General features: G+C 35.6%; 13 protein-coding genes across 15 annotated transcripts; 9 read left to right on the forward strand and 4 right to left on the reverse strand.

The window, feature by feature from the left end:
- Positions 1-1,094: 1,094 nt before the first annotated feature.
- Positions 1,095-4,945, forward strand: LOC137406840 (CD109 antigen-like). Its single transcript, XM_068093449.1, has 7 exons — positions 1,095-1,271; positions 1,675-1,745; positions 1,996-2,124; positions 2,907-3,031; positions 3,117-3,252; positions 3,417-3,531; positions 4,803-4,945. The coding sequence occupies exons 1-7, from the start codon at positions 1,097-1,099 to the stop codon at positions 4,943-4,945; spliced, it is 894 nt and encodes a 297-aa protein (XP_067949550.1). The 5' UTR covers positions 1,095-1,096.
- Positions 4,946-5,636: 691 nt separating this feature from the next.
- Positions 5,637-29,034, forward strand: LOC137406575 (CD109 antigen-like). The gene is given in 21 exon segments (XM_068093174.1): positions 5,637-5,682; positions 6,120-6,250; positions 7,440-7,538; positions 8,424-8,551; positions 9,741-9,876; positions 15,999-16,148; positions 17,324-17,486; positions 19,934-20,114; positions 20,493-20,607; positions 20,698-20,913; positions 21,620-21,748; positions 24,471-24,609; positions 24,713-24,889; positions 25,209-25,447; positions 25,532-25,612; positions 25,614-25,797; positions 27,137-27,351; positions 27,512-27,658; positions 27,765-27,937; positions 28,116-28,269; positions 28,604-29,034. Coding segments are annotated over 19 exon segments (2,997 nt in total). The 5' UTR covers positions 5,637-5,682; positions 6,120-6,250; positions 7,440-7,481; the 3' UTR covers positions 28,817-29,034.
- Positions 29,035-39,025: 9,991 nt separating this feature from the next.
- On the forward strand, positions 39,026-44,743 carry LOC137406841 (CD109 antigen-like). Its single transcript, XM_068093450.1, has 9 exons — positions 39,026-39,029; positions 40,016-40,225; positions 40,373-40,558; positions 41,880-41,950; positions 42,209-42,337; positions 43,054-43,178; positions 43,264-43,399; positions 43,564-43,678; positions 44,601-44,743. The coding sequence occupies exons 1-9, from the start codon at positions 39,026-39,028 to the stop codon at positions 44,741-44,743; spliced, it is 1,119 nt and encodes a 372-aa protein (XP_067949551.1).
- A 1,995-nt stretch (positions 44,744-46,738) lies between these two features.
- LOC137406574 (CD109 antigen-like) lies at positions 46,739-59,692 on the forward strand. The gene is made up of 19 exons (XM_068093173.1): positions 46,739-46,836; positions 47,324-47,422; positions 47,913-48,040; positions 48,835-48,970; positions 49,682-49,831; positions 50,603-50,765; positions 52,981-53,191; positions 53,596-53,710; positions 53,801-54,016; positions 55,345-55,473; positions 55,584-55,722; positions 55,826-56,002; positions 56,689-56,927; positions 57,012-57,267; positions 57,806-58,020; positions 58,182-58,328; positions 58,435-58,607; positions 58,800-58,953; positions 59,262-59,692. Exons 2-19 carry the CDS (start codon positions 47,366-47,368, stop codon positions 59,472-59,474), a joined length of 3,018 nt encoding a protein of 1,005 aa, XP_067949274.1. The 5' UTR covers positions 46,739-46,836; positions 47,324-47,365; the 3' UTR covers positions 59,475-59,692.
- Positions 59,693-63,588: 3,896 nt separating this feature from the next.
- LOC137406579 (uncharacterized) lies at positions 63,589-68,141 on the forward strand. Its single transcript, XM_068093177.1, has 7 exons — positions 63,589-63,714; positions 64,554-64,683; positions 64,889-64,993; positions 65,694-65,887; positions 66,383-66,544; positions 66,764-66,896; positions 67,829-68,141. Exons 1-7 carry the CDS (start codon positions 63,654-63,656, stop codon positions 68,040-68,042), a joined length of 999 nt encoding a protein of 332 aa, XP_067949278.1. The 5' UTR covers positions 63,589-63,653; the 3' UTR covers positions 68,043-68,141.
- Positions 68,142-69,491: 1,350 nt separating this feature from the next.
- Positions 69,492-105,667, reverse strand: LOC137406842 (CD109 antigen-like). Its single transcript, XM_068093451.1, has 28 exons — positions 105,664-105,667; positions 105,358-105,573; positions 104,762-104,953; positions 92,682-92,752; positions 91,787-91,915; positions 90,991-91,115; positions 90,615-90,705; positions 90,349-90,463; positions 90,041-90,175; positions 88,946-89,085; positions 87,502-87,609; positions 86,896-87,023; positions 86,473-86,593; positions 85,752-85,901; positions 82,025-82,172; positions 76,034-76,217; positions 74,481-74,595; positions 74,175-74,390; positions 73,662-73,790; positions 73,436-73,574; positions 73,156-73,332; positions 72,506-72,744; positions 71,972-72,227; positions 71,178-71,392; positions 70,870-71,016; positions 70,603-70,775; positions 70,271-70,424; positions 69,492-69,931 (listed from the first exon to the last, which is right to left on the reverse strand). The coding sequence occupies exons 1-28, from the start codon at positions 105,665-105,667 to the stop codon at positions 69,719-69,721; spliced, it is 4,230 nt and encodes a 1,409-aa protein (XP_067949552.1). The 3' UTR covers positions 69,492-69,718.
- Positions 105,668-107,412: 1,745 nt separating this feature from the next.
- On the forward strand, positions 107,413-109,354 carry LOC137406843 (uncharacterized). The gene is made up of 4 exons (XM_068093453.1): positions 107,413-107,585; positions 108,282-108,475; positions 108,968-109,107; positions 109,349-109,354. The coding sequence occupies exons 1-4, from the start codon at positions 107,560-107,562 to the stop codon at positions 109,352-109,354; spliced, it is 366 nt and encodes a 121-aa protein (XP_067949554.1). The 5' UTR covers positions 107,413-107,559.
- Positions 109,355-112,146: 2,792 nt separating this feature from the next.
- Positions 112,147-148,367, reverse strand: LOC137406844 (CD109 antigen-like). Its single transcript, XM_068093454.1, has 29 exons — positions 148,364-148,367; positions 148,058-148,273; positions 147,462-147,653; positions 139,846-139,916; positions 138,951-139,079; positions 138,149-138,273; positions 137,434-137,524; positions 137,168-137,282; positions 136,882-136,994; positions 135,224-135,305; positions 134,737-134,876; positions 130,930-131,037; positions 130,303-130,430; positions 129,926-130,046; positions 129,183-129,332; positions 125,516-125,663; positions 122,191-122,413; positions 117,038-117,152; positions 116,732-116,947; positions 116,219-116,347; positions 115,995-116,133; positions 115,715-115,891; positions 115,065-115,303; positions 114,560-114,815; positions 113,714-113,928; positions 113,412-113,558; positions 113,145-113,317; positions 112,813-112,966; positions 112,147-112,473 (listed from the first exon to the last, which is right to left on the reverse strand). Exons 1-29 carry the CDS (start codon positions 148,365-148,367, stop codon positions 112,261-112,263), a joined length of 4,329 nt encoding a protein of 1,442 aa, XP_067949555.1. The 3' UTR covers positions 112,147-112,260.
- A 1,320-nt stretch (positions 148,368-149,687) lies between these two features.
- Positions 149,688-154,324, forward strand: LOC137406845 (uncharacterized). The gene is made up of 7 exons (XM_068093455.1): positions 149,688-149,763; positions 149,847-149,976; positions 150,182-150,286; positions 150,979-151,172; positions 151,665-151,826; positions 152,040-152,172; positions 153,920-154,324. Exons 1-7 carry the CDS (start codon positions 149,688-149,690, stop codon positions 154,131-154,133), a joined length of 1,014 nt encoding a protein of 337 aa, XP_067949556.1. The 3' UTR covers positions 154,134-154,324.
- A 1,283-nt stretch (positions 154,325-155,607) lies between these two features.
- LOC137406846 (CD109 antigen-like) lies at positions 155,608-182,891 on the reverse strand. The gene is made up of 30 exons (XM_068093456.1): positions 182,888-182,891; positions 182,582-182,797; positions 181,986-182,177; positions 177,029-177,099; positions 176,134-176,262; positions 175,342-175,466; positions 174,966-175,056; positions 174,700-174,814; positions 174,414-174,526; positions 173,793-173,874; positions 173,307-173,446; positions 172,453-172,560; positions 171,849-171,976; positions 171,426-171,546; positions 170,811-170,960; positions 167,251-167,398; positions 164,925-165,147; positions 161,402-161,557; positions 160,528-160,642; positions 160,222-160,437; positions 159,709-159,837; positions 159,483-159,621; positions 159,203-159,379; positions 158,553-158,791; positions 158,019-158,274; positions 157,173-157,387; positions 156,866-157,012; positions 156,599-156,771; positions 156,267-156,420; positions 155,608-155,927 (listed from the first exon to the last, which is right to left on the reverse strand). Exons 1-30 carry the CDS (start codon positions 182,889-182,891, stop codon positions 155,715-155,717), a joined length of 4,485 nt encoding a protein of 1,494 aa, XP_067949557.1. The 3' UTR covers positions 155,608-155,714.
- Positions 182,892-183,770: 879 nt separating this feature from the next.
- LOC137405927 (protein N-lysine methyltransferase METTL21A-like) lies at positions 183,771-191,790 on the reverse strand. Of its 2 annotated transcripts, none has more exons than XM_068092396.1 (4): positions 191,486-191,790; positions 186,826-187,089; positions 186,207-186,318; positions 183,771-184,353 (listed from the first exon to the last, which is right to left on the reverse strand). In XM_068092396.1, the coding sequence occupies exons 2-4, from the start codon at positions 187,036-187,038 to the stop codon at positions 183,902-183,904; spliced, it is 777 nt and encodes a 258-aa protein (XP_067948497.1). In that variant the 5' UTR covers positions 187,039-187,089; positions 191,486-191,790; the 3' UTR covers positions 183,771-183,901. The 2 variants fall into 2 exon arrangements, with proteins under 2 accessions (XP_067948497.1, XP_067948499.1); XM_068092398.1 differs by lacking the exon at positions 191,486-191,790 and adding an exon at positions 190,217-190,491.
- A 254-nt stretch (positions 191,791-192,044) lies between these two features.
- LOC137405704 (B-box type zinc finger protein ncl-1-like) lies at positions 192,045-223,136 on the forward strand. Its single transcript, XM_068092064.1, has 16 exons — positions 192,045-192,139; positions 198,368-198,694; positions 201,325-201,534; positions 201,875-202,069; positions 203,592-203,735; positions 204,487-204,622; positions 206,080-206,366; positions 207,004-207,199; positions 207,408-207,568; positions 215,014-215,137; positions 215,482-215,704; positions 216,072-216,232; positions 216,357-216,545; positions 216,797-216,948; positions 220,503-220,680; positions 220,837-223,136. Exons 2-16 carry the CDS (start codon positions 198,398-198,400, stop codon positions 220,965-220,967), a joined length of 2,784 nt encoding a protein of 927 aa, XP_067948165.1. The 5' UTR covers positions 192,045-192,139; positions 198,368-198,397; the 3' UTR covers positions 220,968-223,136.
- Positions 223,137-223,525: 389 nt separating this feature from the next.
- Positions 223,526-235,459, forward strand: LOC137406373 (brain tumor protein-like). 2 transcript variants are annotated; one of them, XM_068092945.1, is made up of 7 exons: positions 223,526-223,572; positions 225,511-225,576; positions 225,828-225,991; positions 226,546-226,743; positions 228,934-229,085; positions 231,214-231,391; positions 235,214-235,459. In XM_068092945.1, exons 2-7 carry the CDS (start codon positions 225,551-225,553, stop codon positions 235,339-235,341), a joined length of 846 nt encoding a protein of 281 aa, XP_067949046.1. In that variant the 5' UTR covers positions 223,526-223,572; positions 225,511-225,550; the 3' UTR covers positions 235,342-235,459. The 2 variants fall into 2 exon arrangements, with proteins under 2 accessions (XP_067949046.1, XP_067949045.1); XM_068092944.1 differs by lacking the exon at positions 223,526-223,572 and having other exon boundaries at positions 225,497-225,576.
- Positions 235,460-241,784: the final 6,325 nt, after the last annotated feature.

The raw sequence follows: 241,784 nt of genomic DNA on the forward strand, positions 1-241,784 counted from the left end.
AGGCAGCGCTGACTTGCTCAGAGTATATAAAAAGACAGCGCAGCGGCTGGTCAGCAGTTCATATTGAGAATCAGGATGGGTAAGTTTAAAATAGAGTCTATCTGCTTTTGTTTGGCTGGGAAATCAGTGTGATGCGTCTGTCATCATGTGACACCTGTCACCATGTGACACCTGTCACCATGTGACACCTACATAGAGAGCTCCTTCTGCTATTACTAGGATACTGGGGTTTACTGTAGTGAAATAATGTTACTGCTGTGTTTATACTGTATACCGCTATAACATTACTTTTATCTAAGAACTTAAAAAATTACCTATGCATTAGCCAGAGCCTAAATAATTGGCGATTGTGAAAATCTTTGCATGCGTGTGATTGTATTACATTTGGTTAAATTATTTCATTTTCACAATATAGAGTGTATAGCATTATATAATAAATGACATAAAGAGTATAATAAAAAGACATAAATCAGGAATTATTGAGGGAGTTGAAAAAAATGTGTTTTAAAAGTTGGGAGTAACAGAAAGTTCATAAACTGAAACATACGATGGTTGAAGCTGTAGGCTGGTATCACAAATAGAAAAACGATGTTTGTCATATATGTAAAAGGTTGACAAGCCACAGTAAATAAAAGATGCTGTCGCAAACCAGAAACTATCTTTCGCACAAGCCACATTCTTGTTAGACTTCTGCAGTCGTGTGATGAATTCCGTTTTTATTATTTCAGGAATTGTGCCCAAGTTGGTGCTGCTTCTTTCCGTTTCCTGCTTGTCAGCAGATGAGACATTTGTGGTTTTGGCGCCTAAAACCTTACGACCTGGACTCGCGACTAGCATACACTACAACACTAGAAATGCTCCATCTTTCACTTCAGTTACTACCTCCATCTACCAAGATGGAGTTGAGAAATTCTCATCGAAATCTGCATTTAATGGAGGTAAATACATCTACGATTTAAATAAGATGTTATTTATCACATTTGACGAGATATAACTTATAATAAAACATTATTTATACACAAAATATTAATTTATAGCTAGGAGAAATCTTTCAAATGCTACAGATGGTGTATTCTTATCTTTAGGTCGAGTCTTCATGCGCCCTTTGAATGTCCCTACTGACCTGAGGCCGAGTTCGGCAACTCTTTCTGTTTCCTTTACGGATAGAAATGGACAGTTTTATAACAGTTCAACAGAAATTAATGTAGAATCAAAGGCTCACTCCATATTTATACAGACAGACAAAGCCATGTACAAACCTTCTCAAACTGGTATGTGCTTTATGCTATTTTTAACTTTCCTAGCCTTGTGCCTCTTGCTTAAATGGCTTTTTATTCTCCTTGAGGAGGACTCCTTTATATTGACCTCCTGTCAATGTGAGATCCTAGCTTATGCTTTACTGGAATTGAGCAGCATGACCAAGAAGTACTCGCGGTTCACCGGTTAGACGCTGACTTACTATCGGAAGGTTGATGGTTCGAGTCATACAAGATTCATTGGTGCATTATGAACTTAATAAGACCACAAATTCTTCTGGACTACATTAACTCTAAGTTGGTAGACTACTCATAAAGCCCAGATGACTTTCTCATGGCTTATAATCAATTTGTGAGTTTTCTTTGGAGAAGCATGACAAAATTTGGCTCTGAAATTATATCAACTTTATATTTACAGTGAACTTCAGGGTGATCGTGGTGGACTCCAACATGATGCCCCACAGAGGTTCCTGTGACGTTCAGATAAAGGTGAGTTATGTATAATTCATACGCAACAGATGAGAGCCTTGTCATATTGATTCGTGTTCTATTCATCAACTTGTTACTAAGCAGCCTGTTGATATGTGGATATGCATGTGTCTGCATACAGCACACATATTTTTGTTCTGTCAGGGTTCAGTTTTTACACAATATTCGTAACTGAAATCGTACATAGAGCTATAATATATCCAGAATGAGTTTCTTTGCGCCAAATGACCCATATGTCTATACATACTAGGATGCTGAGGGCAACAAGATCAAACGGTGGAGGGCTGTGGAGCTGGAAAGTGGCACGCTCACTCTCAATTTGGAGTTGTCTGATCAACCCGTTTTGGGAGACTGGACTATTAAAGCGACAACTGATCAGGTTTTTGCTTTAGTAGTTGTCTGCTCTGTCAGTATCTATTTTATTTCTTTCTCCAGAACATATGAGAAACTTTGTTGTTGTAGCTCAACCAAATAACGCTGTCAGAAATTATGAGACCAACTAATAATTCAAATCTCTGTTCATCTTTACATCCTAGCTGGAGCCATGTTAATCCATTTAGCTATCACATATTGCATGTCACTAGATGCAGAAATTTCTGCTTACCCTATATAACAATAAATTAAATATAATAATAAATTATATATTAATTAAATGTAATAATACTAATATATAATATACGTATATTCTAGCAAGATATAGTAAAAGCCATTCAATCTCATTTTATAGATGAGGTGATGGAGTTGTGTTGTCATGTTATATCTTCAATACCTGATCACTACCTACTTTACACCATGAATGGCCCTTTTCAGTGCCACTAATTATTACAGGAATTGTTCAAATTGCGATAGAACTCACAGAATTAATTAGTTGGAATACAATAAGCAAATATTTAGGCTATCATTTCATTCTCATCAAGATCAGTTGTATACACATTTTCGTAGAAAGAATTAATTTTCACTTGATGCTTATTAGTAACTCACTATATAATAATTGTTAGAAAATTTTGCATTTAATGATACTATAAGGCTTGGAGTGGTTTCTAGCTTAATTAAGGCAGTAAATCATCACTATCAAATACCTCTTAAATGTGAAGTGGTCATATAACATCCTCAGGTAATGTAACATTACATTGTTTAATAATAGTTGGTAATTATGCTTAGGGAGAAGTTGAAGAAAAAACAATATCCATCGCTAAATACGTCTTACCAAAGTTTGAGGTGACTCTTGATGCCCCGACTTATATTTTGGTTAGAGATTCACAACTGATGGTCACGATAAAAACAAAGTAAGTATTATTCTAGTCATGATCTACAGACCAGTAGACTCTGAGCTTACTACAAAATAGATCATGATTTGTCCATTTGGTACAGGTACACATTTGGAAACGGTGTGGATGGAATGGCTACAGTATCAATAACCAATAAGAATGGTGCGATATCTACATATGACTACAGATTGAGAAGATATTTCTATCTAGATAGAACTCTTGAACTCGGCAGCCTTCCAGTAAGTCAGCAAAATCCTTTTGTCATTCAACGCAAAATTTAACACTTATTGATTTGACTCTGTAACCCGTGGATATGCCAATTATCATTTAGTTAGTTGATAACCCCACACTAGGTTTAACCTTTGACCTTTATACATTTGCAGCTGATATTTGATATTTGTAGCTGGTTGATGGTAAAGTTGAGGTGAGACTCAGCAGAGGTCAGCTGACAAGAATATCACGACTTGCAAATGGAGATGAATTAGAAATTTCAGTTAATGTAACTGAAACGCTCACAGGTAATAGCACTACTATAGCACTACTATAGCACTACTATAGCACATTTATATAGCACATTTATATAGCACTACTATAGCACAATTATATAGCACTACTATAGCACTACTATAGCACTACTATAGCACTACTATAGCACTACTATAGCACATTTATATAGCACTACTATAGCACTACTATAGCACTACTATAGCACATTGATATAGCACATTTATATAGCACTACTATAGCACATTTATATAGCACTACTATAGCACTACTATAGCACTACTATAGCACATTTAAATCTTTGGTTATGCTGAGATCCGTACAATTGTATAAAAGCGCGTATATCTTGATAGTCATTATAATTGCATGAATATATCGGTAGTTTTATGTAGACTCGTGCATAACAGCAGTTATTTAAAGGCATATATAAAACTGTAGTTTCCTAGAGGCATGTACATATTAAAAGCTGTAAAAAGAGGTTTATATATGAGTAGTTGTATAAAGAGGTGTATATACTAGTAGTTGTATAAAGAGGTGTATATCTTAGTAGTTGTATAAAGAGGTGTATATATTAGTAGTTGTATAAAGAGGTGTATATCTTAGTAGTTGTATAAAGAGGTGTATATATTAGTAGTTGTACAAAGAGGTGTATATATCAGTAGTTGTATCAAAGAGGTGTATATATTAGTAGTTGTATAAAGAGGTGTATATATTAGTAGTTGTATAAAGAGGTGCATATATTAGCAGTTGTATAAAGAGGTGTATATATTAGTAATTGTATAAAGAGGTGTATATATTAGTAGTTGTATAAAGAGGTGTATATATTAGTAGTTGTATAAAGAGGTGTATATATTAGTAGTTGTATAAAGATGTGTATATATTAGTAGTTGTATAAAGAGGTGTATATATTAGTAGTTGTATAAAGAGGTGTATATATCAGTAGTTGTACAAAGAGGTGTATATATCAGTAGTTGTATAAAGAGGTGTATATATTAGTAGTTGTATAAAGAGGTGTATATATTAGCAGTTGTATAAAGAGGTGTATATATTAGTAATTGTATAAAGAGGTGTATATATTAGTAGTTGTATAAAGAGGTGTATATATTAGTAGTTGTATAAAGAGGTGTATATATTAGTAGTTGTATAAAGATGTGTATATATTAGTAGTTGTATAAAGAGGTGTATATATTAGTAGTTGTATAAAGTGATTTGTATACTAGTAGTTGTATAAAGTGATGTATATATTGCTAGCTGTATAAAGACCCAATGCTCCCTGTTTTTATAGGAATAACGAGGAATCAGAAAGAGACCGTGAAGGTTTTAAGCTACTCTGAGCGAATTGAGTTCCTTTCAGCATCTCCTGCTACCTTCAAACCTGGCTTCCCCTACACTGGATTTGTAAGTCTTATATTTATACCCTCTTTGTAAGCTAGTTGCTGGTACATCCAGTTTAGTAGTGAGTTGACTCATTATTATACCATTTACATATTCCTTGCTTCTATGAAACAGCAAAACAACTGACTTTCAAGGAAAAGATTTTCATGTTAATAGGTCTTAGTCGATGAACTTTAACGAAGTTTTAGTAGATTTTATCAGAAATTTTTGGCATTTTACTATTATTTGCGATTGTTGTTAACGCTTGAGGTGATCTGATTGCCAGGATGTTTCATGATTAATGTAGACAAAGTTTTATCAAGCTTCAAACACTCAGAAGAAAATTACTTGGCGAAATGACATCACTAGTTGCTATCATTGCTATAGTTGATATCGGTTATTGCGTTCAAGTTGCAGAAATATGTGTCTCTAATTTGTCAGTCTCTTTGCAACTATAGACCTCATAATCGCATTGTTGCTTGATATGAAAGTTTTAACTGTGATCAAGTTTTGGTCAATTTTAATTTTGCGACATCCTGGCAGTCAGACATCCAAAACAATCGCAAATAATTAAAACATACTAATACTTTTTGATAGAATCTGCTGAAATTTTGTGTAAGTTCATTTTGTAATTATTTTGTACGTCTTGAGACGTACCTTCAGCAGATGTTATGCCTAAAAGGAAATCAACTTACAATGTATAGCTGACTACTTACACTTTCAGTTGAAGCTGAGTCAAGTAGACGGAGGAATTGTTCCTAATCCAAGGAAAGCAGTAATAGTAGCAGATAGTAAGTTTGTTTATACACTTTATTATTATTTCTATCAACTATATCATCATTATTATTATTCTTTTTCTAACAAGCCTCTAAACATTAGCATTATTATAGAACTTTAGATTTATAGCACTTTGAAGATAATTTGGCTCGAGAAGGGATCGATTTAAGCACATGCAAGATTCTTGAGACAATTGCACAGTGACTTGGTAATGCTTCGGTTTCTACTCCAATTACTCTCATTGCTATGAGTCACTTGTACAATTTACATTTCAGTTATTATTATCATTAATGTTATTATTATTATTAATGTTACCAGCGGTATAATCTTTACTATAATGAGAGCAGTGTCCATCTGCCTGAAGTCACACTTGGAGGTTAGGAAAAAAATCCATTGTAAATTAACTTCTTGTTAATTTTACTATTATTGTTATTGTTGTTATTATTGTCAGGTTTTGAAGATAGAGGCTATAGATACCGTGAACGGAAAACCACTTTTGAAATTAATTCATCCTTCCTTTCCAATGGATTGGCTGAATTCTCACTAGATATACCTTCTAATGCAACCAGAGTTACTCTCACAGTAAGTACTTCAACACTAGCAACCAGAGTTACTCTCACAGTAAGTACTTCAACACTAGCAACCAGAGTTACTCTCACAGTAAGTACTTCAACACTAGCAACCAGAGTTACTCTCACAGTAAGTACTTCAAAACTAGCAACCAGAGTTACTCTCACAGTAAGTACTTCAACACTAGCAACCAGAGTTACTCTCACAGTAAGTACTTCAACACTAGCAACCAGAGTTACTCTCACAGTAAGTACTTCAACACTAGCAACCAGAGTTACTCTCACAGTAAGACTTCAACACTAGCAACCAGAGTTACTCTCACAGTAAGTACTTCAACACTAGCAACCAGAGTTACTCTCACAGTAAGTACTTCAACACTAGCAACCGGAGTTACTCTAACAGTAAGTACTTCAACACTAGCAACCAGAGTTACTCTCACAGTAAGTACTTCAACACTAGCAACCAAAGTTACTCTCACAGTAAGACTTCAACACTAGCAACCAGAGTTACTCTCACAGTAAGTACTTCAACACTAGCAACCAGAGTTACTCTCACAGTAAGTACTTCAACACTAGCAACCAAAGTTACTCTCACAGTAAGACTTCAACACTAGCAACCAGAGTTACTCTCACAGTAAGTACTTCAACACTAGCAACCAGAGGTATTCTCACAATAAGTACTTCAACACTAGCAACCAGAGTTACTCTCACAGTAAGTACTTCAACACTAGCAACCAGAGTTACTCTCACAGTAAGTACTTCAACACTAGCAACCGGAGTTACTCTAACAGTAAGTACTTCAACACTAGCAACCAGAGTTACTCTCACAGTAAGTACTTCAACACTAGCAACCAAAGTTACTCTCACAGTAAGACTTCAACACTAGCAACCAGAGTTACTCTCACAGTAAGTACTTCAACACTAGCAACCAGAGTTACTCTCACAGTAAGTACTTCAACACTAGCAACCAAAGTTACTCTCACAGTAAGACTTCAACACTAGCAACCAGAGTTACTCTCACAGTAAGTACTTCAACACTAGCAACCAGAGGTATTCTCACAATAAGTACTTCAACACTAGCAACCAGAGTTACTCTTACAGTAAGTACTTCAACACTAGCAATAGTCTAGTTACATACGGTAGTAGTTTACTTGCTCTTTTTAACTAAGTTTAGAAACTCCATTCCTCTTTCCTTTTTTCAGGCCCGCTACGGTCGGCAATCAGTAACTAAATCTCTTAAAAGGATGACTTCAAGGAATGACAACTACGTACAGCTGTCTCTACAGACAAACGGTCTTCAGGTAACTGTGATACAATATATTCATATTATAGTCATATTATATTCTTATTATATTCATAGTATATACTCTTGTTATCTTCATATTATAATGTTATATTACTCACTGTCACAAAGTGGTGATGCAATGTGACAGGTTCAAGATATCTGGTGTTGTGATTGTATCCTGATGTCTGCACAAGGCTAAGAGTTAAGACGTCCGGGTGTAATATTGCGGCTAACTATGTATAAGTAATAATATGCAGGAGATTGCTGTGAGAGTATGATATAATCCTTTATTGCTGACTTGTAGCCATGCACGCTGTAAACTGAATTCTTAATTCTTATGAACCGCTGCAGTCAGGCTATTTATACCTCCTTACAATTATTCTAGAAACTTCCAGAAAATCCATTCAGGAAAAATCTAGTAATAGAACAATGCTTCTAAATTTATGATCATGACTCATCAGCGTATTGCGCAATAGCTATTGTCATGCTATTACATTGTTTATGATACTATATACAGCACTCAGAATCTGTGACACTCACTCTATATTATATTTATACTATATTTTTTATATCATATTCATACTATAGTATCTTCATATTTTATTATAATCCTGTTATATTACCTTATATTATATTCACATTATATTTGAATTATGCTATATTTATATTATACTTATATCATCTCATAATATATTTGGTAATTTTTATATTACACGTCTAATGTAAGCCTTCACTGAAGCCCGTTAAGAGTCAAGGTTTCAAATAATCAAGTTTAATAATTGTGTCACTATTGCTGACATAGACAATAGAACCTCCTCTAGTCTTGAAAAAATTCTTCATGTCAAGGCTATTTTGGAAAAACTCACATAGTCCCTAATCAAAAGTCAATTATTATTTTCAGGCTGGATCACAGGCCAACTTCAAGGTGACTTGTAGCATAGCGAGGCAGATTGTTGAATACCAAATTTGGTCTCGTGGTTTGATGGTAACTTCTGGTAGTGTGATGGTCAACACAGAAAGCTACATCAGGTAAAACTTACTTTAAAAATAAACTTAGACAAAATTCTAGTTGTTTTTATCAGAAGGTATAGTTATTTTTTATCATTTGCGATGGTTTTTGATGTTTGAAGTTGTCTGATTGCCAGGATGTTTGAAGATTAAACCGATAAAATTTGATCGGGGTTAAGATGAAGCGAAGGTGCGATTATGACGTCTATAGATGCAAAGAGACCGATGAAATAGAGGTGCAACTTGAAAACACTAGTCGATATAAACTATAGCAATGATAGCAACTATTGACATAATTTTGCACAGACTTTTTTCTGACCATTTTGTGTTGTTTCTGAGTGTTTCTTTTAAGATATTTGTTCACTTTAATTTTGAAACATCCTGGCAGTTAGATCACCTCAAGCATCAACACTCAGAAGAAAAATACTACCTTTTAGGATTTAATCCACTCCAATACCATCTCAAGCTCAACCCTCTAGCCCTTCAAGTAGGTTTTTTCCTATATAAAGGGTTAAAGGGAATAAGTTTGGAGTGAATTAGGCTATTTACATGTATCTTACGATTCATAAAATGTAAAATCTCTATAAAGTGAATATTATCAGAAAAGATTATTTACGTTGTAGAAGCGTCTACTGTATTAGCATTTGCCTTTTCTATCAAGGTTGTATCACCAATAGAACTTTATGTAAACCTCAAAGGCGTCATAAAGTCAGCAATGCCATTGGTCAATTAGTTAACATTTATGAAGAGCTCATTGTCAGATGTGTTTAAAAAATGATATAAAAAACGCCGATACTTTCTGATAAAATCTACTAAAATGTTGTTAAAGTTCATTTTTAATCAGAATAGAGCTACATTTATTAAACCTGCTCTTAGCTATTTAGCTATATATATATAGCTATATAGCTATATATATATATATATATATATATATATATATATATATATATATATATATATATATATATATATATATATATATATATATATATATATATATATATATATATATATATATATATATATATATATATATATATATATATATATATATATATATATATATATATATATATAGCTATATAGATGTGCTTTGTTAGCTTATAGCATTTAATGTGAATGTTTTAGATGAAGTTTTACTGCTGTCAGCAGATGTTCCATTATCTCTGTACAATGTTACTGTAACTCAGACACCTTAAACTGTTTGCAGCATTCAGATGACGGCGAGCATGTCACCATCAGCGAGGATTGTTGCATATTTCCTTGACCAGACACGAGACGGTTCTGCTGAACTCGTTGCGGATAGCCTCAACTTCAATGTTGATGGAGTATTTGAACGAAATCCAGTAGGTGTCAGCATTTTAGCAGACTCAGAGCTACACAACATATGTTCGCTGTCTCTGAGAATCATAATCTTTACCATTTGACAAACAGTCTTGACATTTTTTAAAGTTTACTTTATTGACTAAAAATGTTTTGAGTTTAAAAATTTAAAGATGGCCTAGAATGAGACGCGACTCATCCAAATTTCAATTTCAGACAGCCATCTTTGTGACAGTGTGTCATGTCACAGCAGTGTGTGCCAAGTTATAATAGGTCACATCAAGTCTCATTATGTTGTCATGTTGCGTCATGTCACTTCACGACTGTGTGATACAGCATCATGCCATCTAGTGTCATATCACATTATTTTACATGTATTATTTAGCCTTGTGAAAAAAGCTATTTTGGAAGCAAATTTTACTTTTAATCCTGAAACTACATCTGGTTTGATATTAGTAGTAAGCATTAATTACATAGTCATATATATTCTAGTGTAAGTTTCAATTATATTGTTATTATATCCAGGTGTAAGTATTAATTATATTGTCATAAATATCCAGTTGTAAGTATTAACTATACTGTCATATATATATATATATATCTAGTTGTAACCATTAATTATATTGTCATATATATCCAGGTGTAAGTATTAATTATATTGTCATAAATATCTAGGTGTAAGTATTAATTATATTGTCATAAATATCCAGGTGTAAGTATTAACTATACTGTCATATATATCTAGTTGTAAGTATTAATTATATTGTCATATATATCCAGGTGTAAGTATTAATAATATTGTCTTATATATCCAGGTGTAAGCATTAATTATATTGTCATATATATCCAGGTGTAAGTATTAATTATATTGTCATAAATATCCAGGTGTAAGTATTAACTATACTGTCATATATATCTAGTTGTAAGTATTAATAATATTGTCATATATATCCAGGTGTAAGCATTAATTATATTGTCATATATATCCAGGTGTAAGTATTATTATATTGTCATGTATATCCAAGTGTAAGTATTAATTATATTGTCATATATATCCAGTTGTAAGTATCAATGGTATTGTCATATATATCCAATAGTAAGTATTAATTATATTGTCATATATATTCAGGTGTAAGTATTATTATATTGTTATATATATCCAGGGGTAAGTATTATTATATTGTCATGTATATCCAGGTGTAAGTATTAATAATATTGTCATATATATCTAGGTGTAAGTATTAATTATATTGTCATAAATATTTAGGTGTAAGTATTAATTATATTGTCATAAATATCCAGGTGTAAGTATTAACTATACTGTCATATATATCTAGTTGTAAGTATTAATTATATTGTCATATATATCCAGGTGTAAGCATTAATTATGTTGTCATATATATCCAGGTGTAAATATTATTATATTGTCATGTATATCCAGGTGTAAGTATTAACTATACTGTCATATATATCTAGTTGTAAGTATTAATTATATTGTCATATATATCCAGGTGTAAGTATTAATTATATTGTCATATATATCCAGTTGTAAGTATCTATGGTATTGTCATATATATCCAATAGTAAGTATTAATTATATTGTCATATATATTCAGGTGTAAGTATTATTATATTGTTATATATATCCAGGTGTAAGTATTATTATATTGTCATGTATATCCAGGTGTAAGTATTAATAATATTGTCATATATATCCAATTGTAAGTATCATCAATGGTATTGTCATTTATATCCAGTTGTAAGTATTAATTATATTGTCATATATATCCAGGTGTAAGTATTAATTATATTGTCATATATATCCAAGTGTAAGTATTAATTATGTTGTCATATATATCCAAGTGTAAGTATTAATTATATTGTCATATATATCCAATAGTAAGTATTAATTATATTGTCATATATATATATCTAGTTGTAAGTATTAATTATATTGTCATATATATCCAGTTGTAAGTATCAATGGTATTTTCATATATATCCAATAGTAAGTATTAATTATATTGTCATATATATTCAGGTGTAAGTATTATTATATTGTTATATATATCCAGGTGTAAGTATTATTATATTGTCATGTATATCCAGGTGTAAGTATTAATAATATTGTCATATATATCCAATTGTAAGTATCATCAATGGTATTGTCATTTATATCCAGTTGTAAGTATTAATTATATTGTCATATATATCCAGGTGTAAGTATTAATTATATTGTCATATATATCCAAGTGTAAGTATTAATTATGTTGTCATATATATCCAAGTGTAAGTATTAATTATATTGTCATATATATCCAATAGTAAGTATTAATAATATTGTCATATATATCCAGGTGTAAGTATTAATTATATTGTCATATATATCCAGTTGTAAGTATCTATGGTATTGTCATATATATCCAATAGTAAGTATTAATTATATTGTCATATATATTCAGGTGTAAGTATTATTATATTGTTATATATATCCAGGTGTAAGTATTATTATATTGTCATGTATATCCAGGTGTAAGTATTAATAATATTGTCATATATATCCAATTGTAAGTATCATCAATGGTATTGTCATTTATATCCAGTTGTAAGTATTAATTATATTGTCATATATATCCAGGTGTAAGTATTAATTATATTGTCATATATATCCAAGTGTAAGTATTAATTATGTTGTCATATATATCCAAGTGTAAGTATTAATTATATTGTCATATATATCCAATAGTAAGTATTAATTATATTGTCATATATATATATATCTAGTTGTAAGTATTAATTATATTGTCATATATATCCAGTTGTAAGTATCAATGGTATTTTCATATATATCCAATAGTAAGTATTAATTATATTGTCATATATATTCAGGTGTAAGTATTATTATATTGTTATATATATCCAGGTGTAAGTATTATTATATTGTCATGTATATCCAGGTGTAAGTATTAATAATATTGTCATATATATCCAGTTGTAAGTATCATCAATGGTATTATCATTTATATCCAGTTGTAAGTATTAATTATATTGTCATATATATCCAGGTGTAAGTATTAATTATATTGTCATATATATCCAAGTGTAAGTATTAATTATGTTGTCATATATATCCAAGTGTAAGTATTAATTATATTGTCATATATATCCATTAGTAAGTATTAATTATATTGTCATATATATATCTAGTTGTAAGTATTAATTATATTGTCATATATATCCAGTTGTAAGTATTAATTATGTTGTTATATATATCCAGGTGTAAGTGTTAATTATATTGTCATATATATCCAGGTGTAAGTATTAATGATACTGTCATATATATTCAGGTGTAAGTATCAATGATATTGTCATATATATCCAGGTGTAAGTATCAACTATATTGTTATATATATCCAGGTGTAAGTGTTAATTGTATTGTCATATATATCCAGGTGTAAGTATGAATTATATTGTCATATATATCCACGTGTAAGTATTAATGATATTGTCATATAGATCCAGTTGTAAGTATCAATGATTTGGTCATATATATACAGGTTTAAGTATCAATGATATTGTCATATATATCCAGGTGTAAGTATTAATGATATTGTCATATAGATCCAGTTGTAAGTATCAATGATATTGTCATATATATCCACGTGTAAGTATTAATTATATTGTCATATATATCCAGGTTTAAGTATCAATGATATTGTCATATATATCCAGGTGTAAGTATTAATTATATTGTCATATATATCCAGGTGTAAGTATTAATTATATTGTCATATATATCCAAGTGTAAGTATTAATTATGTTGTCATATATATCCAAGTGTAAGTATTAATTATATTGTCATATATATCCAATAGTAAGTATTAATTATATTGTCATATATATATATCTAGTTGTAAGTATTAATTATATTGTCATATATATCCAGTTGTAAGTATCAATGGTATTTTCATATATATCCAATAGTAAGTATTAATTATATTGTCATATATATTCAGGTGTAAGTATTATTATATTGTTATATATATCCAGGTGTAAGTATTATTATATTGTCATGTATATCCAGGTGTAAGTATTAATAATATTGTCATATATATCCAGTTGTAAGTATCATCAATGGTATTATCATTTATATCCAGTTGTAAGTATTAATTATATTGTCATATATATCCAGGTGTAAGTATTAATTATATTGTCATATATATCCAAGTGTAAGTATTAATTATGTTGTCATATATATCCAAGTGTAAGTATTAATTATATTGTCATATATATCCAATAGTAAGTATTAATTATATTGTCATATATATCTAGTTGTAAGTATTAATTATATTGTCATATATATCCAGTTGTAAGTATTAATTATGTTGTTATATATATCCAGGTGTAAGTGTTAATTATATTGTCATATATATCCAGGTGTAAGTATTAATGATACTGTCATATATATTCAGGTGTAAGTATCAATGATATTGTCATATATATCCAGGTGTAAGTATCAACTATATTGTTATATATATCCAGGTGTAAGTGTTAATTGTATTGTCATATATATCCAGGTGTAAGTATGAATTATATTGTCATATATATCCACGTGTAAGTATTAATGATATTGTCATATAGATCCAGTTGTAAGTATCAATGATTTGGTCATATATATACAGGTTTAAGTATCAATGATATTGTCATATATATCCAGGTGTAAGTATTAATGATATTGTCATATAGATCCAGTTGTAAGTATCAATGATATTGTCATATATATCCACGTGTAAGTATTAATTATATTGTCATATATATCCAGGTTTAAGTATCAATGATATTGTCATATATATCCAGGTGTAAGTATCAATGATATTGTCATATATATCCAGGTGTAAGTATCAATGATATTGTCATATATATCCAGGTGTAAGTATCAATGATATTGTCATATATATCCAGGCGTAAGTATCAATGTTGTTGTCATATATACAGGTTTAAGTATCAATGATATTGTCATATATATCCAGGTGTAAGTATCAATGATATTGTCATATATATCCAGTTGTAAGTATCAATGATATTGTCATATATATACAGGTTTAAGTATCAATGATATTGTCATATATATCCAGTTGTAAGTATCAATGATATTGTCATATATATCCAGGTGTAAGTATTAATGATATTGTCATATAGATCCAGTTGTAAGTATCAATGATATTGTCATATATATCCAGTTGTAAGTATCAATGATATTGTCATATATATACAGGTTTAAGTATCAATGATATTGTCATATATATCCAGGTGTAAGTATTAATGATATTGTCATATAGATCCAGTTGTAAGTATTAATGATATTGTCATATAGATCCAGTTGTAAGTATCAATGATATTGTCATATATATACAGGTTTAAGTATCAATGATATCGTCATATATATCCAGTTGTAAGTATCAATGATATTGTCATATATATCCAGTTGTAATTATCAATGATATTGTCATATAGATCCAGTTGTAAGTATCAATGATATTGTCATATATATCCAGGTGTAAGTATTAATGATATTGTCATATAGATCCAGTTGTAAGTATTAATGATATTGTCATATAGATCCAGTTGTAAGTATCAATGATATTGTCATATATATCCAGTTGTAAGTATTAATGATATTGTCATATAGATCCAGTTGTAAGTATCAATGATATTGTCATATATATCCAGTTGTAAGTATCAATGATATTGTCATATAGATCCAGTTGTAAGTATCAATGATATTGTCATATATATCCAGTTGTAAGTATCAATGATATTGTCATATAGATCCAGGTGTAAGTATCAATGATATTGTCATATATATCCAGGTGTAAGTATCAATGATATTGTCATATATATCCAGTTGTAAGTATCAATGATATTGTCATATAGATCCAGGTGTAAGTATCAATGATATTGTCATATATATCCAGTTGTAAGTATCAATGATATTGTCATATAGATCCAGGTGTAAGTATCAATGATATTGTCATATATATCCAGGTGTAAGTATCAATGATATTGTCATATATATCCAGGTGTAAGTATCAATGATATTGTCATATATATTGTATATTATCGTATATAAGTCTGTATCTTTCAGGTTGCAGTCTCATACAGCAAGGAAAGTGCTCAGCCAGGTGAGAGTGTTGATGTACAGGTCACTGCTGTCTCTGGCTCTATGGTTGGTTTGCTGGCTGTAGACCAAAGTGTCCTGCTTCTGGCTGGAGGAAATGACATCACGCAAGCTGACGTACGTATCCTTAGTGATTGGTGCGGTGTCTGATTTGATTAGTACAAGCTCAGACAACTCCCATACTATCACCACTTTTCACTTTTATGAAACTTGCATGTTCTGCCTTATCAGCAAAGCTTTCTATCAAATTCTCATCAAGTACTCAATAGGAAGCAATTCACATTAAAGGCGTGTCTACTTTAGTTTGTCTATGCACTCCAGAATTTGAAGCTCTATCTTTTTATCCTTCATCTGACCTGGCAGTTCGGTGAGAGATCAAGCTGATGTATGCACTTGTGACCTGGCAGTCCGGTGAGAGATCAAGCTGATGTATGCACTTGTGACTGAGCATTCTTAAGCCTCATACTGATAGGCACAAACATATTGAAACATGATTTGAGCAATTGTATTATTTATATTATTGTTGGTCATTGCCTGTCGTCTGATTGCAGTTTCTGTCATAAATCACACAAAATAACTATTATCCTTAATTATTCTGAGGCTTCAGAAGGTGTTATAGCGCAAGGGTTAGAGTGTCAGTCCAATAAGCTGAATTTCATGGGTTCAAGCCCGCATATGCCAACATTTTAGTCATATCATTAATTGCTCGTACAGAATTGTGGGCTTGGGTGAAAATTGCAACATTTAAAACACCTGCTATTGCAACATAATAAAAGGCTTTGACATACATGTATATATTGCACTTTATTAGTTCTGTCAATTAAAAATTAATTCAAAAGTCACGTTTTATTAACAACGAAGCGGTGAGTCACCTTACACGAATTTCACGTGAAGCTGATTTCAGAATTGCAGGAATTACAATGGAAGTTATAATCTGTCCAATGAGGACTACTCATTTCAGCAAATCAAATATACATATATTGTCTTTCATTCATCAATTACAAAATTCATTACCATTTAAAATGACCCTTGATAATAATAATACTGATTAACAAAAAATTTTAAGATACTCACATCTGTTTCAATTTTAATTATAAATGAGCTGAGTAAAAGCCATAGCTATTATTCAGCTCGTCTACAATTAAAATTGTAACAAACCTTCTTATAGCAACAAACCTACCTTTACATAAAGTCTCATTTAACACACTCACATTGTGTCATGATGCAGTTGAATTCATATTTCTTACCCATCAAGTATTATTAGTTGGACAACTACCAGTTTTTTGTCACAGGTAATCTCTGAAATGAGGGAATATGACACAACTCCAAAGAATGACGATCAGGGGAATGTAGCCATGTGCTTTTTCCCATACAGCACTGCTGGAACTGATACCTCATCTCTTCTTTCTAACTCAGGAATTGTCGCCCTTACCAACTCGCTCATATATGTTGCACGTAAGTAAAGACATTGTACAACAATTTATGTAACAGAAAGCTGGAGTATATTTAATATACAGTTATACATTTTTACTCTAATTTATTTCAGACATATAAAATATGTTTTTCCATGCAGCATAGACCCTGCTGTCTAGAGAAAAGTCAAAAAATTGTTTTACATTCACATTGAAAGTGTGTACTCCCAATAACTTAGCATAAAACCCTAAATCAAGTGAAAGTGATATAAAAAGAAAAGTTGTTGATACAAGCCAATAATACTACAGTTACTATACAGTCATTACTATAGTTACTATACAGTCATTACTACAGTTACTATACAGTCATTACTACAGTTACTATACAGTCATTACTACAGTTACTATACAGCTATTACTATAGTTACTATACAGTCATTACTATAGTTACTATACAGTCAATACTAGTTACCATACAGTCATTACTACAGTTACTATACAGCCATCATTACAGTTACTATACAGTCATTACTATAGTTACTATACAGTCAATACTAGTTACTATACACTCATAACTACAGTTACTATACACTCATTACTACAGTTACTAAACAATCAATAATTTACAAAAATAAGGTTAGTTTTTTTCTTATATGAAGGGCTAAAGGGAATAAGTTTGGAATGGTATTGGAGTGCTTTAGGCTATTTATATGTATCTTACGATTGATAAAATCTCTATAATGTGATAGTTTTTAGAACAGACTATTTACGTTGTAGGAGAGTCTACTGTATTAGCTTTTGCCTTTCTTATCAAGGTTTTATCACCGATAGCACTTTAAGTAAACATGCAAGGCATCATAAAGTCAGTGATGCCATTGGTCAATTAGTTAGCATTTATGAAGAGCTCATTGTCAGATGTGTTTAGATTAACTGTCAACCAAATAAATTCTAATTAAATGAATTTTTATATAAAGAACATGTTTTAATCAATAAATACTATCTTCAAACCTTTTACAATGCATATTACACCAGCTCACTGCAGATTACACTTGTATATTGGATGTTAAAGCTGTATGATGCATGTTACATCAATGTGCTGCATATTAGACCTGCATGTCACACATTCCAAAGGTCTGCCGCGTGTTACATACATCTCCACCAATTTTATTATCATGTTCATGAAAAATTTGTTGTAAACAGAGTCGGTCTCAAGAAGAGCTCACAAAAATGGCCCATTTTAAATGTTGTGCTGCTTCTTGCTCTTGACTAAACCTATGAGTAGATAACTCCGATGAGTCAGAGGTTTCATCAAAAGGTTGCATCTGATTCTTAGCTCGACTCAGTCAGCAGAAACTGACTGAGCCTATCAGAGATTAGATACATCAGACACCTGCATATCACGCCTTTCTTCTGCATATCACACCTTTCTGCTGTATATAATATCTGTCTGCTGCATATAACATCTGTGTGCTGTGTATAACACTTGTATGCTGAATGTAACACTTATTTGCTGTATATCACACCTGCCTGCTGCACAGCGCACTCGGGTGCTGCACACCATCTCTATCTGCTGTATACCACTCATGTCTGCTGCATATCACACCTGTATGCTGTATATCACATCTGTCTGCTGCATATGGCATGTCTGCTGTATATCACATCTGTCTACTGTATATAACATCTGTCTGTTGCACATCACACTTCTCTGCTGCATATAACACTTGTATATTGCATATAATGCTTACCTATTTGCTGTATATTACACTCGCCTGCGGCATATCACAGCTGTATGCTGTATATAACATCTGTCTGTTGTATACAATATCTGTCTGCTGCATAACAAACCTTTCTGCTGCATATCACACCTGCATGCCGATTATATTACTTTCTCATGGCACCTTTTGCCTACATAACACTCATTTACACTTTACACAGGTGCACTTGTGCGCATCTTAAGTAAAGCATAAACTCATTCATAAACATGTGTATTAGTAAAAACCTGACCATCTCATAGATCTCAGTTTTATGGCCCCTAAAGGACTAGGAAGCAAGTGTGGAAAAGAAGCTACCGATGTCTTAGACCATTTTAAACTTTCTACCATTTTTATATATACGTCGTCATCATAACTGGAATGAAATCATTACATATTTAATTAGTAAATATAATTTAAATTCAATAAATATCATTTAAATGTATTAAAAGAATTTACAAATGAAGAGTTAATGTATAATGTCTATTCAGTTTATTGAAATAACGCCAAATGCAGGATAAGCATAGAGCTTTGATCTGGTAGCGAAAGAATTCCTTTAAAAATACAAAAAGACTTAGACTTGAAATTACAAACTAACTAAACGTTTTGTACACATGTTCCCCGGCCTTGGCGACTCGCAAACCTCTTGTCTGCAACACCTCACGGCAGCAACTCCCCACACTTGTGTAACCTATGCTACTTGCTAGCCAGTGTTAAAGTACGTGCTCTGTTCCGTTAGGAGAAAGGTACGAGATGAGATACAGTGTTCCAATGAAGGGAGAAAGAGGTCAAGTGATGCATGGGTTGGTTTTTGATGAACGTTTAATGTCTGTTCCTGAACCAACCTTTAATAATGCTGTTGAGCCTAAAGTACGAAAGATCTTTCCGGAAAGCTGGATATGGTCTAACCTAACTTCACAGTGAGTAGTAAGGTTTTATTTTTTAAATTTGACGATAAGTAGTTGTTTTTCCATGAGTATTTAAACTCATCCATGAAAGAATTTATGCCACTTGATGGAAAAAGGTGTTTTAACTCTAACAATATTTGCTGAAAAAGTACGTTTTGTTTATGGTGTAAAACCTTTATGTTTTCAGACTCTCAAATATTGCACAATCTAATTGTTCTAGGTTTTTGCTCTACTTCTATTGCCAGCAGACAAAATCTTACGTTTACGCCTCAAACTTATGTTTAAGTAAAAAGAATGCCTTTATTCTGCTTTAAAAATGCAATTCATACGCTGGTCTAAAAACTGTGAAAGATCCTTGTTTTATTAACCAAACTATGTCTTTATTATTAGAAATGGTCAGGTGGTGATAACTACCACGGTCCCTGACACTATCACTTCATGGGTGGCAAGCGCCTTTGCTGTATCCAATATGGCTGGTCTCGGGGTCTCTCCAGAAACTGCTAAGGTATGTACATATTCCCCATTTACCATTTTGCAGCATTGTGTACTTCAGCGCTGTCTACGCATCAGCGGAAGGTTTCTATTTATGTTTCAGATGAGAGTCTTTAGACCTTTCTTTGTTTCTCTCAATCTACCGTATTCAGTGGTGAGAGGTGAGCAGCTCGTTCTTCAAGCCATAGTTTTCAACTACCTGAACAGGGATGCAAATGTTACAGTCACACTTCCAGAGTCTGACGAGTACAGATCTATCGTAATTGACGATTCTGGTTTGATGGAACCTGTCCAAAAAATGGAGATTGTGACTGTGTTGGTATGTTTAATTATATCAATGTGCTATTATTATATAGAAACTGTTTACTCTCTAGAAACTTACAGCTCTCATTTGAGTTTAGGTCTTTTAGTTTAGCGTATTTAGTCTTTTAATCTTAACCATCTTCCCTTCCTTTTGAACACCATCTCACCTTGTCTTTTGAACACCATCTCACCTTGTCTTTTGAACACTGTCCCATCTTCCATTTTGAATATCATCTCACATTTTATTTTGAACACCATCTCGCCTTCCCATTTAAACACCATCTTATCTTCCTTTTTAAACACCATCTCACCTCACTTGCTTTCACTTTTTAGGCTCATTAAATGCTTTAAGATTCTTAAGGATGTTATACTTAGAGGTTTTGAATAAACAGACTGTTTTCTCTTTTCTTTTCTCTTTTTTGTAGACCATCTGGTCCCATTTTATATCATTCAAAAGCGTGGTCATTTGTATTTCTGAGAGGCAGGATTTAACAAGAAAATGTCGTCTTTATGACAAAAACTTGCCTTTTTTTGTTCAGTCTTTCAGCCTTTATTTTCCATCTGAGGCAAATGTATGACTTTTTTACTACGCTTAAAAATTGTCTTTTTCTGCTACTCTCATGAGACTATCGTCATTTTTTGCTACTCTCATGGGACTATCGTCATTTTTGTGTCATTGTTAAGCACTGCTCTCTTTTTAACATTACAAGGTTCTCTTTTAGGCCAAGGCTAACCATGGCACTACCATCTCCTTTCCTATCGTACCTGTGACAATTGGGCTAATGAAGGTCAGGGTTACTGCCACCACTTCTGGAGCTGCTGACGCTGTTCAGAGAGATCTCCTAGTTGAGGTTGCAATGGCTAATATCTCTCAATAAACCTTTAGGTTCTAGACATGGTCCTAGCAATCCTTGAATACAAGGTCATATGATTGTCATTCCTGTGTCTGGACCATAGAGTTATCTCCCCCTAGAGTGATAACTACACGAGCGTTTCCGGTGCCAACAAGGAGCACTCAGGCCACGCCCCTTTTTTGTGCTAGTCAGTCGTAGTGATTGACTAGATCAATAACATCAGCCATGAGAAGGGTTAAACAAGGATCATGAATTTCCAGTTAAGATAGTAATTAATGCTCATATTAAAGAAATGATGATTATAGTTCAGTACTCTAATAATTACATGCTTATTATTTAAAGCAATTCAATACCTACCAGGGATCGCTAAACATATTATGGAAATGTTTACTTTCCCATATCCATTTCCATAAACATAAATATTTCCATAATCTTAGGGAAATGGATATGGAAGTTTTATTTTAGAAATATGGAAATAATATGGAAATGGAAATAATATGGAAATGAATTATGGAAATGTTATGGAAATGGAAATAATATGGAAATGAATTAAGGAAATGTTATGGAAATGGAAATAATATGGAAATAAATTATGGAAATGGAAATAATATGGAAATGAATTATGAAAATGTTATGGAAATGGAAATAATATGGAAATGAATTATGGAAATGTTATGGGAATGGAAATAATATGGAAATGAAGTAAGGAAATGTTATGGAAATGGAAATAATATGGAAATGAATTATGGAAATGGAAATAATATGGAAATGAATTATGGAAATGGAATTAATATGGAAATGAATTATGGAAATGTTATGGAAATGGAAATAATATGGAAATGAATTATGGAAATGTTATGGAAATGGAATTAATATGGAAATAAATTATGGAAATGTTATGGAAATCGAAATAATATGGAAATGAATTATGGAAATGTTATGGAAATGGAATTAATATGGAAATAAGTTATGGAAATTTTATGGAAATGGAAGTAATATGGAAATGAATTATGGAAATGTTATGGAAATGGAAATAATATGGAAGTGAAGTAGGGAAATGTTATGGAAATGGAAATAATATGAAAATTAATTATGGAAATGGAAATTGTGACATACACGTAATCCCTGATACCTACATGACTTGCAAAGGCACTGAATAGATAGTGTTAAGTAAGTGAGTTAATGCAATCAGTTATTCATAGATATGAAAGATAGTCATACCAGGGTTGTATTACATTAGTGTGATGTGATGGCAAGCTAATTGACTGCCATCAACTATGAGCTGTACTGCCCGAGTAATAAAAAGGTCTTTGGACAGAAAATTTATTTTACCGTATATAACATTTACCATTCTAACTTTTAAACTTCATATCATGGGAAATATTTTTAAGCAGTTCAAATGGATTAAGTGGAAAAAGAAAACAACTGTAAAGGTTTTCAAGCTTTTTCAAACAACTACAACTTTCAAATTTCATATAATGAAAGAAGTGTTTTGTTGAAAAAAATTAGGAAAAAAATAAAACTGTAAATGTGTTTAAATGTAAACAAATTAACATGTAATGGCTAAATATAATCTGTTTAGCTATGAATACAATGAAAAATTACTTAATAAATAAGGTAATAATAAAGTCTATTTTATTTTGATATAATTATAATTTAGTATAATTAAGTATAATTTATTTTTATTTAACATATAACAACATTTGCCACTTTAACTTTCAAACTACAAATTATGAGAAGTGTTTTGTGTAATTGAAATAAATGAAGAGAAGAGAGAAAATAGAAACAACTGTAAATGTTTTCAAGCTTTTTTAAACAACTACAATTTTTAAATTTCATATCATGAAAGAAGTTTTTTGTTAAAATGATTTAGGAAGAAAAATGAAACTGCAAATGTGTTTAAATGTAAATGTGAAATAATTAGCAAGTAATGGCTAAATATAATCTGTTTAGCTATGATTACAATCAAAAATTATTTAATAAATAAAGTAATAAAAATGTCTATTTATTTTTAAATAATTATAATTTAGTATAATTAAGTATAATTTATTTTTATCTAACATATAACAACATTTGCCACTCTAACTTTCAAACTTTTTGCTTGCTTACATCAAGCAAAGATGTCCACTAACTAGTGGACATCTTTGCTTCAAGCTAGCCTATGTATTTGATTGATATGTATTGAAATCTAATGTTACATGCAAAGGCTGTTTGTGAACTGTGGTGTCAATGAATCACCCTATTACCATACAATGACAATACTTTCAGTTGATGGCAGTCGATTAGCTTCCCATCACACCAATGTAATACAACCCCAGTATGACTATCTATCTTATCTATGAGTAACCAATGATATACAGCCTCCATGTGTGGGGGCTGTATATCCTTGGAGTAACTGATTGCATTAACTCACTTACTTAACACTATCTATTCAGTGCCTTTGCAAGGCATGTAGGTATTGAATTGCTTTAAATAATAAGCATATATTAGAGTAATAAACTATAATTTCTTTAATATGAGCAATAATTACTATCTTAACTGTGGAAATTCATGATCATTCGCATGGCTGATGTTATTGTTCTGTCAATCACTACGATTGATTAACACAAAAAAGGGGCGTAGTCTAAGCGCTCCTTGTTGGCACCGAAAACGCTCGTGTTGTTGAAGACACAGTTATCACTCTAGGGGGAGATAACTCTCTGGTCTGAACTAACTGCAGGCTGAGGGAGTGCAGAAGGAATACAACCAAGCTGTACTCATTGATCTGAGCAACAGCTCTCTCTTCACAGAAACTCTGGCTATAGACTTACCTTCTAACGTTGTCAGCGATTCAGTACGGGTAGAGCTTTCTCTCATTGGTAAGCTTTCATTACATTAAAAAACTTCAATGTAATTTCATAGGAGTTGCATTCTCTACACAAAATAGTGCTATTCATTCCAGATAGTTGCTGTATGATGTAGGGGATGTCATGGGACCCGCTTTGACTGGACTCGATAAGCTTATCAGGATGCCTTATGGCTGTGGAGAACAAAATATGCTCTTCTTTTCTCCCACAATTTTTGTTACTGAGTATCTCATGCAGACCAATCAACTCACAGCTGAAACTAAGGCTAAGAGTTTGGGATTCATGGAGAAAGGTCTGTCGTGTTTATGTGAGAGGAGTTTAGAAACTTAGGCTATTGTCTCTGTGCTATAACAGATATTGGTTTACGTACATCATTACCAGACAGTCATTGGTCAGAAGCATTTCATCCTAACACAAGATAAAGGGTGTTAGAGAAATAAGATTTATCTATATATTACGAGATATGATAAAACTCACTTGCACTGGCTTGTCACTATTAGATATATAAGGTGTCACACACGTTTTCACTTTCCGTAAGCCCGTTCTAAAAATAACTCTTGGTCCCTGACTGAAAATATGTGAGGATACTGATGAATAGAATTCAATTACAGGTTATCAGAGAGAACTGACCTATCAGAGATCGGATGGTTCATTCAGCGCATTTGGGCAAAGTGACCCTTCTGGAAGCATGTGGCTAACAGCTTTTGTAGTCAAGTCATTTCAACAAGCGAGAAGTTTTATTTTTGTGGATGAGAAGACAATTCTAAAAGCGGTTGACTGGATAATCAAAAGGCAAAATTCGGATGGGAGTTTTCCAGAACCTGGTCGCATCATTCACAAGGAAATGTTGGTGAGCATTACCTAGTTACAAAAATCATGTAGTTGTGCTATAATATGCATAGCCACTATTCCTAGCGAGTGTCTTTTATAACAGGGTGGTGGAGCCAGTAGCAGAGTAACTTTGACGGCCTTTGTTCTGGCTGCCTTATCAGAAGTTCGAATCAGTTCTCCAAGACAGGTAGAAGGGCTTAGAACTGCTTAGAACTGCTTGGCGGTCTGGCCAGATGTATCTAGAAAGACAGGCGCGTGAACTTGCGGACCCCTACAGTTTGGCACTGACTTCTTACGCCCTTTTTAAATCCGGCAGTCCGTATGTCGATTTAGCATTTCAACCTCTTCAAAGACTTGCCATAACAGAAGGTAATTGGAAATGTTATGATCACAAACAAAATTTTACCATTTTTCAAAACAAGAGGCAGCTTTCTGGTACAATACATTTAGTAAAGTGCATAATATCGACCTTAAGCCTGGTTCCCATATACGTCGCAAAGCACCGGTGACACACCACAGGCTATTAGCGATGAAATGGGAACGTATGCGCCGAGGACCGCCGAGGATCGCCGGTAGTTGCCGGCGGCATCGCAATAGTTTAGCGCTGTTCAAATTTCGCAAACGGCCGCAGGCAAAACCTTCCCGAAATGCACTGTACGGGTAATGGTCACCATTATAAGAATGGCATGGCGAGCGAACATTTTATTTGATTACGCAATTATGTTTACGATATTATTAACGATGTGGCTTTTATGTGAACATTAAACTGCGCCGAGCACCGCAAGTGTTTTGCTGCGCGATGTTACCGCCGGTGCTTTGCTACGTATATGGGAACCAGGCTTTAGTGTTTTTATGTATTGCTCTCTCAATTGATTTAGGCTTGTTTTTAAAAAAGATTGCCTGGCATGGGATTTGAACTCACAACTTTCAGCATAACACCTATTGCTACTACCATGTGTGCCAATCCTTCAAACACCATAGAAGTAGTGTTATGGTTCATATAGTTATTCTCTGTGCTTTATCCCCCACATTTGATGATCTCTCATGTCACTCGATACTGCCAGGGTACTAGTGATTTGTAATTCATTCATGTACCCTAGGACACTTATATTTCGCTAGTATTTAGTTTCGTGAGTAGCATACAGAGTAAAATTTAGTTGCAACTTAATTTCGCAGCTCTGATGAGTGCGAAAATATAGTGATGTGAAAATAAATGCAGTGGAACAAACATAATTAGATTCCTCAGGTTCGGTTCACCGATAAGAAATTTTTTTTCAATTTGGGACTAGTTTGTAATTGTGAACCGCAGGTAGAATTGTGTGGCCGAAATCGATAATGCAATTTGATCGCTTGCTGCCATTTGTTTCTTGGACTATCATTAAACAGAGCTATTTAATTCCGCGCTTTCGCTAGTTCGTTATGACAGTTTAGTTTCGCTCATGAAATTTTCGCGAGAGGATGACTTCGCGAAAAGGCGAAAGTTAGATGAGGTGAATACATAAGTGTCTTAGGGTAATTATGTAATTAGGGTACTTTTTTAGGGCATTTAATTAGTTTAATTGCAATAATAAAACTCTACCATTGCAAATATTTAGCCTCAAAAAGGTTCAGACTAAATAGAGTTGTCATATCGCACTTCTTACTTCTTTCTACATCTACTACTCTCTGCATTGATCTATGATTGTTTTAAGAACTCAGTGTATATTAGGTGGAATGCAATACTGGCACCAGCCCCAACCAACTCCTGCAACCAACAGTAGAGCATGGAAAGCTCCACACCAGCAGGGTCGAGCTATTGACATAGAGCTAGCTGGTTATGTACTGCAGCTGGTCACAGAGAGATCTGGTGTTACAGAAGCGATGCCTATCCTTAAGTGGATTTCAGCCCAGAGAAACAGCAATGGTGGCTTCTCATCAACTCAGGTTTGAGTCACTAATGCTATTTTTACACTTCCTTTCGAAGTATGCCTAACTGTTGTATCTACACACAGTGTCTGTGTGTGTGTTTAGGTCTGTTGTGGATACATCTATGAACATCTCTTATCTACATGGGCTAATTTCATGTTTTCTCTACTGTTTCTAGGATACAGTTGTGGCATTACAAGCGCTTGCTAAATATGCCAAAGTAGCATTTGGATCAAGTCATATGATCGTGAATGTTGCAGCAGCAGGACACACCCATTTCTATAGCATCAGCTCTTCCAATGCTCTTTTGTTGCAAAGTCGGGTGGTTAGTAGTCCTTCCTACATTCTTGAGACAATCCTTAGCCAGTGTTACCTCATTCAACTCTTTTCAGGTATCACATATACATGTTATGGGTCTGATTTGTTTCTAGTTGGATGCTGATACCAAGTCTGTGAGACTATCAGCCAGAGGCTCAGGAGTAGCCTTAGCTCAAGTTTCTGTCAGTTACAATGTGGAAGCACATGAACAAAAGCCCGCATTTGACACCGTAGCCACTATAATCAGTGAGTCAGACAATATGATCACAATGAGAGTTTGTACCAGGTTAGTTATGACTAACGCAATATTCTAGTTAGAGCTTTACAGCTTTGCAGCAGTTTCTATAGTGAGGAAATGTACATATACAGATATCTCTGTAAAGGAATATGCTACTAGTTTAAATTCCATACAGTTAGTGCCATATAAGACTGCTGAGGTGACAAGGGATGTGTGTGGTTACTAGGTGGTTGCTGGGTGGTACAACAGGCATGGCTGTTAAAGAGATCGGTATACCGAGTGGTTTCACGGCTGACATTGAGGCACTTGAGATGGAACGCTACGACGGAGTGAAGAGAATTGAAGAGGGTGACAGGAAGATTATTCTTTATTTTGATGAGGTAAGAGCACCTGTTGGACTTTCACTGTTGTTAGACTATCTTTCTAGCGAGTCTGTGGTTGTTTATTTGTTGTAAACTTCAGATGTCCATATATGGTAACTGTTTAAGGTGTATCCAGTGAACTGAAGGAAGTTCATAAGTATGTTTATGGTATTTTAACATATTATAAATTACGACCTTCTCTAAGGAAAAATGCTCACAAATTAACAATCACTTGCAAACTTTGGAAAAATGCTCATAATCACTTGCAACCTTTTAAATTGCTAAAAAAACAACAGTTGTGACCAATTATAGACATCTAAATATATATTATTTAGTTTCCATGTTATTACAGCTTACAAGCGAGGAGAAGTGTGTAGAGGTCAATGCTGACAGAACAGGATTAGTAGCTAAGGCTAGGCCAGTTGCTGTCAAGGTCTATGATTATTACGAGCCTGAGAACCAACAGACCATCTTCTACTCGAGCTCCCGTCTCGGTAACAACAACATTTGCGATGTATGTAGAGATAACTGCCAGGGATGCAGTGAATACTTGCTAAAAAAGTGAATGACTGGATTTTAATAAGAAATCAGCATATTTTGAACAATTGCTGTCAGCTTTTAGTTTATCATATAGTGAGTAGTTGCAATGCTTTGTATTTATCAGTTGTGTATTTTATGCCAAATATTATTTTTATTATGTTATAATGATAATTGGATGGCTTCAATTTCATAGAACTTATATAATCCATAAGTAGATTATATCAGATAATAAACACGCATGAATACTAACTCATGAGATTTAGTGTTTATAATGGTTATTATGCCATTTAGGCTGTGTATATCTGGCTGCTTTTGCCAACATCTTGATCGGTCACTGAATTTCAAAAAAAATTCCCTTTTGTTGAACTAAAATATTTCGAAATTTAGTTAGACAAGCTAGCATGAGCTACTAGCAAATAAGAACGACAAACGCATTTGTGTCATTCGTGAAACAAATCACCAATAATCAGGCAAATGTTAGCAACAGTTTATTGGCTAGTGTATGCAGTGTTAGTGAAAATAAAATGAAGCATTATCGTTATCAAATCATTATAGCACACAAATCCCTAACATTCCAAGGTCTGTTGTCAAAAAGACTGATCCATTATGATTGCATAATGACTTGTGCGATAGTGGAAGCGTTTTCTCTCGCAGATAATTTATAGAAAAGTATTGAAACCATTGGTAGAAACAGTGCATAACTTTTTAACTACGCACTGTTTTATCAACTAAAATATGATGGTGAACTAAAATCGATTTAGAATATGTAACAGACAACATATCATGTTCAGGTTTTTTTCCGGACATTGGAAAATATTTAGATCAGCTATCGAATTTTGATGATGTATAATGCAGTGTGCAAATGAATAAAGCAATAAGATCAATGCAATCAATACGATCAACGCGATCAATACAATCAATACGATCAACGCGATCAATACAATCAATACGATAAATAATATTAACTTATTTTACAAACCTGTAGTCAAATTACAATTACTGATGAATTCAAGTCAATATTAAGCTACATATGGCTAAGCTTACCTTTTTATATCCTTGTAAAACTGGTCTGATAAGAACAACCTTTGAGATGAATTGTATAATAATGCCTGTCACCCATAATAACACTGAATAAAATGTCTCTTGATCTAAACCAACAGAACTACACTTTGCACAAGGATATGACATGCACTAAATATAGTGTCTGGAGTTTATAAAAAGGTCATACACTATGTTACACAACAAATGAGCAGCAACAAGATGTCACTGCTATACAGCTGCAAGACTGCAATAAAAATATAAATTGTCATAATAACTTAATATAGTGTCTATTACTTATAAACAGCCCATAAGTGTTAAAAATATGTATAAAAAGTTATTACATCTCATCGCATATTGACTTATGCCTAGCCTTCTGCGCATTGTTCACTGTCAGTAAAACTGTCAGTAGTTCTGAGTTTAGCATGTATCAGCTACTACCAGCCTAACATCGTTAGATTAAAGAAATTTAACAAATTTTTAATCAAAATGCTGATGGTTTGGCAGTCTCACACAAATTGATTACAATGTAAAATTAGCTAAGTCTTATCGGTTCATTAGCAAGATGATAAGACAACTCCGAAACTCTTATTTCACTGAAAAAAAGCTAAGTCGCAAAAATTCTAACATTTTCAGGACAAAAATGGAAAATTCAATGTGATTATTTGAATCTCAATTTAATAATTTACTTGATCACTCACTGATACTTGATTACTTACTTGATCACTCACTGATACTTGATTACTTACTTGATCACTCACTGATACTTGATTACTTACTTGATCACTCACTGATACTTGATTACTTACTTGATCACTCACTGATACTTGATTACTTACTTGATCACTCACTGATACTTGATTACTTACTTGATCACTCACTGATACTTGATTACTTACTTGATCACTCACTGATACTTGATTACTTACTTGATTACTCACTGGTACTTGATTACTTACGTGATCACTCACTGATACTTGATTATTTACTTGATCACTCACTGATACTTGATTACTTACTTGATCACTCACTGATACTTGATTACTTACTTGATCACTAATTTGATACTGAGATGTTCGGACGAGTCCAACAATCAACCAATCTGGCTGCGTTATGTAGATTAATGCTGTCTTGAGTTATTGAAAGTTGCTTAGTTAGTCTATATATATAAATCTAAGTGTTCGTGTATCGTCCGTGGTTCTGTGATAGTTCTGTCTGTCCGTGGTTCTGTGATAGTTCTGTCCAGTTATAGCTATTACAATCTTGGAATGAAAAGCTCGGTCTTTGCTGGATATGAACTCCCGAAGGTTGCCACTGCAAATTGTAAACCAATCATCTAACCACAAGTCTATGAAGGTTCTTACGATTCCATTTCTCTTACTATATACTGGATATACTTTTCCCGATTGCACATGTTAAATGACGTACTAATTGAAACTTTGCGCCCACGGGTTATGATGCCCCTGTTAAAAATATTTTTTGCCCAACTCTATGAAACACGATGCTATTTTGTCCTTGCCATACTAGGGCGAATTTGTTTTTCTGTCATACGAAATCAACAAAAATTTATCTCAAAATGAAAACATGGTGACCATTGTATTGATTATGACGAATGAACCAAAATTTTTATGTTTTTCGCCAAAATACCTACCACAAAGATTTTTAGTTTTTAGGAGGTGTTTACATTAGATAATTACTATGGGTTTCTATACCATTCTATACAATATTTTCGTCTTATGATGCCAACACTGAAATGAAATAAAATCATATCCTTATGTACCAAATGATTTTTCATTGCAATCATAGCAAAACAGACCATATTTAGCCATTAATTGCTAATGATTTCATATTTACATTTAAATACTTTTTCAGTTTTATTTTTTCTCTTAATTTATTTCAACAAAACACATCTTTCATGATATGAAATTTAAAAGTTACAGTTCTTAGAAAAAGTTTGAAAATGTTTACAGTTGTTTTATTTTTTCTCTAAAATCATTTGAACTGCACCAAAAAGCACTTTTCTCATAATATGAAGTTTAAAAGTTAGAATAGTAAATGTTGTACATGTTAAATAAAATGTTTTGTCCAAAGACTTTTATTACCCGGACAACGCCGGGAATTCAACTAGTGCTAAATATAGGTAGGTGGCATGTGTTTGTTCGCTAAACTATTAATAATAATATTGGAATCATAAAATACGTGTGAGTATAAAAAATTTTCAGAATAGCCTAGAAAGCGAAGAAATGATGGTACTGCACAATGAAAGGCCCAAAAGCAAAAGGTTAGAACAATAGAAGACGGCTTATGTAAACGGTAGAAATGCTTTAAAATTATGAGTTTAGATAAATAATTAGCGATTGTAATCAAATGTGCACTACAAAGGGTCATCAATATGCTTGTTTATCTTCCTTAATAATTTGTGTGAAGAGAAAAAAACCCAGAGGTGGTGAATCGTCTAACTCTAGTCCTCATGGCTGTACAGAGCTGTATTATGTTGAAATATAATATAGGGAAGATTCTAGAAATGCTGAGCTCAAGACAATATGATCTGCCATGAAGCACTTTCATCTATTTCTGGCATTACTGAGCGATGGATGAAAACTATTAAAAAACTTAGCTGAAACAGGTTAGTCTGAATTTCATTTTAGGCTAAAGTGAGTCAGATGTGACACACATCACAGTTTTTAGTGGCATATTAGTAAGTCATTTATTTGCTCTCATGCGGTGCTAGACAGGATTTCAGTACACTCAATTTTAGAAGTTGTAATTAGCAAAGTATCATGCCATTTCTTTAAAAAAATGGAACACTGTAACAAAACTAGTATGCGCCTTAAATATAGAATTAATACGTCTAGTTGCCATTATTTCATGCATTGGACGTCAGATGAGATGAAACAGTCTTAAAAGTTCTACACTGCAACAATTTGAATGTTTTTGAAGGACGGCATCCTCCGCAAGATAGTAGAGTGTAATACAAGAATAGACCTCATAAGATCACAGAGGAAGCAAGAAATTCCGTTATTGATCATATATACGCTCCTTCAAAGGCCACAACACCCTGTACAGGTCTAGGGGCGCATCTCATCGTCTCTGCTTTCCTCAAGAACTCAACATATCCAAATGTATGATCTGCTCCAGACAGCTAATCCAAACATCCACTTTGGCTATGAAACACATCATAATATTTTTACTGATAGTTTTAACGTCTCATTAGGATGCCCTCAAATAGACACTTTCTCTCAATGTCTCATTAGGATGCCCTCAAATAGACACTTTCTCTCAATGTCTCATTAGGATGCCCTCAAATAGACACTTTCTCTCAATGTCTCATTAGGATGCCCTCAAATAGACACTTTCTCTCAATGTCTCATTAGGATGCCCTCAAATAGACACTTTCTCTCAATGTCTCATTAGGATGCCCTCAAATAGACACTTTCTCTCAATGTCTCATTAGGATGCCCTCAAATAGACACTTTCTCTCAATGTCTCATTAGGATGCCCTCAAATAGACACTTTCTCTCAATGTCTCATTAGGATGCCCTCAAATAGACACTTTCTCTCAATGTCTCATTAGGATGCCCTCAAATAGACACTTTCTCATTAGGATGCCCTCAAATAGACACTTTCTCTCAATGTCTCATTAGAATGCCCTCAAATAGACACTTTCTCATTAGGATGCCCTCAAATAGACACTTTCTCTCAATGTCTCATTAGGATGCCCTCAAATAGACACTTTCTCTCAATGTCTCATTAGAATGCCCTCAAATAGACACTTTCTCTCAATGTCTCATTAGAATGCCCTCAAATAGACACTTTCTCTCAATGTCTCATTAGAATGCCCTCAAATAGACACTTTCTCATTAGGATGCCCTCAAATAGACACTTTCTCTCAATGTCTCATTAGGATGCCCTCAAATAGACACTTTCTCTCAATGTCTCATTAGGATGCCCTCAAATAGACACTTTCTCATTAGGATGCCCTCAAATAGACACTTTCTCTCAATGTCTCATTAGAATGCCCTCAAATAGACACTTTCTCATTAGGATGCCCTCAAATAGACACTTTCTCTCAATGTCTCATTAGGATGCCCTCAAATAGACACTTTCTCTCAATGTCTCATTAGGATGCCCTCAAATAGACACTTTCTCTCAATGTCTCATTAGGATGCCCTCAAATAGACACTTTCTCTCAATGTCTCATTAGGATGCCCTCAAATAGACACTTTCTCATTAGGATGCCCTCAAATAGACACTTTCTCTCAATGTCTCATTAGAATGCCCTCAAATAGACACTTTCTCATTAGGATGCCCTCAAATAGACACTTTCTCTCAATGTCTCATTAGGATGCCCTCAAATAGACACTTTCTCTCAATGTCTCATTAGAATGCCCTCAAATAGACACTTTCTCTCAATGTCTCATTAGAATGCCCTCAAATAGACACTTTCTCTCAATGTCTCATTAGAATGCCCTCAAATAGACACTTTCTCATTAGGATGCCCTCAAATAGACACTTTCTCTCAATGTCTCATTAGGATGCCCTCAAATAGACACTTTCTCTCAATGTCTCATTAGGATGCCCTCAAATAGACACTTTCTCTCAATGTCTCATTAGGATGCCCTCAAATAGACACTTTCTCTCAATGTCTCATTAGAATGCCCTCAAATCGACACTTTCTCTCAATGTCTCATTAGAATGCCCTCAAATAGACACTTTCTCTCAATGTCTCATTAGAATGCCCTCAAATAGACACTTTCTCTCAATGTCTCATTAGAATGCCCTCAAATAGACACTTTCTCTCAATGTCTCATTAGGATGCCCTCAAATAGACACTTTCTCTCAATGTCTCATTAGGATGCCCTCAAATAGACACTTTCTCTCAATGTCTCATTAGGATGCCCTCAAATAGACACTTTCTCTCAATGTCTCATTAGAATGCCCTCAAATAGACACTTTCTCTCAATGTCTCATTAGAATGCCCTCAAATAGACACTTTCTCTCAATGTGATGAATAATGTCCTCAAATAGACACTTTCTCTCAATGTCTCATTAGGATGCCCTCAAATAGACACTTTCTCTCAATGTGACGAATAATGCCCTCAAATAGACACTTTCTCTCAATGTAATGAATAAGTTCTTAGGAAGCAGCATGCTGAGCTACAAGCAACAAATTTTAAGAGAATTGAGCAAATTTAGTACAAAAAATAATATGAAAAATTAGAAATGGAGAATGACTTACTGCACAAGTGACTTACTGCACAAGTGACATACTGCACAAGGGACTTACTGCACAAGCAAGATACAAGCTACAAATGAAATGAGCACTACACAGGTAATGCGCAGAGATGTTTTACACCAACAAAAGGAAGCAAAAGTCTGTGCCAAGGGACACTGTTCTATTGCAGTGTTTGCTTTTAGTTTTCAAACGAATCTACTTACTCCTAATAAAACAATTAACGATGTTTACTATCGTCATCGGGTCTTTTTCTTTCAATATTCACATGCTAGAAATGGATGGTGTTCGCATCTACTGCTATAAACAATACCTGAGAAGAGCTAAAATTATATGAGATCTACTGTATGTATGTTAAATCACATCATCGTAAATCACCAGAAGTAGAAAGGAAAGCTTGAGAAGTGGTAGTGTGCTGGACAGAATAAAAACTACACACTCATTCACTACTTTTATTGGCTGGCGAACAAGAAAAATAGATTTAATAGATTACAGTAAGTTATCCAATACGTGGGCATTCTTACATGGAATGTGATTGAGACATGAATGCAGTGAATTGCAAGTTAGATGTAGATCTCTCGTCTAATTTGTTAAAGGTATTTTGAAATATTTGCAAACATCCTAAACCGTTTAATATAATTCATTCCAACAGCTGAAAGCTCTTCAACTACACAGAACATCCAAAACAAAGGTACAAAACAACTTGCCCAATAAAGACGTAAATTAGTGAATACGGATAGCAGGTGCTTGTCTCATGGAGAATCATGGAATGGCAGGTATATCGAGAGTCCTATTGGTAAACGCTCAGAACATATTCATTGAACTCAGCCAACTTGCATCACCACCAGTGTATTACCAATCGGGAAAGCAAAATGCTATGATTTTCAAGGCCAAAAAATACTTTGCATATTAGAGAATCATCCAGATTATGACAATCTTATAACCAGCGACGATGGCGATGAAATTTGGACAATACTGTACAGACTTATTGAATTTTTATTAATTCAACTATTACTTATGTTCCTGTACATTATATTCAAATGAATTTTAAAGCTAAAAAATATAACGCGTTATTAAACAAAGCCTTAGATACTGTATGCATGTCGAAAAATAGGAGATATATAATTATTGCTAATATGCACATTAAATTTTGGCTACTGCATTGTAAGAAACTAATATCCATTGCTGAAATTGTTATTTTATAAGCACTGTAAAGGTTTTGTCCACCCTTACTTACTCTACTAGTATAAGACTCGATGCATAAGATTATACATGTATTTCTGCTTTGTTCATAAGAGTACAAGAATAGTCAAACACATGCAATGAACAGGCCCAGAACAGCTCTGCTCTATACTACAAATGTTCAGGCTTGTATAGCGGGTAGGCTCCGCTTCTCGTTCTATTTGGCCCGGCCCGGCCCGGCTTTGGCTTGGCTCGGCTTGGCGAGCCGATAGATATAGGTATATCTATATATAGGCTATACATATATATAGATATATCTTAGAGATAAGAATCTTATATTACGGATATCATCTTAAATATATACATGTACGGTTATCATATGCATGTTTAGGTATCTCATGGAGGAATCCTTATGAAACATCATTATGAGCTATCCTGGTTGCTGGCTTGGCAGCTTCTGTATTCCTTAACAATAGTTTTGCTATTTTGCTCAAAGGCAGCATCTTTAGCTTTTGACTGTCAGTGAATCATATTTCCTTGTTTGAAGGAATCGAAGCCACTGTGTGCTATTAGAGCAAGCCTCAGAATGAGGAAACTATAGCCTACAGTCAAAGCAGATCACTAATTATCGAGCTACCTCGTTTAGGTCCCACATACAGCATAGGATTTTTACATACCAGCTGTTAATTTCTAACAGGTAGTGCCAGGTTGAGAGATGACGCTGTTAGCCCAGGGCAGCTATTGACACAAAGAGCTAGCTAAAATGGCCGATGCTGCCGAAATGGTATAGAAATGGTTTATACAATATGGACAAAAGTTATGTTTAATGTAACTGCAGTTTGAGTCAACAACTAGTCTGTGATAAGGAAAATTGTGCCAAATATTTTAAAAGAACAATTAAGATATGAACTCGGAAAACTCTTGAAACTGCCATATTTGTAGCATGATTTTTGATAACAATAGTAGGGGAAGCTTAGGCTATCTTCCAGTTCATATTTTCTTTTAATGAACTTGTTATTGCGTCAATCATAGCGATAGGTTTATGTTTTAACAGAACTAATAGAATCTGAAGGTATTGTAAAACTCATTACCCACACTCTACATAAATATTACATGAAAAAAGACATACCCCCTTCAAGGGTAAAGTGTAATTGAAATTATTCATTAACAATTAATATGTTGAGCTCATACCGCAGAAAATAGCAAAGAGAAGATAACTCCATCCTTACGAATGCATGTTGTAAAACTAAACAAATGCAACTAAACAAAACAACTAAACATTTTGTCACATGTACACACTAAGGGAACGCATTGGGAAACATTACAGCGAATATTACATTACCATGTAACAATCACCAATGGTAAATAGAGTGAGGTGAGATGCTCCAAAATTCAAATCTCGTATGAACCACGACACTAAAGTGCTCTAAAATTACCATACTTGGGTTTGCGTCATGCTAGCCAGCAAAACATACCACATCTGGAGATAGGATTACACCTTAAAATGAACAAACGGAATCTGTTTAGTTTTCCTATAAAACATTCTATCAAGGTTCATTCTCAAAGGAGAGAAGCAGGCCGAAGAAATACTCTACATTTATAGTCATCTTTGGGGTGAAAAGTCTGTCATAATAAGTACTAAAAGTAGTAGTTGAGAGAAACTAGCAACACCAAAAGAGAGGCATGAGCCAACTCTGGAGACAGTTTCTGGAATTCATGAGAAAAGAGAAAAGAGTGAGAAAAGAGTGCATAAATTTTCATACCGAGTCAAAGTTCATTCTCAGACTATAGAAGTAAAAACAAGCACATTTTCGCTGCTATAAAAGCTTTGCCATACTATTTACACTAGCACTCGTCTTTGTGAGTAGCTAGTCAGCCATAAAACCAAAATATTCAACTGTGAGTGGACGACAGCAAATATGAGGAAGAAAAGTCATAGGTTGGTGCCAAACCAAATAAGCCAATGGTAGCCTTCGCTATAATGAGAGCCGTTGTATCCGCTGGTCTGTGTGAAGCCACAATTAGAGGCAGAAAATATTGTATCTGGCTTGGTTGGTGCTGTCGGTGGGTAAACTGACACTCTAGCAAACTAATCGACTACCAGTCGACCATCATTTCAGAATAGCTTTGTAGAGACCTGTTTTATGTGCTTTATCGATGCACATAATAACGATCTCTCAAGGCGCACTTGACTACCAGGGCACTAGTTTTAATGAAATATGAATAAAAAAATTTGAAAATGGGATGCACCATATTCCGACCAGCGACTTTGGTAATTGGAAGCACAAAGTTTCCATAGATTGAAGTTCAGCTAATGTAGAAGGTTGTTGAACTTGATTTGGCTAACTTGGTGAGTGCACTTTCATTTTAAGAGCTTACTTGAGTATTTTAGACGCAAATAGCTGAGAAGTCTATCGTAGCCTAAGTGTTGGCTAAATTTAACTGATAGAAAACTCACAAGTGACACAACTTTGAGCATAGAGGTAGATATTCATGTGCATTTTGATTGGAAAACAATTTTGAAGGTTTGGTTTGATGCACTTTATCACATTGACAAGACGCTTAAGAAACTGAGTCTGGTCTTTATTATCGATGAATGCTAATGTAGATAATTTCTACATGCGGGTCTCTGCAGGTCGCTAAAGCATTTGTGAACTCTGCCTACAAAGCTATACCCATTGACCAATCAAATTAAATCACTTTGTAAGGCAGCGCTGACTTGCTCAGAGTATATAAAAAGACAGCGCAGCGGCTGGTCAGCAGTTCATATTGAGAATCAGGATGGGTAAGTTTAAAATATAGTCTATCTGCTTTTGTTTGGCTGGGAAATCAGTGTGATGCGTCTGTTACCATGTGACACCTGTCACCATGTGACACCTGTCACCATGTGACACCTGTCACCATGTGACACCTGTCACCATGTGACAACTACATAGAGAGCTCCTTCTGCTATTATGATATTACTAGGATACTAAGGTTTACTGTAGTGAAATAATGTTACCGCTCTATGTGTATATTCTGTACAGCTACAACATTACTTCTATCTAAGAACTTAAAAAATTACCTATGCATTAGCCAGAGCCTAAATAATTGGCGATTGTGAAAATCTTTGCATGCGTGTGATATAGAGTGTATAGCATTATATAATGCTATACACTAGTATATAGCATTATAGCATTATAGTGTATAGCAGTGTATAATGCTATACACTAGTGTATAGCATTACATAATGCTATACACTAGTGTATAGCATTCTGTAATGCTATACACTATAGCATTATTACACTATAATAATAACAATATAATAAGAACAGTGTATAGTATTATTATATAATGATATACACTAGTGTATAGCATTATATAATACACTATAATAATACTATACACTAGTGTATAGTATTATTACATAATGCTATACACTAGTGTATAGTATTATGTAATAAACAACATAAAAGACAGAAATGAGGAATTATGAGAGAGTTGAACAGATGTGTTCTAAAAGTTGATAATCTACCTAATAGTAGTGCCAAAGAGTTGGGATGCCGAATTATAGGTTGTAGTAACAGAAAGTTCATGAATTGAAACATACGATGGTTGAAGTTGTAGGCTGGTATCACAAAATAGAAAAACGCTGTTTGTCATATATGTAGAATGTTGACAAGCTACAGGAAATGAAAGATGCTGTCGAAAACTAGAAGCTATCTTTTGCACAAGCCACCTTCTTGTTAGACTTCTGCAGTTGTGTGATGAATTTCGTTTTTATTATTTCAGGAATTGTGCCCAAGTTGGTGCTGCTTCTTTCTGTATCCTGCTTGTCAGCAGATGAGACATTTGTGGTTTTGGCGCCTAAAACCTTACGACCTGGACTCGCGACTAGCATACACTACAACACTAGAAATGCTCCATCTTTCACTTCAGTTATTACCTCAATCTACCAAGATGGAGTTGAGAAATTCTCATCGAAATCTACATTTAATGGAGGTAAATACATCTACGATTTAAATAAGATGTTATTTATCACATTTGACGAGATATAACTTATAATGAAACATTATTTATTCACAAAATATTAATTTATAGCTAGGAGAAATCTTTCAAACGCTACAGACGGTGTGTTTTCAATTTCAGGTCAAGTCTTCATGCGCCGTTTGAATGTTCCTACTGACCTGAGGCCGAGTTCGGCAACTCTTTCTGTTTCCTTTACGGATAGAAATGGACAGTTTTATAACAGTTCAACAGAAATTAATGTAGAATCAAAGGCTCACTCCATATTTATACAGACAGACAAAGCCATGTACAAACCTTCTCAAACCGGTACGTGCTTTATGCTATTTTTAAAGGTCGACTTGCAACAAAATTTACATTACAGTTATTTACTATCAAAAGATTCACCATGTCTTACTCGGCTGTGTTGTAAGTGCAAAATATTTGGAAATGTGATTACAAGCTCTTAAAAGCTCAAAAACGAACAGTTAATCGCCACCATCACGAAACCGCCATAAATTGGAATTAGTTCATTTCTCTGACGTGGTCAATCCATTTGGTTATTGTTTTGACACGTGATGTTCTTGCGTGAATTGAAAGGCCAATAAAAGGCTCAATATAAAACTTCTCGTAGCACTAGTTTATGACAAACACTTCGGGTTCTACCGAAGACCCCGTATCAAATATAGATATTCGCTACTTTACAGTTTTGTTTCGGCTTGGTCTAATCGTCTAGTCGTTATCTAATCATGTGACCCATACTTCCTGCAAAGCAGCGCAAATAATTTCCGCATCATTTTCCGACTATCACAGGTGACCAACAGGCTCGCCATGTTTATCAGACAATGATATGCACTCCTTCGAGGTAAGTTTAAAAAGTTAAACGAATTTTCACGGTAGGTTTTAAGATATCAGTGCTCAAAGTGACAGCGTTACAATGATGATGAAACAGATGCTTAAGGACAATAGACATGGTTTTATTGAATGCGTGAAGTAAATTTGTGAAAATATTTCAACGAATGAGGTTGCATGAAAGCGTTAACAGAAGCAATCTCGATCAACTAAGCCCCATTTGAAACGTTTTGGAAAGCGATTCTAATCTACGGCAGTTTCGGGATGGCAGCGATTAACTGTTCGTTTTTGAGCTTTTAAGAGCTTGTAATCAAATTTTCACATATTTTGCACCTACAACACAGCAGAGTAAGACATGGTGAGTCTTTTGATACCAAATAACTGTAATATGAATTTTGTTGCAAGTCAACCTTTAACTTTCCTAGCCTTGTGCCTTTTGCTTAAATGGCTTTTTGTTCTCTTACCTTGGGGAGGACTCCTTTTTATTCACTTCTTGTCAATGTGAGATCCTAGCTTATGCTTTACTGGAATTGAGCAGCATGACCAAGAAGTACTCGCGGTTCACCGGTTAGACGCTGACTTACTATCGGAAGGTTGATGGTTCGAGTCATACAAGATTCATTGGTGCATTATGAACTTAATAAGACCACAAATTCTTCTGGACTACATTAACTCAAAATTGGTAGACTACTCATAAAGCCCAGATGGCTTTCTCATGGCTTATAATTAATTTGTGAGTTTTCTTTTGAGAAGCATGACAAACTTTGGCTCTGAAATTATATCAACTTTATATTTATAGTAAACTTCAGGGTGGTTGTGGTGGACTCCAACATGATGCCCCATAGAGGTTCCTGCAACGTTAAGATAAAGGTGAATCATATATACATGTACTTCATACGCAACAGATGAGAGCCTCGTCATATTGGTCGTGTTCTATTCATCAACTTGTTACTAAGCAGCCTGTTGATATGTGGATATGCATGTGTCTGCATACAGCACACATATTTTTGTTCTGTCAGGGTTCAGTTTTTACACAATATTCGTAACTGAAGTCTTACATAGAGCTATAATATATCCAGAATAAGTTTCTTCACACGTAATAACCCATATGTCTATACATGATACTAGGATGCTGAGGGCAACAAGATCAAACAGTGGAGGGATGTGGAGCTAGAAAGTGGCACACTCACTCTCAACTTGGAGTTGTCTGATCAACCCGTTTTGGGAGACTGGACTATTAAAGCAACAACTGATCAGGTTTTTACTTTAGGAGTTGTCTGCTCTGCAGCATCTATTGCTTATCCTTCACTCAAACATATGAGAAACTTTGTTGTTGTAGCTCAACCAAATAGCGCTGTCAGAAATTATGAGACCGCCCAATAATTCATGCCTTTGTTCATTTTGACACTCCTGCTGGAGCCATGTTAATCTATTTACTTACCACATAATGCACATCACTTGATGCAAAAGTTTCTCCTTATTCTAGCAAAATAAAGCAATAGCGTTTTGGTCACATTTTGTAGCAGAGGTGATGAAATAAGTTGGAGTTGTATTATCATGTTATACCTTTAGTACCTGATCACTAGCCACTTTACACCATGACTGGCCCTCGTCAGAACTACCAATTATTACAAAAGTAATTCAAAATATGTTGAGATAGTATCACAAAACTAATTAGTTGGGAATACAATAAGAAAATAACTAGGCTATCTTTTAATTCTAATCAAGGTCAGTTGTATACGCGTTTTCATCGAAAAACCTATTTTTTAATTGATGCTCAATGGTAACCCACTATATAATAATTGTTAGAGAATTTTGCATTTAATGGTACTACATAGTTTGTGGTAGTTTTTAGTAAAATTAAGGCAGCAATTCATCACTATCAAATACCTCTTAAATGTGAGGTGGTCATATAACATACTCTAGGTAACGTAATATTACATTGTTTAATAATAGTTGGTAATTATGCTTAGGGAGAAGTTGAAGAAAAAACAATATCCATCGCTAAATACGTCTTACCAAAGTTTGAGGTGACTCTTGATGCCCCGACTTATATTTTGGTTAGAGATTCACAACTGATGGTCACGATAGAAACAAAGTAAGTATTATTCTAGTCATGATCTACAGACCAGTAGACTCTGAGCTTACTACAAAATAGATCACGATTTGTCCATTTGGTACAGGTACACATTTGGAAACGGAGTGGATGGAGTGGCTACAGTATCAATAACCAATAAGAATGGTGCGATATCTACATATGACAACAGATTGAGAAGATATTTCTATCTAGATAGAACTCTTGAACTCGGCAGCCTTCCAGTAAGTCGGCAAAATCCTTCTGTCATTCAACGCAAAATTTAACACTTATTGATTTGACTCTGTAAACCGTGGATATGCTCATTATCATTTAGTAAGTTGATAGCCCCACACTAGGTTTAACCTTTGACCTTTATACATTTGTAGCTGATATTTGATATTTGTAGCTGGTTGATGGTAAAGTTGAGGTGAAACTCAGCAGAGGTCAGCTGGCAAGAATATCACGACTTGCAAATGGAGATGAATTAGAAATTTCAGTTAATGTAACTGAAACGCTCACAGGTAATAGCACTACTATAGCACTACTATTATAGCACTACTATAGCACTACTATAGCACTACTATAGCACATTTATATAGCACTACTATAGCACAATTATATAGCATTACTATAGCACTACTATAGCACATTTATGTAGCACTACTATAGCACTACTATAGCACATTTATATAGCACTACTATAGCACATTTATATAGCATTACTATAGCACTACTATAGCACTACTAGAATAGCACATTTAAATCTTTAGTTATGCTGAGATCTGTACAATTGTATAAAAGCATGTATATCTTGATAGTCATTATAATTGCATGAATATATCCGTAGTTTTATTTAGACTCGGACATAACAGAAGTGATTTAAAGATCTATATAAAACTGTAGTTTCCTAGAAGCATGTACAGATTAATAGTTTTACAAAGAGGTGTATATATTTGTAGTTGTAAAAAGAGGTTTATATATGGGTAGTTGTATCAAAGAGGTGTATATATCAGTAGTTGTACAAAGAGGTGTATATATTAGTAGTTGTATCAAAGAGGTGTGTATATTAGTAGTTGTATAAAGAGGTGTATATATTAGTAGTTGTATAAAGAGGTGTATATATTAGTAGTTGTATAAAGAGGTGCATATATTAGTAGTTGTATAAAGAGGTGCATATATTAGTAGTTGTATAAAGAGGTGTATATATTAGTAGTTGTACAAAGAGGTGTATATATTAGTAGTTGTATAAAGAGGTGTATATATCAGTAGTTGTATAAAGAGGTGCATATATTAGTAGTTGTATAAAGAGGTGTATATATCAGTAGTTGTATAAAGAGGTGTATATATTAGTAGTTGTATAAAGTGATGTGTATACAAGTAGTTGTACAACGAGATGTATATATTGCTAGCTGTATAAAGACCCAATGCTCCCTGTTTCTATAGGAATAACGAGGAATCAGAAAGAGACCGTGAAGGTTTTAAGCTACTCTGAGCGAATTGAGTTCCTTTCAGCATCTCCCGCTACCTTCAAACCTGGCTTCCCCTACACTGGATTTGTAAGTCTTATATTTATACCCTCTTTGTAAGCTAGTTGCTGGTACATCCAGTTTAGTAGTGAGTTGACTCATTATTATACCATTTACATATTCCTTGCTTCTATGAAACAGCAAAACAACAGACTTTCAAGGAAAAGATTTTCATGTTAATAGGTCTTAGTCGATGAACTTTAACGAAGTTTTAGTAGATTTTATCAGAAATTTTTGGCATTTTACTATTATTTGCGATTGTTGTTAACGCTTGATGTGATCTGACTGCCAGGATGTTTCATGATTAATGTAGACAAAGTTTTATCGAGCTTCAAACACTCAGAAGAAAATTACTTGGCGAAATGACATCACTAGTTGCTATCATTGCTATAGTTGATATCGCGTTCAAGTTGCTGCCTTACATGTCTCTATTCTATTGGTCTCTTTGCAACTATAGACACCATAATCGCATTGTTGCTTGATATGAAAGTTTTAACTGTGATCAAGTTTTGGTCAATTTTAATCTTGAAACATCCTGGCAGTCAGACATTCAAAACAATCGTAAATAATTAAAACATACTAATAATTTTTGATAGAATCTACTGAAATTTTGTGTAAGTTCATTTTGTAATTATTTTGTACGTCTTGAGACGTACCTTCAGTAGATGTTATGTCTAAAAGGAAATCAACTTATAGCTGACTACTTACACTTTCAGTTGAAACTGAGTCAAGTAGACGGAGGAATTGTTCCTAATCCAAGGAAAGCAGTAATAGTAGCAGAGAGTAAGTTTGTTTATACACTTTATTATTATTTCTATCAACTATATCATTATTATTATTCTTTTTTAACAAGTTTGTAAACATTAGCATTATTATAGAAATTTACATGTAGATTTATAACACTTTTTAAGATTATTTGGTTTGAGAAGGGATCGTTTTAAGCACATTTAACTTTTTTGGAATTGCGGAATAATTGTGCGGATATTTAATACAAATAATTAGTAATGATGATATTAATAATTTGAATTATTATTATAATATTTTCACTGTTTTAAATTAGTATTTTATTGTTATTTGTTATTATTTATTATTATTATTTTGTGGTTTACCACGCGGGTCGCTGCACTTGGAATTTATGGTCCCGGGCATTAGCTATATGCTAAAAATACTACCCATATAGATTTCTGATACAGATAGCCCACATGAGTATTCATTTAGCTCCTAGTAGCACTGGTCATTGTTAAATATACTGTAGCTCAAAGAGTTCTGATATATTGAAAATCATCTAATCTCAAGTACTAGTTCTCTATACTTCCAATATTTCATTCTTCTTTACCAATCCTGTGTCTTTTATTACATCTGTGTCTATAATTTAGTATCAATTTTACCTATATATAAATCTCAGTTTTTGTCATTTTATTAAACTTGGTGTCAAATTATAGCAATTAAAATCCACACAGCACTAGATTTGATCTCTGGATCTCCTCTTCTATTTTGCGCTTGTTCATACACCCTTTCACTAACCATTCTTTAGTCCTTTGACAAGGTTCCAGTTCCACTTACATCTTGGTGAGGTTTTGAGAAATGGACAACTCTAAAACTGCTAGTAATTCATCGAAGAGTTCAAAGAATCTCATGAAATTACCTCTCTACTGGTTACTGACCAATTCCTAGCAGACTTAGTCCAGCAAAATATTATGCTTTTTTGCCGTATATCACAACTGCCCGTTGCATATTGCATTTGAGAAAGTTCATTTATTTTATTGCTATTCTTATAATAATTGTTGTAATGTTGTTACAATTATTGTTATTAGTACTGTAGTCCCGTACACCTTGAGAGATCATCATGTGTAATAAGTATGTCTACAATTATTCAAGGGTATTGCAAAATGGTCCAGTAGCCAGTTGAATCCGCCTGAATCCCAGTTGAATAGTGCGCATGAATGTAAATCTAGATATCGGAGTTCAACTCCTGTCAACATCAATTGTTATAATTCTTGTTAATCATACTATTATTGTTAGGTTTTGAAGATAGATTCTATACATATGGTCAACGAAGAACCACTTTTGAAACAAATTCCTCTTTCCTTTCCAATGGATTGGCTGAATTCTCACTAGATATACCTTCTAGTGCAACCAGAGTTACTCTCACAGTAAGTACTTCAACACTAGCAACCAGAGTTACTCTCACAGTAAGTTCTTCAACACTAGCAACCAGAGTTACTCTCACAATAAGTACTTCAACACTACCAACTAGAGTTACTCTCACAGTAAGTACTTCAACACTACCAACCAGAGTTACTCTAACAGTAAGTACTTCAACACTAGCAACCAGAGTTACTCTCACAGTAAGTACTTCAACACTAGCAACCAGAGTTACTCTCACAGTAAGTACTTCAACACTAGCAACCAGAGTTACTCTCACAGTAAGTACTTCAACACTAGCAACCAGAGTTACTCTCACAGTAAGTACTTCAACACTAGCAACCAGAGTTACTCTCACAGTAAGTACTTCAACACTAGCAACCAGAGTTACTCTCACAGTAAGTACTTCAACGGTAGCAATAGTTAAATTGCACAGTTGTTTGATTGTTCTTTTTAACTACGTTCAGTAAATCCATTCCTCTTTTCTTTTTTCAGGCCCGCTACGGTCGCCAATCAGTAACTAAATCTCTTAAAAGGATGAATTCAAGGAATGACAACTACGTACAGCTGTCTCTACAGACAAGCAGTCTTCAGGTAACGGTGATACAATTTTTATAATATTTCATATTATATTCATATTATAGCCGTATTATATTCTTATTATATACATAGTATATTATATTCACGTTATCTTCATAATACAATTTTATATTACTTACTCTATATTATATTTATACTATATTTTTATATCATATTCATACTATAGTATATTCATATTTTATTATAATCCTGTTATATTACCTTATATTATATTCACATTATATTTGAATTATGTTATATTTATATTATACTTATATCATCTCATAATATATTTGGTAATTTTTGTATTACACGTCTAATGTAAGCATTCACTGAAGCCCGTTAAGATTAAGGTTTCAAATAATCAGGTTTAATAATTGTGTCCCTATTGCTGACATAGACAATAGAACCTTCTCTAGTCTTGCAAAAATTCTTCATGTCAAGGCTATTTTTGAGAAACTCACATAGACTGTGTCCCTAATCAAAAGTCATTCATCATTTTCAGGCTGGATCACAGGCCAACTTTAAGGTGACTTGTAGCATAGCGCGGCAGATTGTTGAATACCAAATTTGGTCTCGTGGTTTGATGGTAACTTCTGGTAGTGTGATGGTCAACACAGAGAGCTACTTCAGGTAAAACTTACTTTATAGATAAACTTACACAAAATTTTAGTCAATTTCGTCAAAAAGTATCAGTATTATTCTATCATTTGCAATTGTTTTTGATGTTTGAGGCGATCTGACGGCCAGGATGTTACAAGATTGAAATCAATAAAATTTGATTGCGGTTCAAACGCTCAGATCAAGCGAAAGTGTGACTATGACGTCTATAGATGCAGAGACCAACAGAGTAGAGACACGTAATATTGCAACTCAAAAACACTAGCCAATATCAACTATAGCAACAATAACAACTAGTGACATCATTTTGCACGAATTTTTCTTCTGACCATTTGCGTTGCTTCTGAGCATTTCTTTTGAGATATTTTGTTGATCTTAATGTTGAAACATCCTGGCAGTCAGATCACCTCTAGCATCAAAAGCAATCTCGGATACGAGAAGAATATCAATACTTGCTGATAAAATCAGCTAAAACTTTGTGAAAGTTCATTTTTAATCAGAATAGAGCTACATTTACTAAACCTGCTCTTAGCTATATAGCTATATATATGGCTATATAGCTATATAGCCATATATAGCTATATAGCTATATATAGCTATATATATATATGGCTATATAGCTATATATATAGCTATATAGCCATATATAGCAATATAGCTATATATATATATAGCTATATAGATGTGCTTTGCTAGTTTATAGCATTCAATGTGAATGTTTTAGATGAAGTTTTACTGCTGTCATCAGATGTTCCATTATCTCTGTACATTATGACTGTAACTCAGACACTTTACACTGATTGTAGCGTTCAGATGACGGCGAGCATGTCACCATCAGCGAGGATTGTTGTATATTTCCTTGACCAGACACGAGACGGTTCTGCTGAACTCGTTGCGGATAGCCTCAACTTCAATGTTGATGGAGTATTTGAACGAAATCCAGTAGGTGCCAGCATTTTACCAGACTCACAGTTACACAACATATGTTCGCTGCCTCTGAGAATCATAATCTCTTCCATTTAACAAACAATTTTGAAATTCTTTGAATTTTACTTTCTTGATAAAAAATTTTATGACTTTTCAATTTCAAGAATAGTTTAAAATGAGACACGAATCATCAATTTTTTACCTTCAGACAGCCATCTTTGTGACAGTGTGTCATGTCACAGCAGAGCGTGCCACGTTATAAAAGGTCACGTCAAGTCTCATTATGCTGCCATGTTGCGCCATGTCACTTCACGGCTGTGTGATAAAGCATCATGCCATTTAGTGTCATGTCACGTTATTTTACATGTACTATTTAGTCTTGTGAAAAAAGCTATTTTAGAAGCAACTTTTACTTTTAATCCTGAAACTACCTCCGGTTTGTTCATTAGTAGTAAGTATTAATTATATTGTCATATATATATACAGGTGTAAGTATCAATTATATTGTCATGTATATACAGGTGTAAGTACTAATTATATAGTCATATATATCCAAGTGTAAGTATTCATTACATAGTCATATATATTCTAGTGTAAGTATTAATGATATCGTCATATATATCCAGGTGTAAGTATCCATGATATTGTCATATATATCCAGGTGTAAGTATCAATGATATTGTCATGTATACTGTATATTATTGTATATAAGTCTGTATCTTTCAGGTTGCAGTTTCATACAGCAAGGAAAGTGCTCAACCAGGTGAGAGTGTTGATGTACAGGTCACTGCAGTCTCTGGCTCTATGGTTGGTTTGCTGGCTGTAGACCAAAGTGTCCTGCTTCTGGCTGGAGGAAATGACATCACGCAAGCTGACGTACGTATCCTTAGTGATTGGTGCAGTGTCTGATTTGATTAGTACAAGCTCAGACAACTCCTTTACTATCACCACTTTCTACTTTATGAAACTTGCATTTTTGAAACAATTGAAAATTGATTCAAAAGTCATCTTTTATTAGCTGCGAATCTGTGAGACCTCTGAAACTAATCTTTAATCTCAAATAAAATGTATTTCATATAAAAGAAATTATATTAGAAATTAAAATCTGTCCAATGAAGACTATATAAAGGATATACTATGTCTTTATTTTACTTTATATATGCATGTATATACCTCTATACACATGTATTTATACCTGTATATATATATACCTGTATATATATACCTGTATACACATACATACAGGCATATATATAGCTAACTGTAATTCCAGTAGTCATTGGGGCACTGGCCGCAATAACACCTGCGCATAAAATGTAGCTTGCCTAGATACTGGCAGCAATCAACTCGACTGAGTTGCAGAAAAGTGTGCTATTGGGAACAGCTAAGATCTTGAGGCGAGTGCTCAAACTCCCAGGTCTCTGGTAGGAGACCCGAGTTAGAGCAGAAATTACTACCCATATGGGTTAACCAGAGAAAATTTTTTTTTATATATATTATATATGTTACACGGCTTCAAGTCATAGCAACAAACCTACTTTTACATAAAGCCCCATGTAATATGCTCACATTGTGTCGTGATGCAGTTGAGTTCATATTTCTTACTCATCAAGTATTAGTTGGACAACTACCAGTTTTTTGTCACAGGTAATCTCTGAAATGAGGGAATATGACACAACTCCAAAGAATGACGATCAGGGTAATGTAGCCGTGTGCTTTTTCCCATACAGCACTGGTGGAACTGATACCTCATCTCTTCTTTCTAACTCAGGAATTGTCGCCCTTACCAACTCACTCATATATGTTGCACGTAAGTAAAGACATTGAACAACAATTTAAGTAACAGAAAGCTGGAGTATATTTAATATACAGTAATATATTTTTACTTTACTTTATTTCAGATATATAAAATATGTTTTTCCATGCAGCATAGACCCTGCTGTCTAGAGAAAAGTCAAAAAATTGTTTTACATTCACATTGAAAGTGTGTACTTCCAATAACTTAGCATAAAACCCTAAATCAAGTGAAAGTGATATAAAAAGAAAAGTTATTGATACAAGCCAATAATACTACAGTTACTATACAGTCATTACTACAGCTACTATACAGTCATTACTACCGTTACTATACAGCTATTACTATAGTTACTTTACAGTCATTACTAAAGTTACTATACCGTTGTTACTACAGTTATTATACAGTCATTACTACAGTTATTATACAGTCATTGCTACAGTTACTATACAGTCATTAAATTAAAAAGGTAGCTTCATTTTTTTTCTATTTGAAGGGCCAATGGGGGTGAGTTCGGGACGGTATTGGAATGGTTTAGGCTATTTACATGTATCTTACTATTCGTAAAATGTAAAATCTCTATAATGTGATAGTTCTCGGAACAGATTATTTACATTGTAGGAGCATCTCCTGTATTAGCTTTTGCTTCTTTAATTATGGCGGTATCACCAATAGGGCTTTAAGTAAACATTTAAGGCATCATAAAGTCAACGATGCCTTTGGTCAATTAGTTAGCATCTATGAAGAGCTCATTGTCAGATGTGTTTAGATTAACTGTCAACCAAATAAATTCATATTAAATGAATTTTTATATAAAGAACATGTTTTAATCAATAAATACGATCATTCAACCTTTTACAATGCATATTACACCAGCTCGCTGTAGATTACACTTGTATATTGGATGTTAAAGCTGTATGATGCATGTTACATCAATGTGCTGCATATTACACCCGCATGTCACACATTCCAAAGGTCTGTCGCGTGTGACATACACCTCTACCAATTTTATTATTATGTCCATGAAAAATTTGTTGTAAACAGAATCAGTCTCAGGAAGAGCTCACAAAAATGGCCAATTCTAAATTTTCCGAATGCTTCTTGCTCTTGACTCAACCTATGAGTAGATAACTCCGATGAGTCAGAGGTTTCATCATAAGATTGCATCTGATTCTTCGCTCGCCTTAGCCAGCAGGAACTGACTGAGCCTATCAGAGATTAGATACATTAGACACTTGCATATCACACCTTTCTACCGTATACCACACTTGTCTGCTGTATATCACATCTGTCTGCTGCACATCACACTTCTCTGCTGCATATAACACTTGTATACTGCATATAATACCTTTCTTCTGTATATCACAACTGTCTGCTCCATAAATTGCCTGTTTGCTGTATATCACAACTGTCTGCTCTATAAAATGCCTGTCTGCTTTACATCACATCTGCTTGCTGCATATAACACCTGTCTGCTGCATATTACACCTGTATGCTGCGTATAACATCTGTATGCTGTATATAACATCTGTCTGCAGCAAATCACACTGGTCTGCTGCATATCACACCTGTCTGCTGCATATTACACCTGCCTGCTGCATATTAAACCTGTATGCTGATAATATTACATTATCACTGCATCTTACACTTTTTTGCCTACATAACACTCATTTACACAGGGAGCACATGTGCTCATTTTACATAGAGTTTTCATAAACACAATCATTAACACGAATATTAGTAAAAACTGGACCATTACGCAGAACTCAACTTTATGGCCTCTAAAGAACTAGGAAGCAAGTGTGGAAAAGAAGCTATCGATGTCTTAGACCATTTTAAACTTTCTACCATTTTTATATATACGTCATCATCATAACTGGAATGTAGTCATTACATATTTAATTAGTAAATATAATTTAAATACAATAAATATCATTTAAATGTATTAAAAGAATTTACAAATGAAGACTTAATGTATAACGTCTATTCAGTTTATTCAGTTAATGCAAGATGCAGGATAAATACGAAGCTTTGAGCTTGTAGCAGCAAAGTTCCTTTGAAAATACAAACAGACGTAGAGAACATGACTAAAAGTTTTGTACACATTTCCTCCGGCCTTGCAGACTCGCATAAACTTTTGTCTGTAACACCTCACGGCAGCAACTTCCCACCCTTGTGTAACTTATGCTATTTGCTAGCCAGTGTCAAGGTACATACTCTGTTCTGTTAGGAGAAAGGTACCCGAGCAGATACAGATATGTTTTGATGAGAAGAAGAGGCCCAGAGGACATTCTAGCGGACCCAATATTTTTGAAGGGTCCTGATTTGGTTGCTGATGAACGTTTAATGTCTGTTCCTGAACCAAACTTTAATAATGCTGTTGAGCCTAAAGTACGAAAAATCTTTCCAGAAAGCTGGATATGGTCTAACCTAACTTCACAGTGAGTAATGAAAATGGTTTACTTTTTAAAGTGGACACTAAGTAGTTGTCTTTCCATGAGTATTTAAACTGATCCATGAAAGAATTTTTGCCACTTGACTGCAAATGCTATTTTAACTCTAACAATATTTGCTGAAAAAGTGCATTATGTCTATGGTGTGAATCTTTGAGTTTGCTGTTAAGCCAATAGTGTTTAGACAGACCCTCAGATATCACAATTTCTGATAGTTCTAGGTTTCTGTATTACTTCTATTGCCAGCAGACTAGATCTTATGTTTACGCCTCAAACTTATGTTTAAATAAAAGGAATGCCTTCGTTCTGTTTTAAAAATGTGATTCATACTTTATTCTACAAAGCTTCGATAGAACCTTGTTTTATTAACCAAACTATGTCTTTATTATTAGAAATGGTCAGGTGGTGATAACTACCACAGTCCCTGATACTATCACTTCGTGGGTGGCAAGCGCTTTTGCTGTATCCAATATGGCTGGTCTCGGGGTCTCTCCAGAAACTGCTAAGGTATGTATATATTCCCCATTTAACATCATGCAGCATTGTTCACTTCAGCGCTGTCTACGCATCAGCAGAAGGTTTCTATTTATGTTTCAGATGAGAGTCTTTAGACCTTTCTTTGTTTCTCTTAATCTACCATATTCAGTGGTGAGAGGTGAGCAGCTCGTTCTTCAAGCCATTGTTTTCAACTACCTGGACAGGGATGCAAATGTTACAGTCACACTTCCAGAGTCTGATGAGTACAGATCTATCGTAATTGACGATTCTGGTTTGATGGAACTTGCCCAAAAAATGGAGACTGTGACTGTGTTGGTATGTTTAATTGTATCAATGTGCTATTATTATATAAAAACTGTTTACCCTTTAGAAACTAACAGCTCTCATTTGAGTTTAGGTCGAATGCCTTCATCTTTTTCCTTAGCATATTTAGTCTTTTAATCCTCACCATCTTCCCTTCCCTTTTGAACACCATCTCATCATCCCTTTTGAACACAATCTCATCTTCCCTTTTGAAAACCATCACATCCTCCTTTTTGAACACCATCTCATCTTCCTATTTGAACACCATCACATCTTCTCTTTTGAACACCATCTCATCTTCCCTTTTGAACACCATCTCATCATCCCTTTTAAACACCATCTCACCTGCTCTTTTGAACACCATCTTACCTTCTTTTTTAATCACCCTCTCATCTTCTCTTTTGAACACCATCTCATCTTTCCTTTTGAACACCATCTCACCTTCTCTTTTGAACACCATCTCATCTTCCCTTTTGAACACCATCTCATCTTCGTTTTAAACACCATCTCATCTTCCTTTTGAACACCATCTTACCTTCCCTTTTAGACACCATCTCATCTTCTCTTTTGAACAGCATCTCATTTTCGTTTTGAACACCCTCTCATCTGCCTTTTGAACACCATCTCACCTTCCCTTTTGAACACTATCTCATTTTCCCTTTTGAACACCCTCTCCTCTTCCCTTTTGAAAACCATCACATCCTCTTTTTTGAACACCATTTCATTTTCCTATTTGAACACCATCTCATCTTCCCTTTTGAACACCATCTCACCTTTCCTTTTGAACACCATCACATCTTCCTTTTTGAACACTATCTCATTTTCTCTTCTGAACACTATCTCTTCTTCCCTTTTGAACACCATCTCATTTTCTCTTTTGAACACCATCTCACCTTCCCTTCTGAACACCACCACATCTTCCCTTTTGAACATCATCTCACCTTCCCTTTTGAACACCATCTCACCTTACTTGTCGTCTCTTTTCGGTGTCATTAAATGCTTTACAATTTTTAAGGTATACATACTTAGAGGCTTTCAATGAACAGACTGTTGTTTTTTTTGTTTTTTTTTGTAGACCAACTGGTCCCATTTTGTATCATTCAAAAGCGTGGCCATTTGTGTTTCTGAGAAACAGGATTTGACAAGAAAATGCTGTTTTTATGCCAAAAACTTGCTTTATTTTTGTTTAATGTCTCAGCATTTATTTTTTATCTGGAAAATGTCTGACTTTTTCACCATGCTTAAAATTGCCATATTTTCTACTCTCATGAGACTATCGTCATTTTTTGTATCATTGTGAAGCACTGCTCTCTTTTTAACATTACAAGGTTTTCTTTCAGGCGAAGGCTAACAGTGGCACAACCATCTCCTTTCCTATCGTACCTGTGACAATTGGGTCAATGAAGGTCAGGGTCACTGCCACCACCCCTGGAGCTGCTGACGCCGTTCAGAGAGATCTGCTAGTTGAGGTTGCTATGGCGAAATTCTCTCAATAAACTTCTTGATTCTAAACATGGTCCTAGCAATCCTTGAATACAAGGTCATATGATTGTCATTCTGGTGTCTGGACTAACTGCAGGCTGAGGGAGTGCAGAAGGAATACAATCAAGCTGTACTCATTGATCTGAGCAACAGCTCTCTCTTCACAGAAACTCTGGCTATAGACTTACCCTCTAACGTTGTCAGCGATTCAGTACGGGTAGAGTTTTCTCTCATTGGTAAGCTTTCATTGCATTAAAGAACTTGAATGTAATTTCATAGGAGTTGCATTCTCTACACAAAATAGTGCTATTCATTCCAGATAGTTGCTGTATGATGTAGGGGATGTCATGGGACCCGCTTTGACTGGACTCGATAAGCTTATCAGGATGCCTTATGGCTGTGGAGAACAAAATATGCTCTTCTTTGCTCCCACAATTTTTGTTACTGAGTATCTCATGCAGACCAATCAACTCACAGCTGAAACTAAGGCTAAGAGTTTGGGATTCATGGAGAAAGGTCTGTAGTGTTTATGTGAGAGGAGTTTAAAAACTTAGGCTATGGTCTCTGTGCTATAACAGCTACTGGTTTACATACATCATTACTAGACAGTCATTGGTCAGAAGCATTTCATCCTAATACAATATAAAGGGTGTTAGAGAAATAATATTTATCTATATATTACAAGATATGATATAACTCACCTGCGCCGTCTCGTCACTATTAGATATATAAGGTGTCACACCTAAATTTTTACTTCCTGTGCGCCTTTTTAAAAAAGGAGCCAACTCATAGCTGTACTGTCTGGTCACTATTAGGTATATAAGATGTCACACATTGGTCTTTACTTCCTGTGTGCCTTGTTCAAAAAATGATATAACTCACACCTGCACTGTCTTGTCACTTTTAGATATATAAGATGTCACACATTGGTCTTTACTTCATGTGTGCCTTGTTCAAAAAATTATATAACTCCCAACTGTACTGTCTTGTCACTATTACATATATTAGGCGTCACACGTTGTTCTTTACTTCCTGTGTGCCCTGTTCAAAAAATGATATAACTCACACCTGCATTGTCTTGTCACTATTAGATATATAAGATGTCACACATGTCTTTACTTGCTGCTCACCTATTCTAAAAATAACTTTTTGTTTCTGACTGAAAATAGGTGAGGATACTGATGAATAGAATTCAATTACAGGTTATCAGAGAGAACTGACCTATCAGAGATCGGATGGTTCATTCAGCGCATTTGGGCAAAGTGACCCTTCTGGAAGCATGTGGCTAACAGCTTTTGTAGTCAAGTCATTTCAACAAGCGAGAAGTTTTATTTTTGTGGATGAGAAGACAATTCTAAAAGCGGTTGACTGGATAATCAAAAGGCAAAATTCGGATGGGAGTTTTCCAGAACCTGGTCGCATCATTCACAAGGAAATGTTGGTGAGCATTACCTAGTTACAAAAATCATGTAGTTGTGCTATAATATGCATAGCCACTATTCCTAGCGAGTGTCTTTTATAACAGGGTGGTGGAGCCAGTAGCAGAGTAACTTTGACGGCCTTTGTTCTGGCTGCCTTATCAGAAGTTCGAATCAGTTCTCCAAGACAGGTAGAAGGGCTTAGAACTGCTTGGCGGTCTGGCCAGATGTATCTAGAAAGACAGGCGCGTGAACTTGCGGACCCCTACAGTTTGGCACTGACTTCTTACGCCCTTTTTAAATCCGGCAGTCCGTATGTCGATTTAGCATTTCAACCTCTTCAAAGACTTGCCATAACAGAAGGTAATTAGAAATGTTATGAGCATGAACACAATTTTACCATTTTTCAAAACAAGAGGCAGCTTTCTGGTACAATACATTTGTTAAAATGCATAATATCGACCTTAGTGTTTCTATGTATTGCTCTCTCAATTGATTTAGGCTTGTTTTAAAGAAAGATTGCCTGGAATAGGATTTGAACTCACAACTTTCAGCATAAGACCTATTGCTACTACCATGTGTGCCAATCCTTCAAATACCATGAAAGTTATACATATAGTTATTCTCTGTGCTTTATCCCCACATTTGATGATCTCTCATGTCGCTCGATACTGCCAGGGTACTAGTGATTTATAATTCATTCATGTAATTATTTAATTAGGGTACTTTTTTAGGGTATTTAATTAGTTTAATTGCAATAATAAAACTCTACCATTGCAAATATTTACCCTCAAAAAGGTTCAGACTAAATAGAGTTGTCATATCGCACTTCTTACTTCTTTCTACATCTACTACTTTCTGCATTGATCTATGATTGTTTTAAGAACTCAGTGTATATTAGGTGGAATGCAATACTGGCACCAGCCCCAACCAACTCCTGCAACCAACAGCAGAGCATGGAGGGCTCCACACCAGCAGGGTCGAGCTATTGACATAGAGCTAGCTGGTTATGTACTGCAGCTGGTCACAGAGAGATCTGGTGTCACAGAAGCGATGCCTATCCTTAAGTGGATTTCAGCTCAGAGAAACAGCAATGGTGGCTTCTCATCAACTCAGGTTTGAGTCACTAATGCTATTTTTACACGTCCTTTCAAAATATGCCTAGCTCTTGTATCTACACACTAGAGCTATGCGTCTGTGCGTGTCGAGGTCTGATGTGAATACATCTATGAACTACTCTACATGAGCTAATATCATGCCTCTTCTACTGTTTCTAGGATACAGTTGTGGCATTACAAGCACTTGCTAAATATGCCAAAGTAGCATTTGGATCAAGTAATATGACTGTGGATGTTGCAGCAGCAGGACAAACCATTTCCTATAGCATCAGCTCTTCCAATGCTCTTTTGTTGCAAAGTCGGGTGGTTAGTAGTCCTTCCTACATTCTTGAGACAACCCTCAGCCAGTGTTACCTCATTCAGTTCTCTTCAGGTATCACATATATGTGTTATGGGTCTGACTTGTTTCTAGTTGGATGCTGATACCAAGTCTGTGAACCTATCAGCCAGCGGCTCTGGAGTAGCCTTAGCTCAAGTTTCTGTCAGTTACAATGTGGAGGCATATGAACAAGAGCCCGCATTTGACACCGTAGCTACTATAATCAGTGAGTCAGACAAAAGGATTACTGTGAGAGTTTGTACCAGGTTAGTTATTACTAATGTAATATTCTGATTTGAGCTTTACAGCTTTACAGCTTTGCAGCAGTTTTCATAGTGAAGAAATGTACATATACAGATATCTCTGTAAAGGAATATGATACTAGTTTAAATTCCATACAGTCAGTGCGATATACATGTAAGACTGCTGAGGTGACAAGGGATGTGTGTGGTTACTAGGTGGTTGCTGGGTGGTACAACAGGCATGGCTGTTAAAGAGATCGGTATACCGAGTGGTTTCACGGCTGACATTGAGGCACTTGAGATGGAACGCTACGACGGAGTGAAGAGAATTGAAGAGGGTGACAGGAAGATTATTCTTTATTTTGATGAGGTAAGAGCACCTGTTGGACTTTCACTGTTGTTAGACTATCTTTCTAGCGAGTCTGTGGTTGTTTATTTGTTGTAAACTTCAGATGTCCATATATAGTAACTCTTTAAGGTGTATCCAGTGAACTGAAGGAAGTTCATAAGTATGTTTATGGTATGTTAACATACTACTTATAAATTACGAACTTTTCTAAGGAAGAACGCTCACAAATTAACAATCACTTGCAACCTTTTAAATTGCTCAAAAAAACAACAGTTGTGACCAATTATAGACATCTAAATATATATTATTTAGTTTCCATGTTATTACAGCTTACAAGCGAGGAGAAGTGTGTAGAGGTCAATGCTGACAGAACAGGATTAGTAGCTAAAGCTAGGCCAGTTGCTGTCAAGGTCTATGATTATTACGAGCCTGAGAACCAACAGACCATCTTCTACTCTAGCTCCCGTCTCGGTAACAACAACATTTGCGATGTATGTGGAGATAACTGCGAGGGGTGCAGTGAATACTTGCGAAAAAAGTGAATGACTGGTTTCTGATAAGAAATCAGCACATTTTGAACGATTGCTGTCAGCTTTTAGTTTATCATATAGTGAGTAGTTGCAATGCTTTGCATTTATTAGTTGTGTATTTTATGCCAAATATTATTTTTATTACGTTATAATAATAATTGGATGGCTTCAATTTCATAGAACTTATATAATCCATAAGTAGATTATATCAGATAATAAACACGCATGAATACTAACTCATGAGATTTAGTGTTTATAATGGTTATTATGCCATTTATGCCTTTTGCCAACATCTTGATTGCTTAATGAATTTCAAAAAAATTTTCATTCTGTCTAACAAAAATTCCCTTTTGTTGAACTAAAATGTTTCAAAAATCAGTTGAACTGCTGCTTGAACTTGTTCAACTCACAGAAAACCATTTGATTGCGACAGCCAATCAGAGCAGATAAAGTGCAGTTTTATTTTCTCATGCAAAACAAGCTAGCAAGAGCTACTAGCAAATAAGAACGACAAACGCGTTTGTGTCATTCGTGAAACAAATTAGCAATAATCAGGCAAATGTTAGCAACAGATTATTGGCTAGTGTATGCAGTCTTAGTGGAAATAAAATGAAAAATAATTATAGCACACAAATCCTTAACATTCCAAGCTTTGTTGCAAAAGGATTGATTAATTATGATTGTATAATGACATGTGTGATATTGGGAGCATTTTCTCTCGCAGATATGTTATAGAAAAGTATCGAAACCTGTTTGATAAAAACAGTGCATAATTTTCTAATCACATACTGTTATACTATTATATACAACTAAAATATGGTGGTGAACTATATCAATTTAAAATATGTAACAGACAACATATTATGTTCAGGTTTTTTCGAACATCGGAAAGTATTAGATCAACTATCAAATTTTGTGATGATGTCTTGCGCAGTGTGCAAATGAATAAAGCAATAAGATCAATACAATCAATAAATAATCAATCAATCAAAAGCAATCAATAATATCAATAAAACTAATGAGATCAATATGACCAATAAGATCAATACAATCAATACAATCAATAATATCAATAAAATCAATGAGATCAATAAGATCAATACAATCAGTACGATCAATAAAATAAACTTATTTTACGAGTTTATAATAAAATTACTATCACTGGTGAATTCAAGTCAATATTAAGCTACATATGGCTGAGTTTGCCTTTTTATATCCTTGTAAAACTGGTCTCATAAGAACAACCTTTGAGATCGACTGTATTAATGCCTGTCTCCCACAATAACACTGAATGAAATGTCTCCTGATCAAAACCAACAAAAATACACTTCACGCAAGAATTACACATGTGCAAAATATAGTGTCTGTAGTTTATAAAAAGGTCATACACTATGTTACCCGACAAATGAGCAGAAACAAGATGTCACTGCTATACAGCTGCAAGACTGCAATAAAAATAGAGATTGTGATAATATCTTAATATAACGTCTACTGCTTATAAACAGCCCATAAGTGTTAAAAAGGTGTATAAAAATTACTACAACTTACTGCCATATTGACTTATGCCTAGCCTTCTGCGCAGTGTTCACTGTCAGTAAAACTGTCAGTAGTTCTGAGTTTGGCATGTATCAGCTACTACCAGCCTAACATCGTTAGATTAAAGAAATTTAACAAATTTTTAATCAAGATGCTGATGGTTTGCCAGTCTCACACAAACTGATTGCAATGTAAAATTAGCTAAAAATCTGATTGGTTCGTTTACAAGATGATAAGACAACTTCGAAACTCTGTGATCAGGGATTAAAGAACTGTGGATCCCAATAAATTCTAACATTTTCAGCACAGAAACAGAAAAGTCAATATGATTATTTGAATCTCAATTTATTAATTCACTTGATCACTAATTTTCAACTGCAATTGAAATAGTATTTTGAACAAATATAAATTTTATCACGGTGTACTGCTATTGCTGACTACACTACTAACAAGCTCAGCATTCTACTAGATAATCATGCAGTCATGTATGTGATGCTCAGTGGAGTAGTCAATTGACACAATTACAAACAAAAAACACAATTTTGTTTCATTAATATTGTGTTGTTGGTACTAAAACACTCATTTGTTGTATTGTGTTTTATTATATTATTTTATATATTATATTGTGTTTTATTCACTGTAGAGTGCTAAAGTTATTTGATCTGATACTTCTTAAAGATTCTTTCTGTTAGTTGAACTTTTAACACTTTTCCAACTTTATAAACTCAACCTATTCTACATTTTATGGATCTTTGTGAAAGAAACAGCTGATACTCTGATTAACAAATAATTGTTAAAAATTCAAATGTCATTATTATTATTCAAAAATTCAAATCATAGTTTTTTATTTTTACTTTGGAACACATTGATAATACATAAATGTGTCAGTTATTCTAGAAATTTCTACCATAACAACAGCTATGTCCAATTTGTTTGAAACAACGGTTGGAGGTCCATAAAAATATAAAAGAACTTACAACATTTAGATTAGCAGCCTGGCATTCAGGGCTAATCTATACAGGCCATAGTTCTATACTTTACTAAAAACAATGTCTGTTTATCTGTTTGTCTGTTCGTCTGTTCGAAGACACGCTAAGAGGGTTAGGAAAAGAGATTACCTGGCTCAGGAATCAAACCGCAGATTCAAAAGCATACACACTATCATCACACTACTAGGTCACTTTAAAACTTTGTAGTACAATTATCCGCATACTGATTAATCATGATGATCTCTCACATGACGCGAGACTGGCAAAAGCACTAGTTCAAAATAATTGTGCAAATTGTCTGCGCTTTATCGGCACACATGACAATCTCTCACGTCACACTAGACTACCAGGGTACTAATTTTTGATAATACTCATTTTACTCTACTGCACAAAGGAATTTCTAGCATTTACTTAGTACCTATAAAACTTACAAAGACTGGGCTCAAATAGGCCAGTACAGTTTGCTATGTACATGCCGTATTTTGAGGTGATAATAATTATTACTTAACACTTTTCTCATCTTCTCTTTTTTGCTCTTGTCTCTACTCTTTGTCTTTCTCTCTCTTTCTCTTCTTCTCTTGTGGCAATTGAGTCTCTACTGAGATGCTGCTAATCTGTAGATAGCTTTATCATCAAACCTCGACTTAAAATTCATTCCACATCTATTAAAAATCTTCAAAACATAAAAGAATATGAGCAAATATTTGTCTCTACATACAGAGTAATCTCCAGCATGTAACTTCCAAAAGTATTTGATAAATTACATTTTTGTGAGTAGCAGTTAACGGATTGGTAAAATTACATATACATGTAGTACATAAATTACATTAAAGTACATTACATTATTTATGTAATTAAAATTATTACAGCAAATAAGGTTGCGTTTCACTCAACCATCGAGCCTATGCACCGCTACATTTCTGTTTGTGTGTCCCTAAGGTAAGATAATAAAACTAACCAATGAAAAAGGCTTTTATTAATATTATTAATAAAAGCCTTTTTCATTGGTTAGTTTTCAGTTAGTTTTTACATATGGTATGACTTTTAACATTTAGTTCTTTAAATGCATTTTAATACTACACGTAATTGCTTGAAGTACTTATCATTGAGTTTTGAGTTTTACAACCAATCAAGCGCAATACAATGCATTTCTATTACACTATTTGCTTCAACAAACAACGATTTCTTCATACGAAGCAGATATCGAAGCAGATTAGCTTTGGGATTGCTGTACTTGGGCTTAGCAGTGCGAGCCTCAAACTTTGTGGCGCGAACGGAAGCAGCTGATCTATTCATTATTTCGGCTGACTCGTCATCCTTCCCCTACTGTTCGATTGATTTTTGATTCCTTTGGAAACATGCAGCGAGTCACCGCTGCGAGACAGCTCAGAAAAGGCATTGACATTTTCATTCTCTAAGTGACCATGGCTTGATTTGCCGCTCTCTTCCGCTATCACTCTAATTCTGCTAATATCAGCAATGATGCAGAAATAGCCACGAATGCTGCGAGCTTATGACGTAATACTAGCATAGCTGTGAGTGCAGTGTATATATAATTGTGGGGGTATGAATGGTTGAATAAAGAATTAAAGGCTTTGAAGAAGACAGAAGTGGTATCCATTAGCACTGTCCAGTAGCAGTGTCCATCATAAGCGTGTGACTGATAATGGAGGCTATAATCGGTAAACATCCGTTGGGCAAATCTGGGTTGACAGTTTCCAGCATTGGTAAGTCTTGATGTTTGTGTACCATTTTACCATTGTTCAACGTTTCATCATTTTCTTAATGAAAACTGTTTTAGGTCTTGGCGTATGTAAAGATTTCTTTGGTTTTACCTTTAAAACTGGTAAACCGAATGGCACTGCTTGATTGTCATAAAATAAATTGATTCCGTAAAATAGATAGATTTTCCTTTAAAGCGTTGGGGTGAGTAGCTTGTAACCTGGTTCAGCGGAACAAGTGGAAGTTCCTCAAGCTAAGCTTTCTGTTTGCTTCGCATAGAAAAATTAAAGGTTCTCACTCTAAAATTTTCAAGTAACTGTCACAATTACTGTCACAATACTGTCACAACTGTCACAACTGTCACAAAATACTATTATTTTGTTTCTAATGTTTGGTAATATTTTTTTGGGGCAGTTTGCGGCTTAAGTTCTTTGTTTAGCAAGGTTCTGTTTCAAGGTCATAAACATAAGAATAGTTTTCAAAGGCTGCACAATTATTAAGTATTTTACTATTTTCAAAGTTGCTAAGCGCTAAATCTATGAGTTGACATAAAGATTTTATTGGGTTTATTTAAATAAAAACCCAATGTAGAATTTGACAAATTTTATGGCTTTGCTAATTTTATGGCTGTAAAATAGTTGAGTTAAAAATGTTTTTCATATAAACTGCTATGGAATAAAATTTTATGCACCAGAAGCTCAATTTACTGTTATGTGGCTTAGCTGGGGAAGCTGGTGCATTCCATAGACTTTTCATACAAGGTAGGAGTTAAAAACTTCTGAATAGATGCTTGCATTTGCCCAATACATTTGCGTGAGAACTGAATATGTTACTTGTTGAACAGGAGTTGGAAGTGTTGGCCTTTCTGGATTACATGGTCCAACCGATGAGAAGGAAGCTCAAGAAGCGATAATCTATGCAATAGACAGCGGTGTTAACTTCATTGACACAGCACCATTCTACAACAACCGGCGGTGAGCAGCCAGCCCGCTTCCTGCTGCCTAATCAGATGTGTATTAATAGCTATCTTGCTCAGTGATGGTTTAAAAAATAACTTGCTAAAAACCTGTTTATTGCTTTAACTTTTACTAGGCAGAGTAAGACAAGTAAATTAATGGCAAATACCACGGTTATACCTAAACCTGTGTTGAGATAAGTAGGAGAGAATAATTCTTGTAGAGCTGAAGAACTACTAGGCGACATCGTGTCACAGTTCGACCGAGAAACTATTTGCTTGGCTACAAAAGTAGGGAGATATATGGATCCTGCCAGTGGCACACAGAGGTGAGTAGCTTGTAACCTGGTTCAGTGTTTGCTGTGAGACTTACTAGAACTAAGGAACTATGAAATAGCTATTTCTGTTGACAAATTGACTTCGGGCTTTTTCACTCGCTTAAATATGTATGTTTAATACACTAGGTTACTCATGACAGTGGAGTTATGGCTCCCTGTACTTGCGCCTATGAGTAGTACGCATCTATGGTAGTACTATACTTTGTTTTACGGCATGAATATTATGACTTTATGAATATTATGGGAACATTCAGCATGTCGCCATGTTCACAATGGACGCCATGGTGCAATTGTTAAATTGGAATGTTGAATGTCGGGTTTTCTAGTTTTTATTTGTGACTGGTTGGTAGGAATAAATCTAGGTCGCAATTTTTATCATAAACAGCGCAGTGTCTGGTGGTGTCTGACGTCTGAAGCCAGGGTTGAGAGGTTAAATAAAAGATAGTTTCCTACAGGATTTCAACTCGCGACATACGTGTTAATAGACCTTCACACTAACACCTGCACCAACCAACCAACCACCTCTTGACAATTCGGAATAGTTATGGACATACTTATTCTCTGTGCTTGCCGGTGCACATGACTCCTCACTGCCAGGGTGCTAGTGCAATAGTTCACATTTAGTTGTTTTTTGACGAGTGCATGTTACACATTATTATTGGGTTTTTGTACATTTTTCTGTCCTTTACAGTTTTGACTATTCTGCTGAAACGACGAAGGAAAGTGTGCTGAAAAGCTTACAATGTATGAAGCTGTCATACATAGACCTTGTGCAGATACATGATGTAGAACACGCGCCCAGCCTACAGACCCTTATCAATGAAACTATTCCATGTTTAGTAGATCTAAAAATATCTGGACTTATCAAGTCTATTGGTGTTACAGGTAAATTTATTTAGACATGATTGCTTATTGATTGATTGATTGATAACAATATTGCAAACATGATTGATTAATAAATTTAACATGATTGCTGTACAGTTAGCTTGTACATAAGTAATGTTTATTAGACAGCTAAGGTCATTGACACGAGCTGTTCCTTAGACAAATACACAATTCTCCCAGAGCTTGGTATTGAAGATGTAAACAAGGAGTCATGTTGGTTACCAACAATATTTGTATTCAGCATGCTGCCGGCAGTCGGCAAAATGGTTTTAACATTTTTTGTTGTCAGCTCAAATGATGTCACAACTGCCAGAGGAGCTGTCAAAACACTCCTGATTGATCCAACACTTCCTACATCAATATTTTTGCCATTGTTTTAGTAAAGATGCGAAAAGTTTAGGCTGTAATGCCATAAACATCTGATAGCTTAGATTGGACCTGACAACCGTTGTGTTAGTTACCACAAGCATTCTGAAGCTTTGTTATGTGTTGCAGGCTACTCTACAAGGCATGTTCGGAAACTAGTCGAGGCCTGTATGGAGCATATAGATGTTGTCATGTCATACTGCAGACACAACGTGTATGATACCACTTTAGCCAGGGATCTACCATTTTACAAAAATAACAACATTGGAGTGATAAATGCATCTCCCCTTGGTGAGTTGGCATCGAATTGGATCTACTGCATTAGCCATTATTGCTCCTATTAAAAGTTTATATCGATGCCTATAAAAATATATCTACATGTATATTCATCTTCATAGTTTTTGTACCTAACAAACATCTTTCCCTACATGCAACAAGACAGCACAGATTATTGACTTACAAACAGACATTTTACTGACTTTTGCATTATGAGTTGTGTTCTCTTTACAGGAATAGGACTATTCACTAATGGAGAGAGCATAGCTTCTTGGCACCCGGCGACAGACGAGATAAAAGAAGCCTGCAAAGAAGCTGCAAACTACTGTGACTCTCAGGGAGTAGACATTGCACGACTAGCACTCAGGTACCTTGTCTTTAATTTCTGTAATAATTGTGCAGTTATTAGACCAGTTAATAGCAGTAATCGTGCAGTTATTAGACCAGTTAATAGCAGTAATCGTGCAGTTATTAGACCAGTTAATAGCAGTAATCGTGCAGTTATTAGACCAGTTAATAGCAGTAATCGTGCAGTTATTAGACCAGTTAATAGCAGTAATCATGCAGTTATTAGACCAGTTAATAGCAGTAATCATGCAGTTATTAAACCAGTTAATAGCAGTAATCGTGCAGTTATTAGACCAGTTAATAGCAGTAATCGTGCAGTTATTAGACCAGTTAATAGCAGTGATCGTGCAGTTATTAGACCAGTTAATAGCAGTGATCGTGCAGTTATTAGACCAGTTAATAGCAGTAATCGTGCAGTTATTAGACCAGTTAATAGCAGTAATTTTGCAGTTATTAAATTGATGTTAACAAGTATACAACTGTCCAATTTCTGGAAGTCGATTATGAAAAGATGAGTGCTCTACCGAGGAGCTTATGAATCAGCCAATCATCATGTAGCTCTATACACTGTGTAGTCACATGCATCTATTCATCATAGAGTCGCATGTAGGTCGTCTATACACCGTTGGGTTGCATGTAGGTCTTTATACCGTGACCAACTTGAGGTATTATTCAAGAAAGTGTAATTCATTTTAAAAAAAGAAGGAAACTTCTAAAGCTACTCTAGGAGTCGTGGTCTGCAGTGGAAGATTAAGAATGCAATTTGGAGGACATATCAAATAAAAGGCAATTATTTCTAGAGCTATCAGTATGAGATTCAAGTTACAGGAGTAGTCCTCTCCTTGATATTATTTGAGCATCTGCTGCGCGCTTTGGTTTAGTGTTAGCTGAAATATATTGGCATATTACTAATCAACCAAGCTTACCGACTCACCTCTTGTGTTATTACAGGCATTCCGCTGAGACAGAGGACATCTCGATGACACTATGGAGTAGCAGAAAGCTACAGCATATGAGGTCAAACATATCTTGCTCCATTTTACCACTGACGAAATTAGAAAAGTCCACTATGCAGTATATCAAAACAGAAATATTGTCACGCGTCCAGGACAAACATTGGGAAGAGCAGCTGGATAAAGAAAATCCATTTTGGCCAATAGAATAATTGTAGCGCAAGGCAGGAGACCGGTTCCTTAGATTGCTGATCTGTTATCAACTAAACTAGATTGCTTCAACTAACCAGACACTTGTAACCACTTGTCACTCGCACCATGTCTAAGAAAGACTACACTGAGATTATTTTGTTATCGGAACTTTTTTTGCTGGAAACCTAGATTATTCAACATTAATTAAAGATCAAAGGGATGTTTTTGTATAATTTGTTCAATATAAAGAAAATAGTGTTGGATACTCAGTAAACGTGTAAAATATAAGCAGTGCTTTTTAAATAAGATTTAACAATCGAGATGATCACCTACAGCGTTTGCAAATAGTAAAACTTGAACCAGATGGAAGTTATCTGACACTTGCAGAACTGGTCAGACTGACTCTGCTACCAGTAATACCTGTAATACCTGTAATCCAGTACCACCTGTATATATGTCTGGTTGATGGTGACTAAAGTGTCAAGCCTTATACAAGTAGGGTGAACTGGACAACCTTACGAAATAAAAAAACAAGATCTGAAAAGGCGCTGTGCTAAGCGATGAGCCGTGGCAGCATCTAGAGAACAAACAAACCTATTCGTCAGCTACTGCACCAGTAAAGTACAACCGCTGCACTGCACCTTCCGTCAAAAGAGTGAATTCGGTCCGGCAAAAATTGCTTCCCAATAGTGGAGCGCAGCTCTATAGAATAAATGGCAAATTTCACAATCAAACCACAACCATGTAGACTGCTGTAAGGGAGAGAAACTGAGCAAAGACTTGCTCTTGAGAGTTTTGCCTATTATCTGCTAGGCGGGTGAGGTGCACAGACAGACTCCTCAGCCAAAATGTCCCTTTGAAGGATAATTTGGCTGAATGGCAGAACCAAATCTATATGCATAAATCTCATAGTTTGTGGCCGTCTGTCGTTCGGCCTGTCCAGCTATAGCTATTAGTATCGAGCAATGACAAAATCTGCATCGCAAAATATTTGATCTCGGAAACTCACTTTCACTTGGCTATATAGCCTAACTAATTAAGCTATGTGAGATACAATGGGTTTATTGGGCGATTGAGTCGTTCCACGGGTTAAAATTTGCATAGCGCTCTGCGTTACGCAACGTCACTAAAACTCTCACAGCTCTTATTAATAAGTTTAGCAGTATCGACACTAGTTTACTCAAATTAGCCATTGGCAATGTGCCAGGCTAATGGCAAGTGGAAGGTAACTACATTACCTGCCACTGTTTATAAGCAGTTTTTTGATACCCGTGCAACTCCAATCTTTCGGCTACTTCTCTCTTCTAGAACCTCCATTTGTTTCCTGTTTCTACACATTTCACACTGCACCCCATGTCTAAAGGGTATGTAGTCATTAGCTTAGAGTGAAGCTCTTGACATTCAGTATAATACCTCTCTTCTGCTTACGCGTCCTTTTTTATAAGAGTACCCATTTTTGACTGCATATGCAAATTCTTTGATAGTGTACAGGAAGTCGTAACATAAATGCTTCCAAAATGGCAGTTCAACATAGAAGCTGAACATTAGAGAAGCTTGTAATGCAAAGTTCGAAATGTGCAAAATGGATTGCAAGAAATTGTATTTACTAGAGATTATATAAAAACAGAAGATCTACATAGCTACTATTTGTAAATTACGTTTAGATTTGTGTTTTATGTTTTAGCAAGTTCGGTCTTCACTTTCTTTTCCAGTAAGAGAAACATCCTTCGCAGTTATCTCCACATACATCACAAATGTTGATGTTACCGAGACGGGAGCTCGAGTAGAAGATGGTCTGCTGGTTCTCAGGCTCGTAATAATCATAGACCTTTACAGCAACTGGCCTAGCCTTAGCTACTAATCCTGTTCTGTCAGCATTGACCTCTACACACTTCTCCTCGCTTGTAAGCTGTAATAACAGGGAAACTAAATAATATATATTTAGATGTCTATAATTGGTCACAACTGTTGTTTTTTTGAGCAATTTAAAAGGTTGCAAGTGATTATGCGTGTTTTTCCGATGTTTGCAAGTGATTGTTAATTTGTGAGCGTTCTTCCTTAGAAAAGTTCGTAATTTATAAGTAGTATGTTAACATACCATAAACATACTTATGAACTTCCTTCAGTAAACAGAATACACCTTAAACAGTTACCATATATGGACATCTGAAGTTTACAACAAATAAACAACCACAGACTCGCTAGAAAGATAGTCCAACAACAGTGAAAGTCCAACAGGTGCTCTTACCTCATCAAAATAAAGAATAACCTTTCTGTCACCCTCTTCAATTCTCTTCACTCCGTCGTAGCGTTCCATTTCAAGTGCCTCAATGTCAGCCGTGAAACCACTCGGTATACCGATCTCTTTAACAGCCATGCCTGTTGTACCACCCAGCAACCACCTAGTAACCACACACATCCCTTGTCACCTCACCAGTCTTATATGGCACTGACTGTATTGAATTTAAACTAGTATAATATTCCTTTACGGAGATATCTGTATAAGTACATTTCCTCACTATGAAAACTGCTGCAAAGCTGTAAAGCTCCAACCAGAATATTACGTTAGTCATAACTAACCTGGTACAGACTCTCACTGTAATCCTATTGTCTGACTCACTGATTATAGTGGCTACGGTGTCAAATGCGGGCTCTTGTTCATATGCCTCCACATTGTAACTGACAGAAACTTGAGCTAAGGCTACTCCTGAGCCACTGGCTGATATGCTCACAGACTTGGTATCAGCATCCAACTAGAAACATGTCAGATCCATAATATGTGATACCTGATGAGCATTGAATACACTGGCTGAGGGTTGTCTCAAGAATGTAGGAAGGACTACTAACCACCCGACTTTGCAACAAAAGAGCATTGGAAGAGCTGATGCTATAGGAATTGGTTTGTCCTGCTGCTGCAACATCCACAGTCATATTATTTGATCCAAATTCTACTTTGGCATATTTAGCGAGTGCTTGTAATGCCACAACTGTATCCTAGAAACAGTAGAAAAGGCATGATATTAGCTCATGTAGAGTAGCTCATAGATGTATTCACATCAGACCTCGACACGCACAGACGCATAGCTTTAGTGTGTAGATACAAGAGCTAGGCATATTTTGAAAAGGAGTGAAAAAATAGGATTAGTGACTCAAACCTGAGTTGATGAGAAGCCACCATTGCTGTTTCTCTGAGATGAAATCCATTTAAGGATAGGCATCGCTTCTGTGACACCAGATCTCTCTGTGACCAGCTGCAGTACATAACCAGCCAGCTCTATGTCAATAGCTCGACCCTGCTGGTGTGGAGCCCTCCATGCTTTGCTGTTGGTTGCAGGAGTAGGTTGGGGCTGGTGCCAGTATTGCATTCCACCTAATATACACTGAGTTCTTAAAACAATCATAGATCAATGCAGAGAGTAGTAGATGTAGAAAGAAGTAAAAAGTGCGATAAGACAACTCTATTTAGTCTGAACCTTTTTGAAGCTAAATATTTGCTATATTATTTTTTATATATATTATTGTATTATGTATTATATTTTGCTAGTTTTATTATTAATGAACTAGTACCCCGGTAGTCCGATGTGCTGCAAGAGATTGTCAGGTATGCTAGTGATGCTAATAAAACACAGAAAATAAGTGCACAGTAATTTGAGCAACGTGGAAGGTGAATGGTTAGTACAGTTGGCTGCGCGTGAATGCTGCAGGTTCAAATCCTGAATGAGGCAATCATTTTTCTCAACCCGCAACCATAGCGACGGACTGACAGATGAATATAGCTCTTACTATAGCAAAGATAATATACTTACCAAAATGGCTGACCAGACTATAATCAAACTAATAAATTATTTTCCATAAATTATATTACAATGATTAAATAATTAAATGTAAAATTGATATAAAGATTAGTTTTAGAACCCTTGGTTCTATATAAAAATTATTATCCTCATACCTTCATGTTTGGCCAGCATTTCAAGAGGAAGAAAAGCTCTGTCCACATTGGAGCTGCCAGCCTTGAAAAGAGCATAGGAAAACAGTGCGAGACTGTAGGGATCAGAGAGAGCGGAAACGTGGCTATCCAAATAAACCTGCGCTTTCTTCTGAGCTCTTGCAAGATTTGCTGACGCGGCTGAAGAGGTTTGTGGAATGTCTGATATGGCAATTAAGACAAACGCTGTCAACGTTACATTGCTACTGGCTCCACCACCCTGTTATTAGAATCAAATATTAGGAATAATGGTTATGTATGTCAATGGTATCATGATGAGAGTAAACAATTCTATTTCCTTAATCCCAAACTTGTTTGTTTCTACATTTGTGCTACATTTCTATTTAGTGATACTAACATACCACATCTACCATCGTATGTTTCAGTTTATGAACTGTCTATTACTACCACTTACAATTCACTATCCCGACTCCTCCGCAATCCTATTAGATTATTTTTTATGACTACCAATACCAGTAAAAAGTTATACAAACACACCGTCATTCCCTTGTGGATGATGTGACCAGGTTCTGGGAAACTCCCATCAGAATTTTGCCTCCTGATTATCCAGTCAACCGCTTTTGAAATTATCTCCTCGTCCACAAAAATAAAGCTTTTCGCTTGTTGGAATGACTTGACTACAAAAGCTGTTAGCCACATGCTTCCAGAACGGTCACTTTGCCCAAATGCGCTGAATGAACCATCCTCTCTCTGATAGGTCAGTTCTCTCTGATAACCTGCAGTTGAATTTTATTTATCAGTATCCTCACATATTTTCAGTCAGGGACCAAGAGTTATTTTTAGAACGGGCTTACAGAAAGTGAAAACGTGTGTGACATCTTATATACCTAATAGTGACAAGACAGTACAGCTATGAGTTGGCTCCTTGTTTTAAAAAGGCGCACAGAAAGTGAAAATCTAGGTGTGACACCTTATATATCTAATAGTGACGAAACAGCGCAGGTGGGTTATATCATATCTTGTAATATATAGATAAATATTATTTCTCTAACACTCTTTATCTTGTGTTAGGATGAAATGCCTCTGACCAATGACTGTCTGGTAATGATGTACGTAAACCAATATCTGTTATAGCGCAGAGACAATAGCCTAAGTTTCTAAACTCCTCTCACATAAACACCACAGACCTTTCTCCATGAATCCCAAACTCTTAGTCTTAGTTTCAGCTGTGAGTTGATTGGTCTGCATGAGATACTCAGTAACAAAAATTGTGGGAGCAAAGTTGAGCATATTTTGTTCTCCACAGCCATAAGGCATCCTGATAAGCTTATCGAGTCCAGTCAAAGCGGGTCCCATGACATCCCCTACATCATACAGCAACCAGCTGGAATAAATACCACTATTTTGTGTAGAGAGTGCAACTCCTATTCAATTAAATTCAAGTTCTTTAATATAATGAACGCTTACCAATGAGAGAAAACTCTACCCGTACTGAATCGCTGACAACGTTAGAAGGTAAGTCTATAGCCAGAGTTTCTGTGAAGAAAGAGCTGTTGCTCAGATTAATGAGTACAGCTTGGTTGTATTCCTTCTGCACTCCTTCAGCCTGCAGTTAGTTCAGACACAGGAATGACAATCATATGACCTAAATGACATATGAGAAGTTTATTGAGAGATATTACCCATAACAGACCTCAACTAGCAGAACTCTCTGAACAGCGTCAGCAGCTCCAGGGGTGGTGGCGGTGACCTTGACCTTCATTGAACCAATTGTTACGGGTACTATAGGGAAGGAGATGGTGGTGCCACGGTTAGCCACTGCCTACAATATACCAAAGCCAGAATGATCTCTCTAAGCCTGTATAAGTAGTTACAACAGCTACGATTACTGAAGAAAAAGGAAGTAGGACTCGTTAAAAGCAAAGTGTAGTAGAGTCTTACAGTCTAGAAGGTTTATCATGTTATGCCAGTCAAAGTAACGACAAAAAACTGCTTAGAGTTTATAAATTAGGTTCTAAATGCTCTTCTAAACATGACTTCAATATGTCAAACTTTAACACAATCTTGGGTTTGCATATCTTGGGTTTGCATTGTGGGTGAGTGAAAATGCATGCTAGAAAGTGACAAACGTCAGCTAGACGTTATTACGGATTCATTCAGTGCAAGCAGCTAAAGAGACTACAGTGAAACAATAATTGTGTCTGACCAAAACTGTGACAGCTTCCTGTCGCTTGACATTTCTTGTGGAACCGGAGACGTCAATTACGATAGACCTGTACTCATCAGACTCTGGAAGTGTGACTGTAACATTTGCATCCCTGTCCAAGTAGTTGAAAACTATGGCTTGAAGAACGAGCTGCTCACCTCTAACCACTGAATACGGTAGATTGAGAGAAACAAAGAAAGGTCTAAAGACTCTCATCTGAAACATAAATAGAAACCTTCCGCTTGTGCGTAGATAGCGCTGAAGTACACAATTCTGCATAATGTTAAATGGGGAATATGTACATACCTTAGCAGTTTCTGGAGAGACCCCGAGACCAGCTATATCGGATACAGCAAAGGCGCTTGCTACCCACGAAGTGATAGTATCAGGGACTGTAGTAGTTACCACCACCTGACCATTTCTAATAATAAATAAATGATTTGTTTAAAAAAATCTTTAAAAATATATGCAACGATTGTTTTTATATCAACCAGATTAATAAATTATTAAGTCATTAATATGATGATAAGGTGAAATATCAATTATAATGGCAGAAAAGGAAAAGTTGGAAAATAAATACTAACACTGAGCTAGCGTAGTATATTAGTGAGTACTAACACTGAGCTAATGTAGTATACTAGGAAGTACTGACAGTGAGCTAGTGTACTATACCTGTATGTACTAACGGTGAGCTAGTATAGCATACTAGTAAGTACTAACAGTGAGCTAGTGTAGTATACTAGTAAGTACTAACACTGAGCTAGTGTGGTATACCAGTAAGTACTAACAGTAAGCCAGTGTACTATACTAGCAAGTACTAACAGTGAGCTATTGTACTATACTAGGAAGTACTGACTGTGAGCTAGTGTACTATACCTGTAAGTACTAACGGTGAGCTAGTATAGCATACTAGTAAGTACTAACAGTGAGCTAGTGTAGTATACTAATAGGTACTAACACTGAGCTAGTGTAGTATACTAATAAGTACTAACACTGAGCTAGTGTGGTATACAAGTAAGTACTAACAGTAAGCCAGTGTACCATACTAGCGAGTACTAACAGTGAGCTATTGTACTATACTAGGAAGTACTGACTGTGAGCTAGTGTACTATACCTGTAAGTACTAACGGTGAGCTAGTATAGCATACTAGTAAGTACTAACAGTGAGCTAGTGTAGTATACTAATAGGTACTAACACTGAGCTAGTGTAGTATACTAATAAGTACTAACACTGAGCTAGTGTGGTATACAAGTAAGTACTAACAGTAAGCCAGTGTACCATACTAGCGAGTACTAACAGTGAGCTATTGTACTATACTAGGAAGTACTGACAGTGAGCTAGTGTTCTATACCAGTAAGTACTAACGGTGAGCTAGTATAGTATACTAGTGAGTACTTACAGTGAGTTAGTGTAGTATAATAGTAAGTACTAACAGTGAGTTATTGTAGTATAATAGTAAGTACTAACAGTGAGTTAGTGTGGTATACTAGTAAGTACTAACAGTGAGTTATTGTAGTATACTATTAAGTACTAAAATCAAGCTGCTGTAGACAACATCTCTCATCCATAACACTCAATACTTTCAATCTCACTCTAATATGCTCCGTATTTATCTTCCCATTTCATCCCTTTTTCTATTTCCTTTTTCTCTCCTTTAGGATGTTCCCACCTCTCCCTCATTTTTTATTCCAATCTACAGTAATTGCATTTTTTTCTCCATTCTTTCGTGCATCCTCCCATATCTCTTTTATGGTGCACCCTTTAGTTTTTATCTTTTTCATTTTTATTTATACCCCTCCTTGTCATTCTTTTTGCTCTCCTGTCCTTTTAATCTTTTAATTCCCCGTTTATTACTTACACAGATGTTACATTAGACCAAAGCCAGCTTTCAGGAAAAACTTTCCGGACAATTTCAGGATTTCCAGCACGGGGTGGAGCAGCCCCGGTGGGAGGAGCAGCCCCGGTGGGAGGAGCAGCCCCGGTGGGAAGCCTAAGCCCATCAATCATCGCAGGTGGCCTCCAATAGTCACGATAATCATAATCTGGAATAAATCGAAAATATTAAAAACTCAAAGTATAAACCGCTCAAGCAAATACTCAACAGATTACTCCCGCTCTGCGCAGCAAAATATGAATGTACATGTATTTGCATAACTTGGCACCTTTTCAACAGCCAGAGATCTGTTTGTCTTACTCAACTGTGCTTATGCGTCTTGTTACTAACACTAAGTGTACTACTCCTGTATCATGTTTATATCAATAAAAACCAGCATTACCGAACTCCTCAAATGTTTCGACTTCTGTAAGCCGAATTAGTAGCAATACAAACATATTATAGACCTTGGTCTAAACATCTTATAAACGGACATAAAGTTTGAACCTACTAGTGAAATCAGTTTTAGTGACTGAAAACACAGAGGTTGACTGATACAGTTATATATACATCTATATATATAACTTTCAATGTTTGTATTTTATTCGGTGGAATTGTTTGTGTTAGTTCGACCATCAAAGAAAGGTTTAGATCTCAGAACCTCCAGTTCTGGAGGCGGCAAGCTCACCCATTTGGCTAGGCGTTCAGCTGATGGTGGCGACCAATAATAGTGAAAATATTCATCACATCAGTTAAAATACTCACACTTAAAGCGCTTGGGGTTATTAAAGTTGAATCTAAAAACCTTTTTTGTAGATTTCATCAGAAAGTATCAGTATTTTTCTATCATTTATGATTGTTTTTTGTTGTTTGAAATGATCTGACTGCCAGGATGTTTCAAGAATAAAATTGATAAAACTTGATCACGTTTACAATGCTCGCAAGAAAACTACGTGCAAAATGACATCACTAGTTGTTATCATCGATAGTTAAAATCGGCTATTGGGTTCAAGTTGAAGCGCTTACGCGTCTCTGTTCTGTCAGTATCTTTGCAATTATAGACGTTATAATCATTTATAATCGTTATAATCACTCTCGATTGATCTGAGCGTTTTAATCGCGATCAAGTTTTGTAAATTTGAATCTTGAAACATCCTGGCCATCAGATCACCTCAAACATCAAAAACAATTGCCAGATGATAAAAAATATCGATACTTTCTGATAAAATCTCTGTGTAAGTTCATCTTTACCTAGTTATGCGCAACGTAAAAATTATTAAGCCGGTTTCAAACATGGCTATATTTTAGTGAAGATTTAACCTACTAGCTTACGAAATAAGTTACTCAAATGCATCGTATAATTATTTTATTATCCTTACAATGCCGGGCATTTGGCTAGTTTGTTATTCAAGAAAATTACTATTTTTCTTTGATGTCATGCACAGTGCGCAAAAATCTGGAGTGGTAGCTGGCAACATTTAGCTAGTTGGTGGCTGTTTAGCAAAGCCCAACTAATTTTCACCACCAGTCAGTAGAATTGCTTGGGTAGATTATATGAAGGTATTTTAAGTTTTTTGTTTTGAAGCAAAATTTATAACGAGCTCTAACTAGTTATTCCAAAAATTACAAACCTTGATCCGAATGTAACAAGAATGTTCCGATGAAAAAAAATTCTCGTTAAATTCTGGCCATCGTCAAGATACCGCCAGCTGAATGTATATTTAAGAAAATTACTAGCAAAAACAGTTAATTTCATTTGCAGAAGATGGAATTCCGTTCAGGTTACTGACCACTACTTGCCAAACTTATGCAGCCAACAAGCAGTCCTGGCACTTGACAACTGTGTTTACTATCCACAAGTTCCGTTGAACCAATTTTTTAAAAGATCTAGCCTAATACCAATCACTTTTGATGGCCATGACTATTTACGTGGCACCAAATTGTGTCTATCGAGGCCTCGGCGATTACGTCACTTTGTGTCAGCTGTTTTCGAGATATGCAATTGCTTCAACATCTTTGGATGGAGGCATTCTTTCACTCACCACGAAATGTGGGTTTCGTCTGTATATCCAGTGATTTCAATCCGCTGTAAGCCTCAATGACAGGAAACAGATTAGCTTCCTCAAGTTGTGCCATTACTAGTGCTTTTGCATCAGCTCAAACCTTTGGACTGTTTCAGAAAACTGGCCTTGACAACCACAATTCATAAACACTAAAAGAATAGTTGTTTTGGTTTTTTGTTTGATACCTGATGTGTCTTTCAACTAAGGAGGAATTATTTCAAATTTTATAGCAATCAAAGAATTGTTTATTATTTTCGGTGTATGTACCATTATTTTGCCCAGGTATATCCAAAATATCTGTAAATTGTGCACAAAGTACGGTTTTCGTGTCTCCTAAAAGTTGATGGAATCGATGCAAGCTCCATAATCTTTTCTTTCTTTCTAATCATAGATTGTATGGAAACAACTGCCTTCTGGTTTCTGTCGGTATCCAGTAATAGTCAACAGTAGCAGCCATTGCTCTGAAAGTCTGACTCTGGTCCAGTGTGTTTAAACTATCATAAAGTATGGTGAACATGAACAGTACCCGTTTATTATACACAGAATTTTCACTGTAGCGCCCATGCTTTTCTTCTAGAGCTTTCCTTTGTCTCTCACTCATCTTACTGCTCTACCACAACAGATACCCTTTTAGTTTTGTTTAGTTTTTCTTCATTTCTTATTATATTCCCTCCCTTTCTTTTTTTCTTTTACCTCTGTCCCTTAACATAATCTTTCCTTTCACCTCTGTCCCTTAACATAATCTTTTCTTTCACCTCTGCCCCTTAACATAATCTTTCCTGTCACCTCTGTCCCTTAACATAATCTTTTCTTTCACCTCTGTCCCTTAACATAATCTTTCCTTTCACCTCTGTCCCTTAACATAAACTTTTCTTTCACCTCTGCCCCTTAACATAATCTTTCCTTTCACCTCTGTCCCTTAACATAATCTTTCCTTTCACCTCTGTCCCTTAACATAATCTTTCCTTTCACCTCTGTCCCTTAACATTATCTTTCCTTTCACGTATGTCCCTTAACATAATCTTTCCTTTAACCTCTGTCCCTTAACATAATCTTTCCTTTCACCTCTGTCCCTTAACATAATCTTTCCTTTCACCTCTGTCCCTTAACATAATCTTTCCTTTTACCTCTGCCCCTTAACATAATCTTTTCTTTCACCTCTGTCCCTTAACATAATCTTTCCTTTCACTTCTGTCCCTTAACATAATCTTTCCTTTCACCTCTGTTCCTTAACATAATCTTTCCTTTCACCTCTGTCCCTTAACATAATCTTTCCTTTAACCTCTGTCCCTTAACATAATCTTATTATTCCTCCTCACTCCGCCACTCTATCTCATCCAATAAACTACCTCCTCTCCCAGGTTCCTCTAATACACTCCCTCTTTTCTCTCTCTCTCCATCTTTTCTTTTTTGTCCTTTATTTTCTCCAAACTGTCTTCCCTTCACTATAATATCTCTTACATACATATTTAATCCAGTTTATACTTGCCTTCTCAATCTTATTTCCTTTAATCAGAAAGCTTATATAAATGATTAAGTTAAATTAATGCTGCTTATTTGAATTAATACAATTTTTCAACTCACACAGATGTCACATTAGACCAAAGCCAGCTCTCTGGAAACACCTTGCGAACAGATACACTTTCAGAATTTGTTGTTTTTGAAGGGGCAGCTCCAGTTGGAGGAGGACGTTGTTTCTCAATTAACCTAGGAGCCAGAGTACCCTTTGCAAATGCCTCGTTAGCGAATCCATTTAAGTGAACCAATGGGCGTATTCGCCATATATCTCCAAATCCACCAGTTGGTTCTGAAATTTTGAGAAGTTCACAACTCAACTCTAACAGGTGTATTTTGTATAGTCATCCAATACAACGTCAGACTGTAACCACGTGTTTAGAAAAATTAAAAATGATTTGAGACAAATAAATGCGAAAAATTGGAATAAAAATAAAAAAAAATTCGAGAAGACAACTCTGCAGATTTATTTAGTACAGTTGTCTAATGCAACGCCAGACTGCAACCAAGTGTCTAAAAGCATGATATTGCTCTTGCTTTTTCCCCTGCACCCAATGATCAAGGTGTGTGAATCACCGGCTATACATGTGAAAGTTGAGAATACTGTCAATACACAAAATTTGCGAGTTTTTCGGTAGTGCATGAGCAATGTAAAACCTGGTTTATAACTTGATTAGACAGTTTTGTTAACAACTCCTCAAAAATACTTTTCTCATGAGCTACTGTGCTACCTATATTTTTTGCTTCATGTTACATCTCTAGATTATTTACGTCCAAACTAATGTACATGAAGCTTTTGCAGACCATTGGCTTTGCAACCAGCTGTCAAATCACATTAAACCAAGCATTCGACTTATCCAATCACATTAGACCAAGCATTAGACTTATCCAATCAGATTAGACCAAGCGTTAGACATCCAATCACATTAGACCAAGCATTAGACTTATCTAAACGAATTAAACCAAGCATTATACCTATACAATCATATTAGACCAAGCGTTAGACTTATCCAATCACATTAGACCAAGCATTAGACTTATCCAAATGGATTAGACCAAGCATTATACCTATCTAATCACATTAGACCAAGCATTACATTTATCTATACCCAATGGACAATACATTACATTCAATTTAACCATATAAGAAAGAGTGAATTGCAATATATGGCTAGATCAAATGTTACTAAATTAGTATAACAACATATGACCTTGACAGAAATACAACACAAAGTATGAGTGGTAGTTCAAGATCCTATAAGCAAAATCTCTCTTCACTACTCCTATTTGTCAAGATAGTATGTTCTAAAAGTAAGTGTATACAAGAAGGGTATGGCATGTTACAGACTTTTCTGCATGTCAAGCACAACTAACTACACAGCTATGTGCTATAGCAGAAAAATCAATCAAAAACCAAGAGTAGTTACTATTGGTTTTTGATTTTCAGCTCCTTTTACTTTCTCGCTCTTTTTCACTACTTTCTCATTTTCCTTCTTAACGTACTTGATTACACATTGCATTAAACCACATGGCTTCCATAAAATTCTATGAAAACCTAAATACAAAAAACTAAATTAAATTTTAAAAAGAATGAATGAATAAAGCAGTAATATTAAATAAAAACTTTATTGTTACTTTATGGTAGACAGAAAACTGAAAGTGCTGAGCAATGCGGAGGTTCAGAGATGCAGGTAGCAACACAGATATGCAGTGTAACTGCCTTAGATATACATGTAAACTAGGTTATTCTTATATAGCTTAGCTTAATTCTTATATAGTTTAGCTTATATTTGAAAATATTTTTATACTTTTTCAAAAATTTATTTTTATTTTCACAAGCTTCTTCACTTTCCTTTACAAGATTACAGTGTTTTAACAAACTCTGAAAGTGATACGTTGAAAATGTAAATGTTGAGGTGATCGGAAGTTGAGGTTTGACTTCAGATAGTAACTAGCAGTAAGTCCGGCTATGCCCAAGATATTTTTTATATTCAATCAGATTTTTCAATTTTCAATATTTCAATCAATATTTTCAATCCATTTTCAACCAGATAGCCATCAGGTGGGTGTTTAAGAGGCTGCTTCTCAGGAACCAGACAGAGTTTAAAATAAAAATAGTTTTACTAACCTGGCAGAAAGCTCGGAACATATGCTTGTGAAATTTGGATGAAATTGGAACAAAAATGTGGAAACCCATCGCGTTTACGCAGACTAACAGACAGTCAAGGACAAAATAGGATTTATTACAATGGATGATGTTGAGATGTACTGTAGAGAGAGCATCACACACATTAATAGACATCAGAGTGAAGAAAGAAGACATAGTACATGTTTTATTTGCAAAATAGAAACTTTATGCTCAGTGGAATCAGTCTATTGAATAGGTCTCACAGCTTACCTGCTTCATACACCTTTGCAGAAGTCAAAGCTAAAAGCCCAGAATTGTCCAGCAATTTCTTTGTATCCTCTCCACTTGTGACATATGGATACCAGAAAAAGCCCACAGGTTTGGATACAGTGTCATAAGATTGCAACTGCGACACAACCTACATTAAGAGTAGAGACTATGTACAAGTCCTTTAAAAATGGATTTAATGGATTCATTTTGTCAACAGCTCTAAAACAGCTCTGTAACATGACATGAAAAGTGCTAAATCACATTTCACATGTGTCACAACATATATACTACATGAAAACTGTACGTGTAGTACATTCAAATCATAATATATTAAGTTAATCCACTTTGATATATTTTCTTCTTATTCAAACCGTCACATACTGGAGTAAATGTTATTATAGGAACATATAATACTGTAAAAACCCCTAACTGAACGCCATCTCTATTTGACTGTCACTATTAAAAAAGGGTTGAAAAATCGAGCGCTATGGCGTTTAGTTAGAGGTTTTACGATATGTTTGATTCAAGCCTAGGAAGGAAAAGAAAATTTTTAGTGTAGCAGTATATATAGACAAGCATGTTTCTGTTGAATATCTATGAACAAGCATGAAGCTATGTTAGTGGTTTTAAGCATTCAAAACGTGACACTGGTAAAGCTATCCAGTGAAAATTGGCATTAAATGATGTTTGTAATATGCTGCTTGGTCGCAGCTTGACTGTAGCTTGATACACCTACAGTATACTACCTAACACTTTCCAATATACTGACACAGTAGACAGGCCTACCGTCAGTCTGTTGTGGGTGAAATACAATGGGCCTAACAGAGCAACATACTTTTATTTTCCTCAATTTGTATGAAAAACTCCTTCCCTCTTTCGGTAAGGTCCCCATATCATTAGTTTGCTTGTTTCTAAGAGTAGTATATCTGTAGTTTATCCGTTGCTAAGGGCGCCATGACCTGAGCTTGGCTGTTGCTAAGGTCACTATGACCGTTGTTTAGCTGTTGTTAAAATCATCATATCCTTTATTTAGCCGCTTCTAAGAACACCATGACTTTCGTTTAGCCATTGCTAAAACTGCTACATCATTAATTTAGCTTTGCTGGTCCTGATGAAGTCACGGAGATGTTAGCATTGCTGTCAAAATCACCTTATGTTTATCTTGGCTGTTGACAATAGAACTGTATTTAGTTTTATTGCTGCCAATGTAGTCTGTTACCTCAATTTTATTATATACTAAGTGTCCATACAGTGACAGGCGTAGAGACGCACCCAGTATGGCACTGCAAAGCCATCATGGAAGCAGCCTGTCATTGTCATTCTGTAATGATTCAGCGCCGCTGTTTGGAATCGTATTCACCGCACGATGTACCATCTTTGTGCCATGGAAACGGCCTTAGCGACCAACGGCGTTGCGCTTGCGTGGACAAATAGGTCTTGTTTGCCTGTTGGTTCAAATGCAAACATACATCTTGACATAAGGCATCACACAACCATCACTCCACTATAGCGCCTGTGGAAACAGGAGCTGCTTGTCAGCCCGATGTAGAGTTTTAGCACTGGCACACTCGGGTGTCACTACACTATCACTGTATGGAGACTTCGTAGTTACTATCATTAGTTGCTGAATCTACTTTATTAACTGATAGCCTATGAGGCACTGAGACATTGAGTCACTTGTGAAGACAGCTCAATATTTGCAGATACCTAGTTGACAGATGAGCTAATATGTGAGTGGTGAAGCCCACAGTTATTAGTAAACCAAACCTGCTCAACCATGGGGTATGTGCATATTAAAACAAGTTGAACTTTACAACTCTGTTTGCTATACGAGGCATTATTTGCTAAAATCTTGTTGTTTTGTACAATTAAAATGACTCGGGCTTAAAAAAGGTTTGGCAGAAAGTGTTTAAAAACATGTATTTTTGTAATCTGGTTTAGATTTCGCTTGATTGAAACTTTCATGATACTTGATGATCCAACAACATAGAGTGTATGTAGAGCGTATGTAGAGTGTATGTAGAGCTTATGTAGAGTGTATGTAGAGCGTATGTAGAGTGTATGCAGAGCTTAAGTAGAGCTTATGTAGAGGATTAAGAATTCGAGCAGCGGAAAAAGTTTGGTGCTGACAAACTCCTATCACTCCTAAATTTCTCTATTGGTTTCCTGCTCAAGTCAGTAGAAAAATAGGCTACAGCTTCTGCGAGTAAAGAAAAAGCTGGCTTTAGGCAAGCATAGATGCGTCTTGAAAAGTGTTTTGCTCATGAGAAAAGGAATGTACATGTACAAAGATATCTTTATCTATCTATTTATTTTAAATCTCGTTATCTCTTTATCACCTCTCGAGTGTGCGTGTGCGTGAGCATGTGTGCGAGTGTGTGTGTGAGCATGTGTGCGTGTGCATGAGCATGTGTGCGAGTGTGTGTGTGAGCATGTGTGTGAGCGTGTCTGTGAGCATATGTGCGAGCGTGTGTGTGAGCATGTGTGCGAGGGTGTGTGTGAGCATGTGTGCGAGTGTGCGTTTGTGTGTGAGCATGTGTGCGTGAGCATGTGTGCGTGTGTGTCTGTGAGCATATGTGCGAGTTTGTGTGCAAACGTGTATGTGCAAGTGTATGTCCAGTGTAAGTGTTCAGTGTCCAGTGTATGTGCAAGCGTGTGTGTGAGCGTGTGTGAGGGCATGTGTGTGTGTGTGTGTGTGTGTGTGAGCATGTGTGCGAGTGCGTGTGTGAGCATGTGTGCGAGTGTGCGTTTGTGCGTGAGCATGTGTGCGTGAGCATGTGTGCGTGTGTGTCTGTGAGCATATGTGCGAGTTTGTGTGCAAACGTGTATGTGCAAGTGTATGTCCAGTGTAAGTGTTCAGTGTCCAGTGTATGTGCAAGCGCGTGTGTGAGCGTGTGTGAGGGCATGTGTGCAAGCATGTGTGCGTCCGTGGGCGTGCGAGCATCTGCGCTCATGCTCATAGAACTGATAGGTTTTATACAATCTTACCTAACTGCATGGAAACCTGCCTACAACTAAAACATCTATGCATCAACACGCAGCTTCTGCAACTGCTGTTATTCTGTGGTGTGTCGTTACAACACACCTGTAGTAGGATGCCAGAATGATGCGTGAAAAAATTAAATAATGACTGCAATTCAATGCTGCCAAATGACATTGGATTCCGTAAGTCTCTCACAGAAACACCTCACAGGTAACAGTCAATAAGCATCTCCATACATAATTGGCAGCAATTAAACGTTGTCATGCAATCCTCTGACGCTAAAATTGTTTTCTATAAAAACAAATCCTTTTACAAATGACATGCGATGTGAATAGACTGTGGCAAAGTCTTCATCGCAGCCTTTGTATCAGAGCACAAATCAATGTTGAACAACTAGATGAGGTAAATAGCTATGCCCAAACCAACTGCGGAATAAACTGCTACGGAATAATTTTGTGAATACTTATTACATGTGGTCTTTTAGGTGCACGGGACCGTCAGTGTACTAGTGTAAAGCAATAATAGAAAGCCTCAAATTCTGCGGCGCATAGACAAACTAAAGTACACATGCCTTTGGTGTGAATTGCTTCTTATTGAATACTACTTGATGAGAATTTGATAGAAAGCTTTGCTGATATGGCAAAATATGCACGTTTCATGAAGTAGAAAGTGGTGATAGTATGGGAGTTATCTGAGCTTGTACTAATCAAATTAGACACTGCACCAATCATTAAGGATACATACGTCAGCTTGCGTGATGTCATTTCCTCCAGCCAGAAGCAGGACACTTTGGTCTACGGCCAGCAAACCAACCATAGAGCCAGAGACTGCAGTGACCTGTACATCAACACTCTCACCTGGCTGAGCACTTTCCTTGCTGTATGAGACTGCAACCTGAAAGATACAGACTTATATACAATAATATACAATACACATGACAATATCATTGATACTTACAACTGGATATATATGACAATATCATTGATACTTACAACTGGATATATATGACAATATCATTGATACTTACACCTGGATATATATGACAATATAATTAATACTTACAACTGGATATATATGACAATATCATTGATACTTACACCTAGATATATAAGAGAATATCATTGATACTGACACATGGATATATATGACAATATCATTGATACTTACACCTAGATATATAAGAGAATATCATTGATACTTACAACTGGATATATATGACAATATAATTAAAACTTACATCTGGATATATATGACATAATCATTGATACTTACACATGGATATATATGACAATATCATTGATACTTACACCTGGATATATATGACAATATAATTAATACTTACACCTGGACACACTTATCATTATATAATTAACACATAAAATTAATAATTAACTCTTCAAATAAAATATAAGAAGCATCCGCTAGCCTAGCTAAAGCTCTACTCAATAGATTTAGAATCACTTACCTTATTTCTGTCAAAAGCACCTTCTACATTGAAGTTCAAGCTGTCCACTAACAGTTCTCCATCGACAACAGCATAGGCAAGAATTCTAGCAGAAGGAGCCATCTCAGCTTGCATCCCTACACTGAACAAGCACACAGAAACCTTTGTTAAACATGACCATAACAGGCTAATTGTGATGCTCATTGATATTGAAAGGTGAGAGAAAGAAAATCAGACTAAGAATACAAAGTAAACCTGAAATTATAGCGTAACAAAAATTTGTATGAGAAAAGACTCTATAACAATCATATAAAGGCACCGCATAAACATCAATCGTCTCATCGTATAAACATCAATCGTCTCATCGCATACACATCAATCGTCTCATCGTATAAACATCGAACCTCATGAAATAGATCTAAATAACCAAACCAAAACCTGTACCTGAATGAAGACTTGGTATCAACAATGATACTTCCTGATGTTATCATGGAACCACGCGCCCATATTTGGTAGTCAATTATTTGACTAGATTTTGTGGTGGACAGTGTAAAGGTTGCCGCAGAATTAGCCTACATTACAAACAAAACAGATACAAATTGTGGTGAAACTCCTTGTTTGTAGCAACTATGAGTTATCAGCAAGTCTCATGTAGCATATTTCCTTATGATTTCACGTCTGTATATATTTGTTCCATATTTTGATACTTCATACAGTTGTTATACATTTTAACTGTAGGAACTTTGGGTTTAGTTTAACTGTTGCTATGGCCCCCATTTCTTTAGTTTGGCCTTTGCGAAGACTAATATACCGGTATCTGTACTTTAGCTGTTGCTAAGTCCACTACATGTTTAGTTTAGCAGTTGCTATGACTACCATATCTTTAGTTTAACTGTTGCTAACTGTTGTATCTGTAAAGTAGCTATTGTCAAGGACACGATATCAATAATAAAAGCACTGAAATACTGAATACTGAAAGCACAATGCAATTAACTAAGACTCTCTTACCAGAGTTACACAGGCCTCTTCAGTAAAGTTATCAAGGATTACCTTAGGTTTGAGGGTATCTAAAGACAGCTGCAGGAAATTGCTGTTCTGAGATTTGGTCTGTTTGATAATCTTGGATGCTGTCACACCGACCTTGTTATCGTACTTCGCCTGTAAAACCGGTAAAAACTAGATTTGTTTTGAGGAAAAAGCAGAACAAAGCAAAAAGTCAGCGTGTATTAGATATATATAGCTTTAAGTATAAATAAGAATGCAAAATGTTATGAAATTGCTGCTTTGCAAGTGTCTAGTGGCAGACTTCATGCCTAGACCTCACCCATCAGGTAACAGTAACAATAGTAGCCTACATATACATTTTATAAACATGTATATGTACATGTATATAAAATTACTATTTATCCTATTTTAAGACAAAGAAACAGATAAATGATATATGGTATGGCAACACTGGCTATACACTGAAGGACCGTTTCCTTATGATGGGGAGAGTACATTGTATAAATAAAGAGGAAGTACTGACATACATATACACTGAAGGACAGTTTCCTTATGATGAGAAGAGTATATTGTATAAAAGAAAGAGGAAGTACTGACATACATATACACTAAAGGACAGTTTCCTTATGATGAGGAGAGTACATTGTATAAAATAAAGAGGAAGCACTGACATACATATACACTGAAGGACAGTTTCCTTATGATGAGGAGAGCACATTGTATAAAATAAAGAGGAAGTACTGACATACATATACACTAAAGGACAGTTTCCTTATGATGAGGAGAGTACATTGTATAAAATAAAGAGGAAGTACTGACATACATATACACTGAAGGACAGTTTCCTTATGATGAGGAGAGTACATTGTATAAAATAAAGAGGAAGTACTGACATACATATACACTGAAGGACAGTTTCCTTATGATGAGGAGAGTACATTGTATAAAATAAAGAGGAAGTACTGACATACATATACACTGAAGGACAGTTTCCTTATGATGAGGAGAGTACATTGTATAAAATAAAGAGGAAGTACTGACATACATATACACTAAAGGACAGTTTCCTTATGATGAGGAGAGTACAATGTATAAAATAAAGAGGAAGTACTGACATACATATACACTAAAGGACAGTTTCCTTATGATGAGGAGAGTACATTGTATAAAATAAATAGGAAGTACTGACATACATATACACTGAAGGACAGTTTCCTTATGATGAGGAGAGTACATTGTATAAAATAAAGAGGAAGTACTGACATACATATACACTGAAGGACAGTTTCCTTATGATGAGGAGAGTACATTGTATAAAATAAAGAGGAAGTACTGACATACATATACACTAAAGGACAGTTTCCTTATGATGAGGAGAGTACATTGTATAAAATAAAGAGGAAGTACTGACATACATATACACTGAAGGACAGTTTCCTTATGATGAGGAGAGTATATTGTGTAAAATAAAGAAGAAGTACTGACATACATATATGGTGGTGCTCTCTGTGCCAGCTGGAACATCTACCAAGAGCTCAGCAAGACCATTGCTTGAAAAGTTGACAGTCACATCTTTAGAATTAGTTATGTAGTGAAGATGATGCCAGAAACCTCCAATCGAGCTATCTTCTTCACATAAAAACAAACAATAAAACATAAAGTCGCAATAAGTGTGCCCTCAAAGACTAATAGTCTAAAGTTAAAAATTTATACTGAGCAGTGGGAGCAACGCCCGTAAACTATGGTATCGTAGAATCAGAGTTTAACTAATTGCTGTAGCCTTCATCTGAAGATAAAACAGTTTTTGATGTGAATGACCAGAAGAGAGAATATGAATGTTAATAAAAAATAGGATACTTCTGTGCCAAAACACAACAGGAAACCAACATAACAGACAAAAAGAACTGAGTGATAATGGAAAGCGCAGCATAACAGAGAATGAGAATGAAGTAAATGCTACCCAGTCAACACCATTCAGACTTACTGACAACACTTTTAAAGGCAAGGTTCACACTGGCCTGCTTGGGCTGGAGCACGATTCCTCCATCCACTTGTGTTAATGACAGCTGTCAAACACAAACACGCCATTGGTTAAGACACCAGAAAGTGTACACAGCCTATGGCATACATGACATCAGGTGAGCAAGAGTATACGGCCCATGAGGCATTAATACAGTATAAGATAACGTTGATTTGCAGATACAAACAATATAGAGAGACAGTGGGTGTACACACTATGAGATAACGATGACTTGTATATATATACAAGATACGAGATATGAGAGCTGAGTGTATACACTAGGAGATAACAGTGACTTGTACATATATACAATAAAACAGGCGGTGTATACACCGTAACGACAGCGAGTGTATACACTATTGTATTATATTGTATTACAAGACAATTGTATTATCTCAAGTAGGAATAGCCTCTACATTTTCTCTTCATTCGGTCGGACAAAGTACCAGAAAAGGTAGTCCAATACCTCATTTTTACATTTGCACCAGTACCGAAAGGCACCAGTATCGTCGAATTCAATGTTTTGATGAATAGCTTATGCAACAATTAAAATGTACTACGAACTCAAAGCTAAAAGTAAACGTACATAAGCTCTGTAGGTGAGTCCAGGTTTGAATGTACTGGGTGATGATGCTAGGAACTCCAGTTTCTCAGCATAGTTGTAGATTGTTAACTCTGAAGTGTCCTTCCGTTGTATTCCTTTAAAGAGATAAAATGCAATAATGGAGACAGAACTTCGTTGCTCAAAAACATTAGTTTACATATTTAATAGCACAATTATGGAAAATGTGTCGCTGTATGTTTGCTCGTGACACATAACCGCACGTACTGTGGATAAGAAAATACAACTGGCAATGGACACTTTGCTGTACCTGTAAGTTTCTCTGTTACATTAGCAGTGATTTTCAATTTGTCACCAGTTCTAAACAGTGACATCTGATCAAGTAGCTGCTTCGTGAATAACGCTTCAACCTTTCCATCTACTAACTACAAATATAGCATAGTGTTGTATGAACAGACAGGTGTAATAGAACACGCATTCCAGTATAGCAAACAGAAGGCACAATCAGATGTTCTATCGGGGAGAGTCAAGACAAAACTTGCATGAACTAGAAATGTACAGCTTCTTCTGACTTACTGAAAGATCTTTAAGCTCGATCGATTGTCCACCATGATTATTTTTTATAGTGACTATGGCTGTTCCATCGACTCCTTTCCCAAATGTATACCTGTTACAAAGGGTCAAATCATGACATGTGAGAAAGTATCTAGCTCTGATATATGAGAAAAAGTGTCAAACCATAATATGCTGGAAAGTGTCAAACCATGAGATGGGACAAGTGTCAAACTATGACATGAGAGAGTCTCAAACTCTGACATGTGAGAAAGTGTCAAACCCTGACATGTGAGAAAGTGTCAAACCCTAACATGTGAGAAAGGGTCAAAGCCAGGTTGACTGAATGGCAGTCACACAATCTTTTACTGCGTATTTTTGTAATAGAAACAAAGCTTACTTTGCTTCTACGGTGACTTTCAGCTGTGAATCCTTCACCAACATAAAGCTTGGGGCGTCAATATTCACCTCAAACTTTGGCAGGACGTATTTAGCAACAGTTACCTTCTTTTCCACAGCTTCTCCCTTAAGCAAATTGAAAATTATTCACTAGGTATATACTTTGATCACTGATAATGTAAGCAATTTAGGCAATCACGAGTCCAAACCCTTACAAGTTTTTCAACATACAACCTGAACCATGAAAAAATATTTACTTTGAATGTGAAGTCATTTCCATCAAACACAGCTGAAATTATTAAAAAAATTATCCTTCTGCAACTAAAAGAATTACCAAAATATCAACATAATATAACTTGAGTCAATTTAAATTTAATTATCTGATGGAAATTAGAATAAGGCAAGCAGCATGTTTCTACCACTCACTCTATCATCAAAGCATTGCAGAGCTTAAATTTTCATTCACATGTCTTTAACGTAAACTAACAATAAAACATTGTACTTCATTAATGTAATTTTTATATAATTTTGGTTTTTAAATATATTTTTATTATAATTTTTTTACAGCACATTTATCATAATGCCATCCGCGATTTCTCAAATTAGTTATTGTCGTTTCATTTGAGCTCAAGAAACAACTAAACAAAACACAGTGTATCCTTATAAGAATATTTGTTATATAGGATGGTTTTGACATACGGAATAAATGCCACACCGGATTACTTTCATATGTAAAAGTTTGACTTTAGGGAAAATATAAACAAATAAAGCATTCTATACAAGAGCAAACCTAATACCTTATTTGTAACAGCTCTGATTGTCCAGTCTCCCAAAACAGGTTGGTCAGACAACTCCAAGTTAAGAGTGAGTGTACCACTTTCCAGCTTAACAGAATTCCACTGTTTGATCTTATTACCCTCAGGATCCTGGCATAAATGATAATTAGCAGGATAAACAAGCGAATATTTAAAAAATTTCGAGACAAATATAAGTTGACAAATAAGCAAGAAGTAATACATAGAACAAATGTACACTAAAACTAGATGATTTTTACTGTTCATGAAACAATGTTAAGTAATACTAACTGATTTTGTATCACTGTTGAGCAGTAAATTTTGGTTCACACTCTATCACATTATATCGGCATTAATCCCACAATACATCAGTGATAACAGTGTTCACACTATCACAAACCCATCTGCCTTTATCCAATTTGGATAATATATTGTAATAACGGTCAGTGTACTTGAGATGAATAAAATTGAATCACTTTAAGAGCTAAACTATCTCAATTAAATGAAAAATAACTCTTCGTTGAAAATAACTCTTTATTTACTAAATAATTTCGTGCCTGTTGGTACTCTTTGGATACAATTGGCTACATTGGAGAAGTCTCCAATATAATGCTCTCAATATACAATATGGCCGCTGAATTGATGAAATACTAGTCTCGCAGCAACTATCATGAAGAGAAATATAGATCAAATAATCCACGATGGCCAATCACCATCGCTGAAGTAGTGCACAGACTGCTGTGGATAAGTTTGACAGCTTGACAGCTGTCAAACAATATCCGAGGTGAGCCGACAATGTCATCAGTTTATGGTGCACATAGTTGACAAATAATTGACTAAGAGGACAACCCGTTCACACGACGGTAAAGTGTGGACCAGCCTTTAACTTCTAACTTACTTTTATCGCTATATCACACGAGCCTCTGTACGGCATCATCTTGGAATCGATGACCACCACTCGGAAATTGACTGGAAGTAAAAATAGCTTGAGTGAGTTAAGCTAGCAATAATGAGACATAATCTACTATACACGTTGAAAGGGCATCAAATTCTGATAGAAACTATGGCACCTTTGCTCAAAAGTTTATAAACGAATTCTAAAAGCTATTTGTAATGAGTTATCACAAAATAGGCTTAGTTCCACATGTATGACATAAACTGCCTCAACCGTAAAGCAGTCTAAACATTTGGTTACTTCAATAGCTCTACACTATGCATGCAGGGCTGATCATGAAATAACTCACAGAGGTAGCAGCAGGTACCTGTGGTGGCAGCAGGTACCTATGGTGGCAGTTTTGTACATCCACTACCAAACTAAACTCAATGAATGTATATTGGTTTGCCTTGTCCGATACATATTAAGTTTATACAGAGTGCAATTATAGAGAAATTAAAGATTTTAAAAGCTTGAATGGCAAACTGGTTAATATTGTCCTGGCAGACTTTAGTAGCAGCCTTTCACCTTATCATGTTGAAAGGAGTGTATCAACTAGATAATACCTGTTTATAAGTGCATCGTACTTCCGAACTGAGTAAACTAAAACGACAGTCCCAATGTAGCTACTGCAGACGACCTTAGGCTCAAGCTAACCAGATCAAGTTGTTCATCATAAATGCGCGTGTAATACCTCAAATATTGAGTGTGATGCCTGCTTAGCTCACTGGAGGCTGTACAGGTTTTTAAGAGCATTTTGGCACAAACGTCGGCTCCGCGATCTTCACTAGGGTATGTTTTAGTCCAGTGACAAGAGAACCTTTACTACTGGAGACTTGACCTTGACTACTGGAGACATGCCCAGTTACAGAGAGCAATTTAAAGTTGGATATCAATTCTTTTACTACCAGTGGACTTTTTTAAATTGAGCCCCAACTTGTTGTTTGTAGGTCAGGTGTTCTAGACCACCAGGCTACGGCTGCTCTCTGTTATACTTGTATATATATATGTATATATATATATACGGCTGTCAGGCGGAAATTGACAGTGACTTGCATCTTAGCGATGTATGTTTGGGTCAAGAGGTATGGTAGAGAAAAGGTGACCCAGTTCTCAGTATCTACCACATCCGGAACTGTCAGATTAACCTGAAGGGATGCCAGTGCAACACATCCAGTCTAACAGAGCCCGGTAGCCATTTCACTTGCCCAGTGTGTGAAGGACAGAGGTGGATTTTTAACATGCCCATGTTGTCAGTTTGGTACACGGGGCCTCCAAGTTATGGTCTAGATCCAAAAGACCCAGCAATTAAGGGTTGAAAGCTTGCTGAGAGCTTTTTGTCAGATCGGCATTAAGCAGGACTCAGACCACCAGTCAAAGGCGCTACCACTAGGCAACCCTGACACCTCTTGTATACATGTATATACATTATCCATTATTATATATTTATCATTATACATGTTTATACATTAACTAGATCAATGGCCAGCATTGCACAGGTAATAATAGTTTTTGCACAGAAAATTTAACATTAGTTGCTAAATTTGCTTGCCATTGGCTAAGCTTTTTACCCAATGAATTTGAGTAACTTAAGCTAGTAACTTGAGTTAGTTTAAATCTTTACTATAAAAGAACCTGTTTGAAGCTGTCTGAAGCCAGATTGCTTATAATCGTTATGCATCAAGCGTAAATTCAAGCATCCTAGTAGTAAACAATAGCATTTTCGCAAGTCCAGTGTAATCAGTATGATCTGTACAATTATTCAACAGCATAGCCAGGCAGACACGTAGGGTAATGGATAGTGAGACTGTCTGCAGACCTAAAGGTTTGAAGGACAAATCCAGTGTGCAACGGATCTATTATTCCTATAACTTTATTTCCATAACTAGACACAAAAACACTGGGATCTATATATGGAAAGAGCTTCCACGAATAGTCAAGTTTAGATATCTATCTGGTGAAATTTAATGAAGACTACATTTAGGAATTATAAATGGAAAATTATTTGTAAGTCCTAAATTTAATTTTGAAATATGTAATTTCAAATCCTTTTGTTTATAGTTAAGTTTAAAACTGGCTTTCAACTTTTTTGTCTGATTGAATTTTGTTCTGTGATCTAGTAAGACAATTACTAAAAAATACACCGTTAAAAACCATTGATGATGGCTCCATATGCTTGGCTAATATATTGCGTGGCTAATATATAGCGTGGCTAATATATAGCGTGGCTAATATATAGCGTGGCTAATATATAGCGTGGCTAATATATAGCGTGGCTAATATATAGCGTGGCTAATATATAGCATGGCTAATATATAGCGTGGCTAATATATAGCGTGGTTAATATATAGCGTGGCTAATATATAGCGTGGCTAATATGTAGCGTGGCTAATATGTAGCGTGGCTAATATATGGCGTGGCTAATATGTAGCGTGGCTAATATGTAGCGTGGCTAATATATGGCATGGCTAATATATAGCGTGGTCAATATATAGCGTGGCCAATATATAGCGTGGCCAATATATAGCGTGCCCAATATATAGCGTGGCCAATATATAGCGTGGCTAATATATAGCGTGGCTAATATATAGCGTGGCCAATATATAGCGTGGTCAATATATAACGTGGCCAATATATAGCGTGGCTAATATATGGCGTGGCTAATATATGGCGTGGCTAATATATGGCGTGGCTAATATATGGCGTGGCAAATATATAGCGTGGCTAATATATAGTGTGGTTAATATATAGCGTGGCTAATATATAGCGTGGCTAATATATAGCGTGGCTAATATGTAGCGTGGCTAATATATAGCGTGGCTAATATATAGCGTGGCTAATACATAGCGTGGCTAATATATAGCGTGGCTAATATATAGCGTGGCTAATATATAGCGCGACCAATATATAGCGTGGCCAATATATAGCGTGGCTAATATATAGCGTGGCTAATATATAGCGTGGCTAATATATAGCGTGGCTAATATATAGCGTGGCTAATATATAGCGTGGCTAATATGTAGCGTGGCTAGTATATAGCGTGGCTAATATATAGCGTGGCTAATATATAGCGTGGCTAATATATAGCGTGGCTAATATATAGCGCGACCAATATATAGCGTGGCCAATATATAGCGTGGCTAATATATAGCGTGGCTAATATATAGCGTGGCTAATATATAGCGTGGCTAATATATAACGTGGCTAATATATAGCGTGGCTAATATATAGCGTGGCTAATATATAGCGTGGCTAATATATAGCGTGGCTAATATATAGCGTGGCTAATATATAGCGTGGCCAATATATAGCGTGGCTAATATATAGCGTGGCTAATATATAGCGTAGCTAATATATAGCGTGGCTAATATATAGCGTAGCTAATATATATCGTGGCTAATATATAGCGAGGCTAATATATATCGTGGCTAATATATAGCGTGGCTAATATATAGCGTGGCTAATATATATCGCGGCTAATATATAGCGTGGCTAATATATAGCGTGGCCAATATTTAGCGTGGCTAATATATAGCGTGGCTAATATATAGCGTGGCCAATATTTAGCGTGGCTAATATATAGCGTGGCTAATATATAGCGTGGCCAATATATAGCGTGGCTAATATATAGCGTGGCTAATATATAGCGTAGCTAATATATAGCGTGGCTAATATATAGCGTAGCTAATATATATCGTGGCTAATATATAGCGAGGCTAATATATATCGTGGCTAATATATAGCGTGGCTAATATATAGCGTGGCTAATATATATCGCGGCTAATATATAGCGTGGCTAATATATAGCGTGGCCAATATTTAGCGTGGCTAATATATAGCGTGGCTAATATATAGCGTGGCCAATATTTAGCGTGGCTAATATATAGCGTGGCTAATATATAGCGTGGCTAATATATAGCGTGGCTAATATATAGCGTGGCTAATATATAGCGAGGCTAATATATAGCGTGGCTAATATATAGCGTAGCTAATATATAGCGTGGCTAATATATAGGGTGGCTAATATATAGCGTGGCCAATATTTAGCGTGGCTAATATATAGCGTGGCTAATATATAGCGTGGCTAATATATAGGGTGGCTAATATATAGCGTGGCCAATATTTAGCGTGGCTAATATATAGCGTGGCCAATATTTAGCGTGGCTAATATATAGCGTGGCTAATATATAGCGTGGCCAATATTTAGCGTGGCTAATATATAGCGTGGCTAATATATAGCGTGGCTAATATATAGCGTGGCTAATATATAGCGTGGCTAATATATAGCGTGGCTAATATATAGCGTGGCTAATATGTAGCGTGGCTAATATATAGCGTGGCTAATATATAGCGTGGCTAATATATAGCGTAGCTAATATATAGCGTGGCTAATATATAGCGTGGCTAATATATAGCGTGGCTAATATATAGCGTGGCTAATATATAGCGTGGCTAATATATAGCGTGGCTAATATATAGCGTGGCTAATATATAGCGTGACTAATATATAGCGTGGCTAATATATAGCGTAGCTAATATATAGCGAGGCTAATATATAGCGTGGCTAATATATAGCGTAGCTAATATATATCGTGGCTAATATATAGCGAGGCTAATATATATCGTGGCTAATATATAGCGTGGCTAATATATAGCGTGGCTAATATATATCGCGGCTAATATATAGCGTGGCTAATATATAGCGTGGCCAATATTTAGCGTGGCTAATATATAGCGTGGCTAATATATAGCGTGGCCAATATTTAGCGTGGCTAATATATAGCGTGGCTAATATATAGCGTGGCCAATATATAGCGTGGCTAATATATAGCGTGGCTAATATATAGCGTAGCTAATATATAGCGTGGCTAATATATAGCGTAGCTAATATATATCGTGGCTAATATATAGCGAGGCTAATATATATCGTGGCTAATATATAGCGTGGCTAATATATAGCGTGGCTAATATATATCGCGGCTAATATATAGCGTGGCTAATATATAGCGTGGCCAATATTTAGCGTGGCTAATATATAGCGTGGCTAATATATAGCGTGGCCAATATTTAGCGTGGCTAATATATAGCGTGGCTAATATATAGCGTGGCTAATATATAGCGTGGCTAATATATAGCGTGGCTAATATATAGCGAGGCTAATATATAGCGTGGCTAATATATAGCGTAGCTAATATATAGCGTGGCTAATATATAGGGTGGCTAATATATAGCGTGGCCAATATTTAGCGTGGCTAATATATAGCGTGGCTAATATATAGCGTGGCTAATATATAGGGTGGCTAATATATAGCGTGGCCAATATTTAGCGTGGCTAATATATAGCGTGGCCAATATTTAGCGTGGCTAATATATAGCGTGGCTAATATATAGCGTGGCCAATATTTAGCGTGGCTAATATATAGCGTGGCTAATATATAGCGTGGCTAATATATAGCGTGGCTAATATATAGCGTGGCTAATATATAGCGTGGCTAATATATAGCGTGGCTAATATGTAGCGTGGCTAATATATAGCGTGGCTAATATATAGCGTGGCTAATATATAGCGTAGCTAATATATAGCGTGGCTAATATATAGCGTGGCTAATATATAGCGTGGCTAATATATAGCGTGGCTAATATATAGCGTGGCTAATATATAGCGTGGCTAATATATAGCGTGGCTAATATATAGCGTGACTAATATATAGCGTGGCTAATATATAGCGTAGCTAATATATAGCGAGGCTAATATATAGCGTGGCTAATATATAGCGTGGCTAATATATAGCGTAGCTAATATATAGCGAGGCTAATATATAGCGTGGCTAATATATAGCGTGGCTAATATATAGCGTGACTAATATATAGCGTGGCTAATATATAGCGTGGCTAATATATAGCGTGACTAATATATAGCGTGGCTAATATATAGCGTGGCTAATATATAGCGAGGCTAATATATAGCGTGGCTAATATATAGCATGGCTAATATATATCGTGGCTAATATATATCGCGGCTAATATACATCGCGGCTAATATATAACCTTCACTTGTCGATAACTAAAACCTCTTATCACAACTCTCAGACATATTCATTTAATGTGCTATTGATTAGCTAGTAAGCAAACTAACGTGTAAAAATATAAAATATTTGCTATTTCACAGAAAATGTCAATTATTAAATTAAAGATAAACAATGTAAAAATATAAAGTGAAAACCTAAATTTTCTTATAAAAACCAAATTACCAAAGTGGTATGGTAATTGGTGCTTTACCTTAGAGAGGTTTGCTGATAAATTGAGTGAGAGAGATATTCGCCATAACTTACACTTACTCACACCAGATGTACAATTCAATTCATTTAACACTTTTTGCTATTTTTACATATAGTGCTTTAATTTTTACCATCTTTTTACTTCATCTTACAAAACTAACGTTTTGAAAGAATAGCTCAAATTTTGTGCCGCATGAAGAGGTGATCGAAAACAAGATTGGACTGTATTCCTTGGTCAAATTCACCTCAAGTGAAGGATTGTTAGTGCTTGCAGCCAAAAAATGGTGATTGCAGTCTGAATTAAAAATTTTGAAGCACCTGTTTTTTATCAACAGAGGGATAATTTCAGGTGATCAGCAAGGCAAAAAGAACTTGATGGCATTAACAATATCTTTTAACTATATTTCAAATCAGTCACCATAGAGCTAAGAAATATTTAGCACCTCTGGGACTATATTCATACTCTATATGTAGAGTCTGCTTATAGGCTACATATTTCATATACCTGGGCTACATAATTCTTATATTTTTTGTCCCTGCACCCTCCACTTCATGAGGAAATTGGCTGGTTTTCATATACATTCTGCTAACCGTTAACTTGCAATCTTATGTTGTAGCTAGTTGAATACCCATTTTATTACCTGTTGCACGGGTAATAAAAAAGTTTTGGCATGGAAATTTTATTTTTAATTGGCTAAATTTTATTACCCAATGAATTTGAGTAACTTAAGCTAGTAACTTAAGCTAGTCTAAAGTCAGTTCCTCTGAAGCCAGTGTTAGGAAAAAAGTTTATGATCTTCAAGCGTGCTGTTTAAATCAATCGGCATTAAACAGTGACAGGGGCAATAAGAATGATGGGCACAATTATTCCATAATATGGCCAGTTGGACGCGTAGTGTAATGAAGAGTATGTCTGCTTGCAGAACTAGAGGTTCCGAGTTCATTTTTAATGCAAAGTGGATTTTTCATTTCTATAACTTTATCGCTCTAACTGAACACACAAGGGACAAACACTGAGACATATATATATACATTATACATATTATCCCACGACCAAACAAGAGTGAAACGATTGATTGGGAGAATTATGATAAATGCACATGTGCACACAACTCCCGAAAAATTATCCGTTAACGGCCGTCACCAAACCCTTGCAACGAAATCCTATCAACAAATTTAACTATTTTTCAGTAAAGTCGTTTAAGTATAATAATGATACAAAACGCATATAAACCTATTTCAATATGTTACCAAGCCTTTGAAAGGTTGACGCAAATTCCTGAAACTAACCCATCTGATCGGATTATACATATATAGACAGATTTATTATGACGAAAATCGTCACAAAACGCTTGAAAAGCTTCGTTTAATAAAAGTTAAGACCGGAAATTGAAACGCCGAGCGACAGAGAATAGAACGATAAAGTTTTGCCACAAGTCGCCACAAAACGCTTGAACACCTTGGTTTATTAATAGTTTCGATCGACCTACGAAACGCCAGTCAAGCCGTGCGACAGATAGTAGAAATGTTTACTGTGTACTGTTTGTCTACTGTTTGAGGCGTAGACCGATTTACAGGTACGAAAATGTGGTACACAGTTTATCAGCCTACGTTTTTGTCCAATTACCGAAGGTTTTTCAAATTATCTAGAACATCAGCCAGATTTCTTTACATCTTATCTACAAGGTAGGGCGTTACTACAACGCCCTTTTATGACAAGAATATTTCTTTATTTCACTCCAGTTTGCATAAAACTTCCAGACGCGTAAATGCCAACGCTTGCTCTCTCTTACATATCGCTGTCAAAACCATTCTACATTCATCACAACACAACCAACTTTCAAACTGTATATTACACATCAGTTTGTCGTTTAACGTTTAATATTGTATTTCAGAGATATAATAAACATATTTCTTTATTGTTGGCATTGTTGTTGTTAGTTAAATTACGTACAGTAGGTTAGGTCTACAGCTTGAATTAATGTTTATTTTATTATTGTAAAACATAAGTTTGAGATAGTTAAATATTTATTTTATTAATATTTATTTCTGTTACATATCGCTGTCAAAACCGTTCTACATTCAACACTGTTATAGCTGAAAATCATGTTTTTGAAATAGCTGTATATTAGCAATGTTCCTACAAACGTAAATGTCAAGAGATTAGTTAATAGATAGGAAACTTAGCAGTTACAATACATTCCTACAGCATATATTATCTCCCACTAACGGAAACAAGTATGCATCAACAACCATTGTTTACATGCTGCATACGTGTACAATATTCTTACCATTTGATTGTGGAGTTGGGAATTACTTACTCAGTCCATATAACAGTGCAATAATAGGAACACTATAGCAACACTATAGTGTTGCTATAGTGTTCCTACTATAGCAACACTATAGTAGGAACACAACTCCTATTCAGTCTATCCATTTATATAGAAGTAGCTTTATAGTTATATTCATTACATGTCTAGCAACTAAGGAAGCAACATCATTTATTTGTATACTAATAGTTGATCGATCAACATGTATATTATATCATAATATCTTACGTCTAGACTGCTAATCTAACCCCAACCCAGTCTTTAGAGGGTTGGTTGGAGGTGTACGTACAGTAGTGTATACATGAGGCATCGTTACATGAACTATAGCATTGGATTAGCCTTGTTGTAGAACCGTAACCTGACCATCACTAGACTACCTCCCACCTATCGGCATCGACACTCACATAGACGGTGAATAACATTATAGCATCAGCTAACCAGAGTCCTCTGCACCTAACGACAAACACAACTGAAGTGAAGACTATCCATATATAAGGAGATTTGGACTCATACTAATACTGAAGGTAGATAGCTCATTTACAACAAAATAAGCTACAACAACACAACCAACTTTCAAACTGTATATTACAATATATTTTACTTTTAACATTGCATTTCAGATATATAATAAACATATTTGATTATTGCTGTTGTTAGTTTAATTACTTACAGTAATTTAGGTCTACAGCTTGAATTAATATTTATTTTAACCAACAAACTACTTTCAAATTGTATATTACACGGCAGCTTGCCATTTACTTTTAATATTGCATTTCAATATAATAAGAGATATAATAAACATATATCATTATTGCTGTTGTTATTTAAATTATGTACAGTAGTTAAGGTCTACAGCTTGAATTAATATTTATTTTATTATTGTAAAACATAAGTTTTAGATAGTTAATTATTTATTTTATTAATATTTATTTCTGTCACATTTCTGTTATTTCTGTTGCGCCTTTTTAGAGTCGTGCTCCCTCAAATTTATTTTATATCATCTCAAACAAGTCTCATTTACATTATACTCTGTCAATTCCTGCTGAGAACTACTTTTTCGACAACTAACAGTACCCTTTCTTTTTTCCATTACTACTTTGGTCGTGGGCTGTATGACAGTGGAATTTCTAGTGTATATAATATATATATAATTATATATATAATATATATATTATATATATAATATATATATAATATATTGTCGGTTCAAGTATTATGTTGTTATATTATAACAACATAATACTTTAACAGACTGAGTGTTAATAAATGAAATTTTAATAATTATAAATTTTAATAAATTTTATCCGAAAGTATCAGTATTTTTCTATCATTTGCAATTGTTTTTGATGTTTGAGGTGATCTGACTGCCAGGATGTTTCAAGATTAAAATCAAAAAAATTTGATCGTGGGTAAAATGTTCACATCAAGCGAAAGTGCGATTATGATGTCTATAGTTGCAAAAAGACTGACAGAATAGAAACGTGTAACACTAACTTAAACGTAATAATCGATATCAACAACAGCCACGAGTGACATCATTTCAGTGGCACACACTTCTTCTGAGCATTTCAGTCGTGATCAAGTTTTGTCGATTCTAATCTTGACACATCCTGCAGTCAGATCGCGTCAATAATCGCTAATCGTAAAAAAATACCGACACTTTATTATAATAATCTGCGAAGATTTTGCATAAATTCATCTTATATATAAATCTCAAAGTTGGTTAGTTGGTTTGTCAAACTATAGCTATTAAAATTTAAGAATGAAATATCCTTTTGATGCTGGATTAGATCTCGTAACCTCCCATTCTTCAAACAACATGCTAAACCTTTGAGCTAAGCGAAACACATGGAGATCATAGGGCGATATGAGTGGTTATCTAAATTAAAATACGTATATCATTAGGTTACAGTGCAACGTCACAACAGATTGCCCTCACGGCTCTAATTAGTCACTATCTTGCTCAAATTAGCCCTGGGAAATGTGCCGGGCTAATGGCAAGTGGCATGCAAGCAACTACATCATCTGGCATTGTTATATAGGTTGTTTTTTTAATACCAACATTCCGCTAGTCTTTAAACATAAGTGAAATTGTCTGCTTTAATTCCGCTGAAGCTAATCTTTGATGATAGCTGGTCAGTTAGCTAACATCCGTAAGAATAAGCAATTAAGTCATGCAGTGGGATGTCTTATCTTTGCTTTTAAATCAACCACAAGTTATGTGTTGTCAAGCAATATATTTACTGATTTCCTAGTGGTCCGGTTGGTTATTCGATAAAGCAAACTTGCCAAACTTAAGATTGAATTCACCAAGGTGACAGCGATAAGGAGTCTGACAAGTAACAGATTAATGATTGAATCAACATTTCTTGAGTCTTGTGAACCCAAATCTTGACCTGTTTACCCAGCAGGTGGGCTATAATCAGACCCAAGGTGATAGTTATCGATAAGACAGTTTGCAAAGCATCAGTTGTGGTAAAAGAAATGGAGGGTTCTGTAATTACAGCCTATGATTGCTGGTCAATGGCTAACAGTACAGCTATGAAAACCAACCAATTCCCTTCCTAAGGTCACCCAGTGGCGTATATAGCAAGTAGAAAGTGCAGAGTCAAAATTAGTGTAAAAGATCAAATAAGAAATACATAGCCCAGGTATATGAAATATGTAGCCTATAAACAGACCCTACATAGAGTATGAACATAGTCTCAGAGGTGGTAAATATTACCTAGCTCTATGGTGACTGATTTGAAATATAGCTACAAAATGTTGTTATGCCATCAATTTCCTCTCGCCTTGCTGATCACCTAAAATTATCCCTCTGTTGATGGAAAAACAGGTGCTTCAAAATTCTTAATTTAGACTTTGCAATCACCATTTTTTGACTGCAAATGCTAACAATCCTTCACTTGAGATGAATTTGACAAAGGAATACAGTCAAATAATGTTTTCGATCACCTTTACATGCGGCACAAAATTTGAGCTAATCTTTCAAAACGTTAGTCTTGTAAGATAAAGTGAAAGAGCTGGTAAAAATTAAAACACTATATGTAAAAATAATTTTAAAAAAATGTCAAATGGATTGAAACTACTTGTGCATCTGGTGTGATTAAAAGTTATAGCAAACATCAATTTATACTCACTCAATTTATTAACGAACTTATCCAAGGTAAAGTACTAATTACCATTTCATTTTATTAATTTGGTTTTTGTAAGACAATTTAGGATTTCACTTCATATTTTTAAAATTATGATATATTAAATTTTATTTTAATGCTGCATGTAATCACTTGAAGCTTTTATTATTATTGCTTAGGCTCGAGAACAAACACAACAAAATAGTGCGCAACATATTTTTACAAAGTTTAAACATATGAAGCAATTATCAGAAAGTATCAACTTCACACGTCATATTTAGACTGTACAGAAAGTGACTAACCAGTTTGAGAGGGTTTGTACTGCGCTTTGTCCGTCTGGATAAAAATTGAGACACTCTTAGATACAACAGTCACTTGTCCATATGACACGATTTCAGGAGCAGAAGGGTTAACCAACTGAAAAGCAACCCTAATCTGTGCGGAGCCTGGTCTTAGGTCTCTAGGGACAGATAGCGGAGCATCAAACACTTTTCCTGAAAAAAATGTTATACTGTTGTATAACATATGTATGTTAATGGTTGTATATAACATATGTTAACAGTTGTATAATATATGTATGTAAAAAGTTGTGTGTAACATATGTTAGCGGTTGTATAACATATGTATGTAAAAGATTGTGTATAACATATGTTAACAGTTGTATAATATATGTATGTTAATGGTTGTATATAACATACGTTAACGGTTATATAAAATATGTATGTAAAAGGCTGTATATAACATATGTTAACGATTGTATATATGTATGCAAAGAAGTTCTGAATGAAATTATCCAGAACTTTGACTTTCTGTTAACTTCCACACAACTAACCCTTGCTACGATTACACTCAGTAAAAAACTTTATAAAAATGCTCTTGCGTCTTTATGGAAACTAACCTGGTGTGAAAGAGTGGTTAGACGAAAACTTCTTCTGATTATTCTGGGAGATCTCCGTGACAACGCTGGAATACTGAGAGGAACCGCGAGTATTGTACTGAATATTAGCAGTCAGACCGGGGCGTATTATTTTAGGAACGAGTACTACATAATCTTCTTGGTTTGATCCATGTGCACAGGAAGCCAGCAGCGCAATGATGAATATCTGTAGGAAACCTGAAACATGATAAAGTGACAAAGCGTTACAAACATGAAAATTAATACATTGATGAAGTGTTTGCTGAAAAGACATCTGAGAATATTTACCCATGTTTCAGCTGTTATGCCTGCACATGAAGTTGCCATCAAAATATCAGCTTTCTTTTATATATCTACAAAGGTTTCTGACAGGCATTGTGATTAGTCAAAGGCTTAAAAGCAGCAAATACAACAGCCAATCCAGATATTGCATGAACTGATAAGCTTGCTTATCAGTCAAAGAGCTTCTCTAGACCTTGTGTTGCTGTCTACTAGGAATATTTCGAATACCGAATGAAAATGATTGCACCAAGTTTTGTGTTTGTAAAAAGCTGAGATAGTCTGCCTTTTGCAAGTTTACCGGAGGTGATATTATAAACGCAATTCATTTAAGTATCAAACATTTGTCTATATATCTTTAAAGTAACTAATTGTTAACAAAATAATTTATTAAAAACAGTTTGTCTACATTGTTAGGCCATAGCTGGCTCTCGATCAGTAGAGTAGGGAGCCTTACACAATAAATAAATCTATTTTTTCATTAGTACAATAATTATTTCATTAGTACAATAATTATTTTATTAGTACAATAATTATTTTATTAGTACAACCACTTAATTCGAATTCTAGTTCAATTACCAAATCAAATATTTATTTTTTCGTATCTCATATAGATATACGGTGTTTAACCTATTTTGCTCTATCCATTGCCAAGTTGCCTTGTATACATACCATACCCTATCCACAACTCATATCATATGCTCATTTATGTTACAGTTTCTTCTCTTCTAGTATTAGTGAGGTTGACAGAATTCTGTACTCTCATGCTAACCAAAATAAACATTATACACAAACAAATGAAATGAGCTATTTCATGCATTAAGAGCTGTTGTACAAGTACTTGATATACCACGTACATTGTTTAGTTCCCGACAGTTTCCATAGTCAGATATTTTAGATGATCAACTTGAGAGATGTATTTTACAGTACATAAAATGACATAGCGATGAATGGCAACAGGAAAACTCATTAAGAGGTCTATTTTAAGGGAGTGACCAAAAGTTAAAAAAATCCGATTTGATACTAGTCAAGAAAACGAAAACTAAATATTTGAATATCTCTATTTTCATCATACACGACTAATTTGACATTGAAATATTGCTTAGAGAGCTCAATAAATTTATAGTCCTTATCATATCTCAGTCTACAGGACAGTAAAATGCTTGAAGACTTAAGCTGCCTCATAGTAGTCAACAAATCGTCTTAAATTGGGTTTATTTAAATAAAAACCCAATGTAGAATTTGACAAATTTTATGGCTTTGCTAATTCTATGGCTGTAAAATAGTTGAGTTAAAAATGTTTTTCATATAAACTGCTATGGAATAAAATTTTATGCACCAGAAGCTCAATTTACTGTTATGTGGCTTAGCTGGGGAAGCTGGTGCATTCCATAGACTTTTCATACAAGGTAGGAGTTAAAAACTTCTGAATAGATGCTTGCATTTGCCCAATACATTTGCGTGAGAACTGAATATGTTACTTGTTGAACAGGAGTTGGAAGTGTTGGCCTTTCTGGATTACATGGTCCAACCGATGAGAAGGAAGCTCAAGAAGCGATAATCTACGCAATAGACAGCGGTGTTAACTTCATTGACACAGCACCATTCTACAACAACCGGCGGTGAGCAGCCAGCCGCTTCTTGCTGCCTAATCAGATGTGTATTAATAGCTATTTTGCTCAGTGATGGTTTAAAAAATAACTTGCTAAAAACCTGTTTATTGCTTTAACTTTTACTAGGCAGAGTAAGACAAGTAAATTAATGGGAAATACCACGGTTATACCTAAACCTGTGTTGAGATAAGTAGGAGAGAATAATTCTTGTAGAGCTGAAGAACTACTAGGCGACATCGTGTCACAGTTCGACCGAGAAACTATTTGCTTGGCTACAAAAGTAGGGAGATATATGGATCCTGCCAGTGGCACACAGAGGTGAGTAGCTTGTAACCTGGTTCAGTGTTTGCTGTGAGACTTACTAGAACTAAAGAACTATGAAATTGCTATTTCTGTTGACAAATTGGCTTCGGGCTTTTTCACTCGCTTAAATATGTATGTTTAATACACTAGGTTACTCATGACAGTGGAGTTATGGCTCCCTGTACTTGCGCCTATGAGTAGTACGCATCTATGGTAGTACTATACTTTGTTTTACGGCATGAATATTATGGCTTTATGAATATTATGGGAACATTCAGCATGTCGCCATGTTCACAATGGACGCCATGGTGCAATCGTTAAATTGGAATGTTGAATGTCGGGTTTTCTAGTTTTTATTTGTGACTGGTTGGTAGGAATAAATCTAGGTCGCAATCTTTACCATAAACAGCGCAGTGTCTGGTGGCGTCTGACGTCTGAAGCCAGGGTTGAGAGGTTAAATAAAAGATAGTTTCCTACAGGATTTCAACTCGCGACATACGGGTTAATAGACCTTCACACTAACACCTGCACCAACCAACCACCTCTTGACAATTCGGAATAGTTATGGACATACTTATTCTCTGTGCTTGCCGGTGCACATGACTCCTCACTGCCAGGGTGCTAGTGCAATAGTTCACGTTTAGTTGTTTTTTGACGAGTGCATGTTATACATTATTATTGGGTTTTTGTACATTTTTCTATCCTTTCCAGCTTTGATTATTCTGCTGAAACGACGAAGGAAAGTGTGCTGAAAAGCTTACAATGTATGAAGCTGTCATACATAGACCTTGTGCAGATACATGATGTAGAACACGTGCCCAGCCTACAGACCCTTATCAATGAAACTATTCCATGTTTAGTAGATCTAAAAATGTCTGGACTTATCAAGTCTATTGGTGTTACAGGTACATTTGTTTAGACATGATTGCTGATTGATTGATTGATAACAATATTGCAAACATGATTGATTAATAAATTTAACATGATTGCTGTACAGTTAGTTTGTACATAAGGAATGTTTCTTAGACAGCTAAGGTCATTGACACGAGCTGTTCCTTAGACAAATACACAATTCTCCCAGAGCTTGGTATTGAAGATGTAAACAAGGAGTCATGTTGGTTACCAACAATATTTGTATTCAGCATGCTGCCGGCAGTCGGCAAAATGGTTTTAACATTTTTTGTTGTCAGCTCAAATGATGTCACAACTGCCAGAGGAGCTGTCAAAACACTCCTGATTGATCCAACACTTCCTACATCAATATTTTTGCCATTGTTTTAGTAAAGATGCGAAAAGTTTAGGCTGTAGTGCCATAAACATCTGATAGCTTTAGATTGGACTTGACAACCATTGTGATAGTTACCACAAGCATTCCGAAGCTTTGTTATGTGTTGCAGGCTATTCTACAAGGCATGTTCGGAAACTAGTCGAGGCCTGTATGGAGCATATAGATGTGGTCATGTCATACTGCAGACACAATGTGTATGATACCACTTTAGCCAGGGATCTACCATTTTACAAAAATAACAACATTGGAGTGATAAATGCATCTCCCCTTGGTGAGTTGGCATCAAATTTGATCTACTGCATTAGCCATTATTGCTCCTATTATAAGTTTTTATCGATGCCTATAAAAATATATCTACATGTATATTCATCTTCATAGTTTTTGTACCTAACAAACATCTTTCCCTACATGCAACAAAACAGCACAGATTATTGACTTACAAACAGACATTTTACCGACTTTTGCATTATGAGTTGTGTTCTCTTTACAGGAATAGGATTATTCACTAATGGAGAGAGCATAGCTTCTTGGCACCCGGCGACAGATGAGATAAAAGAAGCCTGCAAAGAAGCTGCAAACTACTGTGACTCTCAGGGAGTAGACATTGCACGACTAGCACTCAGGTACCTTGTCTTTAATTTCTGTAATAATCGTGCAGTTATTAGACCAGTTAATAGCAGTAATCGTGCAGTTATTAGACCAGTTAATAGCAGTAATCGTGCAGTTATTAGACCAGTTAATAGCAGTAATCGTGCAGTTATTAGACCAGTTAATAGCAGTGATCGTGCAGTTATTAGACCAGTTAATAGCAGTAATCGTGCAGTTATTAGACCAGTTAATAGCAGTAATCGTGCAGTTATTAGACCAGTTAATAGCAGTAATCGTGCAGTTATTAGACCAGTTAATAGCAGTAATCGTGCAGTTATTAGACCAGTTAATAGCAGTAATCGTGCAGTTATTAGACCAGTTAATAGCAGTAACCGTGCAGTTATTAGACCAGTTAATAGCAGTAACCGTGCAGTTATTAGACCAGTTAATAGCAGTAATTTTGCAGTTATTAAATTGATGTTAGCAAGTATACAACTGTTCAATTTCTGGAAGTCGATTATGAAAAGATGAGTGCTCTACCGAGGAGCTTATGAATCAGCCAATCATCATGTAGCTCTATACACTGTGTAATCACATGCAAATCTATTCATCATAGACTCGCATGTAGGTCGTCTATACACTGTAGGGTTGCATTCAAGAAAGTGTAATTAATTTTTAAAAAAGAAGGAAACTTCTAAAGCTACTCTAGGAGTCGTGGTCTGCAGTGGAAGATTAAGAATGCAATTTGGAGGACATATCAGATAAAAGGCAATTATTTCTAGAGCTATCAGTATGAGATTCAAGTTACAGGAGTAGTCCTCTCCTTGATATTATTTGAGCATCTGCTGCGCGCTTTGGTTTAGTGTTAGCTGAAATATATTGGCATATTACTAATCAACCAAGCTTACCGACTCACCTCTTGTGTTATTACAGGCATTCCGCTGAGACAGAGGACATCTCGATGACACTATGGAGTAGCAGAAAGCTACAGCATATGAGGTCAAACATATCTTGCTCTATTCTACCACTGACGAAATTAGAAAAGTCCACTATGCAGTATATCAAAACAGAAATATTGTCACGCGTTCAGGACAAACATTGGGAAGAGCAGCTGGATAAAGAAAATCCATTTTGGCCAATAGAATGAATGTAGCGCAAGGCAGGAGGAGACCGGTTCCTTAGATTGCTGATCTGTTATCAACTAAACTAGATTGCTTCAACTAACCAGACACTTGTAACTACTTGTCACTCACACCATGTCTAAGAAAGACTACACTGAGATTATTTTGTTATTGGAACTTTTTTTGCTGGAAACCTAGATTATTCAACATTAATTAAAAGATCAAAGGGATGTTTTTGTATAATTTGTTCAATATAAATAAAATAGTGTTTGAGTACTCAGTAAACGTATAAAATATAAAAGTGCTTTTTAAAAAAGATTAACAATCGAGATGATCACCTACAATGATTGCAAATAGTAAAACTTGAACCAGATGGAAGTTATCTGACACTTGCAGAACTGGTCAGACTGACTCTGCTACCAGTAATACCTGTAATCCAGTACCACCTGTATATACGTCTGGTTGATGTTGACTAAAGTGTCAAGCCCTATACAAATAGGGTGAACTGGAAAACCTTACGAAATAAAAAAAACAAGATCTGAAAAGGCGCTGTGCTAAGTGATGAGCCGTGGAAGCATCTAGAGAACAAACAAACCTATCGGTCAGCTACTGCACCAGTAAAGTACAACCGCTGTACTGCACCTTCCGTCAAGAGTGAATTTGGTCCGGCAAAAATTGCTTCAATAGTATAGTGCAGCTCTATAGAATAAATGGCAAATTTCACAATCAAGCCACAACCATGTAGACTGCTGTAAGAGAGAGAAACTGAGCAAAGACTTGCTCTTGAGAGTTTTTGCCTATTATCTGCTAGGCGGGTGAGGTGCACAGACAGACTCCTCAGCCAAAATGTCCCTTTGAAGGATAATTTGGCTGAATGGCAGAACGAAATCTATATGCATATATCTCAGTTTGTGGGTCGTCTGTCGTTCAGCCTGTCCAGCTAGAGCTATTAGTATCGAGCAATGACAAAATATGCATCGCAAAATATTTGATCTCGGAAACTCACTTTCACTTGGCTATATAGCCTAACTAATTAAGCTATGTGAGATACAATGGGTTCATTGGGCGATAAAGTCGTTCCACGGGTTAAAATTTGCATAGCGCTCTGCGTTACGCAACGTCACTAAAGCTCTCACAGCTCTTATTAATAAGTTTAGCAGTATCGATACTAGTTCACTCAAATTAGCCATTGGCATTGTGCCAGGCTAATGGCAAGTGGAAGGTAACTACATTACCTGCCACTGTTTATAAGCAGTTTTTTGATACCCGTGCAACTCCAATCATTCGGCTACTTCTCTCTTCTAGAACCTCCATTTGTTTCCTGTTTCTACACATTTCACACTGTACCCCATGTCTAAAGGGTATGTAGTCATTAGCTTAGAGTGAAGCTCTTGACATTCAGTATAATACCTCTCTTCTGCTTACGCCTCCTTTTTTATAAAAGTACCCATTTTTGACTGCATATGCAAATTCTTTGATAGTGTACAGGAAGTCGTAACATAAATGCTTCCAAAATGGCAGTTCAACATCGAAGCTGAACATTAGAGAAGCTTGTAATGCAAAGTTCGAAATGTGCAAAATGGATTGCAAGAAATTGTATTTACTAGAGATTATATAAAAACAGAAGATCTACATAGCTACTATTTGTAAATTATGTTTAGTTTTGTGTTTTATGTTTTAGCAAGTTCAGTCTTCACTTTCTTTTCCAGTAAGAGAAACATCCTTCGCAGTTATCTCCACATACATCACAAATGTTGACGTTACCGAGACGGGAGCTCGAGTAGAAGATGGTCTGCTGGTTCTCAGGCTCGTAATAATCATAGACCTTTACAGCAACTGGCCTAGCTTTAGCTACTAATCCTGTTCTGTCAGCATTGACCTCTACACACTTCTCCTCGCTTGTAAGCTGTAATAACAGGGAAACTAAATAATATATATTTAGATGTCTATAATTGGCCACAACTGTTGTTTTTTTGAGCAATTTAAAAGGTTGCAAGTGATTATGAGCGTTTTTCCAAAGTTTGCAAGTGATTGTTAATTTGTGAGCGTTCTTCTTTAGAAAAGTTCGTAATTTATAAGTAGTATGTTAAAATACCATAAACATACTTATGAACTGCCTTCAGTAAACAGAATACATCTTAAACAGTTACCATATATGGACATCTGAAGTTTACAACCAATAAACAACCACAGACTCGCTAGAAAGATAGTCTAACAACAGTGAAAGTCCAACAGGTGCTCTTACCTCATCAAAATAAAGAATAACCTTTCTGTCACCCTCTTCAATTCTCTTCACTCCGTCGTAGCGTTCCATCTCAAGTGCCTCAATGTCAGCCGTGAAACCACTCGGTATACCGATCTCTTTAACAGCCATGCCTGTTGTACCACCCAGCAACCACCTAGTAACCACACACATCTCTTGTCACCTCAGCAGTCTTATATGGCACTGACTGTATGGAATTTAAACTAGTATAATATTCCTTTACAGAGATATCTGTATATGTACATTTCCTCACTATGAAAACTGCTGCAAAGATGTAAAGCTCCAACCAGAATATTACATTAGTCATAACTAACCTGGTACAGACTCTCACTGTAATCCTATTGTCTGACTCACTGATTATAGTGGCTACGGTGTCAAATGCGGGCTCTTGTTCGTATGCCTCCACATTGTAACTGACAGAAACTTGAGCTAAGGCTACTCCAGAGCCACTGGCTGATATGCTCACAGACTTGGTATCAGCATCCAACTAGAAACATGTCAGATCCATAATATGTGATACCTGATGAGCATTGAATACACTGGCTGAGGGTTGTCTCAAGAATGTAGGAAGGACTACTAACCACCCGACTTTGCAACAAAAGAGCATTGGAAGAGCTGATGCTATAGGAATTGGTTTGTCCTGCTGCTGCAACATCCACAGTCATATTATTTGATCCAAATGCTATTTTGGCATATTTAGCGAGTGCTTGTAATGCCACAACTGTATCCTAGAAACAGTAGAAAAGGCATGATATTAGCTCATGTAGAGTAGTTCATAGATGTATTCACATCAGACCTCGACACGCACAAACGCATAGCTTTAGTGTGTAGTTGCTAGGCATATTTTGAAAAGGAGTGAAAAAATAGGATTAGTGACTCAAACCTGAGTTGATGAGAAGCCACCATTGCTGTTTCTCTGAGATGAAATCCATTTAAGGATAGGCATCGCTTCTGTGACACCAGATCTCTCTGTGACCAGCTGCAGTACATAACCAGCCAGCTCTATGTCAATAGCTCGACCCTGCTGGTGTGGAGCCCTCCATGCTTTGCTGTTGGTTGCAGGAGTAGGTTGGGGCTGGTGCCAGTATTGCATTCCACCTAATATACACTGAGTTCTTAAAACAATCATAGATCAATGCAGAGAGTAGTAGATGTAGAAAGAAGTAAGAAGTGCGATAAGACAACTCTATTTAGTGTGAACCTTTTTGAAGCTAAATATTTGCTATATTATTTTTTATATATATTATTGTATTATGTATTATATTTTGCTAGTTTTATTATTAATGAACTAGTACCCCGGTAGTCCGATGTGCTGCAAGAGATTGTCAGGTATGCTAGTGATGCTAATAAAACACAGAAAATAAGTGCACAGTAATTTGAGCAACGTGGAAGGTGAATGGTTAGTCCAGTTGGCTGCGCGTGAATGCTGCAGGTTCAAATCCTGAATGAGGCAATCATTTTTCTCAACCCGCAACCATAGCGACGGACTGACAGATGAATATAGCTCTTACTATAGTAAAGATAATATACTTACCAAAATGGCTGACCAGACTATAATCAAACTAATAAATTATTTTCCATAAATTATATTACAATGATTAAATAATTAAATGTAAAATTGATATAAAGATTAGTTTTAATTTTCTTTTGTAGCTGAAGATCTTATCTTAGCCCTAGTTCTAGCCCTAGTATTACCCTTGGTTCTATATAAAAATTATTATCCTCATACCTTCATGTTTGGCCAGCATTTCAAGAGGAAGAAAAGCTCTGTCCACATTGGAGCTGCCAGCCTTGAAAAGAGCATAGGAAATCAGTGCGAGACTGTAGGGATCAGAGAGAGCGGAAACGTGGCTATCCAAATAAACCTGCGCATTCTTCTGAGCTCTTGCAAGATTTGCTGACGCGACTGAAGAGGTTTGTGGAATGTCTGATATGGCAATTAAGACAAACGCTGTCAACGTTACATCGCTACTGGCTCCACCACCCTGTTATTAGAATCAAATATTAGGAATTATGGTTATGTATGTCAATGGTATCATGATGAGAGTAAACAATTCTATTTCCTTAATCCCAAACTTGTTTGTTTCTACATTTGTGCTACATTTCTATTTAGTGATACTAACATACTACATCTACCATCGTATGTTTCAGTTTATGTCTATTACTACAATCCGCAATCCTATTAGATTATTTTTTATGACTACCAATACCAGTAAAAAGTTATACAAACACACCGTCATTCCCTTGTGGATGATGCGACCAGGTTCTGGGAAACTCCCATCAGAATTTTGCCTCCTGATTATCCAGCCAACCGCTTTTGAAATTATCTCCTCGTCCACAAAAATAAAGCTTTTCGCTTGTTGGAATGACTTGACTACAAAAGCTGTTAGCCACATGCTTCCAGAAGGGTCACTTTGCCCAAATGCGCTGAATGAACCGTCCTCTCTCTGATAGGTCAGTTCTCTCTGATAACCTGCAGTTGAATTTTATTTATCAGTATCCTCACATATTTTCAGTCAGGGACCAAGAGTTATTTTTAGAACAGACGCACAGCAAGTAAAGACGTGTGTGACATCTTATATACCTAATAGTGACAAGACAGTACAGCTATGAGTTGGCTCCTTGTTTTAAAAAGGCGCACAGAAAATGAAAATCTAGGTGTGACACCTTATATATCTAATAGTGACGAAACAGTGCAGGTGGGTTATATCATGTCTTGTAATATATAGATAAATATTATTTCTCTAACACTCTTTATCTTGTGTTAGGATGAAATGCCTCTAACCAATGACTGTATAGTAATGATGTATGTAAACCAATAGCTGTTATAGCACAGAGACAATAGCCTAAGTTTCTAAACTCCTCTCACATAAACACTACAGACCTTTCTCCATGAATCCCAAACTCTTAGCCTTAGTTTCAGCTGTGAGTTGATTGGTCTGCATGAGATACTCAGTAACAAAAATTGTGGGAGCAAAGTTGAGCATATTTTGTTCTCCACAGCCATAAGGCATCCTGATAAGCTTATCGAGTCCAGTCAAAGCGGGTCCCATGACATCCCCTACATCATACAGCAACTATCTGGAATGAATAGCACTATTTTGTGTAGAGAATGCAACTCCTATTCAATTAAATTCAAGTTCTTTAATATAATGAACGCTTACCAATGAGAGAAAACTCTACCCGTACTGAATCGCTGACAACGTTAGAAGGTAAATCTATAGCCAGAGTTTCTGTGAAGAGAGAGCTGTTGCTCAGATTAATGAGTACAGCTTGGTTGTATTCCTTCTGCACTCCCTCAGCCTGCAGTTAGTCCAGACACAGGAATGACAATCATATGACCTATATGACATGAGAAGTTTATTGAGAGATATTACCCATAACAGACCTCAACTAGCAGAACTCTCTGAACAGCGTCAGCAGCTCCAGGGGTGGTGGCGGTGACCTTGACCTTCATTGAACCAATTGTTACGGGTACTATAGGGAAGGAGATGGTGGTGCCACGGTTAGCCACTGCCTACAATATACCAGAGCCAGAATGATCTCTCTAAGCCTGTATAAGTAGTTACAACAGCTACAATTACTGAAGAAAAAGGAAGTAGGACTCGTTAACAGCAAAGTGTAGTAGAGTCTTACAGTCTAGAAGGTTTATCATGTTATGCCAGTCAAAGTAACAACAAAAAACTGCTTAGAATTTATAAATTAGGTTCTAAATGCTCTTCTAAACATGACTTCTACATGTCAAACTTTAGCACAATCTTGGGTTTGCATATCTTGGGTTTGCATTGTGGCTGAGTGAAAACGCATGCTAGAAAGTGACAAACGTCAGCTAGACGTTATTCCGGATTCATTCAGTGCAAACAGCTAAAGAGACTACAGTGAAACAATAATTGTGCCTGACCAAAACTGTGACAGCTTCCTGTCGCTTGACATTTCTTGTGGAACCGGAGACGTCAATTACAATAGACCTGTACTCATCAGACTCTGGAAGTGTGACTGTAACATTTGCATCCCTGTCCAGGTAGTTGAAAACTATGGCTTGAAGAACGAGCTGCTCACCTCTAACCACTGAATATGGTAGATTGAGAGAAACAAAGAAAGGTCTAAAGACTCTCATCTGAAACATAAATAGAAACCTTCCGCTTGTGCGTAGATAGCCCTAAAGAGAACAATGCTGCATAATGTTAAATGGGGAATATGTACATACCTTAGCAGTTTCTGGAGAGACCCCGAGACCAGCTATATCGGATACAGCAAAGGCGCTTGCTACCCACGAAGTGATAGTGTCAGGGACTGTAGTAGTTACCACCACCTGACCATTTCTAATAATAAATAAATGGTTGTTTAAAAAATCTTCAAAAATATATGCAACGATTGTTTTCATATCAATCAGATTAATAAATTATTAAGACATTAATATGATGATAAGGTGAAATATCCATTATAATGGCAGAAAAGAAAAAGTTGGAAAATAAGTACTAATACTGAGCTATTGTAGTATACTAGTGAGTACTAACACTGAGCTAATGTAGTATACTAGTAAGTACTAACAGTGAGCTATTGTACTATACTAGGAAGTACTGACAGTGAGCTAGTGTACTATACCTGTATGTATTAACGGTGAGCTAGTATAGCATACTAGTAAGTACTAACAGTGAGCTAGTGTAGTATACTAGTAAGTACTAACACTGAGCTAGTGTGGTATACCAGTAAGTACTAACAGTAAGTCAGTGTACTATACTAGCAAGTACTAACAGTGAGCTATTGTACTATACTAGGAAGTACTGACTGTGAGCTAGTGTACTATACCTGTAAGTACTAACGGTGAGCTAGTATAGCATACTAGTAAGTACTAACAGTGAGCTAGTGTAGTATACTAATAGGTACTAACACTGAGCTAGTGTAGTATACTAATAAGTACTAACACTGCGCTAGTGTGGTATACAAGTAAGTACTAACAGTAAGCCAGTGTACCATACTAGCGAGTACTAACAGTGAGCTATTGTACTATACTAGGAAGTACTGACAGTGAGCTAGTGTTCTATACCAGTAAGTACTAACGGTGAGCTAGTATAGTATACTAGTGAGTACTTACAGAGAGTTAGTGTAGTATAATAGTAAGTACTAACAGTGAGTTATTGTAGTATAATAGTAAGTACTAACAGTGAGTTAGTGTGGTATACTAGTAAGTACTAACAGTGAGTTGTTGTAGTATACTATTAAGTACTAAAATCAAGCTGCTGTAGACGACATCTCTCATCCATAACACTCAATACTTTCAATCTCACTCTAATATGCTCCGTACTTTTCTTCCCATTTCATCATGCACCCTTTTTCTATTTTCTTTTTCTTCCTTTAGGATGTTCCCACCTCTCCCTCTTTTTTTTATTCCAATCTACAGTAATTGCATTTTTTTCTCCATTCTTTCGTGCATCCTCCCATATCTCTTCTATGGTGCATCCTCTAGTTTTTATTTTTTTCATTTTTATTTATACCTCCCCTTGTCATTCTTTTTGCTCTCCTGTCCTTTTAATTTTTTAATTCCCAGTTTATTACTTACACAGATGTTACATTAGACCAAAGCCAGCTTTCAGGAAAAACTTTTCGGACAATTTCAGGATTTCCAGCACGGGGTGGAGCAGCCCCGGTGGGAGGAGCAGCATCGGTAGGAGGAGGATTGTTGGGTCTTATTGCGTCCATTGGAGCTATTGGAGGCCTAAGCCCATCAATCATCGCAGGTACCCTCCAATAGTCACGATAATCATAATCTGGTGCTAAAATCGAAAATATTAAAACCTCAAATTATAAACCGCTCAAGCAAATACTCAACAGATTATCCCCACTCTGGGCAGCAAAATACAAATGTATTTGCATAACTTGGCACCTTCTCAACAGCCAGAGATCTGTTTGTCTTACTCAACTGTGCTTATGCGTCTTGTTACTAACACTAAGTGTACTGCTGCTGTATCATGTTTATATCAATAAAAACCAGCATTACCGAACTCCTCAAATGTTTCGACTTCTGTAAGCCGAATTAGTAGCAATACAAACATATTATAGACCTTGGTCTAAACATCTTGTAAACAGACATTACAATTGGACCTACTAGTGAAATCAGTTTTAGTGACTAAAAACACAGAGCTTGACTGATACAGGTAGCTACATCTATATATATAACTTTCAATGTTTGTATTTTATTCGGTGGAATTTTTTGTGTTGGTTCGACCATCAAAGAAAGGTTTAGATCTCAGAACCTCCAGTTCTGGAGGCGGCAAGCTCACCCATTTGGCTAGGCGTTCAGCTGATGGTGGCGACCAATAATAGTGAAAATATTCATCACATCAGTTAAAATACTCACACTTAAAGCGCTTGGGGTTATTAAAGTTGAATCTAAAAACCTTTTTTTGTAGATTTCATCAGAAAGTATCAGTATTTTTCTATCATTTATTATTGTTTTTTGTTGTTTGAAATGATCTGAATGCCAGGATGTTTCAAAAATAAAATTGATGAAATCTGATCAGGTTTAAAACGCTCGCAAGAAAACTACGTGCAAAATGACATCACTAGTTGTTATCATCGATAGTTAAAATCAGCTATTGGGTTCAAGTTGAAGCGCTTACGCGTCTCTGTTCTGCCAGTCTCTTTGCAATTATAGACGTTATAATCATACTCTCGATTGATCTGAGCATTTTAATCGTGATCAAGTTTTGTAAAGTTGAATCTTGAAACATCCTGGCCATCAGATCACCTCAAACATCAAAAACAATTGCCAGATGATAAAAACTATCGATACTTTCTGATAAAATCTTTGTGTAAGTTCATCTTTACCTAGTTATGCGCAACGTAAAAATTATTAAGCCGGTTTCAAACATGGCTATATTTTAGTAAAGATTTAACCTACTAGCTTACGAGATAAGTTACTCAAATGCATCGTATAATTATTTTATTATCCTTACAATGCTGGGCATTTGGCTAGTTTGTTATTAAAGAAAATTACTATTTTTCTTTGATGTCATGCACAGTGCGCAAGAATCTGGAGTGGTAGCTAGCAACATTTAGCTAGTTGGTGGCTGTTTAGCAAAGCCCAACTAGTTTTCACCATCAGTCAGTAGAATTGCTCCGGTAGATTATATGAAGGTATTTTAAGTTTTTTGTTTTGAAGCAAAATTTATAACGAGCTTTAACTAGTTATTCCAAAAATTACAAACCTTGGTCCGAATGTAACAAGAATGTTCCGATGAAAAAAAATTCTCGTTAAATTCTGGCCATCGTCAAGATACCGCCAGCTGAATGTATATTTAAGAAAATTACAAGAAATTAAGTAAAACAGTCAATTTCATTTGCAGAAGATGGAATTCCGTTCAGGTTACTGACAACTACTTGCCAAACTTATGCAGCCAACAAGCAGTCCTGGCACTTGACAACTGTGTTTACTATCCACAAGTTCTGTTAAACCGATTTTCTAAAAGATCTAGCCTAATACCAATCACTTTTGATGGCCATGACTATTTACGTGGCACCAAATTGTGTCTACCGAGGCCTCGGCGATTACGTCACTTTGTGTTAGCTGTTTTCGAGATATGCAATTGCTTCAACATCTCTGGCCAGAGGCATTCCTTCACTCACCACGAAATGTGGGTTTCGTCTGTATATCCAGTGATTTCAATCCGCTGTAAGCCTCAATGACAGGAAACAGATTAGCTTCCTCAAGTTGTGCCATTACTAGTGCTTTTGCATCAGCTCAAACCTTTGGACTGTTTCAGAAAACTGGCCTTGACAACCACAATTCATAAACACTAAAAGAATAGTTTTTTTTGGTTTTTTGTTTGATACCTGAGGTGTCTTTCAACTAAGGAGGAATTATTTCAAATTTTATAGCAATCAAAGAATTGTTTATTATTTTCGGTGTATGTACCATTATTTTGCCCAGGTATATCCAAAATATCTGTAAATTGTGCACAAAGTACGGTTTTCGTGTCTCCTAAAAGTTGATGGAATCGATGCAAGCTCCAAGGATGTCTTGCTAATCATAGATTGTATGGAAACAACTGCCTTCTGGTTTCTGTCGGTATCCAGTAATAGCCAACAGTAGCAGCCATTGTTCTGAAAGTCTGACTCTGGTCCAGTGTGTTTTAACTATCATAGAGTATGGTGAACATGAACAGTACCCCTTTATTATACACAGAATTTTCACTGTAGCGCCCATGCTTTTCTTCTAGAGCTTTCCTTCGTCTCTCACTCATCTTACTGCTCTACCACAACAGATACCATTTTAGTTTTGTTTAGTTTTTTTCATTTCTTATTATATTCCCTCCCTTTCTTTTTTTCTTTTACCTCTGTCCCTTAACATAATCTTTCCTTTCACCTCTGTCCCTTAACATAATCTTTTCTTTCACCTCTGCCCCTTAACATAATCTTTCCTTTCACCTCTGTCCCTTAACATAATCTTTCCTTTCACCTCTGTCCCTTAACATAATCTTTTCTTTCACCTCTGCCCCTTAACATAATCTTTTCTTTAACCTCTGTCCCTTAACATAATCTTTCCTTTCACCTCTGTCCCTTAACATAATCTTTTCTTTCACCTCTGCCCCTTAACATAATCTTTCCTTTCACCTCTGTCCCTTAACATAATCTTTTCTTTCACCTCTGCCCCTTAACATAATCTTTCCTTTCACCTCTGTCCCTTAACATAATCTTTCCTTTCACCTCTGCCCCTTAACATAATCTTTCCTTTCACCTCTGTCCCTTAACATAATCTTTCCTTTCACCTCTGTCCCTTAACATAATCTTTCCTTTAACCTCTGTCCCTTAACATAATCTTTCCTTTCACCTCTGTCCCTTAACATAATCTTTCCTTTCACCTCTGTCCCTTAACATAATCTTTCCTTTCACCTCTGTCCCTTAACATAATCTTTCCTTTCACCTCTGCCCCTTAACATAATCTTTCCTTTCACCTCTGTCCCTTAACATAATCTTTTCTTTCACCTCTGCCCCTTAACATAATCTTTCCTTTCACGTATGTCCCTTAACATAATCTTTCCTTTAACCTCTGTCCCTTAACATAATCTTATTATTCCTCCTCACTCCGCCACTCTATCTCATCCAATAAACTACCTCCTCTCCCAGGTTCCTCTAATACACTCCCTCTTTTCTCTCTCTCTCTCTCTCTCCATCTTTTCTTTTTTGTCCTTCTTTATTTTCTCCAAACTATCTTCCCTTCACTATAATATCTCTTACATACATGTTTAATCCAGTTTATACTTGCCTTCTCAATCTTATTTCCTTTAATCAGAAAGCTTATATAAATGATTGAGTTAAATTAATGCTGCTTATTTGAATTAATACAATTTTTCAACTCACACAGATGTCACATTAGACCAAAGCCAGCTCTCTGGAAACACCTTGCGAACAGATACACTTTCAGAATTTGTTGTTTTTGAAGGGGCAGCTCCAGTTGGAGGAGGACGTTGTTTCTCAATTATCTTAGGAGCCAGAGCACTCTTTGCAAATGCCTCGTTAGCGAATCCATTTAAGTGAACTAATGGGCGTATTCGCCATATATCTCCAAATCCACCAGTTGGTTCTGAAATTTTGAGAAGTTCACAACTCAACTCTAACAGGTGTATTTTGTATAGTCATCCAATACAACGTCAGACTGTAACCACGTGTTTAGAAAAATTAAAAATGATTTGAGACAAATAAATGCGAAAAATTGGAATAAAAATAAAAAAAAATTTGAGAAGACAACTCTGCAGATTTATTTAGTACAGTTGTCTAATGCAACGCCAGACTGCAACCAAGTGTCTAAAAGCATGATATTGCTCTTGCTTTTTCCCCTGCACCCAATGATCAAGGTGTGTGAATCACCGGCTATACGTGTGAAAGTTGAGAATACTGTCAATACACAAAATTTGCGAGTTTTTCGGTAGTGCATGAGCAATGTAAAACCTGGTTTATAACTTGATTAGACAGTTTTGTTAACCAGTCCTAAAAAATACTTTCCTCATGAGCTACTGTGTTACCTATATTTTTTGCCTCATGTTACATCTCTAGATTATTTACGTCCAAACTAATGTACATGAAGCTTTTGCAGACCAGTGGTTTTGCAACCAGCTGTCAAATCACATTAAACCAAGCATTCGATTTATCCAATCACATTAGATCAAGCATTAGACTTATCCAATCAGATTAGACCAAGCGTTAGACATCCAATCACATTAGACCAAGCATTAGACTTATCTAAACGGATTAAACCAAGCATTATACCTATCCAATCATATTAGACCAAGCGTTAGACTTATCCAATCACATTAGACCAAGCATTAGACTTATCCAAATGGATTAGACCAAGCATTATACCTATCTAATCACATTAGACCAAGCATTACATTTATCTTTACCCAATGGACAATGCATTACATTCAATTTAACCATATAAGAAAGGGTGAATTGCAATATATGGCTAAATCAAATGTTACTAAATTAGTATAACAACATATGACCTTGACAGAAATACAACACAAAGTATGAGTGGTAGTTCAAGATCCTATAAGCAAAATCTCTCTTCACTACTCCTATTTGTCAAGATAGTATGTTCTAAAAGTAAGTGTATACAAAAAGGGTATGGCATGTTACAGACTTTCCCGCATGTCAAGCACAACTAACTACACAGCTATGTGCTATAGCAGAAAAATCAATCAAAAACCAAGAGTAGTTACTATTGGTTTTTGATTTTCAGCTCCTTTTACTTTCTCGCTCTTTTTCACTACTTTCTCATTTTACTTCTTAACGTACTTGATTACACATTGCATTAAACCACATGGCTTCCATAAAATTCTATGAAAACCTAAATACAAAAAACTAAATTAAATTTTAAAAAGAATGAATGAATAAAGCAGTAATATTAAATAAAAATTTTATTGTTACTTTATGGTAGACAGAAAACTGAAAGCGCTGAGCAATGCGGAGGTTCAGAGATGCAGGTAGCAACACAGATATGCAGTGTAACTGGCTTAGATGTAAACTAGGTAATTCTTATATAGTTTAGCTTAATTCTTATATAGTTTAGCTTATATTTGAAAATATTTTTATACTTTTTCAAAAATTTATTTTTATTTTCACAAGCTTCTTCACTTTCATTTACAAGATTACAGTGTTTTAACAAACTCTGAAAGTGATACGTTGAAAATGTAAATGTTGAGGTGATCGGAAGTTGAGGTTTGACTTCAGATAGTAACTAGCAGTAAGTTTTAAAATAAAAATACAGTGAAACATGGATAACTCGCCCTCGGATATAGCGAACACATGGTTAACTCGACTGGATTTGCTTGGTCCGTTCCCACGCAATGATAAATGGCTCTATGTAACTCGAACTCAACACTGTTAATTCGAACTGTTTTTTGCCCAACGGCTACCGAAACAGTTGCTATCGCTTTAGAAAATCACTTTATTTCAAGCCATAGAGGTAAACTCAACTTTTCGTAATTCATAAGCACCGTTACTACCTCCATCGGCAAAATATTTTTGTCAACGACTGTTCTAAAGGTTTGGTGAAATTTGATTTATACGTACTACTATACGATGAATAGCACGGGCTAGCCGGGTCACAGGCGCAAGGATTTTCGCCACGCACATACAAAACAAAAACAGCATGTTGTTTTTGTTTTGTATTTGCGTGGCGAAAATCCTTGAGTGCGTGACCCGGCTAGCCCGTGATGAATAGTTTTCCGACGTGGATTCCGAGTTGAATCAACGTCGGAATGTTGAATGTTTAAAACGTCTTAAAAATTGTAATTAAACGTATACATGTACGTTGTCTTAGCTAAAAAAAACTATTCATCGTTTGACCTAAACACAGAATACGTGTGTACATTCAATAAGTATCCATTCAAAAAACGTTAGTGATATACAATGTACCGTTAAACTTCGTAAAACTTTTAATTGAACTGCCTCGGAGTGTTGCTCTTAATGAATGCCAGGTAAAGTAAGGTAATCTTTGGATAAACTTCAAGAAAAATCGGCAAAATTGATCGTGGGTAAAACGCTCAAAAGAAAAAGATGTCTTTTCTTTTGAGCATTTCAGCAACGATCAAGTTTTGCCAATGTCAATCTAAAAAATGTCCTGGCAATAACATCACCTCAAACAACAAACCAATCTCAAGTGATAGAAAAATCTCTATACTTTTTGATAAAAAACGTTTTAAACTTTACATTAGAAGCATTTAATTTGAAACAAGCCATTTGTACTTTTGATTTATATTATAGTTTGTATATGTTCATGTATCTACTAATAAATAAGTAAATACATGGACTTGTGACAGTGCTCTGATAACTTGAACACTCTGATAATTCGAACACTTTTGCTCGGTCCCTTGAAGTTTGAGTTATCCGAGTTTCACTGTAGTTTTACAAACCTGGCAGAAAGCATGGAACATATGCTTGTGAAATTTGGATGAAATTGGAACAAAAATGTGGAAACGCATCGCGTTTACGCAGACTAACAGACAGTCAAGGACAAAATAGGATTTATTACAATGGATGATGTTGAGATGTACTGTAGAGAAAGCATCACACACATCAATAGACATCAGAGTGAAGAAAGAAGACATAGTACATATGTTTTATTTGCAAAATAAAAACTTTATGCTCAGTGGAATCAGTCTATTGAATAGGTCTTACAGCTTACCTGCTTCATACACCTTTGCAGAAGTCAAAGCTAAAAGCCCCGAATTGTCCAGCAATTTCTTTGTATCCTCTCCACTTGTGACATATGGATACCAGAAAAAGCCCACAGGTTTGGATACAGTGTCATAAGATTGCAACTGCGACACAACCTACATTAAGAGTAGAGACTATGTACAAGTCCTATAAAAATTGATTTAATGGATTCATTTTGTCAACAGCTCTAAAACAGCTCTGTAACATGACATGATAAGTGCTAAATCACATTTCACATGTGTTACAACATATATACTACATGAAAACTGTACGTGTAGTACATTCAAATCATAATATATTAAGTTAATCCACTTTGATATATTTTTTTCTTATTCAAACCGTCACATATTAGAGCAAATGTTATTATAAGAACATATAATACTGTAAAACCCCTAACTGAACGCCATCTCTATTTGACTGTCACTATTAAAAAAGGGTTGGAAAATCGAGCGCCATGGCGGTTAATTAGAGGTTTTACGATATGTTTGATTCAAGCCTAGGAAGGAAAAGAACATTTTTAGTGTAGCAGTATATATAGACAAGCATGTTTCTGTTGAATATCTATGAACAAGCAGTATATATAGACAAGCATGTTTCTGTTGAATATCTATGAACAAGCAGTATATATAGACAACCATGTTTCTGTTGAATATCTATGAACAAGCAGTATATATAGACAAGCATGTTTCTGTTGAATATCTATGAACAAGCATGAAGCTATGTTAGTGGTTTTAAGCAATCAAAACGTGACACTGGTAAAACTATCCAGTGAAAATTAGTACTAGATGATGTCTGTAATATGCTGCTTGGTCGCAGCTTGACTGTAGCTTGATACACCTACAGTATACTACCTAACACTTTCCAATATACTGACACAGTAGACAGGCCTACCGTCAGTCTGCTGTGGGTGAAATACAATGGGCCTAACGGAGCAACATACTTTTATTTTCCTCAATTTGTATGAAAAACTCTTTCACTCTTTTGGTAAGGTCCCCATATCATTAGTTTGCTTGTTTCTAAGAGTACCATATCTGTAGTTTATCCGTTGCTAAGGGCACCATGACCTGAGTTTGGCTGTTGCTAAGGTCACTATGACCGTTGTTTAGCTGTTGCTAAGATCATCATATCCTTTATTTAGCCGCTTCTAAGAACACCATGACTTTCGTTTAGCCATTGCTAAAACTGCTACATCATTAATTCAGCTTTGCTGGTCCTGATGAAGTCACGGAGATGTTAGCATTGCTGTCGCTAAAATCACCTTATGTTTATCTTGGCTTTTGACAATAGAACTGTATTTAGTTTTATTGCTGCCAATGTAGTCTGTTACCTCTATTTTATTATATACTAAGTGTCCATACAGCGACAGCTTAGAGACGCACCCAGTATGGCACTGCAATGCCATCATGGAAGCAGCCTGTCATTGTCATTCTGTAATGATTCAGCGCCGCTGTTTGGAATCGAAATCACCGCACGATGTGCCATCTTTGTGCCATGGAAACGGCCTTAGCGACCAACGGCGTTGCGCTTGCGTGGACAAATAGGTCTTGTTTGCCTGTTGGTTCAAATGCAAACATACATCTTGACATAAGGCATCACACAACCATCACTCCACTATAGCGCCTGTGGAAACAGGAGCAGCTTGTCAGCCCGGTGTAGAGTTTTAGCACTGGCACACTCGGGTGTCACTACACTATCACTGTATGGAGACTTCATAGTTACTATCATTAGTTGCTGAATCTACTTTATTAACTGATAGCCTATGAGGCACTGAGACATTGAGCCACTTGTGAAGACAGCTCAATATTTGCAGATACCTAGTTGACAGATGAGCTAATATGTGAGTGGTGAAGCCCAGAGTTATTAGTAAACCAAACCTGCTCAACCATGGGGTATGCGCATATTAAAACAAGTTGAACTTTACAACTCTGTTTGCTATATGAGGCATTATTTGCTAAAATCTTGTTGTTTTGTACAATTAAAATGACTTGGGCTTACAAAAGGTTTGGCAGAAAGTGTTTAAAAACATGTATTTTTGTAATCTGGTTTAGATTTCGCTTGATTGAAAATTTCATGATACTTGATGATCCAACAACATAGAGTGTATGTAGAGCGTATGTAGAGTGTATGTAGAGTGTATGTAGAGGAATAAGAATTTGGGCAGCGAAGAAAGTTTGGTGCTGACAAACTCCTATCACTCCTAAATCTTTCTATTGGTTTCCTGCTCAAGTCGGTAGAAAAATAGGCTACAGCTTCTGCGAGTAAAGAAAAAGCTGGATTTAGGCAAGCATAGATGCGTCTTGAAAAGTGCTTTGCTCATGAGAAAAGGAATGTACAAAGATATCTTTATCTATCTATTTATTTTAAATCTCTTTATCTCTTTATCACCTCTCGAGTGTGCGTGTGTGCGTGAGCATGTGTGCGAGCGTGTGTGCGAGCGTGTCTGTGAGCATATGTGCGAGCGTGTGTGTGAGCATGTGTGCGAGGGTGTGTGCGAGCATGTGCATGAGCGCGTGTGTGCGAGTGTCTGTGAGAGTTTGTGTGCGAGGGTGTGTGTGAGCATTGGTGCATGAGCATGTGTGCGTGTGTGTGCGAGCATGTGTACGAGTTTGTGTGCAAGCATTTGTGTGCGAGTGTGTGCATGAGCGCATGTGTGCGAGCATGTGAGCAAGCGTCTGTGTGAGCGTGTGTGCGAGCATGTGTGCGAGTGTGTGTTCAAGCGTGTGCGTGAGTCTGAGCGTTTGTGTGAGCATGTGTGCGAGCATGTTAGTGTATGTGCAAGCATGCATGCAAGTGTGTGAGCGTGTGTGAGGGCATGTGTGCAAGCATGTGTGCGTGCGTGGGCGTGTGAGCATCTGCGCTCATGCTCATAGAACTGATAGGTTTTATACAATCTTACCTAACTGCATGGAAACCTGCCTACAACTAAAACATCTATGCATCAACACGCAGCTTCTGCAACTTCTGTTATTCTGTGGTGTGTCGTTACAACACGACTGTAGTAGGATGCCAGAAAGATGCGTGAACAGATTAAATCATGACTGCAATTCAATACTGCCAAATGACATTGGATTCCGTAAGTCGCTCACAGAAACACCTCACAGGTAGCAGTCAATAAGCATCTCCATACATAATAGGCAGCAATTAAACGTTGTCATGCAATCCTCTGATGCTAAAATTGTTTTCTATAAACACAAATCCTTTTACAAATGTCATGCGAGGTGAATAGACAGTGACAAAGTCTTCATCGCAGCCTTTGTATCAGAGCACAAATCAATGTTGAACAACTAGATGAGGTAAATAGCTATGCCCAAACAAACTGCGGAATAAACTGCTACGGAATAATTTTGTGAATACTTATTACATGTGGTCTTTTAGGTGCACGGGACCGTCAGTGTACTAGTGTAAAGTAATAATAGAAAGCCTCAAATTCTGGAGTGCATAGACAAACTAAAGTACACATGCCTTTGGTGTGAATTGCTTCTTTTTAAGTACTATGTGATGAGAATTTGATAGAGAGCTTTGCTGATATGGCAGAATATGCACGTTTCATAAAGTAGAAAGTGGTGAATGTATGGGAGTTGTCTGAGCTTGTACTCATCAAATTAGACACTGCACCAATCATTAAGGATACGTACATCAGCTTGTGTGATGTCATTTCCTCCAGCCAGAAGCAGGACACTTTGGTCTACAGCCAGCAAACCAACCATAGAGCCAGAGACTGCAGTGACTTGTACATCAACACTCTCGCCTGGCTGAGCACTTTCCTTGCTGTATGAGACCGCCACCTGAAAGATACAGACTTATATGCAATAATATACAATATTACACAATACACATGACGATATCATTGATACTTACACATGGATATATATGACAATATCATTGATACTTACACCTGGATATATATGACAATATCATTGATACTTACACCTGGATATATATGACAATATCATTGATACTTACACCTGGATATATATGACAATATCATTGATACTTACACCTGGATATATATGACAATATAATTAAAACTTACACCTGGATATATATGACAATACCATTGATACTTACACCTGGATACATATGGCAGTATAATTAATACTTACATTTGGATATATATATATATATATGACAATATTATTGATACTTACACCTGGATATATATGACAATATAATTAATACTTACATTTGGATATATATATGACAATATCATTGATACTTACACCTGGATATATATGACAATATAATTAATACTTATCCCTGAATATACTTATCACTATATAATTAACACATAAAATTAATAATTAACACTTCAAATAAAATATAAGAAGCATCCGCTAGCCTAGCTAAAGCTCTACTCAATAGATTTAGAATCACTTACCTTATTTCTGTCAAAAGCACCTTCTACATTGAAGTTCAAGCTGTCCACTAACAGTTCTCCATCGACAACAGCATAGGCAAGAATTCTGGCAGAAGGAGCCATCTCGGCTTGCATCCCTACACTGAACAAGCACACAGAAACCTTTGTTAAACATGACCATAACAGGCTAATTGTGATGCTCATTGATATTGAAAGGTGAGAGAAAGAAAATCAGACTAAGAATACAAAGTAAACCTGAAATTATAGCGTAACAAAAATTTGTATGAGAAAAGACTCTATCAAAATCATATGAAGGCACCGCATAAACATTTATCGTCTCATCATATAAACATCGAACCTCATGAAATAGATCTAAATAACCAAACCAAAACCTGTACCTGAATGAAGACTTGGTATCAACAATGATACTTCCTGATGTTATCATGGAACCACGCGCCCATATTTGGTAGTCAATTATTTGACTAGATTTTGTGGTGGACAGTGTAAAGGTTGCCGCAGAATTAGCCTACATTACAAACAAAACAGATACAAATTGTGGTGAAACTCCTTGTTTGTAGCAACTATGAGTTATCAGACTTGATGTCCCCTTGCAAACTGCAAGTCTCATGTAGCATATTTCCTTATGATTTCACGTCTGTATATATTTGTTCCATATTTTGATACTTCATACAGTTGTTATACATTTTAATTGTAGGAACTTTGGGTTTAGTTTAACTGTTGCTATGGCCACTATTTCTTTAGTTTGGCCTTTGCGAAGACTAATATACCGGTATCTGTACTTTAGCTGTTGCTAAGTTCACTACATGTTTAGTTTAGCAGTTGCTATGACTACCATATCTTTAGTTTAACTGTTGCTAACTGTTGTATCTGTAATGTAGCTGTTGTCAAGGACACAATGTCAATACTACAAGCTGAATACTGAAATACTGAAAGCACAATGCAGTTAACTAAGAATCTCTTACAAGAGTTACGCCGGCCTCTTCAGTAAAGTTATCAAGGATTACCTTAGGTTTGAGGGTATCTAAAGACAGCTGCAGGAAATTGCTGTTCTGAGATTTGGTCTGTTTGATAATCTTGGATGCTGTCACACCGACCTTGTTATCGTACTTCGCCTGTAAAACCGGTAAAAACTAGACTTGTTTTGAGGAAAAAGCAGAACAAAGCAAAAAGTCGGTCGTGTATTAGATATATATAGCTTTAAGTATAAATAAGAATGCAAAATGTTATGAAATTGCTGCTTTGCAAGTGTCTAGTGGCAGACTTCATGCCTAGACCTCACCCATCAGGTAACAGTAACAATAGTAGCCTACATATACATTTTATAAACATGCATATGTACATGTATATAAAATTACTATTTATCCTATTTTAAGACAAAGAAACAGATAAATGATATATGGTATGGCAACACTGGCTATACACTGAAGGACCGTTTCCTTATGATGAGGAGAGTACATTGTATAGATAAAGAGGAAGTACTGACATACATATACACTGAAGGACAGTTTCCTTATGATGAGAAGAGTATATTGTATAAAAGAAAGAGGAAGTACTGACATACATATACACTGAAGGACAGTTTCCTTATGATGAGGAGAGTACATTGTATAAAATAAAGAGGAAGTACTGACATACATATACACTAAAGGACAGTTTCCTTATGATGAGGAGTGTACATTGTATAAAATAAAGAGGAAGTACTGACATACATATACACTAAAGGACAGTTTCCTTATGATGAGAAGAGTACATTGTATGAATAAAGAGGAATTACTGACATACATATACACTGAAGGACAGTTTCCTTATGATGAGGAGAGTACATTGTATAAAATAAAGAGGAAGTACTGACATACGTATACACTAAAGGACAGTTTCCTTATGATGAGGAGTGTACATTGTATAAAATAAAGAGGAAGTACTGACATACATATACACTAAAGGACAGTTTCCTTATGATGAGAAGAGTACATTGTATAAATAAAGAGGAATTACTGACATACATATACACTGAAGGACAGTTTCCTTATGATGAGGAGAGTACATTGTATAAAATAAAGAGGAAGTACTGACATACATATACACTAAAGGACAGTTTCCTTATGATGAGAAGAGTACATTGTATAAATAAAGAGGAATTACTGACATACATATACACTGAAGGACAGTTTCCTTATGATGAGGAGAGTACATTGTATAAAATAAAGAGGAAGTACTGACATACATATACACTGAAGGACAGTTTCCTTATGATGAGGAGAGTACATTGTATAAATAAAGAGGAAATACTGACATACATATACACTAAAGGACAGTTTCCTTATGATGAGGAGAGTACATTGTATAAAATAAAGAGGAAATACTGACATACATATACACTAAAGGACAGTTTCCTTATGATGAGAAGAGTACATTGTATAAAATAAAGAGGAAGTACTGACATACATATACACTGAAGGACAGTTTCCTTATGATGAGGAGAGTACATTGTATAAATAAAGAGGAAGTACTGACCTACATATACACTGAAGGACAGTTTCCTTATGATGAGGAGTGTACATTGTATAAAATAAAGAGGAAGTACTGACATACATATACACTGAAGGACAGTTTCCTTATGATGAGAAGAGTACATTGTATAAAATAAAAAGGAAGTACTGACATACATATACACTTAAGGACAGTTTCCTTATGATGAGGAGAGTACATTGTATAAAATAAAGAGGAAGTACTGACATACATATACACTGAAGGACAGTTTCCTTATGATGAGAAGAGTACATTGTATAAAATAAAAAGGAAGTACTGACATACATATACACTAAAGGACAGTTTCCTTATGATGAGGAGAGTACATTGTATAAAATAAAGAGGAAGTACTGACATACATATACACTGAAGGACAGTTTCCTTATGATGGGGAGAGTACATTGTATAAAATAAAGAGGAAGTACTGACATACATATACACTGAAGGACAGTTTCCTTATGATGAGAAGAGTACATTGTATAAAATAAAGAGGAAATACTGACATACATATACACTGAAGGACAGTTTCCTTATGATGGGGAGAGTACATTGTATAAAATAAATAGGAAGTACTGACATACATATACACTGAAGGACAGTTTCCTTATGATGAGAAGAGTACATTGTATAAAATAAAGAGGAAATACTGACATACATATACACTAAAGGACAGTTTCCTTATGATGAGAAGAGTACATTGTATAAAATAAAGAGGAAGTACTGACATACATATACACTGAAGGACAGTTTCCTTATGATGAGGAGAGTACATTGTATAAATAAAGAGGAAGTACTGACCTACATATACACTGAAGGACAGTTTCCTTATGATGAGGAGAGTACATTGTATAAAATAAAGAGGAAGTACTGACATACATATACACTGAAGGACAGTTTCCTAATGATGAGAAGAGTACATTGTATAAAATAAAAAGGAAGTACTGACATACATATACACTAAAGGACAGTTTCCTTATGATGAGGAGAGTACATTGTATAAAATAAAGAGGAAGTACTGACATACATATACACTGAAGGACAGTTTCCTTATGATGAGAAGAGTACATTGTATAAAATAAAAAGGAAGTACTGACATACATATACACTAAAGGACAGTTTCCTTATGATGAGGAGAGTACATTGTATAAAATAAAGAGGAAGTACTGACATACATATACACTGAAGGACAGTTTCCTTATGATGAGGAGAGTACATTGTATAAAATAAAGAGGAAGCACTGACATACATATACACTGAAGGACAGTTTCCTTATGATGAGGAGAGTACATTGTATAAAATAAAGAGGAAGTACTGACATACATATACACTGAAGGACAGTTTCCTTATGATGAGGAGAGTACATTGTATAAAATAAAGAGGAATTACTGACATACATATACACTAAAGCAGTGATTTTCAACCACTGTGCCGCGGCACACTAGTGTGCCGTGAGAGATCCTCAGGTGTGCCGTGAGAAATTATCCAAGGTCCCTTTTTAAATACAGGTTCCTCAGGCTCTGAGGCAACTTATGCGGTAGGAGTGTTGTATTTGAATGCCAAGGCCTTGATGTAGTAGGCTAAATATCCAGGCACAGTGATCTAGGTGCATCTACTTTAGTGTTTCATGCATAGTCAATGCATTTAATATCGGCCCACAAAACTCAAAGTCCATCGAAAGCCGTCGTTTAGTACAATATGCCTAGTTAGGCACCTCTGATTACTAACTAGTGTGATGAATGTCAAAGTGTCGCTCAAATCAATGATATACAGCCCCTAACTGAACTGAAACAGGATCGGGTTTAAAACTAAGATTTGCTTATCCTCCTTTGGACAGTTTTTGGTTGACTGCTGCCAAGGAGTTCCCCATTCTGACCAACAAAGCTATTCTCACATTGCTCCCATTTTCTACCACATATCTGTGTGAGCTGAGCTTTTCAAGCCTAACTTCTATAAAAACTAAAAGCAGAGTGAGACTGAGAGCTGTTGAAGAAGAGCTTCGTGTCTTTCTTTTATTCCTGCCAGGATATTGGCATTATGTTTATCTAAACAGGCCCAGGTTTCACACTGACTGAGTATCAATAAATTGATGAATTTTATTGTGATTAAATATACCGTTCAGAGTGTCATTTTATAAAATTTTTGGTTAGTGGTGTGCCGCAAAAATTTTCCAATGTAAAAATGTGCCTTGACTCAAAAAAGGTTGAAAAACACTGCACTAAAGGACAGTTTCCTTATGATGAGGAGAGTACATTGTATAAAATAAAGAGGAAGTACTGACATACATATATGGTGGTGCTATCTGTGCCAGCTGGAACATCTACTAAAAGCTCAGCAAGACCATTGCTTGAAAAGTTGACAGTCACATCTTTAGAATTAGTTATGTAGCGAGGATAAGGCCAGAAACCTCCAATCGAGCTATCTTCTTCACATAAAAACAAACAATAAAGCATAAAGTCGCAATAAGTGTGCCCTCAAAGACTAATAGTCTAAAGTTAAAAAGTTTATACAGAGCAGTGGGAGCAACGCCCGTAAACTAGCGTCTTGAAGAATCTGAATTTAACTAATTCTCTAAAGATAAAACAGTTTTTGATGTGAATGACCAGAAGAGAGAATATGAATTTTAATTAAAAAAATAGAATACTTCTGTGCCAAAACACAACAGGAAACCAACATAACAGACAAAAAAGAACTGAGTGAGAATGGAAAGCGCAGCATAACAGAGAATGAGAATGAAGTAAATGCTACCCAGTCAACACCATTCAGACTTACTGGCAACACTTTTAAAGGCAAGGTTCACATTGGCCTGCTTAGGCTGGAGCACGATTCCTCCATCCACTTGTGTTAATGACAGCTGTCAAACACAAATACGCCATTGGTTAAGACACCAGAAAGTGTACACAGCCTATGGCATACAAGACATCAGGTGAGCAAGAGTATACGGCCCATGAGGTGTTAATACAGTATAAGATAACTTGATTTGCAGATACGAACAATATAGAGAGACAGTGGGTGTACACACTATGAGATAACATTGACTTGTTATCTCATAAAGTCTCTAATAAAAATGTAGGATAAAAGACATGAGAGCTGAGTATATACACTAGGAGATAACAGTGGCTTGTACATATATACAATAGAGCAGGTGGTGTATACACCATAAACGACAGCGGGTGTATACATTATAAGACAAAACAAGGATTTGAAAGTGTAGGCTGCAGAACAATTATTAAAAAGAATTTGGATTTGTAAGGAACATACAAGATAGGAACTATGTAATCTATACATATAAATCTCAAAGTCTGTCATCTGTCGTCATCTGTTCTGTGCTGTCTGTTCGGCTATAGAGATTAAAATCTTAGAATGAATGACACCCTTCATATTGGATTAGAACTCACAAATAATGCGGCCACAATTTTGTAAACACGAGCACCTAACAACACGAGCACCTAACAACAAAGCTAAACCATTCTTAACATTCACCTCGCTCTTACCATATACGTACTCTGTATCCTTTTCGCAATTTTACATGCTAAATTATCGTTATCAGCTTTTGCATTTGTTAATTTTTGAAATTTTTTAAAAGCTAATTTTTTCTACCATTACCTTTTTTAATTTGTAATTTTCAACTGTGCTGTGCCAAATTTGCTGTTATACTCCTATTTCTGGTTTTTTCTAAGGTTCGATTGTTAAATCGGTAAAGTTTAATACTTTTCACGTGGACAATTGTATTATCTCAAGTAGGAATAGCCTCTACATTCTCTCTTCATTCGGTCAGACAAAGTACTAGACAAAAACAGTACAATACCTCCTTTTGACATTTGTACCAGTATCGAGAGGTATCAGTATCATCGTATTCAATGTTTTGATGAATAGCTTCTGCTGCAACAGTAACCTTTTTTATACCCACACTTCTAGGCACTTATTAAATATTATTAATTCAACATATTCTGGATTTTTATTTTGTTTTCTCAGTTCATATTAATTGTATCATCACCAAATTATTTTTTATTGTAATCATAGCAAAACAGACTTTATTTAGCCATTATTTGCTAATTATTTCACACTTGCATTTAAACACTTTTACAGCTGTTTTATTTTTCTTCTTATTTATTAACTGCACAAAACACTTTTTTCGTGATATGAAGTTTGAAAGTAAGAATGGTAACTGTTGTTATATGTTAAATAAAAATAACTTTCCTGTGCAAAAACTTTTTTATTACCCGGGGTACACTCGGCATTCATCTAGAGTACACAGAAGTATAAGAAAGCCCAGCTTAGAAATACATGACTTTCACCAACTCTGTATAGAAACATTAATTATAATTTTCCAAAACTTAAAATAATACTTGGTGAAGAAATTTCCAAATACGATCTCTGTAAAAACAGATTGAAATGTACTAGGAACTCAAAGCTAAAAGTAAACGTACATAAGCTCTGTAGGTGAGTCCAGGTTTGAATGTACTGGGTGATGATGCTAGGAACTCCAGTTTCTCAGCATATGTGTAGATTGTTAATTCTGAAGTGTCCTTCCGTTGTATTCCTTTAAAGAGATAAAATGCAATAATGGAGACAGAACTTCGTTGCTCAAAAACATTAGCTTACATATTTAATAGCACAATTATGGAAAATGTGTCGCTGTATGTTTGCTCGTGACACATAATCGCACGTACTGTGGATAAGAAAATACAACTGGCAATGGACACTTTGCTGTACCTGTAAGTTTCTCTGTTACATTAGCAGTGATTTTCAATTTGTCACCAGTTCTAAACAGTGACATCTGATTAAGTAGCTTCTTCGTGAATAACGCTTCAACCTTTCCATCTACTAACTACAAATATAGCATAGTGTTGTATGAACAGACAGGTGTAATAGAACACGCATTCCAGTATAGCAAACAGAAGGCACAATCAGATGTTCTATCGGGGAGAGTCAAGACAAAACTTGCATGAACTAGAAATGTACAGCTTCTTCTGACTTACTGAAAGATCTTTAAGCTCGATCGATTGTCCACCATGATTATTTTTCATAGTGACTGTGGCTGTTCCATCAACTCCTTTTCCAAATGTATACCTGTTACAAAGGGTCAAATCATGACATGTGAGAAAGTATGAGAAAAAGTGATATAGCTCTGATACATGAGAAAAAGTGTAAAACCATAATATGCTGGAAAGTGTCAAACCATGAGATGGGAGAAAGTTTCAAACCATGACATGAGAGAAAGTTTCAAACCGTGATATGGAAGAAAATGTCAGACCATGACATGTGAGAAAATGTCAAACCCTGACATGTAAGAACGTGTCAAATCATGATATGTGAGAAAGTGTCAAACTATGACATGTGAGAAAGAGTCAAACTATGACATGAGAGAGTCTCAAACCCTGACATGTGAGAAAGTGTCAAACCCTGACATGTGAGAAAGTGTCAAACCCTAACATGTGAGAAAGTGTCAAACCCTGACATGTGAGAAAGAGTCAAACTATGACATGTGAGAAAGTGTCAAACCCTGACATGTGAGAAAGTCTCAAACCCTGACATGTGAGAAAGTCTCAAACCCTGACATGTGAGAAAGTGTCAAACCCTGACATGTGAGAAAGTGTCAAACCCTAACATGTGAGAAAGTGTCAAACCCAGGTTCACTGAATGGCAGTCACACAATCTTTTACTGCGTATTTTTGTAATAGAAACAAAGCTTACTTTGCTTCTACGGTGACTTTCAGCTGTGAATCCTTCACCAACATAAAGCTTGGGGCGTCAATATTCACCTCAAACTTTGGCAGGACGTATTTAGCAACAGTTACCTTCTTTTCCACAGCTTCTCCCTTAAGCAAATTGAAAATTATTCACTGGTTATATACATGTACTTTGATCACTGATAATGTAAGCAATATAGGCAATCACGAGTCCAAACCCTTACAAGTTTTTCAACATACAACCTGAACCATGAAAAAATATTTACTTTGAATGTGAAGTCATTTCCATCAAACACAGCTGAAATTATTAAAAGAATTATCCTTCTGCAACTAAAAGAATTACCAAAATATCAACATAATATAACTTGAGTTAATTTAAATTTAATTATCTGATGGGAATTAGAAAAAGGCAAGCAGCATGTTTCTACCACTCACTCTATCATCAAGGCATTGCAGAGCTTAAATTTTCATTCACATGTCTTTAACGTAAACTAACAATAAAACATTGTACTCCATTAATGTAATTTTTATATAATTTTGGTTTTTAAATATATTTTTATTATAATTTTTATACAGCACATTTATCATAATGCCATCCGCGATTTCTCAAATTAGTTATTGTCGTTTCATTTGAGCTCAAGAAACAATTAAACAAAACACAGTGTATCCTTATAAGAATATTTGTTATATAGGATGGTTTTGACATACGGAATAAATGCCACGCCGGATTACTTTCATATGTAAAAGTTTGACTTTATGGAAAATATAAACAAATAAAGCATTCTATACAAGAGCAAACCTAATACCTTATTTGTAACAGCTCTGATTGTCCAGTCTCCCAAAACAGGTTGGTCAGACAACTCCAAGTTAAGAGTGAGTATACCACTTTCCAGCTTAACAGAATTCCACTGTTTGATCTTATTACCCTCAGGATCCTGGTATAAATAATAATTAGCAGGATAAACAAGCGAATATTTAAAAAATTTCGAGACAAATATAAGTTGACAAATAAGCAAGAAGTAATACATAGAACAAATGTACACTAAAACTAGATGATTTTTACTGTTCATGAAACAATGTTAAGTAATACTAACTGATTTTGTATCACTGTTGAGCAGTAAATTTTGGTTCACACTCTATCACATTATATCGGCATTAATCCCACAATACATCAGTGATAACAGTGTTCACACTATCACAAACCCATCTGCCTTTATCCAATTTGGATAATATATTGTAATAACGGTCAGTGTACTTGAGATGAATAAAATTGAATCAATTTAAGAGCTAAACTATTTCAATTAAATGAAAAATAACTCTTCGTTGAAAATAACTCTTTATTTACTAAATAATTTCGTGCCTGTTGGTACTCTTTGGATAAAATTGGCTACATTGGAGAAGTCTCCAATATAATGCTCTCAATATACAATATGGCCGCTGAATTGATGAAATACTAGTCTCGCAGCAACTATCATGAAGAGAAATATAGATCAAATAATCCACGATGGCCAATCACCATCGCTGAAGTAGTGCACAGACTGCTGTGGATAAGTTTGAAAGCTTGACAGCTGTCAAACAATATCCGAGGTGAGCCGACAATGTCATCAGTTTATGGTGCACATAGTTGACGAATAATTGACTAAGAGGACAACCCGTTCACACGGCGGTAAAGTGTGGACCAGCCTTTAACATCTAACTTACCGTTATCGCTATATCACACGAGCCTCTGTACGGCATCATCTTGGAATCGATGACCACCACTCGGAAATTGACTGGAAGTAAAAATAGCTTGAGTGAGTTAAGCTAGCAATAATGAGACATAATCTACTCCATACGTTGTAAGGGCATCCAATTCTGATAGAAACTATGGCAACTTTGCTCAAAAGTTTATAAACGAATTCTAAAAGCTATTTGTAATGAGTTATCACAAAATAGGCTTAGTTCCACATGTATAACATAAACTGCCTCAACCGTAAAGCAGTCTAAACATTTGGTTACTTCAATAGCTCTACACTATGCATGCAGGGCTGATCATGAAATAACTCACAGAGGTAGCAGCAGGTACCTGTGGTGGCAGCAGGTACCTATGGTGGCAGTTTTGTACATCCACTACCAAACTAAACTCAATGAATGTATATTGGTTTGCCTTGTCCGATACATATTAAGTTTATACAGTGTGCAATAATAGAGAAATTAAAGATTTTAAAAGCTTGAATGGCAAACTAGTTAATATTGTCCTGGCAAACTTTAGTAGCAGCCTTTCACCTTATCATGTTGAAAGGAGTGTATCAACTAGATAATACCTGTTTATAAGTGCATCGTACTTCCGAACTGAGTAAACTAAAACGACAGATCATAAAGCTCAGTCCTAATGTAGCTACTGCAGACGAGCTTAGGCTCAAGCTAACCAGATCAAGTTGTTCATCATAAATGCGTGCGGTGCGCGTGTAATACCTCAAATATTGAGTGTGATGCCTGCTTAGCTCACTGGAGGCTGTACAGGTTTTTAAGAGCATTTTGGCACAAACGTCGGCTCTGCGATCTTCACTAGGGTATGTTTTAGTCCAGTGACAAGAGAACCTTGACTACTGGAGACTTGACCTTGACTACTGGAGACATGCCCAGTTACAGAGAGCAATTTAAAGTTGGTTATCAATTCTTTTACTGCCAGTGGACTTTTTTAAATTGAGCCCCAACTTGTTGTTTGTAGGTCAGGTGTTCTAGACCACCAGGCTACGGCTGCTCTCTATTATACATGTATGTATATATATATATATATATATATATATATATATATCTATATATATATATATATATATATATATATATATATATATATATATATATGGCTGTCAGGCGGAAATTGACAGTGACTTGCATCTTAGCGATGTATGTTTGGGTCAAGAGGTATGGTAGAGAAGAGGTGACCCAGTTCTCAGTATCTACCACATCCGGAACTGTCAGATTAACCTGAAGGGATGCCAGTGCAACACATCCAGTCTAACAGAGCCCGGTAGCCATTTCACTTGCCCAGTGTGTGAAGGACAGAGGTGGATTTTTAACATGCCCATGTTGTCAGTTTGGTACACGGGGCCTCCAAGTTATGGTCTAGATCCAAAAGACCCAACAATTAAGGGTTGAAAGCTTGCTGAGAGCTTTTTGTCAGATCGGCATTAAGCAGGACTCAGACCACCAGTCAAAGGCGCTACCACTAGGCAACCCTGACACCTCTTGTATACATGTATATGCATTATCCATTATTATACATTTATCATTATACATGTTTATACATTAACTAGTTGAATGGCCAACATTGCACAGGTAATAATAAATGTTTTTGCACAGAAAATTTAACATTAGTTGCTAAATTTGCTTGCCATTGGCTAAGCTTTTTACCCAATGAATTTGAGTAACTTAAGCTAGTAACTTGAGCTAGTTTAAATCTTTACTATAAAAGAACCTGTTTGAAGCTGTCTGAAGCCAGATTGCTTATAATCGTTATGCATCAAGCGTAAATTCAAGCATCCTAGTAGTAAACAATAGCATTTTCGCAAGTCCAGTGTAATCAGTATGATCTGTACAATTATTCAACAGCATAGCCAGGCAGACACGTAGGGTAATGGATAGTGAGACTGTCTGCAGACCTAAAGGTTTGAAGGTCAAATCCAGTGTGCAATGGATCTATTATTCCTATAACTTTATTTCCATAACTGGACACAAAAACACTGGGATCTATATATGGAAAGAGCTTCCACGAATAGTCAAGTTTGGATATCTATCTGGTGAAATTTAATGAAGATTACATTTAGGAATTATAAATGGAAAATTATTTGTAATTCCTAAATTTAATTTTGAAATATATAATTTCAAAACCTTTTGTTTATAGTTAAGTTTAAAACTGGCTTTCAACTTTTTCGTCTGATTGAATTTTGTTCTGTGATCTAGTAAGACAATTACTAAGAAATACACCGTTAAAAACCATTGATGATGGCTCCATATGCTTGGCTAATATATAGCGTGGCTAATATATAGCGTGGCTAATATATAGCGTGGCTAATATATAGCGTGGCTAATATATAGCGTGGCTAATATGTAGCGTGGCTAATATATAGCGTGGCCAATATATAGCGTGGCTAATATATAGCGTGGCTAATATATAGCGTGGCTAATATATAGCGTGGCTAATATATAGCGTGGCTAATATATAGCGTGGCTAATATATAGCGTGGTTAATATATAGCGTGGCTAATATATAGCGTGGCTAATATGTAGCGTGGCTAATATGTAGCGTGGCTAATATATAGCGTGGCTAATATATGGCGTGGCCAATATATAGCATGATCAATATATAGCGTGGCCAATATATAGCGTGGCCAATATATAGCGTGGCCAATATATAGCGTGGCCAATATATAGCGTGGCCAATATATAGCATGGCCAATATATAGCATGGCCAATATATAGCGTGGCCAATATATAGCGTGGCTAATATGTAGCGTGGCTAATATGTAGCGTGGCTAATATATAGCGTGGCTAATATATAGCGTGGCTAATATATAACGTGGCTAATATATAGCGTGGCTAATATATAGCGTGGCCAATATATAGCGTGGTCAATATATAACGTGGCCAATATATAGCGTGGCTAATATATGGCGTGGCTAATATATGGCGTGGCTAATATATGGCGTGGCTAATATATAGCGTGGCTAATATATAGCGTGGCTAATATATAGCGTGGCTAATATATAGCGTGGCTAATATATAGCGTGGCTAATATATAGCGTGGCTAATATATAGCGTGGCTAATATATAGCGTGGCTAATATATAGCGTGGTTAATATATAGTGTGGCTAATATATAGTGTGGCTAATATGTAGCGTGGCTAATATGTAGCGTGGCTAATATATGGCGTGGCCAATATATAGCGTGGTCAATATATAGCGTGGCCAATATATAGCGTGGCCAATATATAGCGTGGCCAATATATAGCGTGGCCAATATATAGCGTGGCCAATATATAGCGTGGCTAATATGTAGCGTGGCTAATATGTAGCGTGGCTAATATATAGCGTGGCTAATATATAGCGTGGCTAATATATAACGTGGCTAATATATAACGTGGCTAATATATAGTGTGGCCAATATATAGCGTGGCCAATATATAGCGTGGCCAATATATAGCGTGGCCAATATATAGCGTGGCTAATATATAGCATGGCTAATATATAGCGTGGCCAATATATAGCGTGGTCAATATATAACGTGGCCAATATATAGCGTGGCTAATATATGGCGTGGCTAATATATGGCGTGGCTAATATATAGCGTGGCTAATATATAGCGTGGCTAATATATAGCGTGGCTAATATATAGCGTGGCTAATATGTAGCGTGGCTAATATATAGCGTGGCTAATATATAGCGTGGCTAATATATAGCGTGGCTAATATATAGCGTGGCTAATATATAGCGTGGCTAATATATAGCGCGACCAATATATAGCGTGGCCAATATATAGCGTGGCTAATATATAGCGTGGCTAATATATAGCGTGGCTAATATATAGCGTGGCTAATATATAGCGTGGCTAATATATAGCGTGGCTAATATGTAGCATGGCTAGTATATAGCGTGGCTAATATATAGCGTAGCTAATATATAGCGAGGCTAATATATAGCGTAGCTAATATATTTCGCGGCTAATATATATCGCGGCTAATATATAACCTTCACTTGTCGATAACTAAAACCTCTTGTCACAACTCTCAGACATTTTCATTTAATGTGCTATTGATTAGCTAGTAAGCAAACTAACGTGTAAAAATATAAAATATTTGCTATTTCACAGAAAATGTCAATTATTAAATTCAAGATAAACAATGTAAAAATATAAAGTGAAAACCTAAATTTTCTTATAAAAACCAAATTACCAAAGTGGTATGGTAATTGGTGCTTTACCTTAGAGAGGTTCGCTGATAAATTGAGTGAGAGAGATATTCACCATAACTTATACTTACTCACACCAGATGTACAATTCAATTCATTTAACACTTTTGCTATTTTTACATATAGTGCTGTAATTTTTACCATCTTTTTACTTTATCTTACAAAACTAACGTTTTGAAAGAATTGCTCAAATTTTGTGCCGCATGAAGAGGTGATCGAAAACAAGATTGGACTGTATTCCTTGGTCAAATTCACCTCAAGTGAAGGATTGTTAGTGCTTGCAGCCAAAAAATGGTGATTGCAGTCTAAATTAAAAATTTTGAAGCACCTACCTGCTTTTTTATCAACAGAGGGATAATTTCAGGTGATCAGCAAGGCAAAAAGAACTTGATGGCATTAACAATATCTTTTAACTATATTTCAAATCAGTCACCATAGAGCTAAGAAATATTTAGCACCTCTGGGACTATATTCATACTCTATGTAGGGTCTGCTTATAGGCTACATATTTTATATATCTGGGCTACATAATTCTTATATTTTTTGTCCCTGCACCCTCCACTTCATGAGGAAATTGGCTGGTTTTCATATACATTCTGCTAACCGTTAACTTGCAATCTTATGTTGTAGCTAGTTGAATACCCATTTTATTACCTGTTGCACGGGTAATAAAAAAGTTTTGGCATGGAAATTTTATCTTTAATTGGCTAAATTTCATTACCCAATGAATTTGAGTAACTTAAGCTAGTAACTTAAGCTAGTCTAAAGCCAGTTCCTCTGAAGCCAATGTTAGGAAAAAGTTTATGATCTTCAAGCGTGCTGTTTAAATCAATCGGCATTAAACAGTGACATGGGAAATAAGAATGATGGGCACAATTATTCCATAATATGGCCAGTTGGACGCGTAGTGTAATGAAGAGTATGTCTGCTTGCAGAACTGGAGGTTCCGAGTTCATTTTTAATGCAAAGTGGATTTTTCATTTTTATAACTTTGTCGCTCTAACTGAACACACAAGGGACAAACACTGAGACATATATATATATACATTATATATACAATGTATACATATATAATATATATAATTATATATATAATATATATATTATATATAATATATATAATATATTGTCTGTTCAAGTATTATGTTGTTATATTATAACAACATAATACTTCAACAGACTGAGTCTTAAAATTAAAATTTTAATAATTATGAATTTTAATCAATTTTATCTGAAAGTATCAGTATTTTTCTATCATTTGCAATTGTTTTTGATGTTTGAGGTGATCTGACTGTCAGGATGTTTCAATATCAAAATCGAAAAAATTTGATCGTTGGTAAAATGTTCAGATCAAGCAAAAGTGCGATTATGATGTCTATAGTTGCAAAAAGACCAACAGAATAGAAACGCGTAACACTAACTTAAACGTAATAGCCGATATCAACTATAGCCACGAGTGACATCATTTCAGTGGCACACACTTCTTCTGAGCATTTCAGTCGTGATCAAGTTTTGTCGATTCTAATCTTGACACATCCTGCAGTCAGATCGCGTCAATAATCGCTAATCATAAAAAATACCGACACTTTATTATAATAATCTGCGAAGATTTTGCATAAATTCATCTTCTATATATATATAAATCTCAAAGTTGGTTTGTTGGTTTGTCAAACTATAGCTATTAAAATTTAAGAATGAAATATCCTTTTGATGCTGGATTAGATCTCGTAACCTCCCATTCTTCAAACAACATGCTAAACCTTTGAGCTAAGCGAAACACATGGAGATCATAGGGCGATATGAGTGGTTATCTAAGTCAAAATATGTATATCATTAGGTTACAGTGCAACGTCACAACAGATTGCTCTCACGGCTCTAATTAGTCACTATCTTGCTCAAATTAGCCCTGGGAAATGTGCCGGGCTAATGGCAAGTGGCATGCAGGCAACTACATTATCTGGCATTATTATATAGGTTGTTTTTTTAATACCAACATTCCGCTAGTCTTTAAACATAAGTGAAATTGTCTGCTTTAATTCCGCTGAAGCTAATCTCTGATGATAGCTGGTCAGTTAGCTAACATCCGTAAGAATAAACAATTAAGTCATGCAGTGGCATGTCTTATCTTTGCTTTTAAATCAACCACAAGTTATGCGTTGTCAAGCAATATATTTACTGATCTCCTAGTGGTCCGGTTGGTTATTCGATAAAGCAAACTTGCCAGACTTAAGATTGAATTCACCAAGGTGACAGCGATAAGGCGTCTGACACATAACAGATTAATGATTGAATCAACATTTCTCGAGTCTTGTGAACCCAAATCTTGACCTGTTTACCCAGCAGGTGGGCTATAATCAGATCCCACGGTGATAGTTATCGATAAGACAGTTTGCAAAGCATCAGTTGTGGTAAAAGAAATGGAGGGTTCTGTAATTACAGCCTATGATTGCTGGTCAATGGCTAACAGTACAGCTATGAAAACCAACCAATTCCCTTCCTAAGGTCACCCAGTGGCGTATATAGCAAGTAGAGAGTGCAGAGTCAAAATTAGTGTAAAAGATCAAATAAGAAATACATAGCCCAGGTATATGAAATATGTAGCCTATAAACAGACCCTACATAGAGTATGAACATAGTCTCAGAGGTGGTAAATATTACCTAGCTCTATGGTGACTGATTTGAAATATAGCTACAAAATGTTATTATGCCATCAATTTCCTCTCGCCTTGCTGATCACCTAAAATTATCCCTCGGTTGATGGAAAAACAGGCGCTTCAAAATTCTTAATTTAGACTTTGCAATCACCATTTTTTGGCTGCAAGCACTAACAATCCTTCACTTGAGGTGAATTTGACAAAGGAATACAGTCAAATCTTGTTTTCGATCACCTCTTCATGCGGCACAAAATTTGAGCAATTCTTTCAAAACGTTAGTCTTGTAAGATAAAGTGAAAGAGCTGGTAAAAATTAAAACACTATATGTAAAAATAATTTAAAAAAAACGTCAAATGGATTGAAACTACTTGTGCATCTGGTGTGATTAAAAGTTATAGCAAACATCAATTTATACTCACTCAATTTATTAACGAACTTATCCAAGGTAAAGTACTAATTACCAGTTCATTTTATTAATTTGGTTTTTGTAAGACAATTTAGGTTTTCACTTCATATTTTTAAAATTATGATATATTAAATTTTATTTTAATGCTGCATGTAATCACTTGAAGCTTTTATTATTGTTGCTTAGGCTCGGGAACAAACACAACAAAATAGTGCGCAACATATTTTTACAAAGTTTAAACATATGAAGCAATAATCAGAAAGTATCAACTTCACACGTCATATTTAGACTGTACAGAAAGTGACTAACCAGTTTGAGAGGGTTTGTACTGCGCTTTGTCCGTCTGGATAAAAATTGAGACACTCTTAGATACAACAGTCACTTGTCCATATGACACGATTTCAGGAGCAGAAGGGTTAACCAACTGAAAAGCAACCCTAATCTGTGCGGAGCCTGGTCTTAGGTCACTAGGGACAGATAGGGGAGCATCAAACACTTTTCCTGAAAAAAATGTTATACTGTTGTATAACATATGTATGTTAATGGTTGTATATAACATATGTTAACAGTTGTATAATATATGTATATAAAAAGTTGTGTGTAACATATGTTAGCGGTTGTATAACATATGTATGTAAAAGGTTGTATATAACATATGTTAACAGTTGTATAATATATGTATGTTAACGGTTGTATATAACATATGTTAACGGTTATATAACATATGTATGTAAAAGGCTGTATATAACATATGTTAACGATTGTATATATGTATGCAAAGAAGTTCTGAATGAAATTATCCAGAACTTTGACTTTCTGTTAACTTCCACACAACTAACCCTTGCTACGATTACACTCAGTAAAAAACTTTATAAAAATGCTCTTGCGTCTTTATGGAAACTAACCTGGTGTGAAAGAGTGGTTAGACGAAAACTTCTTCTGATTATTCTGGGAGATCTCCGTGACAACGCTGGAATACTGAGAAGAACCGCGAGTATTGTACTGAATATTAGCAGTCAGACCGGGGCGTATTATTTTAGGAACGAGCACTACATAATCTTTTTGGTTTGATCCATGTGCACAGGAAGCCAGCAGCGCAATGATGAATATCTGTAGGAAACCTGAAACATGATAAAGTGACAAAGCATTACAAACATGAAAATTAATACATTGATGAAGAGTTTGCTGAAAAGACATCTGAGAATATTTACCCATGTTTCAGCTGTTATGCCTGCACATGAAGTTGCCATCAAAATATCAGCTTTCTTGTATATATCTACAAAGGTTTCTGACAGGCATCGTGATTAGTCAAAGGCTTAAAAGCAGCAAATACAACAGCCAATCCAGATATTGCATGAACTGATAAGCTTGCTTATCAGACAAAGGGCTTCTCTAGACCTTGTGTTGCTGTCTACTAGGAATATTTCGAATACCGAATGAAAATGATTGCACCAAGTTTTGTGTTTGTAAAAAGCTGAGATGGTCTGCCTTTTGCAAGTTTACCGGAGGTGATATTATAAACGCAATTCATTTAAGTATCAAACATTTGTCTATATATCTTTAAAGTAACTAATTGTTAACAAAACAATTTATTAAAAACAGTTTGTCTACATTGTTAGGCCATAGCTGGCTCTCGATCAGTAGAGTAGGGAGCCTTACACAATAAATAAATCTATTTTTTCATTAGTACAATAATTATTTCATTAGTACAATAATTATTTCATTAGTACAATAATTATTTTATTAGTACAACCACTTAATTCGAATTCTAGTTCAATTACCAAATCAAATATTTATTTTTTCGTATCTCATATAGATATACGTTGTTTAACCTATTTTGCTCCATCCATTGCCAAGTTGCCTTGCATACATACCATACCCTATCCACAACTCATATCATATGCTCATTTATGTTACAGTTTCTTCTCTTCTAGTATTAGTGAGGTTGACAGAATTCTGTACTCTCATGCTAACCAAAATAAACATTATACACAAACAAATGAAATGAACTATTTCATGCATTAAGAGCTGTTGTACAAGTACTTGATATACCACGTACATTGTTTAGTTCCCGACAATTTCCATAGTCAGATATTTTAGATGATCAACTTGAGAGATGTATTTTACAGTACATAAAATGACATAGCGATGAATGGCAACAGGAAAACTCATTAAGAGGTCTATTTTAAGGGAGTGACCAAAAGTTAAAAAAATCTGATTTGATACTAGTCAAGAAAACGAAAACTAAATATTCGAATATCTCTATTTTCATCATACACGACTAATTTGACATTGAAATATTGCTTAGAGAGCTCAATAAATTTATAGTCCTTATCATATCTCAGTCTACAGGACAGTAAAATGCTTGAAGACTTAAGCTGCCTCATAGTAGTCAACAAATCGTCTTAAATTGGGTTTATTTAAATAAAAACCCAATGTAGAATTTGACAAATTTTATGGCTTTGCTAATTTTATGGCTGTAAAATAGTTGAGTTAAAAATGTTTTTCATATAAACTGCTATGGAATAAAATTTTATGCACCAGAAGCTCAATTTACTGTTATGTGGCTTAGCTGGGGAAGCTGGTGCATTCCATAGACTTTTCATACAAGGTAGGAGTTAAAAACTTCTGAATAGATGCTTGCATTTGCCCAATACATTTGCGTGAGAACTGAAAATGTTACTTGTTGAACAGGAGTTGGAAGTGTTGGCCTTTCTGGATTACATGGTCCAACCGATGAGAAGGAAGCTCAAGAAGCGATAATCTATGCAATAGACAGCGGTGTTAACTTCATTGACACAGCACCATTCTACAACAACCGGCGGTGAGCAGCCAGCCCGCTTCCTGCTGCCTAATCAGATGTGTATTAATAGCTATCTTGCTCAGTGATGGTTTAAAAAATAACTTGCTAAAAACCTGTTTATTGCTTCAACTTTTACTCGGCGGAGTAAGACAAGTAGAATAATGGCAAATACCACGGTTATACCTAAACCTGTCTTGAGATAAGTAGGAGAGCATAATTCTTGTAGAGCTGAAGAACTACTAGGCGACATCGTGTCACAGTTCGACCGAGAAACTATTTGCTTGGCTACAAAAGTAGGGAGATATATGGATCCTGCCAGTAGCACACAGAGGTGAGTAGCTTGTAACCTGGTTCAGTGTTTACTGTGAGACTTACTAGAACTAAAGAACTATGAAATAGCTATTTCTGTTGACAAAGTGGCTTTGGGCTTTTTCACTCGCTTAAATATGTATATTTAATACACTAGGTTACTCATGACAGTAGAGTTATGGCTCCCTGTACTTGCGCCTATGTGTAGTACGCATCTATGGTAGTACTATTCTTTGTTTTACGGCATGAATATTATGGCTTTATGAATATTATGGGAACATTCAGCATGTTGCCATGTTCACAATGGACGCCATGGTGCAATTGTTAAATTGGAATGTTGAATGTCGGGTTTTCAAGTTTTTATTTGTGACTGGTTGGTAGGAATAAATCTAGGTCGCAATCTTTACCATAAACAGCGCAGTGTCTGGTGGCGTCTGAAGCCAGGGTTGAGAGGTTAAATAAAAGACAGTTTCCTACAGGATTTCAACTCGCGACATATGGGTTAATAGACCTTCACACTAACACCTGCACCAACTAACCAACCACCTCTTGACAATTCGGAATAGTTATGGACATACTTATTCTCTGTGATTGCCTGTGCACATGACTCTTCACTGCCAGGGTGCTAGTGCAATAGTTCACGTTTAGTTGTTTTTTGACGAGTGCATGTTATACATTATTATTGGGTTTTTGTACATTTTCTATCCTTTATAGCTTTGACTATTCTGCTGAAACGACGAAGGAAAGTGTGCTGAAAAGCTTACAATGTATGAAGCTGTCATACATAGACCTTGTGCAGATACATGATGTAGAACACGCGCCCAGCCTACAGACCCTTATCAATGAAACTATTCCATGTTTAGTAGATCTAAAGATGTCTGGACTTATCAAGTCTATTGGTGTTACAGGTAAATTTATTTAGACATGATTGCTGATTGATTGATTGATAACAATATTGCAAACATGATTGATTAATAAATTTAACATGATTGCTGTACAGTTAGTTTGTACATAAGGAATGTTTCTTAGACAGCTAAGGTCATTGACACGAGCTGTTCCTTAGACAAATACACAATTCTCCCAGAGCTTGGTTTTGAAGATGTAAACAAGGAGTCATGTTGGTTACCAACAATATTTGTATTCAGCATGCTGCCGGCAGTCGGCAAAATGGTTTTAACATTTTTTGTTGTCAGCTCAAATGATGTCACAACTGCCAGAGGAGCTGTCAAAACACTCCTGATTGATCCAACACTTCCTACATCAATATTTTTGCCATTGTTTTAGTAAAGATGCGAAAAGTTTAGGCTGTAGTGCCATAAACATCTGATAGCTTTAGATTGGACTTGACAACCATTGTGTTAGTTACCACAAGCATTCCGAAGCTTTGTTATGTGTTGCAGGCTACTCTACAAGGCATGTTCGGAAACTAGTCGAGGCCTGTATGGAGCATATAGATGTGGTCATGTCATACTGCAGACACAACGTGTATGATACCACTTTAGCCAGGGATCTACCATTTTACAAAAATAACAACATTGGAGTGATAAATGCATCTCCCCTTGGTGAGTTGGCATCAAATTTGATCTACTGCATTAGCCATTATTGCTGCTATTATAAGTTTTTATCGATGCCTATAAAAATATATGTATATTCATCTTCATAGTTTTTGTACCTAACAAACATCTTTCCCTACATGCAACAAGACAGCACAGATTATTGACTTACAAACAGACATTTTACCGACTTTTGCATTATGAGTTGTGTTCTCTTTACAGGAATAGGACTATTCACTAATGGAGAGAGCATAGCTTCTTGGCACCCGGCGACAGACGAGATAAAAGAAGCCTGCAAAGAAGCTGCAAACTACTGTGACTCTCAGGGAGTAGACATTGCACGACTAGCACTCAGGTACCTTGTCTTTAATTTCTGTAATATTCGTGCAGTTATTAGACCAGTTAATAGCAGTAATCGTGCAGTTATTAGACCAGTTAATAGCAGTAATCGTGCAGTTATTAGACCAGTTAATAGCAGTAATCGTGCAGTTATTAGACCAGTTAATAGCAGTAATCGTGCAGTTATTAGACCAGTTAATAGCAGTAATCGTGCAGTTATTAGACCAGTTAATAGCAGTAATCGTGCAGTTATTAGACCAGTTAATAGCAGTAATCGTGCAGTTATTAGACCAGTTAATAGCAGTAATCGTGCAGTTATTAGACCAGTTAATAGCAGTAATCGTGCAGTTATTAGACCAGTTAATAGCAGTAATCGTGCAGTTATTAGACCAGTTAATAGCAGTAATCGTGCAGTTATTAGACCAGTTAATAGCAGTAATCGTGCAGTTATTAGACCAGTTAATAGCAGTGATCGTGCAGTTATTAGACCAGTTAATAGCAGTAATCGTGCAGTTATTAGACCAGTTAATAGCCGTGATCGTGCAGTTATTAGACCAGTTAATAGCAGTAATCGTGCAGTTATTAGACCAGTTAATAGCAGTAATCGTGCAGTTATTAGACCAGTTAATAGCAGTAATCGTGCAGTTATTAGACCAGTTAATAGCAGTAATCGTGCAGTTATTAGACCAGTTAATAGCAGTAATCGTGCAGTTATTAGACCAGTTAATAGCAGTAATCGTGCAGTTATTAGACCAGTTAATAGCAGTAATCGTGCAGTTATTAGACCAGTTAATAGCCGTGATCGTGCAGTTATTAGACCAGTTAATAGCAGTAATCGTGCAGTTATTAGACCAGTTAATAGCAGTAATCGTGCAGTTATTAGACCAGTTAATAGCAGTAATCGTGCAGTTATTAGACCAGTTAATAGCAGTAATCGTGCAGTTATTAGACCAGTTAATAGCAGTAATCGTGCAGTTATTAGACCAGTTAATAGCAGTAATCGTGCAGTTATTAGACCAGTTAATAGCAGTAATCGTGCAGTTATTAGACCAGTTAATAGCAGTAATCGTGCAGTTATTAGACCAGTTAATAGCAGTGATCGTGCAGTTATTAGACCAGTTAATAGCAGTGATCGTGCAGTTATTAGACCAGTTAATAGCCGTGATCGTGCAGTTATTAGACCAGTTAATAGCAGTAATCGTGCAGTTATTAGACCAGTTAATAGCAGTAATCGTGCAGTTATTAGACCAGTTAATAGCAGTAATCGTGCAGTTATTAGACCAGTTAATAGCGGTAATCGTGCAGTTATTAGACCAGTTAATAGCAGTAATTTTGCAGTTATTAAATTGATGTTAACAAGTATACAACTGTTCAATTTCTGGAAGTCGATTATGAAAAGATGAGTGCTCTACCGAGGAGCTTATGAATCAGCCAATCATCATGTAGCTCTATACACTGTGTAGTCACATGCAAATCTATTCATCATAGACTCGCATGTAGGTCGTCTATACACTGTAGGGTTGCATTCAAGAAAGTGTAATTAATTTTTAAAAAAGAAGGAAACTTCTAAAGCTACTCTAGGAGTCGTGGTCTGCAGTGGAAGATTAAGAATGCAATTTGGAGGACATATCAGATAAAAGGCAATTATTTCTAGAGCTATCAGTATGAGATTCAAGTTACAGGAGTAGTCCTCTCCTTGATATTATTTGAGCATCTGCTGCATGCTTTCCAAGCTTACCGACTCACCTCTTGTGTTATTACAGGCATTCCGCTGAGACAGAGGACATCTCGATGACACTATGGAGTAGCAGAAAGCTACAGCATATGAGGTCAAACATATCTTGCTCCATTTTACCACTGACGAAATTAGAAAAGTCCACTATGCAGTATATCAAAACGGAAATATTGTCACGCGTTCAGGACAAACATTGGGAAGAGCAGCTGAATAAAGAAAATCCATTTTGGCCAATAGAATGATTGTAGCGCAAGGCAGGAGACCGGTTCCTTAGATTGCTGATCTGTTATCAACTAAACTAGATTGCTTCAACTAACCAGACACTTGTAACCACTTGTCACTCGCACCATGTCTAAGAAAGACTACACTGAGATTATTTTGTTATCGGAACTTTTTTTGCTGGAAACCTAGATTATTCAACATTAATTAAAGATCAAAGGGATGTTTTTGTATAATTTGTTCAATATAAAGAAAATAGTGTTGGATACTCAGTAAACGTGTAAAATATAAGCAGTGCTTTTTAAATAAGATTTAACAATCGAGATGATCACCTACAGCATTTGCAAATAGTAAAACTTGAACCAGATGGAAGTTATCTGACACTTGCAGAACTGGTCAGACTGACTCTGCTACCAGTAATACCTGTAATACCTGTAATCCAGTACCACCTGTATATATGTCTGGTTGATGGGGACTAAAGTGTCAAGCCTTATACAAGTAGGGTGAACTGGACAACCTTACGAAATAAAAAAACAAGATCTGAAAAGGCGCTGTGCTAAGCGATGAGCCGTGGCAGCATCTAGAGAACAAACAAACCTATCGGTCAGCTACTGCACCAGTAAAGTACAACCGCTGCACTGCACCTTCCGTCAAAAGAGTGAATTCGGTCCGGCAAAAATTGCTTCAATAGTGGAGCGCAGCTCTATAGAATAAATAGCAAATTTCACAATCAAGCCACAACCATGTAGACTGCTGTAAGGGAGAGAAACTGAGCAAAGACTTGCTCTTGAGAGTTTTGCCTATTATCTGCTAGGTGGGTGAGGTGCACAGACAGACTCCTCAGCCAAAATGTCCCTTTGAAGGATAATTTGGCTGAATGGCAGAACCAAATCTATATGCATAAATCTCATAGTTTGTGGCCGTCTGTCGTTCGGCCTGAACTAATTAAGCTATGCGAGATACAATGGGTTCATTGGGCGATAGAGTCGTTCCACGGGTTAAAATTTGCATAGCGCTCTGCATTACGCAACGTCACTAAAGCTCTCACAGCTCTTATTAATAAGTTTAGCAGTATCGATACTAGCTTACTCAAATTAGCCATTGGCAATGTGCCAGGCTAATGGCAAGTGGAAGGTAACTACATTACCTGCCACTGTTTATAAGCAGTTTTTTGATACCCGTGCAACTCCAATCATTCGGCTACTTCTCTCTTCTAGAACCTCCATTTGTTTCCTGTTTCTACACATTTCACACTGTACCCCATGTCTAAAGGGTATGTAGTCATTAGCTTAGAGTGAAGCTCTTGACATTCAGTATAATACCTCTCTTCTGCTTACGCCTCCTTTTTTATAAGAGTACCCATTTTTGACTGCATATGCAAATTCTTTGATAGTGTACAGGAAGTCGTAACATAAATGCTTCCAAAATGGCAGTTCAACATAGAACCTGAACATTAGAGAAGCTTGTAATGCAAAGTTCGAAATGTGCAAATGGATTGCAAGAAATTGTGTTTACTAGAGATTATATAAAAACAGAAGATCTACATAGCTACTATTTGTAAATTACGTTTAGTTTTGTGTTTTATGTTTTAGCAAGTTCGGTCTTCACTTTCTTTTCCAGTAAGAGAAACATCCTTCGCAGTTATCTCCACATACATCACAAATGTTGATGTTACCGAGACGGGAGCTCGAGTAGAAGATGGTCTGCTGGTTCTCAGGCTCGTAATAATCATAGACCTTTACAGCAACTGGCCTAGCTTTAGCTACTAATCCTGTTCTGTCAGCATTGACCTCTACACACTTCTCCTCGCTTGTAAGCTGTAATAACAGGGAAACTAAATAATATATATTTAGATGTCTATAATTGGTCACAACTGTTGTTTTTTTGAGCAATTTAAAAGGTTGCAAGTGATTATGCGTGTTTTTCCGATGTTTGCAAGTGATTGTTAATTTGTGAGCGTTCTTCCTTAGAAAAGTTCGTAATTTATAAGTAGTATGTTAACATACCATAAACATACTTATGAACTTCCTTCAGTTCACTGGATACACCTTAAACAGTTACTATATATGGACATCTGAAGTTTACAACAAATAAACAACCACAGACTCGCTAGAAAGATAGTCTAACAACAGTAAAAGTCGAACAGGTGTTCTTACCTCATCAAAATAAAGAATAACCTTTCTGTCACCCTCTTCAATTCTCTTCACTCCGTCGTAGCGTTCCATCTCAAGTGCCTCAATGTCAGCCGTGAAACCACTCGGTATACCGATCTCTTTAACAGCCATGCCTGTTGTACCACCCAGCAACCACCTAGTAACCACACACATCCCTTGTCACCTCACCAGTCTTATATGGCACTGACTGTATGGAATTTAAACTAGTATAATATTCCTTTACAGAGATATCTGTATATGTACATTTCCTCACTATGAAAACTGCTGCAAAGATGTAAAGCTCCAACCAGAATATTACGTTAGTCATAACTAACCTGGTACAAACTCTCACTGTAATCCTATTGTCTGACTCCCTGATTATAGTGGCTACGGTGTCAAATGCGGGCTCTTGTTCGTATGCCTCCACATTGTAACTGACAGAAACTTGAGCTAAGGCTACTCCTGAGCCACTGGCTGATATGCTCACAGACTTGGTATCAGCATCCAACTAGAAACATGTCAGATCCATAATATGTGATACCTGATGAGCATTGAATACACTGGCTGAGGGTTGCCTCAAGAATGTAGGAAGGACTACTAACCACCCGACTTTGCAACAAAAGAGCATTGGAAGAGCTGAAGCTATAGGAATTGGTTTGTCCTGCTGCTGCAACATCCACAGTCATATTACTTGATCCAAATGCTACTTTGGCATATTTAGCGAGTGCTTGTAATGCCACAACTGTATCCTAGAAACAGTAGAAGAAGCATGATATTAGCTCATGTAGAGTAGTTCATAGATGTATTCACAAAAACCTAAACACGCACAGACGCATAGCTCTAGTGTGTAGATACAAGAGCTAGGCATATTTTGAAAAGGAGTGAAAAAATAGGATTAGTGACTCAAACCTGAGTTGATGAGAAGCCACCATTGCTGTTTCTCTGAGATGAAATCCATTTAAGGATAGGCATCGCTTCTGTGACACCAGATCTCTCTGTGACCAGCTGCAGTACATAACCAGCCAGCTCTATGTCAATAGCTCGACCCTGCTGGTGTGGAGCCCTCCATGCTTTGCTGTTGGTTGCAGGAGTAGGTTGGGGCTGGTGCCAGTATTGCATTCCACCTAATATACACTGAGTTTTTAAAACAATCATAGATCAATGCAGAGAGTAGTAGATGTAAAAAGAAGTAAAAAGTGCGATAAGACAACTCTATTTAGTCTGAACCTTTTTAAAGCTAAATATTTGCTATATTATTTTTTATATATATTATTGTATTATGTATTATATTTTGCTAGTTTTATTATTAATGAACTAGTACCCCGGTAGTCCGATGTGCTGCAAGAGATTGTCAGGTATGCTAGTGATGCTAATAAAACACAGAAAATAAGTGCACAGTAATTTGAGCAACGTGGAAGGTGAATGGTTAGTACAGTTGGCTGCGCGTGAATGCTGCAGGTTCAAATCCTGAATGAGGCAATCATTTTTCTCAACCCGCAACCATAGCGACGGACTGACAGATGAATATAGCTCTTACTATAGTAAAGATAATATACTTACCAAAATGGCTGACCAGACTATAATCAAACTAATAAATTATTTTCCATAAATTATATTACAATGATTAAATAATTAAATGTAAAATTGATATAAAGATTAGTTTTAATTTTCTTTTGTAGCTTAAGATCTTATCTTAGCCCTAGTTCTAGCCCTAGTATTACCCTTGGTTCTATATAAAAATTATTATCCTCATACCTTCATGTTTGGCCAGCATTTCAAGAGGAAGAAAAGCTCTGTCCACATTGGAGCTGCCAGCCTTGAAAAGAGCATAGGAAGTCAGTGCGAGACTGTAGGGGTCAGAGAGAGCGGAAACGTGGCTATCCAAATATATCTGCGCTTTCTTCTGAGCTCTTGCAAGATTTGCTGACGCGGCTGAAGAGGTTTGTGGAATGTCTGATATGGCAATTAAGACAAACGCTGTCAACGTTACATCGCTACTGGCTCCACCACCCTGTTATTAGAATCAAATATTAGGAATAATGGTTATGTATGTCAATGGTATCATGATGAGAGTAAACAATTCTATTTCCTTAATCCCAAACTTGTTTGTTTCTACATTTGTGCTACATTTCTATTTAGTGATACTAACATACTACATCTACCATCGTATGTTTCAGTTTATCAACTCTCTATTACTACAACTTACAATTCACTATCCCGACTCCTCCGCAATCCTATTAGATTATTTTTTATGACTACCAATACCAGTAAAAAGTTATACAAACACACCGTCATTCCCTTGTGGAGGATGCGACCAGGTTCTGGGAAACTCCCATCAGAATTTTGCCTCCTGATTATCCAGCCAACTGCTTTTGAAATTATCTCCTCGTCCACAAAAATAAAGCTTTTCGCTTGTTGGAATGACTTGACTACAAAAGCTGTTAGCCACATGCTTCCAGAACGGTCACTTTGCCCAAATGCGCTGAATGAACCATCCTCTCTCTGATAGGTCAGTTCTCTCTGATAACCTGCAGTTGAATTTCATTCATCAGTATCCTCACATATTTTCAGTCAGGGACCAAGAGTTATTTTTAGAACGGGCTTACAGAAAGTGAAAACGTGTGTGACACCTTATATATCTAATAGTGACAAAACAGTACAGCTATAAGTTGGCTCCTTGTTTTAAAAAGGCGCACAGAAAGTGAAAACCTAGGTGTGACACCTTATATATCTAATAGTGACGAAACAGCGCAGGTGGGTTATATCATATCTTGTAATATATAGATAAATATTATTTCTCTAACACCCTTTATCTTGTGTTAGGATGAAATGCCTCTGACCAATGACTGTCTGGTAATGATGTACGTAAACCAATATCTGTTATAGCGCAGAGACAATAGCCTAAGTTTCTAAACTCCTCTCACATAAACACCACAGACCTTTCTCCATGAATCCCAAACTCTTAGTCTTAGTTTCAGCTGTGAGTTGATTGGTCTGCATGAGATACTCAGTAACAAAAATTGTGGGAGCAAAGTTGAGCATATTTTGTTCTCCACAGCCATAAGGCATCCTGATAAGCTTATCGAGTCCAGTCAAAGCGGTTCCCATGACATCCCCTACATCATACAGCAACCAGCTGGAATAAATACCACTATTTTGTGTAGAGAGTGCAACTCCTATGAAATTACATTGAAGTTCTTTAATGTAATGAAAGCTTACCAATGAGAGAAAACTCTACCCGTACTGAATCGCTGACAACGTTAGAAGGTAAGTCTATAGCCAGAGTTTCTGTGAAGAGAGAGCTGTTGCTCAGATTAATGAGTACAGCTTGGTTGTATTCCTTCTGCACTCCCTCAGCCTGCAGTTAGTTCAGACACAGGAATGACAATCATATGACCTATATGACATATGAGAAGTTTATTGAGAGATATTACCCATAACAGACCTCAACTAGCAGAACTCTCTGAACAGCGTCAGCAGCTCCAGGGGTGGTGGCGGTGACCTTGACCTTCATTGAACCAATTGTTACGGGTACTATAGGGAAGGAGATGGTGGTGCCACGGTTAGCCACTGCCTACAATATACCAGAGCCAGAATGATCTCTCTAAGCCTGTATAAGTAGTTACAACAGCTACAATTACTGAAGAAAAAGGAAGTAGGACTCGTTAAAAGCAAAGTGTAGTAGAGTCTTACAGTCTAGAAGGTTTATCATGTTATGCCAGTCAAAGTAACAACAAAAAGCTGCTTAGAATTTATAAATTAGGTTCTAAATGCTCTTCTAAACATGACTTCTACATGTCAAACTTTAGCACAATCTTGGGTTTGCATATCTTGGGTTTGCATTGTGGCTGAGTGAAAACGCATGCTAGAAAGTGACAAACGTCAGCTAGACGTTATTCCGGATTCATTCAGTGCAAGCAGCTAAAGAGACTACAGTGAAACAATAATTGTGTCTGACCAAAACTGTGACAGCTTCCTGTCGCTTGACATTTCTTGTGGAACCGGAGACGTCAATTACGATAGACCTGTACTCATCAGACTCTGGAAGTGTGACTGTAACATTTGCATCCCTGTCCAGGTAGTTGAAAACTATGGCTTGAAGAACGAGCTGCTCACCTCTAACCACTGAATATGGTAGATTGAGAGAAACAAAGAAAGGTCTAAAGACTCTCATCTGAAACATAAATAGAAACCTTCCGCTTGTGCGTAGATAGCCCTAAAGAGAACAATGCTGCATAATGTTAAATGGGGAATATGTACATACCTTAGCAGTTTCTGGAGAGACCCCGAGACCAGCTATATCGGATACAGCAAAGGCGCTTGCTACCCACGAAGTGATAGTGTCAGGGACTGTAGTAGTTACCACCACCTGACCATTTCTAATAATAAATAAATGGTTGTTTAAAAAAATCTTCAAAAATATATGCGACAACTGTTTTCATATCAATCAGATTAATAAATTATTAAGACATTAATATGATGATATAAGGTGAAATATCCATTATAATGGCAGAAAAGAAAAAGTTGGAAAATAAGTACTAATACTGAGCTATTGTAGTATACTAGTGAGTACTAACACTGAGCTAATGTAGTATACTAGTAAGTACTAACAGCGAGCCAGGGTACTATACTAGCGAGTACTAATAGTGAGCTATTGAACTATACTAGTGAGTACTTACAGTGAGTTAGTGTAGTATAATAGTAAGTACTAACAGTGAGTCATTTTAGTATAATAGTAAGTGCTAACAGTGAGTTAGTGTAGTATACTAGTAAGTACTAACAGTGAGTTATTGTAGTATACTATTAAGTACTAAAATCAAGTTGCTGTAGACAACATCTCTCATCCATAACACCCAATACTTTCAATCTCACTCTAATATGCTCCGTACTTATCTTCCCATTTCATCCCTTTTTCTATTTCCTTTTTCTCTCCTTCAGGAAATTCCCACCTCTCCCTCCTTTTTTATTCCAATCTACAGTAATTGCATTTTTCTCTCCATTCTTCTGTGCATCCTCCCAGATCTTTTCTATGGTGCACCCTCTAGTTTTTATCTTTTTCATTTTTATTTATACCCCTCCTTGTCATTCTTTTTGCTCTCCTGTCCTTTTAATCTTTTGATTCCCAGTTTATTACTTACACAGATGTTACATTAGACCAAAGCCAGCTTTCAGGAAAAACTTTTCGGACAATTTCAGGATTTCCAGCACGGGGTGGAGCAGCCCCAGTGGGAGGAGCAGCATCGGTAGGAGGAGGATTGTTGGGTCTCATTGCGTCCATTGGAGCTATTGGAGGCCTAAGCCCATCAATCATCGCAGGTACTCTCCAATAGTCACGATAATCATAATCTGGTGCTAAAATCGAAAATATTAAAACCTCAAATTATAAACCGCTCAAGCAAATACTCAACAGATTACTCCCACTCTGCGCAGCAAAATACAAATGTATTTGCATAACTTGGCACCTTCTCAACAGCCAGAGATCTCTTTGTCTTACTCAACTGTGCTTATGCGTCTTGTTACTAACACTAAGTGTACTGCTCCTGTATCATGTTTATATCAATAAAAACCAGCATTACCAAACTCCTCAAATGTTTCGACTTCTGTAAGCCGAATTAGTAGCAATACAAACATATTATAGACCTTGGTCTAAACATCTTATAAACAGACATTACAATTGGACCTACTAGTGAAATCAGTTTCAGTGACTAAAAACACAGAGGTTGACTGATACAGGTAGCTACATCTATATATATTACTTTCAATGTTTTTATTTTATTCGGTGGAATTTTTTGTGTTGGTTCGACCATCAAAGAAAGGTTTAGATCTCAGAAGCTCCAGTTCTGGAGGCGGCAAGCTCACCCATTTGGCTAGGCGTTCAGCTGATGGTGGCAACCAATAATAGTGAAAATATTCATCACATCAGTTAAAATACTCACACTTAAAGCGCTTGGGGTTATTAAAGTTGAATTTAAAAACCTTTTTTTGTAGATTTCATCAGAAAGTATCAGTATTTTTCTATCATTTATTATTGTTTTTTGTTGTTTGAAATGATCTGAATGCCAGGATGTTTCAAAAATAAAATTGATGAAATCTGATCAGGTTTAAAACGCTCAAAAGAAAACTATGTGCAAAATGACATAACTAGTTGTTATCATCGATAGTTAAAATCAGCTATTGGGTTCAAGTTGAAGCGCTTACGCGTCTCTGTTCTGCCAGTCTCTTTGCAATTATAGACGTTATAATCATACTCTCGATTGATCTGAGCATTTTAATCGTGATCAAGTTTTGTAAAGTTGAATCTTGAAACATCCTGGCCATCAGATCACCTCAAACATCAAAAACAATTGCCAGATGATAAAAAATATCGATACTTTCTAATAAAATCTCTGTGTAAGTTCATCTTTACCTAGTTATGCGCAACGTAAAAATTATTAAGCCGGTTTCAAACATGGCTATATTTTAATAAAGATTTAACCTACTAGCTTACGAGATAAGTTACTCAAATGCATCGTATAATTATTTTATTATTCTTACAATGCTGGGCATTTGGCTAGTTTGTTATTAAAGAAAATTACTATTTTTCTTTGATGTCATGCACAGTGCGCAAAAATCTGGAGTGGTAGCTGGCAACATTTAGCTAGTTGGTGGCTGTTTAGCAAAGCCCAACTAGTTTTCACCACCAGTCAGTAGAATTGCTCTGGTAGATTATATGAAGGTATTTTAAGTTTTTTGTTTTGAAGCAAAATTTATAACGAGCTCTAACTAGTTATTCCAAAAATTACAAACCATGATCCGAATGTAACAAGAATGTTCCAATGAAAAAAACTTAATTAAATTCTGGCTATCGTCAAGATACCACCAGCTGAATGTATATTTAAGAAAATTACTAGCAAAAACAGTTAATTTCATTTGCAGAAGATGGAATTCCGTTCAGGTTACTGACCACTACTTGCCAAACTTATGCAGCCAACAAGCAGTCCTGGCACTTGACAACTGTGTTTACTATCCACAAGTTCCGTTAAACCAATTTTCTAAAAGATCTAGCCTAATACCAATCACTTTTGATGGCCATGACGATTTACGTGGCACCAAATTGTGTCTACCGAGGCCCTCGGCGATTACGTCACTTTGTGTTAGCTGTTTTCGAGATATGCAATTGCTTCAACGTCTTTGGATGGAGGCATTCTTTCACTCACCACGAAATGTGGGTTTCGTCTGTATATCCAGGGATTTCAATCCGCTGTAAGCCTCAATGACAGGAAACAGATTAGCTTCCTCAAGTTGTACCATTACTAGTGCTTTTGCATCAGCTCAAACCTTTGGGCTGTTTCAGAAAACTGGCCTTGACAACCACAATTCATAAACACTAAAAGAATAGTTTTTTTTGTTTTTTGTTTGATACCTGATGTGTCTTTCAACTAAGGAGGAATTATTTCAAATTTTATAGCAATCAAAGAATTGTTTATTATTTTCGGTGTATGTACCATTATTTTGCCCAGGTATATTCAAAATATCTGTAAATTGTGCACAAAGTACGGTTTTCGTGTCTCCTAAAAGTTGATGGAATCGATGCAAGCTCCATAATCTTTTCTTTCTTTCTAATCGTAGATTGTATGGAAACAACTGCCTTCTGGTTTCTGTCGGTATCCAGTAATAGTCAACAGTAGCAGCCATTGCTCTGAAAGTCTGACTCTGGTCCAGTGTGTTTAAACTATCATAGAGTATGGTGTACATGAACAGTACCCCTTTATTATACACAGAATTTTCACTGTAGCGCCCATGCTTTTCTTCTAGAGCTTTCCTTCAACTCTCACTCATCTTACTGCTCTACCACAACAGATACCCTTTTAGTTTTGTTTAGTTTTTTTTCATTTCTTATTATATTCCCTCCCTTTCTTTTTTTCTTTTACCTCTGTCCCTTAACATAATCTTTCCTTTCACCTCTGTCCCTTAACATAATCTTTCCTTTCACCTCTGCCCCTTAACATAATCTTTCCTTTCACCTCTGCCCCTTAACATAATCTTTCCTTTCACCTCTGCCCCTTAACATAATCTTTCCTTTCACCTCTGCCCCTTAACATAATCTTTTCTTTCACGCCTGTCCCTTAACATAATCTTTCCTTTTACCTCTGTCCCTTAACATAATCTTTCCTTTTACCTCTGTCCCTTAACATAATCTTTCCTTTCACCTCTGCCCCTTAACATAATCTTTCCTTTTACCTCTGCCCCTTAACATAATCTTTCCTTTTACCTCTGTCCCTTAACATAATCTTTCCTTTCACCTCTGTCCCTTAACATAATCTTTCCTTTCACCTCTGCCCCTTAACATAATCTTTCCTTTAACCTCTGTCCCTTAACATAATCTTATTATTCCTCCTCATTCCGCCACTCTATCTCATCCAATAAACTACCTCCTCTCCCAGGTTCCTCTAATACACTCCCTCTTTTCTCTCTCTCTCTCTCTCTCTCTCCATCTTTTCTTTTTTGTCCTTCTTTATTTTCTCCAAACTATCTTCCCTTCACTATAATATCTCTTACATACATATTTAGTCCAGTTTATACTTGCCTTCTCAATCTTATTTCCTTTAATCAGAAAGCTTATATAAATGATTAAGTTAAATTAATGCTGCTTATTTGAATTAATATAATTTTTCAACTCACACAGATGTCACATTAGACCAAAGCCAGCTCTCTGGAAACACCTTGCGAACAGATACACTTTCAGAATTTGTTGTTTTTGAAGGGGCAGTTCCAGTTGGAGGAGGACGTTGTTTCTCAATTAACCTAGGAGCCAGAGCACCCTTTGCAAATGCCTCGTTAGCGAATCCATTTAAGTGAACCAATGGGCGTATTCGCCATATATCTCCAAATCCACCAGTTGGTTCTGAAATTTTGAGAAGTTCACAACTCAACTCTAACAGGTGTATTTTGTATAATCATCCAATACAACGTCAGACTGTAACCACGTGTTTAGAAAAATTAAAAATGATTTGAGACAAATAAATGCGAAAAATTAGAATAAAAAAAAAATTTGAGAAGACAACTCTGCAGATTTATTTAGTACAGTTGTCTAATGCAACGCCAGACTGCAACCAAGTGTCTAAAAGCATGATATTGCTCTTGCTTTTTTTCCTGCACCCAATGATCAAGGTGTGTGAATCACCGGTTATACGTGTGAAAGTTGAGAATACTGTCAATACACAAAATTTGCGAGTTTTTCGGTAGTGCATGAGCAATGTAAAACCTGGTTTATAACTTGATTAGACAGTTTTGTTAACTCCTCCTCAAAAATACTTTCCTCATGAGCTACTGTGTTACCTATATTTTTTGTTTCATGTTACATCTCTAGAATATTTACGTCCAAACTAATGTACATGAAGCTTTTGCAGACCAGTGGTTTTGCAACCAGCTGTCAAATCACATTAAACCAAGCATTCGACTTATCCAATCACATTAGATCAAGCATTAGACTTATCCAATCAGATTAGACCAAGCGTTAGACATCCAATCACATTAGACCAAGCATTAGACTTATCTAAACGGATTAAACCAAGCATTATACCTATCCAATCATATTAGACCAAGCGTTAGACTTATCCAATCACATTAGACCAAGCATTAGACTTATACAAATGGATTAGACCAAGCATTATACCTATCTAATCACATTAGACCAAGCATTACATTTATCTATACCCAATGGACAATGCATTACATTCAATTTAACCATATAAGAAAGGGTGAATTGCAATATATGGCTAGATCAAATGTTACTAAATTAGTATAACAACATATGACCTTGACAGAAATACAACACAAAGTATGAGTGGTAGTTCAAGATCCTATAAGCAAAATCTCTCTTCACTACTCCTATTTGTCAAGATAGTATGTTCTAAAAGTAAGTGTATACAAAAAGGGTATGGCATGTTACAGACTTTTCTGCATGTCAAGCACAACTAACTACACAGCTATGTGCTATAGCAGAAAAATCAATCAAAAACCAAGAGTAGTTACTATTGGTTTTTGATTTTCTGCTCCTTTTACTTTCTCGCTCTTTTTCACTACTTTCTCATTTTCCTTCTTAACGTAATTGATTACACATTGCATTAAACCAAATGGCTTCCATAAAATTCTATGAAAACCTAAATACAAAAAACTAAATTAAATTTAAAAAAGAATGAATGAATAAAGCAGTAATATTAAATAAGAACTTTATTGTTACTTTATGGTAGACAGAAAACTGAAAGTGCTGAGCAATGCGGAGGTTCAGAGATGCAGGTAGCAACACAGATATGCAGTGTAACTGCCTTAGATATACATGTAAACTAGGTAATTCTTATATAGCTTAGCTTAATTCTTATATAGTTTAGCTTATATTTGAAAATATTTTTGTACTTTTTCAAAAATTTATTTTTATTTTCACAAGCTTCTTCACTTTCATTTACAAGATTACAGTGTTTTAACAAACTCTGAAAGTGATATGTTGAAAATGTAAATGTTGAGGTGATCGGAAGTTGAGGTTTGACTTCAGATAGTAACTAGCAGTAAGTCCGGCTATGCCCAAGATATTTTTTATATTCAATCAGATTTTTCAATTTTCAATAATTCAATCAATATTTTCAATCCATTTTCAACCAGATAGCCATCAGGTGGGTGTTTAAGAGGCTGCTTCTCAGGAACCAGACAGAGTTTAAAATAAAAATAGTTTTACTAACCTGGCAGAAAGCTCGGAACATATGCTTGTGAAATTTGGATGAAATTGGAACAAAAATGTGGAAACCCATCACGTTTACGCAGACTAACAGACAGTCAAGGACAAAATAGGATTTATTACAAAGGATGATGTTGAGATGTACTGTAGAGAGAGCATCACACACATTAATAGACATCAGAGTGAAGAAAGAAGACATAGTACATATGTTTTATTTGCAAAATAGAAACTTTATGCTCAGTGGAATCAGTCTATTGAATAGGTCTCACAGCTTACCTGCTTCATACACCTTTGCAGAAGTCAAAGCTAGAAGCCCCGAATTGTCCAGCAATTTCTTTGTATCCTCTCCACTTGTGACATATGGATACCAGAAAAAGCCCACAGGTTTGGATACAGTGTCATAAGATTGCAACTGCGACACAACCTACATTAAAAGTAGAGACTATGTACAAGTCCTTTAAAAATTGATTTAATGGATTCATTTTGTCAACAGCTCTAAAACAGCGCTGTAACATGACATGAAAAATGCTAAATCACATTTCACATGTGTCACAACATATATACTACATGAAAACTGTACGTGTAGTACATTCAAATCATAATATATTAAGTTAATCCACTTTGATATATTTTCTTCTTATTCAAACCGTCACATACTGGAGTAAATGTTATTATAAGAACATATAATACTGTAAAAACCCCTAACTGAACGCCATCTCTATTTGACTGTCACTATTAAAAAAGGTAGAAAAATCGAGCGCCATGGCGTTTAGTTAGAGGTTTTACGATATGTTTGATTCAAGCCTAGGAAGGAAAAGAAAATTTTTAGTCTAGCAGTATATATAGACAACCATGTTTCTGTTGAATATCTATGAACAAACATGAAGCTATGTTAGTGGTTTTAAGCATTCAAAACGTGACACTGGTAAAGCTATCCAGTGAAAATTGGCACTAAATGATGTTTGTAATATGCTGCTTGGTCGCAGCTTGACTGTAGCTTGATACAGCTACAGTATACTTACTACCTAACACTTTCCAATATACTGACACAGTAGACAGGCCTACCGTCAGTCTGTTGTGGGTGAAATACAATGGGCCTAACAGAGCAACATACTTTTATTTTCTTCAATTTGAATGAAAAACTCTTTCACTCTTTTGGTAAGGTCCCCATATCATTAGTTTGCTTGTTTCTAAGAGTACTATATCTGTAGTTTATCCGTTGCTAAGGGCGCCATGACCTGAGCTTGGCTGTTGCTAAGGTCACTATGACCGTTGTTTAGCTGTTGCTAAGATCATCATATCCTTTATTTAGCAGCTTCTAAGAACACAATGACTTTCGTTTAGCCATTGCTAAAACTGCTACATCATTAATTTAGCTTTGCTGGTCCTGATGAAGTCACGGAGATGTTAGCATTGCTGTCGCTAAAATCACCTTTACGTTTATCTTGGCTTTTGACAATAGAACTGTATTTAGTTTTATTGCTGCCAATGTAGTCTGTTACCTCTATTTTATTATATACTAAGTGTCCATACAGTGACAGCTTAGAGACGCACCCAGTATGGCACTGCAATGCCATCATGGAAGCAGCCTGTCATTGTCATTCTGTAATGATTCAGCGCCGCTGTTTGGAATCGAAATCACCGCACGATGTGCCATCTTTGTGCCATGAAAACGGCCTTAGCGACCAGCGGCGTTGCGCTTGCGTGGACAAATAGGTCTTGTTTGCCTGTTGGTACAAATGCAAACATACATCTTGACATAAGGCATCACACAACCATCACTCCACTATAGCGCCTGTGGAAACAGGAGCTGCTTGTCAGCCCGATGTAGAGTTTTAGCACTGGCACACTCGGGTGTCACTACACTATCACTGTATGGAGACTTCATAGTTACTATCATTAGTTGCTGAATCTACTTTATTAACTGATAGCCTATGAGGCACTGAGACATTGAGCCTCTTGTGAAGACAGCTCAATATTTGCAGATACCTAGTTGACAGATGAGCTAATATGTGAGTAGTGAAGCCCACAGTTATTAGTAAACCAAACCTGCTCAACCATGGGGTATGTGCATAATAAAACAAGTTGAACTTTACAACTCTGTTTGCTATATGAGGCATTATTTGCTAAAATCTTGTTGTTTTGTACAATTAAAATGACTTGGGCTTAAAAAAGGTTTGGCAGAAAGTGTTTAAAACATGTATTTTTGTAATCTGGTTTAGATTTCGCTTGATTGAAAATTTCATGATACATGATGATCCAACAACATAGAGTGTATGTAGAGCTTATGTAGAGCTTATGTAGAGGATTAAGAATTCGAGCAGCGGAAAAAGTTTGGTGCTGACAAACTCCTATCACTCCTAAATCTCTCTATTGGTTTCCTGCTCAAGTCAGTAGAAAAATAGGCTACAGCTTCTGCGAGTAAAGAAAAAGCTGGCTTTAGGCAAGCATAGATGCGTCTTGAAAAGTGTTTTGCTCATGAGAAAAGGAATGTACATGTACAAAGATATCTTTATCTATCTATTTATTTTAAATCTCTTTATCACCTCTCGAGTGTGCGTTTGTGCTTGAGCATGTGTGCGAGTGTGTGCGTGAGCATGTGTGCGAGTGTGTGTGTGAGCATGTGTGCGAGCGTGTCTGTGAGCATATGTGCGAGCGTGTGTGTGAGCATGTGTGCGAGGGTGTGTGCGAGCGTGTACATGAGCGCGTGTGTGCGAGCGTCTGTGCGAGTTTGTGTGTGAGCATTGGTGCATGAGCATGTGTGCGTGTGTGCGAGCATGTGTGTTCGAGCGTGTGTGCAAGCATTTGTGTGCGAGTGTGTGCATGAGCGCATGTGTGCGAGCATGTGAGCAAGCGTTTGTGTGAGCGTGTGTGTGAGCGTGTGTGTGAGCGTGTGTGCGAGTGTGTGTTCAAGCATGTGCGTGAGTCTGAGCGTTTGTGTGAGCATGTGTGCGAGCATGTTAGTGTATGTGCAAGCATGCATGCAAGCGTGTGTGTGAGCGAGTGTGAGGGCATGTGTGCAAGCATGTGTGCATGCGTGGGTGTGTGAGCATCTGCGCTCATGCTCATAGAACTGATAGGTTTCATACAATCTTACCTAACTGCATGGAAACCTGCCTACAACTAAAACATCTATGCATCAACACTCAGCTTCTGCAACTTCTGTTATTCTGTGGTGTGTCATTACAACACAACTGTAGTAGGATGCCAGAATGATGCGTGAAAAAATTAAATAATGACTGCAATTCAATGCTGCCAAATAACATTGGATTCCGTAAGTCGCTCACAGAAACACCTCACAGGTAGAAGTCAATAAGCATCTCCATACATAATTGGCAGCAATTAAACGTTGTCATGCAATCCTCTGACGCTAAAATTGTTTTCTATAAACACAAATCCTTTTACAAATGACATGCGATGTGAATAGACTGTGGCAAAGTCTTCATCGCAGCCTTTGTATCAGAGCACAAATCAATGTTGAACAACTAGATGAGGTAAATAGCTATGCCCAAACCAACTGCGGAATAAACTGCTACGGAATAATTTTGTGAATACTTATTACATGTGGTCTTTTAGGTGCACGGGACCGTCAGTGTACTAGTGTAAAGCAATAATAGAAAGCCTCAAATTCTGCGGCGCATAGACAAACTAAAGTACACATGCCTTTGGTGTGAATTGCTTCTTATTGAATACTACTTGATGAGAATTTGATAGAAAGCTTTGCTGATATGGCAAAATATGCACGTTTCATGAAGTAGAAAGTGGTGATAGTATGGGAGTTGTCTGAGCTTGTACTAATCAAATTAGACACTGCACCAATCATTAAGGATACGTACGTCAGCTTGCGTGATGTCATTTCCTCCAGCCAGAAGCAGGACACTTTGGTCTACGGCCAGCAAACCAACCATAGAGCCAGAGACTGCAGTGACCTGTACATCAACACTCTCACCTGGCTGAGCACTTTCCTTGCTGTATGAGACTGCAACCTGAAAGATACAGACTTATATACAATAATATACAATATATATGACAATATCATTGATACTTACACCTGGATATATATGACAATATCATTAATACTTACAACTGAATATATATGACAATATCATTGATACTTACACCTGGATATATATGACAATATAATTCATACTTACACCTGGATATATATGACAATATAATTAAAACTTACATCTGGATATATATGACAATATCATTGATACTTACACCTGGATATATATGACAAAATCATTGATACTTACACCTGGATATACATGACAATGTAATAATATTTACACCTGGATATATATGACAATATAATTAATACTTACACCTGGACACACTTATCACTATATAATTAACACATAAAATTAATAATTAATACTTCAAATAAAATATAAGAAGCATCCGCTAGCCTAGCTAAAGCTCTACTCAATAGATTTAGAATCACTTACCTTATTTCTGTCAAAAGCACCTTCTACATTGAAGTTCAAGCTGTCCACTAACAGTTCTCCATCGACAACAGCATAGGCAAGAATTCTAGCAGAAGGAGCCATCTCAGCTTGCATCCCTACACTGAACAAGCACACAGAAACCTTTGTTAAACATGACCATAACAGGCTAATTGTGATGCTCATTGATATTGAAAGGTGAGAGAAAGAAAATCAGACTAAGAATACAAAGTAAACCTGAAATTATAGCGTAACAAAAATTTGTATGAGAAAAGACTCTATAAAAATCATATAAAGGCACCGCATAAACATCAATCGTCTCATCGTATAAACATCAATCGTCTCATCGCATACACATCAATTGTCTCACCGTATAAACATCGAACCTCATGAAATAGATCTAAATAACCAAACCAAAACCTGTACCTGAATGAAGACTTGGTATCAACAATGATACTTCCTGATGTTATCATGGAACCACGCGCCCATATTTGGTAGTCAATTATTTGATTAGATTTTGTGGTGGACAGTGTAAAGGTTGCCGCAGAATTAGCCTACATTACAAACAAAACAGATACAAATTATGGTGAAACTCCTTGTTTGTAGCAACTATGAGTTATCAGCAAGTCTCATGTAGCGTAGTTCCTTATGATTTCACGTCTGTATATATTTGTTCCATATTTTGATACTTCATACAGTTGTTATACATTTTAACTGTAGGAACTTTGGGTTTAGTTTAACTGTTGCTATGGCCACCATTTCTTTAGTTTGGCCTTTGCGAAGACTAATATACCGGTATCTGTACTTTAGCTGTTGCTAAGTCCACTACATGTTTAGTTTAGCAGTTGCTATGACTACCATATCTTTAGTTTAACTGTTGCTAACTGTTGTATCTGTAATGTAGCTGTTGTCAAGGACACAATGTCAATACTACAAGCTGAATACTGAAATACTGAAAGCACAATGCAGTTAACTAAGAATCTCTTACAAGAGTTACGCCGGCCTCTTCAGTAAAGTTATCAAGGATTACCTTAGGTTTGAGGGTATCTAAAGACAGCTGCAGGAAATTGCTGTTCTGAGATTTGGTCTGTTTGATAGTCTTGGATGCTGTCACACCGACCTTGTTGTCGTACTTCGCCTGTAAAACCGGTAAAAACCAGATTTGTTTTGAGGAAAAAGCAGAGCAAAGCAAAAGGTCGGTCGTGTATTAGATATATATAGCTTTAAGTATAAATAAGAATGCAAAACGTTATGAAATTGCTGCTTTGCAAGTTTCTAGTGGCAGACTTCATGCCTAGACCTCACCCATCAGGTAACAGTAACAATAGTAGCCTATATATACATTTTATACACATGTATATGTACATGTATATAAAATTACTATTTATCCTATTTTAAGACAAAGAAACAGATAAATGATATATGGTATGGCAACACTGGCTATACACTGAAGGACAGTTTCCTTATGATGAGGAGAGTATATTGTATAAAATAAAGATGAAGTACTGACATACATATACACTGAAGGACAGTTTCCTTATGATGAGGAGAGTACATTGTATAAAATAAAGAGGAAGTACTGACATACATATACACTGAAGGACAGTTTCCTTATGATGAGGAGAGTACATTGTATAAAATAAAGAGGAAGTACTGACATACATATACACTGAAGGACAGTTTCCTTATGATGAGGAGAGTACATTGTATAAAATAAAGAGGAAGTACTGACATACATATACACTGAAGGACAGTTTCCTTATGATGAGGAGAGTACATTGTATAAAATAAAGAGGAAGTACTGACATACATACACACTGAAGGACAGTTCCCTTATGATGAGGAGAGTATATTGTGTAAAATAAAGAGGAAGTACTGACATACATATATGGTGGTGCTATCTGTGCCAGCTGGAACATCTACTAAGAGCTCAGCAAGACCATTGCTTGAAAAGTTGACAGTCACATCTTTAGAATTAGTTATGTAGCGAGGATAATGCCAGAAACCTCCAATCGAGCTATCTTCTTCACATAAAAACAAACAATAAAACGTAAAGTCGCAATAAGTGTGCCCTCAAAGACTACTAGTCTAAAGTTAAAAAGTTTATACAGAGCAGTGGGAGCAACGCCCATAAACTAGCGTCTTGAAGAATCTGAATTTAACTAATTCTCTAAAGATAAAACAGTTTTTGATGTGAATGACCAGAAGAGAGAATACGAATGTTAATAAGAAAAATAGGATACTTCTGTGCCAAAACACAACATGAAACCAACATAACAGACAAAAAGAACTGAGTGATAATGGAAAGCGCAGCATAACAGAGAATGAGAATGAAGTAAATGCTACCCAGTCAACACCATTCAGACTTACTAGCAACACTTTTAAAGGCAAGGTTCACATTGGCCTGCTTAGGCTGGAGCACGATTCCTCCATCCACTTGTGTTAACGACAGCTGTCAAACACAAATATGCCATTGGTTAAGACACCAGAAAGTGTACACAGCCTATGGCATACATGACATCAGGTGAGCAAGAGTATACGGCCCATGAGGCATTAATACAGTATAAGATAACTTGATTTGCAGATACGAACAATATAGAGAGACAGTGGGTGTACACACTATGAGATAACATTGACTTGTATATATATACAAGATACGAGATATGAGAGCTGAGTGTATACACTAGGAGATAACAGTGACTTGTACATATATACAATAAAACAGGCGGTGTATACACCGTAACGACAGCGAGTGTATACACTATTGTATTATATTGTATTACAAGACAATTGTATTATCTCAAGTAGGAATAGCCTCTACATTTTCTCTTCATTCAGTCGGACAAAGTACCAGAAAAGACAGTCCAATACCTCATTTTTACATTTGCACCAGTACCGAAAGGTACCAGTATCGTCGAATTCAATGTTTTGATGAATAGCTTCTGCAACAATTAAAATGTACTACGAACTCAAAGCTAAAAGTAAACGTACATAGGCTCTGTAGGTGAGTCCAGGTTTGAATGTACTGGGTGATGATGCTAGAAACTCCAGTTTCTCAGCATAGTTGTAGATTGTTAACTCTGAAGTGTCCTTCCGTTGTATTCCTTTAAAGAGATAAAATGCAATAATGGAGACAGAACTTCGTTGCTCAAAAACATTAGTTTACATATTTAATAGCACAATTATGGAAAATGTGTCAATGTATGTATGCTCGTGACACATAATCGCACGTACTGTAAATAAGAAAATACAACTGGCAATGGACACTTTGCTGTACCTGTAAGTTTCTCTGTTACATTAGCAGTGATTTTCAATTTGTCACCAGTTCTAAACAGTGACATCTGATCAAGTAGCTGCTTCGTGAATAACGCTTCAACCTTTCCATCTACTAACTACAAATATAGCATAGTGTTGTATGAACAGACAGGTGTAATAGAACAAGCATTCCAGTATAGCAAACAGAAGGCACAATCAGATGTTCCATCGGGGAGAGTCAAGACAAAACTTGCATGAACTAGAAATGTACAGCTTCTTCTGACTTACTGAAAGATCTTTAAGCTCGATCGATTGTCCGCCATGATTATTTTTCATAGTGACTATGGCTGTTCCATCGACTCCTTTCCCAAATGTATACCTGTTACAAAGGGTCAAATCATGACATGTGAGAAAGTATCTAGCTCTGATATATGAGAAAAAGTGTCAAACCATAATATGCTGGAAAGTGTCAAACCATGAGATGGGACAAGTGTCAAACTATGACATGAGAGAGTCTCAAACTCTGACATGTGAGAAAGTGTCAAACCCTGACATGTGAGAAAGTGTCAAACCCTAACATGTGAGAAAGTGTCAAACCCAGGTTCACTGAATGGCAGTCACACAACCTTTTACTGCGTATTTTTGTAATAGAAACAAAGCTTACTTTGCTTCTACGGTGACTTTCAGCTGTGAATCCTTCACCAACATAAAGCTTGGGGCGTCAATATTCACCTCAAACTTTGGCAGGACGTATTTAGCAACAGTTACCTTCTTTTCCACAGCTTCTCCCTTAAGCAAATTGAAAATTATTCACTGGTTATATACTTTGATCACTGATAATGTAAGCGATATAGGCAATCACGAGTCCAAACCCTTACAAGTTTTTCAACATACAACCTGAACCATGAAAAAATATTTACTTTGAATGTGAAGTCATTTCCATCAAACACAGCTGAAATTATTAAAAAAATTATCCTTCTGCAACTAAAAGAATTACCAAAATATCAACATAATATAACTTGAGTTAATTTAAATTTAATTATCTGATGGGAATTAGAAAAAGGCAAGCAGCATGTTTCTACCACTCTATCATCAAGGCATTGCAGAGCTTAAATTTTCATTCACATGTCTTTAACGTAAACTAACAATAAAACATTGTACTTCATTAATGTAATTTTTATATAATTTTGGTTTTTAAATATATTTTTATTATAATTTTTATACAGCACATTTATCATAATGCCATCCGTGATTTCTCAAATTAGTTATTGTCGTTTAATTTGAGCTCAAGAAACAATTAAACAAAACACAGTATATCCTTATAAGAATATTTGTTATATAGGATGGTTTTGACATACGGAATAAATGCCACACCGGAATACTTTCATATGTAAAAGTTTGACTTTATGGAAAATATAAACAAATAAAGCATTCTATACAAGAGCAAACCTAATACCTTATTTGTAACAGCTCTGATTGTCCAGTCTCCCAAAACAGGTTGGTCAGACAACTCCAAGTTAAGAGTGAGTGTACCACTTTCCAGCTTAACAGAATTCCACTGTTTGATCTTATTACCCTCAGGATCCTGGTATAAATAATAATTAGCAGGATAAACAAGCGAATATTTAAAAAATTTCGAGACAAATATAAGTTGACAAATAAGCAAGAAGTAATACATAGAACAAATGTACACTAAAACTAGATGATTTTTACTGTTCATGAAACAATGTTAAGTAATACTAACTGATTTTGTATCACTGTTGAGCAGTAAATTTTGGTTCACACTCTATCACATTATATCGGCATTAATGCCACAATACATCAGTGATAACAGTGTTCACACTATCACAAACCCATCTACCTTTATCCAATTTGGATAATATATTGTAATAACGGTCAGTGTACTTGAGATGAATAAAATTGAATCAATTTAAGAGCTAAAATATCTCAATTAAATGAAAAATAACTCTTCGTTGAAAATAACTCTTTATTTACTAAATAATTTCGTGCCTGTTGGTACTCTTTGGATACAATTGGCTACATTGGAGAAGTCTCCAATATAATGCTCTCAATATACAATATGGCCGCTGAATTGATGAAATACTAGTCTCGCAGCAACTATCATGAAGAGAAATATAAATCAAATAATCTACGATGGCCAATCACCATCGCTGAAGTAGTGCACAGACTGCTGTGGATAAGTTTGACAGCTTGACAGCTGTCAAACAATATCCGAGGTGAGCCGACAATGTCATCAGTTTATGGTGCATATAGTTGACGAATAATTGACTAAGAGGACAACCCGTTCACACGGCGGTAAAGTGTGGACCAGCCTTTAACTTTTAACTTACCTTTATCGCTATATCACACGAGCCTCTGTACGGCATCATCTTGGAATCGATGACCACCACTCGGAAATTGACTGGAAGTAAAAATAGCTTGAGTGAGTTAAGCTAGCAATAATGAGACATAATCTACTCCATACATTGAAAGGGCATCAAATTCTGATAGAAACTATGGCACCTTTGCTCAAAAGTTTATAAACGAATTCTAAAAGCTATTTGTAATGAGTTATCACAAAATAGGCTTAGTTCCACATGTATGACATAAACTGCCTCAACCGTAAAGCAGTCTAAACATTTGGTTACTTCAATAGCTCTACACTATGCATGCAGGGCTGATCATGAAATAACTCACAGAGGTAGCAGCAGGTACCTGTGGTGGCAGCAGGTACCTATGGTGGCAGTTTTGTACATCCACTACCAAACTAAACTCAATGAATGTATATTGGTTTGCCTTGTCCGATACATATTAAGTTTATACAGTGTGCAATAATAGAGAAATTAAAGATTTTAAAAGCTTGAATGGCAAACTAGTTAATATTGTCCTGTCAGACTTTAGTAGCAGCCTTTCACCTTATCATGTTGAAAGGAGTGTATCAACTAGATAATACCTGTTTATAAGTGCATCGTACTTCCGAACTGAGTAAACTAAAACGACAGTCCCAATGTAGCTACTGCAGACGACCTTAGGCTCAAGCTAACCAGATCAAGTTGTTCATCATAAATGCGTGCGCGTGTAATACCTCAAATATTGAGTGTGATGCCTGCTTAGCTCACTGGAGGCTGTACAGGTTTTTAAGAGCATTTTGGCACAAACGTCGGCTCTGCGATCTTCACTAGGGTATGTTTTAGTCCAGTGACAAGAGAACCTTGACTACTGGAGACATGCCCAGTTACAGAGAGCAATTTAAAGTTGGATATCAATTCTGTTACTACCAGTGGACTTTTTTTAAATTGAGCCCCAACTTGTTGTTTGTAGGTCAGGGGTTCTAGACCACCAGGCTACGGCTGCTCTCTATTATACATGTATATATATATATATATATATATATGGCTGTCAGGCGGAAATTGACAGTGACTTGCATCTTAGCGATGTATGTTTGGGTCAAGAGGTATGGTAGAGAAGAGGTGACCCAGTTCTCAGTATCTACCACATCCGGAACTGTCAGATTAACCTGAAAGGATGCCAGTGCAACACATCCAGTCTGACAGAGCCAGATAGCCATTTCACTTGCCCAGTGTGTGAAGGACAGAGGTGGATCTTTAACGTGCCCACATTGTCAGTGTGGTACATGGGGCCTCCAAGTTATGGTCTAGATCCAAAAGACCCAACAATTTAGGGTTGAAAGCTTGCTGAGAGCTTTTTGTCAGATCGGCATTAAGCAGGACTCAGACCACCAGTCAAAGGCGCTACCACTAGGCAACCCTGACACCTCTTGTATACATGTATATGCATTATCCATTATTATATATATTATTATACATGTTTATACATTACCTAGTTGAATGGCCAACATTGCACAGGTAATAATAAACGTTTTTGCACAGAAAATTTAACATTAGTTGCTAAATTTGCTTGTCATTGGCTAAGCTTTTTACCCAATGAATTTGAGTAACTTAAGCTAGTAACTTGAGCTAGTTTAAATCTTTACTATAAAAGAACCTGTCTGAAGCCAGATTGCTTATAATTGTTATGCATCAAGCTTAAATTCAAGCATCCTAGTAATAAGCAATAGCATTTTTGCAAGTCCAGTGTAATCAGTATGATCTGTACAATTATTCAACAGCATAGCCAGGCAGACCCGTAGGGTAATGGATAGCAAGACTGTCTGCAGACTGACCTTCAAAGGTTTGAAGGTCAAATCCAGTGTGCAACGGATCTATCATTCCTATAACTTTATTGATATAACTGGACACAAAAACACCGAGATCTATATATGGAAAGAGCTTCCACGAATAGTCAAGTTTAGATATCTATCTGGTGAAATTTAATGAAGACTACATTTAGGAATTATAAATGGAAAATTATTTGTAATTCCTAAAATTAATTTTGAAATATATAATTTCAAAACCCTTTGTTTATAGTTAAGTTTAAAACTGGCTTTTAACTTTTTCGTCTGATTGAATTTTGTTTTGTGATCTAGTAAGACAATTACTAAGAAATACACCGTTAAAAACCATTGATGATGGCTCCATATGCTTGGCGAATACATAGCGTGGCTAATACATAGCGTGGCTAATACATAGCGTGGCTAATATATAGCGTGGCTAATATATAGCGTGGCTAATATATAGCGTGGCTAATATATAGCGTGGCCAATATATATATAGCGTGGCCAATATATAGCGTGGCCATTATATAGCGTGGCCAATATATAGCGTGGCCAATATATAGCGTGGCCAATATATAGCGTGGCCAATTGAGGGGATGAGTCCAGTTGGCAGGCAGTGAGCAGTGTGTCTCACATGAATAAAAAATCACTGCAATTTAAAGAAAAATTAAAAAAGACAACTCAAGGACGTACAACCTACTCCTCGATATGAATTTTATTAAAAGATACCTTTACTTGTCGATAACTAAAACCTCTTCTCACAACTCTCAGACATAGTCATTTAATGTGCTATTGATTAGCTAGTAAGCAAACTAACGTGTAAAAATATAAAATATTTGCTATTTCACAGAAAATGTCAATTATTAAATTAAAGATAAACAATGTAAAAATATAAAGTGAAAACCTAAATTTTCTTATAAAAACCAAATTACCAACGTGGTATGGTAATTGGTGCTTTACCTTGGAGAGGTTCGCTGATAAATTGAGTGAGAGAGATATTCGCCATAACTTACACTTACTCACACCAGATGTACAATTCAATTCATTTAACACTTTTTGTTATTTTTACATATAGTGCTTTAATTTTTACCATCTTTTTACTTCATCTTACAGAACTAACGGTTTGAAAGAATTGCTCAAATTTTGTGCCGCATGAAGAGGTGATCGAAAACAAGATAGAAACGCGTAACACTAACTTAAACGTAATAGCCGATATCAACAACAGCCACGAGTGACATCATTTCAGTGGCACACACTTCTTCTGAGCATTTCAGTCGTGATCAAGTTTTGTCGATTCTAATCTTGACACATCCTGCAGTCAGATCGCGTCAATAATCGCTAATCATAAAAAAATACCGACATTTTATTATAATAATTGCATAAATTCATCTTTTATATATATATAAATCTCAAAGTTGGTTTGTTGGTTTGTCAAACTATAGCTATTAAAATTTAAGAATGAAATATCCTTTTTATGCTGGATTAGATCTCGTAACCTCCCATTCTTCAGACAACATGCTAAACCTTTGAGCTAAGCGAAACACATGGAGATCATAGGGCGATATGAGTGGTTATCTAAGTTAAAATACGTATATCATTAAGTTACAGTGCAACGTCACAACAGCTTGCTCTCACGGCTCTAATTAGTCACTATCTTGCTCAAATTAGCCCTGGGAAATGTGCCGGGCTAATGGCAAGTAGCATGCAAGCAACTACATTATCTGGCATTGTTATATAGGTTGTTTTTTTAATACCAACATTCCGCTAGTCTTTAAACATAAGTGAAATTGTCTGCTTTAATTCCGCTGAAGCTAATCTCTGATGATAGCTGGTTAGTTAGCTAACATCTGTAAGAATAAGCAATTAAGTCATGCAGTGGCATGTCTTATCTTTGCTTTTAAATCAACCACAAGTTATGTGTTGTCAAGCAGTATATTTACTGATCTCCTAGTGGTCCGGTTGGTTATTCGATAAAGCAAACTTGCCAAACGTAAGATTGAATTCACCAAGGTGACAGCGATAAGGAGTCTGACAAGTAACAGATTAATGATTGAATCAACATTTCTTGAGTCTTATGAACCCAAATCTTGACCTGTTTACCCAGCAGCTGGGCTATAAGCAGACCCCACGGTGATAGTTATCGATAAGACAGTTTGCAAAGCATCAGTTGTGGTAAAAGAAATGGAGGGTTCTGTAATTACAGCCTATGATTGCTGGTCAATGGCTAACAGTACAGCTATGAAAACCAACCAATTCCCTTCCTAAGGTCACCCAGTGGCGTAGTGAGCAAGTAGAGAGTGCAGAGTCAAAATTAGTGTAAAAGATAAAATAAGAAATACATAGCCCAGGTATATGAAATATGTAGCCTATAAGCAGACCCTACATAGAGTATGAATATAGTCCCAGAGGTGGTAAATATTACCTAGCTCTATGGTGACTGATTTGAAATATAGCTACAAAATGTTGTTATGCCATCAATTTCCTTTCGCCTTGCTGATCACCTGAAATTATCCCTCTGTTGGTGGTAAAACAGGTGCTTCAAAATTCTTAATTTAGACTTTGCAATCACCATTTTTTGACTGCAAGCACTAACAATCCTTCACTTGAGATGAATTTGCCAAAGGAATACAGTCAAATCATGTTTTTGATCACCTTTACATGCGGCACAAAATTTGAGCTAATCTTTCAAAACGTTAGTTTTGTAAGATAAAGTGAAAGAGCTGGTAAAAATTAAAACACTATATGTAAAAATAATTTTCAAAAAAACGTCACATGGATTGAAATTACTTCTGCATCTGGTGTGATTAAAAGTTATAGCAAACATCAATTTATACTCACTCAATTTATTAACAAACTTATCCAAGTTAAAGTACCAATTACCATATCATTTTATTAATTTGGTTTTTGTAAGACAATTTAGGTTTTCACTTCATATTTTTAAAATTATGATATATGAAATTTTATTTTAACGCTGTATGTAATCACTTGAAGCTTTTATTATTATCGCTTGAGCTCGGGAACAAACTCGAAAAAATAGTGCGCAACATATTTTTACAAAGTTTTAACATATGAAGCAAGTATCAGAAAGTATCGACTTCACAAGTAAAATCTAGACTGTACAGGAAGTGACTAACCAGTTTGAGAGGGTTTGTACTGCGCTTTGTCCGTCTGGATAAAAATGGAGACACTCTTAGATACAACAGTCACTTGTCCATATGACACGATTTCAGGAGCAGAAGGGTTAACCAACTGAAAAGCAACCCTAATCTGTGCTGCGCCTGGTCTTAGGTCACTAGGGACAGATAGGGGAGCATCAAACACTTTTCCTGAAAAAAATGTTATATGGTTGTATAACATATGTATGTTAATGGTTGTATATAACATATGCTAACAGTTGTATAATATATGTATGTAAAAAGTTGTGTATAACATATGTTAGCAGTTGTATAACATATGTATGTAAAAGGTTGTATATAACATATGTTAACAGTTGTATAATATATGTATGTTAACGGTTGTATATAACATATGTTAACGGTTATATAACATATGTATGTAAAAGGCTGTATATAACATATGTTAACGGTTGTATATATGTATGCAGAGAAGTTCTGAATGAATTCATTCAGAACTTTGACTTTCCGTAAACTTCTACACAACTAGCACCTGCTATGATTAAACTCAGTAAAAAACTTTATAAAAAAGCTCTTTCGCCTTCATGGAAACTAACCTGGGGTGAAAGAGTGGTTAGACGAAAACTTCTTCTGATTATTCTGGGAGATCTCCGTGACAACGCTGGAATACTGAGAGGAACCGCGAGTATTGTACTGAATATTAGCAGTCAGACCGGGGCGTATTATTTTAGGAACGAGCACTACATAATCTTCTTGGTTTGATCCATGTGCACAGGAAGCCAGCAGCGCAATGATGAATATCTGTAGGAAACCTGAAACATGATAAAGTGACAAAGCGTTACAAACATGAAAATTAATACATTGATGAAGAGTTTGCTGAAAAGACATCTGAGAATATTTACCCATGTTTCAGCTGTTATGCCTGCACATGAAGTTGCCATCAAAATATCAGCTTTCTTTTATATATCTACAAAGGTTTCTGACAGGCATTGTGATTAGTCAAAGGCTTAAAAGCAGCAAATATAACAGCCAATCCAGATATTGCATGAACTGATAAGCTTGCTTATTAGTCAAAGGGCTTCTCTAGACCTTGTGTTGCTGTCTACTAGAAATATTTTGAATACCGAATAAAAATGATTGCACCAAGTTTTGTGTTTGTAAAAAGCTGAGATAATCTGCCTTTTGCAAGTTTACCGGAGGTGATAGTATAAACGCAATTCATTTATGTATTAAACATTTGTCTATATATCTTTAAAGTATTTAATTGTTAACAAAATAATTTATTAAAAACAGTTTGTCTACATTGTTAGGCCATAGCTGGCTCTCGATCAGTAGAGTAGGGAGCCTTACACAATAAATAAATCTATTTTTTCATTAGTACAATAATTATTTCATTAGTACAATAATTATTTCATTAGTACAATAATTATTTTATTAGTACAACCACTTAATTCGAATTCTAGTTCAATTACCAAATCAAACATTTATTTTTTTGTATCTCATATAGATATACGGTGTTTAACCTATTATGCTCCATCCATTGCTTAGTTGCTTTGCATACATACCATACCCTATCCACAACTCATATCATATGCTCATTTATGTTACAGTTTCTTCTCTTCTAGTATTAGTGAGGTTGACAGAATTCTGTACTCTCATGCTAACCAAAATAAACATTATACACAAACAAATGAAATGAGCTATTTCATGCATTAAGAGCTGTTGTACAAGTACTTGATATACCACGTACATTGTTTAGTTCCCGACAGTTTCCATAGTCAGATATTTTAGATGATCAACTTGAGAGATGTATTTTACAGTACATAAAATGACATAGCGATGAATGGCAACAGGAAAACTCATTAAGAGGTCTATTTTAAGGGAGTGACCAAAAGTTAAAAAAATCTGATTTGATACTAGTCAAGAAAACGAAAACTAAATATTCGAATATCTCTATTTTCATCATACACGACTAATTTGACATTGAAATATTCCTTAGAGAGCTCAATAAATTTATAGTCCTTATCATATCTCAGTCTACAGGACAGTAAAATGCTTGAAGACTTAAGCTGCCTCATAGTAGTCAACAAATCGTCAAATGAGCTTTCGATATAAATAATATCTGAACCTATCACTACATCCCATTCACTATTAAAATAAGTGTTCTTTCGATCTGACCAGTTCAATACTGCCACTTCAATGGAATTATCTTTCCCCAAGAACGTCGAATCGCAAGTTTGGTCTACAGAACAATATGCAAACGAACTATGGCTCGCTTCCTTATTCGATCTAACGGCGGTGTTTCTCATTACATTTTCTTTCAGGATTCCGATACTCTCCTCCCGATCAGTCAGCAGCACACTAGCACCTGCCAACAGGAAGGAATAATACGTGACATGATAGTAAAAGATACAGCCAATACGAGGGGTGGTAGTTAAATAGTAAACATGATTCACAAACAAGACTATAGTCCATTATAGTCTTATTTTTAATAAAGAGTTTATATTGAAAATATTAATTTACAGCTGGTTTCTTAGACTCACATTCTTACCCACTTCGTTAAAATAAATGCATTGGGAATAATGAAAATATCAAGGGCAAAGTTATAGTCAAACAACAAAAGAAAGTTTAAACTCAAATTGGGGTATTGCTCGCTGCCCATAATGCAATGAAGGTTTTTCTATTTGATTAAAAGAACAAGAGGTGAGTTTTTCTAATAAAGATTTAGCAAAGTTGTACGAGCTCACCCACACACTATACATATATCTTAAATAAAAAAAATGAAAAAGTAAACTATTAAGCGATAGGGCCATACGATGCCGTAAAATAGTTTATGACATCACAATCAAAATATATTATTTCGTAACACCTTAATTTTACATAAAACAGCACGATATTGAAAAAAATGTTTTTCGTGATTGAAAGTTGCTTCAACCTGTTTTTTTATGGCTGTAACATAATAAGTTGGTAATGATACGTCTAAGCTTGGGGTGTATCTACAAAAGTATTTAAAAACATGTACTAAAGTATCTGGTATAAAATAGCTTTAGAACACATAAATAAAACCATAGAGTTCATATAGACAAAAGCTTAAATTAGATGATTATAATATATTAAACGAATGAGAATAACAAAGTTGGCCATCTTTCTCAGCATCTTTCTCAGAATAGTTCATAATCTTTGACCAAACGGTTCAGTGTCTTTAATGCTAGGTGAATGAGTTAAGTTCTTTTAACTCTAAATAACTGTAGTTCGATTTTATAAATTATTTCCAGAAAACATGAGAATTTGTTATGCAACGTTCGAGCTGAAAGATTTCAAACTGATAAATTCCACAGCTTTGATGTAAATGTTATAGTGAGGTCAAAAAACATTTTTATATGGTTCCAGTAGAAAGGATAAAAAAGGTGGAGAACAGGCTGAGCTGACAGTTATCGAGACACACAGTTTAAACTTGGATTTTCAATACCTTAGATCGCGAACAAGTTACAGTTTCAAACAGAAATTCAGGATTTCTCTGCTTTAATGCTGAATGAAATTTGGAACTCGAACAACCCTAAAATCTCTTGTGTATAACTATCGGCTAGCTTTAAGGTAATGTTGATATTGTAATTAGTAGCATTAAAAAGGGGTTTTGATGCGTTTTGTTTGTGTTATATTCAAATAAACACACGAACTATTTTTACACCTTTTTAATCGAGTACTGGTTGCAACAGATGTGGCAATGCATTTATGACCCTATCCTGCTTTATTAATATAGCACATAAATTCAGCGTACTCATATACCTATTCTACTGAAAAACAGAAACAAAATGCTTAGAAAAGCTCTTGTTTAGTTTTAGAATAGAATAAAATTATTTACATTATCTGCAGTGGGACAAACACATTTGAACCAGCCACTTTTCAAACAGCTTTCTGGATTCTGTAATTTGTAATCGATCATGGTTGAAAAGCTAGGTCAAATTATGTCAAATTATATATTGAAATCTCCCACAAGACGTTAATGCCTAACGCTAATACCCAATGCAACAGCAGTTATCTGGCAATTAAGCTGATGATCAAAGTTATCTCACAGCACAGATTACATAGGAAGAATAAAAAGTAAAAAACCAACGTGAAAGTTTTTCTTAAATCCATCCATTTGTAATAGTGTGACGGTGTTTTTGTTTCTGCTACAAAGCAGTATATAAATAAATTATGACATCCATGACTGCGTATTACCTTGCAAATATGCACACAGTCCTGCTAAACCAGTGCCAGCTCCAAGTTCCAAAACATTCTTCCCTTTGAAGAATTCCGTATTGCTTACAATGTACTCGCACATAACCACTGCCTACAACAAACCATATTGCTTACAATGTACTCGCACATAACCACTGCCTACAACAAACCATATTGCTTACAATGTACTCGCGCATAACCAGTGCCTACAACAAACCATATTGCTTACAATGTACTCGCACATAACCACTGCCTACAACAAACCATATTGCTTACAATGTACTCGCACATAACCACTGCCTACAACAAACCATATTGCTTACAATGTACTCGCACATAACCACTGCCTAAAACAAACCATCCATACAAACATCTTGAGAAATCATCAGCACTGTATCAATCGCCAGAGTAAAATGAATCTTATCACTAAAATAAAAAATACATATATTCATTTTTCTACAGAAGTGTAACGGTATGAACAATCTTTGGCTACTAAAATGGTTTTGCTAAAAAATATCAAATTTTATCTGATAAACATTAATATTTCACAATCAGCTATAATATCATAAATGATATTAATAATAATGACATAATATTATAAGATCATAAATGATCCTACCGCATCCCAAACAATCCCAGCCACTCCATCATGTGCCCAATTCTGTCTAATAGAGATTTTGTTGCTGCCAAATTGGAAATGTTTGTAGGGCTTGTGTTGTGGCAGCACATTATTCTCATCATATAAAACCAGAGCTCCGCTGTCGCCCTTCGCTGACATCTTACTTGTAATCACGAGAAACACTATGATAGAACTCATTAATGTACTTTCCATTAAACTCAGTGCTTGCCATTTGCGACAATGTTCTTGAATTAAGTGTCCAATCTGTAAGAATCAACATATAGCTAGCTACAGGAATAGATTATGCAGCATATATTCTTTAAGAATCTCACAAATGCGAAGCAAGGGTCTAAAGGGGATGAGGCCTTACAAAAACATAACTACCATACGGATTACACTGAGCAAGTTAATAGATGATGTAGCATGCAATCATTATCGTATTACCAAGAAAAGAGAGAGTTAATGCAAGTGCTGTTCACACCCTATTATACTTTGAGTGTCAAAAAATCCGTTATCTACAACTGTTAAGATGGCTTTTCGGTAATAGCTGTCAGATTTGCAGATGTTACAGGAGAGCTGAAAAGATATCACCAGATATGACAATATTTTAGGTCACTTTTTTGGATTACCCATAATTTTATTAAGAATTATTCCATAAATCAAAAAAATTTTTAATACTGTTTGTCCACACAAAGCAGATTTTCGTGCACATCCGTGAACCTTCTTCGCAAAAAACCGCACAAAAATTAATACAACTGTAAAAGATGCTCAATTATCTTACATAAAGCTAGATGTAAAAATGTAAATCATTTGTCTTAATGTGACACTAGAAGATCGGATTGCCATTCAAGTGTGCAGAGCATGCCAAAAATCTTCAACAAACCCAGTTCTAACAAATTTGTTAGGTTCTTTATTGTGAGCATAGGTAAAACTGTCTACAATGCTTACAGATGCCATTGAGTCTGACTTTTTAATATATGTTAATTATAGATAACAACCACTTATCTTGACTAAATGATAAAAACTAAGATGATGAGAAAGTAAAGCTTGGTATAAAGTTTTGATAGGCTGGTGGTTTGTTAGTACATTAAAGTTACTAACTACAGCTATGATTTCACGCTTAATGCCATTAATTACTCACAAAATGCCTTACTGCCACCAAGTGGGAGCATTAATGTTGCTGAGATCTGCAACTAGTCAATTGCCATTTCAAGTAAGAAGAGATAGGAGTTCCTTTTAAGTTTCACAAGTTGATTGTTACAATGTGGCTATTGTGATTCATTAAATAGATACTTGGTTCAAGTTCAGAAAGAGTGTCGCATATTTGTTTAAACAATTGTGAAGCTGTGTTGTATATCATAATATACTTTTAAAGATCGATAGGTGTGTGTTACTGTTTTCTTGTAATCATTCTGTTGCTATAGAGGTATGTTGTTATACAAGTCAGTTTTTATTCTAAGCAGACAAAAGAGTGAGTAGAAGCGCCTGGTATGAACCAGCTAGCTTTTATTATTGACAAACGCATGCACATAACAACACAACATATAACATTATGCACATACAGTCAAACATGGATAACTCGAACTTCAAGGGACCGAGCAAAAGTGTTCGAATTATCAGAGCATTCAAGTTATCAGAGCACTGTCACAAGTCCATGTATTTACTTATTTATTAGTAGATACATTTACATATGCAAACTATAATATAAATCAAAAGCACAAATGGCTTGTTTCAAATTAAATGCTTCTAATGTAAAGTTTAAAACGTTTTTATCAAAAAGTATAGAGATTTTTCTATCACTTGAGATTGGTTTGTTGTTTGAGGTGATGTTATTGCCAGGACGTTTTTTTAGATTGACATTGGCAAAACTTGATCGTTATTGAAATGCTCAAAAGAAAAGACATCTTTTTCTTTTGAGCGTTTTACCCACGATCAATTTTGCCGACTTTTCTTGAAGTTTATGCAACTTCAAGAAAAAGTTACCAAAGAAAAATCCCTTACTTTACCTGGGATTCGTTAAGAGCAACACTCCGAGGCAGTTCAATTAAAAGTTTTACGAGGTTTAACGGTACATTGTATATCACTCACGCGTTTTGAATGGATACTTATTGAATGTACACACGTATTCTGTGTTTAGGTCAAACGATGAATAGTTTTTTTTAGCTAAGACAACGTATACGTTTAGTAAAAACAATTTTAAGACGTTTTAAACATTCAACATTCCGACGTTGATTCAACACGGAATCAACGTCGGAAAACTATTCGTCACGGGCTAGCCGGGTCACGCACTCAAGGATTTTCGCCATGCACATACAAAACAACACGCTGTTTTTGTTTTGTATGTGCGTGGCGAAAATCCTTGCGCGCGTGACCCGGCAAGCCCGTGTTATTAATCGTATAGCAGTGTAAATCAAATTTGACCAAACCTTTAGAAAAGTCGTTGACAAAATTAATTTGCCGATGGTGGTAATAACAACGCTTATGAATTATGAAAATATGAGGTTTACCTCTATGGCTTTGAATAAAGTGATTTTCTAAAGCGATAACAACCGTTTCGGTAGCCGTTGGGCAAAAAAACAGTTCGAATTAACAGTGTTGAGTTCGAGTTATCTATAGCAATTTATCATTACGTGGGAACGGACCAAAGAAACTGTTCGAATTAACCATGTTTTCGAGCTATCCGTGGCCGAGTTATCCATGTTTGACTGTATATATAATTTTTAAATAAGTATACATTACATGACAAGCCTGCTGTAATGAGAAATTGAATACGCGTGCCTAGTGAATCAAGATGAGTTTCAATGCATAAAATGCAAAGCACGATTTATAAACGATTCTGATATACCTTTAATGCTCTACCACATGAGGTAACACTTGAAAAATAATATCGCCCTAGTTTTTTTTCTGTTTCCAGCGAAACGTAAATATCATAAAATCTATTTATCTCGATGAACATGGTATATTTTGCAAAGTACAGAATTCTTTACTATACAGTATGATATAGCATTGGAATGTTTGAAATTTCTGTACACTGTACGGAAATTGCAAACTTGCCGATGCAATAACATAGGGCCTACATAGTAAAGGACGTTCTACACGCTTTACAATGCCAGAAGTTAAAAACCCGCAACGGAATGGCAACTAAGACCGTAATTATGTGAACCAGGCATGACATGTCACTAATGCTTGAAATGTATTACCTCGTATTTGTCTTTACACTAGACCACTTAATGTGGAAGTGGTGTGCCTCATATGATTTAATTTACTTTGTCAGTGATTTTCAATTTTTGAGTAATTGAGTTTAATATTAGTCAGTGCAAGCTTATCTTGCTATATAAGTTTATAGTGCTTTAGCTGAATGGTTATTTGTAGGATTTTTAATGTCTCTTACGGTTCTAGGTAGAAAGCTGTTAAAGTATTCACTTTTAGTGGCATATACGGATGATGGTAGTCCTTTACTGTTTGCTTGAGTTTGAATATGAGGCTCGGATTGGTTAATAAGTTGGTCAATGAACTGTTCAGTGCTGAATGCTTATCCTCTTCACCAAGTATCCTCATTAAAAGTCATAGTCTGATGTCAGGACATATCTTTTGTAGCTCAAAACCAAGCTTTTCTTTCGCTTTACTAACACTTTTTCGTCCTTCAAGATGGCTTATAAAACGTACAGCTTGATTTTGAACAGCTTCTACATGTATATCTGCTATGTGTTTTTTTAGATATATTGCCATCCATTTTGCTGCAGCATATTCAAGATGTGGAGGACTAAGTGACTTGTATGCCAGCAATCAAGCAGATCGTGCAGCCCAGTATAAGGCACTTTTTATCATGCCTAGTTGTCGCTTTGCAACCACTGTTTTTTCAGAAATCTGCTTGTCAAATCTTAGGTTAGATTGTAACTGGACACCAAGATAACATGTGTCTTTCCCATGGTCTAGAACTTGATCACCAAGAACGTATTTTGATATTACTCTACTGTCGTTAAAGCCGATAACGTGACACTTAGTTGCATTGAAGTCCATTTCCATTTATCTGCCCATTGTTGCAGTGAATCAATGTTTTTTGAAAACGATTTTCATCAGTTCTGTTGTTGACCACTTAGTGAATCAGAGTGTCATCTGCAAGTGACATCTGACAAGTGACATCTCAGAGTGTCATCTGATCCTTGTGGTACTCCTGAAGTCACAGGCAGAACAATAGATCTAACTCCATTGAGCACCACACATTGATTTCACTCAGACAAGAAGTCATGTATTCATGTTAATAAATAGCTGCCAATACCTTGTATAGTAGAAAGTTTTTGCATTAGAAGCTTATGAGCAGACCTGCCAATCCTGGAGTGGGGCAATGAAAACCGAGGATTTGATAAGTGGTGTAAATTTTTATAGTATAAAAACACCACAGGGAAAAATAATATAGCTCCATATGGAAACCACATGTCGTGGAGGTTATTGATAGATGAGAACGCAACAAATATGTTCGTAACTTCATACATAGTTGTTTATTAGTAGTAATTATATGATTACTACTTGAAGATTGGGGCAAAAACAGGTTTGCTTGGGTAAAAGGGGCAATTGCGTGACAAGGGCGTGAGATGTGTGAGGCAATTGCGTGAGTCTCACGCCCAAGGCGTGAGAGTTGGCAGGTATGCTCATGAAGTACCTTGTCAAATGCTTTTGTGAAATCAAGTACAACCGCGTGTATGTTGTTTGATGCCTCAACCGAGTATAATATGTCATGTAGAGTTTCACAAAAGTGAGTTTCGCCAGAAAGTCCTCTCCTAAATCCATGCTGACGGTTATGGAGTATAGAGACTAGTTTAAAATTAAGTGTTCTCAAAACCCCATGTTCTAGAATTTGGCATGTGGCAATTTATAATGGTTATCGCGATCACAGTTAACTACGGGAGTTCAGCGTTTTGGTACATTGATGGTGAGCCATAAATCCAGCTTATGCTAATGCAACATTATCTTGAGAACTACTACATAAAACATGTACAGTATAAGCGGGTTTTGTAAATCTCATAGAGGAGCTACCGCGTTTTTAACGCGTAATTATTAGCCTCGCGATAGAGTTTGTACGCTGACAATGGTTTTTCGCTAAGCCAAGGCTTTATTAAACCACGAAACTATTTCCGCAGACTTTACGATTCGATCACGTCTGCACGTGCTTTCGAGATGAATGCTTTGCGGATCGTAAGATAGTCGATCCATTTTGACTCCAACAAGTCGGGATTAAATCACGCTTATAAACCTTGGCGCGGTCCTGCTAGCCGAGTTTCCGCCCCTTCTCTTGGATTTTTACCCAGTATTGGAAGTACGAAACTGTCCTTATAGATATATTAATTGCGCCACCTGAGCAATAACTGATGTTGTTTGTATTATGTGATGGAAGATTATGTTTTATAACGATCTTTCGTAATTAAAAAATATTTTTATAAATCATTGGTAATCGGTAACTGTTGTCGCGGTTGCTGCAATGATGCATCGTAACTAAAAGATGAAGTTATAGCCAGAGACAGGAAAGGACGCGAGGAAACGAGATTAAATCGTGTGCACCGTTGCTGCTAGTTTTGTTTGTACAATTGTCGTTTCATGCAACAAGTTTTGGTAGCAGTTGTCGTTGCAATTTTTTTAAAAGGCATCAAGCTTCTACTTCTTTGAAAGCCATTGCTATGATTTATATATACATATTGCTAACCATCGACACCTGTAGATGCTTGAAATTTTATACGTTGCCAGACCATCTGTTAGGTTATTTTCATTTCAGTAAAATGCTCGAGAATTCCTAAAGCTTTTGAATTTTTCTTTGAACTGCATAAAAACGTTGAGTCACGTTTACGTACAATTTTTGTGTACGCAACGAAGGGAATGTGTTTAGAATAATCAAATGGTGTATGTTGTCGACTATTTATTGTTGCATGCAAGAAAATCAATTGTTGTTTTACTTGTAAACGGAACAATTTACCAATTAATAGTCTGTACCAAAGACATAGGAAACAATGTTTTAGATCGATACGTGTATTCACTTGCTTTGCATACAGACTCGTGAGAAATAGTATCAAGACAGTTTTGATAGTTGTTTTTTGTGCATGTTGAGGTTTTACAGAGCCCTATTATTGGTGTTAGTCTGTTAGCTGGTAGTAATAAATCAAAGCTTAGTTTGCTCATTTGATTTGCCTTTGTTAAATTTTGATTCACTTAATCAACTTATCATCAAATGCTTGATCATTTTAATGACATAATTTAGTAAATGATATGACTCAATTACAGCTGTCACTATTTTCAGGACTACCGTCTACATAGTTGCATACATAATGGTTGCTAAATATGAAACTTTACGGGTGCAACAAATAAGCCAGTTGCACAACTTGCAGCTTTCCATATTTGAAAAAAAAATTGGTTTTCACAGCTTTCCAAATGTAAACAATGTTGATTTGCTGCAGCACTCGGATTTTTTCAATGACTACAATTTGGCCATCTTATTTATTCATTAAAAATGTTTTCAAAGCAAAGATTTTTAAAAACTTTTGTGACTAGCATGTTGAATTTACCGTAAAACCTCTAATTGAACGCCATGACGCTCTATGTTTCAACCTTTCCTCTATAATGCGGTCAATTAAAGGTGGCGTTCAAATAGAGGATGGCTTTGTTTTTTCAAATGCCTTTTACGGGTGAAATGAATGTCACCTATATTTTGCCCTATTTTTCCGGTGGAGCGATATTAAACCTTTTGGATGCAATAAATCTGCTAATATACATCCAACTTGTCAAAGATCTCTTAATAAATATGCATTGAGGAACCGGGAAACATCTCTACCAGTGATATCTATTGCAATTAACCTGCGAGAATATTATAGCCTGTGTCCTGTAATGCAATTTGTTGGAGCTTTCAATTTTTATTTCATTCTACATTTGAAGACATTTTTTATTTTATATCTATAATTACTAACGTTGCATAAAAACTCATTGCACTCATTGATATGTTTGTGGCATAAAGGTTTTGCTCGCTAAGCGCAACCTTTGACCCAAAACTAGTTGTTTATCTACCATCATAAATGTAAAACGTTTTTATATAAATGTTCTTCAAAGTATCAAAACCTCGTTAAACAAGGAACTACTATTAGACAGACAGTTATTAATTATTTCTATGGTGTTGCTTTCAAAGTTTCAACAAAAAAGCGAAAAGCTTTGGAGTTGGATAATGAGAGAATTGAATGTTATTGATGTAAATGATTCATTATTAATACGATTTTGTGTACACTTTTCTACCGGTCACTTGATATTATGACGTCATAAAGCTCAAAGATTGGCAAAGTGGCATTCAAATAGAGAATGGCGCTCTATTTTTTAATCCTCTCATAATGGCGGTCAAATAGAAGTGGAGGTCAATTAGAGGTTTTACGGTAATTCCAATTGGCTTTATTTGGCATCAACATTTTGGTGCCATGTTTTTTAGTGAAATAGTCTATATTCACTGGGCCCTTTCAGTTGGCTGTGCCTAGCAAGTTAGCTGTGAAGTTCATATTGCGACTTATCTCCACCATTGCGATACCTCTTAAACCTTCAATTGGCTGTTTTTGAGTTTCTCACCATGTAGGTGAATTAATTGCGAACAACTTTTTCGTTGTTGGCATAGGTGATGTGGCTTTTGTAATGAGTGTGCCTGGGAGGATTGATTATTAGAACCTGACTCTATCACTAAGGCCCAAATCTGACCCGCTTTTTTAAAAATTTGTTCATAAAGTGGTGTACAATCTGATCTGGAAACGTTGAAGCATTCAAATAGACGATTAGAACGCTCTTCAGAAGCAGCGTATGGCGTACAAACATTTGGAAAAGCCATTATTACGGCGTGTCAAATTTTTTATTTAAAAGTATTTCAGTTTTTTTCTCAAAACATACAAATTATCATGAGCAAATTAAGTAATAAGTCTATCTAAAAAAATTTACTTTAGATTAGTCCCTTGTTTAATTTGATCTGATATCTTCGACACATGAAAAACTTCTAACAAATCTGCTTACTCCGGCAGCGTTTACGTCGCTCTGCAAGTGGGAGAGTGCAAAATATGGGCAACATGTTCCTCCGTCCACTGAACGGCTGATAGACCTACCTTGACTAGGTTCTCATAGGTTAAAGGTTGACTGACAGCATATTAGATCTACATTTATGGCAATATATTTAATTTTTTTAACATTGATTTTGGTGTTAGAAAAACACAAACCAGTTTTACTAACAAAAACACAATGCAAGCTCCAAGCTGTGACATAGGCGGTCATTTTTTCAGCTAATGCGTGAACACCAGACAAAAGCATTTTTATTGACTGCCTTCTTATACATTTTTTCCTGTCTAGTTGCCTCGCATGGTTACCCACGTTGGGTAACATGGTTATGCAACATTGGTGCCATGTTACATTATAATGCAAAGTTGAAGTAGCTTCCACAAATAATAAAAAGGTCTACATATTTATGTCTTGCATTAACTTTCGAGCTGTGGAACTCTTCTTTCAGGCAAATACAAAATTTAAAAAATGGTCTGTAAAAGTTAACTATTCATTGAAGCCGCCTGTTTAAAAATCTATGGACACGTACTCTGCTTTCCTGAATAAGGATTTGGATTAGACCATTTATAGACAATCCCATTTATAAAACGAGTGGCTTTAATATTACTTTATAGCATCGCAAATGTTTTTGGGCGATATTTTGCAAAAATTATCAATTTTTGCAAAAATGGTAATAAAACTTGGTATTTACACAATTACACAGAAACATTTTTGAAACCTCAACTCTATAGTTTCCTGCTGCTGTGAATGCATTAAAAATCTATGCTGCCAGTTAATCTATATACGAGAGTGATAGTAGACTTGTAACCTAGTGTACAAGTCGGTCATGTGTTTTAAGATAGTGCTGCAATTGTCTAAGCTATTTAAATATTGTTTTAAATATATGTATAAATATCTTGGTTATAGTTGTTATGACGAAAAAAGTTTCTGTAAATCCACAGTAATGCGGTCACCAAAATGGTTGTTAATCGGCTCATCTGTGGGCTAACTTCTTTTAATTAAAAGTTGACTTGCAACAAAATTCACATTACCGTTATTTAATATGAAAAGATTCACCATGTCTTACTCTGTTGCGTTGTAGGTGCAAAATATGTGGAAAGGTGATTACAAGCTCTTAAAAGCTCAAAAACGAACAGAAAATCGCAGCCACACGAGACCGCCATAGTTTGAATTCCCTTTCCAAAACGGCTCAAATGTGATGTAGTTGTGAGAGATGGTTTCTGTTTACACTTTCTTGCAACCTTATTCGTCGAAATATTTTCACAAATATACTTCACGCATTCAATAAAACTATGTCTATTGTTCTTACGTGTCTGATTTATCGTCATCGTAATGCTGACACTTTTAGCAGTGATATCTTATAACTTACCGTAAAAATTCGTTTAATTTTTTTGCCTTAGCTTGAAGGAGTACATATCATTGTCTGATAATCATGACGAGTCTGTTGGTCACTTGAGATAATCGAAAAGGACTGCAGAAATTATTTGCGAGGTATTGGGTCACATGATCAGATTACGACTTGCCGATTAGACCAAACCGAAACAAAACTGTAAAGTAGCGAGCATCTATATTTGATACGGGGTCTTCGGTAAAACCCGAAGCGTTTGTCATAAACTAGTACTACGATAAGTTTCATATTGAGCTTTGCATTGGCCTTTCAATTCACGTGAGAACAGCAGGTGACAAAACGATAACCAAATTCTGTGGTTACATCATCGAAATAAAGAGATTCCGTCAGAGAATAAATGATTACGTCAGAGAAATAAAGAGATTCCAATCTACGGCGGCTTTTCGTTTTTGAGCTTTTAAGAGCTTGTAATCACATTTCCACATATTTGGCACTTACAACACAACAGAGTAAGACATGGTGAATCTTTTGATACCAAATAACTGTAATGTGAATTTTGTTGCAAGTCAACCTTTAAGTATCTACCGTAGGCAGTCTTGATATGAAGAGATAAATATAAAACCTTCAACTTGAACTATAGCTTATCATTCAGACGAATTGTAGTTTATGGTAATTGTTTTTGACAAAGCATATTCAGCTATCGAGTTTTCAAATTATGATTGGTAAAATTAAGCCTGGTAGCACTATTGTTGATCATTGAAATTAAAGAAATTGCTTTTTTTGATTTTTATTGTGTATTTTTTTTAATGCTTGTAAATTGATTCAATCGCTCTCATACTTGTAACGAAATAGAAAAGTTGCTTCACTACAAGAGTAGACAGCCTTACGATAGGATGTCAATAAATGAGAACCACTGCATAAGGCCATTCTACATTGATCCTAAAAGGCCAATAGCAAAGCTACAATATTGGTGACAATTTGATTTAGAGTGATGTTCACTAATAAGGTATCCAAGCAACTAATAATTAGCATTGTAGGTTTGCATTGGTATTACCCAGCAACACAACAGTTAACGTGAGTTGTTTGTAAATGGAATATAGTCGTAGCTGTTAAAATGCAAGTTTTATGGTTTGTTGCACATTTTCTAAGTGCCAAAATATAACCTAGCTTTGCAAAGTTCAAACATGGATGTTCATTAAACAGATAACATTCACTTGTTATGAACCATTTCTCGACTGAACACACATGGCTCCGAAATTACTACAAAGACAATACTATTTAGCAGCACAATTGTATCACGGGCATTGGTGTATGAAAGCTGCTACATCTTACACCAATTTGTAGAAGATACATTGTTGAACATATAGCAGCTATATACAGATTCGAATGCTGAGAACCTTCTTTATAAGTTCATATGATTTGCTTGCAGTTTACATTTGAAGATCTTATAATCCATGTTGTAATTGCTTTGAGCTATTAAGTTTTTTCAATTTGCTACATATTAATACATTTTTGGATTATATTAACATATTTAACAATATTGTATAAATGTTCATTGAACTTATTAGGTGTTTGCCGCTGTCTGGAGCAAAGTCTGACTTTTTATGTACAATTGAAGTTGGGTGATGAGCCTTTCTCTCTATTCATCGCAAGCCCAGTTTAGATAATAGCCTTTGTGTTCATCAAACAATGTGCTATGTTCTACAAATATATAAAATCAATAATAATTTATCGAATGTTAAAAATAAATATACCTCAGCAAGTGATATATACAAACATATTTATATTACTTGCACAAGCCAAAATAATAGCATTTACTATAAAACAGTAATACACATCTGTACAAATACTAGCTTTATAATAGTTGTTCAGCCTGTATTGTGTTGACCCGAGCTGAAAAATCAATGTCATATTACAAATCTCTAAAAAATCAAAAGAGTTCAAAAGGTTTAACTTGATCCAATACTCTTGACTTGTTTTGTCAACCCGATATTGTCTGGATCTGTCTCAAAAGGATTAATATATTCTGTACAGTGAAATTTTTAAATATTCATCTTGTAAATGACCAGACTACTGCGGATATTGTCAATAGTTTTCTCTTATTGGTTCATTCTTTACAAACAATTGTTTCAGCCGTACACACGCCATCTGTAAAGGCGCAGTATGTCGTCTGACGCTGCTACGACTCCAAACTTAGTAGAACGCAAGAGTAACAGTGAAATAACATCTGAAAGCATGCGTAATGGTGAGGCCGATGCCACAGAAAGTAATGCATTTTGTGATGAGATGGACGGAATGAGTTTGACTGGTGACGTCTCTGGGTTGGCCCTTTACACATGTCCAGAATGTCTTCAAGAGTACAAGCTGCCAAGGGTTCTCAATTGTCTCCACGTCTTTTGTGAAGATTGTCTCAAACCGCTCCTTAAAGAAGATAATCTCTCTTGTCCAATGTGTGGCATGGTAAGATAGTCTTAATCCATCTTGCTTAATTGTGTGGTTGTTTTTCAATTCTGGGCCAATTCTTTATACAAAATGATGTTTTCCAATCACCCTTCTAGTGTTCAAATATATGGTTTACATGAATTGATTTTTATTATTATTTTAGACAAACTTTCAGTTATAGGTCAATACAGCACTTGGGTCATAAATTGCTTGAAGTTCCTCATGATACATGTGTTTAATTACTGCACACTTGAAAGCATTGTGTCTTAGAATGCAATCACCATTTTAGACAGCTAAACCTAGGTTTTCTACCACTTGTTCTTGCTAGATCTGCTCTATAGACTTGATCACTTTAACATAAAAAGTTTGCTAAATTTACTGGGTCATATCTAAAATGTTATATAAGATTGCAAAAGCAAGCTGCTTGCAAAATCATGAAGTTGCTAACTTGATGGTCTTTAGTACAGTACATGGTAGTGTTGGGCCGGTATATAATTTAGTGCCGGATAGGATATCCTTGCACTTTTTTATCGGTTTTCCCGGTGTCGGTATCCTCGCTATTTACCATCTTCGGTATCCTTTGCCAACTAAGAAAGTTCGGTATTGTAATTCGGTATATGGTTTTCAGTGTGTGTTTAACTTCAGCTTACCTACTGCCTATTTTTATATAACACAGGTGAGAATAAATGAACTATAAAACGTATAAATATATCAAACGCATCAAATATCAAACGGAGGGTTTTATAAATATAAAACGTAATATACGTTTTACATTTGATAAAATAAAACCGTAAATTACGTTTAACATTCTATCAATGTAAGACATAATATAATACTAGATACCTATAGGTAAGCGTGGAAATGTTTGTTGAAGAAAGAGTTGTACTATAATTCGCATGTGTTGTGTTTTCAGAATGTCTGAGAGAAAAAGTTGTGATTGTCAATGTGCGCTGGAGAGACTCTTTTTGATTAGTGTGTTCATCAAAGAGGCGTTTTTTGCAATTACAATAATCATAACATCAATTGACCCGCGATTGTAATCTCATTCGGTTACACGGCGATTGTGCGCGAGACGTCAAATGAGCTCTCTCATAAGCAGCTCATTGTGCCGAAGATTCTCCCGCACATTGCCTCACTGGTAATGCTGTAATCTGTCAAATACAAAAATCTTTCCGGATAACCATTTACCGATAGGCTTTTACGGATAAATACCGATCATATCAAACCGGCCGCGGATAACTAGCTGTCACCAAAAATGATTGGTTTCCTCGGATACCGAGAATTCCTCGGTGTCGGTAAGAGCGGATAACCAAATACTGGCCCAACACTAGTGCATGGTTTATATGCTGCATTTTGTGCTGCTCACATTTAAAATTTTTTAATATTTCAAGAATTATTGTAACAGTATTTGCTGAGAAAAATAGAATTTTTTCCGACTTTACCATTTCATCTAGTAGGTTTTTGCGCTGTTTTTATGTAGATGTTAAGCAAACGTAATCTTATCCTGTTGCATTGAATCCATCAGCAATTCTTATGTCAAAAATTTGCTATTTTGACATAAATCATTGTAGTTTTATGTTGAAAATACCTTCCAAGCGATTTTAATGTCAGCCTCTCTTAGTATCAAAACCTTGTTCAATATGCAAGATGCAATTGGCTAAACTCCTTTATGCATTGAAAAAGTTTGTTTTGTAGTTATTATAAGAAACAAGAACTTTAGTTAAGCACGGTTCAATAAAAAGTTTATAAGGGCAAAATGTCTTTATCTAGATCTGTGCACTATTTGCCCCTATAAACGTAGTTTATGCTGATTTATCTTGTTATTCTTTAAGATTTATGTCTATACTTGCCATAGTTCTAGCAAAAGGCAATGAACGAAGCGATATGTATGACTTGTTTAAAACTTGGTTGTCCAGTCTATCAGGATAGCGTTAAGAGCCACACATACAATGATCACAAAAATGCTTAGAAGTATTATTCTTCTCCAGAAACACCCATTCTATCATCATTGTGACTGAATAATATAGTCTATTGTCTTCATAACTGAATTGTAGCTTTTATAGTTGTTTTAAACCTAGCAGTTCCATACTGTTCCTAGGGGTTAACGTATCCAGTTTGCAAATGAGCTTTTGAACTATGCAAAATAATGTGGCTGCCAGAGTTCCTTCTTTCTTCTTCAGGTTGAGACTAGGAATTCCTTGACTATTGTTTATTATAGAATTGCTGAATCTATAAACAGTTGCGTGTCTTGTCCACTCTGTAGGGCCTATCCCTATAAGAGTTGCTAGTCATGTCTAGTGATCAGCATATACAATGGCTGTTAGATTAGTCAGTTCATATCTTTATCTATCGTTCTATTCTAGTACATGAGAGTTTGTTCATGACCAATGTTTCTATGCTGGCTTATTGATTTTCCTATCAATCCCTAGTAGGTGTGTTTTATCTCTAGCGCACTAGTAATGGTGTTCTGCCACTAATGAGTGCCATAATCTTTTCGTGTCATTCACTCTGAATGAGAACGTATATAACAGTTATGGGGATTACATAATTCTTGTTATAGGCACCCAGGTTGTTTGTCATACCATTGGTTACAACTTGGGTTAAAAATTCCCCCAGTAATTTTCACTAGAAGTTTTTAAATGTTGTAGAACACGGAAGTGGATAGTGTGGAGGAGTTGCCTTTGGACTATGTTATTGCCAACAGTTTGGATATGAAAGGCATAGAAGGAATGAACATGTCCTGCACTTCCTGCAAAGCAAAAGAGAAAGCAATCTCGCGCTGCAGTGACTGTGCACAATTTTTGTGTCCTAACTGTGTAACAGCTCATCAGTTTATGAGGTGTTTTGAAAATCATAAGGTGTGTAAAAGTCTTTCTTAGTTAATTGAACTAGTTCGGTTGCAGTGGCTCCTATAGAAAGTCATGATGATAGCTTGACAAGTGACTCCGGCCAGCTGATGATTGCAGATATATAAATGTTGTACTCTGCTGTTGCTATGAATAATAATAGTGTCTGTGTTTATCAACATTTGCATTGGATATATCACTTATGTGAGTTTGATCACTGCCTATTGTGCAATTGTCAACCAAAGCCTACCTGTGCTGCGCAAGGTGAGGTGACGAATGATAAAGCGGTGTGGTCAAGCTCAGCACTAGCATACTGAATTATGACTTGGAGTATATTTTCTTGGCTCTGTAGGTCGTGTCATTTGAGGATATTACCAAAGGTGATGGTTTGCCTATCCATAGACCGATTATCTGTTATCAGCACTCTGAAGAACAGCTAATGAAAAACTTTTGCAACAGTTGTGAAATACTGATTTGTAACGACTGCATGCTTCTTGACCACCAAGGACATGACATTGAGCGCTGCTCTTCTGTTCATGGTCGTGAGGTAATGTGTTATCAAATATGGTTCTGAATCGTACCATATTCACCTATAAATTGCCAGAATAGTGTTGGGAATAAGTTACTAAAAAAGATTTATGACACCGTTTGAGTTTCTCAATTTCACTAATTCGAAATGCTATAAATTTCTTTGCTCAATCTCAATGTATATCCACAGTAGCCAATCAAGTCAAACTTCAACTCACAATCATCTCATCAAAGTGAATTTGTCAACAATTTAAAATTCCATAAATTGTTTGGATCAACTCCTGAATTGATTTACAACATGGTCATAAAGCTTTCCAAAACATCGCAGTTTTGTAAGATAAAGTGATGAATTAAAAATATATAAAGTGAGTTAGTTTGATCAGCTGGTTTGCACAAGAGCATGTTATGCTGCATATCCTTGTTACCAACTTATCCTATACACCGAGTCTCCATCTCCACTTGCATGTCAGTAAAGTACAATGACAATTTAAACATCTTTTTATTTAATATCATTTTTGTTTTTGCATAAAATGTAGTTTTTTTACATCATGAATTTGTTTTAATGCTATATGCGATTATTTGAAATATTTATCATCGTTTTTCTGGGTTCTACAATGACTTAAGCAAAATACACTGTATTTTTACAACATTTCAAAGTGTGAAGCAAAAATCAGAATAAATCAATTTTACATGTCGAGGTTTAACCATATTACTGAACACATTCTAGTAATATTTAAAAGAGGTCTTTTTATAAAGGTTTTCACCTTTAGCTAGACTTGATCTTTGCCTATAAATCACGGTAGTCAGGGTTCACCCACACTTTCAATGTTTAATATTTTTATTGTGTTACTTTAGGTATTTGAGTTGAAAACATCATTGTATTTTTTTTCATAAATGTAAATGTGTTATCTTGACAACCTGACCTAGCAATGCATTATCCCAACTTATGACTTGGTTTCATGTTGTTCACTTTTTATTGAAGGGGCACTAAATATTTAAATAAATAACTTTATTCATTGAGATAATCTAAACATGACACCCTGTATATTTCTACAGCTAATTTGCCAGAGGTATTAGCCCAAAAATGTTTTTGTCTGTACCTAAAACTATGCAAAAGATGAAAAGTTATTGTAGGTAACTATGGTTACTAACCTTAACATATTGTTTTGCTATTTTTTATGATGATTTTTACCAAGCAGTGATTGCATTAGGTAGTTACTATGGATTTCTATACTATGTACGTCTATACAATATTTTCACCTTATGATGCCAACACTGAAATGAACCAAAATCATATTCTATACCAAATAATTTTTCATTGTAATTGTAGCAAAACAGACCATATTTAGCCATTACTTGCTAATGATTTCACATTTCAACATCTTTACAGTTTTATTTTTCCTCCTAATTTATTTCAACAAAACACATCTTTCGTAATATGAAATTTAAAATTTGTTTAAAGACTCTTATTACTCTGAACCGCCGGGCATTCAACTAGTATATATATATATAGAATATAGTGCTTTGTTTACTGCATTTAGCTTGAAAGCATGAAGACTTTGGTCGAGCATTCAAAAGTCAAGGTGGAGCAGTGCGATGAATCTTCTACAAAACTGCAGCAATCCCTTACTGACCTTGAGACACAGCATGATGATGCAAAGTCGCTGATACAAGAAACATTCCAGGTAGCAAGATGCTTTATGAATTACGGCGTTTCCTTGTGTTACGCTCATCCCAAACATTTGTGGATTAATGTAAAGTGCAGTGAAACCCTAATTTGTGTTAATCAGTGAAGCTATGTGTGTGAGGGTTATATGTATATGTGATGATATCAGAACTAGAGAAGCTTAAGTTTGACATGAAAAGCTTGCCTTAGTTTTTATCTAGTGGCTAGGTAGATTTTAGAAGGACTTCATATGGACATCAAAGTTCAATTCTCTAGTTAGATGCAGTGGCTTCGTGGCATTATTGGCTGTAGTAATTTGAATATAGCATAGTTCCTACAACCACATTTTGTTCGATGCTTCAAAATGGAAAACCGGTACGTAATGCTGCTAATGGCAGTGTCACAATAAAGCATGTGTAATGGTAACTTATCATAGTTTCTTTTTGTGGGTTGGTGTATGTTTGGAGAGTGAAACTTTTGAGCTTGTACTTGTGCATGTAATGCGTTATGTTGTTATTAGTTTTAGCAGTGAGAGCACCCATGCCACAATTACCAACATATCAAGTTGTTTAGAGTTTCCATGTGAAACACGTAGAAAAATGCTCTGAGGCAACACTAAATGATTAAAAATCTGCTGGTATAATCTCTTTGACACTTATTTATCAATTTATGATTAAGCAGCTATATTACTGTTGTGTTTTAAACTGACAGTGCTTTGAAAAACAGTAATTATTTCAACAATGGTTGATGATGATAATTTGTGTTATTAGAGTTACAAGGCTTCCTTAGAGCAACGACAGGAGAGTCTGCTAGCCCAACTAGAGGTAATCCATAAGCAGCAGGAGTTAGCCGTGCTGGAGAAGTACAATGAGGTCAACAAAACTGTGGATAAAATAGAACATGGCAGTAAGTTTCTTTGCATAATGTTTAAAACACAAGTGTTATCTATTGCGAGATCTGCCGATGGGATTGGCTAACGATGGTCTGAGAAAGACTTTATGGCATGTTTTTTTTGCCATTTTTTTATTATCTTCCGGCTTCGCTCGAAAACTTTCAAATAGGTCAGACAAAAAAGACATGAGTAATGCTAGTCTCGTAAGTGGCCTCTCTTGTACTCGGCCACCTAGTGGCTGCATTGAGAATCGGCTCGCATGCTCATATCTAAAGGTAAAAATGTGCTAAAAATGTGAGATTTTCCTCATATCTCAAAGTTCTCATATGTTAGGACATTCATGTCGAGGTATGACTGTATAGTATGTATAATCGGAAATAATAAAGAAATTGAGTTTATGCCATAAATGACGAAGAACATCAAAATTAGGCTTCCAATTAGTATTCTTTAAAGGTTGACTTGCAACAAAATGCACATTACAGTTATTTTATATCAACAGATTCACCATGATCACCAGATTACAAGCTCTTAAAAGCTCAAAAACGAACAGTTAATCGCCGCCATCACGAGCCGTAGATTAGAATCTCTTTCCAAAACGGCTCAAATGTGACGTTGTTGTACAAGATGGTTTCTGTTTACATTTTCACGCAACCTCTTTCGTCGAAATACTTCACGCATTCAATAAAACCATGTCTATTGTTCTTATGTGTCTATTTTATCGTCATTGTAATGCTGTCACTTTCAGCACTGATATCTTATAACCTACCGTGAAAATTTGTTTAATAGTTTAACCTTAGCTCGAAGGAGTACATATCATTGTCTGATAAACATGACAAGCCTGTTGGTTACCTGTGAAAAATACTGCAAAAATTACTTGCGAATTATGGGTCACTTGATCAGATTACGACTAGACGATTAGACCAAGTCGAAACGAAACTGTAAAGTAGCAAGCATCTATATTTGATGGGGGTCTTCGGTACAACCCGAAGTGTTTGTCATAAACTATTGCTACAAGAAGTTATATATTGAGCCTGTGATTGGCCTTTCAATTCACATGAGGACATCACGTGACAAAACAATAACCAAATGTACTGACTACGTCAGAGAAATACACTGATTCCAATCTACGGCGGCATTTCGTTTTAGAGCTTTTGAGAGCTTGTAATCATGTTTCCACATATTTTGCACCTACAACACAGCAGAGTAAGACATGATGAATCTTTTGATACTAAATAACTGTAATGTGAATTTTGTTGCAAGTCAACCTTTAAGATTATTCAGAGTTGCTGAATTAATCCCACCACAATAATTTGCTCACCACCACGTGGTGAGCAAGTTATTCCAGAATTGTTTGTTTCGTTCTAAAATATGTACATGTATATCAATTTCTTGTTCGATTTCATAAAATAAGTTGTAGAATCTCAAATTTATAAACTTTGAAGGTCTGTCAAGTTCACTCGTTTTTTTGAAGGTGCTTTTGTACAGCGAATCATAGAGAAAAGTGACTGTTTAGAATTTCTTGCGCTGAAGAAGGTGATGAACCAATATTTGTCATCACTCGTCAACTTGCCTTTATCGGGTGCTGTCTCTGTTGACATTCGCTTTGTGACTGACAAAGAGGTTTTTGAAAAGGCTGTCACAGATAGCTTTGGTCACTTCAAGTTGCGTGATGAGAACGTGTTAAAGAATCAACAACAGCAACAGCAGCTCCAACAAATAAGACAAGCTGAGCGGCAAGCCAGTCGGGCCAATCTTGCTGTGAGTATGTTAGATTAGTTTTCCTGAAAATGTCAATAATTTGAAACTTATATTTTGCCGTTTTGGCGATGACAAAATGGTAAATATTGGTATCATTGTTGTAATCTGATTCGCAAAATGTGATTCCATGCTTTGATTAGCTCCACTGCAATAATCACTTTTCGTAGGCTAATTTTTCGAAAAATATCACTTGTTATGTTGCTTATAGCTGCTCTATTACTTATAGACATCCCAATCAACTATATATACATTTGTTATACTTTCAGTTGCGCAATTTTGCTCTAACAAAGAACGCATGAGTAAAAGACAAGTCACCAGTTGCTAAGAAAAAAAACTCGGTATTTATTCATCAAAGGTTTTGGCAGTTCTTTCCACATCTAGTTTTACTGTAATACTCGAAGAAAGGTTTTTGATGCAATGTTTACATAAGCTTTTTTTGGCTTTCTGCCTAGTAGGCTTTTCTGGATAGCCACTATCTTTCATAATTCAATACATGAGAGCAGTTGTAGTAACTAGCGATGTTTAATCTTAGAAGAGTATGCGAGGCAGTTCAAGTAATCTTCATAAACTCCATTTTTGGTCATCATTCCTCCAAATTATTGGTATATCTTTTACTGTTAATCTTCATATGCTGTAGTCTGAGGTGAAATACAACACATCTCCGCCTCTGCTTATGCCATCTGGATCCTTCTCAGATATGTCTCGTTTACCTCCTGTCAGTTCTGTTTCCAACATGGATTCTCCGCTAATACAGCCAATTGGGATGGAAAATGACATGCTCAATGCCTATCATCTTCCAACGAGTGATGCGCTTGGATATCCTGACCAGTTTGGTAATTTATCCATCTCAGCAGTGATTCTGATTCTCCTTTGTGATCACTCGGCTCAAACGACATTTGTGATTCTTTTTAGTTAGCAACAATTTTTTTTCATTTTGTGTATCAGCTTTTGTATGTTTAAATAGGGTAATAGATATAAACTGCGGTTTCATCACTAGTTTTTTTATAATAAATAACATGTATTAATGTTTTGATTTGTTAGGCCTGAAAAATACAAGTGGCGGCTTAAACTTCATAGGAGAGCATGTCTCAGGAAATCATGGACATTCAAAGCCTCAGTCTCCTACCATGGGCTCGGACAGTGGGATTGGTATCGAGTCTACTGGCAGTCCAGGGACACAAGCTCATTCCAACCCTCCTCAGGTATCTGTTAATATGTTTTAACATAGCTACTCGTTTGGATTTTATCGATATATCTAACAGTGTTGTATAAAACCACATCGTAATTAGTCATGTTTGCTATAGGTTGTTGCAAAAACTGGCTTATTATATAAAGTAGAAGTTAAGTTGTAAGCCTCTATTCATCTCAAACCCAGTGTAGATAACGGCCTCGGTTCATCAAAAAGCACGTTAATTTTCAAATTTATTAAATGTTAAAATTTAATATTCAAAAGTAAAATATATATATACGCACAATGTTTATAATACTTGCAGATACCAAAATTAAAGCATTTCTACAAGTTTAGATTTTGCTCTGCTGCTAACAGTTATGGTCTCATTGTCGCTTTCACTGACTTATGGCTTTCAATTTCATCTTCACTCCCTTTTAATCTAACATCTTCCCTGCTGCTAAACCAAGTGATATCGGTGTCAACACAATTTTTTGTAGATGAACTAGTTTTTTTTCTTTAATTATTTTTAATAGTTTCTACAAAAAGAAAGACAAAATTTTATAATGAGCACTGCTTGCACTTGCCCACTAAGCACAAAGAATAGCTTTATAATAGCAATACAGACCACATCGTGTTTGCTTGAGCTGAAAATTCATTGTTATAAGTCCAATTAATTAAAAATGTAGTTGCGTCCAATTTGAGTTGATTTTATAAGAAAGTTTTTTTTGTTTATTAGTTGATATGTTGTTTGTTGTGTTAGGCAATCTCGTTGTCAAGATATTTGAAGATTAAAATCAAAAACAATTGATTGCTGTAAAAACACTCGGGCCAAAAAAACATGCCCAGACTTGTCCAAAATGATGTAACGCGTGATACAACCTGTCTCTATCTCTCATATTCACATCGGCTATTGCGATAAAAGTCTAGTCCTACGCTGCTCTATTGGCATATATTTTATCTTATATTTGCTCGTGTTGGCTAGAATAAAATTGTAAATCCAGCTACAGATACATTATTACCAATGTCTCAAATGCCTCAAACAAGGAAAATTAAAAACTTGTCATATTAGCTTCTTCTAAATGCTATGTAAACATCTTAGGACTGACTACCAATTCTACCATTCTACGGTAATTCTGTCAAGCAAACTATGTAGAATAAGGTCTTTGTATTGGCACAGTACCGTCGCTACCCACACTAATGATATACAGGCCCCCAAAAGCCCCGCCCACATTATGCCCGTCGCCTATCCTGAAGGGTGGGCTGTATATTATTGCCCACACCGCAAACTAGTTTCTTACTAGGTAAAATAAGCAAGCCGCGTCTTTGAAAAGAATATGTTGCGAAACCAACTACATCCCTAAAAGCGATATACATTGTATAGTCGACTGTCAACGTTATCGAGTCATTATTGGTATCAATTTGTAGATTGAAATTCACTGGTCACGTTTGATTAGTTGATTCAAGTACTAAACAAATGGTCGAGCTATGCAAAAGTGCCTGTCCATGCAGCTCTGATTGTACTTCATAAATCCATCTATCAGACAAGATTTCAGCACAGGTGTCAACGGGGCTATGATGTATTCAATGTTCTGCAAATCATGTTTTGTATCATCTTCAACAATATTATTTTATTATATAATTTTTACAAGCAAAAAATTTTTCATTTCGGCATTAAGCTTTTATTAAAAATATCCATCCAAGTCGTGGCCACGCACATAGTTTCAGCTCATACAATAAGACAAATTCATCTACTGCAGCAAACTCAAACAAAACATCATGGTTTATGCAGCACACATTCAAGTCTCTCTTTCCCATTGAAGGCAGTTTCCACACTGACAAAGCTGCTTCGGCTGGTGAGACCACATAAACATCCTGTAATCAATAAAACAAGTGCAATAAATATATATGTCATTCATAGATATGTCATTCTAACACGTATCTACTGAAAGCTTTCAAATTGGGAGTTAGATAGATTGCGAGTGTAACTTTAAAAATGAATAAATGTTTAACAAAAGCATAAGTATGTCAAGCCAACGATTCGAAGCTTTGGTTCTGGAAGTTAAAGATGTTCATTGATCAATCGATTTTCTTCACTTTCTACAAGTGAGAAGTGAACATCTAAAGTCAGATCATAAATCTAATTTATTACCTAAAACTGCCAAAGAAAATTTGAAGCAAATATAGCAGGTGAAACATTAAAAAAATATAAAACGATGATTGGTGATAGCAAAAAGTTACAATTCTATTAATCAGTACATGTATTAATGAATACTAAAATTATTACCTTTAGTATATTCATCAATCTAAGCCATTGTATTGCTAGATGCTATGGATTAAAAAGAAGCCGTCAAGACCTCACTGTACATACATATCTCTCACGCGCACACAGGAAATTACATTATAACCTCAAACAGGGAAATATAATCTGAATGTAAACTCTACAGTATATCTATAGGAGACTCAAAGTAAAAAATAAATTTACCTCTATCTTCCTCTGTAGCACTTTAACCACCTGATGCTCAGAAAACTCGGGAGTCACCTTCGCAGTAACTTTACAGTAATTTTTACAATTCTGCTGTTCGTCAAAAGAACGTGTCGATCGAGTAATTCATTAAAGTAACGATGTTAATTAATTTAGTAAATATTGATGTCCATGCGATTTAATAATATAGTAAAATCCCTAAATGTAAGGTCGCAGGCAACGCGTTTTACGAGTGATAACATTTATTACGACCTATATAAAAATTGCGTGCTGATTGGCTAATGAAGCGATCTTATATTTATCACTCGTGGACTCTTTTCAGATGTATCGCTAGTTACGTCACGAATGAAGCACCCGCTGGAATCTGAGCTTTTTAAAAGATAGCCTCATTCAAACGCATATATCTCTGGACAGGATTAGTCTACAAAGACAAAAATGTCATCAAATTGTAGCTGATGTTTTAGCCTTTTATTGGACTTGATTTCATTAAATCGAGCTTTTGGACGCAACCACATCTTTAAGGGGATTTTAAAAATCTGTATCTAAACCTTCAGGGCATGGATGGCAACCATGAAAAGGTTAATGATCATCACGTTTAATAGCTTTTATTAATATCAGTCGTCTGATCTTGGTATTTATGAACATTTATCAAAGATGACCACTGAAATTTCTATGCATAATGGTTAAAATTTAGTTTGAAAATTTTTATTTTCTTGTTGAACACTCACTCGCTCAATTTGACGATGGAACAAGCACCGAAATTTCAAGTGCCAGTTAGCAATTCCGGTAATAGCAATGTTGGAGCAGTGTCCTAAAATATTGGTACATATAAATATTATATAACCACAATGTGCTTTCCCTAGAAGATAAATATAAAAAGTGGTTAAAAGATGTAATGTTTTTGCACAAATGTTTCTAATGCAGTTGTGAGGCAAAATTGGGTATTGCATAGTATTGCGGTCAAACATTCGCCCATCATTAATCGCTTAGATGCAATTACAGTTCACTGGCACCGGTGATACCGTAAAAAGTCCATTGAAGTCCATTTTTGCAGTCTTTTACTGTTCCTGTGTTTTCTCTCTTATTCTCCATTTTGTGGCTGTTGGAATGATGGCAAAAAGTTGTTTCATTTGAGGTTTTTATGATTGCTAAAAATATATTTTTGTCCAATTTCTATCGTAACAAGAGTAAGGTTGTTCAACTTGTCTCAGAAATAGCTTTAATGCTTCTCCAAGAAGTCCGGAGGATAACTAATTAACTATTTATGGAGCCATACTAATATAGGTCTGTAACTACTTACAGCTATACGAAATTAGGTCTAACAAATGGTTTTAAATATAGGTTTGTATTAAATTTTATTTGTTTATCTGTCGGTGATGAAAAAAGTCAATCGCTAGTGCTAGGATATTCGAGATTGTCAGTCCAAAAATTTAAAAATCATCAGTTGTTTACTTTGATGTACTGGTTTTCCCCCAGTTTCAAGTCTATAGAGCATGCACTAAGCTCCACTGGTTTTTTATGCTTAGCAAGCAGATCAAACTTTAAAAAAGCTTTCCAGAAGGCAATTTTGTACAGCTCGAGCAGTAGGCCGGCCGGCCGTCTTTTGTAAAACTTAAAAAAATTATTGATCGCAAAATATTAGCTCTGTTTTTGTCAGGTTTCTTTTTTAGGCCCACATATAGCAAAAACATTTGTATAGTCACTCAATGCTAATACAAAGATATCGTAAAACCTCTATTTGAATGTCATGGTGGTCTATTTATCAACCTTTCTTTTATAGTGGCGCTTTATTAGAGGTGTCGTTCAAATTGAGGGTGGCATTGTATTTTTAAATAGTTTATCAAAATTTTGCTAGGATAAATTTAATCCTTTTATAGGTGAAGCAAATGTCGCCTGTATTTTGCACTCACTTTCCCGGCGGAATGACATTAACTCTTTTGGGTGTAAGAAACTGCTAACGTATCTCCAACATGTCATAGATCTCTAAATATATATGCATTGGGAAGCTGAGAAATATCTCTAGCAATTGATATGTATTGCTTTCAATTAACCTGCAATGATATTATAGCTTGCGGTACAATTTAGTGCAGCTTTTAATTTTTAACTATATTCAATAATGTTGCATAAAAGCTCATTGCACTCATTGATATGCTGTTAGTTTGCAGCCAAAACTAGCTTTTTATCTGCAATAGAAGACAAGTTATGTGCTCTGATCTATTGTACACCGAGTTTAGATAACTGTGAGGATGCTATCAAATAATATGCTGTAAATCTGCAAATTTATAAGTTACATAATAATACTTTATCAAATGCTACAAATATATATTCAAGAACAATTGACTTAAACAAACCATACATATAATACAATCAAAAACAAAAATTAACATTTTGAAACAAAAATATTTGCATCGTTCTGAATGTTGCTTTCGTTTGGATCCATTTCATCTTCTGGCTGTTCAATACTTTCCACAATATCTTCTGACCTCAACTCTTCTTCTGCACTGCTGAACTAGTCGATATTAGTGCCTAAACGGTTTTTAGCAGAGCAAAACTTTTACGAGCATCATTTGTGCGAAATGCACCGTGCAAAGATTTTGTTGGCTAAGCACAACTTTTAGCTTAAAACTAGTAGTACAGATTTCATTGTAAATGTAAACCGTTTTTCTACAAGGAACTACTACCGTACAGGATGAATTTATTCGCGGAGTTATATTTCGCGAAAATTGTCTTTTCATGTATATTCGCGGATGAATTTATTCGCGGCTGAAAACTGCCACTCTCTAGGAAAAGTTAACTCTATTACGTCTAGCAATAGAGTTAACCTTACGCATGCGCGCATTGCGCGTTTCGTTTTCTATTTAGCTTACAACTACGGGTGGATCGTACTAAGCTATAAATTCTTTGTTGCGTTCAGAGGTTTTCACGAATATTCACAGATTTGGAGGCCTTTGATGAACCAACAATTTGTGGTAAGTAATGAGTTTTTCACATTTACTAAATTAGTTGAATCTTACTTTGGTTCTTCGGTAAAACGCAATATTCACGTTTTCCATCCCTACCAATTCATTATTTGTTTTAGTGTGAGAGAGAGATTTTTCATCATACACGGAAGAACAATGATTGCAAGGGTGGTGTATGTCATTTTTAGAAGATCACGAATCATTCAGGGAAGTCTGGAAATTCAGATAGAAGTGACCGCAGCTACTTACGAGGAGAATATATCTGATTTTAAAAAAAGAGCAAAAACGCCTTTACGAGCACAAATCTTTGGCCAGCCGGCAGAACTTTGCAATAGTAAGCTACGAGGAGAGTTCTGATGATAACTTCCTTACCAGCCATGTAGTAGCAAGAGAATCGCCTTTAACATCTACCCAAGACTGACAGCGATGTAGAGCTGCTATTACCAAAATAACTAGTCAGAGAGCGCCATTACACGCTAGTATTCACTTATCAAGAGTATCGGTTTAATTTTATTGCTCCAGACAACCGCAATATAGACTAAACTGTTTATATTTACTCCATTCATCGTTTGTAAAATTTTATTTGTACACAAGTTTGTAATAAATTATAATATATCTATACATGAAATAAAATATATAATTTAATCATGTTTGCTGCAGCGATATCAAGGAGTTGTTGTCAATGAAGGGGTCTAGGTTGACCGGTTGCTTCTCTGCCAATATTCCTGCCTTGATGAATATTACTACTTGCCTCTAGTTTTCGTAATCGGAGTAGGTTGTTTTATTCTCAATCTGCAGTAAACACAAAAAAGAAAAAAATCTTAACAAGTGTCAAGGAAGTACAAAAACAATAGCTGAAGTATTTAATGAAAGCGATCAGTTTTTAAACAAAAGAATTAACTAATGCAGTTAATAATGGAAAAACGTATCTGCACTGCACATCAAATACATACCATAATGTCCAGATCAGAATCATGATCGTCCTCAACTTCGGTATTTGAGATTGATGGAGTTGATTTCAATGTATAAAGACTAGGAGAGCTTTTTTGCGATGATGAAGCCATGCCGCACTACTTGTAAAAACCTTGAATAATTTTGTAAAGTTTGCTGCAATGGCAATAAAACTCGAACCCAGGCGAGGATTTTAAAGAAGTTTTGGAACTCTACGTTTAGTACTTCTGCCTAGTGGCTATTTTCGCTATGTCGCCATTCTGCCTATCTTGAGACAACCTTGAATAATTTTGTAAATAAATGTGTTGCATTGGCAATGGTGTTAGCTCAAAGCCTAGGCAATGATTTTAAAAAATGTTTTGGAACCTACCTACGTTTAGTAGTTATATTAAAAACTAGCCTAGCGACTAGTTTTCAATTGGATGCAGTAGTTATTCTCCCTTGTGATAAAAAATAGAACTAATTTTTCACGGAATTTAATAATTCGCGTAGTTGACTGTTCGCGAAATCGCGAATTTTTATATCCATCGGATATTTTCATCCTGTACGGTATTAGTCTGATACAGTTATTAATTATTTCTTCGGTGTTGTTTTTAAAGTTTGAAGGAAAAACCAAATCGCTTTGGCGTTAGAAAACGGACTTACATATAAACAGAAACAACGAAAAAATTAATTGTTATTATTGATGTAACCGATTTATTATTAGTGTGATTTTGTGGATACTCTTTTACTGATCACTTGCTATTACTGGTTCATAATGATCAAAGAATGTCAAAGTGGCGGTCATATAAAGGTGGCGTTCAACTACAGAGCGGCGCACTATTTTTTAACCCTTCTCCTGTAGTGGTGGTCAAACAGAGGTGTCTTTCAAAAAATGGTGGCGTTCAAATAGAGGTTTTACGGTAACTTTGATATTAGTGTTGTCATAATATACAAATTTAGTTTTATAGAAATAATCTGAATAACCATAAAAACTTGCATCAAAGCATTGGAAATTTGTATATATTCATTTTGTCACCATATAAATGTTTGTTTTCATATCTCTCTTAGTCAAGCAAGCAATCCGTTTTCCATTATTTCCAGGCATCGTATAGTGTTAGCGACATTGGTAAATTCACCAGGGCCCATTCAACTACTGGTCAGATGTTTCATGATCAGTCCATTTCAAGAGCTGGTGCCAATATACTCAGCCCTTCTCCAGATCAAGGTTTGTAGTTTATTTTAGTGCTATTGCACTATAATAATTCACTCCATATTTAAAAATTGTCAATTCGTATTTGGGAATGTAAATTTTTCCAAATTTCGCTTAGTAAATCGCACTGGGCTTTTATATAGCAGAGATAATTGAGGTGATCATAAAACGCTTAGTCTTCATCAAAATATTAGACCATTTCTGTGATGCGGAATCATGATATTTCTGAATGGAGTGATCTGCATACTGCATGTTGTCTTAGGTGATTATTAGTAGTTTGGTCATGACGCTTTAGTAAATGTGTAAATATCCATTACGTGGCGTAATTATATTTATTACATTATCATTTCTTTTCTCAGATCTGCGCAACAGTATGTTCAGTCCAACGTCTATGGGTAGTCGTATGTCAAATCCTGCTGGGATCAGCGCGCTGGAGAGTGTGCTTGCCCAAAGGCGAGAAAGTGGGTCCCTGAATCTTGCTACAGGCAGCGGTAACAACAGTGGCTTTACTTCACCAACCCCTAACATGCAGTACCAGCCACAATTTCCACTTCGTGGCAAGATGTCGGCAATGCAGATCAGGTATAAACAATAAACATATGCAACTTTAGTAGTTACAAGAATGCAATTGGATAAGACGATTGGATTGGATCTCCTGCTTTTGCTTACAATCACTTGTGATACAGCTGACATGCACTCGTTTGGTTATCTTGGTACCACAAGCTATAAACAAGGAGACAATATTCGTTCGATCATTTCACAGCCATCCACATATAGCAGTTACCACTGTTTTTTGTCATGGACCGTCAAATCCCTCAGAAAGTTAGCTAAAGACATTGTTCAATAAATTTCCAATTACAGTTGTATAATCCTGTATTTTATATATAAATTTATAGAATATACAGTCTTGTAATACATTTGCAAAGGTAATCTTTCTACATGTTGATAGGTACAAATTTGGTGCCCTTGGGCCAAGCAAAGGTCAGTTTAATTCTCCTCATGGATTTTGCATGGGGTTTGAAGAAGACATTGTTGTCGCTGACACAAACAATCATCGCATACAAGTCTTCGATAAATCTGGAGAATTCAAATACCAGTTTGGGATTCCCGGTAGGCATTTACACAATTTTGTGTTGCTAAGCTTTGTGATTATTTGGATGATCAGGTGTATTCGAATTAACATAACTTTTTTTAACAAATGTTACCATCTCTAGGCATGCCATCATATTTCTAGGACGTGAGGAAGGGCAGCTGTGGTATCCTCGTAAGGTTGCTGTCATGAGGGGTGCTTCGCGGTATGTTATTTGTGACAGAGGTAATGAGCGTTCACGCATGCAGATATTCAGCAAGAATGGACATTTTGTGAAGAAGATTGCCATTAGATATATTGACATAGTCGCTGGTCTCGCTATCACTCCAGCAGGTATGCGTCCATTTTGTTTATATAACCATGCTTTACTATATCTCATGCATTCATATCTATCCTCATTTTGCTCAACCTGCTCACAAAATATGAAATTCATTATTTCACGTCATTGGAAGGCTCTGTCATTAAGTTGTTTAAATGTCAATGTTTGTTGGTGCTGACATTCATCCATCATCGCTGATGATCAGACTATTGTACAAAGTTATTAAGAGGTATTAGTGGATCTAGTCTAGTGTCTCTACTCTTAGGTAATATAGTGGCAGTTGACAGCGTGTCTCCTACTGTGTTCACAATCTCAGAGGGTGGAGATCTGATCAAGTGGTTTGACTGTTCTGACTACATGAGAGAGCCTAGTGACATAGCAGTTGCGGATAAAGAGTATTACGTCTGTGATTTCAAGGTATTGACAACGTATATAAAGTTACTCTTACAAATACATTATACTATTTCACCTTTATTCACTAGTTTCATGTGTTAAGAGAGTATTTGTTAGCAATTGTTTACAAAAAAGGTATTATATAAATCAACCAGTAATATGCTGTTATCATTATCTATCAGTGCAATTCGCCTGCTGTTGTTATGAAACTTTGTAATGCTCAATTTATTTTCGGTAGTTTGGCCAAGCATAAATGTAAAACAATTATCAATTATGCTGTGATGGCAGTTTTTCTCAAGAGTGAGGCCTTTCTCAAGCAATCTGAGGCCAAGATATGTTTGTCATATTTCTTAACTTATTAACTTTGTAATGATACCAAATAGTTTCTGTTTCAATTCAACTGGAGAAAAAGAGTGGGCAACTACAATGTTACTCGTCTGATTGGATTTTTATTAAAGCCTATGAGAGAGATTTGAGGTGATATAATTCTCTCAACGTCGTGTTTGAGCCCACATTGCCTAATTACATTCCTCTGAGAAATCATGACCGGCTGCGATAATTAAAAGTTACTAAATTGTTAATCGAGGTTACTTAATTATTCGCTACTGGATTGTCTTAGGACCCACACTTAGTTCACTAAGGGAGGAAAATCTGTATTTAGTTTTGGTATAAATACAGACATGCAAGAAGCTTTAAGCTTGAATCATTTTTTTGTTCATGCGAACACATGATTGTGAATTTCCTGCATGTGGTGAAAATTGCTAAGCATTTGATCAAATTTATTCGCCTGATTAACTTTTTGGTGTTACACGGGCTAATAGCTTGAATATTAATTATATTGAAGCATTGTTTATGTTTATCAGCTGAACATCCTATTTTACTACTTTAAAAGCTAAAGTTGGCTGAGCATTCTTGTCTTCTGAACATTCTTGTCGTCTGAACAGTCCCAGTTATGACAAGAAAAAAAATTTAAAACACTTGCGACAAAAGTATATTTCACACCTATAGAAGCAATTCAAGCATAAATGCACTGTTATTTTGAGGTGGCTTTTCCAAGTCCAGAATGAGTTTGGTATCAAATTGAGTACCGTACTTTGCGGACTATTAGCCGCTACTTTTTTCTGACGATTTGAGCCATGCGGCTTATATAAGGGTGCGGCTATTCTGTGGCTTTTTCTTTCATCGCTAGGGCGCATTAACCAGAATCTCCAGTTGGTGCGCCTCTAGCGGTAAAAGAAAATACGAAACAATGCCTAACGGTACTGTTCCGCTAGACACTAGGTTGAAAAGCGTCAGGTAATACGAAACACTGCCGTTATGCACTGTTCCGTTTTAAACAGCAAAGTTGCTGTAGCGTTAAAAAGCACCGTCCTGAGTTCTGCGGCCTATACAAAGATGCAGCCTATGTATTGTTTTATTATCGTTTTTTGGAAAGTAAAGCAGATGCGGCTTATATAGGGGTGCGGTTTATAGTTCGAAAAGTACGGTATTTGTGTTCCAACTATATTGCTTAAAAGCTAGAAATTTTGCTAGGAAAGCTAACAAATAGGCCCTAAAATAGTTATTAAAATTCTCTATTATTTAGTAATAAGAGTTAGATGTTTCTACTTTTTGTCTCTGAATAAATCTCATGTACAAACTGACCGGAGGACTTTTAACTGTCCGTTTCAACCTTGAATCTCACATTTACTAATATAAACTGTTCTGAAACATAGGTTCATGGTTTTTACTCTAAACAAAACACCAACGTATTTAAAAAAAAATCTCACTTTCATGCTAGATGTTATTCTCGAGCTCAGTTTTACAGTTAGCTTGTGTGTGTCTGTTAAATATGTCATATAAAATCTGTAAAAAAAAGGCAAATCAACTGAAAACAATAATTTCCTCAATTGGTATAATAGAATTTAAATGCGTTCCATTAAATATTGATTAATTTAGTATTACTGAATTTTCATGTCTTCTCACATGTTGTAGTATTGTCATAACATGCTTTACTATATGTAGGTTTAAATTATTTAGTAACATACAGAAATTTGGTGTACACGCTCCAGCAATTTAATCGTTAGACTTATTTGTTTTTGTCTTGAATATTTTGGTTTTTAGAAAGGTTATATGGAAACAGTTGTTTACACAATTGAAGGCCAATTTAAAAAAATTGTTCTTTGAACATAATTATTATTGCACATACAAATTACAAACAAAGTTGTCTGTCTCAATGTTTTACTCATATGGGTCTTTCCATAGATCTCGCCCACAAAGTGTGATTAAACGAATCAAATGTTTCACGTTTAAATTATCACAAAGTAAAAACAGTGTCATAATAAATCAGTGTTTACTTGGGTAGCACCAATCCAAACATCAATTGGCACAAAGTACGACTTCCAGCGACCAACACTTATTGATATAAAAAGCATTATTATGTGGTGTCCCCGACAGTTTTTGTCGCAAAACGTGTGACATGAAAGCATTGGGGTCTGAAATGTAAGATAATGTACTCAAAGGAAGCGTTATTTTATTTTACAAATTCGTTTTCTTGTCATCTGCGGAGCTGAATTCACTCTGCCTATGATACCAATGTAACAGGAACACCGCATCACCTGATGTCCCTGTTACATCAGCAACCTGTATTAAGGATAACTAACCTAAATAACTGGAATCAAAAGATATAAACATGTATGATCACTGTTATTTTATGTTGGAAGTGACATTACTTCAAATTAATGACATAGTGTTATCATTTGGCAATATTACCAGTGTAACCGGAAAGTGGTGTCTCCTTGTGTCTCTGTTACATCGGCAACCTGTATGTATGGTAAGACAGGCAATTGTTTTATGTAAAGTATATTGTTTGCACTCCATAGTTAACTGTTCTTATGGCATTGTAACCTTATTACCCAAGTATTAAAACAGCTGAAAGATGATTAAGCTTGTGTCTTTTTGTTTGATAAAAAGGTTTTTCGATATGGTGTCCCCTGTTATATCGGCAACCTGTCCCTGACCTGTTGTAGAAACACCAATATACTGCGAAATTTAAAAAACAAAACAGCAAATAACTGTTTTGTTTACAAAGTTTGAATAGTTAAGTTTCCTAAAAGTAATGCTAAATCTAGTGTAGGGGTGATTTGAGATGTTGACCTCTATGTCACACTTTGTGGGCAAGTTCTATGGTAAGACCCATATGCATTGTGCCTGCCACTGCAACGCTTACTTTCAGTTCATTTCTACAATAACAGAAGATATATGTTGCAACGCTACTAGATAATGAGGAAATAAATGGTTTTCCTTGATTAAAATAACAGTTTGTATATCAAAATTTTCATGTTAAATGCTAGTAATACTAAAAATGCACTCTTGTGAGTAACGTGAAAATTCACTGTTTCAAGACTTTCATTTGATGTCAAAATAAAAACTGTTTTTGGACACACAATGAACATATTGTAGTGTGAACTCCTATTCATCCTAATAAAATCTATTTGACTTGCTTGGTATATATACATGCTTTGGAAAAATGTCTGCTAATCCATAAGAAACTGGTTAGTCTTTGAAAAATTTGGATCAGTTTTCTGCCTACTTTGTAGGGACACTGTGTTGTCGTATTTAATGACGACGGTCAGTTCCTTCGGCGTATAGGCACAGATACAATAACTAACTTTCCGAATGGCATTGATATATCTGACGCTGGTGATGTGCTTGTTGGTGACAGCCATGGTAACAGGTTCCATGTGGCCGTATTCCAGAGAGATGGATCTCTCATCGGTGCGTCTTCCAAGCCTATATTTAGTTTGTAGTTTACATAGTTTTTGTTTATTTTGTATTATATTTTTTTAAGATAATTTTAAGCATTTTTCTTTTAAATGATTTTTGATCTTTGACCGTTTCCTTGTTTGTATCTATTTTATTCGTATGTTTTAGGAGAGTTTGAGTGCCCTTATGTGAAAGTGAGTCGCTGCTGTGGGCTGAAGATAACATCAGAGGGCTATGTTGTCACATTGGCCAAGAACAACCACCATGTTCTTGTGCTCAACACCCTCTATATCAGCTAAGTGTCTGGATACACATGCTCTCATGCGGTGAAGCGACATCTTAACAAGTTGGAGAAGCCTCCATTGTATTTTGGCAATTTGAGTACCTATATGTCCAAGATACTTGCTTTAAGATTAGTATGAACATCCATGCTCTCCAGTACGTATTTTAACAAGTTCTCATCTTCGAGAGCATCATTGTTGTTCGCAAGGGCCTTGTTGTCAGATGTACTTATCTAACTATAGGCTATACCACGCCTACCTGGTCTACATAGTTTCTCTTTCACCAACTAAATATTCTTCATTCGTCACCTCTTTAAAAAAAAAATTGTAGGCTACAAGCATGCAATATTTGTGATGATCACTTAAGGTAAATTTTCCTGAGTGATTGCTTTCTTGGTATCTTTATTGGTGCCCATGTCATTATGTATACAGTTTACAATCATATACTCTCTCTATAGTGTAATTTGTATGCCAAATTAATTATCTTTGTTTAGTGTTTGAAGTTAAAAGTGTTCAATTCTAATACGTAATTACTGTGATTGTATTAATCATTTTGTCAGAGACAATCCATAGAATCATATTTATCAGAATCCATACTAACATTTGAAAAGCTAACCAGAGATTTTCATACAATTTGCTGATGTTGATTATTGACCAGTCAAACATGACCATATGGGTTAAATTTATCTGCTGACCTAACATATTATATACACAATGTAGACTCGAATATTCCTTTTCTTAGCTAGCATTACTTTTCGTGTTGCCACAGGTATTTTTGTGTCTTCACTTGTAATATGCAATAATTGCTTCCCAAGCCATCCTGTATATATACACACATGTTACTAAATACTTTTTTCTCGCCATTTTATGAAAAAACAAAAAAGCTAAAAAAAATTGCCTCCATGTTTTGGAGATAGATTGATAAGGGAAAATTTTTTTCCCTGTCACGTATGCTTATGTGAATTATTTGTTTGTTTATTTACATCCATATGATTATTATACAGTATTGGTTATACTAGTAATCATGTACAACTGATATTTATGCGATGAGGCTGGCAAAATCTGGCAATATTTGTCTGTCTTATTGACAGACCCTAAAAGCTGGGGAGGAAAGGTTGGGGTAAAATTAGTTGTACATAAATTATACAGTATGTCGGTGCTTTGTATCAAATTCCCAATATACTAACATTATACTAGAACTACCGTACTCTTGCTTAAGACTGGTGACAAGTTTATTTTGTGTGCTATCGGCGCTCTTTTATTTGGGCTAGACCGGTCATTATTGTTATAAGTATCACATAGTAATCATTATACAGTCATATTCTATCCAAACCACTCAAATTCTTTACCGTATATTTTTCTGGCTCTTTAAGTGCAAATTATCAATATTAACTGCAGCAGCAAATCCCTACCACAGCTTTAGTCGTACCACTTATAATACAATAAGTATGATAATCTTGTGTTACTGTTTAAATTTATTTTTGTCTTCTATTCATTAATAATCCTATTTTGGCAAAGATATACAAAAAAATATTTCTGTATTAACATATAATAAGAAAAACCCAAAAAAAAATATTTTGCTGCAATCTGGTCGATTGAGCGATTTTTGAGACATTCAGTTGGTGTTATATTCGCCTTTTTGAATCTTACGTTGCATTTTCTTTACGTTTTCCATGGGCAGTGTTAAAGAGAACTAATCTGAGATAACAATGCTGTTTCATCAACGTTGTCTCGGATAGCTCTCAGTGGTTGGATCTCTCTAGAAAGGGGTGTCTTAGAGAATGCGCTTCATATTTACATACACATCTGTTATAGAACATAATAGTGCCTATTATTTTTGAAGGTTTACACGAGTTTTTCAATAGTTTTGTTTTCAAAGACACCTATGACTAGCTAATTTTTGTAGCATTAGACTGTATGTTTCGGCTTGATTTCGGTGACAGAAGTAGAATTATTTTCACATTTCTGTATCGTTTACTAAAATTGCTTTAAATGCATCTGGCTAGGATTTGTCTTCCATTATATGATAGTAATTTTGTGCAGGAAATGTTGTTCATCGTGTATCCTAGCGGTGTTGTATTTAATGCAATTTGAACAATGTGTACTGTCAATTTATCCTTCTCGTTTATTGTATTATATTTCGGTTTAGAATTTGATTTGATATTCAATAAATTTTTTCTCAGTTGAGATGAAAACTTGCAAATATTTGTGTCTTGTATGCTGCAAAAACTGTTGCTCAATGATGCATTTGTGGTACATAAATTCATAATCTTTATGCGCACATGTCTAAAAATTAAGTTGCTTCAGTGGTTTACTGGTCGGCACGTTATTGCATCAACACATACTTCTCAATAGAGTTAGTAAAATTACACAGAATTTAGTTCCTTTTGACATAAATTGTTTAAAAGGATTTGCAATAAATTTCCAGGCTAAATGCACTTTCTTGGTATGAATAGCTATCTATAGCTGCTGCTATACGCTTTTTTGGCTTGTGAAGCATTTTGTTCGTAAAAACAAATATAAAACCGGAATTGCCTAATTGCATATCATCACTTTGCTGTAGTTTTAGATGCCTGCTTGTTTTATACTCTGTCAAATTGTGATTGCTGGGAAAAGCGTATCTGTAAGTAATCACAAATCTGATTAATTAGTAAATCAAACTTCATGTTTAGTTCATGGTTTTGAAATTGTCAGTTGATCAACTGATGTGTTTGCCTCTGCATCAATACATGGTAATGACTTTTGTGGTCAAATGCGTGTTGCATTTATAATAGACAAGGATGGCAATCTGTAGAAACTGGCTCTTGTTTCCAATAGATTATAAGGTAGGTGGTTATACAAGTACATACACCATATTTCAAGTATATTCAAAATCCTTGGTGCCTATGTGATTTATTTGCGGGTCTCTATAACCGGACATTTTAATTATAAGCCTATTATACATGTAATTGTATTATTGCGGGTGTGTCCAATGACTGGCATTTTCGTTATTCCAGCGAAATCAACACATCGAAATTTAAATAACTAAAGAATTTGTTATCGAATGGCAGAAAAAAAGTTGTATGGCAAGGGCAAAAAACATGGTGTTCACCATCGTAAGGCAAAGAAACTGTATAACAGGGTCATCGTAACCCGAGAGTGCACTGAATATATGAATCTCCAGGTTTGTCTTCTGTCTGTTTTTGTTTTCTCTTCCCTTTATCCTTTTTTAGCGATTAAAATCTAGCTAGGAAAAAACACATAGAACTGCAATCCAACTCGCCATGTTTGCAATTGCAAGTTTGTAAACGCGCACACCTATGCACTAAGCTAAGCCGTTTTTATTCTCAAGTAGCTTATCTACAGTATCCTTATAGCAATTAAAGCTAATATGTACATGTTATTATGAATTAATATTTCCCTTCATGTTTGTTTTTCTTTAAAAAATTTTTTAAAAGCCATTTTGATATCTATTACTAATTTTCATGTGTAATTTTAAAATGTACCTTTTCAAATGTTCTGCTACATTGCAACTGGAAAAACAATTTCAATTTTCGGTTTTTGTAAAGGGCCTTCGCTAGAAATAGTGAAACTTAAAACTGTTCACATGAACATCCTAAGTAGAAACTCTACATTCTCTCTCTGTTCATTTAGGTTTTAGACGAAGTACCCTCATGCAATTCACCAATGTCTTTTACTTGGATATCTCATATTTATGTGTGTACCAGTATCGAGAGGTACCAGTATCGAGAGGTACCAGTATCGAGAGGTACCAGTATCGAGAGGTACCAGTATCGAGAGGTACCAGTATCGAGAGGTACCAGTATCGAGAGGTACCAGTATCGAGAGGTACCAGTATCGAGAGGTACCAGTATCGAGAGGTACCAGTATCGAGAGGTACCAGTATCGAGAGGTACCAGTATCGAGAGGTACCAGTATCGAGAGGTACCAGTATCGAGAGGTACCAGTATCGAGAGGTACCAGTATCGAGAGGTACCAGTATCGAGAGGTACCAGTATCGAGAGGTACCAGTATCGAGAGGTACCAGTATCGTCGTATTCAAAAGTTTTGATGGGTAGCTTCTGCAGAAACTGTAACCCTTTTTATACACTTCTATTTCACACAAATTTCTGGTTTTTCTTAAGGTTTGATTGCTAAATCTTTAAAGGCTAAATACTTTTCAAGTGGACAATTGTATTGTCTGGAGTAGGAATAGCCTCTACATTCTCTCTTTGGTCAGACAAAGTACCAGATAAAGACAGTACAATGTCTCATTTTTACATGTATACCAGTATCGAGAGGTACCAGTATCATCGTATTCAAAATTTTGATGGATAGCTTCTGCTGGAACAATAACCCTTTTTATACTCGCGCTTCATGTACTCATTGTTATTATTAATTCAACGTATTCATGATTTTTAATTTGTGTTCTCGGTTCATAACAATTTTGTCACCAACTGTGCCTGTTTGTGTGCCTATCAGACACTTGAAAGTTGTATAGGTGATCTTACTTGCTAAATCTTTTTATGTCGTTCAAACTGATATTCTGTTTGAGGCGATATTTTGCGCTAATCTTTTTTAGCAGGAATTTTACATTACATAGAAGAGATATTGAAAACTACATGGCTCGGCAACAATTGAATCTGAGGTAAAGATCTTCATTATTTAACAATATTTTGTAAGGTCTTTATCATATGTGCATCTCTAATTGTTTATCATACCTACATCTTTAAAAAAAAAGGGGCCAAATATTTTATCATACCTTCAACTATTCGTACTGGTTCTGTCCATGTTATATTTTTTGATTGTGATTTTCTCTAGGATCATTTTCGAATTGCTAATAATTATGAAGATTATTGTTTGTTTTGGCATTGTTTTTGCTGCATGATTTGCTTGAAGACCTACAGAAAGAAATGATCTTTCACCACACCATTTGAGCACACCCCATGGTCTTTGTCTAAGCTATGGAAAAGAGGAAAGAATCGTGTTAGCGGACACAATGAATCACTCTATTAAATTCTTTGACACTGCAGGAAAGTTTCAGTATCAGTTTCAAAATTCAGGTGAGAAGCAAACCACAGCCAAGTGGGGCAGCTATTTGCCCTTAAACTCCCTACTTACTAGCATTATAGCTCTGGTTTTTGCTAGGTTAATTGTAATTATGTTATGTAGTTGATGGCTTCAAATATTCCTGACAAATAAAACTAGTTTTTTATAAATAAACTGTTTACTCTATCAAAACATTATCAGGCTTTAGTGCAAATAAACTTACAAAGTCATGAGTACTGCCCTATGGTCATATTTGCTATGGTTAAGGTCATGTTAAATTCTTTTAAAAGCAAGCATAGTTCTAGTAATACATCATTTTACATTTGGAATACATGATAAGAAAGTTTCATAAAGTTTTCTGGTAAAAAAACTTTTGTTTCTGGCAGAATTTCTTATTATCTATATGAAAAAATGTGTTTGTTGTCTTTAGTTAGTCTATGTTGCTTTGTTTTCCAACCGAGTGGCAACGAAATTTAGATGCAACTTGTAACAACAATTTGTTGGCCAGGTAAACGTTAGTAAAAAATAGAATAGTAAACAACTTTTCCATATAAACTAAATTTTTTAGGTCCAGATAGAACATATCTGTGTTGTCCCCGCAAGGTCGCTGTCATAGGTGAGGGAGACTCTTCCTGTGTGGTGGTCTGCGATAGAACCAGCCAAATACGCTCGCGTCTGCAGATATTTAAAATGAATGGCTATCTATGGAGGAGTATAGATATGGAATACATTGAAATAGTGGCTGGACTAGCTGTCACACCATCAGGTATTAACTGATGTAAAATGGCACACCTTGTGTGTGCTATTTTATTTTAACATTGTCAGCAATAAGTTAATAAATTACTTGCAATACTTCAGGAAGGACAACCAGATGATCTGAAATAATGGCTAGCTAGGTATGTTTGCCTGATGCGTACTATACAGTATTCATTTAGTGGCAGCTGAAGGTTTGTAAAATGGCCAGATTAAATGCAAAGTTAATCATTGATTGATCAATGCATATACTGTAACTGATTGAGTTCCTTAAAGGTTTACTTGCAACAAAATTCACATTACAGTTATTTGGTATCAAAAGGTTCACCATGTCTTTCTCTGCTGTGTTATAGGTGCAAAATATGTGCAAATGTGATTACAAGCTCTTAAAAGCTCAAAAATGAACAATTAATCGCAGCCATCACGAAAACGCCGTAGTTTGAAATCTCTTTATTTCGATGACGTACTCAAACATTTTGGTTATTGTTTTGACACGTGATGTTATCAGGTGAAATAAAAGGCTCAATATAAAACATCTCGCAGCACTAGTTTATGACAAACACTTTGGGTTTTACCGGAAAGCCGTATCAAATATAGATGCTCAATACTTTACAGTTTCATTTCAGCCTGGTCTAATCATCTAGTTGTAATCTGATCATGTGACCCATACTTCTTGCCAAACAGCGCGAATAATTTATGCAGCAGTTTTCGACTTTCACATGTGACCAACAGGCTTGTTATGTTTATCAAGGGATGATATGTACTCCTTCGAGCTAAGGTTAAAAAAAAATTAGACGAGTTTTACAGTAGGTTTTGCGATATCAGTGCTCAAACTGACAGAATTACAATGATGATAAAACAGACGTGTAAGGACAATAGACATGGTTTTCTTTAATGCGTGAAGTATATTTGTAAAAATATTTCGACGAATGAAGTTGCATGAAAGTCTAACCAGAAGCCATCGTGTTCAACTACGTCCCATTTGAGCCGTTTTGGAAAGGGATTTCAATCTATGGCGTTTTTGTGATGGCTGCGATTAACTGTTCGCTTTTAAGAGCTTGTAATCATATTTTCACATATTTGGCACCTACAACACAGAGTAAGACATAGTGAATCTTTTGATACCAAATAACTGTAATGTGAATTTTGTTTCAAGTAAAGCTTTAAATTGCAGATAATTTTAAAAAATGCATGTCATATTTTTAGAGCCAAAATGTAATTACAACTTGTGTAACAAATAAAAATATGTTGATGGTACTTTTTTTTTGCTGTGAGGAAATCTTCAGAAAAGCCTGCTATTTATGAAGCACAGTTTATTGATGACCTTTTTATAGGTGAACACGTTTGCAGTCTGGTTAATTTACAATGATTTTTGTTTATAATATGAAAGAAAAATATGTGACTTTTGCTAGACATGGCTTCAGACAAGCATTCTAGAAGGTATCACAAATGATCATGTACTACAGCTGCCCTAAATAAATACATGTAATTATTTGTCCATATTTGATAAGGTTTGAAATAGAGAAAACAATTCCAATTTTCATAAGCAGTAATGGGTGATTGTTCGCAATGCATTTGTAACTTGTTCGACGCACAGTTATGCAAAGTTGCATTTAGTGCTTGATGGTGTCATGAATTTTTCTAAGACTAAAATAGTATAACTTTTTTTCAGTTTCTGTTTTGATTGTAGCTTTTGATGTTCTATGTGCTGTTATATCATACGTAAGAGCTATCTTTTCCTGCCACCTGTTAGTGATTACTCATGGCCTGGTGGTCTAGAACGTCTGACCGGCGTATGACAGGTTGGGGTTCAATTCTCAAAAATTCTTTGTTGGTGACAAAAATGACATCCAACCCTAATTGCTCTCTGCAACAGAGCGTTTCTCTAGACGTCGAGGCTCCCTTGTCACTGGACGCAGACATGTTTAGGTCAAGATCGCAGAGCCATTGTCTGAGCAACAATACTCTAAAATAACACACAGACAGCCTCTGCTTGCAGGTGTTATACTCGATCTTAGAGGGATTGCTCAGAACATTCTGGTGAAAAAATGTTGAACTGTCTTTCCTATGAACTTGTAGCATCACAAACAACTAGATTATGCTTTTGACTTCCTGCAGTACTGGTGCACTATTATCATATGACAGTTTGGTGATCAAGTAGCTTGCAGATAAATAGTTCTGTTAGTTCCTCTTCTGTTGCCAGGACTCATAGTGGCAGCAGACAGTGTGGTGCCTGCTGTGTGCACTTTATCAGGACGAGGAGAGCTCCTGCGTTGGTTTGATTGTTCTGATGAAATGAAGGAACCTAGCGACATTGCTGTAACAGATAATCTCTTTTATGTTTCTGATTTTAAGGTAGGTATTATAATTGTTATATTATGTCCTCGGCTCAATGCCAAGTGTTATATGTAAGTAATACGTTGTCAATGATTTCATGGTAAATACTATATACATATACATGAATATCTATAGATCTCAAAGTTTAATTGTTGTTTTTTATCATCGCTGTGTCCAGTTTTAGAGATTAAAATCTAGCAATAAAGTATCTGTAACGCACTGTATTTGAACTCACGACAGTTGCAATTACACATATACAAATACATGTACTTAACCACAAGGCTAAGCCGTTCTTATCAGTCACATCTATTTTATCCACGTATCCTATCGGGATTGCAGGTTACAAGCTAAGTGGGTATGTACTTTTTTATTATTAATTTACCTTCTGCGTTTGTTTTCCTTCTAAAATTTTTCAAGTCATTTCAAAATCCTTTACCTATTTATTTATTTGTAATTTCGAAATGTGTCGTTTTAATTTCAAAGGTCCTGTCATCCCCTTCAATTTCCAGTTCTTTTTAAGGCTATCGCTAAAAACTATGAAATTAAATAGATTTACATGTGGACTGCCTAGTCTCCTTACAAGGAGATGCCTCTACATTCTCTCTTCATTCAGTTAGATAAAGTACCCTCTTGCGCTGCATTGCTATGTATTAGTACCAGTATCGAGAAGTACCTGTATCGTCTATTAAAACTTTGAATACAACAAGCTGTCGCAACAATAACCTTTTTATACACTTATGGAATCATTGTTATTATTACTTCAACGTTTTCATAGTTTTTATTTAGTTTTCTTGGTTCGAATTAATTGTATCATTATCAAATATTTTTTCATTGTAGGAAAACAAACTATCTAGCCATTATTTGCTATTTATTTTACATTTAAACTCATTTACAGTTGTTTTATTTTTTATTTTAAATTATTTGAACCGCACAAAATACTTTTCTCATGGTATAAAGTTTAAAAGCTAGAAAGGAGACTGCTGTACATGTTAACTAGAAATAAATTTTCTATGCATTACCTCTTTTTTACCTCTCCAATACCCGAGCGACACAAAACATTAATCTATTTTATATATGTCTGTCTGTCATCCATATGTCCAGTTATAGCCAAAAGGTTTTGTGGCGAAAAAAACTGCTTTGTACTGCAATTCAGCTCGGAAGCTCCCAGTTCTGCAGACTGGTGTGTTATCCACGACACCACACAGCCTACTTGCAATACTATGGAACCATTGTGCACATACTTATTACATTTGTTAATCTTTAATAGTAGTTGGTTAAAATACTCACACTTCACCTAGCACGTTTGGTCTAATTTACTAAAAGAAAAAGTATTTTATTAAAACTAAAATATGTGCCTAGACATCCCCAAAATGCTATAAAGATATAAATACTAGCTGTGCCACCCAACGTTGCCCAGGTATTAAAAATCAGCTTATAAACAATGAGAGGTAATGTAGTTGCCTGCCACTTGCTGTTAGCCTGGCACATAACCAATGGATAATTTGAGTAAGCTTACTAATAAGAGCTACCCCTCTCCACAACATTACGCCATCACGCTACGATGTAACGGAGAGCGGTAGTGTATTTGCTTTCTTATACCGACATATATTGCCTAATGAATACATCAACTCGGGTGGCTTAATTGGTAAGGCATTGGACTGGTGAATGGAAGGGTCCGCGATCATATCTTCTGCGATAAGGTTCTTTTTTCCAAGGTTTTAATAGCTCTCGCTGAACAAACACAGACACTAACATTGAGAAATATAGATTTAGCATAAATTTAATTAAACTTATGGCACACAGAAATTATCCAACCCCTTCATTTAAAAGTTGAAATGGTAAATGTTGTATGTATATATTAAATAAAGACAAATTTTCTGTCCAAAGGCTTTTTTATTGCCCGGGCAACGCCGGGCATTCACCTAGTGTGAATTATACTATTATCTCTAATGTCAATGTAGTTTTCCTGTGTGGGTAAAGCAGGTTGATCAACAAAGATATGAGTTAGGGGAGTTTTTTTCATTGTACACATAGATAAGCTTTTATAAAAACCCTCAAACAGCTTGGGTCACCACACAGTTGTTCTGTTGCTCTTATCCAAAGATGTATTACCAATAGACTTACTCTTGCCATGTGTCTGTTCTAGGGACATTGCATTGTGGAATTTCACCCATATGGTCAGTTCCTTCGACGTATTGGTAGAGATTCATCCATCAGCTTCCCAAATGGAATAGATATATCCCACAGAGGATACCTACTGGTAGCTGACAGCCACGGTAATAGAGTTCATATAACTGTGTTCAGGCCGGATGGCACACAAATAGGTGAGTTTAGATGAAACAATAAACATCATGTATAAGCATAACAGTCATATAATTCACTATACCATAAGATGGTGAGTCCATTTCAAATACAGTGGAACCTCGGTTCTCAGCCAACTCGGTTTTCGATCAAAGAATTTGAGATTTGTTTGTCTCGGATCTCGAACATAAATTCGGTTCTCGACCAAACCGGAGCATGCGCATTGGAATTAAACGTTCGGAACAGCTCCGGAAACGGCATGGAAACATTCGTTAACAAAGGAAAAGCAAGTTACGCTTCATAAATTCTTTACAAAAAGGAAGGCACCATCTTGGACAACGTCCCTCTACCAAAGAGATTTGCTAGGGAGACAACTCCTTCAGTCGACTTACCCTAAATTGTTTCAGAGGAGGATTCTCCTTCAAAGATGTGAAGTAAACATGCTATTGCTGTTTATATTTTCTTTTTCACACGATTTTGGATGTAACTGATCTGTTGCATTTTTGCTGTTTCCTGAAATTTCTGCAATTTCCGGTATTGTATCTAAACCTGCAATGTTTTTGATGCTGTAAGAGCAAAACATACGAAAATTTTACATTTACTTTTTGTTTTCTCTTTTCATCATCATAGATAGAAAAATTTTTATTAGAATTAAACACGATCTATATCTACCCATTTTTATTTAAAGTATGTAATATACAGTACAGTACTGTTCATGGTGTAAAATGTTGAAAAACTACTTTACCGAAGTTGTTTTCTTGGTTTGGAATGGATTAAAATTTATGTACATTAATTCTAATGGGAATAATTGTTTCGGATCTCAAACAACTCGGATTTCGAACAACCTTCTGGAACGGATTATGTTCGAGACCCGAGGTTCCACTGTATGTATTGTTCGCAGCAGGCCAAAGAAAAGGTTCTATTACTGTATATATGGTTTGTTTGCTGTGCTCTCACTCTTTAGGGTTACCGTAATTAATAGGATATCATCAGCTTTCAATGACACTTACAAACCCACAGGCAAAAAACTAAAAAACTCACAGAAACCCTAATAAACATGTACAGACACTCATAGACACTGCAAGAAACTCATAGACACTGATAGATCATAAACACTCATAGACACTGATAAATCATCATACACACTCATAGACACTGATAGATCATCATAAACACTCATAGACACTCATAAACCTCAACATACGTAAATACTCACAAACATTGACATTATTGACAATCAAAAACTCTTGTGGACTCTATCAGACAATCCTAAACAAACATAGACACTCCTAAACAAACATAGACACTCTTAAACAAACATAGACACTCCTAAACAAACATAGACACTCCTAAACAAACATAGACACTCCTAAACAAATATAGGCACTCAGACACTCACAGACACTTCTGAACAAACATAGACATTCCTAAACAAACATAGGCACTCAGACACTCACAGACACTCACAGACACTTCTGAACAAACATAGACATTCCTAAACAAACATAGGCACTCAGACACTCATAGATACTCCTGAACAAGCATCGACATTCCTAACCAAACATAGGCACTCATAGACATGCACAGACACTCCTAAACAAACATAGACATTCCTAAACAAATATAGGCACTCATAGACACGCACAGATACTCTCAGACACTCCTAAACAAACAGGCACTCACAGACACTCATAGACACTCCTAAACAAATACAGGCACTCATAGACACTCTTAAGACACTCCTAAACAAACAGGCACTCACAGACACTCATAGATGTTCAAAGATCAAGAAAAAAAGCCAATCTAATTAGATAATTATGTGAATGTGTATAATTATAGGCTTGCACATTTCCATTCTTAATGGTAACCGGTTCTGAAATCAAAAGGCATATATATATATATGTGTAGGTTTTGCTAAATTAATTTATCAATAATAAGTCAAATGTTACTTTTGTCAACTGAGCTTTGCTAAAAAGGGTGTTTGAGTGGTTCAAGTTAATTTTTTTTCACATAAGGCTTAGACATGTGTGAACATCAGCCTCAATGCAAGTTATATTCAGTTTAACATAAGGCAAGTGTCTACAAACTAGGTTAACTTTATAAAAAGATCTACTTATTTAAGAACAAAAGGGAACTGAATCCTGTGATAAATTACACAGCTTTGTCTTGTTTCATGTGCAATTTCCGGTTGTCACCATGTTTGATATAATTGGTGAAAGGTTTACATAAAAAGTTAGGCATGGAGCAATCTATTTAAATACTGTTTGGTCAGGCAAGTGTAGGCGGCTATGCTTAACTTTTAGTGGAGGTGCCCTTAGTTATAGACCCTTAGTTATCTACGACCAAACACGAGCGGATCGAATGTTTGAGAGTTTTATGATAAATGCATGTGCACACAACTCACGAAAATTATTCATCAACAACATCGCAAACCCTTGTACCGAAATCTCATCAACAAATTTAACCATTTTTCAATGGAGTCATTTAAGCATATTAACGCTACAAAACACATAAAAATCTATTTAAATATGTTACCAAGTCTTTGTAAATTGTCGACAATATCTTAAAACTTACCCATCTGATCGGATTCTACACAAACTAGCTGTACCACCCGGCGTTGCCCGTGTATTAGAAAAGTATTTGGACAGAAAATTGATTTGTATTTAATATATAACAACATTTGCCATTCTAACTTTCAAACTACATATCATGAGAAAAATAAAAACAACTGTAAAGGTTTTAAAACTTGGTCAAACAACTGTAACTTTCAAGCTAGTAGCCTGACATATTGCCAATGGAAATTTCCACTAAACTAGTTAATAAGGTTAGGCTTCCAATGATGGTAAGCCATGACTTTGAGTCTGCATTGTTGTCCAGCTCAGGTGTTCTAATGATAGCTATAGCCGGAAAACGTACAGACGGATCCGCAGACGGACTTTGAGAAATATATATATACATGTATATAGACAGACAGATATATTTGGCTGAAAATCGTTATTAAAACTTGCCAAGCCTTATTTTTATTAAAATTGAGACCGGCAAACGAAACGCCGAACGACTGAGAATAGAACCATTAAGTCGTGCGCATTTCACGAAAAAATAATGTGCACACTTCACCAGTCTATAGCATTGTCGAATTGACGAAGTTTTCTGTAATTAACGTAGAAGTACTGAAGTATAATCGTTTCTGTTTTGCCGGTTTCAAAGTACCTGAAATTTTGGACACTTCTGAGTACTTTGGTATTCTAACTGATGTCCAAAGCAGTGAAAGTAAAGGAAATGACGATGATATTTTTTCTAACGATTCTTATGAGATTATTACAATATTTAATTATAAGTTTGGATGACTATTGAAGTGTTATAGTCACACTAACAACATCGATGATGGGCAATATGTTACTGTTATTATTTTTTCTAAATAGTTTTGTTAAATAGATTTTCTAAAAATCTATATAAATATCACTTCTTGATATTGTTAGCTATGACGTTTTGAAATGTAAATAAAATTTTGCATTGGTTTTCTATTATTACTGTATTACTATATTAATAATATTGGTTATTCTAATAATATCAGTGCATTTTACTTCTAATATTGCATTTCTCCTATTGCAGGAGGAGAGATATAAACATATAAACTTTTCCTTTCATTATTGCTGTTTGTTGTACATAATAACACATTACAGCTACCATTGCAGTTATCCTATTGCACTACAGTGCCATTTGACTGCTAATATTGCATTTCTCAACCATCGGTACCCTTTATTTTTTCCAATATCACTTTGGTCGTGGGCTGTATGACAGGGGAATTTCTAGTAGTTAGTTATGGTTGGTGTATGTTGTTACAGGAGCGTTTGAATACAGTGATCTAGAAGTAAGTCGTTGCTGTGGATTAAAGATAACAGCCGAGGGCTATCTCGTTACACTCGCCAAGACTGACAGCCGGGGTCTCATCTTTGACAGACTATACATATGACAATATGTTTATTCCGTATGATATACATATGACATATCTAGTCTTTAGTTAGTAATTGATATTGTTGCCATCTGGTCAAAAGGTTTTAATTGCTTTATCTCACAATAAAAATGCTAAATATTTGAAGCATTATTGACCCAGCTGCTGCAGTCGGATGTGAGCAGAGTCTGATGGGAGGGCGTGTGCAGCTGAAGCAATCTGTTAGCAGTTTTGTTAAGAAGAGCCTTTCATGTATAATTGTAAAGTTTTAGGTCATTGGATGCATCACTTCTCTTGTAACTGGATTAAATATACATTTATATTTGGTCAAAGCTTGGAAAAACAACAGCATTTTCAACAGGTCATTTGTTGATGTACAAAAAGAATTACATCATACTTTTTAGGGCAGCTCACCAATGAACTAGCTGACCAATGAACTAGCTGACCAATGAACTAGCAGCATTTCAACATCACATATAAAATCATCGTGCAAAAACTGATAAATGAATTTCCCAGTTATACTATTTCTTAAAGCTGGATAATTGCTGAGACAGATAAAGAAATATCTACCCTTGCATCTCTTTTTATCATTTCTAATAATATCGCTCTTTCAAAAAGGTTGAAAGTTTCAATGTTTCAGTTATGCGTGGAGCAGGCTCCGACGTTTAAGCTCAAATTTTGCTCCAGTTCTATAAAACATTATTCATGCCCGTGCCGGAGTACCTTCGAAATGTTTTCGCAATAACTGCAAGCAGGAGATCTTTTCTCTGATAATAAAATAGGATTGGTTGAAGAATTTAGTAACTCTAACTAGCATTTTGTAGATAATAATGCCCAATTATTTTTATACATCTTCAAATGATTGGTTAAAACCGTATTTGTTTTTCAAGCCATGGTTAACCCTGGGTAACATGTAAAAGTTAGCCAGTTAAAGGAAAACTGTTGGTTCAATTGATCTAACGTTTAGTGTGTCTATGAAGGTGTCTTTGCTGAACAACATGGTGTTAACTGAAAAACAGAACACGTTGAAAATTGTCCCACAGGGCTTCCAAGTGTTTGCATACCTTTGTAATCCTAGTAGTTTTGCATCACTATGATGAGCACTTTATGCTCTGATAAGCCGTATCTTCTCTTATGTACCTTGATAAAAGACCTTGATACTTGTCTTAGATCACTTTTTCCTGTTCCCATTCACGTGCAACATAGCGTAGAGTTTGTTACTTCGTTAGTCATGCAGGGATCAGCTGCTGCCGTTACTGTTTGCTCAATTTTCATTTCGATATTGTTCACTCCTGACTCGCTTATAGCAAAGAAGGTCCTCTCCTTTTTCTATTTTAATTTATCGTTTGCTCTTTTGGTAATATTTTCGTGTTGGTGGTTTTCTCTTGGTTCTATTTTACGGTTTTGGATTGTTCTCTCCTACTTCTCTTTTGGTATGTGTAGTTGTTCTCTCCTAGTTTTCTTTGTGCGTTTGCAATTGTTCTTTAGTGTTGGTAGTGGTTCTCTCTTGGTTCTATTTTAGTGTTTTGGATTATTCTCACCTAGTTCTATTTTGATGTTGGTTTTGGTGGTTCTAGTAGTTGCTCTTTCCTGGTTTTCCTTTTGCGTTAGTAATTGCTCTTTGGTGTTGGTAGTTGTTATCTCCTGTTTTTATCTTAGTGTTGGTAGTTGCTCTCTCCTGGTTCTTTTCCAATTAACATTGCAATGTAAGTCTTTACTAAATATGCAACTACATGTATCTGATGACTGTTGAATTAAAAATTTTCTAATGATTTCCAAGAACACGCATACAACCATTGATTGTTGCTCAGGTACAATGCCCAATGATACCCAAAGCTGCAATTAAATACTGAGTACAAGACCAGTGTAAATATACCTCCCTCGAGACTGCGCATGCCCTATGTTAACTGCCTAAATAATAATGGAAAGAGTATTTTTCAAGCTTGTCGTTTAGTAGGAGTGATAATTTGTTGACTACCGCACTCACACTATTGATTAGTATCATATATGACCAATAAAAATACCATAGAAGTGCACAGAATGCATAAGCTAACCTACTGCGTGTAAATAATAAACATTTGATAATAAGTAACATCTATTTACCATATTATGTCATTAGCAATAAATTGTCACCTCTCAGAATGGAAATCGCCATATATATGCAATAAAATTTACCATAAAATCTTTATTTGAATGCCACCTATATTTGAACACCATCTCTAGTAGAATGCCACTATAGAATTAGGGTTAAAAAATAGAATGCCACCCTTCAATTGAATGCCAGCTGTATTTGACTGCCACTTTGACATTCTTTCATCTATACAAACTCAAAATAGCAAATGATATTGAAAAATGTCTACAAAATGGTGCCAATAATGTTCGGTGACGTCATTAACAAACAATTCTTTCGTTGTTTCTGTTCATATCGAAGTCCATTTTCTAATGCCAAAGCTTTTTGGTTTGGTTTTCTTAGAACTTTGGAAGCAACACCAAAGAAGTGATTAATAACTGTATCAGACTAATAGTAGTTCCTCGTTTAACTCGGTCTGATACCTCAACATGTATGAAAAACAGTTTAGCATAAATGTTGAGGCCGACGGCATTAATGTCGATCTGGCCAAAGAATAGTGTTAAATATAGAAGACATTATCATCGCTCCGCGTGTCCAAGGGTTAAATTTATCTTCCCAGAATTCTGACAAGCTAATCGAAAAGTACAGCGCCACCCTTTACTTGACTACCACTTCTAATTAAATGCCACTATAGGGGAAAAGTTGAAAAATAAGCGGCCATGGTGTTCAAATAGTGGTGGTACAGTAAATACAAAATAAATATTTTTTTCCCTTTCGCAGCTAATAAATGTTTAGTACATTTTCACGCAATCTTACGGCTGAACACTAGCTAGAGCACACCTTACTTAATATTACATTCCCATTCTTCCTAGTCTGTGGTACCAGCTATCGTGCTAAGCTTGTAATCTATCAGCTCAGATGTATCTTATTTCATTTTGTCTGGAGAAAATATATACAGCTGAAGTAAACAATTATCGATTGGATAATTACTCGAGTTAAACTAATAAAGAGTAGAATAGATTGTACTTGGCTTTCAGCGACTGTCAGCTTTAAGAACATAGCCTTTTCTCTCATCCAGCTCTCATCTGATGGGAGGAAAGACTGAATCCTTGAAACTGAGTGTAGCTGAAAGCTTAGTACGCCCTATTCTTCAAACTGTATATACTATATACAGTAATACTTCAACTTACGAGTGCTCCAACGTACGAGAAACTTAAGATACGAGCCAGCTTTCTAGCAAGTTTTAGCACTAACATACGAGCCATGTTTGAGATACGAGCACTTGAGTGAGTTGCCAAGTATGCCGGAGGTGTTTTATTAGAACAGCATCACTCTGTATTTTTCAACTGCTCAGGTTATACTGTTGTACCGTGTTTTTTTGTGCACGATTTTCTGTGCAGAATTATGTGAATTAAAAGTACTGTGCGTAGACCGAAAGTTTGCCAGTAAAATGAAAGATAATACAAAGAAAAAGCAAATGATAACAGTCGATATTAAACGGAAAAGTATTGAAAAATATGCGAAATGTGTATGCGTGATTCAGATAGCTCGGCAATATGACAGAAATACATTCATAATTATCAAACAGAAGGATTATATTCAGGGCATTTAGTTCGCAAAAGGACTAGCCATAGTTTCTAAACGGTGCAGCGATCTTCACGACCGCTGATGGCATTAGACAAACAATTGGCCGGTGACAGCGTAACTGAAACGATGCAATGTGAAAAGGCCGGCGCTATCTATCCAAACTGTTTAATAGACATTCGGACAAGTTGGCTAGTGATCGTGTGTTAACCATTTGTGACGACACCTGTGTTCGTCCTAATCGCAACATGTTGCAAGGGCGACAAAGGCAAACGTCCTTAGATAGGTTTATCTTAAAACGGCTGGCTAGTCGTGAAAGCGAAAAAAAGGAAAGATTTCTCGCTAACCAGTGAGAAATTTCAAACTATGAACGCCGAAGAAATTTTAATTACGTTTAGTTGAAAATGAAAGTTTGCTTTTAGGTTTGCTTCTAAGTTTGTCTTTTAACACTTTGATAAAATCTAAATTTATCAAAGTCAACTGTTGTAATGAAGGATAACTTATATCTCCCTCCCTGGCAAATGCGAGTGTTAACTGCTATTGTATGTATTTAATTTTACATTTTAATTAATCACATTTCCTTGCATTATTTTTTATTTGTTGCTTTTTGAAAGCATGTAGTACGTAAGGACAATAGCCAACATGTTCTTTCTGTTACAACATCTTGTTTTGAGTGTTTTATTTGCCTTTTTTTAGAGTATGGAAACCTATCAATATATATTTAATTGTTCTATATATAAATTAATTGCACCAACATGCGAGTAAATTGACATACGAGCTCAGTCTCGGAACGCATTAAGCTCGTAAGTTGAAGTATGACTGTACTGTACATGTTATGATGAGTTGGAAACTAATATGAATTGTCTTCTCTTAGTAGTACCGTTTCGCTGTAGCTCATGATCTGATTTACTGCTTGAGCCTGTTTGCAGTAACGTACAAGAACTATAGTCCATAACATGATGAAATGAGTAATAGCCTTTTCCTACTGGTTGAAATGATGACAGATCATTTTGTTACATTTTGCTCGGGAGGGGGGGGTGCTGACATTTTATTGAATTTAAAGGAATTGCGCCAAGTTTTTATTATGTTCTTCTCCCTGATTAATTTGAAACTTTAAATGCACCTTCCATGACGAGGCCTGTAAACAATTGTTGGTATCATTGTGCTGCCAGCTAATCTGAGGTTTTTATTTGTACACGGTGGCAGCGCTTTTAAGTAAATCAGTGTGAGCAAAACATGTTTTATGTGTTGGAAAAAATATAGTCATAATTTGTTGAGCCTCAGGACATTTGATTGTGTAGTGATTCTTCAAGTTGTTTCTCAAAGGCATGTCTGTGACAATCTTCAACATTGATGAAAATCTTTTACATGACTTAGTCCTTTGTGTAATCTTAAAGCGTCGTAAATGTTCTTTCTGTTCAAACATAAGACAGTGACACGCAGATCTATGAAAAGTACGAGATGATAATTAAATTGTTATACATAAATAAAAAACTTGCTAGTGATTTCAACTGATTTATGTTCATGTGAGATGAGAACTAATCACAGTATATCATCTAGTGACCATTGGGCGCCATTTTTTTAGTAGAGTCCTCTGGTGAAGCTAATATTACTAATATTACTTATTTGCTAATATTACTAATGCGCACGCATTTTGTGACCCAGTATACTTATTAGGCCAGCTAATAGGCATATAACTACTCAAGCTTTGCAGGTAGGAAGCTTGAGATTAATCATATTTTTTATTAGTTTTTATGCATCAGATGGCATTTTAGCATCGAAACATAGATAACCTCTGGCTCACACTTTGAGTCGTTCGAGACATAAACTCCTAAATATGCTCTGAAATAATGTTAAGATCGCGAGAACAAATGGCTATTTTCATATATCTTTTGCATTTCTTTTTTTTGTCAATTTAAATATTGATTATGTAGATTTTTAATATCACTTGCTCTAAATTAATGCTGAGTTGTCGAGATAGCTGCCATATTTTTTAGTCAATTGGCAAGGAGAAACTTACTACAACACAAAATATGTACCAGAACCATATAAAAAATTACATGTTTCTCTTAGGTTGTTCTAATGCAATATGCGTTAGATTGACTTAATAATGCCGATATCTTCACATTATTGCACTAATCACATCTAGAATCTATCAAATCAATCACATCTACAATCTATCAAATCAATCACATCTACAATCTATCAAATCGATCACATTTACAATCTATCGAAACACTCACATATACAATCTATCAAATCAGTCACATTTACAATCTATCGAAACACTCACATATACAATCTATCAAATCAATCACATCTACAATCTTTTGAAACAGTCACATATACAATCTATCAAATCAATCACATCTACAATCTATCAAATCAATCACATTTACAATCTATCGAAACACTCACATATACAATCTATCAAATCAGTCACATTTACAATTTATCGAAACACTCACATATACAATCTATCAAATCAATCACATCTACAATCTTTCGAAACAATCACATATACAATCTATCAAATCAATCACATCTAGAATCTATCAAATCAATCACATCTACAATATATCAAATCAATCAAATATACAATCTATCAAATCAATCTCATCTACAATCTTTCGAAACGATCACATATACAATCTATCGAAACACTTACATATACAATCTATCGAAACACTCACATATACAATCTATCAAATCAATCACATCTACAATTGATCAAATCAATCACATCTACAATCTTTAGAAACACTCACATCTCTAATATGTAATTTTGATCTATCATGAAATCACATGC

Source organism: Watersipora subatra, chromosome 10, assembly GCF_963576615.1.
Source record: "Watersipora subatra chromosome 10, tzWatSuba1.1, whole genome shotgun sequence".
Taxonomy (NCBI): Eukaryota; Metazoa; Bryozoa; class Gymnolaemata; order Cheilostomatida; family Watersiporidae; genus Watersipora; species Watersipora subatra.

Excerpts from the sequence above, each read along its gene's own strand:
- LOC137406840 (XM_068093449.1), top strand. The coding sequence starts at position 1,097 with ATGCGCCCTTTGAATGTCCCTACTGACCTGAGGCCGAGTTCGGCAACT. Across the intron at positions 3,032-3,116 it reads ATGGTCACGATAAAAACAAA|GTACACATTTGGAAACGGTG; the intron begins GTAAGTATTATT and ends CATTTGGTACAG. Across the intron at positions 3,253-3,416 it reads TTGAACTCGGCAGCCTTCCA|CTGGTTGATGGTAAAGTTGA; the intron begins GTAAGTCAGCAA and ends TGATATTTGTAG.
- LOC137406841 (XM_068093450.1), top strand. Across the intron at positions 43,179-43,263 it reads ATGGTCACGATAGAAACAAA|GTACACATTTGGAAACGGAG; the intron begins GTAAGTATTATT and ends CATTTGGTACAG. Across the intron at positions 43,679-44,600 it reads TGTAACTGAAACGCTCACAG|GAATAACGAGGAATCAGAAA; the intron begins GTAATAGCACTA and ends CTGTTTCTATAG.
- LOC137406574 (XM_068093173.1), top strand. The coding sequence starts at position 47,366 with ATGAATTCAAGGAATGACAACTACGTACAGCTGTCTCTACAGACAAGC. Across the intron at positions 48,971-49,681 it reads GAGTATTTGAACGAAATCCA|GTTGCAGTTTCATACAGCAA; the intron begins GTAGGTGCCAGC and ends TGTATCTTTCAG. Across the intron at positions 53,192-53,595 it reads TGGTCTAACCTAACTTCACA|AAATGGTCAGGTGGTGATAA; the intron begins GTGAGTAATGAA and ends CTTTATTATTAG.
- LOC137406579 (XM_068093177.1), top strand. The coding sequence starts at position 63,654 with ATGGAGGCTATAATCGGTAAACATCCGTTGGGCAAATCTGGGTTGACA. Across the intron at positions 64,994-65,693 it reads CCTGCCAGTGGCACACAGAG|TTTTGACTATTCTGCTGAAA; the intron begins GTGAGTAGCTTG and ends TGTCCTTTACAG. Across the intron at positions 65,888-66,382 it reads CAAGTCTATTGGTGTTACAG|GCTACTCTACAAGGCATGTT; the intron begins GTAAATTTATTT and ends TATGTGTTGCAG.
- LOC137406842 (XM_068093451.1), bottom strand. Across the intron at positions 74,391-74,480 it reads TCTCTCCAGAAACTGCTAAG|ATGAGAGTCTTTAGACCTTT; the intron begins GTATGTACATAT and ends TTTATGTTTCAG. Across the intron at positions 73,333-73,435 it reads GGTAGAGTTTTCTCTCATTG|GGGATGTCATGGGACCCGCT; the intron begins GTAAGCGTTCAT and ends TGTATGATGTAG.
- LOC137406843 (XM_068093453.1), top strand. The coding sequence starts at position 107,560 with ATGGATCCTGCCAGTGGCACACAGAG. Across the intron at positions 107,586-108,281 it reads CCTGCCAGTGGCACACAGAG|CTTTGATTATTCTGCTGAAA; the intron begins GTGAGTAGCTTG and ends TATCCTTTCCAG. Across the intron at positions 108,476-108,967 it reads CAAGTCTATTGGTGTTACAG|GCTATTCTACAAGGCATGTT; the intron begins GTACATTTGTTT and ends TATGTGTTGCAG.
- LOC137406844 (XM_068093454.1), bottom strand. Across the intron at positions 135,306-136,881 it reads GACTCACCTACAGAGCTTAT|CTGTCATTAACACAAGTGGA; the intron begins GTACGTTTACTT and ends TGTGTTTGACAG. Across the intron at positions 116,948-117,037 it reads TCTCTCCAGAAACTGCTAAG|ATGAGAGTCTTTAGACCTTT; the intron begins GTATGTACATAT and ends TTTATGTTTCAG.
- LOC137406845 (XM_068093455.1), top strand. The coding sequence starts at position 149,688 with ATGCACCAGAAGCTCAATTTACTGTTATGTGGCTTAGCTGGGGAAGCT. Across the intron at positions 149,764-149,846 it reads CCATAGACTTTTCATACAAG|GAGTTGGAAGTGTTGGCCTT; the intron begins GTAGGAGTTAAA and ends CTTGTTGAACAG. Across the intron at positions 150,287-150,978 it reads CCTGCCAGTAGCACACAGAG|CTTTGACTATTCTGCTGAAA; the intron begins GTGAGTAGCTTG and ends TATCCTTTATAG.
- LOC137406846 (XM_068093456.1), bottom strand. Across the intron at positions 175,467-176,133 it reads TCAGAGCTGTTACAAATAAG|GGAGAAGCTGTGGAAAAGAA; the intron begins GTATTAGGTTTG and ends AATTTGCTTAAG. Across the intron at positions 167,399-170,810 it reads ATGACATCACGCAAGCTGAC|GTTGTGTCGCAGTTGCAATC; the intron begins GTACGTATCCTT and ends CTTTTAATGTAG.
- LOC137405927 (XM_068092396.1), bottom strand. The coding sequence starts at position 187,038 with ATGGAAAGTACATTAATGAGTTCTATCATAGTGTTTCTCGTGATTACA. Across the intron at positions 186,319-186,825 it reads CTGGGATTGTTTGGGATGCG|GCAGTGGTTATGTGCGAGTA; the intron begins GTAGGATCATTT and ends GGTTTGTTGTAG. Across the intron at positions 184,354-186,206 it reads ACTGTGTGCATATTTGCAAG|GTGCTAGTGTGCTGCTGACT; the intron begins GTAATACGCAGT and ends TCCTGTTGGCAG.
- LOC137405704 (XM_068092064.1), top strand. The coding sequence starts at position 198,398 with ATGTCGTCTGACGCTGCTACGACTCCAAACTTAGTAGAACGCAAGAGT. Across the intron at positions 207,569-215,013 it reads CTCATTCCAACCCTCCTCAG|GCATCGTATAGTGTTAGCGA; the intron begins GTATCTGTTAAT and ends CATTATTTCCAG. Across the intron at positions 216,546-216,796 it reads TCTCGCTATCACTCCAGCAG|GTAATATAGTGGCAGTTGAC; the intron begins GTATGCGTCCAT and ends CTCTACTCTTAG.
- LOC137406373 (XM_068092945.1), top strand. The coding sequence starts at position 225,551 with ATGGCTCGGCAACAATTGAATCTGAG. Across the intron at positions 226,744-228,933 it reads ACTAGCTGTCACACCATCAG|GACTCATAGTGGCAGCAGAC; the intron begins GTATTAACTGAT and ends TTCTGTTGCCAG. Across the intron at positions 229,086-231,213 it reads TTTATGTTTCTGATTTTAAG|GGACATTGCATTGTGGAATT; the intron begins GTAGGTATTATA and ends TGTCTGTTCTAG.